Raw genomic sequence first — 288,358 nt, 5'->3', positions numbered from 1 at the left:
AGAGGACAAATTCTAAGTGGGCTAATGTGAAATAAAAGGCAGTCCCATTCTTCAGGAGGTATAGAGGTCAAGCAAAAACACTACATTGAAACTTGTGCCAAGCCACGCTTCTCTCCAAGGCCACTGTAATATTGTTTCAAATAGGATGTCATCTAGATACATGCCTTCCTCTCCCCATAATGACTCTGGATTTGAAGATGAAACAAGTGGAGAACCCTGTTTTAGACACGTCTAAGTGCTTGTTGACTGACTTCTCTGTGTCTCCAGCAATTTTCCAGAGCACAAGCTGTGGAGAAAGGGCTGCTTTCCCAAAGACTATATACAGACAAAAAGCTATCTATTCATAGCAAGAGTCCAGCCTCTTCTCATCACAGGAGCTCTAGGAAAAACCACAATAAAAGATTTCAAATATAAACTCTGAATATTTAATTCTACAGTAAATGATACTATCACCAGCTTTCTCCATATCTACAATCACCAGCTCTTTCATTAGGAAATTCTATTTTTTCAAATCAGTTGTAGGCCTGAACTCTGGGTTGGGGTGCTGTCCCTCAGCTCTTCAGCTCAACACTATAGCCCTCTTCCATTTGAGCCACAGTGCAACTTCCGGCATTTTCTGTTTATGTGGTGCTGAGGAATAAAATCCAGGGCCTCATGCATGCAAGGCAAGCATTCTACCACTGAGCCACCTTCCCAGTCCCATTAGGGAGTTTTTTAATCTCCCTAATGTTTCATTTGAATATATGAAGAAGCACCCAAATAGAAGATAAACTTTGCATGGTCATTTAATAGACATGTTATAATGATATGTCAAATGTGAGTTGTTTTCATTAAATATATTGGAAATAAGTTGAACTTCTACTTTAAAATTTTTCTCCCCAGGCCCTGAGTTCAAGTTGCAGTACCAGAACACACACAAAAAAGACCTGTTTTTGTTTTCTTTCTCTTGCTTCATCAGAAAAAATCTCAATATGAAAAACTGATGATGAGCCTTATTGATAAATAAAATTTCGTTTTAAATAGATGAATCCTGAAAAGCTTCAAAAGAAAAGAACCATTTCTAGTTATTTCCTTTTAACAAGTGAACTGTCAAAACCAATTGGGGAACCATCACCTTAGGGGAGAAACAAGCTAGGTAGAAATCATAAGCTTGTAATCACACATGAAACTAGAGATTGCTACAACTAGGATTGAGCTCCATAAAACATAGTGCAAAGTGTGTCCTTATGAAAAAAAATGCCAGTTTCCCAATTCACTCACTCCCTCTGAGGTTTAAATGTACTCAGGACACATTTCTGAGAAGCATAATAATTCTAAAGGAAAAGAGAAGCTCTGCATTCGGCAAAAAAACACGTTGCAATCAAGTGAGGTGACTCTCAAATCACTGCCAATGCACCTTAAATAAAGCAGGTCATTTTCATAAGGAACCAGAGTTAATCCTTATTTCCTCCACTTTCATTATACTGCTTGACCCACAGTTGGCATTTGATGAGTATTTCCTGAATTACACCGACTACTGATCTAAGAACTTCTGTACAACTTTCTAAAACTCTCTGTTATCTACCCTATATATCACTCTGAACACATATTGACCATAAATATGCATCTTTAAAGGGCTGAAATAACCCTAAAAGGAGATCTGTGCAGTCCTCATTTGCCAGGCCAGATGGGAGGTAGAGGAGTGACAGCACCAGTCAGGACAGCAGAGTCTAGGAACAAGGCTTACCTCTGCAGCCAGGCAGGCTCCCACAGCATTCACATCAGGACACATTCCCATCCCAGCTACATTCAACAACCCACCACACCCCACTTTCTGACAGGACCCATAACTTCTGCATAGTCTGTCAAGATTAGGTCCTTTTGTGAAATAAAATACAGAGAATAGGCAAAGCAGCAGTTTCTGCTTTTAAACACAGACTTGAAGGAGACTTTGAGAGCTCACTGCCCCAAAGCCCTGAGTCCTGTGACTGCACTTGCCTAGGCCTCCCAGGCCCCTGGGTAGGACTATCAGACCCTGTCATTAATCAGAGAACCCTGTTAGGTAATTTCAAAAGCAATATAAAACACCAAGGCCATGTTACAAACATACAGTCTCTTCCCCATGTACACATATACTTCCACTCATGAAATTGTGATTTGCAAAATGTAATCTGCTTTGGGCTGTACCAAACCAGAATATTAAAGATACACTGGGTGGGTATATGTGCAGTCAAGGGAGAAGGCTGTGTACAGAGGGAGGAAATATATGGATTCACATCAGAAGCACAGGGCTGGGGCTGGGAAGGTGGCTCAGTGGTAGAGTGCTTGCCTTGCATGCATGAGGCCCTGGGTTCGATTCCTCAGCACCACAAAAGCAAAAAGAAAAAAGCCGGAAATGGCGCTGTGGCTCAAGTGGTAGAGCGCTAGCCTTGAGCTGAAGAGCTGAGGGACAGCGCCCAGGCCCAGAGTTCAGGCCCCACGACCGGACCCAAAAAAAAAAAAAAAAACAGAAGCACAGGGCTCTATCTGTGCAATGGATGGACTTCTAAGAATCACTTCTAGGGGTCACTCAATGATGTCAGCAGGGGCAGACTTAACCTGCAGTTTTCTTAGGAGGTCTCCTGTCTGTGAGAGGTTCTGGGACAGAAGCACACAGCCTGATTCCACATCAGTGACAGTGACCTCACAGTTTCAAAACAGAAGTCATGTTATGCTAAACCCAAACTTTCCCAATTCGGTAGTTTCTACGAAATTCTCAGATTCTATGGTGAAATGGTTTAAATGGCCACAGAACAATATATTATTCAGTTTCTTTAATCCAGAGGATTATTTCCATTCTATAGAATCTGGAACTCCACTTCCCTTATTGTTGCTTCACAATTCCTTTGAAATTCCGGTCTACACAATGAACTATGTGGATCCCAAGAAAACTATTGTTATTTACTAATGTTTTAGTGTGGACAAAGATTATTACCAGTAAGCGCTTTGGATGTGTTTTGCAAATATTTTCTCCTTGCAGGGCATTTTAAAAAATAATAAAAAACGTGAGTACAAATGGCAGACATGTGGTATGGGTCTTAGTTTCTCTTTGGATTGCTGTGAACCAGAACACCAGGTAGAGATCTCATGAACAGAGAACTTGGGATCTGGTTTGTGAAACACCCCCTCCTTACCAGGGCCAGGCAGTGAGCTATGCAAGAATCTTCCTCAGGTGAGAAGTGCCCTCAGACATCCGGGGTGGAAGCATAGCACATCTTGGGGCACAGGAGACACCCACTAGCCAGGATATGTGGCAGGTGCAGGTTCTGTAAAGTGTTGCTCCCTCTCCCTCACTGATGCCTGAGCAGACACTTCTGACCTTCACAGAGGCTGCAAAGAGCCAAAACTGCACAGGAGAACACAAAGGGAGATATCAAGCATTTCAGGAAGGCACATTTTCAGGGGAAGAGCCAGAGTTAAGAAGGGTTCAACAAGCTAGAGAGAGGCCTGGGGAAGAAATGAGGAAAGTAGAAAACTCAAGGGGTGGAGCTGCCAGACCTTCAGATTCCAACAGCGCTGCCTTACATCACTGTCTATGCACATGTGACTCCCACCCCAGTACAGCTGTGTGCTCCACACAGAGACTAGCATGGTTTAACAAATCAACAGTCAAGGAATAAGAATCACAGTTGTCCAGGCCACATTGATCTGACAAATTCAGCACGATAATTCCAACTAAAGGAAAGTGATATTGAAAGAAGTTATGCTTTTACATTACTTTTTAAAGGGGGGAGGGAGTTTAAGTTGCTAATAACCAGTGACTTTAATAGCTAAAAATCAGAGAAATTATTTATAGAGATATAACTTTGTATAAAGTTGAGCCATGTCAATATACTCTAGGAAGATGTTTTAATTTTGTTTGTTTTTTGTTTCTTTGGGAGCTTGAACTCAGCCTCATGCTCATGTTTTATCCACTCAAGTCTGGTGCTCTACTATTTAAGCCATACCTACACTTTGGGAATTTTTTGCTAGTTAAATGGAGATAAGAGTCACAAGGCAATGGATGAGCAAATGCTGCAAGATTCTCACTGGACATTATGATGAAAATGAACTATAGAACTGTGAGTGGTGATGGGAGGGAAAAACTAGGACAGAGAGAGAAAAGGGATACATTGACCAAAAAGGAATACTTTTTACCTGACTTGTGTAACTGTAAACATACTACGTATCACCTCGATAATACAGTAAACATTTAAAAAGTCAAATCATTAATCTTAGTTTTAAAAAGAATTTAAGAAAGAAACTCTCGGGGCTGGGAAGGTGGTTCAGTGGTAGAAGCATGCCTGAGGCCTTGGGTTCGATTCCTCAGCAACACATAAGCAAAAAAAAGCCAGAAGTGGCCCTGTGGCTCAAGTGGTAGAGCACTAGCCTTGAGCTGAAGAGCTGAGGGACAGCGCCCAGGCCCAGAGTTCAGGCCCCATGACCGGACTGCCCCCCCCCCCAAAAAGAAAGAAAGTCTCAGATGGTGGTGCTTCCCTTTACCTGTCTGTTCTCTGTGTCTGAGCAGGCTGTGCCCACCTGGCAGCCCTGCACCTCTCTGGTCTGCTTACTGGGTGGAGTGCCAACTCCAGACACCTATGATGCTAATGCAGGACCAAGCCACCTGGGCCAGGGCCAGTGATTTCTTTTTGTAACAAAGTTCCTGAAAGATTTATCCACATCGAAACACCAGTGAAGACACTGGCTTGACCTTCCTATCCAGCAATCCCATCCTGTTCTCTCCTCTCTCAACATGCTCCTGCTAACCTTACCACAACGAGAGCTTTCTTGGGGACTACAAGACACCTGAGCTCCCAGAGTCAAACGTACTTTCATCTTCCGGACTTAGGAGGGCAAATCAACTATAAACCACCTCGTGCTAGCTTCATTTTCAGAAGCAGGCCAGCCACGGTTTTCATAAAAGTTTATAGTAATGCAATAGCGTTTTCTCAGTTTCTGATACAGGTTTTAAACGATTTTCTGCACTCACGAGTGTATCCCGCCACTCCTGGGTTCCAGGTCTGCATAGAAAGATTCAAGAGCGTCCTGAACAGGGCGGTAGGGCCGAGTCCGCGTCTGAGTGTCCTCCACTGGCCATCACTCCAGTCCTCCGCTTGGTGCTAACGCCTCCTTGCTGCTCTCTTCTCTTGTGTGTTTCAAGAAGCCAGAGCACACCAAAAATAAGCTTCACCCTGTAAACCCCACCGCAACCCTCCAGCACAAGGCTCTGTGCCCTGGAGCCTGCTGAGCCTCCAACCCAGATGCTCCTAGGGACACTATCGCCACTTGGTGCCGCGAGCGCCCCTGCTGGTGTCCGCGAGGAAGTGCAGACCAGACATAAACCCCGCACATTTGCCAGGTTGAGCCTGGCCAGGAGCCCTTAGAGACTCAACTGTGCTCACACACTGGGTCCAGTCCATACCTCCTCTTCAACGGTTCAATATGCTTCGGACTAAGGAAGTGAGTTATGAGCTGAGTGATATTTGCTACAGTGGAAAATAGTGAGCACTCCCTTTAAACTTGCATATTCATTCAAAATGAGAGGTTAGGACAGAATAAACTACTGTGGCTTTAAGGAAATAATTACATAGAACAAAAGCTTGTCTAGGGTTAGCACTTTACTATGTCTATTCCAGCTGGGAATGAGAGTTCTACACTAAATGACTAAAAAACTATGAATTGCTGGGCACCACTAGCTCATGTCTGTAATCCTAGCTACTCAAAAGCAGAGATCTTAGGATCAAAGATTGAAGCCAGCCTAGGCAGCAAAGCATGTAAGACTTTTATCTCCAATTTATCACACAGATACCGCTCTCCATCCCCGCCCCAAGGGCCAAGAGTGTAGCTGTGTAGAGCACTACCCTACCCTTGAGCACAAAAACACAAAGGACAGCACCCAAAACCTGACTTCAAGCCCTAGATTTGGCACAGAATAATGAATTAAAAATAAACCTAATTTGAATATGGCACAGGACATCAACTGGAATTTTTCCACAGCAGATATACAGCCTCATGAAACATCACTAGTATTTAGGAAAAGGCCAAACCACAGGGTCTCACCACTTTACATCCACTAGGATAGCTGTTATAAAGCAAGCAGAAGCAAGTGGAGCTGTGGCTCAAATGTTACACTGTTAGCCTTCAGCAAAAAGCTCAGGAAGAGGCTTCTGCCCTGGGTTCAATCCCAAGATCAGCACACACAAAAAACCACACAAAAGAGAAAGTTGAGGTTGGCAGTAACTGGAAGAACATGGAGCCCTAGTTCCTTGCTAGATTTTTATTTAGGTTGTTTTGTTTGGCAATAGTATGATTTGAACTCAGGACCGCATTAGGCAGAGTTAGGGTCCCATTATTTTTATGGCTCTTTAGTTATTTCTCAGATCTTTTTCAGTTATCATTGTGATAGTTTTCCTCAGAGCAGCTTTGGACTCCAGTCCTCTACTTCTGTCTCCTGCTTAGCTGGGATTACAAATGAGAGACCAAGTCATCCTAGGCCATTATTCCATTTCAGCAGGAAGCAGCTAGACATCGACAATAACCCTTTTTAAAGAAATTGGGTGGGTAAAATTGTGAGTGAGGAAAATGTAAAAGGACCGAGGATTTAGCTCATGACTTGACCAGGATGCTTCCAATTACTTGAGTTTTTCAAAGGCAGCATTTTTCTCTTCTTTCTCACTCTCCTATCGCCCCACCCACACACCTACTTGCCATGCCCTAGGAGAGGAAATTCGGGATGATTCTCATACCTTGAGTCAAGGTCATCACACTCCTCTCCTTATCTTGCTTTCCAAGGTATTGAAGGAACATTTAGGACGATGACTACACCTCTGGAGACTGCTGGTTAACACAGTTGGAAATAAGCACGCCCAAGAACACCATTAGGCCGGACCTTCATGCCTCAGCACTTAAATCCATCAGGAAGTCCATGTTCCTGGGTGTGTCCATAAAAATCTCTTTTTTCCCCTACCCACAAGGACTGCTCTTCTTTCTCAGACAATAGCTCAAGTAGGTCTCATTTTGCCTGCAAATTAATATACCTTTATTTCCTTTACGCTAAGACATTAATCTCACTGACATTGAATTGACATTGAATCCAGGGAACTGAATTTTCAGTAACACGGGAGAGTTGGGAGATGCAGACTACAAAGCAAAGTGAAAAACACAAATTCCAGAGTAAAGTCTAAATTTTCAAAACTGTTAACGATATGGACTGTAAGCAGTGATCTCCAAAGAAACAGGTAATATCTGAGTTCAAGGGGAAAGGCACAGGAAATGGATGGAAGTATGCCTCTGACAGGTTGAGCAGATAAATTTGGAGGTAGGAATCTAGAGGGCCCAAGAATGAAGGACTTGCTGAGCTAGCGGCAGTGTGGGGCTTTGTGACTCATCACTCCCCTCCCCTTTGTGACTTAGTAGAAAACCAGGCCTTTGTGATGTAGGCCTTCATTTACTATATATTGCCAAAGAAACTCCCAGAGCTCAGTTGCTCAAGAGCAATAGTGCGATTCAGATGATGGAGAATCCTCTCTTGTCACTGAAAAGCGTTGCTATTCCATGGCTGAGCCCTGAACTCGCCACCTTTGCAATGGATATGATCCTTGCCATTGTGGGTGGCGTGGGGCTCTACCTCCTGCTACTGCTACTTCCCTGCTTCAAGGAAAATCCATCCTCACCAACACCTGAGAGAAAGAAACTGACTGAGGTAAGATCCCTAAGGGCAGACCACCCAAAAATAGGTAGGTAGGTAGGTAGGTAGATAGGTCATTAGGAAGATAGATGGATAGATAGATAGATAGATAGACAGACAGATAGATAGATAGATAGATAAGTATAGATACACACACACATTGGAATTTTACTTATCAGTTAGAGTGATACTGTAGCATCTGTAAAGGAATAGAAGACTTGGGAAAATTAAGTGAATTAAGTCAGTCCAAGAGAGACAAAGGATCCATGTTCTCCTTGATATGTGGGAGGTACATTTAGCTTATATACTCAACAAATAACGGTGGATGTTATTCATGTGTACACAAATGTATTGAGATATGGTAGAGTCAAAGGAGATCTTAAAGTGGAATTCATTAGAAAGCCAAATATCCAAGTTCAGTAAAATGGAAAAATCAGAAATGTGTTCTTGACAGGGTGGGGAGGGGTCAAAGGTAAAGGAGGGTAGTCAACAGAGAATAGGGGGATATGTAGACAAGAATCCAATATATAATCTATCACAGTAAGAAAGAAAGGGCTGAGTGGGGGGGAGGGAAGGGACACACTGCAAAAAGAATTAACAGTTATACCACTTGGTAAAATAGCAACTCTTGCGTACAACTAATTGATAATTTTTTAAATGCTTCTTTTGTTTACTGATGTTTGCACTTCTCCAAAACAAGTAACAAGGCTTCTTGAGGGAAAATTTTAGGCACTATCAGCACAGGGCACAATGTCAGTAGCATAAGGTAGTATTCTGAGCTCTCAGAACAGCTGTGTGGAGTGCAGCAAGTACTAGGGTTAATTCAAACCCTGAAACTCAGCATCCAAGGACTGAGGTCCTGAGAGCTGAGGACTTGAACCTCAATCCTATGTCACAGCAGGGGCCTGAAAACCTCACTCTCCCCAGTGTTAGGCTGATTAGAGGGCGGTTCAAAGCCCATGTCAACCTCCCATCAGAGGCTAAGGTCACCTTTGGACTCAGGAAGGAAAAGCCAACCTGGAAGCTGAGAGGCACCTGGAAACCAGGGTCTTGGTCCTGAGAACAGAAAAAGCACTGAGGTGATCTTGGTTGTCTATCTCATATAAGAAAAACAGAAATGGGCTGTGAAGGTGGCTCAGTGATAGAGTACTTGCCTTGCATGCGTGAGACCCTGGGTTCGATTCCTCACACCACATAAGCAAAAAGCAAAAAGCCGGAATTGGTGCTGTGGCTCAAGTGGTAGAGTGGTAGCCTTGAGCTGAAGAGCTGAGGGACAATGCCCAGGCCCAGAGTTCAGGCCCCACAACCAGACCCCCCCCCCAAAAAAAAGAAAAACAAAAATAATTAGCAGGCACACTAACTGTGAAGAAAGGAAATGCAGGGACACAAGTGAAGACATCATTTTATCCAGAAACACCAAATATCTCAACTTGTCTAGGGAAAGGAAAAGAGTAAAGAGGTCTAAGTCATGTTTTTCTCATCTCTCAGTATCCTGTGGAGAAAAGAGGCCAGATCAAGTGCAGGAAGAAACGTGCTGCTCTGAAAGGTAGGCTCTGCACTTTCTCCCAAGGGGATTTGATCTAGGTCTCTGTCAACAAGAGCCAGGCCACCAAGTATTTCAGTGTGTAAAACCTTAGCAGGAGAGTCCTGGGAAAGAAACCAGAACTGGAGACGCTTCTCAGGTTCTCTGCGTGGAATGAAGATGTGATATGCATCATAAGAAATGGGAGGGGCTAGGAGGTTGTGAGGTAACACTGAGGATGTGGAGTTGTGTCACACAGGGGGAGGGGCTGAGAGGCTGTGAGGTCACACTGATGATGTGGAGGTGTGTCACACAGGTCAGGGCTGAGAGGCTGTGAGGTCAGCTGATGATGTAGAGGTGTGTCACACAGGGGGAGGGGCTAAGAGGCTGAGAGGTAACACTGACTTCATGAGGAGCTGTGAACTTCAAGCCCTCATGTGGCCCAATTAAATTCCCTAAAAACTGTATTAGCAATGAGACGTCCTTTCTCCGGGTCCCCCAAGAGGTTGTGCAGGTTGTGGAGGTTTGCAGAGCAAGTGGTCCCTTGTAAATAAAGAAGCACTACCCCTCTATATGCCCTCTTAGCCCTGGTAGCCATCTTGCCGCCATGAATACAGATCTGGAGTCCAATGTGATCTTCCATGTTTTTTGATAGAGGGATGTTTCCTTCAGCCTCCTGTAGGTTCCAGGGGCCCTCCCTTATCTGCCCTAACCACCGTCTCTGTTTCTAGCTTGCAGAGAGATTCGGGAAGAGCTTGAGGAGATACACGACCTAGCTTCCCTTCTGAGTAGGTAAGGTTTTCCACATGTCTCTGTGCCTGCATTTCTACCCCAGGGAATGGAATTGTCTTGGGGTTGAGGGAGACTTCAGGTTGGCCTGGGATGTGGCTGAAGCCACAGGATGTAGAAAAGCAAAGGCTGTATAAATGTCAGGGTGTGGTTCTGTGGGTGCCATGGACAGCAGGTAAATACCCTTGCCCATATTGGGCCTGTCTGTTGCTGAATGAAGTTTGTCTCCTGTCTCCTACAGCGCCCTAGGGAAACTCGATGACACTGGAAGCTTTCAGCGTTTCTTAAAAGGAGATGCCTTAGGTGAAGTTTTCAACTCAGAATCTGCTACAGCCCACCCGTCATCGAGGGACTCTGAGGAGGACACTTTCTCCAGCACTGTGTCCCTGAAGGCTTCCCGACCTCCTTCACCCCAGGGCTTACAGCCTCTGGCCTGTACCTTGTCACCAGTCCACACAGGTTCCTCAGTTTCTGTTGAGTCACACTCATCCCAGAGTGTGTCTCAGCCTCCGGAGCCGTCGATTGCTCTAGAAGGGTCTTTTCCCTGTTCTCATTTTCCTCCACCTGTGGCCTGCACTCCACCCAGGCACGACTCAAACTCGGGTCTTCCCCTATGTGACATCAGGGAAGTCCCTCCAGAAACCACCCCACAGAGCTCTCCAACCAGCAGCTCTCGGGTGCCTTCTCCTATTCCAGCCCTCAACTCTGATCATCTGGATTTGCCAGACAGAGTGAATAATAAGAGAGAAAAGCTGAAATCAGCTTTTCAGGAGAAAGAACACCCTCTGGATTCTCAGGGGAACATGATGAAGTCACTGGGCAGTGCACAAGACACTGCCGTCCCTCAGCCCTTCTGGAACACCGAGGGAAAACCACAGCAGCTTCCTGATTCTCAGGAGCTGTTCTTCCCCATGGTCTTGCAGAAATGCTGCCAACTGTTCTGGGGCCTTCCCTTCCTGCACAGCGAGTCCCTGGTGGCTCCTGTCCAAATGTCTGGTCATCCACTAGACTTACCCTTTGTTTTATTCAATAGTTTCTTGCACTTAGTGCCGGGACAAGTCCAAGCTAAAGTACCTCCACCGTACTTTCTACCACAGCCTTTACAGCACCATTTGGTCAAATCACAACCCTTCACTCCAACCTTATCGTGGCCTCAGCCTTCCCCAGTGGCTGAGATCCAGAACTATGCCCATGACACGTTCTGTACACCAATACAATCCTGTCCTTCACCTCCAGTGAGGTCCTGTACTATCCCACCTGTTGTTCAACAATTAGACCATCATCTCAAGAAGAAACACCTAGAATGTCATAGAATTTTACCCTCTGTGGTCAAACAGTCTTACAAAACTTTTAGTCAAGATCAGGACACCTGGAACCAGACAGGCTTTAGCAATGAATCCAGTGATTTTATTAGCCTTGACATGAGGAAAAAGCTGGAACATCACCTCCAAGAGAGGAGCCTACAGCACCTATGTAAAACAAAGATCCAGCTGTCACCTAAGAATTGCAAAGGAACAGATCAGACAGACCACAAACATGCATTTTTACAAAACTCTACATCTGTAGATAATTGTTACCAGAACATTCAGAAAACAACCCCAGAGTGTCCAGTACCCCAAGGATGGAAGAACTCTAGAACGGATCTGCAATTCTCTATGATGAGAATAGTGAGAGCTCTAGACAGGGATGCAGAAAGCTCCTCAGGGGATTTTCTAGAGGCCAAAACACAGAAAAAATTAGAAAGCGGCATGAAGAAACCGACTAGTGATTCAGGATATTTTCCCACAACTCATTCAAATAAGAACTATCTAGGAGAAACCCCAATAGCCCATCTCATCACTAAATGGGAGCAGATCAGTAGCGACAAGGTCCCTATGTATGTTAGTCATTCCCGGGGCAAGACAGATCATGCCTTGCCCGCCCGTGATAACTCCAACTCTAGCAAGAACACTGGTGGAGAACCACCCTTAAAGACCAGGGAAACCTGCAAGAGCTCCTCCCAGGAGGTTTCCCACATTGATGCTGCCACTCGACAGCTGCTAGATGTGCATATCAAGAAGCTTTGGGCAAAGCACCAGTGGGGCTTATGCCTAAAAATTCTCAAACCGATAAACATCCTTACTCTGAAAAAGGCTCCCCCTTTACCAACTTCACAGGGAGCGTCACCCTACATGGCCTGTAGTAACTTCAAGGCCTATCACACCGTGAAGGAGGGTGCATACCAGAGAGAAGCCCTTCCCAAAGAACAAAAGAGCAAAGAAAGAGAAAAAACTGAAGGCCATGCCTTACAACCTTCTCAACCACCTTCACAACCTGAAACCCCGAGGGGAACACAGTATAATCATCACTGTGGTCCCTTGGAAGTCTCTCCTAGTGGAGAGGAAGGTAGACTGCTTTCTGAGACTCCATCTTGTATCTTACTAGGAAGAAAGTGGCACCATAACATTGTGCCAGGATCAGAAGGAAGCAGTTTAGAAACAACAAATAGCCCAGAAATGGGCATGTCTGCAACACAAGAGAAAGAAAACGTCTGCCACAGTGTGTCCATCCAAGAATTACTGAGGACCACTGAAACACCATTACCCTCCAGAATCTCAATTTCCAACTACCCACTTGATTCATGCCTTAAAGAACTCGCAGGGTCAACCAGCACAAGCGAAAGCACCCCTTTTGATGATATCCTGCAGGATTTCAATGCTGACGCATTCCTGCAAGGTGGTGCCCCCAATATGCTGATTGCTGATGACATGTTTGCTTCTCAGAGTTCTCTAACTAGCTCAGAGAACCTTTCTGGAAGCAGCATATCCACTTTCTATGAGCGACGCTCTCCCTTGCCAAAGGGAGAGCAAATCACCAAGCAGCAAGAACCTAAGACATCTAAACTCCAGCAGCCATGGTACAGCAAAATGTTTCATGGGCATAATGAGACACAGAGCTGTGAGAGGCCCAAAGCTACAACACAGAAGGCAAAGCCTGCAGGACTGAGGCCCTCACAAGGCTGCAAGCTGAACTCTCCTGCCCAGGTCAGGAAAACAAGAACTGTGAGGAGGAACTCCATACCTGTGTCAGAGAAAGCACAGCATCCCCCGGAGAGTCAGTTCGGAAACCGAATAAAGAAGTTTTTTATGTCCATTTTTAATTCAAAAGAGAATAGTCAGGCAGACTCACTGCCAAATTTAAAAATCCAGTCAGCCAATAGCAAGAACCAAGACGTAACAAGCAGAATCCAACAGAGTGGAGGGCCTGAAGCCCAGACACTCAAGAACAACATTGGGTGAATCCTAGAAGAAATTCACCGTAGGCCTTCTGCCTCCAACAAAACTTTCCACAAAGAATTTCAAGCCCTCACAGATAGACATTCCCACTCCCACATGGATCCTCCTTACAAAATAGGAGGCCAAGAATTCCAACAGGATCTCTTTTTCCCAAACCAGCCCCCCTGGCCATAGCCATCCTCTCCATGACAGAAATCTCTCAAACCATAACAACGCTGGGACGGACTTGCTTCCAAGAAAGCCTGCGTCTCTACTCAGCCATGCCTACCAGCATAGGCCAAGGGGGACAAATGTCCCAGGACAGCACATCCATTGCCCAGGGCACTGTCCCCAGGGTGGGTTAGGCAGTCATGCATATTATGCTTATCATGTACTTCCTTGCGAGGCTCATTTTTGTGAGGACTAACTGCAGTCCGTGTCAAGCAAATCTGTTTTTTGTGAATGAGTACAATCTGTCTCCCCATCAAATACATATTGCTTAATACAGTCTTTGTGTGTCATGAGATGTATTGGCTTCTCTTTGTGCCTTCGGCTGGGGTAGGGATGGGCAGTCTGTGTTCTTCCTCAAAGAAGCTTCTAGAAGGGATGGGCAAATGACATAATGTCACTGAAGCCTCAGCCTCGATCCCCCGTTTCCCCTATCCTGTTATTTAATCAGTACAAAAACTTCACAAAGCCTTTTGCATTTGTCAGGATGAGGAAGCCTAGGAAGACAGCTTACTGGGATGTTCCTCAAACTAATGAACTTGGTTCAGTTGGAACATCATCTGTTGTACTTGCGGGCTATTCAGCTAGGACAGAATGTTGACTAGCAAAGCCTATGTTTGTCTTATATCTGCCATTAACACTTCTCTGGGAATCTTCACAGAAGCTGTCTCCGCCACTGGATGATAGGGGTCGTAGGGAAGGCCATGCTGTCAATCATGTCTAGTGATCTTTGGCGCTGTTGAGTCACTGGTTTGGGTTGAAGCATAGAAGCAGATCAGCCTGTTCTCCAGAATGTTGGCAGTTGACTAGCTAATGGTTTACTGAGACTTTTGGAACTAGATACTAAAGCCTTTTGTTGTTCCTTTTGCTGGAATGTAGAATCCTAATCATGGAGAATAGTGTAGTTGGTTTGAGAGAAAGTATGGGATGTTGGCCTTGTCCTGACCTGAGCCACTTTGGGGGACAAGATTTTGATCTCAGACTCAGGAGTGAGTTGGTTTGCAGGCAGGAGCCCCACGTGCCCAGCAATGTACCTGCATATTCTTTAAAACTCTATAAGCTGAAAGCTGAACTAGGAATGTGTTACAGGAAACAAGTTTGAGTTGTTTCTTCTATGGACTCAGGCAGTGTACACCAGAAATTCACAGAGAGCCTACGCCCAGTGCAGGTAGGTACATTTCTGCAACACGTGGTTTTTACATAAATCCACATACCATTTTGAATTAAGCAGTGACAGTAAAATGATCTCTGCTGATCCACCTTATAAAAAAGTGTATGTTGACCGGGGTCCGGTATAAATACAACTTTATAATCCAGGTATAAATGAACATCTGGTATTGAAAAAATCATACCTTCCTTTCTGAAGGTTGGTGACAACACTGAGAATGTGTGGGGTTTTTTTTAACATGGACCATCTGATGCTGGGGAAGGAATGTAGAGGATCTGAGCAGAGGATGTTCCCCTTCCATCACATGACTCCACATCGACATCTGCCCAAGCTTGTTCTGTTGTGTTGTATCTCCTTCCAAAAGCTACTACCATTTCAGACAAGCTTTGATATTCAATCAGTTATATCAATATTGAAGAGCCCATGGGCACATTCTACTGGAATCTTGTTACCTTTGTCCTAATAACAGCCATAATATATCTGCAGGAACCTTTGTTTAAATAGAAACAACACTGGCTTAAAAATAGATCACTGTATGTTGAAAATGAACTTTACAACTTGTAGGTGGGTATGGACGGGAAGAACAATTGTCCAAAGGAAATGTACCCTTTATCTGATATTTGTAACTGTAAACCCTCTGTGCATCACCTTTATAATTAAATAAAATTACATGACATGAAAAAAAACATCACTTGCCCCTTTGAGGCCTAAAACGATTTGGAAGGCAAAATGAGAACACAAGGCACACATGTTTAAGGAAATTTGTGTTTTTCTTTGTTGTGATTTTTTGCTTCATATCAGACACACATTGGGTGCTGAAGAAAACATAGGAACACTTTCATGATTTGTGATTCTAAAAATATATATAAGAAATGTTACTGTCAAGATATGCATCAAACATAAGTGATTTAAGAGTAAATAATTTAATGTTTCAAGGTTTTCATAAACATTAAATTGCCCATGTCATTTCAACAAATGTTATTAGTGCATTTACACACACACACACACACAGACACACACACACACACACACACACACACACACACCTCTCCACTGTAATCCCCATTTTGTATCATTGGCCTTGGTGGTTTGGTTGTTTTCTCCTAGTTTCCACAAATGAGAGAAAACAATGTGATATATATCTTTGTGGGAATGGCCTATTTCACCCAATATGAAGATCTCTAGGGCTATACAATTTTTAGCAAACTACATCATTTCATTCTTAATGACCAAGTAGTGGATATTTTCCTTATCTGTTTTCAAAATAAGATGGCAAATACATGAACAATTGTTCAACATTTTTAGGCATAAAGGAAATACAAATCAAACCCACAATAAGAATGGTTATCATCAAGAAAACCACTCAGAGCTGGGCACTAGTGGCTCAGGCATGTAACCCTAGCTACTCATAAGGATGAGATCTTAGGATCATGGTTTGAAGCCAGCATGGGCAGAAAAGTCCATGAGAGATTTAAAAAGCTGGAAGTGGTACTCTGGCTCAAGTGCCAGAAGACTATCCTTCAGCAGTGAATCTCAGGGACAATGCCCAAACCCTGATTTCAAGCCAGAGAATCAACACACACACACACACACACACACACACACACACACACACACACACACACACATGCACACACGCACACACGCACACACACATGCATGCATGCATGCACCCACACACGCACGCACGCACACACACACACACACGTACACACGCACGCACACAAGAAATATAACAAATGCTAGTGAGGATGCAGAGGGAACAGAATTCTTATGTACTGTTGGTGGGAAGGTAAACTGATTTATTGAAATTAGTTTGGAGTTTTCTTAAAAACCAAAACAAGACCTCATATATAATCCATCCATACCACTCTAGGAACAGACATCCCACCTCAAAGAAAATCAGTCAGCTTACTATGGAGATATCTGTATAACCATGTTGTGAGATGCACAAAGAGAAATAGCCAAAACATCAAACCTCTCCCAAGTTTTACAAAACAATTCCTTGATTAAGAAACAGTGGATTTTATATCATGTGCTATTTGGCCATGTGCACATTGAAAATAGAGGTCCTATTTAGTATCTTTGAAGCAAAGCTAAATATTATTGTTTATGTCACCCCTTTCATTGTTCTCCATCATCCCTTCTCAACACCATTTCTTATCTAAATTCTCTAAGTTGTGCACTGAATTTTATGACTGCCTTATACCCTCCTTGCCTCTCTTCATTTGTTTACTTCTTTCATTTTATCCCACTACCCCTAACTTTAGAGTATTTTTGCCTGGTGTTTATTTTGTTTGTCCATGAATTTGTCCTTCTGAGGAATTGTACCCTTAGGGCTCTCCCCTGGATCTAGTAAATACTGGTTTTTAATTGTATACTTTTTTAATTACTTATTTTCCTAAAGCCTAAACCATAAATTTATGGTAAGGAAGTGGGAAATAAATATGATCCCTTTTCATAAGATAATCCCTAAAATACTCAGTTATTAACTGCATGGAAAACATTAGACAAATTCCTCATCTACTAACAGATAGTAAATCCATGAGTTGAGCAAAAATATCAATTACTCAGTATTAGGAATGCTGAGAACTACAGTGTAGAAACTAATGGTTCAATCATATCTGTTTATATTAAATCACATCATTCTGAAATTTCACTCTTGGTAAATTGAAATCAAAGTTGAAACCACAGCAGTGTGTCGAGTGCCTCCAATGTGTACAGGGTGTATGGGATATGAGTGACTTTACAACCCATGGTTTCAGAATGTGAGATGTAGAGAGAGTAGTCTTTCTGTGTGGAAATTAATACTTAGTCAAGCACGTGTGAGGAAGAGCAGAGAGACATAAGTCATCTCTGTTACTTCCTAGTCAATTACATACCTCTGGCAAGATCATGTCCCTTGTCACCACACCTGCACTCAGTGTTCATGACTGATGTCACCTACAGCTGGGAGGCAGTAGTATCTGAAATCCTTCACAGTCCCTTAAGTAGCAAGACTGTGGAAACAAAAAGACAACCAACAAAAGCAAAATGTAGAATGAGTTAGAATGAAACCCTCACAAAATGAACTGTGAATAGATTTTTCTGATTGTTTGGGGGATGTAGATCTCAATGAATTATAACTTGTAGGGAAGGACATTAAGAAAGAAAATAAAGATGAATATCACAGACTGTTCTTTTGTCATCAATTTTGCAGATTTCATCAGCTATACTTTATATGAGAAATATGAATGAACTTTTAATTAATAACAATTTAATGTTAATGTTGAAAATTGAAAGCTTGTTCATGTTTCAAGGTGTGAAAAGTTAAAATTATATTGAATTGGGGTTCTCTTGCAAACAGTGTATCTGACACCAAATCTCAGACATCAAACTGGACCTCTAGAAGAACCTCTGAGACATATTTTAAAAGTAAATTCTAGGAGCATTTGATTCTGTGTAAAATAACACCAAGCTATTGCTATCTCTAAAATAACCAGATTTTTCATTTAGACAACTGGAAAAACTGACCAAAATATAGTGACACGTCAGGGGTCACAAGGTGCAACCCTTAGGATGGGGCCTCTCTCCTCCTGCTCTGGAGGAATGCCTGGGTCTCAGCACAGGACTCAGATCCCTGCACTCAGGGCCCTTCAAAGACTCTTCTGTTACATGTATTGCTAGTGACTTTCTAAGAAATAATAATTCAACAATGCTATATGAACATACACATAAATTAAATGAAGGAATGGAACCACAAAAAATAGGCAAAATCTGGAAGGTACAAAATGTGGGTTATTTAATTGGTCAATCATATTTCCTACGTGTTGAAATGATACTGGGGAGGCTAGAAAATGGTTAAGTTCATGTATCACCAGCCTAAACTCTGCCCAATAACTCTCTAATCCAGTTCAGGTACCAAGTATGAGTCAGTGATCACCTACTATGTATCAACTTCTTAGAACAAGTTGTGATATTTGAAATAGGTCTGATTTTTAAATAAAAACTCTGGAAGCCAAATGATGACAACATAAATGAGAAGCTAAGAGAATGAGATGTTACACAGTAAAAATCTACAAATCAGCCAGGCGCTAGTGAATCACCCGGAATCCTAGCTACTCGGGAGGCTGAGATCTGAGGATCTCGGTTTTAAGCCAGCCTGGGCAGGAAAGTATGTAAGACTCTTACCTCCAATAAACCACAAGAAAACCAGAAGTAGTGCTGTAGCTCAAGCGGTACAGCACTTGCATTGAGCTGAAGAGCTGAGGGACAGTGTCCAAGCCCAAAGTTCTAGCCCTACATCTGACAAAAAAAATCTACAAATCCCATAATGTAGAGAAAGGGCATTTTAACCAGCATTTTCCTCACTAGATCAGGCTTAGAATTTTCAAAACCCAAAGCAACTGCCTGTATGAGTCACAATAGTCAGTATACTCATTCATATTTTATACAATATAGGTGACATCAGAATCTTCTACATTGCCATAATTAATATGTTCACTTGTGATGGTTAAGAAATACACTGAATTCAAGTCCTAATTAACCTCTCTAATTCAAAATACTCGAAAATGGGAGAAAAATACTCATTTCTGTAGTTGAACCACCATGATTTACAACAATGAACTTACATGCAGCAGCATTAAATTTAAGTTGTACTTCCTAAACAAGTTCATCTTTCACTGAAAAATAGTTTTACCCCTTCAAGAGTACAAGAAAATTTGAGTTTAACTATATTAGCATTAAATCACTTGATGTGGATTTTTTGATAATAGCAAAAGTAACATATTCAGTAGTACTAGCATGAATAGATTAATACATCTCCAAAGAGTCATCCCATAAATCCCTTCACAACATTACTTTGAAATGTAGTCCTTACTTTCTTATTATTACATTAATTTTTTAAATTATCTTTAAGTAGTTGTAGAAAGGAGTTGCCATTTCACGGAGGGTTTTCTAAATACAATGTATCTTGGTCAATGTCACCCTTTCAAAATTCTCAACCACTCTGTCCACACCTCTTCCCTCACTCTTCCTAATTTTCTAGGTAATACATCTGCATTTTCCTACCCCTCTCTTCTTCGTTCCTCTACCCCTTTTCCCTTGGCTCTAGCCCATCCCTTTTGAGTACAGGCTTCCTTTGGAGTCCTTCTATTCAATGATAGATTTCTAACCTCCCACAGAGGTCCTGGGACTTTGTCCCTGGCACTAGTCATAGCACCTTCACAGCATAGAGGTGTCATGATGTGTCTTGGCTTTCTCCCTGTAGCTCTGATATGGGCTCATATATATTTTAAATTCATCAGTTTTAGTTTTATATAAGTGCCTCATTTGTCTAGTCAACTTTCTCTAACTTGTTTATCAACTCAAAAGGGATGACATACTTGGAAATAATGTATAAATTCCAATGATCCTTTCCAACCTGAGTTTCCTTTAGGAGCACTTATTGTCATTCAGTAAAAGGAAAAGTTAGCCAAACCACAGACAAATGCATACTAAGCAAGAAAAAAAGCTATAAATTATATCATAACAATTGTCTTGAATTTTATTAAATATAGTGTAATTAAATTTATAGCTCTCAGAATGAAAAATAGCTAAGAGCATAAAACACTTTCTGAGGTAGTTCAGGGCAAATTTACAAGAGGACAACAGGAAACTTACCACAGGGCTGAGGCTGCTGGACAGGTAGCTAGAAGCTGCTACTTACGGACACCTGAAGCAAGCACCACCATAGCTGAAGACAAAAAAATCATCATGCACAGATTAATAGACACATTAATAGACATTGGTGGTTGCATATTTTCCCTCAATTCTTTGCTCTGAAATTCTTAATGCTCCCTGTGTACTGACAAGGTTTTTAGGGCAATGTTTAACAGAAGCAATGATTCCTATTGAAGTCTTCTTCCTGATTAAAAAGTAAATAGTTTTAATATTTTTTACTATTTACTATTTACTGTATTTTTACTATATTTTACTATTTACTATATTTTTATTATTTTAATATTTTTAATGCTCTCCTTTCTTTTCCTCCTTCTTTCCCGCCTTTTTATTTAAAAGAAAAATGACCAAACTTGTAGGAAACGTCAATCTGATGAAGATATGCTAGTAAGTCTGTAATAACAGGCTCTCAAGGAAAATTAAAACCCTGATTTATACCATTTGTTATTTGTATGAGGTCACACCTTCACCCAAAATTGAATCTGATCCTTAATGACCTCAAGGTTGGAAAGTGATGCTCCATTTCACTTTCTGTATGACTTTTCCTCCAAGCTTTTGGAAGATAGGTGAACATCTGTAGAGCTGAAAGCATAGGCAGTTGTCATGAAATAAGGAAGCAGTGGTGAAGTTTGCAAATTTACCTTACATTTTTTCTACTATTATATTATTTAATTTTAAATAAGGACTGGATTGAAAAATAAATGAAAAGTAATGATTGGTTCATCCTCACTAATGAAAACTGCAATTAATACACAACTTTTAAGTAAAAAATATGAAAACTATTTACTTTATAATCAGGAAGAAGACTTCAATAGGAATCATTGCTTCTGTTAAACATTGCCCTAAAAATCTTGTCAGTACACAGGGAACATTAAGAATTTTAGAGCAGAGAATTGAGGGAAAATATGCAACCACCAACCTTTCTAGTTGATGTCATTATAAACCTAGAAAATCCAGAATATTTGGTCAACTTTTGGCTCAATATTTCTAGCTGGATCTAAAATTCAAAGTAATAAAGAATAATATGTATACACAAAAATATTTGTGTTTGTGCAAACAGACTGTTAGTTGATAAATAATGCTGAGATGTATTACATCTTAATTAAAAGTGAAATACATTACATCTGTAAATAAACAGGAAAATATCCAACTCACCAAAAGCTGATGAATGCTAGGACGTAGGTAGAACATGGTCAGTCAGGTTATAGTATATAGGCTGTGAAACATGAATGTGAGACTCCTTTGAACACTTAACACGCGCTTTAGAAATAACTGACAGGATTGTAAGGCAGGTACTTCGATGCAGGGTATGGGTATTTGCAGTAATGGGAAAGTTGCACAGAGAGGATGAAAGACGGTGAATATACTTGAAATACTTCATATATATGTTTGAAAATGGAATATGATCTCAATCAAACTTTTGAGAAGGGGAAGAGGGGAAACAGGAAGGTGACTGGGTGAATTTGTACAAAGTATATTGTATTCATATATGGACATATAAATATGAAAGTACCTTGTAATAATCAACAACTAATTGATGCTAATAAACATGCAAATTAAAAGCTGGATATATTTAAAAATATTATCAATGCAGCAAATAGATATGAGAATATAATATGACAACAAAAACATAAAAAGTATATGAGACAGCAATTTGTTGGCGCATGCCTGCTATCCTACCAATTCAGGAGGCTGAGACCTGAGGATCAGAGTTTGAAGCCAGCCCAAGCAGAAAAGCCTCTGTGAAACTCCAATTAAGTCAGTCCCCCTCCAAGCTGGATTTCAGCGTCATCGGCCTGGGTCTCTGGTGTTTCGCAGAGGTTCTCACCTGGCACCTCCCAGGACTTGCGGGCACACTCACATGAGCCCTCAGGAGCCTCAGGCCAGGCACATCCCAAGAAGGGCCCAAGACCACCTGGCCTTCACGTCTGAACCGACGACAGCCATCTGACAGCGTATCACACAGTTCTGCTCAAGGACCACAGGTGCACTTTCCAGCCTTCCTCCGGGCCTATTCCTGTCCCAACCGCCAGACTAAATGGTCCCCGGAAGTCCTAACTTGACGTGCAAACTGAGCGTCCTCACGTACAAATGTTAACCAATCATGGTGTGGCATAGGGACATCATTCACTACCCAATAGGGATGACCCACCGCATCTTTCATTTACATAAGTTGGTCAGGGGAAATCTAGTTAGGAGCTTTCTCTGTATGAGCCAGCTTCTCGACTACTTATTAAAACAATCTTTTTTCCCCAGAAGAAATTCTCTTATCCTGTTTTGCAAGATGCTTATGTTTTTTCTTAAAGGCCTCTCTTTTTATCTTAACCTCTTTTCTAGTCAATTCTTTAGATGTGATCATTTTTCCACTTTTACCTTGAATTGTTCTCCACTCCTAAAAATTCTGTGTTTGCTCAACTTTATCAAGCCATTATCAAGTTGCCCCAAAATTTGTAGATGTTAACAAAAAAAAAAACCGTAATGATTTTTAAAAAATTGTAAGTTTCAGTACTTCGTTTTGGTGGTGTCTTCAATAGCCAGTTGCTAGTGCATTTATCTAACCAGAAGTTTCAGTGTTTTCTCACAAGTTCCATAGATATTTAGTAATTGCCTATACACATGAAAGCCTTACATCTCAGTCATACAGTTCAAGGACCACGCAGTCATTGAAACTTCCATGGATTCCGAGGTTCACAGCTCCAAGACTTACATGGCATCAACAGTTATTTCTCCAGCACCGATAATCATTAGCATAATATTTGCTAACAAATCATTTCAAAGTCCTTTAAGGAATCAATTGTTTATTTTCCATGTGGGTAAGTGAGGTTCTGGAAGGAAGAGAGAACTGTGGAATTAGTCTCAGTTGGAAGGGGTGGATGAAAATGTTGAAAGGGTAACATTGATCAAGATGAACTATATTCATAAATTGCTTCAGTGAATGTCAACTGCTTTGTACAATACTTAAATATTATTTAAATATTCAAAAAGTAAAGAAGAGTTTAGTTTCTAGATTCTGTAATAAGCTTACTGACACCTGGAAGGAAGCATTATGTTGCATGGTAGGATTTTATCCCTAGGGTAAACAATATACTCCTTGGCCATGGTTGCCTTATTGCATGGACAGATTACTTAAGACAAGTATGGGAAACTACACAGGAAATAGGAAAATTATAAAGAAAACATAAGGCTGGGCACTGGTGGTTCACAACTCTAATAGTAGCTAATCAGAAAACTGAGATCTGAAGATCACAGTTTGAAGCCAGCCCATGTAGAAAGGCCATTAGACTCTAATCTCCCACAAACTTAGTCAGAAAAAGCTAGAGTGCTCAGAAAAAAATCTCAAGTGGTAGTGTGCTAGGCTTGAGTGAAAGGAGCTCAGGGATAGCGCCTAGGCCCAGAGTTCAAGCCTCAGGATAGGCAAGTAAAAGGACAAGTAAAAATCCAAAAAGTTCATCCAATGCTGCAGGTTTAAAATCAAGTCTGATTTGGGGAAGGGAATGACAAAATGCTGAAAGAAGAACAAAAAGATGACCCATTGCAAGAATGATACACAAAAGACATTATTACCCACACATGCTATAGGGTTATTATTAAATAAGTCTCTCTCTGGCATATGGTCTTGTAACAAATGGTATTAATTATCTTCATTAACCATCTTCTGAAAAATTTATTAATTTTGAGTTTAGATCCTCATTTATAAAGAAAATGAATGTTTAATGAAATTGTGATTCCATCTCACCCTAGCCAGAATCAGGAAACAACAAATGCTGGTGAGAATATAGGGGAATTGTGGAAGAGCACACTTACACACTGGTGCTAACATATAAATTTCTTCAAATACTATGGGAAAACAGTATGGAGGTTCCCCAAAATGCAAACTAGAAATACCATATTATCTTGCTATATCATGTCGTTATATAACAGAATCAAAGTTTGCCTATTATGACATACTTAAATACTGTTTTCTACTATAGCACTATTGACACTAAGTCATAAAAATCACCCTGAGAGTTATGATCAGCCATCAATAGAAGAATGAATAAAGAGAATGGGATAAAAATGGATAGATGTGGGGCTGGGAAAGTGTCTCAGTGGTAGAGTGCTTGTCTCACATACATGAGTCCCTGGGTTCAATTCCTCAGCACCACATGAACAGAAAAAACCAGAAGTTGTGAAGTGGCTCAAATGGTAGAGCACTAGCTTTGATCTGAAATACTGAGGGACAGCACCCAGGCCAAAAGTTCAGTTCCCACGAGTGAAAAAAAAGATGGATGTGTATTTATGTAATATTATGCAGCCATGAAGAAGAATGAAAATATTTATAGAAAAGTGGATAGAACTGGAGATTATGAAATTATGTGAAACAAAGTAGACCCAGAAACATAAATATTACATTTTCTCTCAGGTGCAGACCCTAGACTGTTTAAAATGTATTTTTATAGTAAGGATACTGTACAGAGAGGTACAGTTGCATGAATAAGGTATGAGTAGTACATTTCTTATTGAGCATTGTTACCCCCTTCTTTGTTTATATCCTACCATCCCTTCCCTCCTTAACTTTCCAACTCCTCCCTTCCCCCTCCAAGTTGTAAAGTTAGTTTTCAACATAGTGTCTTGTACATCTCATTGTCACACTGGGTCAATCTGTATCCTTGTTTCAGCATTTTGTTATTTCCCTCTGAAAATTGGAAAAATGTATATACAAGATGGAGGGCATTGGCATCAAATACATTGAAAACAGGGTTAAATCATTGGGGAAGAACAAACATCTGGGTTGGTTCAATAGCTTAGCTATGGTAAATAATGCTGCAATAAACACAGGATTTTTATAGGGTTTCTAGCAAGAGGAGGGGGTTCCATCCTAATAGTTCCATGATTGGCTTAAGTTTCCCAGGCTTCTACATAATTGGTCAGTATTTCACCGGCAAGTTTCATCGGTTATGGGCATAATCATTTTCAGTAAGGGTAAGGGCTTTCCAACTTAGAGAATACAGGATTGGTTAAATCATACATAGCAAGAAGATCATTGGTTGGAATACATAAGGCTAACCATAGGAATGCAGGCCACAATATATTTTTTAACTGTTTATGATCCGACAGCTGCTTTTTCCAGGAACTTGACCAACCTGTCCATTTTTCAGTAACTGGGGTCGTGTTTCCCTTTTTCTAAGCGGCAGTTGCTAGGGGTATAATTGTACTTTCGATTGTGGGTTTTCTGAGAACTTTTCCAAAGAGTCTTTTTCTTCTCAGAAATATTTATCTTATCAGATAAATATAAATCATAATCACAATGAGATACCAGTTCATAAGTATTAGGATAACCATTGAATGGAAAGAAAGACAAAGAGGAGAAAAGTGGGGGAGAGAGGAAAAGAGGAGATAAGAGAAAAGAGAGAGAGAGGGAATGAGAATGGGAAGGAAGGGAGGGAAGAAGGAAAAATTTCTGAAGAGGTGATTAGAACTGGAAACCTGTACAATGCTGGTGTTAATGAAAATGGTACATCTACTGTTGAAATTGCAGAAAAAATCAAGCATACAATTATATCTAACAGTTCCCGTCCCAAATGAACCAAAAGTAGAAATATGAATAGAGATTTGTACATTTAATATGCTAAGAATTTTATTAATAGTATAAAATGTGCAAACAATTCAAACACTCAAATAAACAAGGAATGGTTCTATGTAAAATAAAAATATTACTCAGCCTTGAAAGAAAGAATATTCTGGCAGATGCTACAACATGGATGGATCTAGTTATTATTATGCTAAATGAATTATAGAGAGAGACAAAAGACAAATACTGTGTTGGTCTACTCATGTAGTACTTAGATTATTCTATATGGCTCTAGCAGAATACAGCAGATTGTGTATGTGATTCTGTATATGTGTATGAGAAGTAAATTGCTTTGCAGATATGGAGACTGAGAAATTCAATATCAAGATGCCAGCATGTGGAAAGGGCCTTCCTTTGGGCTTATACCATGAGAGAGTGTATCATATTGCAGAAGGGCTGAGGATGAATATGTCAGACAAAGTGGAGCTGATCACGTCAGAGGGCTGAACAGGGCTGACTGTGGGTCTTGTCACAGTTCAAAAGGTAGAGAAGATCTCAAGCCAGTTAGTAGACCTGAGACTTTAAAGCCTGAGTTGGGTATCAGGAACAGGAGCTTTCAGGACTGTGGCCTTCAGAGAGTTACAATGCAGAGTACACCTGCATAGCTTCAATCTCAGGTGAGCATCCCAAACCCTCAGAGGCATGGTGGGAAGATGGGATAGAATAGGGATCCTTTCAGGAACAAGATCACAAGTAGACACAACCTGCAGGAACAAGAGCTTCTGCCCTAATACTCTCACTGGGGATATCAGAGAAGGACGGCAGGTTGATGGAGGAATGAAACCCAGGGTGGCTTTAAGATTCTCAGATCTCCCGTTGTGCAGTTCACTCAGGCTCAGGGTCCGGCCTAGTTGGATAGGGCAGGTGGAGCCCTGCAAACTATATTGTGATGCTCATTCCTTCTTGTCTATTACAACCAAGTAACATCACCCAATTCCCAAGAAAATGTGCAGAGGGTGAAACAGATGTCATATCCTTGGACAGGCACTACCCAGATTTCCACATGAACGGACCCAAATCTGAGCCCGAAGCTCCACAAGCTTCAAGCTCCTGACCAGGTGCTTGTACTGGGGGGTCAGACTTACATTTGTTTGAGTACATGACCATGTACTCATGAATGGCACAGCAGGTTGTGACATTGGAGGCTGTTGTGGGAAACTGTGCAAATGTGGGCTGCTGTCTTCTCAGTTTGTCTAGGAGGGCTATTCCAGAATGTTTCACTCAAGAAGGAGAGATGCCAAGGCACAACTCATCTACTGCCTGATGTGTATTGGTCAAGAAAATGTCAGGTGGTCTCTGAACTTTTGGGAATATCATTGTCCATAGTGAGATCAGACATCTCATTTAGTGTGGTTTTTGCCTGAATGACACAGCTTGAGCCAAACATTACCCTTGCACACTTTGCTTCAACATTTAGAGTTCTGGGCAGGACATCCTTCATGTTGATAGCTTGAACACATTTCTTCAGTTCTCTCTTTAAGTCAAGCCACATCCTTAAACCTTTACAATTCTTTGGATAAAGATTTGAAAAAATAGTTTGAATATTTCAATCATCAAGGTGATCTTAATTTTCCAGACTAGACAAAGAAGGCTGCTAAAAGCATGTCTCACATGAGATCCCAGCTTCCTTTCTTTTCTAGACTTTACAAAATGGATCCTTCTCTGTGGCTGGTCATCCTTTGCTAGGGAAAGGCCTCAGCTGTTCCATTGCTTGCTCCTCCTTTGCATGGATAATGGATGGAGTGGGAGACAAAGGAGAGGAAAAGCTACAGCACAGTGGGGGTAACATCAAAGTGTTCAGAGAGATGTCAGAGACAAGATTCTTGCTGATGGAACTTCATAGCCAAAAAGTAGCTTCTAGAAGCCAGATCTTAGAAAGGCAGTAACCTAATGCTAATCATAGAGCACAATATGGGGAGACATCCTGCTCTTTTCTGACTATAAAGAATAGCTTCCAAAAGTGCACCACATCCTGGCCAGAGTCTCTCTTCAGCTTTTTCAGCAGGTCCATTTAGTGAACAGGGCTGGGTTTAAATAGAAAAAGCAATGATCACTTGTACTCTTTCCTAAGATGAAGAGGGACAGAGGACAGCACTATGGAGGAGAACATGAAAATGAATGAATTGCACAATGCAGAATACACCCAAGGGAAACTTGGCTTTACCTTGTCGATGAATGCCTTGGGAGTCATGGTAAGTGTCGTGTGCATTGCTTGCTCTCTTCAGTTCTACACAAAATGGTCTTACTTTTCAATATTTCCTTTTCTCTTCTTGGAGGACAACCAAAGAATTAAAACAGGTAAAGTATGTCTTTCAGCACGATTGGAACAATGAGGGACAGATGTATCTGGAACTTCTATTTGGTGAGCTGCTGGTATCTGTGGACTGGAGAGAGAAAGGCTTAGTGACAAGGTAATTTCTTTGTGGCTTTGTATGTCCCTCCACCACAGTATAACCCCTGTTTCCACTGTATTTGATGTTTGTATAATTTGGGGAGGGGAAGGAACAAACCAATGGTTTAAGTAGGGATACAGGTGGACCCATTGTACCAATGATATGTACAAGATGTTATGTCGAAAAATAAACTTTACAACTTTGGCGCTGATGGGGGGGCCGAAGGGTTGGAGGGGAGATGGGAAGGTATGGTAAAGGGAAATAAATGAGGAGGCAATAATGCTTGATAAGAAATGTACTCATTACCTTGTTCATGTAATTGTAACCCCTCTGTATGGTATTTTCACAATAAAAAAATGTTAGCCACTATTAATCTATAGGAATTCCCTATTTGAAGAATAGCAGTATGCGTCTTCTGCTAGCCCTTCAATGTTTATTTTCAAATATCTTTAGCAAAAGGTAACACAAAGTAGAGCATTGTTACCTTTTCCTCTTTTGCAGTGAATCACAATGATGTGCTGAGCATTATTGGACAACCAGGCAACGACCTCTTTGGAAAATAAAAACATCTCTGTGGTTTGAAAAAAAATAAATATGAGCAGATTTTCTGTTTCAAATCAAGTATTACCATTGTATGGCTATAACACAGGGATCTCTACACACAACACTTATTTCTCTTGAGACGCCCTTGTGACTCTTGTCTCATCTGTGTCCAGTTTATGTCTACATCACTTCAGCAGTTAAATACCTGTTCTTTACCCAGAGACAAACCCTCCTGGGTTAATTCCTGCTTTTCCAAAAGGAAGATAGAAGTTCAACATACTACAGCAAGAGGAACTAATTCAAAGTGAATAAGAAAACTGTGTTCAATGAATCAGTAGGTTCTATCTGTAGAATATTCGAGGAAAAAATTCAGAGTCCAGAAGAGGGCAGAGCAGTTGTGTGCATGTGCATGTTTATGCAATAGAGTGTGGGTCATTTAAAAATCATGAGCAATGCCTGGATAGTACTTCTGTTAGCCTGCCCTCCCGGATTCTGTGTTGGTATCCTCCATCTCAGTTCCTCAGGCCCTGCCCCAAAACCGGTTGATCGGGGCAGGCCTAAGCACAATTGGTTTGTCTGCCCTGGTTGTTCCTTTCACTTCACTTCCCAGAGTCACATGTTATCCTTATCCTGCAGCTGTAGCCATAAATTGTTGCCCCACCATAATAGCATGCCTTGCCTTCATGTACCTCACTACTCCACAACTCACACAAACCAGACCACAGACTATTCCCTGTCCACAGGCTCTGGTTCTATGACGCGACCTTACACAAAGACAGGATGCCATCCCTACCTGAGAGGGTCAGCTTGCCAGCTTGCTGACATTACACTTTCCTGTACATGGCTTAGTAGCCATGTGGGCATCCATGCTTAGGCGTTCATTGGTGCCATCACTCGGAACTAGGTTCCCCTAGTGGTCCTTGCTCTTCCCCTCAGGAAATTTGAGCAGACCCAGAGTGGCCATCACAGGCCCACCCACAGGACCACTGAGGTGATTACCTCCTGACTAAGTGCCTTTTCTACATCCACCAGTCACCAATATGACATTTTTTTCTGGGTGAGTGACCATTTAGTGTCAGGGTTGGGAGTTCACAAGCGTGAAAACCTGGTACCAAGTTCTGAGCTCTTCCTATGAGTCTTAGACCTCTAGCTGTTTTGTACAGGCTGGGGGATCCAACAATCCGGACTCTCTTGTTCCTTCCCTTTGTGTTCAGGATGAGCAATTGTGGGTGATGACTCCTCTTGCTGCCTGCTCCTCTGATAGTTGACCAGACTCCCACTGGGCATGCCCATGGATCTCTTGCATCAACTCTGCACACTCACTATGGGAGGAGCCTAATCCCAAATTCCTCAGGATTCCAATCTGGGCTGCCTTTACACAAACTAGTGGCCCCTTAAGCTTTTGCCTGATGTTAAACCTCATGAGCTTAGACACATAATCGAATTAAGCCCCAATATTCACTGGGCAATGGGACAGTAGACACTTTATGGGACCTGTATAATTGATGTAAGCACTCAGAAATATGGAAGGAAATCGTCTATGTGCAAAGCTTTTCCTCTCTCTTTGCCACTGTGCTTGGGCCCTTGAGAGCTGGGACATGGGGAGGGTCACAGGGACACCAAATTTGGGTTCCCTCTCAACGTTAGCCAACCTGGCTAAATGTTTCCTTAGCCAAAACTATGTCTCTCCATGCCCCCCCTCTTATTTTCTGGGCCTTTTTCCACTTTTGTTCCAGTGACTTCATTTTCCCCCTTTGCATTCAGTAAACTGTCTGTTCTCTTTAAGCATACTCTTACTGTGTCTGCCTTCTTGTGTAGCTGGCCCAAGTTGGGGTGGTTGCAAGCCTCAAAAGGTAAATCAACAGTGTCTTTAAATGTCGTCACTACAACAAGATAACCACCCTGCTTGAACTCCATCACTGACAGGTCCTGGCCAGCAAACACATAGGAGCCAGGTTCTCCTTTTTACTTCTCTCTCCTTTTCTCACCCAAAATCCATAAGGGGAGCAGTTATATGTCATACCTCAAATAAACCAGTCCTTTGTCTTTCCTGAATCTACTCACTTTAGAAGCTGGATGCCCATTACATCCCTTCAGGCAAAACTCCTCTAGGAGTTTACGTTAGGCACTAGGAGGAACTCCTCTCTCACTGCAGTTCTCTACAGGCCCTGGAGATCCACACCCGCCTAGGAAGAGACAAAGGCCCCACGGTGGGTTTTCACATGATCCCACTCTTCCACCAAGCTTACTCCTTCTTCACTCCTGTAGGTATTTAAAGGTCAATTTATATGCTAATATGTCCAATTCCCAATTTTTTTTTAAAAAAAGTTAGTGTATAGGTTTTGCTTGTTTTTTATACATTAACTATACGGTACTATCATGCAATTGGCAAAAGTATTTTGCCACTGCAATTCCAGAAAACATATGGCCAATTCTCATTTTTCTAAAAAAATTCAAGCATGCGTTATTTTGTATGCAAATGTGTTTGTGTGTAAACATGTTCAAAGAAATCTTATAAAAACTGTCATTATGTTGTAAAATTATTTGCTTTTTACTCACATGGCTTACATTTTCAACAGGTACTCTTTAAAATTTTACTTAAACTCTAAAATATCAATATGGTCTATTTTGGGGGACTAGGAGGTCGGGCCATGGGGATTGTCCCTCAGCTCTGTAGCTCAAGGCTACCACTCTACCACTTGAGCCACTATGATACTTTCAGTTTTCTGAATGGTTTATTGGAGATAACAATTTCATAAACTTTCCAGTCTGGGCTGGCTTTGAACCAAGATCCTAAGATCTCAGCTAGGATTACAGGCATGAGCCACTAGCACCCATCCAATATGACTTTTTAAAGCTGTCCAAGTGTCCTAATCAATCAATTAGAAAGGTAAAACTAAAGTCTATGAGTTGTTCAAGGTCAAGATTTAGAACATAACTACTACATTCAAAAAGTTCTTTCAATTATTTGAGAAAACAAACTGAATTCAGAAACACATTTTCAAAAATGTGTAAATTGCATGAATTGATTATAAATGCATCGGCCTTCATTTTCAATGCAGCTGATCATAGACTATTCATAAGGAAGATATTGCAATATTCATTCCTTTCATGAAGGCAGAAGATGTTTGAAGCATTTTTTTTAATTGATAATGGTTCTTGAACTCTGGGCCTGGGTGCTCTCCCTCAGCAATTCAACTCAAGGCTAGCATGCTAGCATTGAGCTACCTTACCACTTCTGTTTTTTAGGTGTTTTATTGGAAATAAGAAGTTCATGGATTTTCCTGCCTGGTCTGGCTTTAAATCACGATCCTCAGATCTCAGCCATCTGAGTAGCTAGGATTACAGGCATGAGCCACCAGCGCCAGGCTTGAAGCATTCTTCACAACACAACTGGTCTGGTCAGGAGGATCAACTGTCAGGATGTGTCTCACTCATGGAATTGGCTGTTTCTCTTTCAGTATGTCTGGTTCTTTTTGGGCCAGGGATTCATTGGCCTGTAAATAATTTTGTGTCCTGGCAAATATCCAAGAGGAAGTACTGCACTGGAAGAGTTGACAGGCGCAATTCTGGGTCAGGAGCAGTGGGTGACAGGTTTTGATAAGGCTGTGCTGAAAACACAGATTACAAGAATGGGTGAGAATGGGTGGGAACAGTCCTCAGGGGATTGTAGAAACCTTGGCAAAAGTGAGTTTTCTGCATGGATTTGTCAAGTCTGTCTACAGCACAACTGTAATCTCTCAGTAGATGGGGTCAAAGGCACAGGGTCGCCCACGTAGAGGGGGCAAGTGGCATGGCCCGCATGGGAAGGGCATAGGGTAGCACAGCAAGCATACAGGGTGCCCAGGACGCACAGGGAGAGGTGATGGGCGCTGCAATACCAGTGTGCAGCAGCAAGCAGAGAGGGGCGGCAGAGGAAACAGGGAGGGCAGCCGCTGGCAGATGGAAAAACAAGGCAGGCGGCGCCATGCAGATAGCGGGGAAGGCAGGAGATGGCAGCCACCAGTGGTGCAGCCAGCTGTGGAAACGGTTGCTTGGCCGTTTGCTGACACTGGTGGCATGTGGCGGCCCGTGGCGGGTGGCGGGTGGTGACAGTTGAGTCCCGTGGCTGTGAGTCAGCCAGGGGAGGGAGAGGCAGGGTGAGCAGCAGGGGAGGTGGCTGGGCAGGAGGCAGAAGATGGAGGAGGACGGCAGTGGGCAGTCGCAGGGGCGGTGGAAATCAGCAGCCTGCATATCCGCAGCGCGACAGGATGCTGGGCACAGGCTCCGCAAGTGGGTGGCGAGCTGCGAGATGAGCGGCAACTGGTCACACGTATGGCACACAGCGGCAAGGCGCACGCGCTGGATAGAGAGCTGTGCGCACGGGGCTAAACGGCACGATGGTCCCTGGCAAGCTCCGCAGCAGGCGGGCTGTGACGCGCTGCTCCACACAGCACGGCTGGCCACAAGCTACTGCAGGTGGCGGCCAGCTGTGGTAGGCGACAGCAAGGCGTCAGAGGCTGCAGGCCGTGACAGGTGTCAGGTGGTGGCACACAGCAGCAATTGGAGTGGCCAGTTCAGCGGAGGTCAGTGACTGTGGGCATGAATCAGAGCAAGGACACCCACTGCAGGTGGGCCCTGCAATGGCTTGAGCTGCCAAATCAGATCCAGGTTCTGGTGCCAAGACGCTCGTGTGGTCGCTGCAGGCTCAGAACTGTGAGCCATCGGATCCTCTGGATCTGGGCACACCCTAGGCCCTGGCACTGGCCAATCCTCGACTTCTGGTCCTGCAGCTCTGGGAGACCTACCCGGCCAATCCTCAGCTACCCACCCAGAGCTTCCCTGAGACCTCGGCCAGCTCTTGGCTCCAGGTTGCCCTGAGAAGCAGGTGGTTCCTCAACTACTCATCCTCGTGTGCCTGGAGACCTTTCTTGGCCCTCAGCTGTCTCAGCCCAGCTATTTTAAGATCTGTCCCCAGTCCTTTGCCCAGGTTTTCCCTGAGACCCTTATTGACTATTATGTTGTCTTCCAGGGCTTCCTGGAGATTTCAGCAGGCACTTGTACCCTTGGTCTGGGCTTCCTTGAGAACAACTCAGCACTCAGTCCCTAGTCACAAGCTGCCTTGAGACCCTGATGTACTACTCTTAGCCACTTGCCTCATGCCTCAACGAGATTCAAGCAGCCTACAGCTTGAGTGACCTAAGACTTCCCTGGCCCCAGGCCATCCTGAGACCTACCAGATGCTCAGTCCCTCACCTCGTGTTGCTGATGAGAGCATGCTGGGACCTTGTCCCCATGCCCCAGGCTTCGCCAAGACATGGGAAGGCCCTTGGGACTTGGTCCTGGGCTGCTCTGAGACCCTGACTGATCTTTAGTTTTCCCCAAGCAGCTCTGAGACCCTGCTGGCTGGTTCCTGGCCTGTCATGGCAGCTGCCCCCCTTTCCTGCTAGACTGGCCCATAGCCTCTTGACCTGTAATTTAGATGGAGAGAAATACACTCCACCTGCCAGATGCCCCTCCATGACCTAACGTCGGTGCTCACTGCACTCACAAACTATGACTCCTTATCTACTTACCCATGCTCATGTCATCACCCAAATTCTAGTAGCCCAAGGAAGAAAAACACAGGCAATGAAATCACTAAACATGAATGGTGGCATTGCCTTCCCTACAGAGCTTTAGCATCCAGTGGCTGAGACAGCTTCTGTGACAACCCTCAAAGAAGTATTAATGGCAGATGAAGGATAAAAATATTTACACTAGGTCAACATTCCTGTGCACATTGTGTAGCCAGTAAGTTATACAAAATTGTGCCAAATAACAGGTTCTAACAGGTTAAAAAACATCTGAGTAAACTCTCCTGCCATGTTTCCTCACCGTGACAAATCATAAAGGCTTTCTGAAGTTCATATTGTAGTGACTGAATGGAGGCTCCTAAGGTGAGATGAGATATGTAGGCTGGGGTGAGTCTTCAGTGGCGTTAGCTCACGTGCCCCTTCCTTCTCAAGAAAGAAGCTGCATTTCAGAAGACCAAATCCTGACCTCTGAGTGGTGTCACAAAGAAAACACAAATGTCTCATGAGGAAAATGTATGTATTAAGAAGCAAGACACAATTGAGGAGGGAGACTTCATCAGTTCTCTGAGAATGTTGTTATACACAAAGAGATTTGCTGTGCATGGACAGGAGTTTCTCCTGAGAAAATGCACCTTGCAAGGAACTGTGCAAGAAGCATGGTATGTATGATTGACCACTAAAAGAATAAGAGGACAGTGTTATGGGCAGTGTGTATGCTGGCCTGAGACATGTTTCCCTATGCTGGCAGGCATGGCAGAGGAGATACACAGGCTTTTTGAAGGCAAATCTGTCCTAGGGTAGTTATCGTTTGAGACTCTTGTGTCATTAACAGGATGGCTATGGCCAGTGGGGCTGACTGGCAAAAGAGACTCTGCTGTTCTTTACTTGGCTTCCTTCTAGGTAAAAGTTTCCATATGATAGTGAGAAAACTGGTGCCGTATGATAGTGGGAATATTGAGAGAGGGGATTCATCCAACAGTGCTCAGGCATGCCTGCTCTTCAAGAACTCCATTGTCCTTGAAAATTCTGCTTGTGGTTAAATTAAGTCTTGCTTCTGGGTACTGGCTGACTGGATCTTTAAATTTTCCAGTGACTTTACCTGATTTTTGTCTTTTGTAGGAAAAATTGACAAAAAATAATTTATCTGTTTCCTGAATGACTTTCTGGAGGATGCTGTCCTTTCTCCAGTACAGATAAGGAAGAGATATTCCTTGTGGTACTTATCTTCCAGAACTGGGCAGGAGGATTCAGCTCCTGGCCTTGTGAGGGCCTCATTCCTGTAAGCTTTTCCTTCTGGATTCTAGCTTTGGGTCTCTGATAATCTCTCTTTTTCATCAGGCCCATTAACCATCTTGCTCTACCATGAGTCCTGGAAGCTGGATGTCTTGGCATCCTGTTGCTTCTTCATGCATCCTCTTCTTGGCTCTGCAGAGCTTAACTCATAGGAAGTTGGTGGAAGGCAGCATGTATGCTGCAAGCAGCACCGTGGGGGCATACAGTCTTCACGGAATGTATTAGCATCACATCCTGTTTAATATGATAAAAAGCTGGACTCTCACTTGTACTGCTTGACTCTTCCTGTTCTTTCAGGCAGGATCCTTGGAAATAGAAATTATGGATGGGAATGGTGTTTGAGTGGTCTTCAGAAGGTTTAAACTCCCAAGATACAAATTATTGGAATTCCTGTGGACTGGCAAGAAAGTGGGCAGGATCTCTTCACCCTCTGCCATTTCCCTGAGATCTTTTGTCCTTTCAGATGTGGACTCAACAAAGATCATTCCTACTGACACACTGTGGCAGAGGCTTTTTTTATGTCTCAGACATGCCCATTACTGGATTTGTAGATGGTTCTAGACTACTTTCCTCTGAACATAGGACAATTTCATCATGTTGCTAGTTTCTTCCTACAAGGCTATTCAATCTGGACTCAGAAAACATCCACCTTCCCCTCTCCAGTTGGACAGAACTCTGAGGGAACACAGTTATGAATATAGTGTTCATTCCTCTCAGGGATTCATGTGATGAAGGTCGTTGAGAATGCTGTGTGGCATGACCTTCAGTTTTTCTGTCCCTTTATTTTTTGGTATTTTGTGAAGAGTTTCTCCCTGGAACGGGACCCATATGACTGTGGGATTGGTCTTTAATTCACTACATGTCAGGTTCAGAGATGCTCCCTGTGAAATTGGGGAACTTTTTACAGAGTAAGGTGATTTGAGAATCTTTAAGCACAAGCCCTATTAGGGCTTCAGCCAAAGGGTTTTAATATGAGCTTCCTGTAGCTGTCAAGGGGCAGCATCAAAGTGGGAAACTTCCGTGGAGGAGCTCTTGTAGATTTCTCAAGTCTCTAAGTGTGGATCTCTGACAGTTTCCATGCTAGATTGAAGTGTTTTGCGGGAGGAGAGGGGGCCGGCCCCAAGGCCTGGTCTGTCATGTCCCAGAAATGGCTAACGTGCATAGGGACTTTGTCCCCACTGATCTGCTCCCATATTGTTATGAGACCTGATTTTATGTTTTTGTCTAAGCAGTTTTTGTTTTAATGATTCAGAGAAATATATTCTGAACCCTGACTTGATGGTCCATTCAAATCACTTTCTAACTCTCTCTGATTTGGCATCTAGAAAATTCACCAAGGAGATTTCTGTGTCCTTATGCAGATCTCTCACTATCCTGCTCTTACAATTTACCTCGTCTTTTTGGAGTTCTCTCATTCCTGAAATACTTCTGAGTACTCTGAAGTTGCATTCTGTATATTCTGGCAACTATCATCTGCAAATATGGAGTTCTATAAACTTCTGTACTTGTCCTCTGCCTAGTCTGTTAATGGGAGTTTCCTATCAGGAGACAGCTGGATCTTGAATTTTGTTCTCTAGATACTGCAGGAGCCTCACTTGGAGATGATTTTCTAATTTGTTCTTTAACTCAAAGCTGATAAAATCACTGAGAATGTTAATAAAGCCTCTCTTTTGCCTGGGGCCCTTATCATGAGCGAAAGCTTTGTGAAAATGTTGGACCACAGAGGGTAAAATCCTATGACTTTCCTGGTGCTTTGCAAGGCATTTTCTACCTGTTCAACAGCAGGTAGACTAGGACATGTGTCCTTTCTCTGGGCTGTAAGGCCAGAAAATGTGCAGGTCCTCATTGGAGCTGAATGAAATGCTAGGAATGGTACACAAGGGCAAGGGCCTCAGACTCAGCCAAAAAGGAGGAGGGGCTGGGGCAAAGTTGGCATGAAGTATTGAGATTGGACCGAATGAGGCATCATGGCTGGGGTGAAAGAACTGTGCAGAAACTTTAATTTGAACTTGTATGGCATGTATTTAGAGAATCTGTTGAACAAAATAGAGGATAAGTCTAGTGGATGACCAGACATCTTGACAGGAGCCACCAGGGACACACTGTTCAGAAAGGGAAGGACCTCAAGACTTTGGGGAAGATAGAGGCCAGAGTCTGAGAAAATTCAGGGGAAGGGGATGGAGAAGTCTTCAGGGACAAAATGCTAGAGAAGATGTCCTCCTCAGAGTGCCTAGGTGACTCTTTGGCTGTAGCAGATTCTGAGTTGAGAACTTCATCTAGGGCATCTCCTTTTAAAAGCTGCTGGTGTCATTGAGCTTCTCTAGTGGGATGCAGGAGACATACAAACTTCATTCAACGCTTGGCAAGGTTGATTACCTGCTATCAATGACTCCCACTGAAGCACACCCTGGTTATTTACGCAGCAAAGCACATCCTTTTATCCTTTGTTATTGGGCCCTCTAGATTCCCCCCTCCAAGTTCACCTGCTCAACCTGTCAGAGGCAGGTGGAAAAGATAGGAGCACACCCATTTTCTGTACCTTCCTCCTTGAGCACAAACATTAGCTGTTCTTTGGAGATCACTATTTGAAGTCCATTATTTTGCACAGTTTTTGAAAATGTAGAGTTTGGAAATTGTGCTGTTTCACATAGCTTTGTCGTCTTAAGATGATCTCTATCTGCAACTCCCAACTTTCCCATGTTACTGGGAATTCAGTTTCCTGAATTCCTATCAATTCACAGATAGTGATGACATTAGTATCTTTAGGTAAAGGAAATAGAGTCTTATTAATTTTCAGGATGGGTAGGAGAAGGACAGCTTTTATGGAAAGGCCCAGGAGCTTGGACTTCCTGATGGGTTTAAGGGTTGAGGCCTCAAGTTTGGCCTAATGGTGGTCTTGCGCCTGCTTATTTCTAAATGTGCTGACCATTAATCTCTGGAGATGTATTTCTTTTCCTGAATGTTCCTTCAGTACCTTGGAAAGCAAGATAATTAGAGGAGTGTGGTAACTTTGCCTGAAGCTATACAAACCATCCTGAATATCAGCTCTTGGGGAATTGCAAGGGGTTGGACAGGGGGGAACAACAGTGTGAGAAAGACAAGAAAATGCTGGCCTGTAAAAACATGTGACTGAAAGCATCCTGGTTCATTCATGATCTAACACTTCATTCGTGAATACATTTAGATGTCCTGTTACATGTTCCTCTTACATTTGCTTACTCTCAAATTTACACACCAATTGCTTTGAAAAGGGGTATTACAGATGTCTTGCTGCTTCCTTTGGAAGCGAGTGATTCCTGGATGACTTAGTGTCTCACATCTGCAATCGCAGCTAAGCAGAAGACACAGGTAGAAGACTGAAATTCAAGCTGGCTTTCTTGAAAAAAATTACAGAAAAATAACTTAAAAGCAAGAAAAAATAGAGCCCTAGGTCTGCCTAGTTCTAATGACTGCCAAAAAAAATTTAAACAAAAGAAAGAGCATGGAATTAGAGTTTGATTTTTTTCTTCACATTTCCACCAACATCGATTTTCTGCTTTATTTTTTTGGGGTATGCTTTTTCTGGGTCCTGAACCCAGAGCCTAGGCATTGTCTCTGAGGTTTTCCTCAGGGCTAGCATTCTGCCACTTAAGCCTTATAACAGTTATCCTAGTGAACATAAAGGAGTAATACCCGATGGATGGTTTTATAATGACTGCTGATGTTTCATGAAGTTGTACAAATACACTATAAAAATTCCAGTTGATGTTCTCTTCCATTTTCAAATTAGGTTTATTTTTTTAATGGATTTTGTTATTTTTGTGTCTTTCCTAAGGCTTGAACTCTGTTTCTGAGCTTCTTTTTCTCACAGCTAGTGCTTGAGCCACAGCTTCACTATGGATTGTGTGTATGTGTGTGTGTGAGAGACAGAGAGAGAGAGAAAGAGAGAGAGAGAGAGACAGAAAGAGAGAGGTACTAATTGGCATAAGCTCTCATGTGCTTTCCTGTACAGCTGGCTTCAATCTGTGACCCTCAGATCTTAGCCTACTGAGTTGCTTAGATTACAGGCATGAGCCACCAGTTCCTAGAAGTTCATAGGTTTCTGTTCATTTAGTGACTATTATTCTCGTTTCCAAGCAGAAATAGGCAACATAAAACCCTAACACTATTTTGTTCTATGTCAGTATTTTCTTAAAGCCACAGTAGCTAATTCTGTCCTAACCTTTCATTTTCAACTAATTTCCTATTTACTAAAGTCAATGCTTGATATCATTGTGCTGTGCAAGACTAATGCACAGGCATCACTCATCTCATAACTGACCTCCTTAGAGTGAAGTATACTGAACTGTGGAGGAATTTATAGTGAGCGCCATTCTATGATCACAGCTATTTATAAGTTCTCCTTGCCAGTTTCCTAGCCTGGCAAGTGGTGAGGGATTCTGTGGTCTGATATGCACATCTTCGTGGACACCACCAGGCCAATACTGGCACTGCGGCAGCCACCACCAAGAGCAGCAGGCTCGCTTGACTCAGCATGTACAATGTAGTGTGCTGGCAAGTGGGGTGTGGTTATGGCTCATCCTCTTTGGTGCATAACCTCTCCTAAACCACAGAAGAAAAGAAAGGAGCCAGGAGGCGTTATTACCACGCAGAGAACTGAAGGACTGAAACCCAGCGGGAGAAGACCCAAAGTATGGACATGGACCTATAGCAGGAGCCTACCTAAGGATGCTTGTACTTCTTTCTACACAGCCCTGGAACCCCAGAGTGACCTGGAACACTGGTGAGTGCAATATATCATTTAAAACATACACAGGAGACCTGGAAAAGGCCATTGCTTTCCTAATACTTTTGATGAACAGAATCTCTGGCCTGCTTCTGATAATGAAGCTAACAGAGGTGGTTTATAGGAAATTTGCCTTGTCACCCTACCAGATAGAAAACATGTTTTGATTGTGGAAGTCCAAACCTAGGCTGCTGTTTTACAGTCACTGAGAAAACAGGTGTTTGGTTGTTGATGAATCTTACCAGAACAATGTTAAAAAAAAAAAAAAAGCAATTACTGGCCCTGGCTCAGGTGGCTTGGTCCTGCATTAGCAACATAGAAGTATAGAGTTGGCACACCACCCAGCAGGCAGACCAGAGAGGTGCAGGGCTGCACAGGCAGGCACAGCATCCTCAGGCACAGAGAACAGACAGGTTCAGGGAAGCACCTACTCCTGTGACCTTCTGAGGCTTGCTTACGGGAGAAACAGCCCACCTGGATCCCAGCTCTTCTCACAGTGTCTAGGCTGTGTTTTCTGATTCGTTTGTATTGCTGATTCTGGAATTTTCTGTGTAGCAACATATATTCCTCACTTCTACACTCCCAATATGAAATTCTCTTCAAGTGGAGTGGCAGCTATTAAACCCTTCAATTAAGAAAAAGTAAAAAAGTATCATTCAATCAGAATCTCCATCAGAGGATCTTTCTTTCCTGGAGGAATCCTTGTGACCTTTACTCTGCTAAAAAAAATTTTAAAGTAATTACAGGAAGGAGGGCAACCTGGTGTAAGAAAACACCTGAGTATGAAAACAATGACTGCAGTAACATTCTTTGAAGATCCTCTGATATAATGAATGACCCACACTTGTTGAGAGACAATGGAGTGGCTTACTTCAGATAGAGTCTCTGAGTAGGAATACTCATTTCACAGCTGCATGCCAGCTGCATGGTCTGTAGTAACTGGAACCCACAGGAAATGTCTGCCTTTTGTAGTTAAATTCTTTTAAGTCTCTTAATATTGTTTAAGTCCCTTTAAATTGTTCTATGTACCTTCCAGGAGAAAACATTTAGAAAACACATCCAAAGTACTTACTGCTAATAATCTTTGCCCATCTTAAAGTTAAGTCATAGTAATACCAATTTTGAGATTCACATACTCAAAGGAATTGTAAAGAAACACTAAATGGAATGTCCTACAGATTCAGTAGAAAGGAAATAATCCTCTGAATTAAAAAAAATGGAATTCTGGATATTTTGTGACCATTTAAACAACTTCACTTTGGACTCTGAGAATTTAGTAAGAGTCTCTAGAATAGGAAAACTTTTGGGTTTAGGATAACATGACTTCTGGTTTTGAAATGGTGAGGTCACTGCCCTGATGTTGAACAGGGTTGTGTGGTACTGTCCAAGAATATCTAGCAGACAGGAGACTTCTTAAGAAAACTGCAGGTTTAGTCTGGGGGCATGATTCAATGATCCTAGGCACCTCCCTAGAATCCACCCACTGCACCGGTAGAGGCCAGTGCTTCTGATGTGGATCCATATATTCCCTCCTGCAGTTCATAGGCCTCTGCCTTGACTGCACATATACCCACCCACTGTATCTTCAATATTCTGGCTTGGTAGAGCCCATAGCAGATTACACTTTGCTCAGGAGTGGAAGTATCTGTGTATGGAGAAGAGAATGTACACTTGTAAAATGCCCTAGATGTGTTATACTGTTTTCGAAGTTACCTACATGGTCCTCTGATTAATGACAGGGTCTGACAGTACTGCCCAAGGGAGATGGGAGACCCAGACAAGTACAACCATAGGACTCAGTGCTTTGTGGCAGAGGTCTCTCAAAGTTTCCTTCAAGTCTGTGTCTAAAGAAGGGTTCCTGGTAAGTATCTGAGAAACTGCTGCTCTAACTGGTTCTCTGTATTTTATTTCACAGAATGGTCCAATCTTGACAGACTATGCAGAAGTTACCGGTCCTTTCAGAAAGTTGGGTGTGGTGGGTTGTTGAATGTAGCTGGGACAGGAATGTCTCCTGATATGAATGCTGCGGGAGCCTGCCTGGCAGCAGAGGAAAGCCTTGTTCCTAGACGCTGATGCTATTGCCTAGCCTAATAGACACCTGAACAGATGACTGAAAAGCCAACAATAGAATAGGACAGGTAGAGTTGGTAGAAGTTAAAATTTTATGCCTCCTCTCAGTGGAAAAGTTTGAAATCACAAGCCTTGCCTTATTTTTGATCCAAACCCCTAACCAAGTAACGTAATTTGCTTCTATTATTTCAGGTCATTGGACCTGAACTGTGGGACTGGGCACTCTCCCTCAGCTGTTCAGCTCAAGGCTAGCGCTCTACCACTTGAACCACAGCTCTACTTCCGGATTTTCTTGCTTATGTGATACTGAAGAATCAAACCCAGGGCCTCATGCATGCAAGGCAAGCACTCTAGTGAATTCACAGGATTTTGAATAAAGGATATCCCCGATTTAGAGACAGATTTTCCACCACAGTTTTATTAGTGCATGTTAATTGTACACTGAGAGAGGTTTACTGTTACTGCTTTGTGTGCATTTAGATAGATAGGCTTGGAGCATATTTGTCCCCTCTATTCCTCTTTTTTCCCGTTTCTCCACATTATCTTTTGTATCTTGTTTATTTTAATTTATATTATCCTTAGTTTGTTATACCAAGGTATTCCAACTTAACACGCCATTTGGGGAGTGCATCTTCACACCAACCTCACAACTTTCTTCATTATCTTCCATCTCTCCCAACCCTGTTTTTCATGTTCTTGTAAATTTTGAAGGGATTTCATCTTATCCTCTCATACTGTGTAAAGTGTATTTCAGCCACATTCCCAAATTGCCTTTTGCTTTCCTTATTTATCACAGTCTTTCTGGAAGTTCAAAACAGGATACTCCACAGGAGGCCTTTCAGTGAAAAGTGCATGTTGAGATAAATGTTCTCTCCCACCTGGATTTTAGTAGTTGGAAGCTTTTCTGTAGTTTAAATTTTTCTTAAAAATCTGTGAAATATTTTACCAATGCTATTATCTATAAATGGACACACTATGAGTGTGATCTACTCAATGAGACTTCACCTTTCTTTAATTACAAAAGTATTTTATTGCTTTAAGTTTATACCAAGGACATTTACCTGACTGGCAAGTAAAGGAGAAAACTTTTCACAAATACAACTGAATGACCATCTAGATGAAAAGTCTTATAAAACACTCCTACTAGTTAAATTTGCTGAACTGCATATGTGAATGATGTTTTTTGCTTGTATCAGGATTTAAATTCAATGCATTACACTTGTTAGGATGGGGCCCTATCTCTTGAGCCATGTCTCAGCCCAGCTTTTTTGGGGGGGTCCGGTCGTGGGGCCTGAACTCTGGGCCTGAGCGCTATCCCTCAGCTCTTCAGCTCAATGCTAGCGCTCTACCACTTTGAGCCACAGCACCACTTCCGGCTTTTTTCTTTTTGCTTATGTGGTGCTGAGGAATCGAACCCAGGGCCTCAGGCATGTAAGGCAAGCGCTCTACCACTTCCCAGCCCTCAGCCCAGCTTTTTGCAGGTTCTCTTTTATTTATTTATTTATTTTTGTCAGTCGTGGGGCTTGGACTCTGGGCCTGGGCGCTGTCCCTCAGCTCTTCAGCTCAAGGCGAGCGCTCTACCACTTGAGCTACAGCGCCACTTCCGGTTTTCTGGTGGTTTATTGGAGATAGGAGTCTCACGGTCTTTCCTGCCCCGGCTGGCTTTGAACCGCGATCCTCAGATCTCAGCCTCCTGAGTAGCTAGGATTACAGGTGTGAGCTTTGCAGGTTCTCTTTGAAGATAGGCAGGCTTGCAGACTTTTCTGATGGTGCTGGCTTCAAACAACAATCACCCATATCTTAGTCTCCTAGCTAGTCAGCTAGGATTACATGCATGAGTCACAAACACACACACTACAGAAGATTCTCTTTAAATACAATTTGAGTCTTAGCTAACAGTATGTGTATGTGCCCATGGGTTCTTCTTTTCCTCATGCAAAATTTTAAGTGGTTTATTTGTTTGGAGGATGGAATCTTGCTATGTCACACAGGCTGGCCTTTAACTTGTTATCCTCTTGCTTCAGTAGGTGTGAAGACTACAGTCATGCACCACCACATCCTGCTAAGTGTGTTCTTCCCTTTCAGGCATGTACATGGAGATGAAGCTTTGAATGTTGCTGAGGAGGATTTTGTTCACCAAGCATGCACCATCCTCTGTACAATTACTTTTAAAATTTGCCTTCCGTGCAAATCCAGGGAGTTGGAATAGGACAACCATGGTTTTACTACTGCAGCACAAGGATGTATTCTCCCCAGTTTCCAATTCCCAAATCTCCTTCAGAAGGCATCTCAGAACCACTGTAACGCACTGCTTACAGAACTCCAGGGTTTTTCTGACCAGCTTCTCAAAATTCTTCCAGTCTCTGCCTATTATCCAGTTCCAAAGCTGCTTTTATAATTTTGGGTATGGATATAGCCATGAATGGAACCACCCTCTTGGTGTCAATTTACTTTAATGCTTCATTTGTTGATGCTATATTGAAGTACTTGACACTTAACATGTCACAGAGAAGAGTGGTCCATGTACCTCTCAAGTTTGGAAGTTAAATGTCCCAGATGAAGTGGCTTTGTCTGTTTGCCCTCTGCTGAGGGGCCCCTGTCTAAGTCTCATCATAGCAGGTGGCATCATGGTAGGAGTGCTATCCATAGGAGAAATGATCATGTGCTGAGAAAGAAAGCCAGAGACCAGTGAGGGATCATCTTTCTCTTTCAAAACCACTCATCTCACAGGAACCGACTTCAAGGACACCAGATTGTCCTAGAAAACCTGACCACCTTCTCCCTACCATCCGTTAATACCACCTTGCTGTGGAGCAAGCCTTCAGTACAAGAATCCTTCAAGGAAACCACAGCAAGTGCCTACCAGGAACTAATAACTGAAAAGCGCAAAGTACTGTTTGGCTATGATATAATATTTTTAAAGGAGTTGGTCTATGCCTTGCACAGGGAAACCTTCAGAAAATGGTCGTTGGAACCATCTTTAAAGATATCCTTATTGGGGCTGGGAAGGTGGCTCAGTGGTAGAGTGCTTGCCTTGAATGCCTGAGACCCTGGGTTCAATTCCTCAGCACCACATAAGCAAAAAGAAAAAAGCCGGAAGTGGCACTGTGGCTCAAGTGGTAGAGTGCTAGCCTTGAGCTGAAGAGCTGAGGGACAGCACCCAGACCCAGAGTTCAGACCCCACGACCAGGCCCCCCCCAAAAAAATCCTTTTTACATGCAGTAAATCATTAGCATATTCAGTGTTTAGTTCCTAAATTGAAGCTGCTAAGCATCAATATTCCTGTGAATCATCTGGAGGGTGTTTGAAACAGATAGCTGGGCCCTAGAGGACCATAGTAATTTCCAATTAATTAGGTCCAAGGGTTTCCCAGTGGTTCTGCTGCTGCTGCAACAGCAGTAACTGTTCTGGGGAACCCTAGTTTGAGAACCACTAGCTGTAGTGAGTAGAAGTCCATGTGTGTTTGCTCTCTTCAGTACTGAGTGTTCTCTGAGTGGCTCACAACAGAGATGCCCTGGCAGCACAGATACAATGGAAGCTTGTCTTTGAGTTTCACTCTCTCACCTGTTTATCTGCAAATTCATCTTTATGCAAGTCAGGATCCCAACAGGCAAAGGGCCGATTTGCATTCCAGAATTTTCTATGCTATACTTCAGCAGCTCAATTAGAGTGGTCACTCTGTGCTAGAGGCTATAGAAATGCCTTTAGATATGACAGAACAACTCTTTTCTGGGGGAAGAAAGTACTGGGGTTTGACGTCAGAACCACCTGCTTGCTAGGCAGGCATTCTACTACCTGAGCCACACCCTCTTACCATTGTGCTTGGTTTATGCCAAGGCTAATATACTTGGCTTTTGCCTGGGTTTGCCTTGAGCTGTGATCCTCCTGATCATAACCTCCTGAGTAAGAAGGACTACAGTCCTGTGTCGTAGAATAACTCTGACTACTTGGTTCTTGACTTCGAAAAACCAAGAGAGAACATTAGAAGGAAAGAGACTTGCACTTCTGAAATGTAGGAGTTGTAAAGAAGCCTCAGAGGATGGGAGGTAGATGGCACTGTCCCAGTGGGACATGGCAATATGCAGGTGAAGTTGTTACACATCCAGTGGGTAGACAGTCACTGGGAGGCCCATGTTACTGTAGGAAGTCCACCTCAGAATCTTGCCTCAGACTCTGGGGAGATCCTCTGTGTTGACTGATGCATGTTGGAAAGCAATGCCTCTCCTTCCACACAACAGTCGTTGTTTGCTCTTTAGTCCTTCCCATCTACTGAAATCCCTTTCATCACAATTTTTCTACCTCTTGCACATCCTGAACCATCTGTCAGTTACATATCTCATCCTATGAAGAAAAGCTTGCTCACATTTTTGCTGTTCCTGGGATTGAACTCAGGGCTGCCAGCACTCTTGCACTTAAACTACACTCTCAGTCCTCTTCTAGATTGTTTTAAAGATGCATTCCTACCCTAGTCCACAACTGTAATGATTTGACCTTAACCTTCCCAAGGAGCTGAGATCCCAGACATGTGCATTGATACTCAGTTGACAGACTTCTGACAAGCTAGAGCAGATCCCTGGATCACATGAGAAGAGAGAGCTTAATAACTTTGTAACCAAATTTAATGTAATATTTCATAGCGATATCATGATATATGTATCGTTTTATATCTCATTTTATTCTAAATATTCATACCTATTTAAGTCCATGAAATCTTTTCTCATATATTGTCTTATTGAATCCCCTTCTCAATTTGTGGATTCTTCCTTGTCATGGGAAAGCTCTGTAGACAAATGTGGAATGTGCCTATTAAGCCACTATGTGTCTAAGACTGTGCTGTGTTGGGTGTGCTACTGCTCATGCTCCTGTGGAATCAGATGGGATTGACTGTATTCTTTCCCTGGGAGGATGGCTCCATTCTGTATACAAAAAATGATACATGTATAGTATATAATTTCCACCTATGCAGCTTAGATATGTACACACTACAGTTTTCAGGATGTGTACCTCTTCAGGATATTTTGAGATTGCTTTTGCTATTAATATAGTAAAGGTAATGCACTGAAAGTTTTTAGAAAGAGATATAAGGAGATTCAGAGAGAAGCAGAGAAACAGATATGGCTATGGCTGGCATAGTGAGGTAAATATTGCTTTGAGTCTATGCATCAGGAGGGGTGTACTCTTGAATGTACACGTGTATCTATATACATGAATGATGCTGTTATGAGTGTGTGTATGTTCTCCTGTACAGATGCATGCCATAAGAATACTGATCCTACACAGAACAGTGGTAAGAACAATTGTGTTTAAAATCAGTAGTGTTGTTTCCAGATAGTAATCTGTATTTTTTTTCCATAGGAATTTATGGTTTCGGTGTCTTGGAGTTCTCTGGAAATCCCTTGTTCTCCTGTTGCTATGACAGTTTTCCTAAAAATGATCTTACATAATCCACGTTGTTGTTTGGAGTCTAGATGAGCCCTACAAGATCCAGCTGATCCACATGACTTTCTGGTTCAGTTTGCTGAGGATTCCGGTTTCAGTAGAAGAACCCATAGGTAAGCTGAGCCCAGGGCCACTTTGTGCCCTGCTGTCTTCTGCCTATGACCCCTGGCTTCACATCAAACTATGGTCATACCCTTCTGCATCTTGAACTTGCCACTGTGGCTTTTTCCTTCTTTTCTTGTTCCCACTGTGAGTTTTTTCTCTCATGGTTCCATGGTCCTTTCTCAAAGGCCTCATTCTGGACCATTCCTTGAGCCATTTCTCACTTCCTTCTGCACTTAGAGCCTTGGTCATGCTTCTGTGTCAGAGTGGAATCCCCTTTGTCTAGCTCTCACTCCTGGCCCTGAGGGGTCCAGGACCTCAGCAGGATGAGCTACCTCCATTGAGACCCATCCCCACTGGATAAAAGACACCAGGTGGTCTTCCCATGGCTCTGGTCTTTCTAAAGGGGAGCATGACATGTATTTGACTTCTTTTGTTATCTACAACAGAAGAATCTGCCTTCTCTGGGAAATGCCTTGTTCTGCAGCCAATTTCTTGTTCCAAAAAGAAAGAACAATAAACTAGATTTTGCTTGAGTCCTCCTCCAGTGCTGCCATAATTTTCTGCAGCTTTCTCCATTGTGGAGTCGTCTTTTGAGACAGTCCCGTTAGCAAGAAGCTTGCTGTGTGAGTTGTATGCAGTTTCTCGCTGAGACTCTAAATGGCTGCTTTGACAGGCTTCCTCTGTTCCTGTATAGAGCACCCCTTGTCAGAGATCCAGTCTCCCCACAACACTCAGCAGGAGCTATAGGAGGAATCTCTGAGCACTGCCTTTTGTACTGAGTACGTAGTGGAGGCTCCTTGAGGCTCAGGAATGGCCATGTTAGCCTGTACCCTCACTCAGCCTTTGGCAGTAAGCTGAAGACTCCACTCCGAGTTGTCTGGTGGCCACACACATTGACATTATGAATGTGCCCCATCCAGCTGGAGGAGAGTTTGATAATGGCAAACATACATCTCTGCTGAAAGAGATCAGAAACAAGTGATAAAGAGGTGGCAGAGGTCCTGAGGGAATCTTCCTGCCTGAGGAGTAGGAGTAACATGTGAAAACTCAGCACAGGCCATGTGATAGCAGAAGTCATGTGACCCATGGGAGGCATGAAAAACCTTTCTTCCCTGGTGAACATTTTGATGCACTTTTTTTTTTTCCAAGCAATTGAGTACACATTTACCAAGCAAGCACAGACAGGGTGCAGGATTGGAAGCTTCTTTCCTACCTCCCAGCACCTCTACCCAAAGGTAACTAATGTTGGTTCAAACAATCCATGAAAACAAGTTTTTCTGTAAGGGGAAAGAATGGGATAGAATGGAGCAAAACTGAATCAAATGGATGAGAGTGCATCTTATCTCGGGTGTAGTGGATCTTTGTGTCACTTACAATGTGGGTGCTACAGACAGGGTCAGAGGTAAAATACCAATTTCTGCTTAGATTTTTACATCAGTCATTTCAGTGATTATAATGACATAGGTGAGCCTGGGGGAACTTACAAGAAAAGGTTTGTTTAAAAACACTCAAATGTTTGGAGGCAAGAAGTGAGCCAGTCAGCATATCTGGTGAAGACCCATTGGTTGTGTCACATCTTGTCTCCAGGCATCACTGAGAGCACCTGAGAGAGGGACAGGTCACACGATGATACAGGAAGCCAGAAATTCAAGAATCAGCCTGTAACTGTTACAGTTCTTAGAACTGTAAAACAGTCCTCTTCTTAGAAGTACTGTTAGCATGTCCAAAGCTCCTGTGGTCATTGTGTAGTCCTGTGATGACTTTAGCCACCTCCATTTAGGCCCACCTGTTAAAGGTTGAACCCTTGGGGGACAGTCTACATTCAAACCACAGCATATTTCATCTTGAAAAGTATGAACTAGCAGCCTTATATCACATGCCACAACATACATCTCAGATTGTCATTTGGAGAAATGTGTCCCTTGCCTTCCCTACATGGAAATGGGTCTTGGATGGATATATTCCATGGGTGCTGTAACTTTTACCTTCCTTCACCTTTCTCTAATTTCCTACATCCCTCCATGTCACCCTTCCTCTTTTCTTCCTTCCTTCCTTCCTTCCTTTCTTCCTTCCTTCCTTCCTTCCTTCTATCTTTCCTTCTTTCCTTCCTTTCTTCCTTCTTTCAGAACCTTCAGCTTGATAAGCAAACACTTCACCACTTGAGCCCCCTTTTGTGTTGCATATTTTCAATGACGCATCTGACTTTCTTCCCAGAATTTCCCAGGATGTGCTTCCCAGAATTGCTGGGGTGGTAAGCAAGTACCACTACATCCAACTTGTTTCCTACCTCTCTTCTTAGCCATTCTACTTAGAGTAGCATCTCCTGTCCTCACACGGAAGTGATTATATTGGCCTGCCCTTGCCTACATCAGGAGGAACTGACATCTTCCCATACTGTGTTGTGTAGCTGTGTAGAATCTAATATTTCCCTGTGGATGAGTAGAGACACCAGCATTGGCTTCTGAATTGCATACTGTTTTACCTAATAAGAAAACCTGGAAGCCAAAGATTCTCAGGAGCTTCAAGTGATGTTATCAGATCATAAACCGCCAGTTAAAAACAAGCTAGTCAGCAGACTCTACCAACAACAATGACTGAACGCAAGGAAGCTCAGAAAAATCAAAATTGAGATTATAAGACACAACCTGAATATCAAACATGTTGTAAGCATAGTCATAAACTCCTTTAGCACAGCTTTGTCTTGCCTTCTAGCATTTGACCAGCAACTTTTCTAGATCATACTGTATAATCCACTTAATTTGACATCCTGCCTTTCATGTGCTTGAAGATTTGATAAATAAAACTTAAAAGGAAGAAAAAGAGAAAGGAATCCTCAGTGAGTGATCTAGACCCCACCCTGGCTGGATCTGGCCTCCTCAGGTCCTATGGCTGTTCTGAAGACCTCATTCACATTTTCCTGTCATCCTTCTGTCTTTTTCTGGTCCAAGATGCCCCATATCACTTCTGCAGTCTCCACAGCAAACAGATTAGGCTTTTGTCTTCAAATGAGGAGATGACAGTACCTGGCACTAAATTGCAAATGTCACACTGGCAAGTATACTATTGAGAAGTGCCTAAAAATGGACTATGCTCCATGAATTGTTCAGTGTTAAGTTTCAGTTATGAACAGACCCATATAAAAAGGTTTCCTAAAGTCAAAGCTAGATTGGGACAGAAGAGGCCTGTCCCCAAAAAGTAGCATCTGAGTCCATTGTGAGGAAGGAGTCTACCTTGGTTCACCATTATTCAATTAACTTTAGTTCAAATCCTGGTTTTGCAAATTAGTTTCCAGATATTGCAAGCAAATCCTTCCTATCTTTGAGACTTAGTTTCTTAATCTATAAAGCAGGGGCTGTAATATCTATTACACAGAGTAATTGTGAAAATTAAATGAGATAAAGAATTTAATAGGGTAGTACTTACACTCAATAGGTGCTCAAATATTAGGACACTTCTTTTTCTTTCTTCAGTAAGTAGATGCCAGTTTAGGGATTTTTTAAACATAGTCAATATAATAACTTTAACAGAGACTCCACAAATAGATTGATGTTATAATATAAAAAATGTGCCAGGCACTGGTGACACACACGTGTAATCCTAGCTACTCCTGTGGCTGAGATCTAAGGATTGTGATTCAAAGCCACCTTGGGCAGATGAGACTCTTAGCTCCAATATGCCACCATGGCAGGGACGTGTTGAACCAAAAGCAGAGATGTGGCTCAAGTGGTAGTGTGGTAGCCCTATGCACAAAAGCCCAGGGACAGCACCCAGACCCTGAAGGATTCTAAAGCCTAGCGGTCTCCCTATGGCAGTGTACATCAAAAGCAATTTGAACACTCTTTGGCTGAGTTGTTCTCAACTAAATGTGTCTTTTCTGAAATAGCCAGCATCCTGCTTCAGCCACCAGGATGCCCATTGGAGGACCACTGACCTTCCATTTGGATGTGTAGCCAAAACAGACTTTTAAAAGATTGGCCACTTTCACTGAAGAATTTATGCTTTTCTCTTTACTCTCTGAGATACCACCCTGTTCATTACTTTTATCATCTGTGTGACCAAAATAACTAAGGACAGTTTGGAAGGAAAGATGTATTTTCACTCACAGCTTCAGAAGACTCAGCGCATGATCACTTGGCTCTGCTGCTCCTGGGCTCATGGTGGGGTGGAACCTCATGGTAGGGGAAGCAGTGTGGAAGGGAGCTGCTCACCTCACGCCACAGGCTAGCACTCAGGACCCTGCTCTCCAAGGATCCTCCTCAGCGGCCTCTGCCCTCCAGCCAGGCCTTAGCACTCAATGGTCCTGAACCTCCTGCTGCCACTACAAGCTGGAGACCAAGAATTCATCACATGAACTGTTGGGGAACATTCATGTTCAAACCATAACACCATCTTTGACAAACAAATCCCACTTCTCTATATTTGCCATCCTTGAGCAATAAGTCATTTTTACCTTGGTCCCAAAATCATACAATCTCCTAGGAATAAAAGATAAGAATAATTCAGTTGTTGAGGTCTACAACTATTATCCTATTTAATGAGCAAAACAAAACATAATTATATTAAGTGAAGTAAGCCAGGCCCAAAGAATCATAGGTCCCATGGTTTCCCTTATTTGCAATAACTGGTATACGTCTGAGTCAAGCAGAAAAGGTCAGAAAAGGTGATGTTAGGGAAATGAACCCTAGGATATGTATTCAAATGTTTTTTTTTTCTTTCATGTGATTGTTTCTAACACATAAGATTATTTCTTTGTTGCTTTGTATGTCCCTCCCCCAGAGTATAACCCCTGCTTTCACTGTATTTGATGTTGGTATAATTTGTGGAGGCAAAGGGGAAAAACAAATCATTTAAATAGGGATACAGGTGGACCCATTACAACAATGAGATGTACAAGTCGTTATGTAGAAAACGAAGTTCACAACCCTGGTGCGGGGGGGAGGGGAAGGATTTGGTGTGGGGGAGGGGGAGAGGATGGGAAGGGATGGGAAGGGGAAACAAAGGAGGAGGCCACAATGCTTCATAAGAAATGTACTCATTATCTCACCGATGTAATTGTAACCCCTCTGTACAGTATTTTGACAATAAAAAAGAATAATTCAGTTGTTGAGGTCTACAATTATTATCCGAATAATGAGGAAAACAAAACATAGAAGTCTGGTTTTCACCATCAAGGTGGACCCACAGCACCAAGAAGGTCAGAGTAGTGCAAAACCCAAATGCTCATCCCCTTATGCAAGTCAGTGGTAAGTGATTGTGCCCGAATATGACAAATGCCAAGGGTACTCAAGCCACTACAAACCACTACAAACAGACATTGCCCCACAGACCGCTATTTCAGAATACACCATCTCAAACCTTTGTTACTCAGTAGTACTAAAAGCTGACATTCTGTGGACACTCAGCAAAGGCATGCACCATGGTCGTCACTTTCCTTCATCTAGACGCCCTTCATCCTCAACTCCAGCCCTATTGGGTACGTTTCCTCATTAAATCTGTTCTCCATGTAAGATACCCAAGGCATATGGAGGTGCCTTCAGCTTACTTCACCAATTATTGTGCAACATTCTAGAGAACAGAATTTCTCTAATTCTCTGTGTGGTGGAACCAGTTTTCCCTCAGTTTGTTATGGACAAATTATAAAAGTAAAAAATGCTCAAAAAAGAAAAGACATAAAATTTGTTCTTGAGATTCATTAGATTATTTTGTCGTATTAAGATGTTTAGCCTCAGTTTCCCAATGTCTATACATGTCACAAATGTTTGAAGATCTTGCGGGTTTGTGGACCATATTTTGAGTAGTACTGTACCTTAAAAAGTTAATATTATAAGCTGGGTATATTCAAAGGCAGATGGCTAATGCCAAAGCCTAAGACATCACTCTTTTGATGTACTCTTACATAGAAAATTGTCTAACCAGTTCCTTGCAGATTTCTAAGTATCAGCCAACAGTAGTATTACCATCATTCTCTTCTATGTAGTTCTCATGTAATGCATCCATTATTAAGGTCAGCAGTGCCGATCCTAACAGACAATTTGTACTATATGAAATTAATACCATGTGTTTTTATTGCATGAAACATAAGTTTCCTTTGGATGATAAATCCATTGATCAGAGCATATATTCCTCTTTTGAACTATCTGATCAAGGCTGATAATAATAATAATGCTAATAATTGGCATTTACACATTTACACATCACATTTGATATGTATAAGGAATGAAAGTTGTATTTTCACAGGGACAATTTCTCCAGGGTGTTTATATGATACATCAGAGGAATGTTTGTTGAATAAAGACTGAAACCTCTGCAATTTTCTTCTCATCAGGGACTTGTGGATAATTTGCAAGCAATTGGTATCCCCTTTGCCACAGGACTAAACCTCAGATGTAATTTCTGCAGTTGTCAATCACTTTTCTTGTCCCAAAGACCATTCTGCAAGAATCATGTTCTGAGGGTTTTCTCACGTGTTTAAATTCAGGAATTGAAAGTGATGCTGGAGGAATAGAGGGTTTCTGTTAGGAGTGGGAGAGAGGATGAAAGGCAGGGAATGAAGTCTGTCTATAATAAGCACTTCTTTCAGTATAAACTAGAATTGGAAGTGCATGTCAGGTGGAGATTAGTTCTAAGACTCTTCATTTTTAAAATTACCCTTTTTTGCTATCCCATTTGGTTAACTTACAGAAGAACAGGTAAGATGTCAGTAAAGATTTATAATTCTCCTTCCCCATGATTGATGGAAAAGTAACGAAAAGAGATATCTCCAAGGCAAGTCTAGCAGTTAGCATATTCTTTTAAGAAAATCAAAGTATATTACATAGTTACCTAATGTATCCTCATTGTAGACTTGTAACTGGCATTATTTTTTTTTCCAGAGCTGAGGACCGAACCCAGGGTCTTGCACACACCGGGCAGGCGCCCTTCTGATGGGCTAAACCCCTAGCCCCGTAACTGGCATTATTGTATCTACTTGAAATATGGGGAAACTAAGGTGGAAATTCCCTTGTGACTTCAGGCAGTTTCTCAATACCTTTTATTTTAGAGGTGAGTCTATATAAACATGCCCTTGTTTTTTACTTAAATTCTTTCTAATGCTCACTGATATGCATTTCTTATAGTCAATAATGAAAGCTCAGATACTCTAAGTCATCCACAGTCCCTCACTTGAAAGCTCCCTCGGTAATTACATTGACATTCCTGCCATCCAACTTTTTATACAATTTTACTCACATAAGGCCTAGATTGTATACCTAACTTGGGTCTGGTTTCCCTTAATTTCTATTACACTATAAGCAAGATATCCTTGTCAATGCCTGCTCATTTTGACCCTGGTTTATAAGAAGAATAGAGTAATAAGTTTTTGAGGCTTGGAAATGGATCCTCACAAGCCAGCGCCTTAAAGGAGATCCTTGGCATGCCTTACAGCAGCGCAGGCTCTCCTTGGGCTCCGTTAGCCAGCTGCGCTGCAGTGTGGGAAGGAGGTAACCGGCCCTCTGGGACAAGCTGGGGCTTTCCCTGGCTGTTGGACAGCCTGCCTGGGCATCCTGTTCATAGAGCCAGGACTGAAGTCGCGTCATGGGGCAAGACTGCCACAAGGACAGCCTGGCAGTCAGCAGGTTGCCAGACCAGCCAGCAGCCACCTTGTGTTGTTGTTTTTTAGCGTGTTGTCTGGTTATACCTAGACTTCCAAGATTCATGACAGCCCTGACACGGGGGTAAATGTTGGCCAGAGGAAAGTCTCATGGAAGGCCAGTCCTCATGCCAGAGAACTTGGATCTCCATTTCACATCCAGGCACGCTGAAAGGCTTAAGTTGATGGAGGGAACAGAAAGGATTTACCATAACAGCACGGGGCGGAGAGCAACAGAAGCGAGAGCTTCCAGAACACTTAAGCCCCGCAGGCATGGGTAACTCACTAATCTAGACTTACAAAACAACACTCAGAGTATAGACAGGAATACTTAAAATGCCCAAGACCAATGTCACTCATGCCTAGTGTGAACCCACCCTCATTCACACTCTTTTTTTTGGAGGGGGGGGGTCCGTTCGTGGGGCCTGAACTCTGGGCTTGGGCGCTGTCCCCCTCATCTCTTGAGCTCAAGGCTAGCACTCTACCACATGAGCCATAGCACCACTTCCGCCTTTTTTCTTTTTACTTATGTGGTGCTGAAGAATCGAACCCAAGGTCTCGAGCACGCAAGGCAAGCGCTCTACCACTGAGCCACCTTCCCAGCCCTTTCACTGTCTTACCACTTAGGGGGGGCACCCGGGAACGAGGTAGTGCTCTGGGCAGCGCTCAGGACCAGCCAAGCCCTTGCCCTCGAAGTTCACGTTCTTCAGTACATCAGGTGTATTGTTTACAATGGCTACTTCTTGTTGTAGTTTAAAACAGGTTAGAGATATGCCAACAAGATGCATTATTTCGCCCTCTCCTGAGTCGTATTCTTCAGAAGGGAACGAAAGAGTATTATTGGGCAAACTGACTAAACAGGAATTCAGATGACAGATTTGCTTATTTCAATGTTTCACATATACATTAGGTAACATCATCTTCCTAACACTAGGAAATATACACTGAACAATGGTGACAGATATGCAGATTACCCTATTGGAAGAAAAAAGTTTAAAAAACAAGGACAAAAAGCGTGGCATATCAACAAAGATTGATGTAGATATGAAACGTGTATTTTTGCACTCTTTTAACACTGTACTGTTTTTATTTCATAACATTTGGTAAATTTGAAATTATTTCCAAATGAAAATAAATCCATTTTACTTTGTAAAATGAGCAAAAACATAATGTGCTCGAATCATTTCATAAACTTCCCTAAGTCATATCTGATTTATGAATGTTTGATTGACCTGCTAATTCAAGAGTGCAAGATATACCAGACATGGTACACTGAGGTAAACCTTCCAGCACATCTCCCTCCCCTGACATGACCCAGATACACTTACTTCTCCTCTGTATCTACAGGAGATATATTGAAGTATAATTGTACCATTCGCTGTCCAATTTTAAATCACTTCCTCTAATAAGTACCCTGAGATCCCAGCTAGGTGATAGAAATGGAACATGCCAGAAAATTATCCCATTAAATACAACCCTCTCTGTCCTCTGTGTGTGTGTGTGTGTGTGTGTGTGTGTGTGTGTGTGTGTGTGTGTGTGTGTGTGTGTGTGTGTGTGTGTGTGTGTGTGTGTGTGTGTGTGTGTACTGGTATTAAGTCCTGAAATGAGGGCCTTGGTGCTGTTCCTTAGCTCTTTTGCTCAAGGCTGGTGCTCAACCACTTACGTCACAGCTCCACTTCCATCCCTCTCTTAATGCTTCACTAGAGTCTGGTTCCTGCCTACAGGCTTGCTGGCCTCCTTTCCTATCTGCTTTTGTGACTTCCTTTCTGCCTGCTTTGCTGATTTCTTCCCTTCCTTCCTGACTTCCTTTTATTGACGTCAGATAGTTTTTCCCTTCTCCTCGCTGTCTACATCCCCCCTTCTAGTTTCCCAATAAATCTCTGGCATGTCAAATCTTGTCTTGGTATCTGTCTTCAGAGGATCTAGACTAACAGCCTCCTATTTTTCAAGTCAGCCGTAGAGAACTAAGGTATTACACTTAGTCACCTTTCCTACCTTTCATCAGTAGTACATTAAAAGGCTTCTTCAATGCAGACAAGACTTTGAAGAAGATTGGAGTGGAAGAGGTAGTTGGATAATTTTAACAGGTGATGGAATCAAGTCTCCACCACAGTGCTAGCTCTACTGCATAGTATAGAAGTAGGCCTTGTCCTGGACTTGCACGGATCCCACACAAACATGCTTTACTTCTGAATACAGACAGCAACGCAATAGAATGGCAACATCCTTGATAGCTTTAACTCCGTTTGCTTCCCAAACCAGTTGTAAATGTCGACCTAGAGGACCTGAATTCCATGTTAGCTATTCTTCCTCTCCAGGCTTACGTTGCCCATGGCCCACTTGGATTTCCACAAGTCACGAGCTCACTTCTGTTTTCTCTTGAACTGTAACTCATTAATTCCTGCTGTTGTCCTTACTAAGGTCCCAGGCCATGAGTCCTCTGCTGCACCACACACATCCATCTCAAAGTCAGCTCCTTTGAAAGCTCCTTTCAGTCTGCTTACTTTCTTAGAAAATGGTTTCCCCACCTCCTGGTTGTTGCCAGCAGCTGTTTCTTCTCTGTTTCTTCTTCTTCTGTTTCTTCTCTGTCCCTGCAAGAATCCTACTGCTGCTAACTGGGTCTTTCCTTCTTTATCCCATTAGTCACCTAAAGATATCCCTGCTGCTCAGCCTCTAAAGTCTTCCACACTGAAGCCATGGTGATTTTTCTAACAAAATGGGAGTAAGGTGTTTTGTGATGTCCTTGCATACTTTTCAAGCTCTTTTTTTCTGTATGTTGTGATAAAGCCTACAGACATTCAACTACCACCCTCACCCCCTGCCATGATGGATCTCATTCATTTTAAATAAGATTAGAGAAAAATAAGGCACCATTCAGTTCTGTAACACTGATATGGGAGAGGCCATTTTTTTATTTTGAGATCATATTTTAGAAATACAGAGATAATACACTTCATATAAAGGTACAGGATTTGCCTGGCACCAGTAGCTCATGCCTCTAATCCTAACTACTCAGGAGGCTAAGATCTGAAGATCATGGTTTGAACAAAGTCAGTTCAGGCAGGGAAGTCCTGAGACTTTTTATTTCCAATTAACCAGAGAAAAAGCTGGAAGTAGCACTGTGGCTCAAGTGGTAGAGCACTAGCCTTGAGCAAAAGAAATCTCAGTGATTGCTCTCAGGCCCTGGTTCAAGCCCCAGGACTGGCAAAAAAAAGTTTAGATTTTAAATAAGTACTGTGGCAAGTTTTGACAAATACATAATATACCCTAACACATTACAGAACTCTTTCATCATAACCCCCAAATTATACTTTAATTAGGAAATGACTTAAAAATAAATTACAGGAGAGAATGATTTAAAAATATAAAATCATCCAGCACCATTGTTTTAACCCTTTACAATTAGTTCAGTGAATTTACCTTATTTTTTGTTGTTATTCCTGGGGACATACATTTTCATTTGTTGAAACATCCTTCCTCCTGATAAAAGTGATATTTAGAAACAGAGTAGATTTTAACAGAATTCCATTACCTTACCCCTAAGACATGCCAAAGCCTACCATCTATTAATCTCATAGTGATTGTCATTTCATGTTTTGTTTATTCATCTAATGTGTATGCACAAAACTCATTTGCAGATCTTCCTTGGCATGTAGTCTCTGGCCAGGTCCAGAGAGTTCCAGAGATATTTGTTGAATAAATATACAATGGTAATGGCCTAGGTTAGTGACTTGTAAGTCATATGTGAAGTTCAGACATTATGCCAAAACAAGATGTCCATTATGTTATGTGTGTGTGTGTGTGTGTGTGTGTGTGTGTTTCCACAAATGACATGATTAGATCTGTGCTTTAGAAAGGCAACTCAAAGCAGTGTAAAGACTATAAACAAGTGAAAAAAATAGTTACAAGGATTGAGTTGGACATACATGGTGTATGTGGGTGTGTGTCTGTGTGTGTATGTCTCTGTGCATGCGTGTATGTACTGGTCGGTCCTGGGGCTTAGACTTGGGGCCTGAGTGTTGTCCCTCAGATTTTACACTCAGGGCTCCTTTTCTACTGCTTGAGCCACAATTCCACTTGTGAGGGGTGGTTGATTGAAGAGTCTCACAGACTTTTTTGCCTTGGCTGGCTTTGAATCATGATCCTCAGATATCAGCCTCCTCAGTAGCTAGGATTATAGGAATGAGCCACCAATGCCCAGCTTTATGAGGTGGTTTTTGTTGTTTTTGTCAGTCATGGGGCCTGAACTCTGGGCCTGGGCGCTGTTCTCAGCTCCTTAGCTCAAGGCTAGCCCCCTAACACTGAGCCACTGTTCTAGCCCAAATATGGGGTATTTTTTAAAGGAGTAGAGTTCGAACAGAGTGAAAAATTCAAAATAAACTATTTGAATTTAAATATTTTATTGACTTCAATGAATATACACTTGAACAATTCACAAGTGAAGAATGGAGAAACTTGCTATTCTCATTATGTATTATGTTATTCTGAAATACATTTCTGTACTTATTTGCTGTATGTTTTCCACTACAGGATACATCTATTTGTTCTATTAGTATTATTTTTCCAAACGAATTGAATGACCTTTTCTTTTTCTTCACAGTATGCACAGTTTCTCATCCCTCAGTATCCTACCATCATAGTAGATTAAAATACAAATGAGAAAATTCAGTGTTGCTGGTGCAGAGCATGATTTTTTTAAAAAAACATGCATGAATGCACCAACATATCATGTTCAATAATGGAATGACTCATTTGAGGAAATATAAACTTTTCCTGAAAAAAATCTAAAGAATTATGGAGCCTGCTCCATAAATCAGCATCAAATATATCAAAAATAATGTGAGTATGCTAATACAGGATTCATAAAAATACCATCTCTACTACAACGAGCTAATAGAAAACCCGTGTCATCGCTTCCCATCCTCCTTCACACGGCCCCTTCTCTGCTGACCAGTGGACTAGGAGATGATTCTCGCTTTTGGCCCTGCCCTCATGCTAACAAGACCTGAGAGAGCGGCGCCCAGTGGCCATGTCCCCAAGTATGTGAAGGAGGGCAGGAGCCAACCTGGGCATTGGCCCCCAGGTCTCTGGATGGCAACTACCTCAAACCGATCATTTGCGTCAGTCTATAGATGAAAGAGAAGGAGCCCTCGTTGTCTGGGCCTGCATGCTCTTGGTGCTGCTGGATGCCAGGCTGCAGCAACACCACCTGCTCTGCCGTGGGGCTGTCTTGGGGGCAAGACACCCCAGCTTCTCCTGGGGCAGGCTCCGTGTTGTATTTGAGTTGCGCCTTCTCAGCCCCATGCTCCTGCTCCTCCTCTGCAACTTCCCCTTGCAAGGGCCCCGCCAGGTCTGCTGGAGCCTCTGCAGCAGGGGTAAGGTCAGCGGCCGGCCTCGAGTCCCGGCCTTCTGTGCCCTGCCCTGTCAGGCACAGTAGAAGTTCCTGCAGCTCCTTCTTCTTCTCCGTCTTCTCCTGCATCAGCCGGTGGACGCACTCTTCCTTCTCGCGATGCAGCTCATCCAGGACGCCCATCTGCTCTTCACAGGACGCCATCTCCTCCTCCATGGCACTGATGCATTCTGACAGCAGGCTGCAGCGACGGGGGAGGTCGTCCGCTGGACTCTGTTGGTCCACCTGGCCGGGTCGGTCGTAGGTGAAGCAGATCTTCAGCCGCTTTGTGGGACTCTGGCTGTCCTGCTCTCCCTCCCCAGGTGGGCTGTGGTGCCAGGTCTTGGGGAAGAGAGCCTGGCGCTCCAGCTCTGTCTGGCACTGGGCTGCCAGGTGGGCTAGACCCTCGCAGCGGGCCTGCTGCTCCTGCAGCTCACGGCTGAGCTGCGCCTTCTTAGATTCAGCGATGGGTAGTGCTGCACAGTAAAAATCCCACATGGTATGTGGGTTGTCCACGTCCTCTGGGACGGTCACAGCGGGGGGAGCTGCCTCCTCCCCCTTGTCCCCTCTGCTCACTCCTTCACCTTCTCTAGGGAGAGTCAGGAGCCTCAGCTGGGCCCGCAGCTGTGCATTCTCCTGCCTCGTGGCTTCCAGGCATGTCAGTGTGTCCTGGAACTTTGGAGGCACCATCCGGTCCTCCAATGTGCTCTGCACCTGCTTCTGCTGCAGCTGCTCCAGCAGCTGGGTCTGCCTCCTCAAGTGCTGCTGCAGGGCCTCCTTCTCCGTGCTCAGCTGCTGATGGGTGGCCAGGTGCTGCTCACAGGTGGCTCTGAGCTCCTGCAGCTGGGCCAGGGACTGGTCCTGCAGCTCTTGGGCCTCTTGCTGCTTGGACTCAGCCATCTCCTTCCATTCTTTGAACGTCTCCTCCTGCTGCTCCAGCTTCTCCTGAAGATGTTCCTTCTCCTGCTGCTCAGCGTGCAGGAGGCCGGCGAGCGAGTCCTTCTCGACGCTCAGCCTCTGCCAGGCGTCCTGCAGCTGGGCCAGCTGCTCTTTCAACTCATGGTTGCACACCAGTATGAGTCTCTTGGTCTCCTGCTCCTTCTCCATCGTCTCCAGGATCGAGCGCTGGTCCACAGCATGTTGTTCCCATTCCTCCTCCTTCTTCTCCAGTAGCCATAGCCGCTGCTGCTGCTCCAGGCTCTGGAGATGGAGGCTCTGGTTCTCCTCCACCTGGAGGTGAAGGTGTTCCTCCAGGGTCTCGAGCTCCTTCTGCAACTGCAGGGCCTGAGCCTGCAGCCGCTGCTCAGCCTGAGATGGCCCCGCAGGGCTCTGCAGCTCTGCCAGCTGCACTCTCAGCTCCACCAGCTCGGTCTCCATCTCCAACACCTGCCTGGCCCCTTGCTCTCTCTCCTCTCTCAGCCTGCCTACCTCCTCTATGAGCCGCCAGGCCTTCTCCTTCACTGTACACCTCTCCACCATCAGTTCCTCCTCCAGGGAGTCTCTCTCCAGCTTGAAGGTGGTGGCCAGCTCTCTCAGGCTCTGGAGTTGTCTTTCCAACTCTGCGTGCTCCACCAGCACCTGCTGACACATGTGCATTTGTATATCCATGTTGGCCTTCTGCGTCAGGAGCGCATCCAGCATGTTCCGCAGCTCGATGTTCTCATCCTCCAGGTCTTCACATCTTTTGCTCTTCTGCTGGAGCTGCAGTGTCACGCGGTTCAGGGCTTTTATGAGCTCGAGGTTGTGGAGCTCGGTGTCAGTCTCTGTGGTGGAGATCGCAGACAGCTTCATCTCCAGCTCCCTCATGCGCTGCGCTACAGCCTGCAGGCGGCTGGTGAGGTGGTCCCGCTCCAGGGCTCTTCCGTCGGCCACCTGCCACATGTGGGCCAGGGAAGATTGTAAACTGGATTTTTCTGAAGCCACCATCTGCACTGATAGCTTGTACTGCTCCAGCTCTGCTCCCCGTGCCTCGTGCATACACGTGTTCTCCTCCTGCCGCTCCTGCAGCTCCTTATTTTCTTGCTTAAGGTGTTCGATCTCTCTGCAGAGCTTCTCATTTTGTATTCTGCTGGCATCGAGGGCAAGCACCAGGTGTTGGTAGCACCTTTCGAGGTCCTCGGTGGTGGAGGGACCCGGGTCACTCTTGACCCCGGCAGCTCTGACTGTGCCCAGAAGCAGGGGAGGCTCAAGGCCTGCGTGGTCTTTGGCCACACCCTCAGCTGAATGACTGTCACTGGCGGTGTTTGTCTTGGGGTTACCTCCTTTTTTAGTCTTCTTCTTTCTCTTGGGTTCTGCAGATCCGGCAGGACCATTCCTCCGCTGGTATTTTTCCAGGAGTCTCTTTCCTGCGGCTAACTTTTTCAGTCTTGTTTGTTCAGACATCCTAGCACTGGGACGGGGAAGATGTGGGGGCCACATTCCCAGGCTCTTGGATGTCACGTCCGTTCTCCAGTCACCACCAACTATATCTAACTCGATGCACCAACTATGTCACTTCGATTCACCTAACTCGCTCCCTCACCACTCCGTACCTCTACCTCCCTCCAAGGCTGGTAGTGGTGTGAGTCAGTTGAGGGAATACCAGTGCTACTAGGCAGCATGGAAGGTGGGCGTGGCCTCTATTCTTGGATCCCATTGGTCAGAAAAACAGGGGAAAAATGGGGGGGGGGTGTGGCCAGAATCTTGTGACCCAGGCAGAATGGCATAGTCAAAATGACAGCTGCTCCTGTGGCCCCATCCCCACACATCCTGTCCAGTTTGGTTGGGGGCAGAGTGGGACCTCCCCTGGGAACTAGTGCATGGTTTTACAAGTCACCCTTCCTGGTTCCCAGCACACAACTGTGGTCACCAGGGTTTCCACCAGACTCCCACTGCCCTTCAGGTCTGCCAGTGTCAGACATCTTCAGGTCTCCATGCCATGCAGTTAGCGTTTTTTGGATCATATTTGCTGACTCTGGCATTCTGATCAGGGAGGCGCAGGGGTTTGCAGTGGCTTTGGTACACCCTGCTCCTGCAGGCTCTCTGGGACTGGGCAGCACAGGGACCTCCTAGGCCCAGGGCTCCTCTCCATGAGTACTGGCTATGCATAGCAAATACTTCCTAGCCTAAAGGGAGCTTGAGGCTGTGGAAATCATCTTCTTCCTACATTTCAATGAAATCTTACTGAGCACATGTTCCCCACACTTTGGCTGTGATCACAGAGGGTTCAGAAACACAATTACGTGAGGACTACTCCTCCAGAGTAAAGTCAGTCAGTTAGCCACGCAGCCCTCTGACTAGTCCCACCCAAATGCTGTCCTGTCTGTCAAGAATGCAGCTTCTGGGGTTACCCTCAACCACTCCGGAGCCCTGGGCCATTGACCGCAGCACTGGCGAGGTGGGGTGGGGGATTGAAGTGATTGATGAGTCTATTTTGTGTGGCTGGCTTTTCCTTCCCATGAAAAGCTGTACTTGCTGTGGTGGTCCACACCTGTGATCCCAGCAGGAGAATCAATCATGGGTTCAAAACAAGCCGGAGCTACATAGCCAGTTCAAGACTGGCCTGGGCTACAGGCCCTCAGGCTGGGGCTGTGATGGCAAGGCCCAGTCATCTTTGCTGCATTGTCATTTGCTGGCTAGCTTCGCCCCCCCACTCCAGGGACCCCTCCCCCAGCACAGCACATGTGACTCATTACACACACACACACACACACACACACACACCATGGTACAAAATATACTTCTAATAAGTGATTAATAATGAAGTAGAAAGAATAGAAGATTCTGTGGTTTGGGATTGAGAGGAGATTCAGAGTTGCATTGCTGAGAAAAGTTCTATCAGAGAAACATAGATCAGGCAAATTAATTTAGGACATGAAAGTGTCCAATAGGTAAATAAGCGATGAAGTAAGAGTACAGATGTTGCTTCTGTGCAAATGTTTCTGCATTTGCCCATCTCTATACACTTCTCACCTTTCTTGGGGCTCTAGGACCCTTACCATTTGGGCAGCAATGTAAAGAAATGCACATTTCTTTTTCTCCACACAACTGTTTACATCTTTTGGCAAAAATCTTATTCTAGGTACAATTAGTTCTAGGTGAAAACCTAATGGCATTAATTGAAATGACCTCCAAAATAGGGAAAAAATAGGAAAAAAAGACCTCGGAGTCAAAGCTGACACTCTGAAAACATTACAGGATGGAATAGGAGAAACCCTAGGTCTCCTTGGCGCAGGCCAAAATTTTCTTAATAGAGACCCAGACACACAACAAATCAAAGAAAAGTTGGACACATGGGATTGCATAAACCTGTAGGGCTTCTTCATGACAAAGGACATAGCTAGCAAGATCAATAGAAAGCCCACAGATTGGGAGAAGATCTTCACTAGCCATACAACGGACAAGGGTCTCATATCTAAAATATACTTGGAACTCAAAAAATTAAATCCCCCAACAACAAATCCTCAAAGAAACAACTGCCCAATAAATAATTGGGCTAAAGACTTAGAGAAACTTCTCTGAAGAAGAAAGAAGGATGGCCAATAGATAACATGAAGAAATGCTCAACCACCCTAGCCATAAAAGAAATGCAAATCAAAACAACATTGAGATACCACCTCACCCCAGTTAGAATGGCAAAAATCAAGAACTCTAAAAACAACAGATGCTGGAGGGGATGTGGACAGAAGGGAACCTTACCTCATTGTTGGTGGGAGTGTAAACTTGTTCAACCACTTTGGAAAGCAGTATGGAGGTTCCTCAAAAGACTTCACATAGAGCTCCCCTATGACCCAGCAATCCCACTTTTGGGCATTTACCCAAATGTTTACAAACAAGACCACACTAAAGCTACCAGCACAACTATGTTTATTGCAACATTATTTACTACAGCTAAGATATGGAACCAACCCAGATGCCCCTCAGTAGATGAATGGATCAAGAAAATGTGGTATATAGGCACAATGGAATTCTATGCCTCCGTCAGAAAGAATGACATTGCCCAATTTGTTAGGAAATGGAAAGACTTGGAAAAAATTATATTAAGTGAAGTAAGCCAAGCCCAAAGAAACATATATCCCATGGTTTCCCTTATTTGCAATATCTAGTTTATGTATGAGTCAAGCGGAAAAGGTCAGATAATGTGATGTTAGGAAAATGAATCCTTAGATATGTATTTAAATTTTTTTCTTTCATGCATTTGTTTCTAACGCATTTATAAGATTTTTTTGTTGCTTTGTATGTCCCTCCCCCATAGTATAACCCCTGCTTTCACTATATTTGATGTCTGTATAATTTGTGGAGGAGAAGGGGAAAAACAAGTCGTTTAAGGATACAGGTGGACCCGTTGCAACAATGAGAAGTACAAGTTGTCATGTCGAAAATGAACTTTACAACTTTGGTGGGGGGGGAGGATTCGGTGGGGGGGGTCGGGGGAGACAGGGAAGGGGTGTGAAGGGTAAACGAAGAGGCTGCAATGCTTGATAAGGAATGTACTCATTATTTTGCCCGCCTGGATCCCAGCTCTTCTAACAGTGTCTAGGCTGTGTTTTCTGATTTGTTTGTACTGCTGATTCTGGAATTTTCTGTGTAGCAATGCACATTTCTCAATTCTACACTGGCAGCTTTAAATTCTCTTTAAGTGGAGTGGCAAGAATTTGACCCTACAATTAAGAAAAAGTCCAAAATATTTCATTCAATCAGAATCTCCATCAGAGGATCTTTCCTGAAGGATTCCTTGTGTCCTTCGCTCTGCTAAAACTTTTTTAAAAAGGATTTATAAGAAGGAGGGCAACCTGGTGTAAGAAAACTCCTGGTTATGAAAACAATGACTGCAATAACATTCTTTGAAGATACTCTGACATAACGATCCACACTTGTTGAGAGATAATGGAGTGGCATACTTACAAATAGAGTCTCTGTGTTAGGAATTCTCATTCCACAGTTGCATGCCAGGTGTGTATTTCTCTGTATTGTATTTCACAGAATGGTCCTTTCAGAAAGTGGGGTGTGGTGGGTTGTTGAATGTAGATGGGATGGGAATGTCTCCTGATGTCAATTGTCTGGGAGCCTGCCTGGCAGGAGATGGAAGCCTTGTTCTTAGTCTCTGCAGTCCTGATTCCTGCTGTCATCCTGTATCTCCCAATTGAGGACTGCATAGCTGTACTCTTGGGATGAATTTAGCCCTTTAAATCTGAATATTTAAGCTCAATGTGCCAAGGATAATCTCCCACATACATCATCAATTTTAGAAAGTTGGACAAGGGCTCCCAGAGCAGTGATCGGTTTAATTCAGGAAATACTCATCAAAAGACAGCTATGTGCCAACCAGTGTAATGAAAGCTGGGGAAATAAATATTAAATCTGGTTCCTTATGAAAACGTCCTGCCTTATTTAAGGTGGGCTGGCAGTGATTTTGATATAACCTCACTTGTTTGCAATCTGTTTCTTTTGGTGTATGCAGGGGCTAGTGGCCAGTGGCTAGGTGAGAATGAGAAATAAACTGGTTAAAATTGGCCTTTCCAACAAGTTGAAAACCTCTACTCTGCAGACACATGAGCAGGAGACTCAGCGAGGACACCCCTCTCTCTAGTTTCCATTCACCAGAGGTTCAGTAGAGTCAAAAATGTTTGTACTATGTTTGCACCATGAAGCAACAGACTTGATGCTATTGCTTAGCCTAATAGTCACCTGAACAGATAACTGAAAAACCAACAATTGAAAAGGACAGGTAGAGTTGGTAGAAGTTAAAATTTTATGCCACCTCTCAGTGTAAAGTTTTAAAATCACAGTTGTTTTCCCTTTGTGGTGCTGAATATTTAATCCCAAGCCTTGCCCTATTTTTTATCAAAACCCCTAACCGTAATGTCATTTTTTTGTTGCTCCTGGGGCCTGGACTCTGGGCCTGAGCACTGTCCCTCAGCTCTTCAGTTCAAGGCTAGTGCTGTACAACTTGAGCCACGGCACCACTTCCTGCTTTTTCTGCTTATTTGGTGCAGAAGAATCAAACCCAAGGCCTCATGCATGCAAGGCAAGCACTCTAGTGAATTCACAGGTTTTGTACCACATTTTTATTAGGGCATGTTAATTGTACATTGAGAAGGGTTTGCTGTTATTTCTTTGTGTGCATATGATAAATAGGTTTTAAGCATATTTGTCCTGCCATTCCTGTTTTTTATTCCCTGTAGCTCTACTTTATTCTTTGAATCTTGATTATTTTAATTTATATTATCATTAATTAGATATACCAAGGTATTGAATTCAACATGCCACTTGGAGAGTGCATATTGACTAACATCACCCATTTCATCAATATCTTTCATCTCTCTAAATCCAACATTTCCATCTTCTTGCAAGTTTTAGCAGAAATTTCATCATAACCTTCTCATACATGTGTGCAGTGTATTTCAGTCCCACTCCCTACTTGCCTTTTGCTTTCCTTATTTATCACAACACAGGATACAACACAGGAAGCCTTTTAATGAAAAGTTGATGTTGACCTAGATGTTCTCCACGAGTTGGATTTTAGTAGTTGGAAGCTTTTATATACTTAAATTTTTCTTAAAAATATAATCAAGAACTCTAATAACAACAGATGCTGGAGGGGATGTGGACAGAAGGGAATGTTACTGCATTGTTGGTGAAAGTGTGAATTTGTTCAACCACTTTGGAAAGTAGTATGGAGGTTCCTCAAAAGACTCTACATAGAGCTCCCCTATGACCCAGCATTCCCACTCTTGGGCATTTACCCAAATGATCACAAACAAGACCATACTAACGCTACCAGCACAACTATGTTTATTGCACCATTATTGACCATAGCTAAGATATGGAACCAACCCAGATGCCCCTCAGTAGATGAATGGATCAAAAAAAATGTGGTATATAGCCACAATGGAATTCTATGCCTCCATCAGAAAGAATGACATTGCACCATTTGTTTGGAAATGGAAAGACTTGGAAAAAATTATATTAAGTGAAGTCAAGCCCAAAGAAACATAGGTCCCATGGTTTCCCTTATTTGCAATAACTAGTGTATGTCTGAGACAAGCAGAAACAGATAAGTTGATGTTAGGTGAAATGAACCCCAAGATAAAGATTCAAATGGTTTTTCTTTCTTGCTATTGTTCCTAACATATTTATAAGATTATTTCTTTGCTGCTTTGTATGTCCCTCCCCCACGGTATAGCCCCTGTTTTCACTGTATTTGATGTTGTTATAATTTGAGGAGGGGAAGGGAAAATACAAATTGTTTAAATAGGGATACAGATGGACCCATTGCAACAATGAGATGTACAAGACATTATGTCAAAAAACAAATTTTACAACTTTTGTGCGGGGATGGGGGTGTGAGGGGTGGCCAGGGTTGTGGTAGATGGGAAGGGATGTAAGGAGAAACAAAGAAGGAGGCAACAATGCTTGATAAGAAATGAACTCATTACCTTGCCCATGTAATTGTAACCCCTCTGTTTGGTATTTTCACAATAAAAAAAAGAATCTATCTGAAGGTCCTCTGCCAATTAATGAGAATTAACTTTGAAACCACTAGAATCTTCAACAACAGAGACGTGGGTGACATCTTAGGACACATCCACATAGGAATTTTTTCCCAATTTGCCAAATTAACATTCTCCTCCTATGCAAGTCTCATGGCTATGATACATCAACTGTGCAGCAATCAGCAGTTGAAAAATTTAATGTTTGCTGTCTACCATCACCTCAGTATCAGAAACAGCTTATAAAACAATGGGCCTGATGGGTGCGGTGGCTCATGTCTCTAATCCTAGCTATTCACAAGGATGAGATCTGAGGATCGTAGTTCAAAGCCAGCATGGGCAGGATAGTCTATAAGACTCTTATCTCCAATGAACTACCAGAAAACCAGAAGTGGAACACTGGTTCAAGTGGTAGAGCACTAGCCTTGAGCTGAAAAGCTTAGGGACTGTGCCCAGGCCCAAAATTCAGGACTCATGACTGACAAAAACAAAACACAAAAACAAAAGCAAAAAATATTAAGGTCCGAATAAGGTCACACTCACCATCTTCTACTGAAACTCAGATGAGATATTATTTTTTTCTGTATAAGAAACCCCTATTAGTTACCTGGCTGTCTACAGCCTTTTAAGTCTGTAGCCAAAAGCTTTAAATTCAGAAACAAGTGTTTATCAAGTTTTTAAACAAGCGTTTGTTTATCACTTTTTACTATTTAACAAATTAATTCTATCATTAATTGTCAAACAGTGACAATTCTCCAAGATTTGAAATAAACATGAGGGGAAAAGGCTAACAAAAATACTGTCTCAAGATATGAAAAGGAAAAAAAGGATTTGAAAGAAAATGTGGATTACATTCACAACTTTTTCCACTGTCCTGGAACTTGAACACAGGGCCTGGGTGCTGTCCCTGAGTGTTAGCCCAATGAGCTCCCTTCACATAGTTTAGTACACTCATTCCCCTCTCCACAGCTTTTGTATACCCCCTTCCTAGGCAACACAAGGTCCATTTAGTAAAGGCAGTGAATAATCAGCCTCCAAACTTGGGATGGAACATCTCTGGGGCAGCTACCACCACATAAGGCAACAAGAGCCCCTTAGAGTGACCTTCAGGTCTGGGCAGCTGCAGGACCCCTTATCTACTATTTGCACAGTAGCCATAAATCCTAGTCTGCCATGATGAAGCCCCTGGCCCACATGTCTACACCAGGGTCTCTGCCTCCTAGCCCCTTCTAGCCCTTCCTAAACCTTCTAGGTTATATAGGTCACCTCAGACAATAGCTGGTGCTTCTTCTCACTTCTTCCTTGTGAGAAGGGGTCTTTCCAGTCCCTTTCCTGGCAATAAACCTTTCTTTGTTCTCTGCCTGGATGTCTGCATGGTTTTCTGGCAAAGTCCAAATAATCTAACATTGTGTATAAGGCTAGCTAGCACTTTACTACTTAGACCATGGTGTGACTTCTGGCTTTTTCTAAGTAGTTTATTGGAGATAAGAAACTCAGACTTTTCTACCAGGCTGGCTTCAAACCAGGATTCTCAGATCTCCACCTCCTGGGTAGGTAAGATTACAAGCATGAGCCACCAATGCCCACCTTTCTAAATATGCCTTTATTCTATGTTTAAATAAACATTCAACAAAAGTAAGGTATTTCTAACAGTTGCTCTCCAATACTAACAAACAGATAATTAGTTTCTTCCTTTTACCTTCCAGTAATTTCCAAATACTTTAAAACTTTTTATAATTTCTAGAACATCACTTCAAAAGTGTAAACTAACAAACAAAAAGAAATTCTGATAGGTGATAGGAAAGTACAATGGCAGTATAGGCCAGCACATGATATCTTTTATTTTTGCCAGTCCTCACTTGAACTCAGGGCCTAAGCACTGTCCCTGAGCTTCTTTTGCTCAAAGCTAGCACTTTAGCACTTGAACCACAGCGCCACTTCCAGCTTTTTCTGTTTATATGGTACTGAGGAATAGAACCCAGAGCTTCATGCATGCTAGGCAAGCACTCTACCACTAAGCCACATTCTCAGCTCTCTAATTTTTTAAAGAAAAAAATAAGAACTCATGGCTTCAGCTGAAGTTCTGCCAAATCAAGCTAGGAATGGGTGGAAGGGCTCGCCCAGCACCTCTTGCCTGGTTGGAGGATATCAGAAGCCAGCTATATATTCATCTCCTCAGAGTCCATGGTTTGGGAAGAAAGTCTCAGGCATGGAAAGAAAGTCCCAGAGATAGATAAATCTTAGCTGTCAATCAGAAGACACCCTTCTGATTCTTACTGATGTGTTGTGAATGGTGAGCTCACTTTGTCAGAGAGATTTTAGCCTCAGCTCCAGCTTTTTCAATATCTGCTTTGTTCTTGGAGTACAGCCATCTTTGTTGATAAATGTGTACAGCTATTGCAGTAAGGCAAACCAAGATAAATACCACGACTACTGTCCCACCTGGTGAGAGAAAAGAACAGGAGATAATATCAGAGATCAACTAGGAACTTGGACCAAACCAGAGGGTCTACGTGCCATCAGAGAACATTATTCATTTCTAAATCTTGACAAACTGCAGCAGCTTTGTGATTTCTACATATATACAGTTAGACTGAATTGCATTTCAGCTAATGCCCTCACAGTTAAATGCAAAAATATGACATAAAGTTTTAGTCATGTTCCACTTCACATCAATAACCAGTAATTCCAATTAGAAGTGTGTATTTCTGTCAGAGTAATTTAAGGTTGTTAGAATGGCAAAAATCAAGAACTCTAATAACAACAGATGCTGGAGGGGATTTGGACAGAAGGGAACCTTACTGCATTGTTGATGGGAATGTAAACTTGTTCAACCACTTTGGAAAGTAGTATGAAGGTTCCTCAAAAGACTCTACATAGAGCTCCCCTATGATCCAGCATTCCCACTCTTGGGCACTTACCCAAATGATCATAAATAAGACCATACTAAAGCTACCAGCACAACTATGTTTATTGCACCATTATTGACCATAGCTAAGATATGGAACCAACCCAGATGCCCCTCAGTAGATGAATGGATCAAGAAAATGTGGTATATAGATACAATGGAATTCTATGCTTCCGTCAAAAAGAATGACATTGCACCATTTGTTTGGAAATGGAAAGACTTGGAAAAAATTATATTAAGTGAAGTAAGCCAGGCCCAAAGAAACATAGGTCCCATGGTTTCCCTTATTTGCAATAACTAGTGTATGTCTGAGACAAGCAGAAACAGTCAGATAAGTTGATGTTAGGTGAAATGAACCCCAAGATAAGGATTCAAATGGTTTTTCTTTCTATTGTTTCTAACATATTTATAAGATGATTTCTTTGGAAACACAGGTCCCATGGTTTCCCTTATTTGCAATATCTAGTATATGTATGAGTCAAGCAGAAAAAGTCAGATAATGTGATGTTAGGAAAATGAACCCTTAGATAGGTATTTTAGTGTTTTTTTTCTTTCATGCATGTGTTTCTAACGCATTTATAAGATTATTTCTTTGTTGCTTTGTATGTCCCTCCCCCACAGTATAACCCCTGCTTTCAATATATTTGATGTCAGTATAACTTGTGGAGGAGATGGGGAAAAACAAGTCGTTTAAGGATTCAGGTGGACCTGTTGCAACAATGAGAAGTACAAATTGTCATGTCAAAAACGAGCTTTACAATGTCAGTGGCGGGGGAAGGATCGGGTGGGGGGGAGGGGGAGGCTGGGAAGGGAGGTGAAGGGTAAACAAAGGAGGAGGCTGCAATGCTTGGTAAGAAATGTATGCATTATCCTGCCCATGTAATTGTAACCCCTCTGTACAGTATGTTCACAAATAAAATTAAATTTTAAAAATATGATTTCTTTGTTGCTTTGTATGTCCCTCCCCCACGGTATAACCCCTGTTTTCACTGTATTTGATGTTGGTATAATTTGTGGAGGGGAAGGGCAAAAACAAATTGTTTAAATAAGGATACACGTGGACCCATTGCAACAATGAGATGTACAAGACGTTATTTCAAAATACGAACTTTACAACTTTGGCTGGGGTGGGAGGGTGGGGGGTTAGGAAGGGAGGAGTGGGGGAAGGGAGGTGGGAGGGAAGATGGGAAGGGAGGGGAAGGGGAAACAAAGGAGGAGGCAACAATGCTTGATAAGAAATGTATTCATTATCTTCCCCGTGTAATTGTAACCCCTGTGTACGGTATTTTCACAATTAAAAAAAAGGTTGTTGTATAAACACTTGAATAAAATATTACTTTGATGCTGCTATTCTATTGAATTACAACTATTTGATATAGATGGCATTCACCCCTATGAGGCCCGATATCTTCCTCCTAGGGTTCATGCCTTATTTCACCCTTTTGTTTATAGGACAGAGGTTAGTAGTTGTACTTAATGATATGCATAATATGCCACTGTGTGACAAAGTTGGTGGCAAGTGTCTTGCTAGTCAAAGCCAGCAGCCAGTCTACAGATTCTAGGTACTATCATCGAGGTACTAACTCAACATCAGCTAACAAAACACCAGGAGATCTCTACCAATGACCAGCACCTAAAGAGAAGTGGACAACACATCCCTGAAGTAAACAACACATCCATGCATCCTTGGCTGACTCTTGCCTTGCAGCCTATAAGAGCTCAAACACAGTATAGTCACCTATAGAAACTGTAAGAGAATGTGACTGGTGTTAGTCTAAGTGGGTAGTAATTTGCCATGAAGCAATAAGTAGCTAATATGCCAAACTATAAAGAACATTTCCTGCTGGAAACATTTATCTTTTGTTGTTATAGTTTTTTTTCTTTTTATGGTATGGGTTTGAGCTCAGGCTATGTACTTATTAGCAAGCACTGTAGCACTGGAGTCATGCTTCCAACCCTTGTAACTAGGATTATAAGCAGGAGCCACCACCACTGGCTTGCTTCAGCTACTTTTATATAGAGTTCTAAGGGCTTTGCATTAGAATTATTATATTTAAGTTCAAAGACTGGTAAATATGCTAACAATAATCAAGCTATTTGATGACAATTGCTTTCAACGTTACAGGAGCGCAGCAGTACATCTCCACATTCATATATGTGACTGGATGCTTTTAACTCTGGCTCACTTTGTTGTTTTGTTTATTGGCTTTATGTGTTTTAATGAAGTCCTAAAATATTGAATCTTCACTCACCATGTACAAAGTCTGAGATTATTTGAACGGGGGCCTGACCCATTCCATAACCTCACTGTGACTGTGTTTCTGACAGATTTTCACTTCTTTCAGTCTGTCTGAATGACTTCTCTACCCATCCACTGTGCTCCCTAAGAGCTTGGGTTTGCCAGGTTTTACTTTTTCTAGTGTAGCTACTCCTTTAGCTATCTTTCCTTTTGCAAGAAAAAAATGTCATATAAAATACAGCATCGAGGGAAATTTGTCAGTTGAGATAATTCTTTTTATACATTGAATATTTTACATGTAGATAGATTTTGTGAGTTAAAGAAAGGGCTGAAAATTCTACATGAGCACCACCCTGGAAGTCAATATACTCTATCCAGCCATGCCCTGATCAAAGGCAGATCCAAGAGAACTGGAGAGACTGGTACACTCAGCTGGTTATGTCCTGAGATGTTCTGAATTCTACTTGTCTATTCTATCTATGAGGAACCAAGTAAGGGTCCTCAGGGGACTCACTAATGTGACTCCTTTCCTTTGAAATCTGGCTAATACTATTCACCAAGAACTCAAAATTCAAAGACCAGATCTTTTGTGCCATGGTCGGTTTGACTACTAACTCTGATGTCTTCAATAAGAAATTAGCAACTATGCAATTTTATTTTCCAGAAAAAGCAGTGCTTTATTGTGGGTAGGAATTCGTTATTATTATTATCTTTACATAATTGTACAAAGGAGTTTATTTAACAAAGAAGTTTATGAATATAGTGCATCTTGATGAGTGCCACCCCTTTCAGCATTCTTATCTATGAAATTTCATAACTATGACTTGCATTTTATTTTGAGAATACTGACCTCATTTATGTTAAATTAGTTTTGTATTATAATGAACACTTCTGCTAAAAAAAATGATTTGAGATCACCACCTAAAATTTGATGATGATGATGATGATGATGATGATGATGATGATGATGATGATGATGATGATGATGTCACTTTTAGAGCTTGAACCCAAGACTTGATGCTGCCCCTGCTCAAAGCTAGCATCCTAACACTTTTAGCCACAGGTCCGTTTCCAGTTTTCTGATGGTTAATTAGAGATAAAAGTCTCACAGACTTTCCTGCCAGGCTAGCTTGAACTGTGATCCTCAGATCTCAGCTTCCTGAGTAGCTAGGAGTATGAGCTTAAGCCACCAGTGCTTGGATCAAGCAGAGAGACTACTGGAGAACCAAACCTCTAGCTGGCACCACATGTAGATGTAGGTGTGCAGAATGGGAACTAATGGCAGAGAGAGATTATACAGGGGAAGATGAGAAAGAGTGTGACCACAGTGAATGTGGAAGTGAACGCAGGGTGACTCAGGTGCACCACTTAAAAGATAAGTATCTTTTAGCTAAATCATAAGTTATATTTATGAGGTCTTTGTTATTCTTGGAATTGCAAAACAGAGGTCTCATTAAATATGTCCTGCATACTTAACTCATTGCAAAATTAGAAGTAGTTGAGAGAAAAGGTGAAAATATTTAATGATTTGCGCTGACACTGTAAAATGTCTGAATTCTCTCCATTCTCTCTGACATCCACATGGATTCACATAAAAGTATATTTATAGTGTGTGGATGAGGTATATAGCCCTGCATCTGAATGCTGGGGTTTCAGGAGGTGCCACCCAACTCTGAATTATCATCTCATTGGAGAAAGCAAATGGCTCACAGTCACCACTGTCTGCAATAATTAAAGCAAGAGACTGTAAAATGTTAGCTCTCTTGGGGAAAATGGTCCCTTCCCTTTGTTTTCTCTCTTTATGAAACAGCACATAGAACCCTTCCCCTTTGTTCTCTCTTGGCACCTGACTGCACGTGGCCCTCCTTAGAAGTTCTTGCCCAGCACCTGTAACCCAGGTAAGTGGTGCACCTGAGTCACCCTGCGTTCACTTCCACATTCACTGTGGTCACACTCTTTCTCATCTTCCCCTGTATAATCTCTCTCTGCCATTAGTTCCCATTCTGCATGCCTACATCTACATCTGGTGTCAGCTAGAGGTTTGGTTCTCCAGTAGTCTCTCTGCCTGATCCAAGGGATGTTCTCCTTTCAGCAACCCTTATATAAACACCTTTGAATGAGAAGGGAGAATGTCATGTCATATTTGCTTTCTGAGTCAACCTGGGTAAATTCTGACTCAGGCACCATATTGTATACACAATCAGGATAGTATTTGATGTTCATACACTTGTACTTCTTCAATTTGAAAAATCCCTTCACCCAAAACATTTTAATATGGTGTTAAAGTAAAATATGCTGAGAGAAGCATGTAGACTAAATGTGTGTGTGTGTGTGTGTGTGTGTGTGTGTGTGTGTGTGTGTGTGTGTGTGTGTGTGTGTGTGTGTGCCCTTGTCCTGGGGCTTGAACTCAGAGCCTGGGTTCTGTCCCTGAGCTTTTGTGCTCAAGGTTAGTTCTCTACCACTTGAGCCGCAGCTCTACTTTCAGCTTTTGTAGTTCTTAACTGGAAATAAGAGTCTCAAGGACATTCCTGGCTGGCTGGCTTTGAAACATAACCTTCAATTTTATTCCTCCTAAATAGCCAGGATTACAGGTGTGAGCCACTGACATCAGTTGACTACATGTATTTTAAAACATAAAAATCTGAATCCTGTTTCAGGCTGTGGAAAACTACTTGCCAACTCAGTATTATACACAAAGCACCACAAAAACACTTTTTTTGGGGGGGGGGGTTGTTAGCATGGTTCCATTTGTCTCCAAAAGCAAAAATACATCCAGCCAAGAACTAAAAGATTTGTTTTCTCTCCAAGCAGGAGAGCTACAGATTTTTAAGCATATGTAAGATCTCTTAAGGAACCACGGGGGACATTTTTTTTTTGGGGTCCGGTCGTGGGGCCTGAACTCTGGGCCTGGGCGTTGTCCCTCAGCTCTTCAGCTCAAGGCTAGCGCTCTACCAGTATGAGCCACAGCGCCACTTCCGGCTTTTTTTCTTTTTGCTTATGTGGTGCTGAGGAATCGAACCCAGGGCCTTGAGCATGCAAGGCAAGCGCTCTACCACTGAGCCACCTTCCCAGCCCCGGGGGACATTTTTAAATGAAAAACTTGTCAATATTCTTTAGTTTGGCTACTGTTCTTTTGAAAGTGTGTTGGGGTAACACATCACTTCCATTTACTCAATTGTGCTTAAGGAGTTGGACTCCTTAAATTAAGTTAAACATCAAGGAATTTGCAATGGTTGACTATGACCTTACTAATCTGCAATGACTCTTTATAGATATCTTTCATTTTATGCTAACACCATCTTTTACCTCTGATGGCACAAGAATCCCTCTATTTGCATTAACTAAGGGTTCTCCCTCATTGCTTGAGCCAGGACCTACAGTAGGAAAAGGGAGAAAGAGGAGTGTACTGAAGAAATTTCCAAGGATTGGAAGAACACAGAATGCAGTGTGAATTGAGTGTGAAAAGAGAACAAAGGAAGAGAGAGAGGAAGGAAAAGAGGAAGGAAGAGAGGAAGGCAGGAAGGAGGGAGGGAGGGAGGGAAGATAGAAGGAATTAAGAAATAAAAAGAAAATAAAGAGAATAAAGGAAAGAGAAAGAATGGAAAGGAAAAGAAAAGAGGGAGCAAGAAAGAAAGGAACAAAGGAAAGAAGGAACAAAGGAAAGACGGAAGGAAGGAAAGAAGAAAGAAAGAAAGAAAGAAAGAAAGAAAGAAAGAAAGAAAGAAAGAAAGAAAGAAAGAAAAAAGAAAGAAAGAAAGAAGGAAGGAAGGAAGGAAGGAAGGAAGGAAGGAAGGAAGGAAGAGACCAGATAATGAGCAGGCAAGGGCCACGCACCTGCACCCTCTGTGAAGCTTGGCGTAAGTTCCCACGCTGATCCCTCCATGCAGCTGGTGGCAGCTATGACTGAGCCAAGGATGGTGACTTGGGCAGCTCCTCCTGGGCGCAGAGCTGCCTTCAGTGGAGTAGCACCACCAAAGCTCACAGCTGAGAGGCAGCCAGTGAAGCCACGCGTTGCTGCCAGCTGTGTGTCTGTGTCAACCCCTGGGAGCTCTGCTGGCAAAAGGTGGGGGGACAGCAATCAGGACCATGGAGGTGCTGTGGAGCTGAATAGACCTGATATCAAGTCCAAGCACCCTGAGTTCCTTGTCTCCTCATCCTTAAGGAAAGGCCCAGAGCCAGGGAGGCCTCAGTGACGGATTGGAAAGTAGCTTTGGCCAAGGTACCAAACCCCTCCCAGATGCATCCAGGAGATGAAAACAAGGGAGTTCCTAAGACACTTTGATTTTCAAGTGATCATCATCTCAATGCGTTGTTTCAGAGGTTTAAAGCCAGTGATCTTGGCAAAGCAAAATGCCTCTTTGAGGGCTGTAGCCCTCTTGGAAATTTCCTTTGTTCAATTCTATAGGTTTTAACCAGATGCTGGTGGCTCACTCATGTAATCCTAGTTATCCGGGAGGCTGAGATCTGAAGATCAGAGATGGAAGCCAGCCTGGGCAGGAAAGCCTGTAACACTCTTATCTCCAAGTAACTACCAAAAAGCCATTTATACATCTGTGACTCAAGTAGGAGAGTGCTAGCCTTGAGAAAATAAAAAAAACCCTCAGGGACAGCACCCTATCTAAATTAACTTTATTTAATTAACATACAATCTATTTTATTGAATTGACTTTAACTTTATTGAAATTAATTAACAAATATTTTCATTAATTTAAAAATTAGATCAATTAATTGGACTATAATAATTTTAATTAAATTAATTGGTTTTAAATGAATGTTCTTGCAGATACCAGGGCTTCAAATCAAAACTTTGCGCTCATGCTGAGCTTTCTTGCTCAACTGGTGCTCTACCAGTTGAACCACACCTCCAGCTTTTGCTGATAAGGTCTCCCAGACCTTTAAGCTAGATTGGCCTTGAACCAGGGTTGTCGAGGTCTCACCCTCCTTAATACCTACAGTTACAGGCATGAACCACTAGGTGCCCCACTCAATTCTGTTGGTTTTGCCAATCTGGCTGGCTGTTCATAACTCAGGAGTACGACCCAAACATTGGATCATCCTTTCCTCTTTACCTGGTGGCCTCTGTTTCCTTTTCCACATTCTCTGAATTGTCCTGTCCCCACCCTAGGATCCTATCTTTACCCCCAAACAACAAAGTTAGTTAATTATTACAGGACTCAAGAGAAGAGACACTAGAGACCTAACACAAGAGACAAAGCATCCCTTTATTATTGATTTCAGTGATGATGATATTTGCCTTTCCTTGTGCTCAATGGGTATAAAATCTAAACAGAGAGTTGGAGTTAAACCTCAAGTGTTTAAATATCAGGTAGGAAAGCATCTTCTGCCCAGCAGAGAAAACAGTGACAGCATGCCAGGTATCCTAATACCTGGGCTTTACTGACATTCTCCTTCCTCATTCACTGTGAAAAACAATCCTTTTGGTATTTTTTTTCTAACAATCAGCAAATAGCTACCAAGAATTCACCAAATGTGCTAACTTTATAAGTGCTCTCATTTTAATGATTGTAGCATAAAGAAATGAGTACTTTTATTCTTATTTTATAGGAGCCTATGGTTCAGAATTTAGTTACAAGCCTACAGGTCACTGAGGCTGCTTAGGTAGAAGAACTGGAATCTAGGTCCCTTCTTTCTCAACAAGGTATTCTCCTTTTGTTCTGTTACATCTTTCAGATATGTTCATAATTGTTGACATTGAGAAAACAGTAGGTAATTGGCATCATTGGGTTTTTTTTAAACTTACCTGTCCTAGGGCTTAAACTCAGAGCCTAGGAAGTGTCCTTGAGCTTTTTTGCTCAAGGCTAGTGCTCTACCACTTGAGTCACAGCTCTACTTCTGTTTTTTTGGTAGTTAATTGGAGATAAGAATCTCATAGACATTTCCTGCTTGGAACTGTGACCTTAGAGCCTCCTGAGTAGCTAGAATTGGAGGTGAGAGCCTCCAATACCCCACAGGATCATGCACTATTCTTCCCACTATAATAAGTGTCTGTACCTTTCCACAGTCCATATGTGTATTTTGGTTAGTTAATAACCATTTTTTAAGTTCCAGTCGATACTCTCAAGTTATATCCATTCTGTCTTCATGTTATAGCTAAATTCTCAGCAGTCTTGATTTCTTTGAAGATTTTAGTAACACTGCTGTTTTGACTCCATTTTCTGACAACATAACATGAATGACAAAGTCATTTAATTTAGTTCTATATTATGTGCAATAAGCTTTGAAAAAATTTAAAATGAGTGAGGACTCAGAGGACTTAGATTTCATGAGTGACATGCTTTTTCTGCCATTCATAAGCAGCTGGAACTGGCTTTTGAACAGAGGCGGTGAAACTCAGAGGGCACTGCATTTGACTTCACTTCACACCAACTTTACCCAATGCAATTGTTATAGAGGTCACCCTCCTTGGATTGCCCCCTGCCCTCCCATAACAGGTAGTTGGTGCCTGGTGGGCAGCCTGTTCTAATGCTGCTGCAACACCAGCATCTACTTTAGTGTGTGTTATACTGGACACATGCAACAGATACATAGAATACACAATCCTATTGTTATACAATGCACCTTGCTGTGAAGAATTTAGTGCTGAAGTCATTGTGAAAGTGTGACACTCTCAAAGTATGGTCTAATGAGAATTTTATTCTCCTGAGCCGGAACTGGGCACTGTCCATTTAGCTTTTTCACTGAAGGCTGGTATTCTGCCATTTCAGCCACAGCTCCACTTTTGGGTGGTTAGTGGAGATAAGAGTCTCACCAGTTTCCCTACCTGTGTCCCTAGTGCCCAGCTGATGAGAATCTTATGTAACATTTATTTCATCAACTCAAACTAAAAATAAACTTCCATAGCTGATTCATGCTTCTAATTTTTACTGTGTATTGTTTACAGAATATCAAGGTTTCTAGATATCAAGATATACAAGATATCAAGGTTTCTAGAGACATCTCCCTCATTGCCAGTAAATTAAAAAGTGTGACAGATGACAGGTTCAAAATGGAGTGGCTGTGTCAACCCTGACCAAAAGGGAGCACAAGCAAATAAAGCCAGCAGATTATGAAGGGTTCTCAGGCATGATCACCTGGTAGTAACTATCACAAAAACACTGCACCAGAGTCACACTCTTGCCCACCACAACCTTTCTAAGCAAGAAGTTCTGGAAGGACATTTGTCTGTTCAACCTCAGATCCACATTGCACCTGTTATCCACTGGAGCTGGGCATCAGTGGCTCATATCTATAAACCCCAGTATTCCAGAGGCTGATAGTTGAGGATTGCACTTTGAAGCCAACCCAGACAGAAAAGTCTTTAATTTTTTATTTTCTTCATTTTTTTTTTTTTTTGGTCTGGAACTCGAACTGGGTACCTGATATATTCGCTCATTGGCTCATTGTACGAACTGAGCCACATCTGCACTCCCTCCCCTCCAATCTCTTTATCTCCATTTGAACACTAAAAAAGCCAGAATTGACACTGTGGCTCAAGTGAAGAGTGCTAGCCTTGAGCAAAAAGGCAGAAAGCTCAGGGACAGTGCCCAAGCCTGAGTTCCAGCTCCAGGATCAGCTCACCTGCATGTGTGTGTGTAGGGGAGGGGTGCGTGCACACGCACACACACACGCACACACATCTTCCATTTGGCTCAAGCACTTTGAATATGACCATAGTTTACTATGGTATATATACTCTCTGCTACCATTTCAATGCCTAGCAAATGAATATCCTTATTCTTTGTAGAATTTATTTGGGTAGTAGAATACTTTATATTGTCATTAGGTTAAGCAACATATTCTGATGCTTATACTCTTTGGAAGCATTTCTTGAATTTAATTCCAGGTCTTTCTTTATTCTATTCATTTTGACTCCATTGTTTCAGTCTGTCATCCTTGGAGGACAAATATTTTGCAGCCTTAATCCTTCTGGCTAGAAGAGAATAGTCTCTTCTGAGGGGAAAACAAGTGTGGTTAAAACTACTGAGTTTACACTCATTGACTTTAATCCCTACAAAAGGGTATTTGCTATGTAAAGTACCACTAAAAGCAACTACAAGTGAGCCATGATGCTTATGCTATTATAAAGATAAATATCATTCCAGGTTGATTACCTGAGATGTTAGAGAACTTTTTGCATTATACATTCCTGGTAGACTTTAAGTATACTGATGTAAAATGAGCTTAGGCCCCTACAAAGATTATTGTAAATTTAGAATATACTTTAAGAATAACTTTATATTTTTGAGCTCAGAAAATATATATTTTCAAGAAGGATGGCCAATAGACACATGAAGAAATGTTCAACATCCCTAGCCATAAAAGAAATGCAAATCAAAACAACATTGAGATATCACCTCACTCCAGTTAGAACAGCAAAAATCAAGAACTCTAACAACAACAGATGCTGGAGGGGATGTGGACAGAAAGGAACCTTACTTCATTGTTGGTGGGAATGTAAACTTGTTCAACCACTTTGGAAAGCAGTATGGAGTTTCCTCAAAAGACTTCACATAGATCTCCCCTATGATCCAGCAATCCCACTTTTGGACATTTACCCAAATGTTTACAAACAAGACCACACTAAAGCTACCAGCACAACTATGTTTATTGCAGCATTATTTACCATAGCTAAGATATGGAACCAACCCAGATGCCCCTCAGTAGATGAATGGATCAAGAAAATGTGGTATATATACACAATGGAATTCTATGCCTCCATCAGAAAGAATGACATTCCCCCATTTGTTAGGAAATGGAAAGGTTTGGAAAAAATTATATTAAGTGAAGTAAGCCAGACCCAAAGAAGCATAGGTCCCATGGTTTCCCTTATTTGCAATATCTAGTATAGGTATGAGTCAAGCGGAAAAGGTCAGATAATGTGATGTTAGGAAAATGAACCCTTAAATATGTATTTTAATGTTTTCGTTTCTTTCATGCATGTGTTTCTAACGCATTTATAAGATTATTTCTTTGTTGCTTTGTATGTCCCTCCCCCACAGTGTAACCCCCGCTTTCACTATATTTGATGTCAGTATAACATGTGGAGGAGATGGGGACAAACAAGTCGTTTAAGGATTCAGGTGGACCTGTTGCAACAATGAGAAGTACAAAATGTCATGTCAAAACCAACTTTACAATGTCGGTGTGGGGGGGGAGGGGGGTATAATTGGGTGGGGGGAGGGGGGGAGGCTGGGAAGGGAGGTGAAGGGTAAACAAAGGAGGAGGCTGCAATGCTTGGTAAGAAATGTATGCATTATCCTGCCCATGTAATTGTAGCCCCTCTGTACAGTATGTTCTCAAATAAAATAAAATAAAATTAAAAAAAAAGAAAATATATATTTTCAAAGAAAGGTTTTTAAAAGTCTTTGCTTAACATATTTTAGAGAATTCGAGAAGAAATAAAATGAGAAAATACTGCAAGAACAAGAAAGTTCTCGTAAAGATGAATGACTGAAAAAAATGCCACAACATAATTAAAAGCCCTAGCTATTGAACAAAAAGTACAAAATAAAATAAAGTGCTTTCTTTGTCAGTGTCTGAAATAAGGTCCACGAAGGTATGGGAATAGACTACATGTAAGGCAGATATTAGACTAATTCATAAATTAAGACTAATTTTGTGGAATTTTATTTTTAAAGATAAGTGAGCCTCACCTCTGCAATTAGTTCTATTACCGGAGAAAGAAACATTAGTAGTTCATTACATTTGTCTCTATTGAAGATCTACTAAATATTATACATATATAATATTTGGATTTATGTATGAGTGGATTTATATCTGCCCATCGTTTAGCCGTAATGATGAGCATTATATACACATATGTACTTATGTGCACAGATGTAAAGTACACATGTAAATTTACCATTTCTTGTCTTCATATTTTTTCTTTTAGATCATGATTTTGCCTCTTTTCTTTTTGGCAGTACTAGGGATTGAACTCAGGGCACTGTGCTTGCAAGGTTGGCACTGTCGTATTCAAGCCATACCTCCAGTATCTATTAAAAGAAGTTACATTGGAGGTAGGGTTTTGCTTCATGCCCAGGCTGGGCTGGACTGCTAGCCTCCTACTGTGTTTCCCTTGTCACGGAGATCGTAGGCACTGCCATGTTCCCAGCTACTGTGCTTCCCTTGCACTTAGGAGAATAGGTGCCACTAGCCTCAGCCATTGAATGAGATGGCGTCTCTCAAATTTTTATGCCTGGGCTTCTCTCAAACCATGATCCCCAAATCTGTGCCCCTGAAGTAGAAGGGATTACAGGCATTATCCAGCATGCCCAGTTGTGTCTCAGTTTTAGTTGAAGTGATTACCTAGTATTTCCCTCAGATAGGATGCATGGTTAATATTCAATCCTCAAATAATCTTTAACCTTGTCAGAGGGATTATTGCCTTTACTTCTAATTCTCTTTCTGGCTTACCAATTATTCAAGTTAGAATTCCTAGATATGATTCCCAAATACCTCTTACTTGTTCTCCTAGTTTTTCCTTCTTGGTCTTACTCTGTGGTTTGAGATATTTATCTACTCTATTCCAAGCTACTGCTTAAAAATTATTAGTGATGATTCTTTTCTTTATCACTACTCAGGGAACTTCTTATAAATTATATTTAACTTCACTTAGATCTCTTTGATTCCAAATTTCATCTTAGTTAATTTTGTCTTTGTCAATAATGTTTTAGGGATAGGGGCATGGCTCAAGTGGCAGAACACTTTCCTAGCATGAGGAAAGTCCTCAATACCTCCCCTTGAAATAAAAGTGCTTTTCAGTGTTGAAAATTGTATTTGTTGTTTGCTTTCCCTCTTCCTCATCCACATCCTCATGTTTGGCTAGGTTCTTTTTGGTAGAGAGTTATTTATTTGCTTATGTTTTGACCTGCTCACTATACCTCCATGGGAGAGGATTTTAAGTGTCACATGGGTCCTGATCATGTGGAATGTATACCTACTATGCCACAGTCATCAACAAAAGACCTTCAGGCAAGCTGTTCATCCTCACTCCATGAGGGACAGTAAGAATGGATGCAGTCATGCGGAGTGCTGTCCAACTTCTCTTGGTATTACTGTTCTCTGGAAGCCACACTTTGCTTAGGATCCACAGGCTTCATGCTCCCCCTCAGTACATGTCTCTTTACCATATTGCTGTGATTCCTCCAGCCCAAGGTCACAGCTCTCTCATTTCTATCCTTCTTCTGCAGGCCAGGCCCAAGCAACCCTTATCCAGGAGCACAAGTGAGTTGAACCTAGACTGGAGACAACAACCTGAACTGCCATTGTTCCAAACTAAGCATACACAGGAATCAGCATCACAGTGAATGGAACTCTGCTTACAAAGATAAAGAGAATAAATGGAAAATTTCACCAAGATTGAAAAACATAAGAAGGGTTTTAGGAGAATATTTAGTAGATAATTAGTAAGTGGCACTGCAATGGGCCATTGTCTTCTATCTTGAGAGCCCTGAAACACCAATGAGAAGTCAGAGGAGAGGTACAGTGAGACCCCAGGCAAGAAGGGGATTCAAAGACTGAGTGGATCTTGAAGCAATGCAAAGATCATAAAGTATGGACTGAGGGTGAGCATAGCACCCACTGCAATTGTGAATAGCACTGACTTTCAATACAAACAAATTTCACCTTCTTTTCCCTTTGAAAAACTTCTCTTGAGAAAGGTTCTGGGAAGATGGTGGAGGAGAAGCTGGAGGTTAAACAAGCTCTCTCATAGAAAGCAGTTTTAGAGTTCCAGTGAACAGTCCTAAGCCAGAGAATCACACCAAGTGTGCCATCACAGGACAGAGAGTTAGGCCAGAGAGGGAAAATCCAGGCAAGGAGACAGATCTGAGCACTTGCCAGCAGCCGCCGCTGCGGTGGCAGCGGTGGCGGCGGCGGCCGTAGCTGCCATACCTGCAAAAGAGAGAGTCCTGGAGGAAGGAGCCAGACACGGCGGGCCAGTGGATTCTAGTCAACAATAGCAAGAACCGACAAGAAGCAGACATCTTCATCCTGCAGTTCGCAGACCAGAGACCACCCAGGAACCAAGACTTGGCCTGAGTAGAAGCCTGATATCCTCACTCCTTCTCAGGGAGCAGAGGAGGGAAGGCCACCCCTCCCTCCCCCCCCCCCAGTTCCGGAGATCTCCATCTTGGATACAGACAAAACTCGGTCGAGCTGCTAGCTCCAACTCAGGCCTTGGAAGAAAACTAGAGTCATTTAGCAGGTCACAGGAACCTAACCTAACCTGCCAGAATCAGCTCCACCCAGGGAAAAGTCACCCAGCTCACGCGCCAGCCCCAGGAGTGGCTTTCTTCACTGGGTAATCAAGAGTCAGAGGCTGCTCCTCCCTTTACCAGCCTTGACAATCAATTGAAATTCAGTAAACATAAACCGTGAGAGTGGCTCCAGGCTGGGCTCTGTGAGTTTCTCACAAGCTAGCCCCGGGAAAAGCTACTGTTTGCTGAAAGCCCTCAACTCTACCCAGAACCTAGCCTCATCACAGCATCTCCAAACTTGAGGGAAAAAACCATTTCCCTCCTTTGTGATACTCAAAGCAGATCTCCCTCCCATTGAACTAATCTGGGAGGAGGATCACAATCCTGGGTAAAGCAGAGCATTTTTCTGCCTATTCAAACAAACTGCCTTAAGAAACCAACAAAGCCACAGGAAAATCAAACACCACAAGCAGACCAGAGACTCCAACAAGAGGCTGGTTACAGACACAAGGGAGATACAGGATTTTTCCCACCCCTCCCAAAATAATCAAAGAATTTTATTTCTTTTTTTTTCTTTTTGTACCTTTTATGAAAATTTTTTTTTCTAAAACTTTTGTTTTTAATTTTTCATTTTTACCTTTTTTGAAAAACATTATTTTCTAGTAACTTTTTTTCCCTCTTATAATTTTTATTTTAGGGGTATACGTGTGTGTGCGTATTTCTTTCTTTCTGTTTCTTTAAAAAAAAATTTTGTTATTGAACTTCTAATCTTTTTTCTTTCTTTCTTATTCTTTTCACCTTTTCTTCTCTTTTGTTCTTCTTTATGTGACTTAATTGTTGTTCTGCACATCCTCAGATATACCCGTAGTCGATTATTAGACCTGTGTACAGTTAATCCACAAATTTATTACTCAATTCAAAACCTCTTAGACTTAAATTCCTTAATAGCAGTACTACCTCTTTATACCTATATAATATTTTAAGTATTTTTATTTTTCAGTTTTTCACATCTCCTTTATATCCTTCCCCTTCTCTCATTATATCCACGTTCTTCTCTGAACATTTTGTTTTCGTTTCTGCATAATATTTTTAATTTTTACTTTTCTATTTTTTCTGGTCTCTTTTTTTTCCTTTCTCTTTCTTCTTTTTTCTCTCTCTCTACTTTCATCCTATCCAACGTATTTCCTTCTTTGAGACTAGGACTTAGTTGACTCTCCCTGCGCCTACCCACATCTCTCTATTCCTATTTTTTACCCACATCTCTCCCTAAACCTAATAATTTCTGGTTTGCCAAATTCTTCTTTTCGGATCGGATCCCATTAATATATAGTTGTTTGATGTTGAATAGATGTATCTGTTGAATTAGATTGTATCTGCAGACTATTGACGGTGCAAATACAGACTTTGGTTGATGCTTCCCTTAAGGTACTATTCTAGCACAAAACTGGTGTTATTTTCATCCCAAATGGGCAGAGTAAGCTGGAAAAACACAAGAAAAATGGCAAGTCCGGGTATCTCAACTCCCCCTCATGATAATCAGGGGACAGAACAGATAATGAATAATCCAGAGGAGAGTTCCCAAATAGCTCTACAAACACTGCTGGCAAGCATGATAAATGAAAAGATTGAAAACATACAAAGGACTCTGCATCAGCGTGATAGGGAGAGACAGGAGGCAAATAAAAGGTCAGTGGAGGCAAACAAAAGGTCAATACAGGAAAAGATTGAAAACCTACAAAGGACTCTGTATGAGCATGATAGGGATATAAAGGAGGCAAGCCAAAGGTTTATACAGGAATATCATGAGTGTGAGGAAGCTACTCAAAAACTGACACAGGATTTGCATGAGCAGCTTGAGAATACTCAAAGAGAAAGGCAGGAATGGCATGAGCAGGCTGAGAACACTCAAACAGAACTACAGGAATGGCATGAATGTGAGGAAGCTAAGCAAAGAGTAATACAGAAATTGAGAGAGCAGGATGAGAATACACAAAGATCACTAAAGGCATTCATGGAATCCATTAACAAAGAACTGAAGGAAGTCAGGGAGACCACAAAGGGAATGCTGAATGGAACCCAACGGAAGGAATAGGAATCCAAGGAAACCATAACCAATCAACTAAGTGATTTGAGAATAAACACTGAACACCAAATTAGGGAAGTAAAGAAGTTTATACAACATATAAAACAAAGCTTCAACAAAGAATCTGAAGCCATCAAAGCTGACCAATTAGAAGGAAAAGAAATGAAAAACAAAGTAGAAAGTCTTGACAGCAGGTTAGAACATGCAGAAGATCGAATCTCGATGATTGAAGACAGCCTAGATATTTCACCCAGCAGCATCAGAATACACGTTTTTCTCAGCAGCACATGGAACATTTTCTAAAATCGACCACATTTTAGGCCACAAAGCAAACTTGTCCAAATTCAGAAACATTGAAGTTATACCTTGCATTCTCTCAGACCACAAGGGAATAAAATTAGAACTCAACACCAAAAGCCACCAAAGTCCGGTAACACAAGGAGGCTGAACAACACATTGCTGAATCAGGAGTGGGTCATGGAAGTGATTAGAAAGGAAATTCAAATGTTCATGCTACTCAACAAAAATGAGCACAAAAATTACCAGCTCCTCTGGGACACAGCAAAGGCAGTACTCAGAGGATGTTTATAGCTCTGAGTTCCTACATCAACAAATTGGAGAGATCTGAACCCAACAATTTAATCAGACATCTGAACCTCCTTGAAAAAGAGCAGCAAGATAAACCCCAATCCAGTAGACAGACATAAATAATTAAAATTAAATAAGAATTAAATGAATTAGAATCCAAAAAAACTAGAGAAAGAATCAACTAACCAAAGAGTTGGTTCTTCAAAAAAATTAACAAAATTGACAGACCTTAGCAAATCTTATCAAAAAAGAAGAGCACACACCCAAATAAATAAATTCAGAGATGAGAATGGAAACATCACCACAGAAACAACCAAGATTCAGAACATTATAAGGGAATACTTCTCAAACCTTTATGCTAATAAGTTTGACAACTTGGCAGAAATGGACCTTTTCCTAGCAAATATTGACATGCCAAAACTAAACCAAGATGAGTTAAACCAGCTTAACAGGCCCATATCAAGCATTGAAATAGAAATAGCATCTTCCCATCTAAGAAAAGTCTGGACCCAATGGTTTTACAGCAGAATGCTACTAGGCCTTCAAAGCAGAGCTCACACCAATACTCCTCCAACTCTTCAATGAAATTGAAAGAGAAAGTTCACTAACGAACACATTCTACAAAGCCAACATAACCCTCATCCCAAAACCAGGCAGGGACTCATCAAAGAAAGAGAACTATAGACCCATTTCTTTGATGAACATTGATGCAAAACTTCTCAATAAAATTTTGGCCAATCGACTTCAACAATTCATCCAAAAAATCATACACCACGATCAAACAGGATTCATTTCAGGGATGCAAAGCTGGTTCAACATATGGAAATCAATTAATATAATTCATCACATCAACAGGAGCAAGGATAAGAACCACATGGTTATCTCAATAGATGCAGAAAAAGCATTCGACAAGATCCAACACCCCTTTATGATGAAGGTTTTGGAAAAATTAGGAATCCATGGAATTCCTCAATACAATAAAGGCTGTATGACAAACCTACAGCCAGCATTATACTTAATGGTGAAAAACTAAAGCCATTTCCTCTTAACTCAGGAAAAGACAAGGATGTCCACTCTCTCCACTTCTCTTCAATCTAGTATTAGAATGCCTAGCTACAGCAATTAGACAAGATACAAACATAAAGGGGATCCAAACAGGGAAAGAAGAAATAAAACTCTCCCTCTTTGCAGATGACATGATTTTGTATTTAAAGAATCCCATAGACTCCACTCCCAAATTACTCAAGCTGATTCAAAATTTTGGCAAAATAGCAGGGTATAAAATTAACCCTCACAAATCAATGGCTTTTCTGTATGCCAACAATGTGAAAAGTGTGGCTGAAATTAGGAAAGCAACTCCATTTGTAATAGCCCTACAAAATATAAAATACCTAGGAATTAACATAACCAAAGAAGTGAAGGCCTTTTATGATGACAACTTTAAAAACTTGAAAAAGGATATCAAAACAGAACTTAGAAAATGGCAGAAACTCCCATGTGGCTGGATTGGAAAGATCAACATCATGAAAATGGCAATACTTCCCAAGGCTATCTACAAATTCAATGCCATACCTATCAAAATTCCAACCTCACTCTTCAAGGAAATAGAAGAGGCAATCCAAAAATTCATATGGAACAATAAAAGACCCCGAATAGCAAAAATGCTCCTCGACGGAAAGAACACTGCTGGAGGAATATAAATACCAATTTTCAAACTCTACTATAAAGCCATAGTAATCAAAACAGCTTGGTACTGGCACAAGAACAGACCTCAGGACCAATGGAATAGAATTGAAAACCCAGAAATGAACCCATCTAATCTTCAATAAGGGAGCTAATAAAAATAGAATGGAAGAAAGACAGCCTCTTCAGAAAATGGTGCTGGCAAAATTGGTTAACTACTTGCAGAAAACTAAAGCTAGATCCTTATATTATCACCCTGCACCAGAATCAACTCCAAATGGATCAAAGACCTCGGAGTCAAAGCTGACACTCTGAAAACATTACAGGATGGAATAGGAGAAACCCTAGGTCTCCTTGGCGCAGGCCAAAATTTTCTTAATAGAGACCCAGACACACAACAAATCAAAGAAAAGTTGGACAAATGGGATTGCATGAAGTTGCAGAGCTTCTGCATGGCAAAGGACATAGCTAGCAAGATCAATAGAAAGCCCACAGATTGGGAGAAGATCTTCACTAGCCATACAATGGACAAGGGTTTCATATCTAAAATATACTTGGAACTCAAAAACTTAAATGCCCCAACAACAAATCCTCAAAGAAACAACTGCCCAATAAATAAGTGGGCTAAAGACTTAAAGAAACTTCTCTAAAGAAGAAAGAAGGATGGCCAATAGATACATGAAGAAATGCTCAACCTCCCTAGCCATAAAAGAAATGCAAATCAAAACAACATTGAGATACCACCTCACCCCAGTTAGAATGGCAAAAATCAAGAACTCTAAAAACAACAGATGCTGGAGGGGATGTTGACAGAAGGGAACCTTACTTCATTGTTGGTGGGAGGGTAAACCTGTTCAACCACTTTGGAAAGTAGTATGGAGTTTCCTCAAAAGACTCCACATAGAGCTCCCCTATGACCTAGCAATCCCATTTTTGGGCATTTACACAAATGTTTGCAAACAAGACCACAGTAAAGCAACCAGCACAACTATGTTTATTGCAGCATTATTTACTATAGCTAAGATATGGAACCAACTCAGATGCCCCTCAGTAGATGAATGGACCAAGAAAATGTGGTATATATACACAATGGAATTCTATGCCTCCATCAAAAGAATGACACTGCCCCATTTGTTAGGAAATGGAAAGACTTAGAAAAAGTTATATTAAGTGAAGTAAGCCAGGCCCAAAGAAACATAGGACCCATGGTTTCCTTATTTGCAATATCTAGTATATGTCTGAGTCAAGCAGAAAAGATCAGATAAGGTGATGTTAGGGAAATGAACCCTAAGATATGTATTCAAATGTTTTTTTTTCTTTCATGCGATTGTTTGTAACACATTTATAAGATTATTTCTTTGTTGCTTTGTATGTCCCTACCTCACACTGTATTTGATGTCGGTAAAATTTGTGGAGGGGAAGGGGAAAAGCAAGTCGTTTAAATAAGGATACAAGTGGACCCATTGCAACAATGAGAAGTACTAGTTGTTATGTCGAAAATGAACTTTACAACTTTGGTGGGGGGCGGGCGGGAGGTTAGGGTGGGGGGTGGGGGGAGGATTTGAAGGGATGGGATGGGGAAACAAAGGAGGAGGCCACAATGCTTGATAAGAAATGTACTCATTATCTTGCCCATGTAATTGTAATCCCTCTGTACAGTATTTTCACAATAAAAATTTAAAAAAGAAAAACTTCTCTTGAAATCCCCAATGAACCAGGATGGGACATTTACTCTGAAGTATGAACGGTTTTATTCAAGAGCAAGATGGGATGTGAAAGAGAATTAGAAAGGTTTAGCATTCAGGGGCTCTGACATGGAGCTGGGGAATCTCAAGAGGATTGAATAAGCAAGTCTCTGTCACAACATTGAGTACAGTTAATGAGTCAAATGCAACAAACATGAACAGTAAGTAATAAAGCTGTTGTCATGGAAGAGACTGACAAAGATTGTTCACATAAGATTTTAGGAAGTTTTCATATGGTTTAGTAATGATCGTTCTTCTAATAAATACTTATATAAGCTAATTAGTTTGATTTAGCCATTCCACAATGTGTATGAACTTTAAAACATTATAATTTAACCGAATTAGTATATTTTTTTGTCTATAGCAAACTTAAGTAAGGAGGCTACGGTCTGAGGACCATGGTTCAAAGTCAGACTGAGCAGAATAGCCAAGAGTAGAACAGTGACTCAAGTGGTGTAGCACTAGCTTTGAGCAAAAGAAATTCAGAGATAGTGCCCAGGCCATGAGTTGAAGCCCCAGTTCCATCACACACACATACACTGAAAAACTTGGTCATAATTTAGGACAAAACTCTTTTAAAAGGTAATAGCTCCCTCTTTACACTATTTGTTGGTCTATTTTAGTACATATTAGTGGAATGAATAGCAACCCATCTCTAAATGTGAACATGTGTCAAAGCTTGTTTAAACACATAACCATCATTTTTATAATGATTTTTCCAACTCATTCTTTCACCAGAATTTTACATACATATATATTATTTATTTTGAAATTCAAAATGTAATGTTTTAAATCACATTTATGTTGTGTGATGTTCAAATTTGGGTAAATATAAACAGCTGATCAAAAAATTTGAATGAAAAAATGGAATTGTTTTCTATAACTACAAAGAAATAACACAATCAGAACAGAAACAATCTGTGTGTGTGTGTGTGTGTGTGTGTGTGTGCGCGTGTGTGTGTGTGTGTGTGTGTGTGTGTGTGTGTGCTGGTACTAGGATTTGAACTCAAGGCTGGTCCTGGGTTAATTAGAGATAAGAGTTTCATGGACTTGTCCCAGTTGGCTTGAACACTGATCCTCAGATCTCAGCCTCCCGAACATCTAGGACTACAGAGGTGAGCCACCATCATCCAGCTTCAGAAGCAATCCTAAACATATCAAAAACATGAAAATTTGTGCTAGCTTTTGATTTAAGATTTGTGTTTGTAGGTGAAGATGAAATAAATGCTTATTGTTTTAATTAACTGAATTTTTCTGGCCTATAAAGTTCTTCACTAAATTTCAAGTTTAATTCTTACAGCTCCTATGGCATGCTTTTGAATATAACATTCATGAATAACAACATTAACATCTTCAACTCTATAGTTTGTCCTCTACAATTAACTGGTATGAAATTTAAAGTTTATATGATAACACATATTATTCTACGTTATTACTTATATCCCCATCATATAATGTATCTGTTTCTATTATCTACTGTATCTTCTTTCAAAGACATTAAATTTAACACCAAATTATCTCTAAACACAGTCCTTTGTCAACTTTATTTATGAAGGGAAACTTCCTACCTTGGTGGTATGAAGGTTTATGAACATCACTTATTCTCCTGTAGACACTGGAAGTGATAGAGTGGAGAACTCTGTGTGTGTGTGTGTGTGTGTGTGTGTGTGTGTGTGTGTGTGTGTGTGTGTGTGTGTGTGTTTTCTTACTATGTTTGTCCCTATGCCTGGAAAAAAGTTTGTGATTTACCGCAAAGAAACAACTGCCCAATAAATAAGTGGGCGAAAGACAAAGAGAAATTTCTCTGAAGAAGAAAGAAGGATGGCCAATAGACACATGAAGAAATGTTCAACATCCCTAGCCATAAAAGAAATGCAAATCAAAACAACATTGAGATATCACCTCACTCCAGTTAGAACGGCAAAAATCAAGAACTCTAACAACAACAGATGCTGGAGGAGATGTGGACAGAAAGGAACCTTACTTCATTGTTGTTGGGAATGTAAACTTGCTCAACCACTTTGGAAAGCAGTATGGAGGTTCCTCAAAAGACTTCACATAGAACTCCCCTATGACCCAGCAATCCCACTTTTGGGCATTTACCCAAATGGTTACAAACAAGACCACACTAAAGCTACCAGCACAACTATGTTTGTTGCAGCATTATTTACCATAGCTAAGATATAGAACCAACCCAGATGCCCCTCAGTAGATGAATGGATCAAGAAAATGTGGTATATATCCACAATGGAATTCTATGCCTCCATCAGAAAGAATGACATTGCCCCATTTGTTAGGAAATGGAAAAACTTGGAAAAAATTATATTAAGTGAAGTAAGCCAGGCCCAAAGAAACATAGGTCCCATGGTTTCCCTTATTTGCAATATCTAGTATATGTATGTGTCAAGCAGAAAAGGTCAGATAATGTGATGTCAGGAAAATGAACCCTTAGATATGTATTTTAATGTTTTTTTCTTTCGTGCATGTGTTTCTAATGCATCTATAAGATTATCTCTTTTTTGTTTTGTATGTCCCTCCCCCATAGTATAACCCCTGCTTTCACTATATTTGATGTCAGTATAACTTGTGGAGGAGATGGGGAAAAACCAGTTGTTTAAGGATACAGGTGGACCTGTTGCAACCATGAGAAGTACAAGTTGTCATGTCCAAAATGAGCTTTACAATGTCGGTGCGGGAGGGGGGGGAAGGGGGGAAGGAGAATGATGGGGATTGGGGGGGAGGGGGGAGGCTGGGAAGGGAGGTGAAGGGTAAACAAAGGAGGAGGCTGCAGTGCTTGGTAAGAAATGTACGCATTATTCTGCCCATGCAATTGTAACCCCTCTGTACAGTATGTTCACAAATAAAATAAAATTAAATTTAAAAAAAAAGTTTGTGATTTAAAAAACAAACACATATTCACAAATACTAATTGTAAGAATATATGGAATTCAGGGTGGTAATATTTGTTTGTTTATTTTTGCAGTTACTAGGCCTTGAACTCAGGGAGTTCACACTCTTGCTCAGCATTTTCACTCATGGTTGGCACTATACTACTTGAACCATATCTCCACTTCTGGCTTTTTGCTGGTTTTTCAGATATAAGAATCTTGTAGATTTGTCTACTCAGAGTGTTTCTGAACATGTATTCTTTTTTTAACTTTTTTTTACTGAGCCTGTATTCTTATATCCCAGCCTTCTTAGTAGCTAGGATTACAGAGTCACATCATATGTCAAAGTGGTGATATTTTTAAATATTGTATGAAATGACAAAATTAAGACAACCAACCGACCAACATTCAGTATCAGCCCTTTCAGTGACTATAATCGAGATGGTATTTCAAAAGAACAGAGCCTAATTTTCCTGAGGCTGTATATGAGCATGTCTCATGTAGAAACACTCTTCCATTTACCTGAAATTGTCCCCAACACAAGGCATCTGACAGCACTGAATTCTGTCCCTGATGACAGGATGGCTTGTTTCCTTGCATATTGGTCAACCTTTTAAATGGTCCACAGGAAGCAGACATCGAAATGTGAGCAATTTTGATGGGAAGAGTATTGAAATCCAAGAAAAGTGAGTAAAGATAAACCATATGTTAATGCTATCAGAAAGAATTAAAAAACAGCTTCCAGAAAGAGATGATATTCTCCATAAATAATATCTTCAGTTATTCAAATTCTGTTTCCCCCCATTATCTATCTGTTTCCTCTATTTTTCTTCAAAGTTTATTTATGACTAGTATAATACACAAAGAAATACAACAAGTTACTTAAAATCAAATGGTATTTTTGAATAGTTAATGCATTTCTAAAAATATACTCTCAGTTAAAGGAAGGTCTTGATTTTTTTTTCTCTCATGTAGGCAATGCTATAGCCTTTGTTTTTTGTTTAATCCAGTGGGAATGGACTCCCCATAGAAATAGTGCCATTAGTTACCACAGTAAACTAGACACTTCCCTGCATGTAAAGTAAAGCCAGTGAGGAGAGGTTGGTATTTTAGGACAGAACTGGATATTGAACTTGGGGATGTGCTCACTAGGCATTGGCTCTATCTTTTGAGTCACCTACCCAATCCTGAGGTTGGTATTTTAAATGGTCAAATATTAGTAATAATTTTGACAATCTGATTGCTACCAAAACACCTTGATTACAAGTTATGTCTCATCAAATGAAAAACAGTGCTGACTATGTATCTCTATTATTAAGGTGTAGTATCTTAAATATGTTACTTTTAGTTAAAGCTGTAATCACTGAACTGCTGTCTCACCTCTACAAAGATCACAGATGCTGCTCTGTGAATCTTCAACTGGTGAAGCTGCCCATCAGCCAGATTTTTAAAATCAAAGTCCAACACATCAGGCTCTTTGTGTCTATCCAGCTTGTACCTTACCTGCAAACTTCCTGAAAAAGAAGTAAATGGCCTTTTAAATAAAAACACAACTTTATAAAAACTGTCAAAACCAGTGATTTTTTTGACCAACTGACAAATAAAAGGTAGGTATACTGAAGCATATTAAACCAAGCGAATACAGTTTGAGTTCCTTGAACATTTATTTGGGCATACTGTGAGGCTTGACTCCCTACCCTATTACCCCAGACACATACAGATGCCAGGAACAAACCCAGGTTTGCACAGATGTCCTAAATGCAGGCAGGCCAATCTGACATGATCCTGGCTGTGACCACTCTATTGTGGGCCTAGGCTGCAAGTCTCTGAGGCCCAGCATCAAGGCCAGGAAGGTTTAAGAGGTTGGAAGACAGAACTGGACCCTGTTAAGGTCAAACCATCTAGGCAAGACAGATGTAGATCTGTTGAACATTTAAAAAGCTTGAGATCTTGGATAAGGGTTCTCTGCCCTCACTTATAGTCAACCCCCTCACCCTTCATACTAAACAGATTCCATAAAAACCTTGACTCCTCCTGCCCCCAACACAGTCTCCAAGCCTGAGGGAAGGCTCTGCTCAATAAACAGTGTTCCTCAATAAATAGTCCTAGCCTGTAGAAGATGGAGTCTGGCCTGTTTCCTTCCTTTCTCCTCCATGTTCCTAACAAACTGACATTTACTTTTGCTGCAATGATCATTTAGGAGCTCTTCTAGGGAAAAGTTCTGAATCCATTTCAAAAATTAGAACCAGCCAGGTGCTGGTGACTCATGCCGGTTATCCTAGTTACTCTAGAGGCTGAGATCTGAGGATCAAGGTTTGAAGCCAGCCCAGGCAGACAAGCCTTGAGACTCTAATACTCCAATGAGCCACCAAAAACCTAGAAGCAGAGCTGTGGCTCACATAGCCTTGAGGGAAGAAGCTAAGGGACAGTGACCAGGCATTAGTTCAAACCCCACTATTGGTGGAAGTGGTGGAGGGGGGAGCTAGGACCAAATCAGTTACAACAGGAACAAGCAGTCTCTTCTAAGTTCTCTGATTTTCTTTAACTGAATGCAAGAGATATCAACTGACCCATGCCTCTAACCCAAGTTTCCATAATTTCTTTTAAACTGATTTATTTTAATGCATTATATATGTACTGATAGCATTTATAAAATGAATCATATGATTCATTCACTAGGATTTTTCCCCCAATTTTTTGTCAGAACTCCATAATGGGGAAAAAGGAACATGTGGTTTGTCACCTTCACATCTCTCAGTCCACACAGAGCACATCCCTTCAAGCTGCCTGAAGCAGGCCCAGTTTACCCCAGAACCCTGAAACCAGGTCATGTATGCAAGCTTGGAAAGCCCTCTGTCCCTGAGATTTTTAGTCAATCTACCACTTGAAACACAGCTCCCTTTCCAGCTTTGTCCTGGCTAATTCTATGGACTTTGATACACTCCTGGACTAGCTTCCAACCTTAATACTCAGATCTCAGCCTTCTGAGTGGCTACGATTACAAGGGTTAGCCACTGTCACTCAGCTGAATCATTGATTTTTTGTTTTTGTTAGTCATGGGGCTTGAACTCAGGGTCTGGGAAATGTCCCTAAGTTTTTCTCTCAAGGCTAGTGCTCTACCACTTTGAACCATACCTCTGCTTCCAGTTTTCTGGTAGTTAATTGGAGGTAATAATCTCATGGATTATTTCCTGCCTAGGCTGGCATCAAACTACAATCCTCAGATTTTAGTCTTCTGGATGGGGAGATGGGAAGGAGAAACAAAGGAGGAGGCAACAATGCTTGATAAGAAATGTACTCATTACCTTGCCCATTTAATTGTAACCCCTGTGCACAATATTTTCACAATAAAAAATTTAAATTTTTTTTGAAAAAAAATAAAAATAAAAAAGATCTCAGCCTCCTGAGTAGCTAGGGTTACAGGCATGAACCACTGGTGCCCAACTAATCACTGACCTTTTTAGCATTAATGGAAAATAGCCCAACCCCAGTAAAATGCACACTGTGGGCCCATTGCTGACTGTCCTGGCTGGTTTCCTGGCCACAGCACCATGGTCATAGTTTTCTGATTCAGCCTGTGGATGTAACACTGAGGACACTCACCATCAGGAGTGAGGACAACTGTAAGATGTTCCTCCAAGAAAGAGCTCACGTAGAGCAGTAAACTGGGTGCCCCTGTGGTTCGGAAGCTCAGTGTGGCTATTTCTCTGGTCAGCTTGAGATCTTCATGAGATGACTCTGCTAAGGATCTGGAGCTGTTATTGAAGGTGTTATTGTCATGTTCTTGAAAATTGTAGATCACCGACGAACCGGCTCCAAAGTATGCAGAAACCTCTGGACAACCCACATTTTTGTTAAGTTAGCATGGTCTAAATGTAAAACATTTGTGTGATGCATATTTGGAAAAATTCTAGTCTTTAATATTCTAAAAGAGAAAATAGTAATGGCATTTTGGCTATTTTATGCTGCTTTACATTTTAAGACAAAAATGGAAATACTGGTTATTTGATATATCAAATAAATATTAGATATAGATAACTAGGTCCCTATAGTCCTAGAACTCAGAATTTCTAACAATGAGCATGTTATTGTTAATGTCACAAAAATATTTCAGCTTTGATTCACATACAATTAATTTTCTAATTTAAATATGCAATTTGAGACCACTGCTCTCCTCCAGGCATTGCCCTGGAGAAAGCAGATAAGACCTATCAGTGCTGATAGAAGTAGCCACGGGCTTCTCAAAAATAGATTCATATGTCCTTCCAAATCTTTACATGAATTTAGGACAGAAATAATTGGATTTCAACTCATCATGTAGAATTTCCTTTTCTTCATAGCATCAAATAAATGCCAGAATCATGTCTATGTAAGATGCAACCTAAAAGATGGTTTGGTTGGGCCCTGTGAATTAAGTTAAAGCTAAATATTCACCCTCCCCCATCCCTCTTTGCATTTGTGGCATTAGATCTGAGCTATTTTCTGGGCAAGCAGCTAGTGACAAAAGGCAAACTGTCTCTCAAACAAGCAATGCCTTATTATTATCTTAAAAGAAAACAGTCATGGGCTGGGAAGGTGGCTCAGTGGTAGAGTGCTTGCCTTGCATGCATGAGGCCCTGGGTTCAATTCCTCAGCACCACAAAAGCAGAAAAAGTCAGAAGTGTTGCTGTGGCTCAAGTGATAGAGTGCTAGCCTTGAGCTGAAGAGCTGAGGGACAGTGCCTAGGCCCAGAGTTCATGCCCTACGACTGACAAAAACAAAACAAAAAACAAAAACAAACAAACAACAACAAAAAACAGCCCAAAGCATTCCTGTTCTATTCCAGGAGTAAAGCAATAAGAACTTTTCCACAACTCCTCTACAAAGACTGAGCTAATGGTCAAGCAGGCCACAGCTGTTGAAGTGCACTGTTTTAACTATGTGTAACTTTCACTCTTGTCTCTGATTCTCCCTTTTAACCTGAATCCGAGATATGTATCATGGAAGACAGCTGAAGACGTACTGAAGTACAGTCTTCCCATTCCACCATGCAAGAAACTCCTAAGCCCATGTCTCTTTATTTGGCACATAGGGAGAGTAGCCAGACCTGACTTGGGACTCCTGGACTTTGAGCCTGGGGTCTGAAATCCAGTTTCATCTACACTTCCTTTAGGAGCTCTCAGCTATACTCACCTTGAGAGCAGAAGGGTCCTTCGAAGGCAGAGGAGGCACAATCACACTGGATCCCTGCGTGTTTTTCTAGGCATCTTCCCCCATTATGGCACAGATGGCCATAGCTGCTGCAGTGGCCTGCGCACCCCGGCTCCACACCTGGCGTCACTGTGGCTCTTTCTTCCAGGTCCAGGGCCACCCCGTTCAGCCGCAGGCCCCGGATACAGCCCAGGAAACCCCTCTGCCTGCTGGCTGTCCCACCTACAAGGGAGCACTGCCAGTGGCTCATGTTCCCCAAGTGCTCTCAGGATTTCACTGCCCTGTCCACCTGAGACCTTGTAGATATCAGAACCTATGATACTTTCAAAAACTACTCTGAAAAATGCACATTTGTCAATATAGGTTGTGACAAAATGTTGACAACTGTCAAATGGGCCAGACATGGTGGAACACACCAGTAATCCTCGTACTCAGGAGGAAAAGGCAGGGGAACACAAGTTAGGGGCCAGATAAGGCTACATAGTGAGATGCTATCACAATACATACATACATACATACATACATACATACATACATACATACATACATACATACATACATACATACATACATACACACATACACACATACATACACACATACACACACATACATACATACATACACACATATATACATACATACAGAATGTAACAGCATTAAATTAAATATTAACAAAAAATGTGTTCTTAAAGTTGAACTTAGTAAATGTACTCAAAACATTTCTAGCTATATTTTAAATGTTTTATACTTTTTCTTTGTAAAGAACAAATTAAAAATCACTGATACCTTTGTGTTTTTGTTTCTACCCATGTGAGCCTAAGACAACAGTTCTCAACCATGGGGACACTGCTGTATTTAGGAAAATGTGTTGAAAACCACAGATTTGGGCTCATCCAGGGATTCAAAGATTTGGAGTACAGACTCCAAAATCAGAATTTTCAACTAGTCTCTCAGACTTTAGAAACCTTACCCAATAGGAATGCTTTTAATACTAAGGCAGATTTCCATACCAACTTTGCTCCTAGAAACCCTACTCATTTATTCTCAGGATTATAAATCAGAAAATAAAACTATTTCAATTGAACAGAGGTTTGATGATCTAAACTGAAATTTATATCAGAGTAAGAGCTAGCTGCACTTGAAGCTGGGTGTTCTGAAGCCATGGGCCACTCACCTATGCACACATGAATTCATTCGAGTTCTTTTGCATTATGGCATCTTTAGGCTAAACAGACCATGAGCTAATTTGTGATTTATATTTTATTTCTGACTTGGACATCCTTTAAATATGTCAGAATGACCTAGTGAGAGCTAATTTCATTGACCTGCCTAGTTGCCAAATTAGAACCACATTAGAATCAAATAACTTGAAAAGTAAGGCAGCAAAACAAAACATTTTTTTTCATCTGGAGACAAAAACCAGTACTAAAACAACAAATAATTTAAAAGGAAGACATCTATTACCAAGAATGGTGATATGTGTGTGTGTGTGTGAGAGAGAGAGAGACAGAGAGAGAGAGAGAGAGAGAGAGAGAGAGAGAGAGAGAGAGAGAGAGAGAGAGAGAGAGAGAGAGAGAGAGAGAGAGAGAGACAGTTGAGTGTTGGTCCTCAGGACCCTGGGCTCTGTCCCTGAATTTCTTTTTGCTCAAGGTTAGCACTCTACCACTTGAGCTATAGCTCTACTTCTGACTTTCTTAAGTAGTTTAGTGAAGGTAAGAGTCTCCTGGGATTTCTTGTCAGACTGACTTTGAACTGCAATCTTCAGCTCTAAACCTTCTAAGTAGCTACAATTACCGGCATGAGCCACTGGTGCCCAGCAGAATGGTGATTTTTAAAGAGTAGTTGGGAGAGAAAAGAAGCCAGACCCAGCTGTGAACACAGCAAATGTGAGCAGAGATGGCCAGAAGCTGGACAGTGGACATCCTGACAGAGCCAGGCACAGTAGGCTGCTTCTGCATGTGACCGGCTCTCCTCTTTCGGAGGGAGCACTGGAGGACTCTGCCCGCAATTTAAGGCAGATCTACCAACTTCAGTGAGGAGCATAACTGGAGAAATGCATACAAGAGGCTGTTAACATAAAACAGTTCCTGGTGAGTAGTAGCTGAAATTAATGTGAGTTGTCTTGGGCACTAAGGGCAAATTTGGAAAAGACTCAACACAGGTATGGGTTTCTGTCCTCGCTGGCTTTCTTTTGACAAGGGAAGTGATCTTTCTAAGGCTGCATAACATTGTTTTTCACCAATAAATTGGGTACTGCAACATCTGTGGAAAGAAGTAATAAATATTAAATATGGTGCCTCTTGTCAATGGTGTGGAGCAAGATAGATTAGGGAAAATGAAGCATGGTAAAGGGAAGGGATAGTAGGAGAAAAACAAAGATAGGAGCAACAATCCTCAACAAGAAATGTGTTCATTACCTTACTCATGTAACTGTAACCCCTCTGTACAGCATCTTTACAATAAAATAAGATTTTTAAAAAGGCAGCAAGGAATTCAGAAACCAACAGTGCATTTAGAAGCACTCTCTTCTTTGCTTCTAGATACACTGTTTCTGAATCTCAAGGATGAACATCTATTTTGAAGAATGCATTCTTTCTTGGAAGGGATGCCCAAACATACTGGTCAAAAGTTAAAGAGATAGTCACTCATAGGGATCCAGAACTCAAATAATAAAAGTGTAACACCAAATGCTTAGGAGTAAACATAAACACTTGCCTAGCATAACTTTAAGTCAGACCCTGACTTTATCATATATGTATGACATATATTAATATATAACATATATCATATATTAATGTCATATATATGATATATATTCCTATGTCAAAATGCACAGTGTGTCTCCTTTTGCACACCCACACTCTATCTGCTAGTGTCTCTGCCTTTCTGCTTTCCTACTGCTGACTAACTCAATAAAGCACCACCACGTTTTCTTGCCATTGTGGCCTATCCAAAAATTCTTATTCTGTGATCGAAGTCAAAGGCCCTGAGTGGAGCGACTCTACTTCTAGAAGGAAACTTCACAAACCTTCGTCTGGAACCTGTGACAAAGCCACAGTGGCCATCATCATTGCTTGCCATTGCTTCTGAGCTGCATTTTTTTTCTCAAGATCCCTTTCTGCTCTCAGTACAGCTCAGTGATAAACCAACAGTGATAAACACTTACCCACAAAGAGCTGGCTGCTGAGCTGCAAGCGGACAGGTCCGTCTGCTGGGGCAGGCTGCACCTTCTGAGGGAGCTGGTCCACTCGGAGTGTGGCTTCTTTCACATTTCTCTCGGCCCTCACATGGTGCCATCGGTTGTCATTAAGGGGAGTGGGTGACTGCACGGTGACTTCACAAGGTCCATTCCCCACATCAAAGGAAAAGACTACTTCCTCAGGAGCTGGAAATGGACAGCTGCTCAGTTAACTTTAGAGGGGAGAACATTTCACGCTGAGTGAACTGGAATGCGGCATCAGAGCCTGCTCATTAGGAAGAAGAGCATTATAGGAGAATGCTGCCGGGAGTTGGCTAGGAAGGCCAAATACATTTCTACTCTGGAGGTGAAAAACTAAAACTAAACTTAGCGACATCCATCTTCAGTATTTACTGTTTGCCTTGTGAAGCTCTGAGAGATATTTGGACACACACGAAAACTAGTATGTTATCTGGCTTCATATGGACACGTGATTCTATTTAACAGTTCAATTGTATATTTCAAATTTTATATCATTTTTGGTCAGTCATGGGTGGGACTTGAACTATAGGCCTGGGTGCAGTTCCTGAGCTCTTCAGCTCGAGGCTAGTGCTCTACCACTTGAGCCACAGTGCCACTTCTCACCTTTTCTGTTTATGTGGTGGTGAGAATCGAACCCAGGGCCTCATGCATGTGAGGAAAGCACTTTACCACTGAGCCACCTTCCCAGCCCCAGTCCTATATCATTCAGAAACATGAAATTTTGACAGTCAGGAATTAAATTTCACATCACATATGCAACTTGTATATTCAAGCAAATAATTTTCTAATTTAGTAAACAATTAGTAGTTTTATTAGTCTGTCTTATCTCCCTCTCTGCATATAGAATTGAGGTAGCACTTAACTGGCATAGACTGTCCTGTGTTTCATGAATTTGTCTCACTATTTGTTGTGGTCAGATAAGTGTTCCTCCAAGGACTATGTTATAAAGGCCTGGTCCCCAGAATGGATCTACTGGGTAGTAGTGGAACCTCTGGGGGATATAGTAGAGGGTAAGATTTTTAAGTCACTGGGGGGATGCTCATGAAGGAGACTTTTGTTTCTCTGTTTCCTGACTGGTGAACACACACAGCCACCACCATGGGCCACTCCCCAGGGGTCAAAATATAGGGGGTTTCCTATATCTTGCAGTGGAAACTCCAGAGCCATAAACCAAAATAAACTTCTTAGAAGTCAATTGCCTCAGGTATTTTGTTTTCATGATGTAAAGTTAACTAACATATTACTGAAGGTGACAAAAATCACACAATTCTTGTATTAATAAAAGTAAGACTGATACGGAAGTACACAGTAAAATTATAAATAAGACTACTAAAGAGTTTGTTGCTTATGACTGAATACCTCACAACTCTCCCCAGCATGGACAACTCACCATGCAGCTCCAGCCTGATGAAGTCTGTGATCCCCAGGTTCTCGACAAACACCCCTGAGGAAGCTGTTGTCTTAAAAAAGAAGGACAGATCAGCACTGAGCTCCCCACGGAAGGTAGGAAAATGAAGATATGAAATCTCAGTATTGAAGGAGGCTGAATTCCAAAATGAATCTGTTTACAACCAAACAAAAAAAAGAGACAAATGAGAAAAATAAAACAAAGAGCAACTAGACTTCATATTTCTAGTATTTGTTTTCACTCTTAATGAATTACTTGTCTATGCAAGCCTTCTTTATGAGGTTCTTCTGAACATGTAGCCATGACATGAATGTCCAAATGATGACTCCTTTGATGATTAAGATTTTAGACATGTGTGCAGCTAAGTAGAGGATTAGTCACTATGGAAATGATAGTATTTTCAAAAAGTAGTTTAATTTTTAAGTTATAGAGTAAAAATGACTTCAGAAGTAAAGTTATGAATCTTGACATATGCAATGGTTTGTGTAAACATTACAAAATTGGGAGAAAGAGAAGCTCCATCACCCCAGACTCTCCTTCTTGCTATCTCCCTAACTCATCCTCTAGTCCCAGCAATTCTCCCATTGCTATAGTTGCCTTTCTCGAAGCATAAGTGGTGTCATGCACCTTTTGAGGTTTGCACACATGGATGCATCTATAATATCCACTTCTCACTACTAACCTTGTCATCTGACACACACTACACTGTCCACACTAGAAATCTTACGACCTTGTTCCTGGCTCCAATAACTCTACACAGAACTATCATAACCATTTCCATATAGGTTTTTACATGAACATAAATTTTCATTTGCTAAACAACAGATACCCTAGAGCACAATTTCTGGATCCTATAGTAGCTATGTTTAACTACACAAAACTGTCAATCGGTTTTCTAGAGTGACTGGAGGATTTTTCACTTCTATCCATGATATACAAGAGACTCACTTGTTTTATACTTCCTTCACCACTTACTCTTCCTCTTGTGTGCTTTATTTCCTTCTCTTTTTCCTCCCTTCCTTCTTTCCACCCTCTATCCCTCCCTCCCTCTCTTCCTCCCTCTCTCCCTCCTTTCTTTCCTTCCTTCCTTCCTTCCTTCCTTTCTTCCTTCCTCCCTCCCTCCCTCCCTCTCTCCCTCCCTCTCTCCCTCCCTCTCTCCCTCCTTTCTTTCCTCTCTCCCTCCCTCTCTCCCTCCTTTCTTTCCTTCCTTCCTTCCTTCCTTCCTTCCTTCCTTCTTTCCTTCCTTCTTGCTTTGTAGTAGTATCACATAGCAGTTTTAGTTTGCCTCATGTCACAATTAATGTCATAGAATATCTGTTTATGTACTTCTGGGGCATTCTTATTTCTCTTTGATTGTTTGCTCAGTTGGAAAGAACTGCCATTTTTCCAATGAGATTTCTATCCATGCATACAGTGTGTCATTTATGTCATTTATGTTTTCTTGATTCTTTCCTTCAGCGTTTTACAGATATTACACCAGTTATGTTACAACTCAGTAGTTTGAATGTATGTATGCATGTATACACATGTGTGTACATGTGTGTGTGTGTGTGTTTGGACTTCTGTATAGGCAAATATATATACACCTGTGAACAAAGGTTTCTCATTTTCCAATCCATATTCATTTGTTTCATTGGAAATAAAATGTGTGTGTGTGTGAGTGTATTGTGTGCATGTGTGTGTGTGTGTGTGTGTGTGTGTGCAAGTCCTGGGGTATGAACTCAGGGCCTGGGCACTGTCCCTGAGCTTTTTTGCTCAAGGCTAGTGCTGTACCACTTGAACCATAGCTCAATTTCTGATCTTTGCAATTAATTGGAGATAAGATTCTCATGGACTTTTCTGCCCAGGGTGGCTTCAACAGCAATCCTCAAAACTCAGCCACAGAAGTAGCTAGGATTATAGGCATAAGCCACTAGTGCCAGCAAAACTACATTTTTTAATAGATTCTTTTCATTGGATTAAAATTTTCCATTCTATTCCTAGTTTGCTAAGAATTTTATTACAAATTTTACACTGAATTGGTTATCATAATCATTTAAATTATGATATTTAAATCAATTTTATGTAGATAAGGCATTTCAAAACCTTTGCTGATTTTCTATGTTAGAGAGAAAAAAGTATTGAATTTTATCTTTCTACATACTAGTCTGTTACTCCTTTCTTTTCTGCCAATATTATACACATATTTATCTATTTTGACATTGTTATAACCATACAAACAAGATTATTTTCTCGTCTTGGTGTATGGATATATTGTCATTATGTAGTGTTCTCTGTCTATATATATATATATATATATATATATATATATGCATATATATACATATTTTAGCTCCCTTTGCTCTGAAATAAAGATTTTAATACAGACTTATAATTCTTCCAATTGTATTTGAGTTATTCTATTTTTGCCATTTTCGATAAATTGTGCTTTGTTTATTTAATGTGAGTCGCTTATAAATAACACCATGGTGATTTACCAAAAATCCCTGTTTGATCCATGCCAATTTTATTTTTCTGTGCCACCATATGCCTACATCTAGATTAAATATTTCTGGTATTCTCTTTTAGTTTATGGTTATTTATCTGTTGACTTTCCATCATCACAACATATTTAATCACCTTTACAGTCTATGCTTAGAATCTGTCTTTTTGTTGTTGTTGTTGGTTGTGGGACCTGTATTCTGGACCTGGGTGCTGTCCCTGAGCTCTTGAGGTCAAGGCTAGCACTCTACCACTTGAGCCACAGCACCACTTCCAGCTCGTTCTGCTTATTTGGTGCCGAGAAATCAAACCCAAGGCCTCATGTAAGGCAAGCACTCTACCACTGAACCACCTTTCCAGCCCTAGAATCTGTCTTTTAAGTATTTCTGGTGGTATGTAAAAATCCCAACAACATATACTCCCCTTTATCTCTTTCCATAGATATGGCTATGTATATTTTAGCTAAAAGCCTGTGAGATTTGTGCTTTGGTCCTGGAGCAATACCCCCCTGCCTCCTGACCAGGTCTCACTGGGGCTGTCAGTGGGAGAGAGATAGGAGCATGTGTTCTGTTCATTTATTCAGAAGCGGAGCTGTGGTCCTCATTGTTACATCAGAAGGAGAGTGTGCATGTCCATGTGCTAATCAGTCAAGGTAAGATCAGCTGTTCTGCTGTATTTTGACTAACCACATACTATGGTCAAAAGTGCCAGCATTTCCTACTGACGTGACATCTGGTTTAACACCCCCAGAAGGAGTGTGGTTTCATAGTCCCCACTAGGAACAGCCTGACTCAGAGGTCAGCATGGCCACCAAGGTTTTGGTGAACATTACACTTTGATTGCTCTTCTCTGAAGTCCATGCCAGTGTAGGGTTAGGGTCAGTGGACTGACATAATAGAACTTCTATTGCCAAGTATGCTGAGTGGAGTGGGCAACAGCATTGGCCCACAGTCTAGTTCTAGTTCAGCACAACAATTCAGACAAGATGGTAATGAAGCTGTGAGACACAGCCAGATTCTAGGTCTATTTTTGTTTTGCTTTCTGTTTCTTTGGTAGCACTCATGTTTTCACTCTTGTTAACAAGTGTTCCACCACTTGAGCCAAATCTCCAGAGCCAGGTCTGTTTTTGGAGTTGAAGCCACAGCATTTGCTGATGAATTAAATATGAATTGTGAGATGGCAAGTGTGATTAAGGAGGAAGGAAGGACAGAGTTGCCATGTACTGAATTGGAGAAGGTTGCTTTTGTTTATTTCTTTCATGTTTTTATCATTTGAGTTTGAAATGCCTAACAAAATATAAGAAGTTTCTTATCCATTGGGCAATGAGCTTCCTCATTGATCTGGAAGTATAAATGTGGGGTCATTGGCCTTCAGGTGGTATTTGAAGCCGTAGCACTGATAAGGAGAGTGCCCAGGTGCCCATACCATCCTGCTAGCAAGATGATGATGGGAAGAAGTGGAATGGGATTTGTGAGATAACAGCTGAAGAGGACAGAAGCAAATCTTGGGAGGAGTCCAGGGTTCCTAACTAATCAACAAGGAGAAAAATTGAGAACTAACCTTTGGATTTAGCAGCATCACGAAATCACATTCGTGGCCAGAAGAGAGAAGCTAGAGTTTTTTTTACAGGTACCAGAAGAAGGAATGTTTTTATTTTATTTTACATAAGGGAGTAGAATCATTAAAATTTCCTGTGTAAACACTCAGAATGTCTAGGAGGCATTTATGAATAGAAATACCTAGTGGGTTATACTCTCAATGTCCTCTGATTGGGGCATCTTAACACACAGCAACATGCTTTGTAATTAGTACATATTAGATCTGTACAAATTGAATATTCCTTATTCAAATCTGAAATCTGAAGAGATGAAAATTTGTAAACTTTCTGCATCTTGAAAGGATGCCATAAGTAGAAAATTCCACACCTGGCCTCATATGGAAGGTTGTGGTCAAAAGGCAAACACATTAAATCCATTGTATTAGACTATCTTCAGGCATATGTATACAGAATATGTGAACTATAAATGATTTGTAATACATATAAGGTCTTTTATATTTAGTATAAATTATATAAATCTATAGGAATATATAAATATATTTATAGAAATGAGTATATAAAACATATTTATGTAAATGAACTTAATGCTTGATTCCCATATCTATGATTTTTCATAATGAATGTACAAATATTCTGAACTATGAAAACTTTCTGAAGTTCAAAACATTCCTTCTTCAAATCACTAAAGATAAGAGTTACTTACCTATGCAAGCCAAATGATATTTCAGATCAAGCCTCTAGTTATATACCTGTTGATATAGGTAACTACTATAGAAATTAGCCTTCACCCAGAGGTAATGTGAATTAGCTAACTTTTTTTCTCAGTTGTAATTAAACACATTTCTTCTTTTCTAAGTTAACATATACCTAATGAAATATGAATTCCTCAGATGGCAATTCTATGAACCTGTGCAAGTAAATTTCTCATGAAACACTGACACACATTCATTGGCATCAAGGGTGTTCTTCTTGCCATACTTACTGTCCCCTTGGCAGAGCAGAGGCCCCAAGGAATAAGCGGCTTCATAGTGTGGTCTGTCTGTGTCTGTCATCACAATCTGAGTGACCGGTAGGTGTTCCTTATGGGAAAGAACTACTGTGTCACTGGTCCTAGGAAACAAATATAGCTACCTTGACGTTATTCTGAATCAAACATGATAAAGAGCCTTTTATCAATATTTAAGAGGAGGTCGCACACATAGTCACTGACTATATGAGCTCATCTGAGGACCCAAAGTCACTGCTTGTGCACCTGGCCACTAAGAGGGAAGTGAACAGCTACAGAAACATGCTCACAAGTGCAGGTGCGAGATTACATTTCCAATGCACTTAAGTAGTTTACTACTTGTAACTTTCATGAAACATTGACACATTCAAGTCTTACTTGCACATATGCAAGCCTCCATGCATTGTACATGAAGGAGAAATTCACCTCAAAACAAAATTAAAAACAAAACAGAAAGAAACACGGCTGACAAGATTTAGGGTTTTCAATTCTCAAAATTTTATCATAGGCATCCCCTTATTCTTGTTTTCACTTCCTGCATTTTTGTGCTTCATGGTAATCCTAGTCTAAATATATTATTAGACAAGGGCCAGAATCATATAACGTTGATTATAGAATAATTTGTTTTATTTTGTACTTAGTTATTATTCATCTTTTCCTGTGTGCATTGGAAAAATACTACCAGTAGAGATTGTTATTCTCTGCTGAAGGTCTTGAAATTGATGTCTAAGGGATAGGGAGAATGGAAATGATTCTGTACAAAGGTTTTGGGAATTTCTGTTGTGGTTACTAGGCATTCACTTATATGTTGAGATCATAAATTTTAAAACAAATAACAAAGCACAGATTCAAAAAGGGGAAGACATGGTATAATGAACTTAAAATTAACAGGTGGGTAGTGCATTGGGCTTAATTTTTCAATGACTATTACCACCTGTGGGGAAAAGTGGGGATCCTGGGATCCTGGGGCTTTAATTAAGGACTAGATGCTATTCTGAGCTTTTTTCCCCTCAAGAATAGAACTCTACTTGAGCCAAAACTCCACTTGCAGTTTCCGAGTGGTTTATTGGAGATAAGAATCTCACGGACTTTCCTGCCCGGGCTGGCTTCAAACTGCAACCATCATACTTCACCCTCCTGAGTATCTGGGATTACAGGCATGAGCCACCAGTGCCCAGCAAAATTATTAAGTCTAAATTTCTAACAACTGCAAAGTCACCACTTAATCTAGTATATAAAGGCTGAAGCATATGAAAATGGAGCTTTCATTGCCAAGCCTGGTGGTGTGAGCCTGTCACCCTCACTAGTTGGGAGACAAAGATAAGAGGATCACAGTCTAAGGCTGGCCTGGCCCAAAAAACCAAGTCCACATCTGAAAAAACAGTTAAAACTAAAAGGACTTAGAATGCAATTTTAAGTAGAATACCTGCCTAGCAAGTAGGAGATCCTAAGCTCAAAAAACAGTACCACCAATAAATAATAGAAAGGAAGAAAAATGTAGCTTTCACAAGGAAAAAAAAAAGAATTAACAATTTAATATGGCTCAACCTGAAACTTTAAAATGACAAATCAAAATAAGTAGTCAAAGCCAGAGGCCGGTGGCTCACACCTATAATCCTAACTACTCAGGAAGCTGAGATCTGAAGATCGTGATTCAAAGCCAGCCCAGGCAGGAAAGTCCATGAGACTCTTATCTCCAATAAACCACTGGAAAACTGGAAGTGGCGCTGTGGCTCAATGGTAGAGCACTCACCTTGAGCTGAAGAGCACAGGGACAGCGCCCAGGCCCAAAGGTCAAGTCCCACGACCGACAAAAAAAAAAAGTAGTCATTCAATTCTCTTTAAGTGTCATAAAAATTAAAATTCCTAAGATCTTTATCCTGTTCAAAAATTTCAATAAAGTAACTGGTAGAATATGTGGTAAACTATGAAAAGGATGAGATGAATGTGGGTTTCTTAAATGGATTAGTTTAACATATAAGGTTGAATAAAATGATGTAGCTTTGGTAAATCCCTAAGATTGCTGCTATCAGAATAGCAAAAGCAGATTATCATAAATACATAAATATCAGACTTTGTTTGGAATAAGTGGGCAGCAACCTGCCCATTAGATGATAGAAAAGGTCAGTCTGGATTTGCATACATTTATTACATAGCAAATTAATTTCTAGTGTTAAGTAGCAAACTATTTGTAAATATTACTTATCTTAATTCTTGTGATTGTGATTTCGACTGAAAAAAAAAGATTTTAGAGGAAGAATAAAAGTGTATTCATTGTCATTAGGGATCCTTGAATTCTAAGGAATTATTTAAGAGCTATACCTTGTTAGGTAAGAAAAATGACACTCTCATTCTGCCTTCAGCATTAATTATGGATTCAGAACCCTGAGATTAAATAAGCAAATCATAATGAATGCACTATGTGCTAAAACATGTATGGCAATAGCCTTCAGGGTTGTACTGTTTGTACCACCTTTGCTAAATGTAAGAGGTTTGCTAAATGTAACCCTATTTTAGGGAGACTATTAATTGCCGTGGTAACCAGACTCATTCAAATATTCAGCAACCAACTTTCCAAATCTCCTTTTAAGAGTCCTCAGTGCTCTAAAATCAATTTCTATAATTCATTGTTTTTCAGTGAACTTCTTTTGGTAAATGATGACTTTCCCCACTTTGGACTGTCATGAAAGCTACAAAGGAAAACATGCTGTATCAAGTTTACAATTTATAAGTTTTCTTGTGACAGAGTGGCTGAAAACATGAACTATGTGTTTTGACAGACAAAGTTCTTGGTTGAATTTCATTGTTCTGTTTGCTCATCCCTGGTTAAAGCCATAAAGCATTTATTACTATGGCAAAACACATTTTGATATCCAATGTCTCCTCTCCCTGCCTCACTGCCACCTTTAGAACTGTCTTTGCCACTTAGTCCCCATTGTTTTTCCATGTGAATTTTGACACCAATTTAATAAGAAAAACACAAACAGCTGGGTACCAGTGGCTCACACCTGTAATCCTGGCTAATTAGGCAGCTGAGATCTGAGGATCTCAGTTTAAAGACAGCCCAGGCAGGAAAGTCCATGAGACTTTTTTCCAATTAATCACCAAAAAGCCTGAAGAGGACCTGAAGTTCAAGTGGTAGAGTTCTAGCCTTCTATGAAAAAGCTCAGGGGATTGTGCTCAGGTCCTGAGGAGAAGCCTTAGCATTGGAACAAAAATAAAACAAAACAACAACAAAAACCTACAATCAAATGGTTGGCATTTGTGTGGAATTACATGAAGTCAAAGAAAGAATCTGAGGTGTCTTAGCTGTCTTTGCAAGAAAGGAGATTTATGCGTAGGTCTTCTTAAATTCCCATAAACACATTTCACAATTTTTATTAAAGTCTGGCATGGCAATGGGTTTTAGAATATTTCTCATAGTAGCATGTTCTTCATAGAAAGCCACCAATTATTCAAAGTTTATTTTCAATCATTTAACAATTATTACATTCCCTGAAATTCTCTTCATTGAAAATTATATTACTGCATTGCAGTCACAAAAACATCCAGATGATAGCAACTCTTGTAAAGATTTTTGAGTTCTGCTTTGTTGAACAGTGGATGACAAGTTTGCAAAAGTGTATTTTAAGGAAAGTAGGTGCATCACCTTTCTGTGTCTCCACAAACCAGAAATAAACATGCAGGCAAGTGTCTACAAAGAAACAAGAAAGTTAGTAAACCAGGTGAGGATACCAGGAAAAACGTGAAAGACAGTGAGTGACTGGAGAAAAGAAAGTTAAATATTGAATCTTAGATAACAAAGAGACAACAAGATACTCTACACCTGCCAGATTCCCAAGAACACTGTTCAACTCAGTGAGTACAAGTGAACAATACAGCTGCCTACAATCAACTCCCAGCAGAGCAAGCTGACCAAAAGCCTGTACACTGAGACTAGCCCAGAATCGTGGGGGGAAAAAATCACTCATGGCAAGTTAGAGTAAAGAGGGAAATGGGCAGATATCCCTGTGGCTGGCAAATGTGCCTGACTGCCTGACCCCAAAAGCCACTGCCTAGCACAACGAGTACAAGTAACACAACCGCTCCTAAGAAGATTTTAGTAAAGCCACCTGACCAAAGGCTTGCACACCTGGGACTGTTTGGAATTGGGAAAAAACCATTCCTTCAAGGCTGTGGACTCAAGTGTAATATGGAGCAAGAGGGAGCTTCGTACACTTCCCTGTGAATCACACACATCCCTGTGATGGCCAGAACCCAAAGAACACCACCCAGCCTACTAGGTACAAGCAAACACAATTCTCCATGAAGGACTCTTGGCAAAGTGAGTGACCAAAGGCTCACACACCTGGAATAGGCCTAGGACTGAGTGGGTGAGGAGCATTACTTGTTGTGTCTCTAACGCAGTACAGGAGAGAAGAAACCCCAAACACATCCCTGTGACTGGTGCACATCCCTGTCACCACTGGACCCCCAAAGAACACTGTACAACACAGTGGAAAGGGGCCTGCTCCACCCTATCTCAGCAGCTATCCAGGGTCCAGGATGTAATCAGCCACAGAAGATGGCACTCAGGCCGCCCTCAGGCAGTCTAGGTCCCAGAGTAGTGATATGAATAAACACCACTGAACTTCAGACGCAAACCAGAAGCCCAGAGATGGGAGACATCTACCGGACTGACAAAGCTCAGAAGGTATGGAAGATATATCAAATAGGTAGGTTTCATTAGGTAGCCAACAAAGAGAACACCACATAGTATGCAGGCAGGAAAAGAAGTTTATTTACCAAACTGCTTCCCCCACAGTGTATGGCCCAAAGGAGTGATAGTGCCCCCCCCATCCCTTATCTAAGCCAGGGACAGGAAGAGGTGTGGCTAGGTGGGGGAAAGGTGTGGCCACACTGGATCTGGAAGTGACCTCAGGGCCTGGGACCAGCCTAGGGTCAGATGGAAGGCCAGAGGCAGGCCAGTATGTGACCTAGCAGGAGGGGGAGGCGACTGCTTCTGGGTGTGCCAGTTACCTACGTAACACAGATGCTGGGTAGAAACACTTATTACTCAGAAGAGACAAATAAGATAATTTCATATTATCAAATACTAAAAATGTTACTAATCAAAAAGAAATAATGATTGCTAATATATGTTTCAAATGTCAGCTCAACCAAATCTTAAATAGTAGAAGTAGTTGATACATCACTCTCACTGAAAGATAGGTCACCCAGACCTTCCCAACAAAAATCAAAAAAGAAATTTCAGAATTAAGTGACATAGGCCAAATGCACTTGACAGATATGGACAGAGCATTTTTACCAGTAGCTACACAACACACACTCTTCTCACCAGTCCATGGAATTTTCTCAAAATTAGATCACATGACACAAAACAAGTTGTACAAAATGCAAGAAAATTAAAATAACTCTATTTTATCAGAACACAATGGAATAAAACTGGAACTTAACAGCAAATAAAACCATAAAATATATTCAAAGACCGAACAATACTTTGTTGAATTATGAGTGGTTCATTAAAGAAAAAAGATGAAATCCAAAAGTTATATAGTATCTAGTGAAAATGAGAACAAAACCTACTAGAACCATTGTCACACAGCAAAGGTAGTGCTAAGAGGAAAATTTAGAATTATGAATGCCTACATAAAAATTTAATTGTAAAAAAAAAAGCAGTATCTCAAATAAATAGCCTAGTGATACACTTCAAACCCCTAGAAAAAAGGAGAACTAGCCAAATCCAAAACTAGCAGACAGAAAAGGAATAATAAAGATTAGGGCAGAAAGAGAAAATAAATAAAAGGGATTCACCTAAGAATTAATAAGTGAAATTGTCCCTATTGCAAATGACACAATTCTATACGTAAGGACATTAAAGATTCCATCAAAAATGTCTGGGATCTAACAAATTTCTATGGCAATGCAGCAGCATATAAAAATCAGTAATGAGGGGAGGGTGGAGAGGGGGCTGGGAATTTGGCTTAGTGCTGCAGTGCTTGCCTAACATGCATGAAGCCCAAAGTTCAATTCCTCGGTACCACATAAACAGAAAAACCCAGAAATGGTACTGTGGCTCAACTGTCAGAGTGCTAGCCTTGAGCAGTTCTCAGGCCCTTAGCCCAAGACCCAGGACTGTCAAAAATTAATTAATTAGTTAGTTAGTTAGTTAGTTAGTTAGTTAATTTAAAAATCGGTAGTATTTTTAATACACCAACAGACTGGGAAAGAAAAGCCTAAACATTAAATTCCAAAAATAAAGATAAAAAATAAATTCCAAAGGAAGTAAAAGACCTCTACAACAAAAACTTAAATCTTGAGGATACCATAAGATAGAAAGATATCCCATGCTCCCAGATTGCAGAATTAATATAACAAAAAATGACTAAATCTACTGAATAAGCAATGTAGAGATTCAATGCAGTGCCCACAAAATATTTCAGTGTAATTCTTCACAGAAACAGATAAATCAATCTTGAAATTCATATGGAAACATGAAAGATTGTAATGTTGGAGCTATTAAAATACCTAACTGCAAAGTGTTAAGAAAATTACAGTTTGTACAGGAAAATCATGTGGAAATCACCATTCATTCTGATCGGCATCACAGTTGCAGTGATACTGGGGGTCAATGCAGTTGCCCTCTAATCCACAAGTGCAGTTTTGAGCATTGGGGAGAGAATACGTATGTGTCTCATTGGTTCCAACCCACCAAGTCACTGGGGATCCACCTGAAAGACAAAAGTGAGAAATGTGGGCCTGGGAATGTGGCTTAGTAGTAGAGTGCTTGCCTTGAACAAAAGAAGCTCAGGGACAGTGCCCAAGCCCTGAGTTCAACCCTAGGACTGGACCCCCAAAAAGGTGAGAAATGTGACAGCTATTATATATATATATATAGAGAGAGAGAGTATAATAATATATTATTGTTATTATAGCAGTTATAATTACATAAATCAGACAATGAGTACATTTCTTTTTGGACAATGTCATCCCTTCCCTAGTTCTTGCCCAGATTTTCCTCCCATTCCTATCCACAAGTGGTATAGTTCATTTTCAATATAGTGTCTAGTGAGTATCACTACTGTATTTGTTCTTTCTTGTGACACTTACTTTATCCCTGTCACCACCTGTCTCCCCAGTATCAGTCCTTACTCCATTCTACTTAAACACTATAGAAACTAATATTTAATTCTGTAACAGGATAACTTTTTAAGGTATTTTTGAGTGTTTAAAAATATTTAAGACTGTCAGACACTGGTGGCTCACACATGTAAATCCCACCTACTCTAGAGGCTGAGATATGAAGACAATGGTTTGAAGCCAGTGGAGCAGCAAAGTCCATAAGGTTCTTACCTACAATAAATTACTCAAAAGGAAAAAGAAAGCCGAAGGTAGGGTTGTGACTCAAGTGATAGATCACAAGCCTTGAGCAAAAGAAGCTCAGAGACAGTGCCTAGGCTTTGAGTTCAAGCCCTAGGACTGGCACAGAAAAACAAAAAAAGTTTAAGACATCAATTACCATGTTTGTTTGTTTTTTAATTACTGAGTGAGCAAGAGGTCATTAACTCATTGAGACATGACATTATTTAGAAATTTTACTTGAGGCTTTCAATTACATTATTTTGAAATAATGCAATTGTCATTGGATTAATAACAAGATTAATTTATACATTAAAGTTAAAATCTTGTTGGGTGCTGGTGGCTCATACCTGTCTGTAATCCTAGCTATACAGGAGTCTGAAATCTGAGGATCACAATTTGAAGCCAGCCTGGGCAGGAAGTCAGTGAGACTCTTACCTCCAATAAACTACTCAGAAAAAGCCAGAAGTAGAGCTGTGGCTCAAGTGGAAGAGTGCTAGCCTTCAATACAAAGAGGCTCAGGGACAGTGCACAGAGCCTGACTTCAAGCCCCGTGATTGGCAAAAAATAATTAATTAATTAATTAAAATCTTGAGTTCCTAAATTACCATTAAAAATGTTATTAAAATGCAAATGGCAAATGTGGGTTCCTTTCACCTTATTAGTGAAAACACATTTTCTACTGAGTCTAAAAAGTTGCTTAGACATATAGTTGTGCTTTTTCTCCTTCTAAATGGCTTGGCTCCTTCTGTATAAACTAAAGAGAAGACACTGATGAGCCTTCTTTGTGCTCTGCGCCTTAGGTGAATCTTAGTCCTTAGCACCCCTTCTCCTCAGAGCAATCATAATTAGGCCACAGACCTGCAAACTACTTCAACTCTACAGGATCCAGATCCACCCTAAATAAAAGCAGGCAACGGTACAGGCACTACTCCCCACTCTGTGGTGAGGCTGGGGTGGCTAGGAAAGGAAGAGGTGGCAGCACAAATGCACACTTTTATGTCTACACTAGTCCTTATCTCGGTAGATTGAGAACTATCCAGTGCTTTTAAAGGTAAGAAATGGGTATTTGGTCCCAGCTAGGAAGTTCGATATAGAAGGTAACCGGGATTCAGGCCCATATGACAAGAAACAAAGAGAGGACATAAATAATCTTTCTCGTTCCTGCTCAAATAATCTTTCAGGTTCCAAGTTCCCAGGGCAAGGGTAGAAGGCAAACTCTCCCACTTTTGCCCAGGATGGGAAAGCCTACCAGACAAAAACTTACATCCAGTTGGAAAGGCTTTGGATAGTGTGACCACTGCTTAACAAATCAAACCAAAAATACATCATCCCCCAAAAGGGAGGGGACTAGGGGCAAACTATCTAGCAGGAAAAAAGAAGCTTTGGGCTTTCCCTCACTGGCTAACAGGGATATTCCCTCCCTGTTCCAGCAGTCTACTAATTCTTCCTACTTTCTTCAATGTCTCTCTGTTCACCTTTAAATAAACTTAACATTGTTTACCTTAAACACATTCCTCCCTTTTATTCTTTAAAGGGCAGAGATTTTTTTGAAGGACCTGATCTTTCCCTACACAGTTTCAAAGATACGAAGTGTCGTTAGCTCTATTAAAGAGTCTTTGTATCTCCTTGCAAGATAACTTACAGGATTTGTACAGCAAATAATCTAGAAAGACAGAAATTAGAAGCTGAAGAATGTGAGAACTCATAATGGCTAGAATACACAGCTTTGGTGGATTTTCTTCAGCCACAATATGATCAATCCTCAATGAGTTTAGCGGTTACAGATGACTTCCTCCTTAGTCAGTTGTAATTATACCCCCCCCAATTATGAGCAGTTAAGGAAACCTGAAGAGGCTAAAAGTTTGAAAATGTTACCTTAATACCAGCAAGATTTTAGGTCCAAGGGTTCTTCCCAGATTTCTTCACTTACAAAACCAAAACATAAAGGTTGTTAAACCTTGGTCCTGGTCTTGCTGGGTGAAATCTCCTCTTGTAATCTTGGTCTACTAACTATCTGGGATGTTTACACAATAAAACCTTTTTTTAAAAAAACCTAATGTTAAGTGTCATTTCCATCTACTCTTTCTTTAAAACTTTCAGAGTTATGTGCCCCCCAGGCAGAGGCCATCTTACACTGTTTTCCTATTAGCACATTCTAATGAAAGCTCAAACTAAAAGCTCTAGGTGGGATTACTTCTGCAAATGTAAATGCCCATGTTCTGGTCATTCATTTGTATCTACTGGTAACACAAAGTAAATGAGTGCAACATTTTTTAAATATCAGGTTACACTAGTTGCTTATCTGGTTTCTAATTAAAAGCTTGCAACCTGTATGTAATCTTAGCTACTTAGGAGATTGAGATCTAAGGATTGTAGTTCAATGCCAGTCTGGGCAGACAAGTGACATATATCTCTAATTAACCAGCAAAATAGCTGGAAATGAAAATATGTGTAAAATGGTAGAATGCTAGCTTTGAGCAAGAGCATGAGGCCCTGAGTTCAAGCCAAAACACCACACACAAACATACATACACCAAATAAACAAACAAACAAATGTTTCAGAAAAATTTTGGTGTGTAACATATTTATCTAAATTAAATATGTGCTGAAAAGTCTCCAGGTGGCAGTACATAACAATGCTTGATAAGAAATGTAACCATTACCTTGCTCATGTAACTGTAACCCCTCTGTACAGTATTTTCACAATAAAAAAATCAATAAAAGTAAATAAATAAATTTATATAACTTGTGCATGTATAGATAATGAATTCTTCTTATTTTGTTCCTTTAAAAAGTGTTTAACACTCTGGGAAGTTGTATGGAGGTTCCTCAAAAGACTAAACAGAGCTTCCCTATGACCCAGAAATCCTATTCCTGAGCATTTACCCAAATGATCACAAACAAAGCCACACTAAAGTTATCAGCACAACTACGTGCATTGAAGAATTATTTACCGTAGCTAAGATATAGAATCAACCCAGATGTCCCGCAGTATATTAAGTCTGCCTATCCAAGAGCATGGGAGGTCTTATGAGTACATTTCTTATCAAGCATTGTTGCCTCCTCCTTTGTTTCCCAGGAACTTTGCATCCCTTTCCATCTCTCTCCTCCCCATTCCCACCCCTTCCCCACCCCCACCCCCCACCAAAGTTGTAAAGTTCATTTTTCGACATAACGTCTTGTATATCTCATTGTTGCAATGGGTCCACCTGTATCCCTATTTAAACAATTTGCTTTTGCCCTTCCTCTCCACAAATTAAACCAACATCAAATACAGTGAGAGCAGGGGTTATACTGGGGTGGAGGGACATACAAAGCAACAAAGAAATCATCTTGTAAATATGTTAGAAACAATCACATGAAAGAAAAAACATTTGAATACTTATCTTGGGGTTCATTTCACCTAACACCAACTTATATGACCTTTTCTGCTTGTTTCAGACATATACTAGTTATTGCAAATAAGGGAAACCATGGGACTATGTTTCTTTTTTTAATGAATACATAAAAAAAATCAATCCAATAATCACTTGTAAACCAATAGAAATTATAAGGCCCCTTCTGGGAAATTCTTCACTGATGTGAGCAGAGGGCCCTGTTCTGTAGAAGACTAATGCATGAGTTTCATTCCAGGACTTGGAAATTTATTTTTTTCCCTGACTGCGTGGATAATTCTAGAACTGCTCTATCTGCCTTGTCTTCTGTAGTTAGATAGCCACATCACACTGCTTCCCCAGCATGTATTTATTCTCCTGGAGCCAACTACATTCTTTTCATGTATTTGGTGGCAATCAGCTAAAAATACGTACCAACCCTTCTTGCACTACAATCCACCAAAGAGCTGTAAGCAAGCAGCACTTATTCTCACACGGTACAGACACTGTGCAATCAAGCCCTAGTGAGGCCAGTGTTAACTGTGAAGTCTCAGAAAAATTAAATAATCCCCCCAAAGCCACAGCTGCCAAATGACTGGTGTGCAACTTGACTTCAGAGGACAGTGCCCAACACTTCTCTCCACAGCCTGCCCGAGCACAGAAGGAAGGTTTACCAGAAGGACCAGTGGGATATACTGACTGGCAAAATGATTAATTTCAAAGAAAGAAAATATAAAACACTTAGTAATATTTTGCAACAGGAACTAAAAAAAAATCAACTGTCACAGAGTTATCTTGTATTGAGTCCTGAAATAATTGTATGGTACCAAATATGTTCCTTAATTAGCATGTACTAAGATACTAATTGCATTCAGTCTATGAAAAAGACTCATTGAATACCCACTTTCACATTACTAAGCCACAGGTTCAGCAATCTTTTCACTCAAGGCAGCCTGATAAGGAGATCATTATTGCTCAGATGAGACTTAGAACAGACTTTGAGTAAAAAATAGCAACATACTGGCCTTGCTCTTCACCCTATGGAAAAACATCTCTGTAACTGCCAGTTGTGACCTGGGATCTATGGAGACAGGAGTCTCAGGAACCTGTGCCGACACAGATTCTTCAGAGTACAAATGGCAGAGTCTACAAAGGCTCATTACTTACCATGGTGCTCTGAGAGCCCGGGCTTCTTGCAGTGGAAAGTCAGCTCCTGGTGGCAGTGATCTGCATGGTTGACTATGGCCTGCAGCTGGTCCATGCTGGCCCTGTACTTGAACCTCACTGGCTGTGGGTGATCTCCCTGCAAGCCTTTGACTCTGACTAGGTGGGAACCATTGTGCTGTGCTGAGGTCCACACAGTATCTGGTGGGCAGAAATGGAGTTAGAACTAAGAAAGACATCAAAACTAGGTTGAAATTGCTAAGATAAATATACAAAAGACAAACATCTCTCACTTGAATTAGTTTAAAAAAATCTCAGCTGAGCACTGGTTGGCTCACACCTATAATCCTAGCTACTCAGGAGGCTGAGATCTGAGGATTGCAGTTCTAAGTCTGCCCAGCCAAGAAAGTCCATGAGATTCTTATCCCAAACTAACCTCCAGAAAAATGGAAATGGCACTCTGGCTCCAAGTGGTAGAGCACTAGCCTTAAATGAGAAAGCTCAGGGACAGCACCCAGGCACTGAGTTCAAGTCCCACGACTGACCAAAACAAAACAAGCAAAAAAAGAGATATCCTTGAGAGTAGAATAAACATAAGTATAGTTTTTAAATGTTAGTATTAGTGATTCTTGACTGAAATTTACATGGCCATGTTTTTGTAGGAATTACTTTTAGTGAAATGTGTTTGATAACATAACATTAGAAGAGGGCATTTTTTTAATGTGTTATGATTATATTTTAATATGCATAATCCTCACCTGGTTAACATTTGTCTTTGATAATCAAATAAATAGCAGATACATAGAAGGAATAAGAATCCAATATAAGCTTTCTCCAGCCACCCAAGATGCCCAAAGGAAAGAAGGCCAAGGGGATAAGGTGGCACTGGCCCGGCCCCTGCAGTCATGAAGAAGCAGGAGGCCAAGAAGGTGGTAAATCCTCTGTTTGAAAAAAGGCCCAAGAACTTTGGCATTGGACAGGGCATCCAACCCAAAAGGGACCTCACTACATCCAGCTGCAGAGCCAAAGGGCAAGCCTCTGCCAGCAGCTGAAAGTGCCCCATGCAATTAACCAGTTTACCCAGGCCTTGGACCGCCAGACAGCTACACAGTTACTTAAGCCCGCCCACAAGTACAGGCCAGAGACAAAACAAGAGAAGAAGCAGAGACTGTTGGCCCGAGCTGAGAAGAAAGCTGCTGGCAAAGGAAATGTCACCACTAAGCAACTGCTAGTCCTTCAAGCAGGGGTTATTACCTTGGTGGAGAACAAGAAGGCCCAGCTTGTGGTGATTGCACATGATGTGGACCTATCGAGCTGGTTGTATTCCTGCCTGCCCTGTGCCACAAGATGGGTGTTCCCTACTGCATCATTAAGGGGAAGGCCAGGCTGGAGCATCTCGTCTACAGGAAAACAGGCACCACCGTTGCCTTCACTCAGGTTAACTCAGAAGACAAAGGATCTCTGGTGACGCTGGTGGAGGATATCAGGACCAATTACAATGACAGATATGATGAGATCCGTCGTCACTGTGGAGGCAATGTCCTGGGTCCAAAATCTGTAGCTGCAATTGCCAGGCTGGAAAAGGCAAAGGCTAAGGAGCTGACCACTAAGCTGGGCTAAGCGTGCAATGTTGATTTCTCTGTACATGAAAATAATAAAACTGTCCTTCCTCCAGAAAAAAAAAGAATCCAATATAATTACAAAAATTACATGCTGTATATTTTATTTATGTAATAGATAATTATGGAAATATATCATCTATTTCTATATATGTCATCCATTTAGAAACATATCATAGAAATATAAGATGTATATTTCTATAATTATATATAATTATGTTGTTTACATAATATTTTATTATAAATATATTTATTACATTAATATATTGATTATAATATATTAGTTTTATTTTACTGATTATAAAATAACCATATGTAATGTAAAACTTTATGTATATATGTATATATAAATTTTTATATATGTATATTATGTATTTGTGGTAGAAGGGACTCAAGATCAAACTCAAGATCAAACCAAGGCTTCATGCTAATTAAGCATTTCAGTAGTGAGTTAACATATATAGCCACCCTTTCAGAGGGAGCCCAAAGGAGGGCTTGAACTCAGGGTGTGAGCATGGTCCCTTAGCTTTTTTGCTCAAGAATGGTGCTCTACCATGGTGCCACAGCTTGCAGCTTTCTGCTGGTTAAATGGAGGTAAAACTCTCATAAAGTTTCCTGCCTGGGCTGGCTTTTAATCTTGATCCTCAGATCAAGATTAGCCTCCTAATTCACTAAGATTATGTTTGTGAGCCACTGGTACCAGTGCTAAAATAAATATTGAATAGTATGGTGATAGTAACACATTAATAGTTGGACAGTGAAACAATGTGGACATTCATACATCTCATTAAGTATTTCCGGCAATAACCACCACTACTGAAAACTTGGAAATATATGCTGACAGATTTTGATGTACTCCTGTTACATTGATCACCTATGGGGAGGTCTTTGGGTAAGATTTTTTTTAATTAAAACATACTTCAAAAGAAAAGAAAACCATACTGACTTTTGTGATCCCTCACCCCACCCAGTACATTTCATACCATAATGGTATAAAAGGCTCATATTTGCCTGGTTCCTCTTCTGCACCATGTATCAAGGGTCACATCTAACAGCCCCACTGGTGCTTAGAGTCCTAATGTATCCCATGAAGCTACAGATCCGGGGAAAAACCCAAGAGGTGGTGGAAAAAATACCAACTGAATCCTATGAAGGGCAGTATCACCAAACTCATGAAAACTAATAAGAACAGGTGCAAACTGAGTCATCAAGGTTGGTGCCCATTTTATTGTCAGGGTGCTAGAAAACAGATGCTGAAGGGAGCTATCAGAATTTCTGTTTTTTAATATGTTTTTATTGTAAAAACACTGCACAGAGGGTTTACAGTTACATGAGCAAGGTAATGAGGACATCTTCTATCAAGCATTGTTACCTCCTCCTTTGTTGTTCTGCAGAAAATTTAAGTGCATAGGTTATTTTCTTTTAATCACATTTTTCCTGGGCAATTTATATAACAACAGTTTCACAGAACAACAAATAAATGAACCTGGCATTAGTGTTTATAATTATTTATTCTATGTACCCTCTGGATTTCTTCTATCAAATAGAACCAAGATAACAGGGATAGATAGAAAACTTGCTAGCTTATGAGTGTACCAGTTCTAATATCACTTTGTCATTTATTTACAGAGTTGGTGATATTAAAAAACAATGATGTGGGAACATCATTAATTGTGAAAACAAGCTCACACAGACTGGCGGTCAGTGTGACAGGTGTAATGTGTTTCATGGTTAAAATATTATCAGACTTGTAGTCATGTGGAGAGATGGAAAATGCTCAAGATAATTTTCAAACTAATCTTCAAAAAAGACAATTTGAAGGATTTATCCTTAAATTATTATTATTTAACAGACCTTCAGAAAGAGACATTATGTTTCTCTAATATTTTTCAACACATTATTTTCATGTATCTTAAAAATAGCATCTTTAAGATAGCTTTGAAATCACATAAAATGACTGTTGTGTCATATTATGTCTACTATGTCTATTACTTCATAATATGCCATATGATGATACATTAGACTATTCTGTCCTATTATGTCATTCTATAAATGTAGGGGAGAGGTATAGACACAAGAATAGCTGGCGACTTTGGGTGTATGTATAGCTGAGAATGTAAAATAAAGACATATTTCTTCTTTTACCCAACCATTTATTTTTGTGTAAATGCCTCTTATACTGTCCAGAGCTATTTTCTCATGTGGGAAGGCAGATATAATTTGACATAATAAACAGAAACCAGGGGATATTGTAATGTATGATGTTAGTGTTTTTATATCCCAATTAATCAAACCAAACCAAACTGCATGTTTATTTGCCTGACCTATTTTTTTCAGTCATGGGGCTTGAATTCAGGGCCTGGGCATTGTCCCTGAGCTCTTTTTGCTCAAGGCCAGTGCTCTACCACTTTGAACCACAAGGCCATTTCCTGTTTTTGAGTGGTTAATTGAAGATAAGAGTCTCACAGGGCTTTTTTGCCTGGGCTGGCTTTGAACCATGATCCTCAGATCTCAGCCTCCTAAGTAGGTGGGATTATGTGAGCCACTTGCACCAACTTTCTTTGCCTAAACTTTAAAGGGGTATGCTACAGGCCACGATGACTGTTATGCTTGTGTGCAGATGGAAGAAGTCCCAAGAAGTCTGGGCAACAGATTTTGATTTGGTGTAATTTAAGATATTTAAAAATCTTTAAAAATCATCCACTATTACAATTAATATTCTCAGACCTCATTGTGAGCCAAACTGTAAGGCAATTATTTATTTTCCTTTTGTGATGGAAAGTATGTTTCCTCATCTTTGTTATAGTATGTCATAATGTGTAATGCATATGTGTGTGCATGTTTATATATATATACATATATATATATGTTTATCTGCAGCCATATGACATAATAATTTATATGTTTTGCTTTGTCCTGGGCTCCAGTCTGGAATACTGAAGCTTGTTTTGTTCAATTACTACAACAACTTCCAAAAGAGGCAAAGCACATTAGTTCAAAACCTGTGCCAGAGTACTGCTACACTTTTTTAACCTACTCTTACATTTGTGACTTTTAAGGGACATGGTTTGAATTCAGCCTGCTTGACTATAGCCATCTTAAAATGATAACCACTATGACTGTCTCAGAGTAAGCCTAGTCAGTTTTCACTGCATAGCATTTAGTATAGTATGCAGATGGATACATTGCAGTAGTATGTGGAGCTCTGTCACCTGGCATTGAAACTAGAAACAGAAATATGCCTGATTCTGATCTCAGCTCAAGATAGCCTAGATACTATGCAGCCAATAGGAAGTCATTTGCTGCTACACACAGCAAGCCTTACAGGAATTTAACTATTATAGGATAGTTTATTAGCATACCTGTCATGTTGCAGTACACCAGAGCTGGTCCCAGTGGTCCACTTCCATCTGAATCGATGTAGTAGAGTCCTGAAGAGTCTTTGCCCTGGTACTTATGGGCTTCACAAGACTGTTCATATATAGCTGTAGAGAACACCAATTGTCACAGAGGGGCCACTCTGGGATGGATGGCTCTGTTATTAATTATGCAATGCCCACCTCCACCCACCCAATGCTATATTGTTCCATCCTGAATCACAGCTTCCCCACATCAAATCAGGCAGCTGGAGTTTTGAAGCATAGTGAGATTTTAAGAGATATCAGTGTGAATACTATAAATTTGGATCCTAGCTACTTTAGAAACTGAAAATTGTTTTCTAAACTAGAAAAACTGAGTTATTCTTAGTTCTAAATTGTAACGGCTGAATGATCTTTGATTATCTAAACCATGTAATAATTCTTAATTTTAAAAATGTATTAGGAACAAGATTATGAATGAAAATTTCCTCCATCTTAAAAAAGAACATCTCACCTACATAACAGAAGCGTATAGAACACCTAACAAGTAGGATCCCAGGAGAAACACTTCTAGATACATTATAGTAAAAATGATAGATCTGAATAATAAGGAAACAATCTTGAATGCAGTAAAAATGAAGAAGCTATACTACAATGGGAAACAAATTAGAATCACTACAGATCTCTCCACACAGACATTGAATGCAAGAAAGGCCTGGGAAAGTACCATCTAAGCCCTGAGAACCAATAACTGCCAGCCCAGACTGATATACCCGGCAAAGCTAGCATTCACATCCGATGGAGAATTGAAAATTTTGAATAGTAAAGAAAAACTAAATGAATTAATAAACAATAAGCCAGCATTACAAAGAATTCTAAGAGGGGGAACACAACCTGAAGGAAGCAACCAGGAACAGGGACCTGCACCAGGCAGGTATTAATAGAAGTGTAACTTAGTAAGCACAGGAAGAAAGGAAAGAAGAAAAACTTAGGAAAACAGGGAATGATAGGGACCATAATGCATCTCTATATAATATCCTTAAATATTAACAGTCTTAATTCAGCAATCAAAAGAAAAAGAAGGGGGGAGGGGGGTATAATTGGTTGGGGGGAGGGGGAAGGCTAGGAAGGGAGGTGAAGGGTAAACAAAGGAGGAGGCTGCAATGCTTGGTAAGAAATGTATGCATTATCCTGCCCATGTAATTGTAGCCCCTCTGTACAGTATGTTCTCAAATAAAATAAAATAATATTAAAAAAAAAAAAGAAAAAGAATTGCAGATTGGATCAGAAAACATGACCCATCCATCTGTAGCCTTCAGGAGACCCACCTCTCAGCCAAACATACAAACTCAGAGTGAAGGGTTGGAAAAGGATCTAACAATCAAATGCCCCCAGTAAGAAAGCAGGAGTAGCTATCCTGATATCTGACAAAATAAACTTTTTATTAAAATCAATTCAAAAAGACAAGGAAGGACACTACATATTAACACAGGAACAATAAAAGAGGAGGACATTGCCATTATCAACTTATACTCCCCAAACAATGGAGCACCCAAATATGTCAAGAAAATACTCTCAAACTTACAGAATAAAATAGATGCCAATACGATAATACTAAGAGACTTTAACACCCCACTCTCACCAAAGGACAAGTCTACCAACCAGAGGATTGGCAAGGAAAAAAATCATAGAAGACACTAGGAAATGGAAAGACCTTCCATGCTCTTGGATAGTCAGAGTTAATATAGTAAAAATTGCAATAGTGCCAAAATTAATATACAAATTGAATGCAATTCCTATTAAAATCCCAATGATGTACATTTCTGAATACAGAAAACAGTCCAAAAATTCATGTGGAACAACAAAAGACCTAGAATAGCCAAAACAATTCTAGGCAAAAAAAGACAACATGGGAGGGATCTCGATGCCAGACTTCAACCTCTACTATAGAGCCATAATAACAAAGACAGCATGGTACTGGAACAAAAACAGACCTGAAGACCAATGGAATAGAATAGAAGATCCAGAAATAAAACCACACACCTACAGGCAGCTGATATTTGACAAAGGAGCCAAAGACAAATGACCGCTCACCAAGCTTGGTCACCTGCACAGTCCTGTGGAAAGCCATGGAGAAGGCCTCGGTCACCCAGCACTCATGGCAGTCCATGAAGGACCGCTACCTGAAGCACCTGTGGGGCTGCAACATTGAGATACCACCTCACCCCAGTTAGAATGGCTATAATCAAGAACTCTAATAACAACAGATGCTGGAGGGGATGTGGACAGAAAGGAACCTTACTTCATTGTTGGTAGGAATGTAAACTTGTTCAACCACTTTGGAAAGTAGTATGGAGGTTCCTCAAAAGACTCCACATAGAGCTCCCCTATGACCCAGCAATCCCACTTTTGGGCATTTACCCAAATGTTTACAAACAAGACCACACTAAAGCTACCAGCACAACTATGTTCATTGCAGCATTATTTACTATACCTAAGATATGGAACCAACCCAGATGCCCCTCAGTAGATGAATGGATCAAGAAAATGTGGTATATATACACAATGGAATTCTATGCCTCCATCAGAAAGAATGGCATTGCCTCATTTGTTAGGAAATGGAAAGACTTGGAAAAAATTATATTAAGTCAAGTAAGCCAGGCCCAAAGAAACATAGGTCCCATGGTTTCCCTTATTTGCAATATCTAGTATATGTCTGAGTCAATCAGAAAAGGTCAGATAAGGTGATGTTAGAGAAATGAACCCTAAGAGATGTATTCAAATGTTTTTTTTTCTTTCATGCGATTGTTTCTAACATATTTATAAGATGATTTCTTTGTTGCTTTGTATGACCCTCCCCCACGGTATAACTCCTGCTTTCACTGTATTTGATGTTGGTATAATTTGTGGATGGGAAGGGAAAAATAAATCATTAAATAGATATACAGGTGGACTCATTGCAACAATGAGATGTACAAGTCATTATGTCAAGAAACGAACTTTACAGTTTTGGCTGGGGGTGGGCAATTGGAAGGAATGATAAGGGGAAACAAAGGAGGAGGCAACAATGCTTGATAAGAAATGTACTCATTACCTTTCCCATGAAATTGTAACCCCTTTGTATGGTATTTTCACAATAAAGAAATTATCTTGAAAAAAAGATTCATTAATGGTTAATATTCAGAAGGTATCTTCCTTGACTAAAGCACTTTACTAGGTGTAATGGTAGGAGTACTAAGTACAAGAGACCACCACAACCTTATTTCTTGGAGTTCAGCCAAATCATTGCCCTAAGGTTTCTGAGAAGTCTAGAGTCTTCCAAAGTAGGAGTTACATGGCAAATTCTGACTGGGAATAGAGGAGAGCTGCTCATGGTGTATTTAGTGGACGAGTCACTCCCTCTTGTCTGCCAAGGGCTTCTCGTGGAACTCACACCACTGGAGACGCTGGGAAGTTTTCACAACACCCATTTAGCATCTCTGGGATTCTGTTCCAGAAAATATATATTTATGACAATCCATGCTCTGCTTTGTCTTCAGTTTATGTGTACTAGAATAATTTACATGGAAGACTTCTTGAAAGGGCAATAAGCTTCCCCAGGAGAAGAAACTAAAGAAAAAAGACATGAAAAGGCAAGTTCTTCCTCTAAAGATGAGGGGAGAGAAGAGGTGCTGGGGGCCGGGGGAGAGAAGGCACTCAGAAGCATCAGCAATTATGTACCAGAAAAATAAAACCAAAACACTAAGGATGATCATTAGAAAACCAGGATTTCCATGTCACATTGCTCGTATTTGCTAATGTCTCATCCTGAACAAAGTCTTGTTAGTTTGAACATTGACCGGAAAGCAGCATGATCCCTGACAGGCCTGGCCCTGGAGCCAGGGCCTTTGTGATCACAGCTGTGACACCCAGGGCAGCATCCTCAGCCTCCTGCCTCTCCTTCCTCAAGCTCAGAGTAGCTGGTAACTCTTCTCTCCATGAGTTTTAAGGAATTATGGAATTAAAACATGCAAAGGACTAGAATCTTGCAGACATGCTGAAAATTCTCAGTTTATGCTAATTCTTCTCATCACTAGCAACACCTAGGTTAAACAGGACCAGAAAGTTTATCTGGTTTTTTGCTATCTAGAACTGCTACCATGATAGCACCCCAATTTTGCTTCCTCTGAGATGATCAAGAATCTGGCTGCTCACACATCATTTTACTTTGGAAAACAAAAATTCAGAACTAAATGTGTCCCCAGTTGGGGGAACAGAAAAACAAAAGAGAATGAATCATCTTTGTCCTTTAGTAATTTTTTTGGCCATAGTTTATTTCCCCTTCACCTGTTCTTTTTCTTTCTTTGGCATTCTATACTTGATATTATAATTATTGTGAGCTGCTTTAACATCATTTGGAAATAAAATTAGTTTAAAAGTATGCCAGGCAAAGATGAGTCTCTAGCTGGGCACTGGTGGCTCATGACCCTAATTCTAGCTACTCAGGAGGCAGAGATATTCGAATCATAGTTCCAAGCCAGCTCTGGCAGACAAATCCTTAAGGCTTTTATTTCCAGCAAAATCCAGAAGTAGAAGTGTGACTCAAGTGGCAGAATCCCAGCTGACTGAGTAAGAAATGGAGGCCCAGATTGCAATCCTTAGTTCCAGCACAAAAATAGATGGTGGGAGAAAAGAGTGAAAGGGGGGAGGGAAGAAAGAAGGAGGGAGAGAAAAGAAAGAAATAAGTAAAGGAAGGAAGGAAGGAAGGAAGGAAGGAAGGGAGGAAGGGAGGAAGGAAGGAAGGAAGGATGGATGGAAGGAAGGAAGGTTAGTCTTTAAAACTCCATATTCTCTTGTTTCTTGCCACTTAGTTAAAAAGACAGACATGTGTACAAAATAATGACAGGGAACTGGAGCTCCACAGGATCAGGACAGCAAGGAGAGCCAGCAACGTGTGCAGCTTACAGGAATGGCAGGTGGCTCCTGTGTAGCCAGTACCGGTGCAGTCACAGGAGAAGGCAGCCCACGTCTGGGAACATTTACCCCCATGTTCACAATAGCTGGGGAAACACCTAAAGGAAGACAGAGAAACATTGGTGTTTCCCAAATGCAGTCACTATAAAATGTGCTTGTCGTGCTGTTTTGTTACAGGCGAGATGAAGGACAACAGTGAATAGAAACACCCCAATAGGACAGGGGAAGTTGGCTCTGCCCTTTGGTCTATGAATGGAACACAAACAAGGTTAAAAAGCCTGGTCAAGTGCAACATTTTTGACAATACTTGTACTTATATTAGCTCTATTCATTTTTCACAGGTTGACAGCATATATATGACTAAGAGTATCAATAACTTGCAATGACCTCAGATAGACACACAATTGTTTCCCTCCTACCATATGTTCTTGTCATATGATAGTGCGAACCTCTCGCTCACAAGTCCAGCCCCAGCACCTCCACAAGAACATGGGCTGTGACCAGCTTTGACCAATAGGGCATTGTAACAACAACAAGAACAACAACACAGTTTTTAGTAAAAGGACAAGGTTCTTTTCTAAAACACAAATATGCTTTTGGTACATATGATTAATGAAATTACTTTGCCTAGAAGCACTGTAATCTGTTATATATGTTTCCTCATTCCTCAGAACTTCCCAGACTATTGGCTTTCATTCTTATCATGTCTATCAGTATTTTAATTCACACAAATTCACTAAGATAAATGCAGCCTTGTCCACAAGTCTGAAGCAATTTAAATGATTTGGATTGATCCTATTCCCTTTTGTTCCAATTCATCTTCAAATGGCTTTCACAATAACTGTTAGTTTAAAAAAACAACTGAAATTCATCACATCATATATAATTAAACATTGAACACCAAATTTACATTGATACAGGACAAAAAGGCTGCTCTATTGCTCACAAATACAATTGTATGAGCGCCCACGTGATCCATAGCAAGCACACAGTTAACAGAAAATTCATGTAATTCTAAAATTTTATTCAAAACAAGAGATTCACAGGAGCAAGCAAATGCTAGTGGAGGATGACCGCCATGGGGCAAAGCTATTTAGGAAGCTCCATTCTGTTCTGTGTTGCTGCTCAAGGACTAGTCACAGATACATCAAAACAAAAGAAAACAACAAATATCAGGGGAATGCAGGTATCATTGGGGAAAGGACTAGCCAGTTGTAACTTCTTCCCTCTAATATTGTACAGAGCAATATTGTACAAAGCAACTGTACCATTGTAATTGTTGTAGCATGTAATCAAAGCACTACCTATACTTTTGTTCTTTGAAAATTATATATGTGTGTATGTATGTATATATGCATGTGTGCATATATGTATATATGTATATACATGTGTACATGTAGATGTATATATGTGTATACATATATATGTATATAAACATGGAAAATCTCAGCTACCAATAATAACTAGAAATGGTGAACATTTTACTTAGTATGTATTAGATTTTGAAACCAGAAAATGCTTATTTTAAATTAGTTACTGGTTTTAGAAAGATTGTCAGTTTTAAAATGGCCAAGGTTGAAAGGATATTAAAAATCTTTATATGAGACTCAGCTTTGTCATAAGGTTCATGATGAATCATGGCCACTTAGCTAAAGAGTAAACACTAAGCACACAGCACTCATGCCTCCTTAGTCATTCTATTAGCATAGCTGTGAATGGAGCACAAAAAAATAAAACAAAACAAAATAGCACAGAGAAACAGAGAAAGCCTCAGCTCCAGTAATTTAATCATTTTTAGTTCTAGCCCAGCTTAGTTGTTCTCTGTAATTACTCTATTTCTTCTACACTGAAGACTCAGTGGACATCCATTTTTCTAACCTGTTCTGTGTAATACAACTGTTAGATGCCTTAACTTGTCAGTATTGATTTGCATCAGTAAATACACAGCATGGCCAGCATTTTACAAAAACTAAGTTGCTTAAAGGCATAGTAAAGAAAAATTCATGACTTTGTCTTCCAAGAAAATATTATAATTTTGCAAGGCACAATATTAACCTAAAAGAAAACCAAGACATTATGTTTCTATTATCAATGTTTAGATCTTGAAGTTCCCCCAGGCTTCCAAGGCCTGATCCTGAGTCTATAACTCTACCAGGAGGTGGTAGAAGTTTTAAGACCTGGGCCTAGTCAGGGATTTTCAGGGAGTGTGACCTTCAGAGTGGTATGGGATCCAGTCTCTTGCTCTTCATAATTCTGAGCATGAGATATTCAAAGCATACTATGTTTTGCTGTCTCACCAAAGGCCTCAAAGCAACTGTACCAACAGACTACAGTTTGAAACCTACAAAACTGTGAGCCAGAATAAATCTTTTGTCCTTATAAATGGATTCTCTCAGTAATAATAATGCAGAGCTAACTAAGTATATATATACTTTCTCCTTTGTCATGAATATCAGCAACAGAGGAAAGAAAGGATGCACTTGTCCAGCTGTTCGTGTGTTTATGAACTAATTAAGTAAATTAAAAACTGAAATCAGACATGACAGAGTGACCTGAATGGTTCTTACCTGTCTATAATGCCACAGGAATCAATCTGGAGGTCACTGAAACTCCCCAGCACCCCTTCCTGTACAGAGATGGGATCCACCACTTTTTCACCAATAGAGATGAGTCTCAGGCAGCCCTGGAACCCTTCCAGACAGCTCCCACATCCAGAGCCAGAGATGTTTTCTGGACAGCCTAAATATTAAGACAAGAAACAAGCATGACCAAAACAAAAGCCCACTGCAAACTATTCACAATATTGAAAGACAATGTTCTTAAAGCAATGATAAGCAAAGACATGACTTGGAAATTAAAATCAAAGCAGGACCAGTCCAGATAACATCCTGTAGCCCATATGGAACCAGCATGCACTTAATTATTCTCCCTTTCTCTGCTGAGTTATTGTACAAACAAGGACAAACTCTCAGATTTGCATGTAAAGGGGGAAGTTATAGAAAGGAGATGATGGAATACTTGGAAAATTAAATGACCATTTGTAAAATGATACTTTGTGTGTTTCAAAAACTTATAATGTAGCAAATAGCTTCATTATTTTTTTATGGTTTTGTGTTTCTAGTCATTAAAGAGGACTTATGTCAATATTTATAGTGTTCCTTTATATTTTATAAGACTTTTACTTCTAAAACTGAAAATTCTTATGAGTGAAATATTTTGTCCATTGCACATTAAATTTTCTGTTTTTTTTTCTTTTTGTTTGTTTGTTTATGTCAGTCATAGGGCTTGAACTCAAGGCCTGGGCCCTATCCCTGTGCTTTTCCTCTCAAGGCTAGCACTCTGAGCCACTTTGATCCACAGCACCACTTCTGGTTTTCTGGTGGCTATTTGAAGATAAGAGACTCATGGATTTTCCTGCTCAGGCTGGCATCAAACCACAATTCTCAGATCTCAGCCTCCAGAGTAGGTAGGACTATAGCCTTGAGCCACTGGTGTGCAACTTTGATGTCTCATCTTTATTTTTTGGTCTTCAAATCACTGGTACACTTTCCAAAAAAAGGAAACTAGACTCTAACCTCCTCTAATTTTTGCATAATGTATACTCACTTTATAGCTAAGAATTTTCATAGCATACACACTTTTCTTGCAGTGGCTTAAGCAGGCTTCAATGTTTGCACCCTAAGAAATCAAATTCAAAACAATTCAAGAGGGGCTGGCAATGTGGCTCAGTAGCAGAGTGCTTGCCTAGGATGCATGAAGCCCTGGGTTTGATTCCTCAGTATCACATAAACATAAAAAGCACTGTGGCACTGTGGCTCAAGTGGTAGAGTGATAGTCTTGAGCTCAGCGACAGTGCCTAGGTCCTGAGTCCAAGCTCCAGGACAGGTAAAAAAAAAACATACAAAAAAAAAAAAACAAGACTTGCATCAGGATGAAAAGTCAATAGTGGGTATAATGAATCTCACCAATTAAAACTGAAGGCTTTGGTATTTCAAACCCAATGTTCCATCATAAAGAACTCTATAACATTCCTTATCATTTTCTAATTTCTGTAATAGTGAACAAATTTTATTTGTGAAGAATTTCTGGAATGTGGAATGTTTTTTGAAAAAAATGCCAGGATGTCTTCTTATAGATGACTTCTGCTTCCTGCACTTAGGGCAAACTTTACAACAGGGAATGGGGACATTAAGTCAGTATTGTTTTTGTTGAGCCACTAGTTGTCCAATCACACACCTCAAGCTACTGTAAAAATGCAATATCTATTTCTGTTGAGAGCTAAATTAAACAACATCCAGTGGTCAAAATGAGAACATGCTTCATATGCAACTTCGAAGAAGAAAAAGAAGATCAAATGCCTAAATGCTTTGCATCTCCAGTTAGGAAAGCGATCCAGAACAGAGAGATTCGACATGCAAGCAGGCTTTTATTTGTCCATGCAGAGGGCTGCCTGAAAAATCCAACTATAAAGTAGGGATTCACTTTCCTAGGTCCTCATTTGAGACGTAAAGTGGAAGAGTAAATGTTTATTGCTAAATTAATGCAATGTATCCATTAGTGTGGAGGGAATTCAAGACTCAGTGTCTCTAAAAAAAGACAGAGCAATTGTTATTCTATGTTAGAATCTCCAAATTCTGTGGTTCAAGCCGACTACTGAAGAGTAAGTACACAGGTACCTTAACTTTCCACCCTTAGAAGGGGGCACCAAGTATCCCACAATACACTAGAGTGAAAGTGTCAGTGAAACTGCTTCTGGAACAACTCTTAAAATTAAATTAAAATAAATAAGAAGTCAAGCTGAGATAAAAGATACCTAAATCACAGAGTTCATACATTTCTATTTGACATAAAACATTGTTAAAGTGCTGGTGGACCTCTCTCACAAGAAGAAAACCACACTCTGGGACTATCAGGCCCAAATGCAATAAATAATGTATAAATGGTTCCTGTGACCAGATAGCATTGGCTTATGCCTGCTGTCCTGTCATCATTACTGATTATCATCCCTCTCAGTCTCAAAAATGTCTTGGTTTTGGACAATAAATTTACAGTCACACTAAAAGAAACCCTCAGTAATGTCTGCATATAACAATAACCTGAACAATTGTACAAGCCTCAGGACTAGTTAAATAGGAATCCCTGAAGGTGGAGTCCAGGCATCAGTATTTTTGGACCTTTCAGATGGTCACAATGTGGAGCTATAGAATTGAGAACAAGGGCTATGGAGGAGGTATGAAACCAATTTCATTAGTAAGCCCAAACATATAGACAGTCATTTTAGGCAGTGATTGTCTATGCCCACTCACCATTGCCCATCAATTATAAATGAAGAGAAAAATAATTCTTCAACATCAGTGTTCATTTTCAGTTAAAAGACTATTTGCCATAAAATTTGGGGACTGAAAAGATAAAGAGGGCTGATTAGCAATATTTCTTGTGCCTTTCACTTACCTCCAAAGTAATAAGAATCACTGGGGCCCATCCATCCAGGAAGGGTGTGAGCAGCAGAGGCTGCATTGCTGTCCACCTTCATGTTCACATGATTCCCTTTAGAGGATAAGGACACTGAATGCCACTGACCATCATTTAATCCATCACCTGGTAATAACCAAAATCAATTATTCAGAACTCCTATGACCTAAGCGTGTCCCCTAATGGCTGGTGATGCAAATAAGTGGCAAACAGTGAAATGCACATAAGTAGCAAACCTGCCTGCAAAGTCCACATAACACACTTAAGGTCCACCAGGTCAACTGGCTAAGGACATAATGTGGGGGAACAGAGAGAGACTTAGGGAGCATTTGGGCCTGGAGGTAGGTGTTCTAAGGAGGCAATTAAGTAAGTTGGCATATAGTACCTTTTATCCAAGAAGTTGTTCTCCATGTGAGTCAGGAGAGGATTTAAGATAGATGTGTAGACTTAGGGAGTCACTATCTTACATCCACAGCTCTGGACTGGCCTGTGTGGTCCTTATATGTGTTCAAATAAAAATTTTAAGACAGGTGCTAGTGGCTGTGCTCCTAGCGACTCAGCAAACTGAGATCTGAGGATCAAAGCCATCCCAGGCAGGGAAATGAGGCTGAAGGCCTATGAAACTCTTATCTCCAATTAGCCACCAAAAGCTGGAAGTGGAGATGTGGCTCAAAGTGTTAGAGTACTATCTTTGAGCACAAAAACTCAACGACAGTGCACAGGCCCTCAGCTCAAACCCTATGACTGGCACAAACACAAAAGAAAGTTATGTTCTGTTCAGAATATTATAGCCTATAAGACCATTGCTAAAGTTCTTTCTTTCTTTCTCTTTCTTTATTTCTTTCTGTCTTTCTTCCTTCCTTCCTTTCTTTCTTTTTTCCCATTTTTCACTAAGTCAGAGAAGTAGTAAGGGATGGGGTAGAAGAGAAAACAGAAATAATGAGAAAAGAGGAGTAGATAATCCAAATGCTCTTCATCAAAAGACAATGTTGTTTTCTTCCAATCCTAGAGCCCATACAGAATGAATTCTTCACAACTCACTCTGAACATCCTGTGATAAAATATTTCTCATTACATGACAGCAAATATCTCAGTCTATTTTTTTAGTTAATATTTTGAGCTGTGAGAAATAGATGCTTTTTCCCAGAATTCAAAGCATAATGATGTTTCCTTAGGTTCATGTATTATCATTTAAAAGAATATTTTTCTCAGTTGTGGGGCTTGAACTCAGAGCCTAGCTACTGTCCCTGAGTCTCTCTGTGCTCAAGGCTAGTACTCTACCATCTTAGCCTCAGCATCACTTCCAATTTTGAGTGGTTAATTGGAGATAAGAGTTTCACAGGGACTTTTCTGTCTTGGCTGGCTTCAAACTTCCATTCTCAGATCTCAGCCTCTTCAGTAGCTAGGAGTACAGACAGGAGCCACTGGCACCGGCCCTAAAAGAAAATGATTTAGAAAAAATATGCTCAGGTATAGCATCAAAAACTAAGCATTTGCAAAAATACCAGTTTAGGAATTCATAAAATATAAAAATCCATAAAATGTAAAACTAAAGTATCGCATTAAAATAAACATTTTTTAAAAGAGCCTGTTGTGTGGTCAATATACATCTCCAAACTTTGTGGAAACATGCAGAAACTAGCATAAATATTAAATATTTGCAAATGTAGTGGGATTTTTATATCTTTTTACACATTTTCTGCCATTTCCACATTTGCTACTGTACTTTCAACTATTGTACCTTATAATTTTTAATACTATTAGTAGTTTCTGCTAAAGCATTTTCATGTTGAATCTAAGAAACAAATCTATTTAAAGTGATGGACTAGAGAGTAGAGAATGGTCAAATGAATTGAGCATTATATCTCCTGCAAACTCATGCCTTACAGGAAACGAAATTCCAATCAAGTATCATAAAGAAGATAAGTCAGTATCCCATACACTAGCCAAGGCTTTTTTTTTTTAATTAAGTTTGTTGACAAAGGAAGATTCATTTGAGTCTCTGGTTCTGTTTCAGTGGATTCAAGTCTATTCTTCTTCTTCTGTTCTATTCATTCAGGACCTAGGCTATAGGCACTGCCTACATCTCTTCTTCATGCCTCAGAATCTCACTATGGCTTTTGGAGATTCTACTTAGATATTTCACTCCTGCTTATATTCCACTGGCCAAAATGTGTCATTTGGCCAAGTCTGACACCATTGCCCAAGGTTTGGGGGAGGGGATCCTCCCATGAGGTGCCAATGCTTCATATTTCACTAAAAAGAAAAGTGAGTAATTTATTTTTAGAAAACACCTTTGTTGCCAGGTGCCGGTGGCTCATGCCTGTAATCCTAGCTACTCAGGAGGATGAGATCTGAGGATCACGGTTCAAAGCCAGCCCAGGCAGGAAAGTCCGTGAGACTCTTATCTCCAATAAACCACTGAAAAAACAGAAGTGGTGCTGTGGATCAAGTGGTAGAGCTCTCGCCTTGAGCTTAAGAGCACATGGACAGCGCCCAAGCCCAGAGTTCAAGCCCCACGACCAACAAAAAAGAAAAAAGAAAAAGAAAACACCTTTGTTCAACAGAGAAAAAAGTCTTATTCACCTAAGGACAACAAAAGTGAATGCTTGAATTTTTATGACATATCTAAACATGCTAGTGAGCTGCCTAATTCTATTCTTACCATCTTAAATAGTATCTCAATATGGTTAACTAATGTATCTTACAAGCCATAAAGCTATTGATAGTGGTATTTTGCCATGTTAAATGGCTTTAAACAGATAACTCTAATTGCTGACAGGAATAAATATTTGACCACCAGCTGAGCTCATTTGCTGAACTCCGCAGGGAAAACTCAGCATAGGCACACACCTGTGGCTTACACTTGTAATTCTAGCTACTCAGGAGGCTAAGATCTAAGGATCACCATTCAAAGCCAGCCTGGGAGATTCTTACTTCCAATTAACCACCAAAAAGCCAGAAGTAGGGCTATTGCTCAACACAGATGTATTGGGAAAGGAGTCCCAAGCCTTGAGTTCAAGCCCCAGGACAGGTATAAAAAAAATTGTCCCTATATTACATATTATAATTAGTTATATATGATTATAATTATATAATTAATATGTAATTATAGTATAGTTATATAATTAACGTATGATTAATATGTGCTTAATTATATGCAATTGTATTTCATATATGTATTTATATTATATATCAATAACCATAGTAAAAAATATCCTGAGCAAAGGTAACCTACAAATCATTATAGTTCAACTTAAATATGTTCACAGCATATATATCAGCCTAAATTTTTGTAAACTCACACAAAACACATTTTATAAAAACAGTTGATTATCTTCTATAATTTATTGAATAATTGTATCCCAAGACAGCACTTGCCACACAGTAGGCTGTTGAGAGGTAGTTTCCCCAGTGGTCATACAGTTGACTGAGAGCTATTACTTGCTGCTGTGCTTAGCATTAAGAAAGTATTGTGGACCATGCAACACTGGCACAGGGTAAGATTGAAATTCAAAGTGAGATTCCCACTGAATGTGTATAAATTTTGGACCACTGTAAAGTTGAAAAGAATCCTAAGTCAAACCATCCTAAGTACCAGACTAACTGTAGTATGAAAACTAGTGAAGATATGCAGTTGAAAGACAGTTAAAAGAGTTTATGGGGGGAAAGAGAAAAGGAAAAAAGACTATGCTCAAGAGCTCAAGAGTCCCTACAGTCAGGCCTGTATCTTCTAGTATTTCACATTGATTAAACATGAGCCCACACACATTAAGAGTCTCATTTTGAACTCTTACACTCATGCTTACATATAGCTAAGCTTCTGCACTTGAGTCACCTATAGTTACCTACATAGAAGGTAAAAGGAATTGAGTCACTTTGGGTGGGACTGTAAATATCTTACTGATGATGAATATCTTATTGATTCAATGTTTTGGTTATCATAATGGTTACTAATCTTAGGTCAGTGGATGAGGATGATATGGCCATGCACAGTTCATGAGTTGTCTCACCTGCGATGATGGTTTTCACTGGATGTCCACGTGAGGAGAGGCTCAGCTTGAGTTTCCCATCACCAAGAAAGAGGACAAGATTCTCTGACCTATGAGATAGCTGACTTGTCAGCAACAGCCCTGCTCTGTTCCATGTCCGAAATTGGAAAGCTATGGCCACGATGTCCTCTCCGTTGGTGTGGGGCAGAGCCAGGTAACTTCTGGAGCTCAGAAAAGTCATAGGGACAGTTTGAGGTTGTGAACAGGAGAATGACACATTTCCCTAAGAACACAGTGAAAGAGGATGTTAGGAAGGGGGATGACTAATATTTCACTGTGAAAACTATTCTCCAAGGCTGAAAACTGATCACTTTCTACCACAAGATTATTTCACAAGATGAAAGACATTTCTCCTGATAAGTCCTTTAAACCAAAGCATTGTTAGATAATTACTCAAACCTGTTTCTGAATCTTAGATGTTTCCATATCCTTTGTTTTTCTGCATTAGAAAAGGAATTTCCAGTCAATCATTTCACAGACCCAGTGCTGGTTTGGAAGGAACCCAGGGTTCTTTGAGGTTCTAACCATCCTTACACACAAGAAACAAATCAGAATCACCTATCAGGAGCTGCTCCTTATCTGCACTGATGCTATGACTTTGTCATTCAAAAAATAGGTCTGTCTTCTTAGGTTGGAGTGAGATTTGCTGTATCTCAAGACCAAACTGGTGGCATGGCTGCAAGGGGATCATTCAGGCTAGGATCTGATCTGCTTTGCCAGAAAGCCTTTATTCTCATACTATTGTGGTTTGGATTGTCTTTCTTGTTCCAGAAGCAAATTTATTTTCATGCAAACATAATTTCATGCATTGTTTCATGCATATTTTAAAAGAAAACAATTAATGGATTTCCAATAAAATCTTCTATAAGAATGTCTCTCCAGAATTGGGTAAATTTTTACGTTTTTCAGATGAGAGTGAATGCCTCAGATTTCCCCTTCTCCAAAATACTAATAGTAATACTAATGATGATGATTTTCCCAGTAGTCAGGTCAGTATGAAGTACTGATGAGCTATACCCCTTTACTCCATAGATGTGGCAAAGTCATTAGGCAATGACCACACATGGTTGAATGGGACTTCATGAGCGGGTACGTCACACATTGCTGGTGAAATTACACTTGTATAGCATTTTGGAAAACAACCTTTTTTGTGCCTATACTGGGACTTGAACTCCAGCCTAGACGCTAACACTTGAGCCACAGCTCCACTTCTTGCTTTTTGGTGGTTAGTTGAAGATAAGTCTCACAGACTCTCCTGCACAGGTTAGCTTCAAACTGTGATCCTCAGATTTCAGCTTCCTGAATAGCTAGGATTATAGATGTGAGCCAGCATAAAACTATATGCAATTTTTTGAAAAGTAATAATGCTTCTAGAATTATGTGCCCTGTCAAATTATATCCCAAGTCTCTAAAAATATATGTGATACACATTTCTTACAGTTATTTTTTTAAAAAAGGAGAGATAAAGCAAGCACCTGAGAAGGAGGAAGATGTCAGAGAAGTAACTGGGGGTTAAACAAGCTCTCCCATAGAAAGCAGTTTTAGTGGTCCAGTGAAAAGTCCTAGGCTAGAAAGTCACACCAAGTATGCCATCATAGTACAGAGAGTTTGGCCAGAGAGGAAAAATCCAGGCAGCTTGGTTAAGGAGACAGATTTGAGCACTTGCCGGTGTCTGCAGCAGGTGGCTGCTGTTGCGGCCGCCATATCAGCAGAAAAGAGCCCAGGACAAAGGCACCAGAGGAAGTATGTGAGCAGATTCTACTCATGGACAGCAAGGACTTACAAGGAGTGGGAATATTCATTATGATGACAGTTTCAGACCATGTATGGCCCAGAAATGAAGGGAGTAACCCAAGACATCCTCGCTCCTTTTCACAAAGCAGAGATGGGAAGGTAGCCCCTCCCACCACAGGAGAAGAGCTCCATCTTTGATACAAAGATCTGGCCAGAGCAGCTAGCACGCAGCAACTCAGGCTTTGGAAGAAAATACAAGCCATTCAACAGGTCACAGGAACCTGACCTGCCAGGCTCAGCTCCACCCAGGGAAAAGTGGCCCTTCCCAGGCAGAGGTGGCTCACCCCATGCAGGAGTGACTTTCTTCATTGGATAAACAGAGCCAGATGCTGCTACTCCCCATGCAGCCCTGGCGGCAGACCCAGCCCAGGAGGGGTAAAAGGAAAACAACTGAAACTCAACAAACATAAATCCTAAGAATGGCTCCAGGATAGGCTCTGTGAATATTTCAGGAGCTAGCCCCTCAGGGAAAAGCTACTGATTCCTGACAATCCGCAACCCTACCTAAAACCTAGCCCATCACAGCAACTACAAGCTAAAGGAAACAGTCATCTCCCTCTTTTGTGATACTCAAAGTAGATCTCCCTCCCATTGAACTAGCCGGGAAGGTGGGTCATAAAGTTCTGGGTAAGGCAGAGCTCCTTTCTGCTGGCTCAAACAAACTGACTTAAGAAAGCAATCAAGCCACAGGAAAACCAAAAGACACAAGCAAATCAGAGACTCCATCAAGAGACTGGTTATGGACTCAGGGGAGAAACAAGATCCATCCCACAAAAAAAAATCGAAGAACTCTTTTCTACCTAATTTTTAAACATTTTTTTATTTCTTTAAATGTATTCTTTCAATTCCAAATGGATCAAAGACCTCAAAGTCAAAGCAGACAACCTGAAAATATTACAGGAAGGAACAGGAGAAACTCTAGGGCTCCTTAGCACAAGCCAAAAATGTCTTAATAGAGACTCAGAAACACAACACATCGAAAAAGGTTGGAAAAAAGGCACTGCATGAAACTGCAGAGTTTCTGCATGGTAAAGGACATAGCCAGCAAAATCAACAGAAAGCCAATTGATTGGGAGAATAGCTTCACTAGCCATACAAAGGACAAGGACAAAGGACAACAAATCATCAAAGATATAACTACCCAGCAACAAGTGGGCTAAACACTTAAAGAGAACTTCTCTAAGGGGAAATAAAAATGGCCAATAGACAATTGAAGAAATGCTCAACTTCTCTAGCCATTACAGAATGCAAATCAAGACAACATTAAGATTCCAGGTCACCAGAGTTAGAATGGCTATAATCAAGAAATCTAGTAACAACAGATGCTGGAGGGGATGTGGCCAGAAGGGAACCCTACTGCATTGTTGGTGGGAGTGTAAACTTGTTCAGCCACTTTGGAAAGCAGTATGGAGGTTCCTCTAAAGACTCCTTATAGATCCTCCCATGTGACCTAGCAATCCCACTTTTGGGTATTTATCGAAATGATCACAAACAAGGTCATACTAAAGCTACCAGAACAACTATGTTTATCGCAGCATTATTCAACATAGCTAAGATATGGAACCAACCCAGATGCCCCTCAGTAGATGAATGGATCAAGAAAACGTGATCTATACAATGGAATTCTATGCCTCCATTAGAAAGAATGACATTGTCAAATTTGTTAGGAAATGGACAGACATGGCACAAATTATATTAAGTGAACTATGTCAGACCCAAAGAAACATAGGTCTCATGGTTTTCCTTGCTTGCAATGACTACTACATGTCTAGGACAAGCAGAGAAGGGCAAAGGCTATGTACATATGATCATATAAGATGATATTACAGACATCAAGACAGAGACACAAGTGACTTTTACTTTCTTGCTATTGTGTTTAATGTACTTATAATGCACTATGTGATTCTTTTGTTTCTTTTACATGTTCTTTCCCCACAATATAACCCGTGTTTTCACTGTATTTGATTCCAGTATTCTGCATCTTGTGTATACATTTTTGTCATTGGGGAGGTAAAGGGATACAGCAGAATGCTTAAATGGGGATGCAAGTTGACCCATTGTAAGGATGAGATGTACAGGACATTATGTTGAAAATGAACTTCACAATGTCAGGGGGCAGGGTAAGAGGAGTTCAGGAGATGGGGAAGGAATGGATGGTAGGGGGAAAGCAAAGGAGGAGGTAACAATGCTCAATAGGAAATGTACTCATTACCCTACTCATGTTACTGTAACCCCTCAGTACACTATTTTTACAATAAATATATATATATATAATTGTACTAATTTTCATCATTTTTATTTTAGGTATAAGTGTTTTTTACTGTTTTTACTCTTTAACCTTTTGGTATTTTGGAGGATATTTTTGCATGACTTTATTGCTGTTCTGCTCATCCCCAGATATATAGCCACCTTCTATTATTAGATGTTATCCTTCTTTCTATGAATACCTAATTCAGAAATTGATTACTCAGTTCAAAAACGCTCAGCCTTAACTCCTTTAATAGTAGTATTATTTCTTTATACTTATATAATTTTAAGTGGTCCAATTTTTATTTTTATTTTTCCTTTTTCATTTATCTCTCCTTTCCTTCTATTCTTCTCCTCTCTCAGTATTAGGTCTTTATACTCATATAATTTTTAAGTGTTTCATTTTTTAATCTTTAATTTTTTTGTTTTTCCTTTTTTATCTCTCTCCTCCTTTTCTTCTAACTGTTTCCTCTCTATGCATTTAGGTCTTGGTTAAATTCCCTACCTCCTTTTCCCTACTCACATTCCTCTAATCTTATTTTCTCCCTACAATTCTCCCTGAACCTATTAATTTCTGGTCTGCTGACTCCTTCTTTGATGTTCTTAGTCCATTATTCCATAGTTGTTTGTTGCCGAACAACATTGTATCTGTTGAACTAGATTTTATCTGTACTCATTTTCACTGTATGAATCTGTGCAACTAAAGGGTTCTGGTTGATGCTTGCCTTAAAATAATCTTCTAGAATGAAATTGGTTTGTTTCCATACCAAACGGGAAGAACAAGCCAGAGGAACACAGGAAAAATGGCAAGACCAAATATTTCAACTCCTACTCATGATGATCAGCTGACAGAGCAATTAATGAATAATCCAGAGGAGAGTTCACAAAATGCTCTACCAACACTACTTGTAAACATGCTGAATGAAAAGGTTTAAAGCCTGCAAGGACTCTGTGGGAAACCTGTGAGTGAGATAGGCAAAAGCATGAGCATGATGAGGCTAACCAAATATTAATAAAGGTATCTCGTGACCATGATGAGTCTAACCAAATATTAATACAGGAAATGTATGAGTATGATGGGGCTAATCAGACATTAATACAGGAATTTCATGAGCATGACGAGGCTAATCAAAAATTAATACAGGGATATTGTAAGCATGAGGAAGCTAATCAAACATTAATACAGGAATGGAATGAACAGGATAAGAAAAGAGGAAGATTAATACAGGAATTGTGTACGCAGGATCAGAATAGACAAAGATTAATCAAGGCATTCATGGACTCCACAAACAGCGAGCTGAAGGAATCCAGGGAGGCCATAAAAGGGAATGCTGAGTGGAGCCCATCAGAAGGAAAGAGATTCCAATGAAGCCATAACCAATCATCTAAGGGATTTGAGAATGAACCAATTTAAGGAAGTAAAGAAGTCCATACAAGATCTAAAACAAAGCTCCAGCAAAGAATTTGAAGCCATCAAAGCCGACCAATTAGAAGGAAAGGAAACAAAAACAAAGTAGATCTTGACAGTAGATGACACCATGCAAAAGATCGAATCTCTGGGATTGAAGACAGCCTAGATATTGTAGAGAAACAGCCCCCAAACAGAGAACACAAGAATTGTAGGAAGAACCCCGCTTGCACAGCCCCCAAGAAGTTGGATCACATGGCAGGAACTACCAAACACCTCTCAGTCCAAAATCTCAATATTAACAGACTTAACGCTCCAATAAAGCAATGTAAAGTATCTAGTTGGAGGAAAACACAAGATCCTTTTATCTGCTGCCTTCAAGAAACACATATTGCCCACAAAAACAAGCACATTCTGAAATTAAAAGGCTGCAATAAAATCTTCCAAGAAAATGGCCCGCATAAACAAGCAGGAGTTGCAATCCTAACATCAGATAAAATAGACTTCAAATTAAAATAAGTGAGAAGAGATAAAGAAGCTCATTAAATACTAATTAAGGGATCTCTCCTTCAGAAGGATATTACAATTCTAAATCTCTATTCACCAAGAAATGGAGTAAGCAAATTTATCCAAGAAGCACTACTTTCCCTCAAAAATGACATAGATCCAAAGACATTAATGATTGAGGATTTTAACACACCACTGTCCCACCTAGATAAATAAACTGGCAAAAATTCAACAGAGAAAACTGACATCAACCAGACTTAACAGACATCTACTGAATATTTCACACAGCAGCATCAGAATACACGTTCTTCTCAGCAGCACATGGAACATTCTTCAAAATAGACCACATTTTATGTCACAAAGCAAACTTGTCTAAATTCAGAAACACTGAAGGTATACCTTGCATTCTATCAAACCACAAGGGAATAAAATTAGAACTCAACACCAAAAGCCACCAAAGAAAGTCCGGGAACACATGGAGGCTAAACAACACACTGTTGAATCATGAGTGGGTCATGGAAGAGATTAGAAAAGAAATTCAAATGTTCATAATATTCAACAAAATGAACACACAAATTGCCAGCTCCTCCAGGACACAGCAAAGGCAGTACTCAGGGGCAAGTTTATAGCTCTGAGTTCCTACATCAACAAATTGGAGAGATCTGAAACCAACAATTTAATAAGACATCTGAACCTCCTTGAAAAAGAGCAGCAAAATAAACCCCAATCCAGTAGACATAAAGAAATAAAATTAAATCAGAATTAAATGAATTAGAAAACAAAAAAATAGAAAGAATTAACAAAACAAAGAGTTGGTTCTTCAAAAAAATTAACAAAATTGACAGACCCTTAGCAAATCTAATCAGAAAAAGAAGAGAACACACCAAAATAAATAAACTCAGAGGTGAGAATGGAAACATCACCACAGAAACAACAAAGATTCAGAACATTATAAGGCAATACTTCTCAAAAGTTTATGCTAATAAGTTGGAGAACTTGGCAGAAATGGACCTTTTCCTATCAAACATTGACATGGCAAAACTAAACCAAGATGAGTTTAACCATATTAACAGGCCATATCAAGCACTGAAATAGAAACAGCAATAAGAGACCTCCCATCTAAGAAAATCGCAGGACCAGATGGTTTTCCAGAACTCTACACGGCCTTCAAAGTAAAGCTTGCACCACTAATCCTCCAACTATTCAATGAAATCAAAAGAGAAAGTTCACTACCAAACTCATTCTAGGAAGCCATCAAAACTCACATTCCAAAACCAATCAGAGACTCATCAAAGAAAGAGAACTGTAGACCCATTTCTTTGATGAACATTGATGCAGCAGTTCTCAACAAAATTTTGGCCAATTGACTTCAACAATTCATCAAAAAAAATCATACAGCACGATCAAACAAGATTCATTTCAGCGATGCAACGCTGGTTCAATATACGCAAATCAATTAATATAATTCATCACTTCAACAGGAGCAAGGATAAGAACCACATGGTAATATCACAAGATGCAGAAAAAGCATCTGACAAGATCCAACATCCCTTTATGACGAAGGTTGTGGAAAAATTAGGAAGCCATGGAACATTCCTCAATACAATAAAGCCTGTATATGACAAACCTACAGCCAGCATTATACTTAATGGTGAAAAACTAAAGCCATTTCCTCTTAACTCAGGAATGAGACAAGGATGTCAACTCTCTCCATTTCTCTTCAATCTAGTATTAGAATGCCTAGCTACAGCAATAAGACAAGATGCAAACATAAAGGGGATCCAAATAGGGTAAGAAGAAGTAAAACTCTCTCTTTGCAGATGACATGATCTTGTATGTAAAGAATCCCACAGACTTCCACTCCCAAATTACTCAAGATGATTCAAAACTTTGGCAAAGTATCAGGGTATAAAATTAATCCTCAAAAATCAATGGCTTTTCTGTATGCCAACAATGAGAAAAGTGTGGCTGAAATTAGGAAAGCAACTCCATTCATATTAGCCCCACAAAAGATAAAATACCTGAGTAGGGGAAAAACAAAGGTTGGGTAACAATGCTCGATAGAAAATGTATCATTATAGAGTTCCGGGAAGATGGCAGAGGAGAAGCTGGAGGCTAAACAAGCTCTCGCACAGAAAGCAGTTTTAGAGTTCCAGTGAACAGTCCTAAGCCAGAGAATCACACCAAGAGTGCCATCACAGTACAGAAAGTTAGGCCAGAGAAGGAAAATCTAGGCAAGGAGACAGATCTGAGCACTTGCCAGCAGTCGCCGCTGCAGCAGCAGCGGTGGTGGCAGCAGTGGCCATAGCCGCCATAACTGCAACACAGAGAGTCCGGGATGAAGGAGCCAGACGCGGCAGGCGAGCAGATTCTACTCAAACCAGCAAGAATCGACAAGGAGCAGACATCTTCATCCTAAAGTTCTCAGACCAGAGAAAACTCAGGAACCAAGACTCAACATGAGTAGAAGCCAGACATCCTCACTCCTTCTCAGGGAGCAGAGGAGGGAAGGCCACCCCTCCCCCCCACAATACCGGAGATCTCCATCTTTGAAGGCCCGGATTAGCTGCTAGCTCCACCTCAGGCCTTGGAAGAAAACTAGAGTCATTAACAGTTCACAAGAACCTAAGCTGACCTTCCAGACTAAACTCCACCCAGGGAAAAGTCACCCAGCTGAGGTTGCCAGCCCCAGGAGTGGCTTTCTTCACTGGGTAAACAGAAACAGAGGTTGCTCCTCCCTTTAGCAGCCTTGACAATCAATTGAAATTCAGTAAACATAAACCCTGAGAAGGGCTTCAGGTTGGGCCCTGTGAGTCTCTCACAATCTAGCCCCCCAGGGAAAAGCTACTGTTTGCTGAAAGCCTCAACTCTACCCAGAACCTAGCCTCATCACAGCATCTCCAAACTTGAGGAAAAAGCCATCTCCCTCTTTTGTAATACTCGAAGCAGATCTCCCTCCCATTGAACTAGCCTGGGAGGAGGATCACAAAATCCTGGGAAAAACACAGCATTTTTCTGCCTGCTCAAACAAACTGACTTAAGAAACCAACCAAGCCACAGGAAAATCAAACACCACAAGCAGACCAGAGACTCCAACAAGAGGCAGGTTACGGACACAAGGGAGATACAGGATCTTCCCACCGCTCCCCAAAAAATCAAAGAACTTTTCTTTTCTTTTTTTTTTTTTCTGTTTGTACCTTTAATAAAAAAATTTTCTAAAACTTTTTTTAATTTTTAATTTTTACCTTTTTAAAAAAAATTGTTTTCTAGTAACTTTTTTTTTCTTCCTCTTATAATTTTTATTAAAGGGGTATATGTGTGTGTGTTTCTTTCTTTTTATTTCTTTTTAAAAAATGTTTATTGTTTTTGTTTTGTTTGTTTAGCTCTACTGAAATTCTGATCTTTTTTTTCTTACTTTCTCATTCGTTTCACCTTTTCTTCTTTCTTTCTTTTTTGTGTGACTTAATTGCTGTTCTGCACATCCTCAGATATACCGGTAGTCGATTATTAGACCTTATCCCCCATTGTGTACACACTTAATCCAGAAATTTATTACTCAATTCCAAACTTCTTAGACTTAAATTCCTTAACAGCAGTACTACCTCTTTATACTTATATAATATTTTAAGCATTTTTATTTTTAGTTTTCCACGTCTCCTTTATATCCCTCCCCTTTACTCATTATATCCACATTCTTCTCTGAATATTTTATTTTCATTTCTGCATAATTTTTAAGCATTGCATTTGTAATTTTTAATTTTTGCTTTTCTGCTTTTTCTTGTCTCTTTTTTTCTCTTTCTCTTTCTTCTTTTTTCCCTCTCTCTACTTTCATCTTATCCAACCTACTTCCTGCTTTGAGATTAGGACTTAGTTAACTCTCCCTGAGCCTTCCCACATCTCTCTATTCCTATTTTTACCCACATTTCTCCCTGAACTTTATAATTTCTGGATTGCCAAATTCTTCTTTGTGGTTCGTAGCCCATTAATATATAGTTGTTTGATGTTGAATAGATATATCTGTTGAACTAGATTGTTTCTGCAGACTTTTGACTGTACAACTACAGATTTTGGTTGATGCTTACCTTAAGATAGTGTTCTAGCACAAAACTGGTGTTACTTTCATCCCAAATGGGGAGAGTAAGCCAGAAAAACACAAGAAAAAAGGCAAGTCCGGGTATCTCAACTCCCCCTCATGATAATCAGGGGACAGAACAGATAATGAATAATCCAGAGGAGAGTTCCCAAATAGCTCTACAAACATTGCTGGCAAACATGGTAAATGAAAAGAATGAAAACAAGGTTCCGGGAAGATGGTGGAGGAGAAGCTGGAATCTGAACAAGCTCTCACATAGAAAGCAGTTTTAGAGTTCCAGTGAACAGTCCTAAGCCAGAGAATCACACAAAGTGTGCCATCACAGGACAGAGAGTTAGGCAAGAGAGGGAAAGCCAAGGCAAGGAGACACATCTGAGCGCTTGCCAGCAGCCACCGCGGAGGTGGCAGCAGTCACAGCGGCGACCCCAGGGCACCATAACTGAGCCACAGAGAGTCCAGGACGAAGGAGCCAGACACAGCAGGCGAGCGGATTCTACTCAACACCAGCAAGAACCGACAAGGAGCAGACATCTTCATCTGGCAGTTTGCAGACCAGAGATGACCCAGGAACCAAGACTCGGCGTGAGTACAAGCCCGACGTCCTCACTCCTTCTCAGGGAGCAGAGGAGGGAAGGCCACCCCTCCCCCCCAGTACCGGAGATCTCCATCTTGGATACCGACAAAGCTCGGAGGAGCTGCTAGCTCCAACTCAGGCCTTGAAATAAAATGAATCATTTAGCAGGTCACAAGAACTTAACAGCGAAGTGACCTGCCAGACTCAGCTCCATCCAGGGAAAAGTCACCCAGCCATAGGAGTGGCTTTCTGCACTGGGTAATCAGACCCAGAGGCTGCCCCTCCCTCTAGCAGCCTCCACAATCAATTGAAAAACAGAAACCCTGAGAATGACTCCAGGCTAGGCTCTGTGAGGTTTTCACAAAATAGCCCCAGGGAAAAGCTACTGTTTGTTGAAAGGCCTCAACTCTACCCAGAACCTAGCCTCATCACTGCATCCCCCTCTTTTGTGATTCTCAAAGCAGATCACCCTCCCATTAAACTAATCTTGGGTAAACCAGAGAATTTTTCTGCCTGTTCCAACAAACTGACTTAAACCAATCAAGCCACAGGACCTCAAGCTGACCAGAGACTTCAACAAGAAGCTGGTTACAGACACAAGGGAGATACAGGATTTTTCCCACCCCTCCCAAAAGAAAATCAAAAAAAAAATCAAAGATTCTTTTTTTTCTTCTTCTTCTTTTTATTTTTTTTCTTTTTTCTTTTTTTTGGTACCTTATATATTTTTAAGAAATTTTCTTTTCTAAAACTTTTATTAATCTTTAATTTTTGCCTTTTTTGAAAAAAAAATTGTTTTCCAGTAACTTTTTTTCCTCTTATAATTTTTATTTTAAGGATACGTGAATGTGCATTTTTCTTTCTTTTCTTGTCTTCTTTCTCTTTTTTTATCTTTTTTAATTATCTTTTTGTTTTTTGTTTAGCTCTACTGAACTTCTAATCTTTTTATTCTCCCTTTTCCTTTTCACCTTTTCCTCTCTTTTGTTCTTCTTTATGTGAATTAACTCTTGTCCTGCACATCCTCAGATAAACCCGTAGTTAACTAGTAGACCCTATCCCCCATTGTGTACACACTTAATCCACAAATTTATTACTCAATTCAAAACCTCTGAGACTTAAATTCCATAATAGCAGTACTACCTTTTTATACCTATATAATATTTTAAGCATTTTTTTAAGTTTTTCACATCTCCTCTATGTCCCTCCGCTTCTCTCAATATATTCACGTTCCTCTATAAATAGATTGTTTTTGAATCTCCATAATATCATTAATTTTTACTTTTCTATTTTTTCTGGTCTCTTTTCCTTTCCCTTTCCCTTTCCCTTTCCTCTCTCTCTCTCTCTCTCTCTCTCTCTCTCTCTCTCTCTCTCTCTCTCTCTCTCTCTCAATCTCTCTCTCTCTCTCTCTCTCTCTCTCTCTCTCTCTCTCTCTCTCTCTCTCTCTCTCTCTCTCTCTCTCTCTCTCTCTCTCTCTCTCTCTCTCTCTCCTTGCATCCTACCCAACCTATTTCCTGCATTGAGATTAGGACATAGTTAACTCTCCCTGTGCCTCCCCACACCAATGTATTCCTATTTTTTACACACATCTCTCCCTAGCCCTAATAATTTCTGGTTTTCCAAATTCTTCTCTGCAGTTTGAAGCCCATTAACGTATAGTTGTTTGATGTTGAATAGATGTATCTGTTGAACTAGATTGTATCTGTAGACTATTGACTGTACAAATTCAGACTTTGGTTGATGGTTGCCTTAAGATAGTGTTCTAGCACAAAACTGGTGCTATTTTCATCCCAAATGGGCAGAGTAAGCTGGAAAAACACAAGAAAAATGGCAAATCAGGGTATCTCAATTCCCAATCTTGATAATCAGGGGACAGAACAGATAATGAATAATCCAGAGGAGAGTTCCCAAATAGCTCTACAAACACTGCTGGCAAACATGATAAATGAAAAGTTTGAAAACATACAAAAGACTCTGTATTAGCGTGATAGGGAGAGAGAGGAGGCAATCCAAAAGTTTATACAGGAATATCAAAAGCGTGAGGAAGCTACTCAAGAGCTGATACAGGATTTGCATGAGCAGCTTGAGAATACTCAAAGAAAAAGGCAAGAATGGCGTGAACAGGCTGAGAACACTCAAAGAGAACTACAGGAATCCCACAAACGGGAGGAAGCTAATCAAAGAGTAATACAGGAATTGAGAGAGCAGGAAGAGAATACACAAAGATCACTAAAGGCATTCATGGAATCCATTAACAAAGAGCTGAAGGAAGTCAGGGAGACCACAAAGGGAATGCTGAATGGAACCCAACAGAAGGAATGGGAGTCCAAAGAAACCATAACCAATCAACTAAGTGATTTAAGAATAAACACTGAACACCAAATTAAGGAAGTAAAGAAATTCATACAAGACCTAAAACAGAGCTTCAACAAAGAATTTGAAGCCATCAAAGCTGAACAATTAGAAGGAAAAGAGATAAAAAACAAAGTAGAGAGTCTTGACAGCAGATTAGACCATGCAGAAGATCGAATCTCAGGGATTGAAGACAGCCTAGATATTATAGAGAAAGAACATACAACCATCCAAGACAAGTCCAAGAAATATGATAGATCTATCCAACACTTGGAAGACACTATCAGAAGGCCTAATCTAAGGATAATGGGTGTAGAGGAGCACCTAGAAACAGAAGTTAATGGTCTAGGAAATTTGTTTAACAGAATCCTAGCAGAGAACTTCCCAAACACACACAAAGATAGGCCTATTCAGATACAAGAAGCTTTTAGAACTCCAAAAAGACCAGACCAGAATAGGACATCCCACCGTCACATTATAATCCACACAGGATCAACTCAGACCAACAAAAAGATCCTTAAAACTGTCAAGGAGAAAAGATTAATCACCTATAAAGGGAAACCAATTAGAATCACTTCAGATTTCTCAGTAGAGACGATCAAAGCAAGAAGAGCCTGGAATGATTTATGCCATGCCGAAAGACAAACAACTATCAAACAGGAATAGTGTTCCCAAGTATATTCTCCTTCATAACTGAAGGCCAAATAAAAAAACCCCCATAGCAAATGAAAATTGAAACTATATCTCCACCAAACCAGCCCTACAAAACATTCTTAAAGATGTCCTACACATAGAAAACCAACAAGACCACAATAAAGGCCAAGAAACCACACCCAAACTGAGAATCCAAGAATCATAGGAAGAACCCAGTAAGTGCAGTCCCCAAGAAGGTGGATAACATGGCAGGAACTCCCAAACACCTTTGAGTGCTATCTCTCAACATAAATGGATTTAACTCTCCATTAAGCGACACAGATTGTCTAGTTGGATTAAAAAACAAGATCCTTTTATCTGCTGCCTTCAGGAGTCACACATTGCAAATAAAAACAAACACATTTTCAATGTTAAAGGCTGGATCAAAATCTACCACGCAAATGGCCCCCATAAACAGGCGGGAGTTGCAATCCTAATATCAGATAAAATAGACTTCAAATTAAAATTTGTAAGAAGAGATAAAGAAGGTCGCTACATACTAATTAAGGGATCTCTCCTTCAGGAGGATATTACAATTCTAAATATCTATTCGCCAAACAACAGAGCACCCAAATTTATTCAACAACCACTACTTTCCCTCAAATCCCACTTAGATCCAAAGACATTAATTGCTGGAGATTTTAACACACCATTTTCCCAACTAGATACATCAACTCGGCAAAAACTCAACAGAGAAGCTGCAGATCTAAACAACTGCATAGATCAATTAGATTTAACAGACATCTATTGAATATTTCATGCAGCAGCATCAGAATACACGTTCTTCTCAGCAGCATATGGAACATTTTCTAAAACACACCACATTTTAGGCCACAAAACAAACTTGTCCAAATTCAGAAACACTGAAGTTATACCTTGCATTCTATCAGCCCACAAGGGAATAAAATTACAAGTCAACACCAAAAACCACCAAAAAAGGCCAGGAACACATGGAGGCTAAACAACACACTGTTGAATCATGAGTGGGTCATGGAAGAGATTAGAAAAGAAATTCAAATGTTCATGATATTCAAAAAATGAACACACAAATTGCCAGCTCCTCTGGGACACAGCAAAGGCAGTACTCAGGGGCAAGTTTGTAGCTCTGAGTTCCTAAATCAACAAATTGGAGAGGTCTGAAACCAACAATTATTAATGAGACATCTGAACCTCCTTGAAAAAGAGCAGCAAAATAAACCCCAATCCAGTAGACAGAAAGAAATAAATAAAATTAAATCAGAATTAAATGAATTAGAATCCAAAAACACTATAGAAAGAATCAACAAAACAAAGAGATGGTTCTTCAAAAAAAATTACAAACTTGACAGAACCTTAGCAAATCTTATCAGAAAAAGAAGAGAACACAACAAAATAAATAAACAGATATGAGAATGGAAACATCACCATAGAAACAACCAAGATTCAGAATATTATAAAGGAATACTTCTCGAAACTTTATGCTAATAAGTTGGAGAACTTGGCAGAAATGGCCCTTTTCCTAGCAAATATTGACATGCCAAAACTAAACCAAGATGAGTTAAACCTTCTTAACAGGCCCATATTGAGCATTGAAATAGAAACAGCAATAAGAGATCTCCCATCTAAGAAAAGTCCAGGACCAGATGGTTTTACAACAGAATTCTAAAGGCCTTCAAAGCAGAGCTCACACCAATACTCCTCCAACTCTTCAATGAAATTGAAAGAGAAAGTTCACTAACGAACACATTCTATGAAGCCATCATAACCCTCATCCCAAAACCAGGCAGGGACTCATCAAATAAAGAGAACTAGAGACCCATTTCTTTCAAGAACATTGATGCAAAACTTCTCAACAAAATTTTGGCAAATCGACTTCAACTTCCATCCAAAAAATCATACACCACAATCAAACAGGATTCATTTCAGAGATGTAAAGCTGGGTCAATATACGCAAATCAATTAATATAATTCATCACTTCAACAGGAGCAAGGATAAGAACTACATGGTTATCTCAATAGATGCAGAAAAAGCATTTGACAAGATTCAACACCCCTTTATGATAAAGGTCTTGGAAAAATTAGGAATCCATGGAACATTCCTCAATACAATAAAAGCTGTATATGACAAACCTACAGCCAGCATTATATTTAATGGTGAAAAACTAAAGCCATTTCCTCAACTCAGGAACAAGACAAGGATGTCCACTCTCTCCACTTCTCTTCAATCTAGTATTAGAATGCCTAGCTACAGCAATAAGATGCAAACCTAAAGCGGATCCAAATAGGGAAAGAAGAAATAAAACTCTCCCTCTTTGCAGATGACATGATCTTGTATTTTAAAAACCCCATACACTCCACTCCCAAATTACTCAAGCTGATTCAAAACTTTGGCAAAGTAGGGTATAAAATTAACCCTCAAAAATCAATGGCTATTCTGTATGCCAACAATGAGAAAAGTGTGGCTGAAATTAGGAAAGCCACTCGATTTGTAATACTCCAATAAAAGTAAAATACATAGGAATTAACTTAACCAAAGAAGTGAATGACCTCTATGATGAAAACTTTAAAAATTTGATAAAGAAAATCAAAACACAACTTAGAAGTGGCAAAAACTCCCATGCTCCTGGCTTGGAAAGATCACCATCGAGAAAATGGCAATAGTTCCCAATGTTATCTACAAATTCAATGCGATACCTATCAATATTCCAACCTCATTCTTCAAGGAAATAGAAGAGGCAATCCAAAAATTCATATGGAACAATAAAAGACCCTGAATAACAAAAAGGATCCTCAACAGAAAGAACAGTGCTGGAGGAATATCAATACCAAATTTCAAACTCTACTAAAAAGCCATAGTAATCAAAACAGCTTGGTAGTGGCACAAAAACAGACCTCAAGACCAATGGAATAGAATTGAAATCCCAGAAAGGAACCTACAGAACTATAACTACCTAATCTTCGATAAGGGAGCTAAAAGAATAAAATAGCAAAAATACAGCCTCTTCAGTAAATGGGGCTGGCAAAATTGGTTAACTACTTGTAGAAAACTAAAGCTGGATCCCTATATATCACCCTATACCAGAATCAACTCAAATGGATGAAGAAGCTCAGAGTCAAAGCAAACAACCTGAACACATTACAGGATGAAATAGGAGAAACCCTAGGTTTTCTTGGCACTGGTCAAAATTTTCTTAATAGAGACCCAGAAACATAACAAATCAAAGAAAGGTTGGACAAATGGGATTGCATGAAATTGCAGAGCTTCTGCATGGCAAAGGACATAGCTAGTAAGATCAATAGAAAGCCCAAGAATTGGGAGAAGATCTTCACTAGCATTACAACAGACAAGGGTCTCATATCTAAAATATACCTGGAACTCAAAAAATTAAATCCCCAACAACAAATCCTCAAAGAAACAACTGCCCAATAAATAAGTGGGCTAAAGACTTAAAAAGAAACTTCTCTGAAGAGCCAAGAAGGATGGCTAATAGGCACGTGAAGAAATGCTCAACCTCCCTAGCCATAAAAGAAATGCAAATCAAAACAATACTGAGATACTAGCTCAACCCAGTTAGAATGGATATAGTCAAGAACTCTAATAACAACAGATGCTGGAGGGGATGTGGACAGAAGGGAACCTTACTTCATTGTTGGTGGGAGGGTAAACCTGTTCAACCACTTTGGAAAGTAGTATGGAGGTTCCTCAAAAGACTCCACATAGAGCTCCCCTATGACCCAGCAATCCCACTTTTGGGCATTTACCCAAATGTTTGCAAACAAGACCACACTAAAGCTACCAGCACGATTATGATTATTGCAGCATTATTTACCATAGCTAAGATATGGAACCAACCCAGATGCCCCTCAGTAGATGAAGGGATCAAGAAAATGTGGTATATATACACAATGGAATTCTATGCCTCCATCAGAAAGAATGACATTGCCACATTTCTTAGGAAATGGAAAGGCTTGGAAAAAATTATATTAAGTGAAGAAGCCAGGCCCAAAGAAACTTAGGTCCCATGGTTTCCCTTATTTGCAATAACTAGTATATGTCTGAGTCAAGCAGAAAAGGTCAGATAAGTTGATGTTAGGGAAATGAACCCTAAGATATGTATTCAAATTTTCTTTTTACTTTCAGGCAATTGTGTCTAACACATTTATAAGATTATTTCTTTGTTGTTTGTATGTCCCTCCCCCATGGTATAACCTCTGCTTTCGTTGTATTTGAGATTGTTATAATTTGTGCAGGGGAAGGGAAACAACAAATCGTTTAAACAGGGATACAGGTGGATCCACTACAACAATGAGATGTACAAGTCATTATGTGGAAAAACGAACTTTACAACTTTGATGAGGGGGAGGAGTATTTGGTAGGGGTGCGGGGGAAGGATGGGAAGGGTTGGGAAGGGGAAACAAAGGAGGAGGCTACAATGCTTGGTAAGAAATGTACTCATTATCTTGCCCATGTAATGGTAACCCCTCTGTACAGTATTTTCACAATAAATAAATATAAATAGAGACCCAGAAACACAACAAATCAAAGAAAGGCTGGACAACTTGGATTATATGAAATTGCAGAGCTTCTGGATAGCAAAGGACATAGCTAGCAAGATCAATAGAAAGCCCACAGATTGGGAAAAGATCTTTACTAGCCATACAATGGACAAAGTCTCATATCTAAAATATACCTGGAACTCAAAAAATTAAATCCCCCAACAACAAATCTTCAAAGAAACAACTGTCCAATAAATAAGTGGGCTAAAGACTTAAAAGAGAAACTTCTCTGAACAGGAAAGAAGGATGGTCAATAGACACATGAAGAAATGCTCAACTTCCCTAGCCAGAAAAGAAATGCAAATCAAAACAACATTGAGATACCACCTCACCCCAGTTAGAATGGCTAGAATGAAGAACTCTAATAACAACAGATGTGGAGGGGATGTGGTCAGAAGGGAACCTTACTGCATTGTTGGTGGAAGTGTAAACTTGTTCAACCACTTTGGAAAGTAGTATGGAGGTTCCTCAAAAGACTCCACATAGAGCTCCCCTATGACCCAGCAATCCCACTTTTGGGCATTTACCCAAATGTTTGCAAACAAGACCACACTAAAGCTACCAGCACAACTATGTTTATTGCAGCATTATTTACTATAGCTAAGATATGGAACCAACCCAGATGCCCCTCAGTAGATGAATGGATCAAGAAAATGTGGTATATATACACAATGGAATTCTATGCCTCCATCAGAAAGAATGACATTGCCACATTTGTTAGGAAAGGGAAAGGCTTAGAAAAAATTATATTAAATGAAGTAAACCAGGCCCAAAGAAACATAAGTCCCATGGTTTCCCTTATTTGCAATATCTAGTATATGTCTGAGTCAAGCAGAAAAGGTCAGATAAGGAGATGTTAGGGAAATTAACTCTAAGATATGTATTCAAAAGTTTTTTTCTTTCAAGCGATTGTTTCTAACACATTTATAAGATTATTTCTTTGTTTTTTTGTATGTCCGTCCCCCATAGTATAACCCCTGTTTTCACTGTATTTGATGTCGGTATAATTTGTGGAGGGGAAGGGGAAAAACAAATCATTTAAATAGGGATAAAGGTGGACCCATTGCAACAATGAGATGTACAAGTCGTTATGTCAAAAAAGAACTTTACAACTTTCATGTGGGGGGGGGGGGAGAATCGGGCGGGCAGGGAGGATTGAGTGGGGGGGGGGCAGAAGGAGGATTGGTAGGGATGGGAAGGGGAAACAAAGGAGCAGGCTACAATGCTTGATAAGAAATGTACCCATTATCTTGCCCATGTAATTGCAACCCTTCTGTATAGTGTTTTCACAATAAAAAAAGAAAGTCCTGTAACTCATGGAGGCTGAACAACACACTATGGAACCACCAGTGAGTTATAGAAGAGATTAGAAAGGAAATTCAAATGATCATGATATTCAACAAATGCCAGCTCCTTTGTGACACAGCCAAGGCAGTACTCAGAGGCAAGCTTATAGCTCTGAGTTCCTATATCAACAAATTGGAGAGATCTGAAACCAACAATTTAATGAGATTGCTGAGGTTCCCTGAAAAAGAGCAGCAAGCTAAACCCCAGTCGAGCAGATAGAAACAATTAAAATTAAATCAGAATTAAATGAATTAGAATCCAAACAAATCACTGTAAGAAACAACAAAACAAAGAGTTGTTGGTTATTTGAAAAAATAAACAAAATTGACAGACCTTTAGTAAATCTTGTCAGGAAGAAAAGAGAACACACCCAAACAAAAAAAACTCAAGATGAGAATGGAAATTTCAGCACAGGAAAAAAATCAGAACATTATAAGGGAATACTTCTCAAATATTTATCTTAATAAATGTGAGAATCTGGATGAAGCAGACGATTTTCTAGCAAATATCGACATGCCAAAACTAAACCAAGATGAGTTAAATCATCTTAACAGGCCCATATCAAGCATTGAAATAGAAACAGCAATAAGAGAATTCCCACTCAAGAAAGCCCAAGACTAGATGGATTTACAGCTGAATTCTACAAGGCATTCAAAGCAGAACTCACACCAATATTCCTCCATCTTCAGTGAAAGAGAAAGTTCACTACCAAACACATTCTATGAAGCTATCAAAACCATCATCCCAAAACTGGGTAGGGACTCATGAAAGAAAGAGAACTATAGACCCATTTCTTTGATGAGCATTGATGCAAAACTCCTCAACAAAATTTTGGCCAATCAACTTCTACAACTCATCAAAGTATCATACACCACGATCAAATAAGATTCATTTCAGAGATGCAAAGCTGGTTCTCTATATGCAAAACAATATAATTCATCACATCAACAAGAGCATGGATAAGAACCACATGGTTAGCTCAATAGATGAAGAAAAAGCATTTGACATGATCCAACACCCCTTTATGATGAAGACGCTGGAAAAAATAGGAATACATGAACATTCCTCAATATAATGAAGGCTGTGCATGACAAACTTACAGCCAGCATTATACTTAATGGTGGAAAACTAAAGCCATTTACCCAAAACTCAGGAAGGAGACAAGGATGTCCACTCTCTCCATTTCTCTTCAATTTACTATTAGAATGCCTACCTACAGCAATAAGCCAAGATGCAAACATAAAGGGGATCCAAAAAGGAAAAGATGAAGTAAAACGCTCCCTCTTTGCAGATGACATGATCTTGTGTTTAAAGAATCCCACAGACTCCACTCCCAAATTACTCAAGCTGATTCAAAACTTTGGCAAAGTAGCAGGGTATAAAATTAAACTTCAGAAAGCAATGGCTTTTCTGTATGCCAACAATAACAAAAGCGTGGCTGAAATTAGGAAAGCAACTCCATTCGTAATAGCCCCACAAAAAATAAAATACCTAGGAATTAGCTTAACCAAAGAAGTGAAGGACCTCTTTGATGAAAACTTTAAAAACCTGAAAAAGGAAATCAAAATAGAACTTAGAAAGTGGAAAAAACTCTCATGCTCTTGGATTGGAAGGATCAACATTGTGAAAATGGCAATACTTCCCAAGGCTATCTACAAATTCAATGCAATACCTATCAATATTCCAACCTCATTCTTCAAGGAAATAGAAGAGGCAATCCAAAAATTCATTGGTTACAATAAAAGACTCTGAACAGCAAAAATGATACTTAACAGAAAGAACAGTGCTGGAGGAATATCAATACCAAATTTCAAACTCTACTACAAAGCCATAGAAATCAAAACAACATGGAACTGGCACAGAACAGACCTCAGGACCAATGGAATACAATTGAAATCCCAGAAAAGAACCCACAGACCTATAGCTATCTCATCTTCGATAAGGGAGCTAAAAAAAATAGAATGAAAAAAGACAGCCTCTTCAGTAAATGGTGCTGGCAAAATTGGTTAATCACTTGTAGAAAACTAAAGCTAGATCCTTATATATCACCCTATACCAGAATCAACTCCAAATGGATCAAAGACCTCAGAGTCAAAGCAGACAACCTGAAAACATAACAGGATGGAATAGGAGAAACCCTAGGTTTTCTTGGCACTGGCCAAAATTTTCTTAATAGAAACCCAGAAACACAAAAAATCAAAGAAAGGTTGGAAAAATGGGATTACATGAAATTGCAGAGCTTCTGCATGACAAAGGACATAGCTAGCAAGATCAATAGAAAGCCCAAGAATTGGGAGAAGATCTTCACTAGCCACACAACGGACAAGGGTCTCATATCTAAAATATACCTGGAACTCAAAAAATTAAATCCCCAACACAAATCTTCAAAGAAACAACTCCCTGATAAATAAGTGGCCTAAAGACTTAAAGAGAAACTTCTCTGAAGAGGAAATAAGAATGGCCAATAGACACATGAAGAAATGCTCAACCTCCCTAGCCATAAAAGAAATGCAAATTAAAACAACATTGAGATTCCACCTCACCCCAGTTAGAATGGCTATAATCAAGAAATCTCATAACGATGCTGGAGGGGATGAGGCCAAAAGGGAACCCTACTGCACTGTTGGTGAGAGTGTAAACTTGTTCAACCACTTTGAAAGCAGTATGGAGGTTCCTCAAAAATCTCCACATAGAGCTCCCCTATGACCCAGCAATCCCACTTCTGGGCATTTACCCAAACAATCACAAACAAAGCTATACTAAAGCTACTAGCACAGCTATGTTTATCGCAGCATTATTTACCATAGCTAAGACATGGAACCCACCCAGACGCCCCTCAGTAGATGAATGGATCAAGAAAATGGTACACACACACATAATATACATACACATAAATATATACATATATATATGAATTCTATGCCTCCATCAGAAAGAATGACATCACCCCATTTGTTAGGAAATGGAAAGACTTTGAAAAAATATTAAATGCAGTAAGCCCGACCCAAAGAATCATAGGTCCCATAGTTTCCCTTATTTGCAATAGCAAATATAAGTCTAGGACAAGTAGAAAAGGTCAAAAGCTATGTACATATGACCATATAAGATGACATTGAGTGAAATGAACCCTAACCTCTCTATTGTTTTTAATGTACCTATAATGTACCATGTGATTCTTTTGTTTCTTTTGTATGTTCTTTCCCCATGGTATAACCCATGTTTTCATTGTATTTGATTCCAGTATTCTGCATCTTGTATATACAATTTTGTCATTTGGGGAAGAGAAGGGAAATAAAAATACTGGAGGGCTGGGAAGGTAGCTCAGCGGTAGAGTGCATACCTTGCAAGCATGAAGCCCTGGGTTCGATTCCTCAGCACCACATAAACAGAAAACGCCGGAAGTGGTGCTGTGGCTCCAGTGGTAGAGCACTAGCCTTGAGCTGAAGAGCTGAGGGACAGCACCCAGACCCAGAGTTCAGGCCCCATGACCGGCAAAAAAAAAAAAAAAAATACTGGATATTAAGGATCCAGGCTTACCCATTGTAACAATGAGATGTACAAGACACTATGTTGAAAACAAACTTTACAACTTGGAGAGGGGAGGGAGGAGGTGGGCAGGGAATGGATGGTAAGGGAAAAACAAAGGAGGAAATAAAAATGTTTGATAGGAAATGTACTCATTACCTTACTCATATAACTGTAACCCCTCTGTACAATATTTTTACAAAAAAAATTTATAAAAGCAAATACCTACATCAGGAACATGACAAATAAATAATGGTGCACTTTCATAATGAAATATTTTATTGTCATTAAAAATAGAACTCTAGCTGGCATTCCAAATATTCATAGGTGCAAAAAGGCATATGTGAAGATCTTATTTTCTTGTCAGGTGCTGGTTGTTCATAACCCTAATCATAGCTACCTAATCAAGAGGCTGAGATCTGAAGGTTAAGGTTTGAAGCTAGTGTGGGTACAAAAGTTGTGAATGCTCAATCTACATATCAAGCAATCAAAAATAAGCTAAACTATTTGCCAGTGGCTTACACCCATAATCCCAACTACTCAGGAGGCTGAGATCTGAGGATCATGGCTCAAAGCCAGCTTGAGCAGGAAAGTCTGTGAGACTCTTATCTCCAATTAACCACAAGAAAACTGGAAGTGGGGCTGTGGATCAAGTGGTGCAGTGCTTATCTTGTGCCAAAGAGTTTATGGACAGTGCCCAGGCCAGGAGTTCAAGCTCCAGGACCGACAAAAAATAAAAACCTAAGCTATATGGATCAAGTAGAAGAGTACCAGCTGAAGCTAAGACACTGAGTTTAAGCCACCATACTCATACCAAAACATGTGTGTGTGTGTGTGTGTGTGTGTGTGTTAGATAGATAGATAGATAGATAGATAGATAGATAGATAGATAGATAGATAGATAGATAGATAGATAGATAGATAGATAGATAGATAGATAGATAGATAGATAGATAGATAGATAGATAGATTAGATAGATAGATAGATATCCCATGTAGGCTGGGTGCCAAAGGCTCACACCAGGAATTCTAGCTATTCAGGTGGCTGAGATCTGAGGATTTCAGTTAGAAGGCAAGCGAGGCAGGAAAGTCTGTAAGACTCATCTCTAACAACCAAGAAAAGTTGGAATTGGAGGTATGGCTCCAGAGGTAGATACTAGCCTTGAGTTCAGCTCAGGCCTTGAGTCCAAACCCCAGGTCCAGTACACACACATACACACACACACACACACACAAACACAACACACAGATACACACACACCACAAATCCCATTGTAAATAATGCCCAATTTGGGTGACTATTCATAAAGATATAAGTATTCATCCACAGATCTATGTAGGATTAACTATTATGGATGGGTCAGGGAAGGGATAACATTAGCTCAAGAGCATTAGATGACCTGAGAGTAAATCCAATGGTAGAGAGAGAAAAGGACAGGAGAAAAGAAAACTCATGCAGAAGAGAGAGATGAATGTAACAGCAAGATGGCTGTCACATTAGTAATATAGGAAGTTCTGCCCTTTTCTGCTATGGACACAGATTCAATGATTTAAAAAAAACAGAGTTCTTTTGTGAGAGACAGAATCAGATGAGACATTTCTGACCCTAGAGAAACAGGAAAGTACCTACATGAAAGCTGAAAACAAAATCCAAGAAACCTCATAGTTTACTTCAAGAAAACCAAGCTCTCCAATTATTCCTGGGAAGGGAAGAAAAGGACTGCACTATACATCCAACATCTAATGTTCTTTTCCAAGCACTTCTCACAGCACTCATTTGTCTTTCCTGAATCTAAGCACCAACAGGAAAGGGCTGAGGTTGGAATTCACTGAGAACAACATTTGAACTACCTAAGCACTCATAATTGTCTCTCTGCATAGCACAGCACAGAGTGTTCTGAAGAAACCCCAAAGCCCAGCTTCACAGAAGAGAAAGCAATGGGCTGGGTCCAACATTCCAGCTTTTGTAGCGACTGGTTTCTACATGAGGTACTGCTGTTTGTCTCACAACCTTTCATCACAGATGCAATCTCCCATGCTAGAGATACCTCCCAGCCAGGGAGAACAAAGATGACATTCTGGACTAACAAGCAAGCACCTGTAAAAGCCTTAAATTTGTGAACAACTGGAGGATGGCAATTTGAACTATCATGCAAGAGTTCATTGTGGCTTGTCCCCACCACTCAGTGTAGACCAAGTGGGTGAACACTTGGTCTGCACAAAGCAGTCTTTCTCTGATGGAAGGGAAGATCCAGATCATCTATCCAATATTCCATCCATCATTCTGGAAAGCTGACCAAGGAACTGGCTTTTTATCTTACCTGTCTTGGAGTGTTAATGTGACCCAGAATATTCTAGATGGATGAGGGCATCTTAAAACAAAGGCAAACGTAAGGTCTACCATTCAGTTATCTGCAAGGGCTCTTCCTCCTGGCTCAGCACAAGACTTGTTCATCAGAATTGTCCCTATGAAATGAAAGAGGGGGACTGGGAAGGTGGCTCGGTGGTAAAGTGCTTGCCTTGCATGCATGAGGCCCTGGGTTCGATTCCTCAGCACCACATAAGCAAAAAGAAAAAAGCCGGAAGTGGTCCTATGGCTCAGGTGGTAGAGCGCTAGCCTTGAGCTGAAGAGCTGAGGGACAGCGCCCAGGCCCAGAGTTCAGACCCCACAACCAGACGCCCCCCACACACACACACAAAAAAAAAAAGAAATGAAAGAGGATACAGAAACAAATAGCAACATTCAGAATTCTCAGATGGCTTCTGAGGAACTGCCATCAGTTTCATGTGTATCTAAGCATAGATGGGAGCTGTTGTAAGCTATGGGCCTAGATGCCTCTGAGCATCAAAGAAGAGTTCAAGGGTGATAGACAGAAATTGGGAAGAGCAAGAGAGGGAGGGAGAAGGAAGGAAGAAATGAAGGGAGGGATGGAGGGAGGAAGGAAGGAAGGAAGGAGGGAGGGAGGGAGGGAAGGAAGGAAGGAAGGAAAAGGTACCTGAATTAGGAAATTAGGGAAAATACATAGAGCTTTCTACTTAGGGTCATACTGTATGCAAAGCCTGCCAATGAAAACTAGAGAAGGTTGCTTATTTTTGAAATGAAGATGTGACCACCAAGAATTAAAGAAAATGAAGAAGTAACAAGCATGACCCTCCCTGTCAAGAATTAAGATAAAACTTCAAGAACTAAAATTCAGTGATCCAGAATATAAGAATCTCCTATCTGGGCACTCAAACTTACTTTCACATAAGGATGCACAATGAACTCTGGAGAAAATGCATGAGCAAATGCAAAGTTTAATAAAGATTTATATGTTAGGTTTTAACATTTAAGAAAACAACATCTGACAAATATTTAATAGAGAAACAGGTATTTCAGAACAGCAGATCACATCAGGCAAAAGAGAGAATCACTGAACTTGAAGCTAAATCATCTGAAATTAGCTAATCAGAGGCATAAAAAGGAAAAACGGAAAAAAGCTTCTGGGTGACTTACAAGATGTTACCATGCAGACCAATACAGACATTATATATGTTCAAGAAGACAGAGTAAAACAACAGAAAAATTAAATAAATATTAACAAAATTCCTGAAACAGACATCTAGATTTAGGAATCCCAAAGAATTCAAAATATGATGGCTCCAACTAATAGACCACACCAAGAAGCCTCCTAATGAAACAGTGAGAATTCCAGCACAAAGGGAATACTTTGAAAGCAGACAGTGAAAAATGATTTATCACAAACTTGGGAACTTCCACACACAATCAATGCATTTCTCAATAGAAACATTGGAAGCTATAGCCAAAGTGCTGAAAATTGTCCATATCTGATCATTTTTGAAGGAAATTTGTCTTTCAAAACTGAAGAAGATGGGCTGGGAAAATGGCTCAGTGGTAGAGTGCTTGTCTTGCATGCCTGAGCCCCTGGGTTCAATTCCTCAGCACCACATAAGCAAAATGAAAAAAGCCGGAAGTGGCACTGTGGCTCAAGTGGTAGAGCGCTAACCTTGAGCTGAAGAGCTGAGGGACAGCACCCAGGCCCAGAGTTCAGGCCCAATGACCGGACCCAAAAAAAAAAAATCTGAAGAAGATTTAACAATTTTTCCCAAACAAACCTGAAGAAGTTATCATCTGTTCATCAGCTTTATGAGAAATGTTAAAAGAGTTCATCAAGTTGAAACAAAGCAACGCTAAATAGCACAGCAAAGTCTAGGAAAGTAAAACTTGTTAAAAGTAAGCATATAAATAAAGGAAAATGCAACTCTGCAACTGTACTGTAAAAATCACTTTCAATTCTGGGGTAAAAGATAGACAAAGTTTTAAAAACAATTATACAAAATACTATCATGGATCCACAGTATAAAACATTACAAACTATGACATTCAGGATCTAAAGTGCATAGGGTGGAGCGCTAGTGTAACTTTCATACATGATTGAAGTTGCTACAGCCTTCTAGCCCTCTCCCCACGTTAACTGTAGGAATGTGGCACACACATACGATGGACTGGGATTCAGCTTTGAAGGAGAGAATACCACCATAAGGGACAACCTGGAAGAGACTGGAAGACACCATGCTCAGGGAAATAAGCCATTTATAGGACAAAAAGGGCAGGATTCCACTTCTATGAACTGCAATCAAATTCAGAAAAAGCAGAGAGAAAAATGGTAGTAACAGAAGCTGGAAGAAGTGGAAATGGGGAGTTGGTGTAGAACTAACAAAATGTTCCAGTTATGTAAATTAAGTTCCAGAGATCTCTGGACAACCTTGAGTCTATGGCAATGTTATTGCACATATAAAAACTTGTTAAGAAAGTGGATCTCGTTATGTTCTTACAATTAAAAATACTGAATATAAGGTTTTATTTAGATGGCTGGGCATGGTAGTACATATCTATACTCCCAGCTATTCATGATGTAGACTTTAGGCATATCGTGTTTGAAGAATATCCTGGGCAAAACCTTAGTAAGAACATCATTGTGACAAGCAAGCTAGGTGTGGGTTCACATCTGTAATCCCAGATATGTAGGAGGGTGAGTAGGATGACTAACTATAGTCCAAGACTGGCTTCCCCATGCAAAAACAAGAGACCATATTCAAAAGGATAACTAAAACAAAAAATGAGCAGGAGACCTGGTTCAAGTGGTAGCGCACCAGCCTAGCAAGTGTGAGGCCATGAATTCAAGGCCAAGTGCTATGGACATACTTTGACATTTTTGTAAAATTAAGCAACCATTTTCCCACAGGTATAAAAATAAAGCATAAAGGAAAACTATGCATGATTTGTACCTTTAGGAAAAACATGAAAACCTGAATTACTGAATTAAATTACAGGTTTTCTATTACATTCTTTTTTTTCAGGCTTTTGAAAGCTGAATTATTTATTTGCTTTAAAGTCTCAAACCTTTTAATCTTCACAATGATAGTCATCGTTATCTTAATCTACATTGCTTATGAACCCTATGACTTTTTTAATTGTGAAAATACCGTACAGAGGGGTTACAATTACATGAGCAAGGTAATGAGTACATTTCTTATCAAGCATTGCTGCCTCCTCCTTTGTTTCCCCTTACCATCCCTTCCCATCTCCCCCACTCCCCGTATTCCCCCTCAACTGGCACCAAAGTTAGGCATACTTACCATGAAGAGAATCTGTGATTTGTATTTCTTGGACAGATCAGTGATATCTACTCCATTATAGAAGAGATTTTCCAAACACCCATCAAAGTTTTTGTGTGGGAATGTGGACGATTTTCCATGTCCAGGAATCCCTCCAAAGCTGATCTTAGAAAGAAAAACAATGGCATAAAATCATATTGTTTAATTATTTTCTGATTATCAGGCTGAAATGTTTTATAAGTATAGTGATAATTGGCCTTCATTTTTGTTTTGTATTGTTTTACACTGCTATGTTCATTGCAAATCAAGTTTTAAGATGCAACGTATTCTTTTCACCATATGTACAACAGTCATATGACTTGTTATTTTTGGATAGTGTTTCATCTTTATTTCATCTTTATTTTTATGGTAAATCTATGGCTTTTGGCTTAACAAACTTTCTAGCAGCCAGGTTGGGGGTTTTGGCTTCTACCATAATGCTGTGAGCTCATCATAATCAATCCACTGATGCTGTTGTTCAAGAGCAAGCTCTGCCCTTGCTTGGTCTCCTATGCCGATGCCAGTGAGCACTGCATGCAGTTCCCTGGTTTGCTTGATATGCCTGATGCAACGCTGAGCAGAGCCATCAGAACAAGTACTGCAATTCAGGATAGGGTGGAGATTGAGGCTTCAGAATCACTAAAATAAAGTGTATAGGTTTATGGATATTATCTCTCTTCATACTTAACAAATCATGTAAAATGCATGTTGATTAAGTCTGAGCTCTCCAAGTGTTGTAAGGTGACTTATCCCAGAAGCCACATTTAAGTAGATGGACTATTGGAGTCCTTATTACATAGCAGGCCACAGAAAGCCAGTTGTTACAAAGGCCTAGAGCCCCCAAATACACATAGCACAGCTAGGAAACAGGCCAGAAATGAAAGAAAGAACAAAATACCAACAAACCAATTCAGCTCCAATGAAGAGCTGAATTGGGACGCCGTGATGACCGGAAACAAGCCAGGAAACAAGACACAGGACAGCATCAAGGAGACACACATGGCATTGCATCCCAAGCCTATGCTGTTCCATGCCTAAATAGAGTCTGGGCAGGGGGGGCAGGGCCACAGGACACTCCAAGTCCCAGGCACTTGAGTGACAGGTTCAGCGACCTATCAGCCAAGTGCCCACCCCTGTCTCCAGGGATCCCGGAATGCCTATCACCTGTGTGTGTGTGTGTGTGTGTGTGTGTGTGTGTGTGTGTGTGTGTGTGTGTGTGTGTGTGTGTGTGTGTGTGTGTGTGTGTGTGTGTGTGTGTGTGTGTGTGTGTGTGTGTGTGTGTGTGTGTGTGTGTGTGTGTGTGCTGGGGGTGGGGCAGGATTATTACTTCTCCCCCTACCATGAGGACAAGATGCCAGGCCTTAAATAGACATACTCAAGTACCAGCAGAACTTTCCCATCGAGGGAAAATAGGCCTTAATCTTCCACATAGGGTATGCTTAGAGGTTACTCAGAGGCTAGTGATCCAAGCCATTTAGGGAGCTAATCAAAGCCCTCCTAAGGCTATGACATCTGCATTTCCCTGAAGCAGAACCCTCCTAGCTCACCCCACTGGCCAGGCATCTGCACTTCAAAGGATGACTTGTCTCACTTCTAGGCCTAAGCACCAAGGATGTCTGCAAGAAATTATTTAGGCTCAGCCACCTTACTTCATAAGGTCACTTACTCTGCTTAGGATGATCTGAAGCAAGAATGAATATCTATGGCTGACAATCACATTCCAAACTAAAAATGAATTATCCAACCAGACATGGGTTGCTCATGAGGCTGAGATCAGAGGATTGCACTTCAATGCCAGCCTGGGCAGGAAAGGCTATGAGACTAAATTCCCAATTAACCACCAAAAAGCTGGAAATGGAGCTGTAGCTCAGGTGGTAGAGTACCAGCCTTGAGCAAAAAAAAGCTAAGGGAACTAAGTATGCAGGTCCTGAGTTCAAACACCAGTACCAATACAGAGAGAGAAAGAGAGACAGAGACAGAGAGACAGAGACAGAGAAATAAAACCTAGAATTGTCCAAAATAGCACATCTTAAAATGCTGTTTGTTGTGTTGATTGCTTTTCATACATTAGCTTCTTAAGTAAGCACTTTTGGAGACAAGTAGATAAGGTCTTAATACATACTGACTGGCTAAACTATCTTCCTAAACATAAAGACTAACATCTGTGCATGGTAAGACAACTCAATAGTGTGTCTGCAGAGTCATGAACCACATCATGATCATACAGGGTCTTAAGACAGGACAGACAGCTTAGACAAGGTGGTCCCTATAAGGTGTCTCACCTAGTGATGCTGTGGCATCATGAAGTTGCCCACATATGTATTATCTCCCATGGGGGGATGGTCACACAAGAAGTAGCCCACCAGAGTCTGAATTTCCAGGGAAGGGTGGATATTGCTCTATAAAATCCTATTATCCCTAGAAGACTATATTAGAATTCTGTGATATAATCTGATACACTTGAAAAGGACTTTTGCCACCTTATAACCAAGATCCAGATAGCTGGATCCTGGCTGTGCCTGGAAAAGTTGAGTGTGCTTGTCCACAGTGAGGCTTCCATGTGTGCTGTGCAGCTCCAGGAGAATGGAATGCCAGTGCTGGTCATCCATCAGGCTGCCCAGGCTGAGGGCTGCTGGCACATCAAGGGAGGACATGTTAGCCTCACCTAAAAAGAGGAAAAGTGAGTGTACTGTGAGTTCAGCTGGGTCAGAACTGTGGTTTCTAGTAAAGAAGTCTAACATGTTTCACCATTACAACTTCCTTACCATCTCCTATTAGTTAGCTAATTGTTTTATTTTCATCTTTTACTTTTTTGTCTTGGAAGAATTGGGGTTTGAACTCAGAGCTGCAAGGGCTCCTCCTGATAGCCTGAGCTATCCCCCAAGTCCTTTTGGCTTTAGTTAATTTCTGGAGAGGGTCTTGCATTTTTATCCACGGTAGACCTCAGACCATGATCCTCCTACCTATGCCTCTTGTGAGGCTGGGATGACAGACATAAATCAACACACTCAGCTTTTTGTTTAGGTGCGGTTTCGTTTTTCTCAAAGCTGGCCTCAAACTATGGTCCCCTATCTCCTTTTGGTACATAGCTGAGATTGCAGGTGTGTACCACATGCCTAGATTAACCTTAATCTTGAACACAACCTACTTTTAGCCTGAACAATTTCTCTTTGCTTGTTTATTTGTTTTGGAGGCAGAGTCTTACTACATACTAGGCTGGCCTAAAATATCTGATTCTCCACTCTCAGCCTCTTGAGTGCTAGAATTACAGGTGTGTGCCAATAGATTTGTTTCTTTGGAGGCAGAGTCTTACCATATACTAGGCTGGCCTAAAATATTTGATTCTCCTCTCTCAGCCTCTTGGGTGCTAGAATTACAGGTGTGTGCCACTAGATCTGTATCAATATCCATTGTATTGTCATTTAAGTTGAAAATATTTTCTTATTATGACTTTATTAATATTAGTATCTCAAACTTTTACAATGATCCATTTGTGCCTTTATGATATTATTAGCAGCTATGATCATTGAGCAGCTAATGGGGTTCCTAGACAATTAAACTATAAAGCTGTATATAGAGATTACAGTTCAGATACCCATATGTTGATTTTACTATTCCTCAACTGTAGGGCAACCTTGTTCCCTTGACCTGCAGATTCTGTTTATACAAATTACTCCATGCAATTATTTGTAAAGCCTCCTTTCATTATTCATGGATTTAGTTTCAGGGAAAAGTCACTATTCAATGAAAATTTAAGTATAAAATACTTTCATCTAAATAATTGTGTTTTCAAAAACACTTCCTTGATGTTTTTACCTGAATTAAGGAACAGGACCAGTTTTCCTTGAGCTAGTTCCAAGGTAAAATTCTTGCCATTCCGTCCTTGCCTATGAACTAAAATCCCATCACTCTTCCTGGAGTTAAAATTCAGAGAAATGACTTCCTTTGTTGGATTTGTGGATTTCTGAATAAAGGTGTACAGCAAAGAACTTTTTCCATCAAAATGAACCACTTCTGAGCCTACAATGAAAGACATCAAAATGTGATTTTAATAGGATACTTGTACTGGTGCACTGAAGTGTGCAAGTGGACACTGGAATGGACACACGAAGGGTATTTCTGGCTGCCGCCCACTTCCAGGTGACACTGGTCAGTCCACTTCAACTGCAGGGTGCCTTCTCTGCAACTTCCCTAAGGCATGTAATCAAGTGTCTGCATGGCTTCTGTGTCCACATGTGCCCCTTGTTCAGGGTTTTCCCATCTTGGGAAACACAGGCCCAACAAAGAGCTGTCATTAGCGTCCCTGCACACAATGTCCCTGTGGCCCAGCAGTTCAGCATCACTGCTTATCTGTAAGGTTACAGTAGTTTACACCTGCTGGCAAAAGGGGTCACTAAAAAGAATCACTAAAAGAAACCAATCCCTACAGTAACACATAAGCAAAAGATTTTGTATCACTATGAAAAATCCCTCATATTTTTCCTATCTCATGGGTTAAAAAGACACAGCTGTCCTTAAAAGAATGTGGGGAAGGGGGGACCAAGATGGCAAAGGGGCAGTAGGGAAACGCCACAGCTCTCTCCAACCAAAAAGAGAGTTCGAGTTCCAATGCTTAATCTCCCCAAGAGACCGACAACAACAAAAAGACGAACACTCAGAGAAAAACCAGAGGTGGAAAATAACAAAAAAAGAAAGAGAGGAAAAGAAGAATTTCAGAACAGAGAAAAGCGAAGACCCCCTCCCCCAACCTTTACTGGCCCTGCGGCAGTGCGACAAGCCACCGGCCAGCCGGCCCGGCGGGGGCTGCGGGAGCCCCAGAGACACAGGGGGCCGCTTGCAGATCACCAGGTACCGGTTTACAGAACAGTGGATCGCCAGGAACAGAGAAACCTACCAGCCAGGAGTCTCCACGAGGATCCCACCCCCACCCCTCACTCTCCACCGGAGCAGAGAGGCTCCATCCCGCCAAAGCCGCCTGGCACCAGCAGCACGACAAAGGGACCTGTCGGCAGACCACCCGCCCGATCGCGATCTCAACGACCCGGCAGGGGCCACCCGGGTCCCAGAGGCACAGGGGGCTGCCTGCAGATCACCCACGCAGAAGTCGCCTGAGGCACTGGCGTCAGACCCACCGGATCTCTACAATCCGCGAAGAAGCCGCCTGAGCGTGGACACTTTTGACCCGACAGCTTCGACAGAGACAGAGACAGAAAAGAATCACACAGAGCCACCACCGCCCAACCCAGCCCGCAACCCCCCAACTAAACTCGGATTGCAACAACAACCTACACCACACAGAAACAACCAGCTCCAGGGTGAGTACCCCACAGGGGACAGTGTATCCCTCAAGGGAGACCAGAGCTGGAGGGAATCCCCAGACCCTGACCTAGACTCCCTACCCCAACACCCGGACCACAGGACCCACTAAAACTGGGAACTGTTCGAGAGCTTCATCAGCCCGTGGAGCACACTCTGCTGGCCAGGCCAGAGCAAGAGTGCCCCTGGAAGGGAGCTTAAATGCCCAAGCCAGGAACAGCGCCCCTGGGTCAAGACTACCAACAGTAGAAGAAATTTGAACTGTGTCCCCCAGGCTGCATAACCTAGGTGGTATACACATCAGCACAGTCCTAACGAGCGCGCTCCAGGGTGGGGCCGGAACCAGGCCCGGGGATCCGCCACCTGAACAACACAACCAACTCCTCCCAACTGAAGTAAAAAGCTGAGCATACGCCTCAACAGAGGGGAGAAAATCAGGAAACACTCCCCGGGAAGCACGCCTGTGACAACAAAAGACCTGGAGGCTCAGGACAAGAGAAGCCCAAACTCCACCCATATACCCTAGGCTGGGAATTGGGCAACACAGGCTGCCAGCACCTGACAGTAAGCAGGAGCTCAGGCTGTTAAGTGATAGTCTTGGATGTATGAGGCCCTGGATCTGATTCCTCAGCATCACAAAAGCAAAAAGGGTCAGAAGTGGTGCTGTGGCTCAAATGGTAGGGTGCCAGCCTTGAGCTGAAGAGCTGAGGGACAGCACCCAAACCTAGAGTTCAAGCCCACAACCAGCCCAAAACAAACAAACAAAAACACATCAGGAGCCCATAGCAGACTCCAGTATTTGGGAGAGTGCATCCAGAGCATCTGATCTTCCCAAGAGCACCCGTAGGAGCCAACACAAGCAGTCTAGGCTGCTCAACCCTTCCAAAGGTGGGAACTGCCAGCAATCTACAGCAGAGAGCTGAGAATGCTAAGTAAGTCAGAATAGCAGCTGGAAATAGGCTCCCAACAGAACCCAGATCAGGCACAGACTCTCTCTACCAATACAAAATCAGCAACCAAGCAAAGACAGACACACCAAAACAAAATTGAAGAGCAGTCTCCTGAACCCCCATGCGAAAATCACAGAGAAAAATCACAAGGTTTACACCACCCAGGACAGCAAGCTCACCTCAAAAGCCAGCAGCCACACAGGGGAGAGCCCCAGTGGGAGCAAAGCAGGAATGGAAGACAAAAGCTACATCCAAGGGTTGCTGGAGGCAATGACTCAAGAAATAAAGCGAGAAATTGATCAGAAATTGAAAGAGCACAAGGATGAACTATCAAAAGAGATACAGGATATCAAACAAAAGTTGGATGCAAAAATAGAAGCTGCACAAACCTCAGTAAGAAGTGAGATAAACACCAAATTAGAGGTAATGCATACCTCATTGAGAGGTGAGATCAGAACATTCAATCCATAAAGGGATCCATTTCCTCCATGCAAACCACAATAGAAGCCACTGTCAACAGAGTGAATGAAATGGAAGGTAGAGTGTCAGATACAGAAGACAGAATACACCAACTGGACCAAAAAGTGACAGATATGGAAAAATCACTCAAATTAAACCAAAGGGAAATTCAAGAGCAAGCAGATAATGCCAAGAAATTTAACCTTCGCATAATCGGAGTGGATGAAGGTGAGGAATTCCAGAGCAAGGGAATGCAAAACCTATTTAACAAGATAATCAATGAAAATTTTCCCCACCTCAAAAACGACCATCTTAACTACATCACAAAAGCTTATCGAACACCCAACAAGCAAGATCCCAGAAGAAACACTTCTAGACACATTATAGTAAAAATGATAGATCTGAATAATAAGGAAACAATCCTGCATGCAGCAAAAGAAGGAGCTATACTACAACGGGAAAAAAAATTAGAATCACTGCAGATCTCTCCACACAAACAATGAATGCAAGAAAAGCCTGGGAAAGCAACATACGAGCCCTGAGAGCCAATAACTGCCAACCCAGACTAATATACCCGGCAAAGCTAGCATTCGCATTCGATGGAGAACTGAAAACTTTTAATAGCAAAGAAAAACTAAATGAATACATAAACATTAAGCCAGCATTACAAAGAATTCTAAGAGGGGGGACACAACCTGAAGAAAGCAACCAGGAACTGGGACCTGCCCCAAACAGGCATTACTCAAAGTCTAGCTGAGCAAGCACAGGAGGAAAGGAAAGAAGAAAAACTTAGGAAAATGGAATGGCAGGGACAACAATGCATCTCTCTATACTTTCTCTTAATATAAATGGGCTGAATTCGCCAATTAAAAGAAAACGAACTGAGGACTGGATCAGAAAACAAGACCCATCCATCTGTTGCCTTCAGGAGACCCACCTCTCAGCCAAACATACAAACAAACTCAGAGTGAAGGGGTGGAAAAGGATCTACCAATCAAATGTCCCCAGTAAGAAAGCAGGTGTAGCTATCCTGATATCTGACAAAATAAAGTTTTCATTAAAATCAGTACAGAAAGACAAGGACGGACACTACATATTAATAAAGGGAACAATCCAAGAGGAGGATATAACCATCATCAACTTATATGCCCCAAATATTGGTGCACCCAGATATGTCAAACAAATGCTCTCAAACTTACAGAATAAAATAGATCCCAATACGATAATACTAGGAGACTTTAACACACGACTCTCACCAAAGGACAGGTCTACCAACCAGAGGATTGGCAAAGAAGCTACCGAATTAGGAGAGGCCATACTTCAAGAAGAACTAACTGACATCTACCAAGTATTTCACCCTAAAACAACACGGTACACATTCTTCTCAGCAGCTCACGGAACTTTCTCCAAAATAGACCATATCATAGTTCATGCAAGGAACTTAAGCAAATACAAAGGGATCGACATAATCCCCTGTATCCTATCTGACCACAGTGGAATCAAGCTAGCTCTCAATAACAAAGCATACCGCAGAAATTTCTCTAATACATGGAAATTGAACAGCACACTCCTTAACAATGCCTGGATAACAGAAGAGATCAGAGAAGAAATAAAGCATTTCCTACAACTCAATGAAAATGAAAACACCTCACAAAGAAACTTATGGGACACAGCAAAAGCAGTCCTGAGGGGCAAATTTATTGCCCTCAGTGCCCACATCAAGAGAATGGAGACAGACCAAGTAAATAATCTCATGTTGCAATTAAAACAGCTAGAAAAACAAGAAAAAAATGGGACCTAAAGCTTCTAGACGAAGCCAGATAACCAAATTAAGAGCAGAGATTAACCAATTAAAAAATCAGAAAACCATAACCAAAATAAACCAAACAAGAAGCTGGTTCTTTGAAAAAATAAACAAAATTGATGGCCCGTTGGCTAGATTAATTAAAAAAAGAAGAGAGGAAACCCATATTAATAGGATTAGGGATGCCACGGGAAACATCACAACACGTACCCAAGATATCCAAACAATTCTAACAGACTACTTTCAAAAGCTAAACTCTCTAAAGGAAGAAAATTGGGCAGAAATTGATGCATTTTTAGAGAAATACAAGTTGCCCAAACTGAGCAAAGAAGAAGTTAACCAATTAAATAAGCCAATATCCTATAATGAGATACAGGAAGCTATCAAAAGTCTTCCAACAAAAAAAAAAAGCCCAGGACCAGATGGATTCACAGCAGAATTCTATAAGACCTTTAAACAAGAACTAATACCCATACTCCTCAAGCTCTTCAGAGAAACAGAGAAGGAGGGAGCTATCCCAAACTCATTCTGCGAAGCCAATATCACACTCATCCCCAAACCAGGCAAAGACCCAACCAAAAAGGAGAATTACAGGCCAATTTCCTTGATGAACACAGATGCAAAGATCCTTAACAAGATTCTAGCCAGCAGAATCCAGAAACACATTAAAAAAAAATACACTATGACCAAGTAGGCTTCATCCCAGAGACACAAGGATGGTTTAACATACGTAAGTCAATAAATGTAATCCAACATATCAACAGAGCCAAGGTCAAGAATCACATGATTATCGCCACAGATGCAGAAAAGGCCTTTGATAAAATTCAACATTCATTCATGCTAAAAGCTCTGGAGAAAATAGGAATAGAAGGAACATTTCTAAAAACAATAAAAGCCATTTATGACAGACCAATAGCCAATATTATACTTAATGGGGAAAAGCTACAACCAATTTTCCTAAAATCAGGAACAAGGCAAGGATGCCCACTGTCTCCACTCCTCTTCAATATAGTCCTAGAACCCTTAGCCAGGGCAATAAGGCAAGAAAAAGACATTAAAGGGATCCGCATAGGGAAAGAAGAAGTTAAACTATCCCTTTTGCAGACGACATGATACTATACCTCCACGATCCCAAAAACTCCATCCCCAAACTCTTAGAAATCATAAATCACTTCGGCAAAATAGCAGGATACAAAATAAACCCACAAAAATCAGTTGCCTTCCTATACACTGATAATGTACAGGAAGAGAGGGAAATAAAGGGAGCAACCCCATTCACAATAACCTCCCAAAAAAATAAAATATTTAGGAATTAACCTAACCAAAGATGTAAAAGAACTATTTAATGAGAACTATAAAAAGTTAAAGAAAGAAATTGCAGAAGACACTAGGAAATGGAAAGACCTCCCATGCTCCTGGATAGGCCGACTTAATATAGTAAAGATGGTAATACTTCCAAAACTAATATACAAATTCAACGCAATTCCTATTAAAATCCCAATGACATACATCACTGAAATACAGAAAACAGTCCAAAAATTCATATGGAACAACAAAGGACCTAGAATAGCCAAAACAATTCTAGGGGATAAAGACAATATGGGAGGGCTATCCATGCCGAACTTCAAACTCTACTACAGAGCTATAATAACAAAGACAGCATGGTACTGGCACAAAAACAGACCCGAAGACCAATGGAATAGAATAGAAGATCCAGAAATAAATCCACAGGCCTACAGCCAGCTGATATTCGACAAAGGAGCCAAAGACATACAATGGAAGAAACACAGCCTCTTCAACCGCTGGTGCTTGGAAAACTGGGCAGCCACATGCAGAAAACTAAAAGTGGACCCCAGCCTATCACCATGCACCAACATCAACTCAAAATGGATTAAAGACCTTAACATTAAACCTGAATCTCTGAAACTACTGCAGGACAGAGTAGGAGAGACACTTGAACTAATAGGCACAGGAAGGAACTTCCTAAACAGAGTCCCAGGGTCACAACAAGTTGGAGAGAGACTCGACAAATGGGACTACCTTAAAATAAAAACCTTCTGCACAGATAAAGCTATCGCAACCAAGCTAGAAAGACAATCAACTAATTGGGAAAAAATATTTACCAGCAATATATCAGACAAGGGGTTAACATCCTGTATATACAGGGAACTCAAGAAACTAATCCCTCCCAAACCTAACAAACCAATTACTAAATGGGCAAGGGAACTAAAGAGGGACTTCTCAAATGAAGAAATAAAAATGGCAAAGAAACACATGAGGAAATGTTCATCATCCCTGGTGGTAAAGGAAATGCAAATAAAGACAACCCTGAGATACCACCTTACCCCAGTCAGAATGTCCCACATCCACAAATCAGCCAACGACAAATGCTGGAGGGGATGTGGAGAACGAGGAACGCTATTACACTGCTGGTGGGAATGTACACTTATACAACCACTTTGAAAAGCAGTCTGGAGGGTCCTTAGAAAGCTAAAGATTGACCTCCCTTACGACCCAATCATACCACTTCTAGGCATCTATCCTGAACAACAGGAACCAATATACAAGGACACATGCACCTCCATGTTTATTGCAGCACTGTTCGCAATAGCTAGGATATGGAAACAACCTAGATGCCCCACTACAGATGAATGGATCCAAAAATTGTGGTATCTATACACAATGGAATATCATGCAGCCATTAGAAATGACAAAATAATGGCATTTGCAGGGAAATGGATGGAGCTAGAAGGAATCATGTTGAGCGAGGTAAGCCAAGAGCAAAGAGACAAATGGTACATGGTCTCCCTGGTAAGTGGATGCTAATCCAAAATGTTAGGTGATACGACAAAACTAACAGGACTTAAGAAACAAAGAACTCCCACTCATCTGGTTGAACTACTACTAAATATCCCCATGCTGCTGATCACATATATGGTATATAACATGTGAGCACCATTATATATTACAGACTGTGATAGACAATTTGCTCCAGGAAAGTTAGAATGAACTTGTGACTTTAAATGAGCATCATTATTCCACAATACTGTGAATTTCCGGAAATTATGTAATCACTTAATCACAATCAAAAAAAAAAGAACCTTGGGGAAGGGAGGGAGGGAGGGGATGGTAGGGGGAAAACAATGGAGGGGGTAACAATGTTCAAGAGGAAGTGTACTCATTACCTCACTCATGTAACTGTAACCCTCTGTATAGTATCTTTACAATAAAAAAAAAGAATGTGTAATACATGAAGAAAAAAGCAAAAGACCTCAAAACAAAATTGAGATTCCACCTCACCCCAGTTAGAATAGCTAGAATCAAGAACTCTAATAACAACAGATGCTGGAGGGGATATGGCCAAAAGGGAACCCTATTGCATTGTTGGTGGGAGTGTAAACTTGTTCAACCACTTTGGAGGTTTCTCAGAAGATTCCACATAGAGCTCCCCTATGACCCAGCAATCCCACTTTTGGGCATTTACACAAATGATCACAAACAAGACCATACAAAGGCTAACAGTACAACTATGTTTATCACAGAATTATTTATCATAGCTAAGATATGAATGAACCCAGATGTCCCTCAGTAGATGAAGGGATCAAGAAAATAGTGTATATATATATATATATATATGTATATGTATATGTATATATGTATATATATAGGTATATGTATATATGTATATATAGGTATACATATACCTATATATACACACACACACACACACACACACACACACACACACACACACACACACACACACAATGGAATTCTATGCCTCCATCAGAAAGAATGATATCACCCCGTTTGTTAGGAAATGGAAAAACTTGGGAAAAATTATATTAAGTGAAGTAAGCCAGACCCAAAGAAACATAGTTCTCATGGTTTCCCTTATTTTCAATAACAAGTACATGTGTAGGACAAGCAGAAAAGGTCAAAAGCTATGTACATATGACCATATAAGATGATGTTAAGCAAAATGTACCCCAAGATAGGGACACAAATTTTTTTTCTTTCTTGCTATTGTTTCTAATGTATTTATAATGTACCATGTGATTTTCTTTATTTCTTTGTATGTTCCCCCCCCCCCTCACAGTATAACCCCTGTTTTCACTGTATTTGATGTCAGTGCCCTGCATCTTCTATATTCACTTCTTTGATTCAGGGAGGAGAAGGGAAAAAACAAAATTCTTAAATAGGGATACAGGTTGAGCCATTGTAACAATGAGATGTATAATATACTATGTTGAAAACAAACAAACTTTACAACTTTGGCAGGTGTGGGGGGTAGCTGTGGAGGTGGGAGGGAAGGGATGCTAGGGGAAAAACAAAGGAGGAGGCAACAATGCTTGATAGGAAATGTACTCATTACCTTGCTCATGTAACTGTAACCCCTCTGTACAGTACTTTTACAATAAAAAATGTACAAAAAAGCAAAAGAGCAACAAAATATGAAGCTGACATCTAGTATATATTGCTCATTTGTGTTTATTATTTTTGTGGTATGGAGGTAGAAACAAGAGTCTTGGGCACACTAGGCAAACAATCTATCACTAAGCTCCACCCAGAGGCTTAATGTTCTTAATTTCCTTTACACATACATTTCATTCAGACTAACTACAAATTTACAATAAACTTTTAAGGTTTACAATCAAAATAAATATTATATGTAGCTACCTGTTTGTTTATGGCAATGCTGGTGTATGAACTCACAGCATTGCATTTGCTAGACAAGCACTCTACCATGTGAGGCATGTACCCTACCCTTTCACACCTCATTTTCTAGGTAGGCTGCTGTGTTGTTACTCAGGGTCAGCCTCAGACTCCAATCCTCCTATATATGTCTCCAGCTAAGATTACTATAAGGAAGTACTACCCAAACTGGCTTTGCCTTAATAAACACAATCCAACAGAACAATTTCTTTTGTTTCATTTGTTTTTCGGTTTCTTTGTCTTACTGAAGTAAGGAGACTGAGCCTAAATAATTTCTTGCAGACATCCTAGTGCCTAGGCAGGAGATGAAGGGGCTGTCCACCCAGCTCCAAGGCCTAGAGGTGACACAAACCATCCTCTGAAATGCAGGCGCCTAGCTCAAGGTGAGCCAGGAGGGCTCTGCTTCAGAGAAATGCACATGTTATCTTGCTTTCATGGTGGAGGAGGGTGATGCCCCCAACCCGCTCAGGTGATGGGCATTCCTGGAACCCTGGAACCCTGGAGACTACCAGCACTTGGCTGATAGGTTGCTGAACCTGTCAGTCCAGTGCCTGGGGCTGGGAGTATCTTGTGACCCTGCCCCCTGTGATCCTGTGTCCTGTCTCCTGGCTTGTCTCTGATCATCATGGCCTCCCAATTTGGCTCTTTATCAGAGTTGAATTGGCTTGTTGGTATTGTTTTTGTTCTTTCTTTCCTCTTGGCCTGTTTCCTAGCTATGTTATGTGCATTTTGGGGGCTGCAGGCCTTTGTAACAACAGACTGCTTGCAGACTGCTAACTGTGTAATAAAGACTCTAATATTCCATCTTCCAAACTGTGGCTTCCCTGATAATTTATTTTACAATATTACTACATAGTCCAGGCTGGTCTTGAACATGGCATCTTCTTGCTTCAGTCTCTTGAGTGCTGGGGTTACAGACATGAACCAAGAAGCCTAGCTTATTAACTGAGATGGAGCCTCACCAACACTTTTCCCTGGGCTGCCTTCAAACTGCACTCTTTCTAAACTCCACCTCTGGAGCAGTCGGTTCTGACATGTACCTATCATAGCTACTTTTTTTTTTAATTCAGAAGGTTGGTTTCATCTATACAGTGTGGTATACAAATCCGACAGGGGAATTTGGTGTGAGAGTGACTCCTTCTGAAGAAAAAAAATCCATTTTGTCACAATATCTGGGAGGGCTATAATCAGGTGTTGTTTTGAGAGGATACCTTTTGTTTGAGACTAGAAATCTGGAAACCAGAAAAAATAAGAAGTCAGAGATTTTGAGGGCACACTGCTACAGTGTCTGGTTGGGACACAGATAAGAAAGGGAGTCATAAAGAAAGAGGATGTCAGGCACAGGGAACCTGGGTTGGTGATAGAGGCCCTGCCCTTTGTGGCTAGAGTAAGTCTCACTACCTGAGAATTACTGCACACCCACACTGAGGCCTGCATTCCAATGCACAGTGTCTCTTTCCTCTGGAGAAGCCTTCCTGCTGCTAGAACCAACACTTGAGCCCAAGTCAGGCGGATTGATTGACTTCCCCAGCCTCCTAATTCCCACAGGGAGGTTTATTATTATATACACTTCCAAGCACAATACTCAGTCCTTGGTTCTCTCACTTCAGTCTAGATATCAGTTTGGTTTGCTCCCCTACTCTCTGATGCAATTACAGGGCACCCTTACGTTTAGACTTTTATCACCCCTGGGTGCACAAACTGAGAGGCCTATGGGACAGCTAGAAACTGGACCAGCCCCAAGCTGCAAAGCAGATCAGGGCAAGCAACAACTCCCGATACATAAAGAAGGGAAATTTCTGAAGTGAATTCTCAAAGCACACTACATACATGTGCAAAAATGTCTCCATTTTTGTATTTTGTATGACTAATAAATGCCAATTTATAAAAGGCATAAAAATATGAAAAGTAAGAAAATAAAGTGAATGTAGCCCTAAAGCTGACAACAGACCCTTGACCAGTCAAGCCCTCAGCCTGTACACAGTACAATACCAGACTGAAACAGCGGGAACTGCAGGAGGCTTCAGTGACAACTCACGACTGCCCCCACCTGGCAGACTCCAGTATTAGAGGACCTAGAAAACGGATTCTTTGTCATTTTTAAACCTTTTACTTTTCTTATAAATACATTTTCTTTTTATCTTTATTAAGTTTAAGTAGTTATACAAAGAAGTTGCCACTTAACAAAGCAGTTTATGAGTACAATATACCTTGATCAATGTCACCTCTTTCAGCATTCTAACCCATCCCTCCTCTACCCATCCCTTTCCTTACTCTTCTTAATTCTGTAGAATTTACACTGGATTCTTCACTATGTTCTCCCCCTCATCTCCTCTTCATTCCCCTACCTCTTTCCTTTTCCCCTTGATCTCATCCTTTTGAGTACCCGCTTTCTGGTATTTTATTCTGCTGAACTTTGATTTTGCCTTCCTAAGGCAAATTACACTATTTAAGATCTCCTTTGAATGCATGGAATCAACCAAGATACCCCTCAATGAACAAATGGAGCAAGAAGATGTGGTAAATATACACAATAGAATTTTACTCATCCATTAAAAGAACCGTATTGTATCATTTGTAATGAAATGAAAGACGTGGAAAATTATGTTAAGTAAAATAAGTCAAGTCCCTAGAGACAAAGGATGCATGTTTTCCCTTATATATGGAAGCTAGATTTAGCTTATGAACTTGTAAGTAAATACGTTGAGTGATAGGCAAGTGTGTATAAATGTGTTGGCTTTTTCTTTTATTTTTAGGTTTTACTGTATTTTAGTATTATTTCCAAAAGTCATTCACATTTTCATTTATTTCTTTATGTTTATTTTCTTTATGTTTTGTATTTATTTGTAATCTTCTCCATACTTCTTTGTCATTCTTTTCTTTTAGTTAATCATGCTTCTTCTTTTCTCCCTTTCCCCCATCCTTATTTCATCTATTTATAATTATCACTTTTTTCTTAATTTTTCATGCCAGATCTGGGACTTGAACTTAGGTCCTGGCACTGTCCCTGAGCCTTTTTTATTCCTTTTGTCTTTTTGTTCAAGGATACCATTTTACTGCTTGAACCATAGCTCCACTTTCATCTCATAGACTTTCCTGTCAGGCTGGCTTTGGACTGCAGTCCTCAGGTAACAGTTTCATGAGTAGCTACGATTACAGGCATGACCCACAGTTGTCTGGCTTTCATTTTTAACTTCATAATTGATTCTACCTTTATTGCCATTTTCTTTTCTCTGATTACTGGTGGGACAAAAAAAATCAAGTTTGATGAATTTTAATTGCATCTCTATACCTGGATTTTTTTTAAACCTGGATTGTTTTGATGTTGCTGTTAAAGTGATTTGTTTTCTCCACTTCAAGTAGTACTTAGGATTGAGCTGTTAAAACAAAACTTCTCATCAAGAAGACCCTCAACTAAACCAAAAATATGATAAAGCAATATGCCTCCTGAAAAAATTCATACAACTTTTATAACTCAATTCCATGATTTTTAAGTGGTTGAATTTCCAGATGAAGGATTCAAAAGCATTCAAAAGGATTCAAAATGACCAAAAACCTCTAAAATGACCCAAATAAACAGATGAATGGTACAAAGAAGCCAATTGAAGAATTGGGTAAGAAATTTAGCAACTTAGATTTGAAATTCAGCAATGAAACAGATTCTGAAAAAAATTGCAATCTTGGAAATGAAAAGTTAAATAACTCAAAAGTTTAAAAATGAATAGGAAACACCACCAAACATTGGATTTAGTGAAAGAAAGAATATAAGTAGCTGGGTATGCTATTGCATGCCTGTAATCTCATTATTCAGGTAAGACATGAGGATTTGAGTTTGAGGACAGATTAAAACACAGTAAGAATTTGCATTATACTCATAAACTGGTATGTTGATTTGAAACCCTCTGTACAACTACTTTAATAAAAATAAAAATTAAAGAAAACTATACAAAATATCAAAGATTGAAGGCAAGATGGAGGGATTAGTGCATTCGGTAGGAGTAATGAAAAATAATCATGAGCATCCTTTGAAGCTATCTGGGACATGTCTTAAGACACATACTATAAATCTGTAATGTAGAAGATGAGGAGGGGATACATAGAAAGCTGTAGAAAAATATTCACTAAGATGATAGCAGAAAAACGCATAGATTTGGGGAAAGAGATGAACACCCATTATCATGAAGCATTTAGACCCCCCAAACAGTCATGACAATAAAAGATTCTCTTCACATTAGAACAAAGAAACATGGTAAAAGCTACAAGAAAAAAAGTTCCCAGCTAACTAAAATGGGAAACCTGCCAGAATAAAAGTAGATCTCTCATATTAGAAATAATTACCAACCAACACGCATATACCCAGCAAATGTATCCTTCAAAACTGAGAGACAAATAAATGCTGTCCAGTCGAGCAAAGGTAAAGCAATTCATGAAAACCAACCTCCCATCACAGGCAGTACCTAATACTTAATACACAGTACTTAATACTACATGCAAAGCGGAAGAAAGACATGCACAACTAGAAAGCTTGGGAAAGAACAGACTTCACTGGAAGAATGAATACACAATGAGAAGTAGGAAAGAACACTAACAGACAACCAGCAAGGTGTTAACATGGAAGCAGAATTGTGTAGATACTTACCAATACTAATCATAAATCCTGTCTTAAACAATGAAAATATGCAGACTGGAAGCAGTGCACTGTGGTTCATATGTGTAATCCTACCTCCTCAAGAGGCTGAGATGTGAAGATCAAAGCTAACCCAAGCAGCATAGTCCATGACACTCTTATCGGCAAGCTACTACCAAAAAGCCTGAAATGAAGCTGTGGCTCAAGTGGTAGAGCACTAGCTTTGAGCAAAAAAGCTCAAGGACAATGCCCAGGCCCTGAGTTCATGCCCCAGGATCAGCAAAAAATAAAACATAAAAAGATTCAGGCTGGATCAAAAACCATAATCCAACTGTCTGGTGTCTATAAGTAATTTGCTTCATTGGCAAAGGCACATACCTACACAAAAAGTGAAAGGATGGGAAATGGTACATTCCAAGCAAACAGAATCTGAGGGAAAGTAAGAGTAGCTATACCTCTATTCTGGAGTTGAATTCAATTTCAAATTATTCTGAAAAAGTAAAAGAAGGAAACTATATACTAATGAAGAAAAAAATAAATGAACAAGTTATAACAATTGTAAATACGTATGCTCTGAATGTTGCAGCATCCAAGTTTGTAAAATATACAGTATTGAATCCAGATGAAATAACAGTATATGGATTCAATATTGACTCTCATCTACAGACTGATCATCCAGTCCATCAAAACAAAACAGAGACTTCAGAAGTAACCAGTACTATGTATTTAACATACATTCCAGCCAATGACTGCACAATCCACATTCTTATAGAATAAGTCTTAATAAAATTTGAAATAATTTCTTTTATCTTATCATATAACAATGGAATAAAATTATAAATCAATATCAAGAGAAATAGTATCAAGAAACTGCAAACCATGGAGTCTGAGCAATATACTTTTGAACAATCTGGGTCATTTGAGAAATCAGAGAGGAAATTTTAAAACTCTTAGAATTAAATGAAAATGAAAACACAACTTACTATATAATATTTGAGAGATGACAAAGGCATATCTAAGAGGAAGATTATAGTTATGAGGTCTACATTAAAAAATTCATAGAGCTGTGTTATGAATTACCAATGATGCATCTCAAGGTTGTAGGAAAATAAGAACAAGCCAAACAAAATTAGTAGTTGGAAACAAATAGTAATGACCATTATAGAAATTAATGAAAATGAGACTGAAAGAATAGAGCAAAGAACTAAAGAGGAATTGGTTCTTCAAAAACATAAACAATATTAACAACCCCATAGTAAGGCTAATCAAAATAAAGATGGGAAGGACTCAAATTAGTAAAATCATAAATTAAAATGATATAACCAGTACCACTAAAACCCAGAGGATCAGTAGTAATATTTTTGAAGAATTATATTCAAATAAGTTAGAAACACCAAGAGAAATAAATTTCTAGATACATATGCCCAACCAAAATTGAACAAGAGAATATAAATGACCTCAACTGCCATATGAGGCATGAGAGTCCACCCTGGGAATCAAGCCTGTTCCTGTGTCTACCCTGGCTCTGAAGACTCTGCATCCATCACCAGGGCACTTGGCCTGGAAGACAGGCACGGGCATCAGCCTCATGCATTTACCTCATCTTACAGAGTAAAGGTTACAAAAGTAGGTGGTGTACTGAATAGAGTCTGACTTTTTCTAATCTAGTCTGATTACTTTCTACTTTTCCACAAAGCAGATGGATTCTACAAAAGACTAAAGGTCAGAATTAGCCTCCCTGTTTTTGTTTGTGGGAGAAATCATTAATTCTTTCATCTATTTTACTGTGCTCCTGATGGTACATTGACTAAACTCGAGTATTCTGAAAGTGGGAGCAGAACTGGAAAGAAGGAGTTCCTTCATGAAGCCTCTTCTCAGCACCTTCCTTCACCATTTCAAAATATGTCCTTTTTTGTGTGCCAGCCCTGGGAATTGAGGTCAGGACCTAGATACTGTCTCTGACCTTTCCAGCTCAAGGCTAGAGCTCTACCACTAGAGCCATAGCTCCACTTCTGGCTTTTTGGTGATTAATAAGAGTCAAACAAACTTCCCTGCCTGCGTGGCTTTGAACCTCGATCCTCAGATTTTAGCCTCTTTGAGTAGCTAGAATTACAGGCATGAGCCACTGGCACCCAGGCAAGCTTTCTTCATTTTTATAGAAAAATATTAACATATTATTAAAAGGTTATGAATATTGACACTTATGGATTCTATTAAATCTAAAGATTTTACTATAATAGTCAACATTTAAAAAAACAAAAAGGAAGAAGAGGAAGAAGAAGAGGAGGAGGAGGAGGAGGAGGAAGAGGAGAGGAGGAGGAGGAGAAGAAGAAGAAGAAGAAGAAGAAGAAGAAGAAGAAGAAGAAGAAGAAGAAGAAGAAGAAGAAGAAGAAGAAGAAGAAGAAGAAGAAGAAGAAGAAGAAGAAGAAGAGGAGGAGGAGGAGGAGGAGGAGGAGGAGGAGGAGGAGGAGGAGGAGGAGGAGGAGGAGGAGGAGGAGGAGAAGGAGGAGGAGGAGGAGGAGGGGGAGGGGGAGGAGGAGGAGGAGGGGGAGGGGGAGGAGGAGGGGGAGGGGGAGGAGGAGGAGGAGGAGGAGGAGGAGGAGGAGGAGGGGGAGAAGGGGGAGAAGGGGGAGGAGGAGGGGAAGGAGGAGGAGGAAGAAGAAGAAGCAGCAGCAGCTGCTGCAGCAACAAAAACAACAGAGATTCTGGTGGCTTGTTACCTATCATGGTTCAGAGCCAGCCCAGGTAGAAAATGTCCACAAGGTTTTATTTCCAATAAATGCCAAACTGGAGGAAACTCAGGTCGTAAGACACTATTTATTTGTGAGAAAATAAACACAAGGTTTGAGTTCCCTTGATGGTAACTAAAACAAATAAAAAGAAAAACATGACAAGCAATTACAATTCATATTATTCTTTATCTCTTAGTTGAAACAGGGCAGAGATGCCATCTGATGACTGGCTATCTAGTGAGCTACAAGAGGCTCATTTCTGTATATGGGCTTCCTGATTCTAAAAATTCATTCCTTGCTTATTAATAAATACATTAATGAAGAAAAAAGTACAATATAATTATGATAGCTGATGGAAATAGAACTCGGTGGTGTAGGATTACTAGAGAATGATATTGAACACAAACCTTGCAAGTCAAAGAAGGCAGAAAAGAAGAGACAGAAGAGGACTACAAGAGGAAAAACAACCTAAGGAAATGGAGACTGAGTTGGGAAAGGGTTTGGCATTTTAGAACGCCAGCTTCACTGAGAGAATGACCTGGAGTTCATAAGACAAGAGGTGTTGTTGAATGACAAACCAATGAGATAAGACTTTAGAGCAAAATACATGGCAAGTCCTTGGAACACCAACAAATACTGGGGGTGGGGGGGGCTTCCTAAAGGAAGATTCTGAGAGAATAGTCCCCTAGCCTCTGCCTTAGTCTTGAAATGGTACACAAGCCTTGAAAAATAAAAATGCATAAGGCAAGGAAGGAAACCATAACCATATACTGTGCTAAAAATATATATTCACTGACATTGTAAATGGAAAGTAATGCAATGTAACTAAAAATAGAATCAGTATTTGAAAGCCACTGTTTGCCAATATAAACAATTTGGATGTTATCCTTCATATAAATAAGGAATATAAAATACAAACTAAGAAGAAAGACAATAACTGTTTATCAACCATATTGTCAAAAATAAGAAATTAAAGTGCTGTGCTAGAACAATTATTCTTACTACTGATAAAAACAAATGGTGTATAAAACCACTAAAACTCAACTATGTCTGTGGTTGTTTTGTATTCATGATTATTATTTGTCTGCATTTTTATTCTAGGATCTCCTCAAGAACAAAATTAATGAAGTCAGCATCACCAGGATTTCCCATAAAGAGTGGCTCTACTTTAATAGATGGACAGGCTGAAAGGCCACAACAGTTACAGCCTGATTTTCACTTACATGCATGCTGAACGCCAGGCAGTGGTAAGCCTACTTACGATATGCACATCCATACACTTCAACGCGCATCCCAATCCTCCCCTTGGGGTTCCAGGCCAAAGGGAGGAAGCGCAGGAACCTGGTTTCAAAGGGCGACTGGAGACTACAGAGCACCACACTGTCTGCATTGGTGTTTCCTGGGAATCCCTGGAAGGAAGGAAGAAAGGATCAATGAATCTGCTGGAAATTGCCTCCGCATCACAGCAATGCCTTGTTCTGTCACATAACTGACACAGGCTGGCTTCCTTCAGTAAACCACTACTGTTCATTCAAATGTGTTGACCTCTTCTTAGTCCTGGGACTGGTTAGTATTGTCTAAGCTTTCCTTCATCCCAATGTAGTTAAAACTTCTTCAGCACCTCCTTCAACATTCTTCTCTTAAAGGCTTGCTTTGAGACAGTTGTTCATTCCCTAAACCCTTTCCCTCATCTCTAAGCATGTCAGGAACCTAGAAACCCAAGAACTCATAATTCTGTTCCTAGAATGATCCTCAGCCTAGGGCCACTGAGGATAAAGAACACAGGGCCCTGACTGCAGCTGTCACTGATTAGCCTTCATGCCTTTGCCATTTAAAGATCAAATGTAAGCATTGCATGTTGATAAAACAACACTTTTCTAAAGTACTGTGTTAAATTATAGCTTTTACTATTTAGTGTTACCTCCTGGTAGAAATACTAAACCAAGAGAGAAGATAGATTTACTTTATTGTGAGGAAATTGACAGTCTAGGTTTCTCAAAACTATTTCCTTCCAATGAAGAGCAACATACTTTATAAGGCATTTGGAAACTTAATTTTTGTAGGAAAGGGCCATTTTCACACTGAATACAAATCATATCCCTAATACACTTGTTTGTCTCCTCCTTTCAAGCAGGGTCATCTTTACTTCAGAAGAATACAGTGGCTGGCCTGTTTTGTTTAAGTTTAGTTTTTGTTTTTGAGACACAGTCCTGCTATATAGACCAGCCTGGCCTCTGTAGCTCAGCTTGGCCTTCACTCATGTCTTCACTCTGTCTCTGCACCTCCAGTGCTGAGATCACACGCTTGCATCATCATGCATCATGCCCACTATGTGTGGTGTGTTCTGTTCCCCTCATCACAGGCTTTTTGGAAGTATGTTCACCTAAGATTCTGAGGAAATCTAGTCAGCTCATTATATCCAAATAACTTAAAAGATTACATGGAAGCTCTAAGGTGAAGAACACTGAAAAGGAAAAGAAAACAGATGCCAAAGACAAGGCTCATGTGCTAGTGCAGAACAACAGAAAGAATTCAGGCTTGAGTTGGCCATGAAATGCTATGATAAGGCTGGCTCTTGGCTCATGTCTGGAAACTGACACTTAGGGAGAGTTGTCATTCCCCTCAGAACTGATGAGAGTGACTTCATACTGCCTAAGCTGTTTGAACAATGTGGTTTATGCCAAATACTTATTCTATGAGAATCCTATAGGAATCTTGAGTTTAGGTATATTCTACAGATAAGATGCCCCCAAATCTTGTCCCTTCTTAATAATCCTGGAGCCAGACACCAGCTGAGCAAGTATGATGTCCTAAATTTAAAAAACAAACTAAAACAGTGGGGCACACCAATGGTTCCTGCCTATAATCCTAGCTACTTAGGAGGCTGAGATCTAAGAATCACAGCTTGAAAGCAGCCTGGGCAGGAAAGCATGTGAGACTCTGGAAGTGGAGCTATGGCTCAGTGGTATAGTGTTATCCTTGATCCAGAAAAGCTCAAAGACAGTGCCCAGACGCCAAATTCAAAATCCAGGAGTTGTGCGCGCACACACACACGTACAATATACCCTAGACTCACAGGCCCAGGCTTGACTCCTGATGGTCATCATTTATGGGGTTGTCACACTTATTGCTAGAGGAATTAACTGAGTATATTTGTGGGCATAGACAGGAGGTTAGGAGGGAGTAGGAGTCACCAGGGTTCCAGTCTGTTTTCCTTATTTCTTACATGAAGTGCCTTTTCTGGTTGCTGACTGGGCTTTGTACTTTTCAGTTGTAAAGATTATGCATTTAGTTCTGTGAATCATTTGCTGGATCACTGAAACCATGGTGGTCTCATAAACATACATACGCAGGAGTCAATCTCCAGTGGTAGAAATCAAAGATGAATCCACTAGGACAAGCAATCCCTTTATGAAAAGCCACTCAATCTCACTCTTCGTAACACAAGTTGGCTTTTCTTTCTTAGAGTAACCATACCCAGAGGACAGAAGAGGACTCTGGGCATGCTCACATCCCCCAAAATAAAATGCAGCTCCATGTGCTGATTTTCTCAAGATAGAGCTCCAGAGGCTAGTACATTTTTTTGAAAATGACACTATGAATTGTCCTTAAATTAAGAGATAGTGAACATAAACATATTAGTACTTTCACTAACTGTGACATTTCAGTAGACAAACTTAGGTTAAGTAAAGTAAAAGTAATTCTACCCTATGCTGTGATTTTAAGGTTTTTAAAAACTAGTTATTTCTAAGTGGTAATCACAGTTCTGCATTCAAAGAAAATATTAATTTAAACCAGATTTATCCCAGTACATTTAAATTATCTCAAGATCAAATTACTATTTTTCAACTACTTGTGTATCTAAAGTTGTTCTGCTAGATTGTAGAGGCAAAATAGAGAGTTCTTATTCTTGGCATTTTGAGTTTGAGTTGGCATTTTGTTGTCTATAGGTTTATTCAGATAAACAAAGAATTAGAGAAGATGAACTATGAGAGAGGAGCCTGGAGGAGAATGTCAAGAAAAACCCAGGCAAAGAAAGATAAGTATGAAAAGATCTTACTCAGTACAATGAATGTAAAAACGTTAGTCTCCTAACAGCTGGGAGTAAAATAATGGTTACCAAAGCCTGCAGAGTCTGGGGAAAGTAGGCAGGGAGGGGAGGTGGATGAAAGCTGCTATTTAATAGGTACAAAGCACAATCAATTATAATTAGCCAGGAGAAGTAAGTTCTGGTGTTCTAGAGAGCAACTGGCTGGCTGCAGTAATGTATATTTCAAGATAGCTCCAAGAAAGGATTTTGAATGTTTTACTAAAATATCACACTCTGTCCCATAATATGTACAATTATTATATGTTGATAAAACAACATTAAACTTATTTTTAAAAGAACTTTAAAAGTCATCATACCATTTCAAAAAATGGGAGGAAGGAAAGGAAGGAGAGAGAAAAGAAGGGATAGGAGAAGGGAGAGAGGAAGGAAAGGAGGGAAGAAAGAAGATATGAATGGGGGGAAGGAAAAAGACAGGGAGAAAAGGAAAGAGGGAGGCAGGAAGGCTATAAAGTGATCAGAACCAACTTTATAATTACTGAGGAAACCACAAGTACATTGGAACATAAAGTACACTAAAACTGTCTCTCCATCTCAAAATGTTTCTAGTATTCTAGTGTCTCAGGGTCTGGAATGTTTTAAATCTTTTCAAGACCCTTACTGAAATGCTGCTGCCCTCTTGTAGCATTTTATAGACGGTTTTGATCATGTTTACAGAGGGACAATTATGGCAGGGGCTGTGGGCCCTGCAGTGAGGGTGAGCCAGGCTGGTGTGGTTGCTATCCTAGGTGATCTTATGTGCTGTGCCTTGTATTCCCTCCTGAGACCAACTGACAGAGTCACACAAGTTGTTGTGTCCAGATAAGGATCCCCAAAGACTATCAAGGAGCCGATTCTAATACAAGCACACGAGAGTCGTTTATTGAAGGCTCAAGCCTGAACTCACAACCATCACTGATGGAACAGGTCAGCAGGTCAGAGTTGAGAGCCCTGACTTCCAGTTTGGCAGGGTTTTTATTGTGGTTACAGCAAGGGTAGGGGGGTTTCCAACTTAGTGGTTACATGATTGGTTAATATTTAGTAAGTAAATCTTGTAACAATCTTATTGGCTAAAGTGCGCAGGCTAAACAGCTAAGCAGCAAAATACGTTTTAACTATGCTATCTTAAGAAACATCTGGAGCTTTACTTTCCTACTAGTTACTGACTGACTGTTGCTAAGGAGTTACTGGTCAGAGCAGTTTCTGTCATGCGGTTTTTCCAGGGACCTGAGCTCATATGTCAGTAAAGGTCTTTACAATGCTTACTTTCAGTAAAGGCCTTCATAAGGCATACTTCCGGTAAAGGTCTTCAAAATGGAGTCTAAGTACAGAATGGCTGTATTTCAGCTAAGGCCTGTCAAAGTTAAATGAAACTGGCAGACACCTTCTGTGGCCTATGTTTTGTTTTGCCGGGGCTCTTCTGCAGCTAGAAGATAAACCACAGAAAAAGAGTGTGCTAAGTAACTAGTTCTACCCTAAATATTTCTAACATAGTGCTGTGGTCTTACCCTTTGGCACTTTATTGTACAACTATCTCTTTTCAGGGTGCTTTTTGAAGAAGATTCTTTGTTTTACAACTTTTTTATGTTTTTATTGTAAAATTAGTGTACAGATAGGTTATAGTTACATGAGTAAGGTAATGAGTACATTTCCTATCGAGCATTGTTACCTCCTCCTTTGTTTTTCCCCTACCAGCCCTTCCCTCCCTACCTTCCCAACTCCTCCCTCCCCACCCCAAGTTGTAAAGTTAGTTTTCGACACAGTGTCTTGTACATATCATTGTTACAATGGGTAAACCTGTATCCTTATTTCAGCATTTTGTTATTTTCCTTCCCCTCCCCAAATTAGAAAAATGTATGTACAAGGTGCAGGGCACTGACATCAAATGCAGTGAAAACAAGGGTTATACCATGGGGGAAGCATATACAAATGAAGAAAAAAATCGCATACTACATATTAAATATGTTAAAAACAACAGCAAGAAAGAAAAAAAGTTGTGTCTCTATCTTGGGGTTCATTTCACTTAACATCATCTTTTTTTTCCTTCTTTTTATTTTTATACGTTTTTTATTGTAAAAATACTGTACAGAGGAATTACAGGAACAAGGTAATGTGTACATTTCCTATCAAGCATTGTTGCCTCCTCCTTTGTTTTTCCCCTAGCATCCCTTCCCTCCCACCTCCACAAATATTCTCCCCCTTCCCTGCTGTTGTAAAGTTTGTTTTCAACAAAGTGTCTTCTACATCTCATTGTTACAAAGGGTCAACCTGTGTCCCTGTTTAAGCATTTTGGTTTTTTTTTCCTTTCCCCTCCCCAAATTAGAGAAGTGTATATATACAAGATGCAGGGCACCAGAATCAAATAAAATGAAAACATAGGTTATATCGTGAGGGAGGAACAAAGAAACAAAAAAAAATCACATAGTACATTATAAATACGTTAGAAACAATAGCAAGGAAGAAAAAATATTTGAGTCCCTATTTGGGGGCTCATTTTGTTAATATCATCTTATATGGTCATATGTACAAAGCTTTTGACCTTTTCTGCTTGTCCTAGACTTATACTACTTATTGGATATAAGGGAAACCATGGGACCTATGTTTCTTTGGGCCTGGCTTACTTCACTTAATATAATTTTTTCCAAGTCTTTCCATTTCCTAACAAATGGGGCAATGTCATTCTTTCTGATGGAGGCATAGAATTCCACTGTATATATACCACATTTTTTGATCCATTCATCTACTGAGGAGCATCTGGGTTGGTTCTATAGCTTAGCTATGGTAAATAATAACATCGTCACGCTGGTAGCTTTAGTATGGCCTTGTTTGTGGCCCACAAGTGGGATTACTGGGTCATAGGAGAGCTCCATGTGGAGTCTTTTGAGGAACCTCCCTATTGCTTTCAAAGTGGTTGAACAAGTTTACACTCCTACCAACAATGCAAGAGGATTCCCTTCTGGCCACATCCCCTCCAGCATCTGTTGTTACTACATTTCTTGATTATAGCCATGCTAACTGGGGTGAGGTGGTATCTCAGTGTTGTTTGAATTGCATTTCCTTAATGGCTAGAGAAGTTGAGTGTTTCTTCAAGTGTCTATTGGCCATTCTTATTTCCTCTTCACAGAAGTTTCTCTTTAAGTCTTTAGCCCACTTGATGGGGTAGGTACTTGTTTTTTGAAGGTTTGTTGTTGGGAGATTTAGTTTTTTGAGTTCTAAATATATTTTAGATATGAGACCTTTGTCCATTATAGGGCTAGTGAAGATCTCCCAATCCATCGGCTTTCTATTGACCTTGTTATTACATTTTGAGACCACTAGCTCTTTCTTTTTATTTTCTTCAATTATAGCCACTTTTAAGGATTAATATTTTAAGAAAAGCATTTTTGACAATGACTTTTATCTTAAACATTCACTTCAAATCCTGTAGAGGTATTGGAAGATATAGTTCTCCTGTTCCTTTGCCTCAAAGAACCTCTCTCGTTTATTCTTTGGAGCACAATGTGTATTGAAAATAGCCTAGGTGTGGTAGATGTCCGCAGGCAAGGATGGAATTTTCCATCATTTTCCAATCAGCAGAGCAGCAGTCCATGTCCTCCCCTGCTGCCCTTCCCTGGCCTGCCTTCCCGCACTTCCTTGTATACACCGCTTACAGGCCTTGAAGGGTCTGTCTACACCTTCCAAACTCTAAGATGAATGCATCGGAGAGCCTCAGTCACCACTCAAGCTGCCCACAGGCTCCTATAACCATGGCAACAGGGTGAAGAGGTAAAAGAAGTGTGGGCAGTGAGGGCAAGTTGAGCTGCTGCCTAACACCCTTCCCTGGGCTGTGCCCTGTCCTCATCTCCTGGCCACTGACTAAGGAGGTAACGATGGATATTCAGAAACAATGAGGTCCTCAGAGACTTCTATCCTGTTTGAAATATGCATCAATTGAGTAGGACAGCAATAGGTTGTTTGGAGGAAAAAATATATCAGCTTAAAGATCTAATTCAGAGTTACAGATTGTTATGAATTATAGGTGTGTCTAAATACCTTAACATACTTGAACTTCTAATTTTTCTGTGTAAACGATAAGTGACAGTGATTGCCTCAACTCCCGTCTCCCACCCCAAACCCAGAAAAGGTGAGACAGTGTTTCATGTACAGGGGTACCCAGGATAAGGCCTCATGGAACAAAGAAAGGAAGGAAGAAGAGAGTGAAAGAAGCAACAAGGGGCAGAAAATGGGAGCATCATTTTTCTGGCAACAGTAATAAATGCACTTGAGTTTGAAAAGTTCCAAGGGCTGAAGCTCCAGAGCCCAGCCTTCCACATGCAGGGGATACTATGGAGGAATGAGATTCCCATTCAATAACAAGATCGGCTCCCTATCCCTAACATGTGCAGAGATAAGGCTGGCTGGTGTATTCAGAACTGTACTCAGAAATTACTGCTCTTGCTCTGGGCAAGGAAAGATAATGGTAACAAGATAATGATGATACTGGCAGAAAATGGATATTTTAACTCCCAATAGGTATAGATTGAGAAAGCTACATGATTTGCTACAATCTTTCTCAAATGTTTCTTTGGTTTCTAGATATCAAATAAAGAATGGAGAGCAGTTTCCTGGATAATTTTCTGACTCCTCATAGCCCACCTTACTCTCATTCCCATGCCATCCAGCCATTATGACCCGCAAAAGCTATTGTACTAAACAAGGGCTAAGATGAGAACCTTGGGCTACAGAGATCTAAGTCAAAAAAGCCATCCTTCTGCTGGTGGGAATGTACACTTATACAACCAATTTGGAAAGCAGTCTGGAGGGTCCACAGAAAGCTAAAGATTGACCTCCCTTACAACCCAGTTATACCACTTCTAGGCATCTACCCTGAACAACAGGAACCAATATACAAGGACATGTGCACCTCCATATTTATTGCAGCACTGTTCACAATAGCTAGGATATGGAAACAACCCAGATGCCCCACCACAGATGAAGGGATCCAAAAATTGTGGTATCTATACACAATGGAATATTATGCAGCCATTAGAAATGACAAAATAATGGCATTTGCAGGGAAATCGATGGAGCTAGAATGAATCATGTTGAGCGAGGTAAGCTAAGAGCAAAGAGACAAACGGTACATGGTCTCCCTGATAAATGGATGCTAAATCCAAAATGTTAGGTGATACAAAACTAACAGGACTTAAGAAACAAAGAACTCCCACGCATCTGGTCGAACCACTACTAAATATCCCCATGCTGCTGATCGCATGTATGGTGTATATGTGTACACCGTTATATGTTATAGACTGTGATAGACAATTTGCTCCAGGAAAGTTAGAATGAACTTGTGACTTTAAATGAGCATCATTTTTCCACAATACTGTGAAATTTGGGAAATTATATAATCATTTAATCACAATTTTAAAAAAAAAAGAACCTCGGGGAAGGTAGGGAGGGAAAGGATGGTAGGGGGAAAACAATGGAGAGGGTAACAATGCTCAATAAGAAGTGTACTCATTACCTTACTCATGTAACTGTAACCCTCTGTATAGTATCTTTACAATAAAAAATTTTTTAAAAAGCCATCCTTCTATGGTATCTTTTGAAATACTGGGAAGTGTTAAGAACAAGAGTAAAGAGATGCAGTTATCCAGAAATGCACAGGTAAACATACCACTAAGCCTCCGTGCAAGGACATTTCCCAAGTTCCACTTCAATTACAATTTTCAAAGTACCTTTAATTTATGTAATTCTTAAGTTTTATAAAACAAAGACAATTATGTATACTTCCCCCTATCATCTCTTTTATTATATGAAGAGAATTAGTTTGACTTTTCCTCAAAATATACTTGCATGTGATTTAGTCTCATTTTACAAAATTATCTGAGTTATGGTGTGAAGTGTCATGATTTAACTTGTGTCCCTTAATGGCAGCGGTATGTGGTGTTAGGTGGTCTTGTCTTTGTATGAGCATCAGGTATGTGTCCCCAGACCTATGAAGGAGGCCCCATTTAAAGGGATATGATGGATGGAAACATAGCAAGGTCTAGTATAGAATGTAGGTGAGCCAAGTGCATGAAATAAATGGGCTAGATGAAATGCAAACATAAAAAGAGCATTCAAGCTGTTTCCATGACCACAAAATTTGAACCATAATCTGTAAGAGAGACAGATATAGTCCACAAAAAGAGGTAAACAATCAATAAAACCCCACTGACGCCAATAAAGCCTGTTCCTGCAGCAGCAAGAGCCATTAATGCTGCAATGCAGTCTCCTCCTCCTAACTGCCTTCTGTGTCTCATAAGTGTCCTGATAAGGCTCTATATTTCCTATTGTCCTGTCTTGGTAAGTTCTTTTATTAACCCCTGCCTACAAAAAAATATCCACGATAAACAAGAGGGTTTTTTAAGTTTGCAGTTATTTTTTTCTTTCATTTTTTCTCTTTGGTTTATGTCCTGTTGTCACTGTTTTTTTATTTTGGTACCCTCTGTCTTGCATATAAGCTTATCTGATTTGGGGAAGGGAAGGAGTAGGACAAAGGGTGGGGTGGGATGAACCTATGCAACAGTGATACTGACTAGACACTATGTTGGAAATGAACTTTACACTAGGGGGAGAAGAGTTGGAAAGAGGAGAAAATGGAGGAGGGATAACACTGTTCCAAAAGAAATGTTCTCATTACCTTACTTATGTAACTAACCCCACTGTGCATCACATTTACAATAAAAAAAAATCCATGATGCTGGATGGTCTAGGTCAATCACTCAGCATGGCTACATTATGCATTAATCTGAAACCAGAGATTTAGGCTCCAGACTCAAATTCAGATCTACCCCTATATGCCAAATAAAGAGACATGTTGAACTGTAGAGAAAGGAGATTTGTGAAGTGGCAAATACAGGAAGGCAGTACTTTGGGGTTCAAACATTTGTCTTAAGTGAAATAGAGAGAAGGGGGAAGGGATAGTGAGAAAGATATGTATAGTGAAAACAGTCCCAAATCACAGGTGTGTGCAGAGGTAGCTCAAAGGCAGTCTATAATCCACTGTCTCAGGATGAGTTGAGTAGAACCTTGCTAATAAGAGTGGTTCAAGTTTCAGATTGCTGAAAAGTGACTGCAAGGGAGAATGGCTCAGGGCAAAGGGCATAAAACAAAATGGAAGAGGCTGGAATGCCTGTCTTTATCTGCCCCCCAGTTAACTGGTGGGCCCAAAAAAGGAATCAATGTATCTCAGAAAAATAGCAGTTCTTAAGCAGCTCGTAAAAAGAGACATGATGAAAACAAGTGTCTGCAGCTGCTGCCGGTGTACATGTACATTGTTTTACAGCAAACAAATATAGAAGGAGTATGCCTCAAATGCATGATAAAAGTATACCATAGTGAACAGATATGCCAATAAATATAGTTGCTTATTAACATTCTCAAGTATACAGACTGCACATAACTGTAATGCCAGATTCTATACAACTTGCAGAACAGGAGGTCTGTTTACATTAGCATCATCACAAATCTATTAGCAATACCTTCAGCTGCTATAGCTACATCAATAGAAAATAGGATTGTTCATCTCTCTTGTAATCTTACAGACCAATCACTGAGAGAAACCTCATATGGGATACTTTGAATAGTGAGTGAAAAGTCATCAATGCTCCTTAAATGTTCAGAGGAGTAATTGAATCACAATGCTCTTTAGAGCCACAAAATTTTGTTTGTTGCATATATTGATCATCTGCTATCTCATATACCATTTTTCAGTTTTTTTGTGTGAATTTAAAATAATACTTAAGTCACAAACAAAATTCTACTTTCCTTAAAATGTCAATCTGAGCTGGGCACTGGTGGCACACCTGTAAACCTAGCTAATCAGGAGGTTGAGATCTGAGTACTGCGGTTCAAAGCTAGCCCGGCAGGAAAGTCTGTGAGACTCTTTATCTCCAATTAACCACCAGAAAACTGGAAGTGGTGCTGTGGCTCATATGGAAGAGGGCTAGCCTTGAGCTGAAGAGCTCAGGGATAGCACCCAGGCCCAAAGTTCAACCCCACAACCAGGGGAAAAAAAAGAAGTCAATCTGGTGATTTCATACTAGGACAAATATGAAAACAACCTATATCAGCAAGCCAGGACCACTGCCCAAGAATTAAACTGTAATATGTTTTATATACAGGGAACCATTTTGTTAAGAAGAAAAGGAAGAAGAAAAACAAGCAAGAGGAGGTGAAGGAGGAAAAGAAGGAGGTAAAGAAGGAAGAAGAAGAGGAAAAGGAGGAGGAGGAGGAAGAGGAGGAGGAGGAGGAGAAAAAGAAGAGGGAGAAGGAAGAGGAGGAGAAAAAGAAGAGGGAGAAGGAGGAGGAGGAGGAAGAGGAGGAAGAAAGAGGAAAAAGAGGGGGAAGAGGAAGAAGTAGTGATGGTGGTGGCTGAGAAGAGGAAGAGGAGGAGGAGAGGAAGAAGAGGAAGCAAGCAAGCAAGGCAGGCTGCTTACAACTGAAAATGCAGGAAATATTTCACTCACAGCACTGGCTCTGAAGAAGCACTTCAGGCAACTAAAAGCACTCCAGGCAAGTACTGAGGAATGGAACTTTGCTCCGAGGTGCCACAGCCTAGGGCCAGCTGCAGGTCACAGGACTAATGCAGCACAACACCAGAGATACATCCTGGTTTGCACTAAACACACCTGGTCCCCTTGCAATTAAATCAGGCAACAGTCCATAGATGAGACCGAAGAAGTAGAACTTCAGTCATATATGGAATGTAAACAGTTCATAGAGAAAGGGCAGCATTTCAGGCATTGTGAATATCTACAGGGCCTAAAGGGTAGAAGGATGTGGTATGTTCATGGGACACCAAAAACATTAGGTCAAATTAGTTTATAGTTTAGGAAAATGGGCATGGAAAGGAGAGCGTTGAGTCCACAGAGGTGGGTTAGGGTGACATTGTAGGGTCTCTGAACAGCAAAACAAGAAAAGAAAACTGCACAGGCAGTGCAGGATCAAGGGAGTCTTTCAGACAGAAGGAACAGAGGCAGATTTGTTCTGCTAAAGAGATACAACAGGGACAGGATCTCAGGAGAGGTTGGCAGGAAATTAAGCAATGGGATTTGTTTCAGAGGCACAATAGGAATCCATTGTCACATACTGTGGGAAGCAGAGATCATTAACCAGCAAGAATGAGTTACCAGAGACCATTCTATGTGGATTTCACCAACACTCTGAAGGGACTGCAGGTAGAGTTTTGTTATCTCCTGGGGTACATTCAGGTTTTATCTTTGTGATCCCTTCTTTTCTAAACAGCTACAATAAAATCAAAGGGTAGGTAATTTCCCAGTAACAAGAGATCATCTCTAATGAGCTGTGCATCAAACCAGCTCTCCATCTCCTGTGTAGATAGGGCTCATCTGAGAGACCTACAAAGTATGGTCTTGCGCCCCTGGGTCTTGGCTCAGTCTGAAGGCAGAGTGGTGAGTGTGGCTACTTCCTCACAGTGAGCCTTCCTTCCCCTTTCCAGGAATTTCCCCTGGGAAGAGATATGAGCATGGACCCAGAGACTGGGTTTAGCTGTGTGGCTCTGCCTGCAGCTTGTTAGGGGTGCTGGTCTGTAAGGATATGACCCAGCAGAAATGGGTCATTTGGTGACAGAGAGGAAAGGAAAAGGAAAGGGTAGGAGTCAATAGGAAGATGGAAGGATAAGAACATTCTCTTTCATAGTTTTGCTCTTAGCTTTCTATCAAGATCACACCCTGGTTCACAGGTGTCTCCGAAGGGCTGAGGCTCCTGTAGAAATGGAATGCTTTTCCACTGCAACAGTATTCCTCCCTTCCCAGAATATGCTGGCCTGGGCATTGGTCACCAGTCAGTGAAGCATAGCCAATATCCTTATGTCTCATGGATATGATGGAAGGGGTGACCAAGAGACACTGTACACACAGACATGTTAAATTGTAATAATCATTTTTAAAAAGGAAAAAAGAAATATTCAGCACCTGGACAAGTAACTTTATAGGGAGACTACATAAAACAAAGACCTGGGCTGGGAAGGTAGCTCAGTGGTAGAGTATTTGCTTCGAATGCATGAGGCCCTGGGATCAATTCCTCAGCATCACATAAGCAGAAAGAGCCAGAAGTGCAGCTTGGCTCAAGGGGTAGGGCACCAGCCTTGAGCTGAAGAGCTGTGGGACAGAGCCCAGGTCCAGAGTTCAGGCCCTACGGCCAACCAAAAAAAAAAAGACCTATAAGTAGCCAAGATTTCAACAACAAAAGCATAAAATAATTGTCAGTCTAATTTGATACCATTTAGATAAAAGGAAATGAAAACTACTGAAAGCAAAAAAAAAAATCAAACACAAAGGAAAGTACTAACACAAAACAGAAATATGACAAAGATAACATTGAAAAATGCCACCATAAGTGCCTCAACTATCAGTCATCACTTTAGATAGATAGATCATAGATAGATAGATAGATAGATAGATAGATAGATAGATAGATAGATAGATAGATAGATAGATAGATTAAATTCATCCACCAACAGATACAAGTTAGCAAAACGGTTTTTAAAAAACAGATCTTTGTGCTGCCTATGGTGGAATCACCTTCAATTCAAATACATGTTGTGCAAAAAACAGCTAAAAAGTTATTATCTGTACCAGACAAAAACGAGTTGAGGTAAAACTTATTTCAAGAAACAAAAAAGACTTATATGAGATGGTCCATTTATCAAATCATATTTGGTCATTAAGGGGAAAATATATGCACAAGATAGCAAAACTTCCAATTTAAGAGGCAAATATTGACATCGTTAAAGAGAATAATACAGCCCAAAGAGTAGCAGGAGACTTCAGGAGACTTCACTATCACACCTTAAATAATGAACAGAACAATAATACAAAAGGCCAAAAGGAATTATAAGACTTCAACAACATTGTAAATCAGTTAGACCCAAGAGAGATAAACATTTCTCCTAACAAAATCACCACCCATACATTTTCCTCAAGACCACAGACCATGTCCAGAATAGAGAACAGGTTAGATCTAAGACACTTCTTTAAAACTGTGAAAGATTCAAATCATACAAAGTATCTTTTTTCACAATAGAACAAGAAATCAATAAAAGAAGGAAAATTGGAATATTTGCAAACAAGTTAAATAATATATTCTTTTTGGTGTGGGTTTTTTTTGCATATGTGTGTGTGTGTGTGTGTGTGTGTGTGTGTGTGTGTGCGCGTGTGTGTGTGTGTGTGTGTGTGTGTGTGTGTGCGCGCGCGCGCCAGTCTTAGGGCTTCAACACAGGCCCTAAATGCTCTCTGAGCTTTCGTGCTCAAGGCTAGCACTTTAGCCACACTTCTGGCCTCTTTTTGTTTGGCTTTCCTTCTCAGGCTGGCTTTGAACCAAAATCAGATCTCACCCTCCAAAGTAGCTAGGATTGCCACCATGAGCCATCCATGCCGGGCACCAAACAACATAGCTTTAAGCACCCAATAGGTCAAAGCAGAAAAGCAAAAAGAAAATACAGCAAGAAAAATGTCATGAATACAAAACATGCCAAAACTTTATGCCTGAAGGGCCTAGAAAAACAAAAGCTAAACAAAGAGCTAGCCAAAGGAAGGAAATATTAGAGAAGAGATAAACAAAATAGAGAGTAAAAAATAGAGATTGTCAATGAAGCCGAGTTATTTCTTTAAAAATTAATAAAATAGACACAGTCTTAGTTATATTGGCTCAAATGACTGTAGTCAGAAATGAAAGAGTAAATATTACTACTGATTTTACAGAAAAGCCAAGGACTGTGAGCACTATGAATATAAAATCATACTGGGCAATCTAAGTAAATAGGCAAATTCCTAGAAACATAAAATCTCCTAAGACCAAACTGTGAAGAAACAGAAAATCTTAATATACCCATAAGTAGTAAGGACATTGACACAGTAGTGAATACTATCCCACTAAGTAAAATCCCTGTACCTCAGCAATTCTATATTCAGTGGATAGGGCAGGATCGTTTTGATAGCTCTCAAGCTTACTGGCAATACTTGTGAGGTGTTTCCTATATTTTAATTTCACATCAGTGGGGCATTAACTAATAAAGTTTCTCCTAGAAAGTAGCAGGACAGCTCCCTGAGAATCTCTGCAGCTCACCTAGCTCTTCTTTTCTCTTCTAAACAAGAATGGAATTGAATGTGTAAATATACTATTTCTGAATTCCCAGCTGCTATTTACCATGCCTCATTTTCCCTAATGTCTCCTGCCTCAAATCCTAAAACTGAAATATCTGAAAGGAAGATAAGCCACTCAATGCTGGATGATTGAAAACATTTAAAAATATTAAATAGAAGACAGGAGCTCAGATCTGAACAAGCTTCCATAAATAAGCACCATAAAAAGTGACTTCCTTTATTTAAATTATATTATTTTTAACAAATATCAAAAGGGCCAGAATGAGAAATTAAAACCAATAAGTAAGCTGAGAAAAAGCAGTTAAGTTCCTCTTCCACCACACTTTCCTCCCACTGCTTGCTTGCCTGACTGCCTGCCTTCCTTTCTTCCTTCCTTCCTTCTTTCCTTCCTTCCTTCCCTCCTTCCTTCTTTCTTTCTTTCCTTCCTTGCTTCCCTCTTTCCTTCCTTCTTTCTTCTCTCTTCTCCTTGTTTTTTTTTCCTTTCCTTCCCCTCCCCTTCCCACTCCCTGCCTCCCCCTCACTCTTTTTTTCTTTCTTTGCCAGTATTGGGCTTGAACTCAGGCCTTGAGCTTTTTTTTTTTAGATTTTCCACACAAGGCTGTCATTCTACCACATAAGCCACACTTCTACATCAGGCATTTTGCTGGTTAATTGGAGACAAATCTCTTGGATTTGTATCCTGTCTGACTTTGAACCCCAGACCTCAGTCCCAGCCTCCTGAGTAGCTAAGATTACAGGCTTGAGCCACAAGTGTCTGACTATATCTCCTTGTAGATGCTAAGTTACAGGGACCTTAGCATGGCTATCTAAATTGTCATTCTCCTTTGAAATGGCAAAAATCTTCAAACTCTTGTTGTCCCTGTTTTAAGTAAACACAGAAATATTTATTACAGAATAATAAACAGCACCTGTCTCCAACTAAATGATTGCATAAGAGTCTATTAGAAAACATACCCATGTTTATTCTCCCAGCTCAGAAAGTAGAAAAGCTATAGATGGTAAGAACTACCATTTTGAGTCTTTAGCTTCTATTTCCAGTATTTATTTCTCCCTATGTCTCTCTGTATTCTCTATTTCTCCCTACTTTATATACATATCCCTTTTTATATTAAATAACTCTTTGCTAAGGCTTTCAGTTTATTTCTACTCTTCTTGTTTTAACCAATTGCCTTGGCTATTTCTTCTTTGCCTTTGTTAATTGATATGAAAATGTAAATAGTAGGGCACTGGTGGCTCACACCTATAATCCTAGCTACTGGGGAGGCTGAGATCTGAGGATCATGGTTCAAAGCCAGCCTGGGCAAGAAAGTCCATGAGACTCTTATTTCCAATTAAGCACCAAAGATAAAGTCCCAAATAGAGCTGTGGCTCAAGTGATAGAGTACTGCTTCTGATGCAAAAATGCTCAGAGACAGTGCCCAGGCCTTGAGTTCAAGCCCTAGAACAGTACAGAAAAAAATGTAAAGGGCTCATGGTATAAAAAATTGTAAAACAATGAGATCCTACCTTGTATAGCTTATGTATGATAATTTTAAAAATAGTTTATAAAAATAAAAATAAAAGCTATAAAGAACAAGCTTTAAAAAAAAACGGTGTTTGGGCTGGGAAGGTAACTCAGTGGTAGAGCGCTTGCCTTGTATGCCTGAGGCCCTGGGTTCAATTCCTCAGTACCACATAAAGCAAAAAGCCGGAAGTGGCGCTCTGGCTCAAGTGGTAGAGTGCTAGCCTTGAGCTGAAGAGCTGAGGGACAGCGCCCAGGCCCAGAGTTCAGGCCCCACAACCGGACCCAAAAAAAATGGGGTTTTTTTCCCTCAAAGCAAGAGACCAAGTAATTAATGAAAGTAACTAGTGGTCTAGTATCTAATGCCAGAATAAAAAAATATATAGGGAAACAGTACTTACAATAAAGCAATACAAGTCCTTTTGAAGTCAACTGCATGCTAATGACCTTCAAGAAGACTATCTCTGACAGGCAGGCAGATCTATTTCACATAAGCATTGATATTAATTTCCTGTTGAATGAGTATTCACTACTGTTCAACATGTGATACCAGAATAACTAGACAAGAGAACGAAATAAAGCTGAATTCCCACATTACAATTTAAATAAATAAATGGACCAGATCCAGGGAAAGCAATCTTGGGACCTTGATGCTGTAAAGAAACCAATCAAGGGGCTGTTGAATTCATAACTAAACATTTATTGGAACATGTCCCTACCTCCTCATTTAGGTAATGCTTGTGGCAACTTTCAAACTAACAGTAGAGCAGAGTAATCACAAAAGAAACAATGTGCTTCATAAAACCAAGAACGTCTATAATCTGCCCCTACACAGGAAGAGCTTGCTGGTTCCTAGTTTAAATGACTTCTTTTCTCCTGTTTTTAAACAACTTCAAAGTATGCTTGAAAAATATCCTGGCTTTAATCATTCCAAACATTTTAGGCTTGCCAAACTGAGAAACCCTCATCATCTCTGTATGTTAAAATTGTCACTATGCTGGGGGCATGGCTCAAGTAGTAAAGCACCTGCTTTGTTAGTGCAAGGCCCTGAATTTAAACCTAGTATACCTGGTAAGAAAAGATTGTCAGCTGGACACTGGTCTCTTCTACCTGTAATCCTAGCTACTCAGGAGTCTGAGATCTGGGGGTTAAGGTAGCAGACAAATCCAAGAGACTCAAATTCAATTAACCAGCAAAAGTCAGAACTCAAATGGTAGAGCACTAGCCTCAAGTGAAACAGCCAAGTGAGAACTCAAGGGTCTAAGTTCAAGGTCCATTACTGGCACACACAAAAATTAAAAAAAAGAAAGGAGGACAAGATGTTTTGAATCCTACTAGAAGATTTTAAGAAGCATAATGTCATACATTTCCATGCAAGAACTATCAGCCTCAGAACTCTCTGGAGATGCCTTCTTAGAAATCAAAATTATAAGTAGGAAAATCTATAAGGACAGTTGATAATTGAGAAGGTTTGAGAAATATTTTAAGTATTATAAATGACATCTGACAGGGTGATTCTAGACTGATTAATAAAAAATACAGGATGGAAATAAACTTTGCTGGTATAGAAATGACAAGTTAGGTCATTTCCTGGTCTAATCAATGTAAGCTAAGTCCATGACATATCAGAATAGCAGTATAGTAAGATTCGGCAAGTGTGCAATTCCAAATTCATATCGGTATCATTTTATGTATCTTTCTCAATTGAAAACTGGGTGCTTATTTCTCATTTTATTGAAATCACTTCTGTTACAAAGAGCAGTCTCTCAATTTGAAGATTAATGGGAAACTTTTGAAGCACAAATGCTATAATTTAGAAAGTCCTTTCAGTCCCCCCAAAGTATTTTGAATATGATTTTAATATGTAAAGAATATGTGTGAATAGAAGTTGTATATCAACATTTTGACATAAATGTACATTCTACATTTGCTTTAATGCCCCATAATTACATCAATAAAAATGAGAATTATAAAAAAAAGGAGGACAAAAGATTGCCATTGTGTTTTCAAAGTACTCCATTACTGTTACAATCCTTTTGTATTTTTATCACTTATTTCATGGTACTTATGTCTATACAAATTCACAAGTATGGTTGGGAACAAAAATAGAACATTGCTCCAATTGCAAGTGGGATGAGTACTCTAGTCATATGCCTGAAGAAATATCAAGAGTCAGGAACCCCGTAGTGTCCAGAGCACCACTCTTCCGCTGTACACTACCTCCTCAAGACTCCAGTTAGTCTGGCACCAAGCCACTGAAGACCAAAAAATCTCACTTACCAAATATACTGCATTTATATCAAGCTATGGAATCTGTAGTGATAGACTGTATTTATTTACAAGCCTTGCTCTTTGAACAAGAGTGACACCTAGGTCTGTCTCAGGATACAGGTGGACCCATTGCAACAATGAGATGTACAAGTCGTTATGTCAAAAAATGAACTTTACAACGTTGGCTGGGTGGTGGCGGTGAGCGGGGTGTGGGGGGATGGGAAAGGTTGGGAAGGGGAAACAAAGGAGGAGGCAACAATGCTTGATAAGAAATGTACTCATTACCTTGCCCATGTAATTGTAACCCCTCTGTGCGGTATTTTCACAATAAAAACAAAAGAGGAAGAAAAATCCAGCAAGAAAATAAAAAGAGTGACATCTGCTGAAGCCTGTTCACTAGCACTGCCTTCAGTGAGTGCTGCTAAGCACCTGTTGGGTAAGGTTTTGGCTCATGGCTCATGTTCCTTGCTTAAAATCTTAACCATTGAAAATGAGTAAGAGATACATAGAGAAACTCAAAGAGAAATAGTGTAAGAACTGGAAATTAAAAGTCTTTGTTGTTAAAGGAAGAACCTAAGTGATTTTAGGGATGAGCAAAGACTGGTGGGCTGTGGAAGGATATGGTAGAGATGGGAGAATCACCAGTCCTGGCAGGATGAGGTTGCTGCAGAATCCATGACCTCTGGAAAGCCATCTAGTATTGTGTGGTTACAGCTCAGAGGGCCCATTTACCTCTCAGCATCCACATTCCAGCTTTTCTGATTTTTTTAACCACACAGTTCAGCATTTCTCTCTATTGTCACTAAGAATTGAATTTAATTATAAATTGTTCAATAGGATTTCAACTATATCCTACTTTGTGAGAAAGAAATGAAATACTAAAGTTCTTCTTATGCTCAGACTTGGTATCATAGCACCATCAGGATAGAAGTCTACTTGAGAATAACAACTCTTTCTTCATTCAATCCAGCAAATATTTTTAAAGTCAATCATGGGACTTGAACTCAGGGCCTGGGTGCTGTCCATGAGCTCTTTTGCTCAAAGCTAGTGCAATACCACTTTGAGCCACAGCTCCATTACCAGTGTTTGAATGGTTAATTGGAGATAAGAACCTCACAGAGGGGGCTGGGAAGGTGGCTCAGTTGTAGAGTGCTTGCCTTGCATGCACGAGGCCCTGGGTTCGATTCCTCAGCACCACATAAACAAAAAAGCTGGAAGTGGTGCTGTGGCTCAAGTGGTAGAGCGCTAGCCTTGAGCTGAAGAGCTGAGGGACAGCGCCCAGACCCAGAGTTCAGGCCCCACGACCGGACCAAAAGAAAAAAAAAAAGAACCTCACAGAGACTTTTCTGTCCAGGCTGGCTTCAAACTGTGATTCTCAGATCTCAGCCTCCTGAATAATGAGGATTGTAGGCATGAGTGACCAGTGCCCGGGCTCCAGAAAATCTTTACTAAGAGACTATATTGGTTCTGGATCTCTAAGAAAATCAGCCCATGGCTTAATAGATCTCAGGGGCTAATGGTCAAACACATGTAGAAAATCTAGCTACTGTCCACAGTGGTTAAGTGCAATCAACAAGATTGTTAGGTCACAAAGCCACTGCCACGGTGATAAATGAGCTCTAATGGGATGCAGTAGAGGGTGAGAAGAGAGAACCAAGTTCCAAATGAGGCCAAAGTACATGGAAGTGAGTGCAAAGGTTTGTGGAAGTGCTGTTCCTGTTCTGAAAGAGACCAAACAGTCTTAGAGCTGTACTTGAAACTGGTAAATGGGGACTTGAGACAGGTGTCTGAGAGTCCTGCCTGGTGCTAGTGACTCTGAAGATGCTTCTTTGCAATGAAACTGCATGGTGTGGGGCTTGGCTCTGCTTTAGTCATCAACTTATTAGCAGTAAAAAATAAAAGCAGGAGCCTCTTACAATAATTCACCAAGACCTGAAATACACAATGTATATTCAAATGACTAAAATATAGACCTCTGTCAAGTGCATTTCTTCTTATCGTTCCTTCCAAGAATATTTAACCTCAATGTCATCTCTCTTACACACAAATAGCTTTCTTTCCTTACCTCTGATTCAAGTGGTTCTTGTTATAAGATGTGACAAACTTAATCCCTTCTGACGTTGACTTATGTGGATCATACAATCTTCTTACCTCCATATCTATATAAACAAGCACACATTTTTAAAATTCAAATCTACCCTTTATATTTTTTATAATTCTGCAAAATGTTTCAAGCACACACCAAATGATGGTTGCACAGGTAGCTACAATCTAGCTTTCACAAAGTGATCAATCCCTTCTGGCATAAAGAAAGCCCTGTAGATGTAACTCAACCACTGGCCCTCACACTTGCACTATTTCACTCTCATTTTATCCTAGGGAAACATTTGGAGTCACCTTTGAGGTTTCTTATAATACCACAAGATTTTCTCATCTTTCACAACACAATATGAATTAACCCCATTAATTACTCTACATTTCCAACTTGTTTTTCTAACTTAGAAATTAACCAGAAGAATAATGTTTGAAGGGACTTGGTATTGCTATTTTGTTGCCAAAACTTACTTGATGCAGGGCTATCACAAGTCCCAGTTTTTAAAGCTACAAATCTGTTTGGGGGAGGGTAAGGGAGAACAAAGGTGTGACAAAGGGTGGGCAAATGCAGCAGTGGCACTCACTAGACACGATGTTGAAAATGAATTATACAACTTGTAAGGGAATGGGATTGGGAGGGAAAAACTGAGATAAAATAAGGGAAGAGGACACTGTTCAAAGAGAAATATACTCATACACAATGGAATTCTATGCCTCCATCAGAAAGAATGACATTTCCCCATTTGTTAGGAAATGGAAAGGTTTGGAAAAAATTATATTAAGTGAAGTAAGCCAGGCCCAAAGAAGCATAGGTCCCATGGTTTCCCTTATTTGCAATATCTAGTATAGGTATGAGTCAAGCGGAAAAGGTCAGATAATGTGATGTTAGGAAAATGAACCCTAAAATATGTATTTTAATGTTTTCGTTTCTTTCATGCATGTGTTTCTAACGCATTTATAAGATTATTTCTTTGTTGCTTTGTATGTCCCTCCCCCACAGTGTAACCCCCGCTTTCACTATATTTGATGTCAGTATAACATGTGGAGGAGATGGGGACAAACAAGTCGTTTAAGGATTCAGGTGGACCTGTTGCAACAATGAGAAGTACAAAATGTCATGTCAAAACCAGCTTTACAATGTCGGTGTGGGGGGGGAGGGGGGTAAAATTGGGTGGGGGGAGGGGGGAGGCGGGGAAGGGAAGTGAAGGGTAAACAAAGGAGGAGGCTGCAATGCTTGGTAAGAAATGTATGCATTATCCTGCCCATGTAATTGTAGCCCCCCTGTACAGTATGTTCTCAAATAAAATAAAATACAATTAAAAAAAAAAAGAGAAATATACTCATCTGATTTATAATAATAATCCTCCATAAATCACCTTTACAATAATCCCTCCATAAATCACTTTTACAATAATAATAAAGTATATTTTTAAATAAAATGCATTGTCTAATAGTTCCTTAATTTCCAAAATTGTTTTGAGCAAAATTTCTCTATATAAACAGATGTCTCTTTCTGTTTTTACTGTTCTATTGTTGGTAGTAGATTTTTTTTTAATTTTTAATTTTTATTTTTTGTGAACATATTGTACAGAGGGGTTACAATTACATGGGCAAGATAATGAGTACATTTCTTATCACGCATTGTAGCCTTCTCCTTTGTTTACCCTTCACATCCCTTCCAAGCCTCCCCCCACCCCCCCCCACCCAATCCCGCCCCCCCCACACCAAAGTTGTAAAGTTTGTTTTTGACATGACAACTTGTGGTAGTAGATTTGTGCTTTCATTTTTTTATTTATTTGCCGGCTTGAACTCAGGGCCTGGGTGCTGTCCCTGAGCTTTCTACCACTTGAACCACAGCTCTACTTCTAGATTTTTGGTAGTTAATTGAAGATACGAATCTCATAGCGTTTCCTGCCTGGGCTGGCTTCAAACTGTGATTCTCAGATCAGCCTCCTGAGTGGCTAAAGTTACAGGAGTAATTATGGGTGACTGTGTTCTCTGTGTTCTCAGGCTACCGAAGTCTTCATCTCTAAGCTATCACCTCAAATATATTATCTCTTAATTAATGTTTACCTAATCCTGATATGGGCTTGGTTTTCTTTGAATTAGCTAAACATTAACACCTATTTCTGATCATATGTGGCATCTGCTTCTTTGGGGACAGCTCTAAAAATTCTTTCAGATAAGTTCTCTTCCATTTTCTTCTTTCATCTACTGCTAGAGAATGCATTCTTGATTCAACTAACCATTTCTTGGCACACTAATAAAACATTCAGACATTAGCATAAGCTAGTGATGAGGCTGAAATGGTAGCAATTGATTATTCCATATATTGCCATTCTGTCACCTTTTAACCTTCTGGTTAAGCTACCTTGCCAAGACAGGGAAAAAGAAACAGCCAACAACTAAGCTAAACAAAGGCAAATTGTACCATTTGTACCATTTTGTGGTATATACATAATGTAAAGCATACCGTTGTAAACGTTTTATTTTACTTGTTGTGCCAGTCCTGGGAGTTGAACTCAGGGACTGGGTTCTGTCCCTGATCTTTTGTGCTCAAGACTAGTACTCTACCACTTGAGCCCAGCTCCACTTTTGGTTTTTGTTTTTTTCTTTTTTTTGCAATTGGAGAAAAACAGCCTCACAGACTTTCCTGCCTGGGCTGACTTAGATTTCAGCCTCCTGAGTAGCTAGGATTACAAACATGAGCCACAGGCACCTGGCATTAACCATTTTAAGTCTATAATTAAACACCATTAAAATACTCACAATCCTGTGAAGTCATCACTACCACCCATTTCCAAAACTTCTATCATCTGTACATCCATTTTGCTCTAACTCCCCAGTGTCCTGTCTCCACCCTCTAGCAACCACTTAAACGACTAGGCACTGGTGGCTCATGCCTATAATCCTAACTACTCAGAAGGCTGAGATCAATAAGGCTGTGGTTCAAAGTAAAGCCAGGAAGAAAAATTCATGAGACACTTATCTGCAGTTAATCAGCACAATACCCAAAGTGGCTAAAGTGATAGAGTTTGCCTTGAGCAAAACAGCCAAATGAGAGCATAAGGCCTTGTGTTCAAACCCCAGCAGTCAGCATGCACATGTGTACACATACACACACACACACACACACACACACACACACACACACACACACACACAATTAAATTTCTTCTTTTGCTGACAAATCTGACTCAGACCTCACCTCCCACCACAAGCTCCACCAGCCTGTTACAAATATTATGCAAATAGCTCCAACATCGTTTCTTACAGCCTCTCCTTCAGAGCACATGACTTACAGACATTAAATACTGAATCTGTAAAGTAGTACATATATTTGAATATTCAGAAAGCTAAGCCAATGAACATTTAAATCTTTTTAAAGAAATTTAAACACATACAGGTAGAAAATATGTCACTGATAATTTAAAGTGGCTACAATGCCTAGGAATCCCAAAGTGAGCTATACACAGTACAGGAATGAAAAGGGCTCCAGGAATGAAAAGGTCAGTTTTGGTGTTAGGGCAGGACTTGTGTTCCTGAGCTCTTGTAAAGCTCACTGATTTATCAGAGAACACAGAAGGATGAGTTTGCTTGTTTAAGCAATGCCAAAGCAATCCAAACTGCTATTTATCAGACCCCAAATACAGTAGGCTGTCTGTGACTAATTAATCACTTAGACATAATACTATGGAAAGGACTAATGAGAAGACACTCAGTATTCAGTACATTAGCAAATTGTTCTACTTTGACTTATCTCATAAATAGGCATGAGCAGAGTGTTTTAAAATTCCACTTGTATTTTACATGCTTCTGGGTTCTGTTTCAACAGTTAGTCTGAGAAGCTGCAGGACACAGTCACTGAAATACTTGGCAATCTGACAGACCATGTTTCTCAACAGAGGAACATACCCAGATGCTTTCTTCTTGTCGATATTGCTTCCAGTTCCTCCCGCTGTCACTGGACATCAGGAGGTAGCTGGTCACCCAGTTGGAGCTCCCATATCCTCCCTGAGTGGCCACAGCTGTAACTTTCATTCTCTCTCCAAGATCAATCTGCAGCCACTGGTGTTGATCTGATACAAGGGGAGTCCAGCCACCAGCTCCTTTTTGTGGAAATAGAAATGAGAAAATAGTATATTTAAAATATAGCTCTTCCTTCATTTCACTCTTTAAAAGGATGAGTTACCAACAGCTTTATGGTGACAAAACTCATTGAGAGTTTTCACCATGCCTATTCAAGCTACTATGGACTGACTCAGAAACACAACCTATATATATAAAGTGCTGCAAAAGGAGTCAGACAATGAAATCTTACTTGAATGAATTATCCCTTCAGCAAAGAAAACATGCTATCCCTTTCTATCTAAGTAATTTTGAAAAGCTCAACTTGTTTCATTAGATTATTAAGAATATAAACATAAATTTAGAAAGATCATAGCTTCAAATAATAGAATATATAACATCTCATAATTATAAATATATAACATGAAAGGGAAAATAGATGAAGACTACATTAATTTCTCTGATATGAAGGTTGTAACCCTCCTCTTGACTTTTTGGTGTCCCTTCAGTGTCCCTCTAAGTAAAAATACTAAATTCAGCAGACAGAAAACTGAACATCTATGTCTGAAGTATTGTAAGGTATTATCTCAGTCATAAGAAAACAGAGAAGCCACATTTGGAGAAGTTGAAGATATGGGAGTTTTTATTGAAGAGCACCAGGATGACCGTGAGAATACAGTAACATGATGGAGACACAGTGTCTCCTCACTTCACAAGGATATATTGTTGATGCCCTTCATTCTTCTAGCTTAATAGGAAGTAAGTTATGTCTAGTCATCCCTCATTATCCACAGGAAATTGCATTATACTTAATGGCAAAAAGCTAAAGCCATGTCCTCTAAACTCAGAAACAACACAAGGATGTCCACTCTCTCCATTTCTCTTCAATTTAGTATTAGAATGCCTAGCTACAGCAGTAAGACAAGATGCAAACATAAAGGAGATTCCAATATGGAAAAATGAAGTAAAACTCTCCCTCTTTGCAGATGACACGATCTTGTATTTAAAGAACCCCATGGACTCCACTCCCAAATTACTAAAGCTTTTTGAAACTTTGGCAAAGTAGCAGGGTAGAAAATTAACCCTCAAAAATCAATGGCTTTTCTGTATGCCAACAATGAGAAGAGTGCAGCTGAAATCAAGAAAGCAGCTCCATTTGTAATAGCCCCACAAAAAATAAAATATATAGGAGTTAACTAAAGAAGTAAAAGCTCTCTATAACTTTAAAAACCTGAAAAAGGAAATTAAAGTAGAACTTAGGAACTGGAAAAACCTCCCATGCTACTGGATTGGGAGGATTAACATCATGAAAACGGCTAATACTTACAAAGGTTAAATTCAGTATGATACCTATCAATATCCTAACCTCATTCTTCTAGGAAATAGAAAAGGAACCCCAAAAATTCATATGGAACAATAAAAGAACCCGAATAGCAAAAACATTCCTTAGCAGAAAGAACAGTGCTGCAGGAATATCAATACCAAATTTCAAACTCTACTACAAAGCCATAGTAATCAAAACAGCTTGGTACTGGCACAAGAACAGACCTCAGGACCAATGGAATAGAATTGAAAACCCAGAAAAAAGTGAGTGGGTAAAATCAAGCTCGGATGGACTTGAGCTGAAACTTCCAGGATAGAGTTGGAACTTCGGCACTTGTAAATCCTTGACATAAAGGTTGGATGGTCTGATATTGGGTCACTGTGTGCTGCTGTGTCCCTGTACTAGGTATTACTCATTTTATAGTTTACATGATGGAGTTGCACAAAAGAAAAGATCTGTTATGTTTGGTAAGCTCATGGGCTTAGTGTTTGTGGTATAATTTTATATATTTTCACGTGATTATTTGTAGGCACAAATGATCAGTTCCTGCCTCATGAGGTGACAGTGGATATTCACTCCTGATGTATGCAAAGAAGATGTAAAATTATTCTATCTGGCAATTATCCTCAGCTTAGGTTAATGCTATTGCTTCATAAAATGTTATAGATCAGACTAGGCCTTAAAGCTGCTGTTCTACACATTATAGAGTAACCCAGAGCAGGCCCAGTTGTTTCTCGTCATTGTGACATCTGGAAGGGGCTTTGGTACCTCAGAGGAAGAGAGTGAGTTGTGTTTTTCTTAGTTTTCTCACTTAGCTTTTCAAAATATACATAAAAATGCACTCTTCCTGGTGGCTCTGTCCATTGTGAAGTGACCAATGAGCAAGCCATGAAAATTGTATCACTTGCTATTGCCTCTTTCTAGAATTACATGAGGCAGTAACACCATTGTAGGATCCTTGATTGTCTTCCAGCATAAGATGGAGCATGAAGGGAAATCACGCAGTACTTACTAGATTTCTTCCTGAATGCTCATCCCAGCCCTAGAGCTATCATGTGGAAAGGCTGTCTGTGTATGGGGCCCCTGGGCCTGGGGATAAAGTGTGCCTGAAAATCATCTCTAGACCCAGACTCCATTCTTCCTGAAATAAGTCCTGTACCTTGAACCAGAATTTCACTGCAAACAACTCTGCTATTTGACACCACCTGGCCTCAACAGCTCAGTGACAGCTCTGTAACTGGGCAGTATCTTTTTTTTTTTTTTTTTGTCGGTCATGAGGCTTGAACTCTGGGCCTGGGCGCTGTCCCTCAGCTCTTCAGCTCAAGGCGAGCGCTCTACCACTTGAGCCACAGCGCCACTTCCGGCTTTTTTCATTTTGCTTATGTGGTGCTGAGGAATCGAACCCAGGGCCTCAGGCATGCAAGCCAAGCGCTCTACCACTGAGCCATCTTCCCAGCCCTGGGCAGTATCTTAACTGGCCATAAGCTCTTGCCTTTAGGCAAGGCCTCTTGAAACCCTGTGCCCACCAGTTTAACCCTTTCCTAGCCTACACCACTAGTAAGTTCAATTAATTTGAAGTATAAGGTGTGATCTGAGAATTAGTATTAGTAATTAAGAACAATTAAGTACATTGTTAGTGCCCTAGGCTCTTAAGTATTTGGTGAATTAACATCAACCAAATCAACATGTATTTCATATTTGTTGCTTTTCAATAAAATTTGATATTATATATGACATTGCTCACAACACAGGGGTTCTTCACCACAATCTCCACCTGAAACGACCTGTGGCTGTCTTAGCAGTGTGCTTTGCAGATGAGGAAAACACACCATCATTTTAGGATCCTGTGAGTCTTCTATTAAAGAGTAATTCCATTTTAGTGGTACCCATTCCTGGAATTAGACTGTTCTTATCAATGGCCTACCTGGATAATACTTTTAATGGGGGAAGACACACTGCAAGTTCCTATCTTATTTCAATGTAACCACTTACTCACCTCTAGCAGAATCCTGACACACAGGCAGATGCTTCCCAAGGGAGATGAAAGGCTGACAGAAATTCACAGGTGTGGGCTGGGCCCACCTTCCTCTGACCAGTGATTAATAAAAATGACCACTGTTCCTGCTGCCCCAGGGTAGACACCACCCTAAAATATGTTATCATTTCACAGAAAGGAAACTCACTAAGGTGAAAACAAAATAAATTCATGTCTTCCTGAAGTTTTAATAAGGACAAGAGCAGAGATAAACAAGGGACAAATTCTAAGTGGGCTAATGTGAAATAAAAGACAGTCCCATTCTTCAGGAGGTATAGAGGCTAAGCGAGAAATACTACATTGAAACTTATGCCAAACTAAGCTTCTCTCCAAGGTCACTGTAATATTGTTTCAATTGGGATTTCATCTAGCTACATGCCTTCCTCTCCCCATAATGACTCATTAGGGTTTCAGAACATGATATGGCAAGTGGGGAGAGGGTGAGGGAAGCAGAGTCTTCCTTCAAAGATCAAAGGTGTCTTCAGGGAAGAGACAATTAGCTCAGTGCCTGCTCCCAGGACACCTGCTCAGACCTCTGGGCTTAACCGTGAGGCTTCTTTACCACTCTGCTTGTTTCATGGAGAGTTAAAGCCTTTTCTTTAGCTCCTTTTTCTTGGAAAGAATTTCAGTTATTCACATGCAACATTTCTGGAAATGAGGATGAAAAAAGTGGAGAACCCTGTCCTAGACTGGACCAAATGTTTGCTGACTGACTTCTCTGTGCCTCCAGCAATTTTCCAAGCACAGGCTGTGGAGAAAGACCTGCTTTCCCAAAGACTATATATAACCGAAAAGCTATCTGTTCGACCCATCCTACAGTAGCTAAAGCAAGTACAGCCGGTTCTCATCACAGGAACTCTAGGAAAATCACAATAAAGGATTTCAAATATAAACTCTCAGAATATTTAATTCTACATTAAATGATACTAACCTGTTACCATCTCTACAATCACCAGCTGTTTCATTAGGGAGTTTCTTTGGTTGTTGTTTTTGGTCATGGGGCCTGAACTCTTGGCTGGGGCACTGTCCATCAGCTCTTCAGCCCTCTACCACTTGAGTCATAGTGCAACCTGAGGCTTTTTCTACTTATGTGGTGCTGAGGAATTGAACCCAGACCCAGGACCTCATACATGCAAGGCAAGCACTCTACCACTGAGCCACCTTCCCAGCCACATTAGAGAGTTCTTAATCTCCCTAATATTTAATTTAAACATATGAAGTAGCCCCAAAATAGGATATAAACTTTGCATGGTCATTAAATAGACATGTTATAATGATATGTCAAGTGTGAGTTGTTTTCATTAAATATATTGGAAATAAGTTAAACTTCTACTTTGAACTTTTCTTCCTGGTGTTTATAGCCTCTACAGTAACCAGTGCTAAAAGCAAGGGACCCAGACTCTTAAGTTTCTGTCTCTACAAGTCAGAAACACAATATACAAGCATTGAGTCTCTTTAAAACAAGTTCAGTGTTTACTCACATGTTATTTAATAATTTGGAAGCTATCAGGAAGTTCAGATGTTAGAAAAGAAATTATTATTTTGAAAATATAATTTTAGTTGGCATTTGTTTTCATCAAAATGCATTGTACTCAAAACCTGACAAGTGAGGAATTTAAATCTCTTTGTACATCTACTTAGTAGAGGGAAGGAAAGAAAACAAGAAAGTACTTGTAAGTTCTCAATGCTTTCAATTGTTTAATCTACTAAGTGTTATTTGCTCAATAGAAAAAGCAATGTACTTAGTAATGTTAGATTGGCTTGAATACATTAATACATCTTCAAAGAGTGAGCCTGTTCCTCCCTTCACATGGTTAGGATGGACAGGATTCCTTATTTTCAATGCTACATTTATGGCTTCCTCCCACTGAGGTACTAGGACTCGGACATATCCCTATCACAAGCCATGGCTCCTACAAATCACAGAGGCATATCATGTGCTACCTTGGTTACTTTACCCAGTAGCTCTGAAATTGCCTCATGTCTTTTCTTTATTTATTTTAGTTTTGGTGATATTTTTCTTATGATCAGCTTACTTGACCAGACACATGGTATTTTAAAACTAAAAAAGATGAAATAATTGGAAATAATCTATGACCTCAAATATTTCTTTTCTGGCTGAGTTTTCCTCATCAGCACTTACTGTCATTTAGTACAGGGGAAAGATACCAAAACAAAATAAACACAAACTTATTAGCAAGAAGAAAGCTAACAAATGATAACATGAGGGTGCTTTCCTTAAATTTCATTATAACTAGTTTTGCAGCTATATGGAAAATAGCTAAGAATATAAAATCTTTGGAAGAGATCAGAGTGGATTGACAATAGCAGACTCACCACCTCGCCTATGTAGACTAGCAAATCCAGGGCCGTGGCTGCTGGACAGAGCTGAGCTGCTGCTGAAGGATGCCCGGGGCAAGGCAGAGGTCAGTGGAGCATCGCACTTGTCTGAACAACAACAACAAAAACATCATCATCCCTCACAGGCTACAGACACACTGAGAAAAGTTTTCCTACCTCTACTTCCTCATCTCCCTTCATTTTGAGTTAACAAAGAGAAAAATGCTTGAATTTTAGCAAATGCCAATTTTCACTGAGATATGCTAGTAACTGCTAACTACAGGCTCTCATTGATTGTTAAAACCTGATTTGTAGCATTTGCTGTTTCCCATGGTGTAAGTATTTCAATTTGACCAGAATTGAACCTATACACGGGGTGTTACTAATCAACAGGCTGGAAAGAAATGCACAGTTTCACACATCATACATGTAAATAGAAGATATGTAAATAGACATTGTGCATAAAGAATAGGTATCATGAAATCAATAACTAGTGGACAGTTGTGAGAATTTACTTCCATTTTGCTTAACTGAAATATTATATAACTTTACTTTGAAAAATGAATGGCTTGTAAAAGTAATGAATGGCTTATACTAGTAACTAAAACTTAATACCAACCACTGGTTATTGAATAGAGAAAGAAGTATTTCTTTCAAGATCAGGAACCAAAACTTATGTTAAACATTGTACCAAAAAATCTTACCAATATTTAGAAGAAAATAAGTAAGAGCAGGAAATAAACTGTCAACATTTCTAGATACTATGATTGTGTAAACAGAATATCTAAAAGGAATTGTTCAGCTATTACCTTAATATACATTATCTGTTGACATGATCTTGTATTTAAAGAATCCCACAGACTCCACTCCCAAATTACTCAAGCAGACTCAAAACTTTGACAAAGTAGCAGGGTATAAAATTAACCCTCAAAAATCAATGGTTGGGCTGGGAATGTGGCTCAGTGGTAGAGTGCCTGCCTTGCATGCTTGAGGCCCTGGAATCGATTCCTCAGCACCACATAAGCAAAAAGAAAAAAGCCGGAAGTGGCGCTGTGGCTCAAGTGGTAGAGCACTAGACTTGAGCTGAAGAGCTGAGAGACAGCGTCCAGGCCCAGAGTTCAGGCCCCACGACCGGACCCCAAAAAAAAATCAATGGCTTTTCTGTATGCCAACAATGAGAAAAGCCTGCCTGAAATTAGGAAAGCAACTCCATTCATAATAGCCCCACAAAAAATAAAACACCTAGGAATTAACCAAAGAAGTGAAGGACCTCTTTGATGAAAATTTTAAAAACCAGAAAAAGGAAATCAAAACAGAACTTAGACAGTGGAAATACCTCCCACGCTCTTGGATTGGAAGGATCAACACTGTAAAAATGGCAATACATCCCAAGGCTATCTACAAATTCAATGCAATACCTATCAATATTCCAACCTCATTTTTCAAGGACATAGAAGAGGCAATCCAAAAATTCATAAGGAACAATAAAAGACCCCGAATAGCAAAAACGATCCTCAACAGAAGGAGGAATATCAATACCAAATTTCAAACTCTACTACAAAGCCATAGTAATCAAAACAGCTTGGTACTGGCACAAGAACAGACCTCAGGACCAATGGAATAGACTTGAAAACACAGAAATGAACCTACAGACCTATAACCATCAAATCTTCAATAAGGGAGCTAAAAAAAGAGAATGGAAGAAAGACAGCCTCTTCAGTAATTGGTGCTGGCAAAATTGGTTAACTACTTGTAGAAAACTAAAGTTAGATCCTGATATATCACCCTGCACCAGAATCAACTCCAAATGGATCAAAGACCTCGGAGTCAAAGCAGACAACCTGAAAACATTACAGGATGGAATAGGAGAAATCCTCGGTCTCCTTCGCACAGGTCAAAATTTCCTTAATAGAGACCCAGAAACACAACAAATCAAAGAAAGTTGGACAAATGGGATTGCATGAAATTGCAGAGCTTCTGCATGGCAAAGGACATAGCTAAAGATCAATAGAAAGCCCACGGTTTGGGAGAAGATATTCACTAGCCGTACAACAGACAAGAGTCTCATATCTACAATATACTTGGAACTCAAAAAATTAAATCCCCAACAACAAATCCTCAAAGAAACAACTGCCCAATAAGTAAGTGGGTTAAAGAATTAAAGAGAAACTTTTCTGAAGAGGAAAGAAGGATGGCCAATAGACACATGAAGAAATGCTCAACCTCCCTAGCCATAAAAGAAATTCAAATCAAAACAATATTGTGATACCACCTCACCCCAGTTAGAATGGCTAGAATCAAGAACTCTAATAACAACAGATGCTGGAGGGGATTTGGACAGAAAGGAACCCTGCCGCATTGTTGGTGGGAGTGTAAAATTATTCAACCACTTTGGAAAATAGATTGGAGGGTCCTCAAAAGATTCCACATAGAGCTTCCTATGACCCAGCAATCCCACTTTTGGGCATTTACCCAAATGATCACAAAACAAGATAATACTAAAGTTACCAGCACAACTATGTTTACTGCAGAATTATTTGCCATAGCTAAGATATGGAGCCAACCAGATGCCCCTCAGTAGATGAATGGATCAAGAAAATGTGGTATACCTACACAATGGAATTCCATGCCTCCATCAGAAAGAATGACATTGCCCCATTTGTTAGGAAATGGAAAGACTTGGAAAAAATTATATTAAGTGAAGTAAGCCAGGCCCAAAGAAACAAAAGTCCCATGGTTTCTCTTATTTGCAATAACTAGTATATGTCTGAGACAAGCAAAAGCGGTCAGATAAGTTAATATTAGGCAAAATGAACCCCAAGATAAAGACTAATTAGTTTTTCTTTCTTGTTATTGGTCCTAACATATTTATAAGATGATTTCTTTGTTGCTTTGTATGTCCCTCCCCCATGGTATAACCCCTGTTTTCACTGTATTTCATGTTGGTATAATTTGTGGAGGGGAAGGGGAAAAAATTGTTTATATAGGGATACAGGTGGACTCATTGCAACAATGAGATGTACAAGACATTATATCGAAAAAATGAACTTCACAACTTTGGTGCTGGGTTGCGGGGAAGTGGGGGGGGAACAGGGACAGGTGGAGGGGGGGGGAAATAGGAAGTCATTGTAAGGGAAACAAAGGAGGAAGCAACAATACTTGTTTTTTTTTCTTTCATGTGATTATTTCTAACACATTTATAAGATTATTCCTTTGTTGCTTTGTATGTCCCTCCCCCATAGTATAACCCCTGCTTTCACTGTATTTGATGTTGGTATAATTTGTGGAGGGGGAGGGAAAAAACAAATCGTTTAACTAGGGATACAGGTGGACCATTGCAATAATGAGATGTACAAGTCATGTCGAAAAACGAACTTTACAACTTTGGGGGAGGGGGGATGGCAAGGTGGGGGGAGGAGGGGGAGTAGGGAAGGGATGGGAAGGAGAAACAAAGAGGAGGCAACAATGATTGATAAGAAATCCACTCGTTATCTTGCCCATGTAATTGTAACTCCTCTGTACGGTATTCTCACAATAAAAATAAATAAATATTTTTTTAAAAAAGAAATGTACTCATTACCTTGCTCATGTAATTGTAACCCCTCTGTATGGTGTTTTCACAATTAAAAAAAATTACAAAATGCTATAAGACATTTATACTGTTATAAAATTATATTAAATTTTTTTAGTTTCATAGCTGGGTGCCAGTGGATCATGCCTGTAATTCTAGCCTCTCAGGAGGCTGAGATCTGAGGATCAAAGTTCAAAGCCAGCCCACACAGAAAAAGTCCATGAGACTCTTATCTCTAATTAATCAACCTCCAAAGAAACTGAAGGGCCTCTGTGGCTCAAAATGGTAGAGTGCTAACCTTGAGCAAAAAAGGTCAGCTACAGCATCCAGGCCCTGAGTTCAAACCCATGACTAACAAAAAAAATTTTTTTAACCTTCATAAATGCAGACTTGAATAAAGCAGGTCATTTTCCTAAAGAAACAGATTTCATCTTTATTTCCTCAGTTTTCATTACACTGCTTGACACACAGTTGGTATTTGATGAGTATTTCCTGAATTACACCAACCACTGATAAAAGAACCCCTGTACAACTTTCTAAAAATCTGTTATGTACACTATATATCACCCTTAACACATATTGACCATAAATATGCAGCTTTAAAGGACTGAAATAACCCTAAAATAAGAGCTGTGCAGTCCTCATTTGCCAGGCCAGATAGGAGGTAGAGGAGCAACAGCACTAGTCAGTACAGAAGAGAGTAGGAACAAGGCTTACCTCTGCAGCCAGGCAGGCTCCCACAGCATTCACATCAGGACACATTCCCATCCCAGCTACATTCAACAACCCACCACACCCCACTTTCTGACAGGACCCATAACTTCTGCATAGTCTGTCAAGAGTGGACCATTTTGTGAAATAAAATACAGAGAATAGGCAAAGCAGCAGTTTCTGCTTTTTAACACAGACTTAAAGGAGACTTTGAGAGCTCACTGCCCCAAAGCACTGAGTCCTGTGACTGCACTTGCCTAGGCCTCCCAGGTCCCCTGGGTAGGACTATCAGACCCTGTCATTAATCAGAGAACCCTGTCAGGTAATTTCAAAAACAATATAAAACACCTAGGGTATGTTACAAACGTACAGTCTCTTCCCTATATACACATATATTTCCAGTCCTGAAATTGTGATTTACAAAATGTACTCTGCTTTGGGCTCTACCAAGCCAGAATACTGAGGACACAGTAGGTGGGTATATGTATAGTCAAGGAAGAAAGCTGTGTACAGAGGGAGGAAATGTATGGATTCACATCAGAAGCACAGGGCTCTATCTGTGCAATGGATGGACTTCTAGGGAGGTAACTGGGGTCATTCAATGATGTCACAGGGGCAGATTTAACCTGCAGTTTTCTTAGGACGTCTCCTGTCTGCTAGAGGTTCTGGGACAGTACCACACAGCCCGATTCCACATCAATGACAGTGACCTCACAGTTTCAAAACAGAAGTCATGTTATGCTAAACCCAAACATTTCCCAATTCCATAAGTTTCTATGAAATTCTCAGATTCCATGGTTAAATTGTTTAAATGGCCACAAAACAATATATTATTCAATTTCTTTAATCCAGAGGATTATTTCCTTTCTATAGAATCTGGAATGCCACTTCCCTTACTGTTGCTTTGCATTGAATTTCTGGTCAAAACAATAAACTATGTGGATCTCAAGATAACTATTGCTATTTACTAATATTTTAGTTGGACAAAGATTATTATCAGTAACTGCTTTGGAGTGTTTTGCAAATATTTTCTCCTTGCAGGGCATTTTAAAAAATAATAAAAGAACATGACTACAAAAGGCAGACATGTGGTATGGGTCTTAGTCTCTGTGGAGTGCTGTGTACCAGAACACCAGACATAGTTTTCATGAACAGAGAACCCGGGAGCTGGTTTGTGAAACACCCCCTTCTTACCAGGGCCAGACAGTGAACTATGCAAGAATCTTTTATGTTGGTATAATTTGGAGAGGGGAAGGGGAAAAAACAAATTGTTTAAGCAAGGATACAGGTTGACCCATTGCAAAAATGAGATGTACAAGATGCTATGTCGAAAAACGAACTTTACAATTTAGGCAGGGGGGAGCGGGGGTAGTGTAGTTGTGGAGATGGGAGAGAAGGGATGGTAGGGGGGAAACAAAGGAGGAGACAACAATGCTTGCTTGATAAGAAATGTATTCATTACCTTGCTCATGTAACTGTAATCCCTCCTCTGTACAGTGTTCTCACAATAAAAAAAAATTTTAAAAAAAGAATCTTCCTCAGGTGAGAAGAATGCTCAGACATCTGGGGTGGAAGCATAGCACATCTTGAGGGACAGGAGACACCCACTAACCAGGATATGCGGCAGTTGCAGGTTCTGCAAAATGTTGCTCCTTCTCCCTCACAGATGCCTGAGCAGCCACTTCTGACCTTCACAGAGGCTGCAAACAGCCAAAACTGCACAGGAGAAAACACAGGGAGATATCAAGCATTTCAGGAAGGCACAATCCCAGGGGAAGAGCCAGATTTAAGAGAGAAGTCTGGGGAAGAAATGAGGACAGGAGAATCTCAAGGCGTGGAGCTGCCAGGAGACCTTCAGATTCCAACAGCGCTGCCTTACATCACTGTCTATGCACATGTGACTCCCACCCCAGTACAGCTGTGTGCTCCACACAGAGACTAGCATGGTTTAACAAATCAACAGTCGTGGATACGAGACAATGATGGCCAGTGGAGGTATGTCCTCAAAGAGAATAAGAAACACAGGTGTCCAGGCCACATTGATCTGACAAAGACAGCAGGATAATTCCAACTAATGGAAAATAAGTGACATTGAAAGAAGTTACGCTACATATTTTTTTAAGGGAGAGAGTTAAAGTTGCTAATAACCAGTGGACCTTAATAGCTAAAAATCAGAGAAAATTTTATAGAGATATAACATTGTATAAAGCTGATACATGTCAATATACTGTAGAAAGATGTTTCTATTTTGTTTTTTTTGTTTTGGGGGGCTTGAACTCAGAGCCTCATGCTCATGCTATTTCCACTCAAGTCTGGTGCTCTACTACTTAAGCCATACCTACACGTTGAGAATTTTTTTGCTGGTTAATTGGAGATAAGAGTCACAAGGACTTTCCATCTCAGACCCCAGAGTAGCTAGGATTACAGGTGTAAGTCACTAGTGCCCAGCAGAAAGTGCTTTTGATTTCATACCAGTCTTCTGGCTCATATTTCTATTTTATAACAGTAGTACCTTACTAACGGTAATATCCAGACAATAGCAATACCAATAGCAATGCATTTCCCAAAGGTATTGTTTACCTTTCAGTCCAAAGTCAAGGACCATGGTCATTTTTCTATTTTAAACTTTAGGTCATTGTATCAGCCATTATTTCAGACAAATTACATTGATCCAGATGTTATTTATACATATTAATTTACTCTTTCTCAAATTCTACATGGTAGGGTACTACATTGTTTTCTTTTTTGAGTACAGGCATTTGAGCTCAGGGCTTCATACTTGCTAGGCAAGTGGATCTATGGCTTACACCACATTTCCAAATCTCACCACATCTACATGGGTAAAGACGAGGAAAGAGACACACAGAGTGAATGTAAATTACTAGAGAAGAGGGATATAAGTTACTGGAGACCTCACAAACTGGCATGTAGCTCTAGAACCAGAATCCCTAACACAGAGACTCTGCTTGTAAGTACACCACTCCATTAACTTTCAAAAAGTAGGGGTCATTGATTATGTTGGGGCATCATCAAAGAACATTACTATAGTCATTGTTTTCATAACCAGGTGTTTTTATAAACCAGGCTTCCCTCCTTCCAGTAGAGGAAAAGACACAAGGATTTTCTTGAAATTCTTCTGGAAACATCCCTGGATGTAGATATTGTTTGAATGAAACTCTCAGGAATGTTTTTTTTGGGGGGGTCTGGTCGTGGTGACCTGAACTCTGGGCCTAGGCGCTGTCCCTCAGCTCTTCAACTCAAGGCTAGCACTCTACCACTTGAGCCACAGCGCCACTTCCGGCTTTTTTCTTTTTGCTTATGGGGTGCTGAGGAATCAAACCCAGGGCCTCATGCATGCAAGGCACTGAGCCACGTTCCCAACCCCCTCTGGAATGTTTTTTAATTGTAAGGTTACATGCCTGTTAATTTACTTGCTCTGTTTAGCTACAATTTCATGGTGCCTGTGCAGAACTGAGCAATGAACGTTATCACACAGAAAACTCCAGAATCAGCAGCACAGCAAATCAGAACACACAGCACAGACACTTTTAGAAATTCTGGGATTCAGGTAGGCTTTTCCTCTTTTAAGAAAGCCTCCAAAAAACAGAAATGGAGAGCCAAAGGATGAACAAATGCTGCAAGATTCTAACTGGACACTATGTTGAAAATGAACTATAGTACTGTGGGTGGGGATGGGAGGGAAAAACTAGGAGAGAGCGAGAGAAGGGATGACATTGTCCAAAAAGAAATGTACATTTTACCTGACTTGTGTAACTGTAAACACTCTACATATCACCTTGATAACACAATAAACATTTTTAAAGTCAAATCATTGATCTTAATTTAAAAAACAAAGAAAGATAAAAAGAAAGTCTCAGATGGTGGTGCTTCCCTTTACCTGTCTGTTCTCTGTGCCTGAGGAGGCTGTGTCCACCTGGCAGCCCTGCACCTCTCTGGTCTGCTTACTTAGTGGAGTGCCAACTCCAGACACCTATGATGCTAATGCAGGACCAAGCCACCTGGGCCAGGGCCAGTGATTTCTTTTTGTAACTAAGTTCCTGGAAGATTTATCCACATCGAAACACCAGAGACCACACTGGCTTGACCTTCCTGTCCAGCAATCCCATCCTGTTCTCTCCTCTCTCAACATGCTCCTGTTAACCTTACCACAACGAGAGCTTTCTTGGGGACTGCAAGACACCTGGGCTCCCAGAGTCAAAAGTACTTTCATCTTCCGGACTTAGGAGGGCAAATCAACTATAAACCACCTCGTGCTAGCTTCATTTTCAGAAGCAGGCCAGCCACGGTTTTCATAAAAGTTTATAGTAATGCAATGGCGTTTTCTCAGTTTCTGATACAGGTTTTAAACGATTTTCTGCACTCACGAGTGTATCCCGCCACTCCTGGGTTCCAGGTCTGCATAGAAAGAATCACGAGCGTCCTGAACAGGGCGGTAGGGCCATGTGCGCCTCTCAGTGCTCCTCCACTGGCCATCACTCCAGTCCTCCGCTTGGTGCTAATGCCTCCTTGCTGCTCTCTTCTCTTGTGTGTTTCAGGGAGGCAGAGAGCCAAAAATGAGCTCCAACCTGCAAACCACACCCCATCCAGCCAGCACACTGCTCTGTGCCCTGGAGCCTGCTGAGCCTCCAACCCGAATGCTCCTGGGGACACTATCGCAGCTTGGTGCTGCGAGCGCCCCTGCTGGTGCACTCAAGGCAGTGCAGACCACACATACCCACTCCGTACCCCCCAATTCCCCACCCCTCACCCCCTGCTGCACATTTGCCAGGCTGACATGGCCAGGAACCTTTAGAGACTCAACTGTGCTCACACACTGGATCCAGTCTATGCCTCTTCCTCAATAGTTCAGTATGCTTCGGGATAAGGAAGTGAGTTATGAGCTGAGTGATAGTTGCACACAGTGCAAAATATTGAGCACTCACTTTAGTAAACTTGCATATTCATTCAAATGAGAGGTTAGGACAGAAAAAACTACTGTGGCTTTAAGGAAATAGTTACATAGAACAAAAGCTTGTCCGGTGTTAGTACTTTACTATGTCTATTCCAGCTGGGAAATGAGACATATCACTAAATGACTAAAAAACTATGAATTGCTGGGCACCAGTGGCTATGTCTGTAATCCTAGACACTCAAGAGCTGAGATCTGAGGATCACAGATTGAAGCCAGCCTAGGCAGCAAAGCATGTAAGACTTTTATCTCCAATTTATCACACACATAGTTCCACAACCACCCACCACCACCACCGCCCCACCACACACACACAAACACACACACACACACACACACACACACACACACACACACAGCCAGGAGTGGAGCTGTGTAGAGCACTCACCTTGAGCACAAAAGCACCAGGACAGCACCCAGAACCTGAGTTCAGGCCCCAGGACTGGCACAAAATAATAAGATAAATTAAAAATAAATCTAATTTGAAAATGGCACAGGATAGCAACTGGAATTTTTCCACAGCAGATGTACATCCTCATGAAACATCACTAGTCACTAGGAAAAGGCAAAGGTCCCACCCCTTTACATCCACTAGGATAGCTGTTATAAAACCAGCAGAAGCAATTGGAGCTGTGGCTCAAGTGACAGACTGTTAGCCTTGAGCAAAAAGCTCAAGAACAGGGCTTATGCCCTGAGTTCAAGCTCAAGATCAGCACTCATGAAACACCAAACAAAACAGAAAGTTGATGTTCATAGAAACTTGAAGAACATAGAACACTAGTTCCTTGCTAGTTTTTTATTTAGGTTGTTTTGTTTGTCGTATGATTGGACCTCAGGACCTCACACTAGGCAGAGCTAAGGCTCCAACTTTTTCTTGTCTTTTAGTAATTTTTCAGATATTTTTCAGTTATCTTTCTGGTATTTATCCTCAAAGCAGCTTTGGACTTCAGTCCTTTACTTCTGTCTCCTGCTTAGTTGGGATTACAGATGAAAGACATCAGGTCATCCTAGGACATTACTCCATTTCAACAAGAAGCAGTTAGAAATGAACAATAAGTCTAAAACAGGAATAAAATACTCATTTCTGTAGTTATACCACCGTGATTTACAACAATGAACTTACATGCAGCAGCATTAAATTTAAGTTGTACTTCCTAAACAACTTCACATTTCACTGAAAAATAGTTTTACCCCTTAAAGAGTACAAGAAAATTTGAGTTTAACTATATTAGCATTTAATCAATTGATGTGGCTTTTTTATATTAGGAAAAGTAACATATTCAGAAGTACTAGAATGAATAGATGAATACATCTCCAAAGAGTCAGCCCATATCTCCCTCTACAACATTAGCATGAAAGGGAATCCTTACTTTCTTATTTTTTAATTATCGTTGAGTAGATGTAGAAAGGAGCTGTCATTTAACAGGGGTTTATAAATACAATTTATCTTGGTCAGTGTCATCCCTTTCAAAATTCTCAACCACTCTATCCCCACCTCTTCCCTCACTCTTCCTAATTTTGTAGATTACACATCTGCATTTTCCTCCCTCTCTCTTCTTCATTCTTCTACCGCTTTTCCCTTGGCTGTGGCCCACTCCTTTTGAGTACAGGCTTCCTATGGAGTCCTTCTATTCAATGGTAGATTTCTAGCCTCCCACAGAGGTCCTGGGACTTTGTCCCTGGCACTAGACATAGCACCTTCACATCACAGAGGTGTCATGATGTGTCTTGGCTTTCTCCCTGTAGCTCTGATATGGGCTCATATCTATTTCAAATTCATCCGTTTTAGTTTTTCATAAGTGCCTCATTTGTCTATTCAGCTTTCTCTAACCTGTTCATAAACTAAAAAGGGATGAATTGGAAATAATGTATAAATTCCAATGATCCTTTTCTGACCTGAGTTTCCTTTAGGAGCACTTATTGTCATTCAGTATAAGGAAAAGTTAACAAAACCACAGACAAATGTATAATAACAAGCAATCTATAAATTATAACAATTCTTTAGATACATTGTAATTTATAGCTCTAAGAATGACAAATAGCAAAGAGCATAAAACTCTTTCTGAAGTAGTTCGGGGCAAATTCACAAGAGGATAATATGAAACTCGCCACAAGGCTATGGCTGATGGGCAGCTATAAAACTGCTACTTAAAGACACCTGAAGCAAGGGAGAGGCCAGTGAAACACCATCATAGCTAATGACAAAAATCATCATGCACAGATTAATAGACACGCTGATAGATGCTCTCCTTTCTTTTCCTCCTTCCTTCTCTCCTTTTTAGTTAAAATGACTGAACTTGTAGAAAACATCAATCTTGACCAAGGTGTGCTAATAAAGCTGTAATAACAGGCTCTCAAGGAGAATAAAAACCCTGACTTATACCATTTGTTATTTATTTGCATTCACACCTTCACTAAAAATTGAATCTGATCTTTACTGACTTCAAGGTTGGAAAGGGATGCTCAGTTTCACATATTGTATGACTTTTCCTCCAAGCAGTTGGAAGAAGGGTGAACATCTATAGAGCTTAAAGCACAGACAGTTGTCATGAAATAAGGAAGCAGTGGTGTAGTTTGCGAATTTACATAATTTATACTATGATTTGATTTTATTTTAAATGATTGGATTGAAAAATTAATGAAAGGTAATGACTGGCTCATCCTAACAAATGAAAATTGGAATCAATTCCCGACTAATAAGTAAAACATATTAAAATTAATTACTTTAAAATCAGGAAGAAGACTTCAGTCGGAATCATGCTTCTGTTAAACAGCACCCTAAAAACCTTGTAAGTACACAGGGAGCATTAAAAAATTCAGAGCACATAACTGAGGGAAAATATGCAGCCACCAACATTTCTAGATGATGTGATTATAAAGCTAGAAAATATTTGGTCTACAATTGGCTTAATATTTCTAGCTAGATCTAAAAGTTCAACTAATGTAGAACAATATATACACACAAAAATATTTGTGTTGTGCAAAACCAGAATGTTAGATGATAAACAATATTGAAATGTATTACATTTTAAATAAAAATGCAATATATTAACATCTGTAAATAAGCATGGTAAAATCACACTCACCAAAAGCTATTGAAGCATAGGACATACGTAGGACATGGTCAGTCAGTTTATAGTAAATATGTTGTGAAACATGAATGTAAGACTCCCTTTGAACAATTAACATGAACTTTAGAAATAAATGACAGGAATGTAAAGCAAGTCCTTTGGTGCAGTGGATGGGTACTCACAGAAATGGGGAAGTCAAACAAAAAGGATGAAAGATGGTGAATATGCTTGAAATACTTCATGTATATGTTTGAAAATGGGATAATGAGCTTGTACAAACTTTTGAGAAGGAGCACAGGGGAAACAGGAAGGTGACTGATTGGGTGACTTTGTTCAAGGTACATTGTATGTATATATGAACCTATAAAAATGAAAGTACCTTGTAATGATCAACAACTAATTGATGCTAATAAACATGCAAATAAAAGTTGAGTATATTTAAAAATATTATCCATACAGAAAACAGATGTGAGAATGTAAAATGACAACAAAAACATAAAAAGTATCTGAGAAAGCAATTTGTTGGTGCATGCGTGTTATCCTAACTATTCAGGAGGGTGAGATCTGAAGATCATGTTCAAAGCCAGCCTAAGCAGAAAAGCCTCTCTGAGATTCCAATTAAATCAGTCCCCCTCCAAGTCCTGGATTGCAGCGTCATCGGCCTGGGCCTCTGCTTGTCTCCCAGAGGTTCTCACCTGGCACCTCCCAGGATTCGAAGGCAAACTCGCGTGAGCCCTCAGGAGCCTCAGGCCAGGCACATCCCAAGAAGGGCCCAAGACCACCTGGTTCACACCGGAACCAATGGTGACAGCCATCTGTGGATGTATCACACCGTTCTCCTCAAGGACCACAAGCTCCACTTCCCAGCCCTCCTCCAGGCCTATTCTTCTCCCAACTGCCAGAATAAACGGTCCCCGGAAGTCCTAACGACGTGCAAACTGAGCGCCCTCACGTGCTTATGTTAACCAATCACAGTGTAGCATAGGGACATCATTCACTTGATTATCTAAAATATGCCCAATAGAAATGGCCCAACGCATCTCTCATTTACATAAGTTGGTCAGGGGAAACCTGGGTAGGAGCTTTCTCTATATGGGACAGCTTTTCTATTACTTCTTAACACGATCATTTTTTTCCCCAGAAGAAATTCTATCACCTTCTTTTGCAAGCTGATTATAGGTTGTTGTTTTTTTTTTTAATAATAAGGCCTTTCTTTTTATCTTAAGTTCTTTTCTAGTCAACTCTTTAGACGTGATCATTTTTCCACTTTTACCTTTATTATACTGTATTTTGGTCAAGTTTATCAAGCCATCATCAGGTTGCCCAAAAATTTTTAGATGTTAACCAAAAGAAAACTTAATTAGAAAAAAAAAAAGTATAAGTTTGAGTACTCCATTTGGTGTCATCAGATAACCAATTGCTAGTGCATTCATCTAACCAGGAATTTCAGTGATAGCTCACAACTTTCAGAGAAATTTAGTAATTTCCTAAACACATGAGAACCTTGTATCTGAGTCATAGAGAACACACAGCCATGGAAACTGCTATGGGTTCCAAACGAGGTTCACACAATATTGTGATATGTAATAATGTAATCTCAATCATCTTATGTACTTCTATTATGCTACTGTAGTCTTTCCATTTTTAGGTCACCCTACTAGTCTGCCATACCTATCTTCTGGTGTTTTCTGGATGGTTTTTGATCCCACAGGAAACCACCCAGGCTAGTAACCACAGTCCCATTTCAAATGGCCTCTGCCAGTCTTTCAGGTTTTTTCTTCTCCATTTCTCCATGTCCTGTGGATTCTCATCCTCTATCTAGTTAGTGACAGTGTATTACATGCAAAGGCTTGTCTTGATTAGGCTCCCTTTCCTGAGTGTCTCCATGTCTCACTGACTTTCAAACTTTGTGGGGATGTGTTTGGTCTTCTCTCCTGGCAGCTCAGCACTTTTTATTGGTATCTTGTTAATTTTTTCTACCAAAGTAGGAACAGGATTAGTATCTCATTCATCAGGATTGCTAAGTTATAAAATGGTAAGTATTTTATAAGGAGCAATTTTTAACAACAGTAAAAGTCTAACACATAGAGTATTTGATCCTTGATACTCTGGTTCAAGTTTATAAATCTCTTGTTCTCCACAGCATCCTGAGTCCCCACATGAAACTAGTGCCCTAGTGACTGATCCGTTCAGATTTATTCACCTGACACCAGGAAGCAGGCTTGATCACCCCTTTGTCTTGTGTACCTCAAAATGTGGTTTGTGAATTAAAAACCTTCCCAATAAATATGCAGAATCTCAGGCATCCCTCAACATCATAGAACTACTGGATCAGAATTCCAACTTTCACAATATCCCATGATGTTTTCTGCACACAATAAAATTTCAGAAAAATACTTGTTAGTCATAGAACAAGGAGGGCAGGAGATGGTCTGAGAGAGAGAGAGAGAGAGAGAGAGAGAGAGAGAGAGAGAGAGAGAAGGACATCGTAGATGTGTAGATGTAGAACTCGTCCATTCGCAGTAGATTCTTGGGGTCCCTGCATCTGTTGTCTGAGTGGTTGGGGTTCACAGCAGAATAGGAGAGGTTGGGGACACTGTGCCCAAACCAGGAGAATAAAGCACCGAAGCACACAGGGAAAGCTTCTTCTCAGAGACTTCAGAAACCCCCGCGGGAGCTCATTTCCCCATCTCCGGGTTCTGGGTGCATTTCTCCTCATTTCCTTCTCACTGGATTTTCAGCTGGAACCTGGCGTCTCCCTCCAGCCTCCCAGGCCACGCCCCTCCCTGCATGCCCGCTGCCCCTCTCCAGCCCAGTGCACACGGGGCTGGCATGGACCCGGATCTCAGGCTCAGCACAGCGGGCACAGCCCCCGCCAGCCCCGACCAGGGCACAGCACGTGCCTGAGGGAAACGGACACCGTTCGTGCCAGCCGCTGCTCTGGGCTTGTGGTGTCCACCACGGGGAAGCCACAGGCAGGCCGCCGTGGGCACTGGGGTCCAGACAGCCCTAAGGCCTGCTGCTCTAGGATGCCAGGGTCAGGGTACACCGCGCCTGCCAGCAGGAAGATCAAGAGTATACCAGGAAGAAGGCAAGAAAAGCTCTTGGGGAAGCCCAAAGCTCGGCCCACCCCTGGTAAGTGGAGCTTCAGAGAGAGGTGTGTGGGCTCAGGCAGCACAGTTGGCCCTTGCAGGCCCAGGACTTTGGACAGGAGTTCTACAGGATGGGCAGGATGGCTGGTGCAGGTGATTGAGGTAGGCGGCAGCTAAGCCACAAAAGGCATCATCTGCACCACCAGACCCTGGCCCGCCTCCCTGTGTGCCTGCGTGAGCAGGTGTGTGATTTCACACAAGCAATTTGAGGGTCCTGGGCTGTAGAGTTATAAAACTCTGGAGAGATAACTAAGGACCGTGGAGTCAGAGCTGTTCTAGAACAATCCTTTGGTGAGTCCTTGAAGGGACTGTGATAGAGAAAATTACCTCTCAGCACTATGCCAGGGCAATTTGCCTGACCACTCTAGAGGACTAGAGTGTTCACCTTGATGAGATCTCCTGAGACCCCTCACTGCAGATCAGTGGTTCTGTACCTGAGAGTGTGATTCCTGACATCAAGGGTGTGCTGCAGGCATCGCAGGCCTCCTTACAGCCATCCGGAGATCTCCATGAGAGCTCTCTTGCTTCAGCCAGCTTCTAATGAAAGCATGGGTCCTAACAGAATGTTGAATTTCTGCTAAGAGGATGTGACCAGCTTGTTCTAAACATTCCTTTTTATTTCAAAGTATTTTCAAAACAATTACTACCCTTCTGTGATTTTGTTCTTTACCTGGTGCATCAAAAGTCCAATTATGAAAACTATTTGCAACTAGAGAAAACATTGTGTTTTATCGACAGTGACAACAGTTAGACCATGTACTTCTACTTGTTTCTCTCTATTTGGAATTTAAATTTCTACAATATGTTTGTAGAAACAGACAGCAATCAGCCACACAGTACTCCTTAACAGGCCTTTCAAACTAGAATGTGGTATTCAAGGTAAAGGCTTCTATGAAGCTTTCTAGCCCATCGGGGCTGGGCCTCAACTCCACACACTTTGATTGTCCATTAGACCCCCACTGTGCCCTTGAAAGTGTAATAACCATTGGGGCCCAACAATCAGTGTGGCCCCTTGGCCTGGTCTGCGAAAGGGGGCAGGGCATAGCCTCACTGCTCCACAGGCTGAGCCACCTGACAGAGCAGGGCATTGAGAGGCTAAGATAACCTCTTAGCGGGGTGTGCCATGCGGCGAAAGGGGCGTGGCACGCCGCCAAAAGGAGGTGGGGCGTGTTGCTGGAGGGAGTGGGGCATTGAGCTCCACATGCTGACCTGCCTATTGGGATTGGACAGGAGGCAGCTTGGGGGAGGAGCGTCAATGGTGGTTTGAAACCATTAGTAGGGAGGAGCGCAGCCTATCTGGGTATATATAGGCTGGGTGCTCTGAGGCCTGAAGGTTAGGGGGAAAGCAGTCCTGAGGGAGGAGTCATGAGGGGAGTCTGGAGGAGAATGGGAATCCTGAGGGAAAAGGAGTCCAGAGGAGACGGGGAGTCCTGAAGAGAGGAGAGTAAGGGAAAGACGGGGAGTCCTGAGGGAGGAAAGGAGAGCTACGAGAAGAGGAGTAGGAGTGGAGGGAGAGATTGTTGCAGGGGAAAGCCTGCTGGAGTAGGGCAGGCCTGGGGAGGGCAAGGCAAGCCTTGAGAGGTCATTTGGGGCCTCCTCCAGGGGCCATTTGGGACCTTTCTCTAGAGAGGCCTGTGGAGAGGCGCCTCCCAGAGCAGAGCAGGGCAGACCCATGGAGAGTGGAGAGTCCTGCCGAGAAGGAGGAAGGGAAGAAAAGGAAAAGCCTTCCCCTTGGAAGGTTTGGAGTTTTGGAGTTTTCGAGGTCTGGGGTTGGAGGTTTGCAGACCAACCAATTGATGGTTTGCAGACCAACTAAGAAAGGTCAGGCCTGCCTATTGGAGGCTTGGAGGTTTGGTGGTCGAGGCTGCTCTTGGTTCTGGGTATCTAGCCCAGGACAAGGTAGTCAGAAGCCCCTTTCTGGTGGAAATAGTGTAAATAAACTTCTTTTGTCCACCTGTCACTGTACCTGGATGGGCTGTCTGGCTCTCCAGAGGTCATTAGTAAAGGAGGAACTACCACCCCAGTTCTGTGTAAGGAGCTCTGCCTGCAGGTTCAGGACTGTCTCCATAACATGGAATCAGACATTCTCTATTGTTTGTGATCTTCAATGTATTCCCTTTATTACTATGCGTCATTCATTGCCATTTTGTTAGTGCATTCATAAAATTTATTCCAGATTTCTTTCTTCTTCATTGGTCTAGTAACCCTCAAGTGATAGTTGAAAAGCTGCAAAGTAAAATCTTTTCAGAGTATCTTTTCTTTGGGAAAGTACTTTACTTTCCTGCACAATACATCCTGAAAAGTGTAGATTAAAAAACGTTATTGAGCTAAATACAACTTCTAGGACATGAGCCTCAGGCTGCATATCCTGAAGCCATCCACATGACCTGAAAGGAGGAGTTGTCCTTCCCTACTCAGTATCAGACGCAGAAGGAGAGTGCCATCAATGTCATTGAAACAAAACCACATCGCATGAGGTGCAACACTTGAGAGAGCTTGAAAACCTGAATGCCTCCATTTGAGTTCTGGACCCTATAAGCCTTTGGAATTTAGTTTGCTTATTTGTTTATTTATTTAGTTTTGTGATACTGTAATTTGAACTCTGGTCATTTCACTTGCTGGAAAGTGCTCCAGCACTGAAGCATCCCTCACCCTGGTTATTTGTGTCATCAGGTCTGTTTTTGCCTGGGCTGTGGCTGAACTGCATCCCATCCATCTACTTTATGCTTTCTGTCATAGCTTGAATGACAGGCATAACAAAGACACAAAAGATGCACAAGATGCCACTGGACTTCCCACTTGAGAGGTGCTTAGTGGTTTCTCTGCTAATATTCTTTTTTTTTTTTTTTGGCAGTCGTGGGACTTGATCTCTGGGCCTGGGCGCTGTCCCTGCACTCTGCCTGGGCTGGCTTTGAACCATGATCCTCAGATCTCAGCCTCCTGAGTAGCTAGCCACCGGTGCCTGGCTCTGCTAATGTTCTAAGGTTAGCCAGGACCAGACATGTATTTATGCCTAGTTAGTAACACAAGACAGCATTAGTTTCTGAATGCTGGCACACAAAAATGTATAATCACCTTTATTAAGAAACTATCATCTCCTTATAATCCCCTTTCTTTTTAAGCAACAGGCACTTTTTACTTCTGAACCTCAAAATGGTCAAATGAAATGGCACATGAATGTCTAACCTTTATTGGCAACATTGTGTGATTTTGACTGAAATTTCTACACTACTGAGCCTGATGTGGTGGTACAGACTACAATCCCAGCTACTTGGGAGGTAAAACTAGATAATCACAGTCTGAAGCTAGCTTAGCATTTGCTATGCATTTGGCTTCTGTTGGCTAACAAATTTGAGACTGTGTTGACAAAAGATAGTAGAAAATGACAGGAGTAATAGTGGGTGTAACCAATGGAACCTTATTAAGTACTTTACAAATGCTTCAGCATTTAATTTCTTTTCATTATTATGTGTTCTCAGATATTTACAGTATTTAATTATAGGTATGAAGCAAACACTGTTGAGCTCATGTTACTTATTTGAGGTCAAAACTAGTAGTGTCTAGATATGGCGACATGCAGATGCTCATACTTTAAAACCACATAGAACATGGAGGTACATGGATGAGCACACACATGTTCTAAGCATATATCATCTCCTTACGTGCACATGTCTAAATATCAGTGCTTTCCTTGTCAAAAACCAGATCTGTGTTATTTTGCATCATCTTGTCATTGTTTCCTTTCTATTTTTTTCTCATCTTACAATAAATTTGTAAATAAAATACCTTGTTACTTTGTGTGCTCTGAAAGCAACTCGCAGTTGCCAGTTTGGAGTGAGTGGCTTCCAAGGTGTCACACATTCTCAAGATTTTAGAAGAGTCTGGAGCAACTTTCATTACATTTATTCCTGAATGAGCATCAATTACTATTCATTCTATGTGGACATTTTCATTTCATTATTGATACATTAATAATCCATGCTTTCCATTTTTTCCCTGCAAAAGTGTGGTCTGAGCCTATGAATATCTTCAGTCACTATGCTGTTAGGGAATTCCACGTTATCAGAACTCTCAAACATCTTTTCATGCTTCTTTGTACTATTACCATTGCAACTCATGTGGAAATTATGTCTTTGCAAACTTTTCTGTTAGTTTCCAAATGTTCCTTACTTTTACTAAGTTTTAAACTGCATACTTAATTAAGCAATGGTGAGAGAAATGTTAAGACAATTACTTGAGAGAGACAGTGATTTTCTTCAATATTAATAATCATTTTTCTCCTAGCTTCTCTTCACATCTTTCACTTTATTTAAAAAGTAATTCAAGGCTGATATCAGTGGCTTACATCTGTAATCCTAAGTATTCAGGAGGCTGACATCATAGGAACAGAGATGAAAGCCAATTGGAGCAGGAAAGTCTATGTGACTCTTATCTCCAGTTAAGTAGCAAAAAGCCAGATATGGAGCTGTGGATCAAGTAGTAGAGCACTAGCTGTAGGGGAAAATGTTCAGGGACTGTGCCCAGACACAGAGGTCAAGTGCCAGGACCAGCATATACATGAAAAATAGAGAAAAATAAATGCTTATATAACAAGTGAACTGAGAAGTTAGTTGAAATCTTTGCATTTAGCAAAATAAAAATACAGTTTTCTTGCAAATCAAAACAACATTGAGATACCACCTCACCCCAGTTAGAATGGCTAAAATCAAGAACTCTAATAACAACAGATGCTAGAGGGAATGTGGACAGAAGGGAACCTTACTGCATTGTTGGTGGGAATGTAAACTTGTTCAACCACTTTAGAAAGCAGAATGGATGTTCCTCAAAAGACTTCACATAGAGCTCCCCTATGACCCAGCAATCCCACTTTTGGGCATTTACCCAAATGTTTACAAACAAGACAACATTAAAGCTACTAGCACAATTATGTTTATTGCAGCACTATTTACTATAGCTAAGATATGGCACCAACCCAGATGCCCCTCAGTAGATGAATGGATCAAGAAAATGTGGTATATGTACACAATGGAATTCTATGCCTCCATCAGATAGAATGACATTGCCCCATTTGTTAAGAAATGGAAAGACTTGGAAAAAATTATATTAAGTGAAGTAAGCCAGGCCCAAAGAAACATAGGTCCCATGGTTTCCCTTATTTGCAATATCTAGTATATGTCTGAGTCAAGCAGAAAAGGTCAAATAAGGTGATGTTAGGGAAATGAACCCTAAGATATGTATTCAAATATTTTTTTCTTTCATGCAATTGTTTCTAACACATTTATAAGATTATTTCTTTGTTGCTTTGTATGTCTCTCCCCCACAGTATAACCCCTGCTTTCACTGTATTTGATGTCAGTATAATTTGTGGAGGGAAAGGGGAAAAACAAATTGTTTAAATAGGGATACAGGTGACCCATTGCAACAATGAGATGTACAAATCGTTATGTCGAAAACGAACTTTACAACTTTGGTGGGGGGGGGTTAACGGGGAGGATTGAGGAGGCAGGGGGAGGATGGGAAGGGATGGGAAGGGGAAACAAAAGAGGAGGCTACAATGTTTGATAAGAAATGTACTCATTATCTTGCCCATGTAATTGTAACCCCTCTGTATAGTATTTTCACAATAAAAAAATATGTAGTTTTCTTTGTAAGTTACCAGGTTAACTTCTAAAGATAGTTATTTGAATTTTTCAGCAAAACCATGGTGGATATAAAAATAGGCTGTTGTAGTTAAAATGAAAATAATTCAGAAGCCAAGAAGTATTTAACAGAGTTATTGCTGAGTAAGTCAGTTCCATACAGTTGAGTTATTTTGTGAATCTAGTAATAAACAAGTTTTGAACATTATGGAAATTTCAGTATTTTTTCAGGCATCACTTTAAACATGTTACTTAAAGGTGAACAGTATAGTTAAATCAAATTATAGAAAACCTATGGGAAGAAAGGAGATATATAAAGGAGAAAAATTAGGCATTAAAAATAGGATAAAAAATAAACCTCTGTGATGGACTAAATGGCAGAATGGAGGTAACAGAAGAAAAAATAAGTAAATCTTGGGATGGAACTATAGTACTTATGCAATATGAACAACATAAAAATTTGGAAAGAACTGAACAGCACATTAGAGACTTATGGGACAATATCAATTTTTATATTTATGTAATAAAGACCAGAAGAAATGGAGTCAAATATACATACAAAAGTAATGAAAGAAAACTCCATAAATATGAAAATAGCATATACCACTATACTATACCTGTATATCTATGCATTGAACAAATGCCAAACAAAATGGATCAAAAGAAATCTTTCCTATTCAAAGCTAAGAACAACAATAAGATGCTAAACAATCACTACAACAAAAAAATCTGGAAAAGCAACTAGAGAATAAGACAATGACTTAAAATAGACTTTTGGGCAAAAATTATGGAGGTCAGAATAAATTGAGTATATTTAAAATCTTAATGATTACCTAGAATTCTATGTTCAGCCCAAATACGATTTTTGGTTCAATGTAAAATGAAGACATTCTATGATAAAAAAAAGTATCAGGTTTTGTTGGACTTATTAACTTGTAATCTAAATTCACAATCTTCAATGTTAATTGTTTTCTTTTTTAACCTCCAATTCACTTTTAAAGTCTACAGTTTTTTAGTTGTAATCTATTCTTTCTGTTTCTCACTGTGTGTTCTCTCACACTCCCGTGGTGTGTGTGTGTGTGTGTGTGTGTGTGTGTGTGTGTGTGTGTGTGTGTGTGTGTGTGTGTGTGTGTGTGTGTGTACAGGGTCTTGAAGTCTTTTTTGTGCGACTCTAATCACGGCTGGTACTCTACATCTTTAGACCTGCCCCCACTTCTAACATTTCTCTGGTTCATTAGCATTTCAAGTTCTAAGGACTGTCTGCCTGGAAATTTCTTTATGCCAGAAATCAAAGATCACATCCTCCTGAATATCTAGGATTACAGGATTACCCAATGGTCAGTTCTTAACTCAGCCTGTGGTAAAATAGTGTAGGAAAGCCAAGCTTCAAAGAATCTCTGCTACAAATACAATGCAATGTGTTTTTGTACACACACACGTGTGTGAATATTTGAGTATCTACATACATAAATTTATTTAAAAGATTAAGGGCAAAAAGAAATGTGCAGAAGCATAATAAGGTCAGTCTAACCACAAAGCAGAAACCAGACAGACATTCTAGGCCAAAAGTAAAGCTGATTCTGCAGGCTTCCTGAGATGTGGATCTGAATTAAAAAACTGGTCCTTCTGCATAATGATGCAGGAACTAAATATACTGAGTATAGACAGGCTAACAATCTAAAGCAAGACTTCTTCCCCAGAGTTTCCATTTATTCAGGATTGCTTTCAACATGTTTTGTACCTGCTATGGTGGTCTTGATTATGCATGTGTCAACACCAGTCTCTACTTTCACGGAACTCATTTTACAGTGCAGAGATCTCATGGACTAGCTGGCAAGCAGGGGGAAAAACAGTAGTGGGGGAGAGGGGGCGGCAGGGACTTCCTGAGAAACAGCTCAGACATCAAACCAGGTTCTTTGTTATCATGGAAAACTGAGATTGAGAAAAGATTGCAAGACTTGAATTTCAATTAAGTCTCCCAGGGATGCACACTAGTTCAAAACTGCTACGCAGTTAGGAATTAATGGTGGGGGCTTTGACAGAAATAACACAACAGAAAGCAAATAATCTTGCAGTTATAAATTCCAATCTGAGAATGCTACCACCAGCTGGGAGTGGAGGAATAGTTCCAGTGGTAGATTGCCAGCCTTGAGCAACAAAAGCTCAATAAGAATACAAGGCCTTAGGCTCATGCCCTACTAAAGGAAAGAAGGCAGGAAGGCAGGAAGGCAGGAAGGCAGGAAGGCAGGAAGGAAGGAAGGAAGGAAGGAAGGAAGGAAGGAAGGAAGGAAGGAAGGAAGGAAGGCAGGAAGGAAGGAAGGAAGGAAGGAAGGAAGGCAGGAAGGAAGGAAGGAAGGAAGGAAGGAAGGAAGGAAGGAAGGAAGGAAGGAAACTGCAAAACATTTGAGAAATTACACATCCAAGAGAAACAAAAAAAGTTGAGTGAACTCATTTCCCATACAATTAATTTTATGGAACTCTTCTGACAAAGGTTTAAAATGAATATGAAACTTTAAAATTTTTAATGCAAGTTTAATTTCTTTAGAAAATTTACAATGATAATATAAATTGAAAAGTGGTGAAAAAATGAGAAAAGAACATTTCCCATAATGTAGCAATGAACCAAGTAGGAAGTTGAAAGTTAGTTACAGTTATTGAACTAAAAATTTAAAAAAAAAAAAACGAATACTTTCAGTGTAAAGAAAAAACAGTGAATTTGCCACAGAGACAAACAAGGATAAAAATATACCAAAAAATGGCTAAGAGACACACAGTTTTATGCTCTGTAATCTCTGAAATGTGGTCCAAATAATTCAGAAAAGTCACTAGTGTTTGTTATGTTAATTACATATTGAAATAGTGTTGAATATTTGTGCTGAAACAGATATATGAAAAGTCACATTACTCATTTCTTTTTGCTTTTACGTGAGGCTACATAAATGATATGGCTGTTTTGTATTACCTTCATAGTTGACCATGTTGTTCTATATAGTACTTACTCTTCTGTAAGGGTTCCCATAAATTATATGAGAGAGAAAACTGGAGAAGAAATATTTGAAAAATATTAATGGAAGTTTTGTTCAATTGCAAAGGTAGAGATCAGCACATTACAATGGTGTTACCAGATAATATTTAGTACCAGTAAAGTCATGCTTAAGAAATTTACAATGAGGGGCTGGGAAGGTGGCTCAGTGGTAGAGCGCTTGCCTTGCATGCATGAGGCCCTGGGTTTGATTCTTCAGCATCACATAAGCAAAAAAAGAAAAAAAGCCAGAAGTGGCACTGTGGCTCAAGTGGTAGAGCATTAGCCTTGAGCTGAAGAGCTGAGGGACAGAGCTCAGGCCCAGAGTTCAGGGGTATAAAGAGAAATGTCAAAGCTAGAGGTGTGTACTGACAGCTGGCCTATGACAGTGGACTTGAATTTATTTTTCTAGAGGACACAGAAAATGCAATGGAGAAATATTTAAATTGGTGTTAAAAAGTTAACAAAGTTAACAATCCAAATGTTCAGTAACAAACCAAAACCATCATTCAAAGATAAAGAAAAGAGACTATACAAACACAGTTTCCAATAACATCTCTAGTTAATTTCATCTAGTTAATTAACATAAATGAATCCCCATTCATTTATCCTCTCCAGAGGAGTTATGGAATGCTGTACATAAACAAGAACCCAGGACCAAGAAAGGCTTTATCTATGGAAAATAACATAGGCAATTTTACAGTATGACTGAGTTTAATTAATGTTTCTTGATTACCCATACTTTTTCACTTCACTATAAAGTAAATCTGGGAAAAGGAAATAGAAAACAGTGAAAAAGATGGTTGATACATGGAGTGTGAAAATGCTAGAATACAGAAATGTTAAGTCAGTTGATGATGTTTGAAACTGATTAACCCCAGGAGAACATAAAGTTCAGAGGAAAAAGCAATGTGACTAGCCAGCAGGAAACATGAAATAAAATGTATTTCATGTCAAAATGGATCAGTCACCATGGTTTCCATCAGTAGATGAAAGCTCTGATTATCTGTTTCTTTCCTATTTGCTGTCTAGCCACCATGAGGGACCAGAGAGATGGTGTTAGAAGTAACAGTTTGTACTCTTCACACTATTCGTGGGACCATTCTTCCCATAAAAGGGATGCTTCATTTTTCAGAGAGTCCCCTGGAGGTCGAAAGGACTCTCCACACAGCAGATCTGGCTCCAGTGTCAGCAGCAGGAGCTATTCTCCAGAACGGAACAAACATTATCCATTCTACCAGTCACAGAACAGAAGAAGAGAGAGATCTGCTCAGTCTTTGAAAACATCACAAGACACTTCAACTTGGAGCTCTTCAGCACTTCCTTCCTCAAAGAGGGTACCTGACACACCATTAGTCATTGAGCAGCCTGAAGAAAATGTGTCTAACACAACAGATTGGATAGAATTATTTGAAGATGCTCAACTAGACAGTCGCTCTAAAGCAATAGCATCCAAAATGAAGGAGATTGAACGGGTTTACCGGCAAGACTGTGAAACTTTTGGGGTGGTGGTGAAAATGTTGATTGCAAAAGATCCTTCATTAGAACAGACTATACAGTTTGCTCTGAGGCAGAATTTGCAAGATATAGGTAAGCGGTGTATTGAAGAGCTGAAGCATTTCATTGCAGAGTATGACAATTCTGCTCAAATTTTTCGAGATCCTTTTTAAAAGAGTTACTGTTCAGGAAAAATAAATTAATTAATTAACAGGAAATGTTTCTAGATTTAATAACCCCCACCTATGGACTGTGTAAATCTTTAATACATGGAACTTTTGTGATGAAGAGAAATACTTTATATGACCACATTTCCAATTCAGTTAAACACCTACAGTAGTTTTGTAAAGATAATTTAATTAGAACTTTTTTCTTAATGTAAAGCCAACTAATCTTTCTTCTTAATCATATACATCCCTTCATTCCAAAAATGAGGGTTAATTTATTAATTTTTGCAAAAGTATTTTCTTGGTAAAGCAGATTTTGTACTTCCTACTCTTCTGTGTAGTGGTTTCTTTGGCCATGTGAGCATAATTTCTACTTAGAGATCATTTGACAAACATGAGTAGTCTTTTCACTCGTCTCAGAAAATGCCATGTGCAAAGCATTAGTGTTTGAGTTGTGATTTTATACTGACTCTTGTTTTTGTGAGGCTTTGTAACATTGAGCAAGTCAATGGTACTGTCTCATTCAGCAACAAAACAAGTTTAAAACCTCTATAATACACCTTACAATCATTTCCCAAAATAAATAAACTCTTTGTGCCTTCTCTATTAAAATATGCTTGAATCTTTTGAGTACTCTGACAAAATCTTAAACATTATCATGTAATAAGAAAAGAGTAATTTAAGATGAAGATGACTATTTTATAATCATGTGATTTCTCAAACACCTTTATGAGGAAAATTTCAGCATACACCAGAGGACTGGAGCTTTCTTTACATTTTCAAAATAAGCTCATACTTGAAAATGGGTGATTGATTAAAGCACTTATAGATTAGGCATGCATTAATCTCTGTAATCTGAGTGTTTTGGTCTGCTTATTTTAGATGTTCCTAAAACATCAAAAGAAACAAGGACAATTAGCAAGAAGCTAGCAAGTAATCCTGCATACCAGTCCTTCATGAGTGAGCCAGTCAATGTTCTAATGGTCCCAGTTAGTTTCTGAATCTTGATTGCCTTTTTTTAAGATCTCCAAAAGCCTTACAATATCTTCTTTCCCTCTGCTGATCATCAAGGCTTTATGATTATTCAATGAAAGTTTTGTCATATCAGTTGGGAAATGAAAAAGCAATGGTTAACCTACAAACAATAAAACATTTTTATAAGCTTTCCAGAACACATCTGAATGTATCTACCCTAAAATTAGATTTTAAAAGGCATTTAAAAAATGAAAACCTAAACAGGTTGAATTAACACTGATAAGCCTAACAGAATGCTGAGAGGTGGCAAGCATTACACAGCTTTAAATGCTTGTACCTACACTGAAATATATCTGTTAGGAAAATGATTTTTATTTAAACATTGATCAAGACAGAATCAGAATCCCAGGAGCAAATCATGTTACCCCCTAAAGAGAAGGATGGAAGAGAAACAGAGATTAATCAAAGCAGGGCAATGTGTTATAGCAGCCAATGGGCTTTGGAGCTAAGAAAGAAAACCAGAACCACCTCCCAGCCACACAACCTCTGAGTTTCCTTATCTCTGTCTACAAAACTCTGAAATGCTGAATATATAATACTCAATGAGTGTTAAAACATGGACTAACTAGCTCACTCCTCATAAGTGCATCCTCTACCCAAACACCATCATGACTTTAGCCAAGGGAGATTGGGTATAATGGCTTGTTACTATTTGAAGGACCATGAATGATTGAAACCTGTGTGGCATCACAGCCAGTGAGTGTAAGCAAAGACTGGGGTGCAGGCTCATGTTTCAGTGGTTGGGGGGGAATTCACACAAGTGGAATGTTGAGCCAGATTTGAAACTGGTAGAAAGTAGAGGTGATTCCATAATTGGTTTCCAGTAATTATCTAAAAAGCAGGAAGAGTAGAATAAGAGTTGATGTGGAAATGGTAAATAATAATAATAATAATAATAATAATAATAATAATAATAATAATAGGCACTTGGAAGTGGAGTTGTAGCTCAAAGTTGTAGAGTGCTAGCCTTGAGCAAAAGAGCTTAGGGAGAGCACCCAGGCCATGAGTTCAAGCCCCACAACTGACAAAAAACAAAGTTAGTTTTAAAAAAATAAATTATACATGCTTTTTTATTCAGGAGAGAAGGGTGTTTGGTCATTTTAGTGTCGGGGGCATTTTTTTATGTTTGTCTGTGTTTAGACAGGATTATTGAGTAGTATTATTATTGTCCTGATTCATCTCAGTTGTCTGATTCATCTCAGAGAAGTCTGATGTGATGCTGCAGAAAGTTCTTCATGGTCAGCAGGCCAAGACCTACACTACCTTCTCAGTCCAGCTGATAGAGGTGGCCATCCCAGCTGGCACATGCTCCTTTCCTTTACTCATAGCAATCTATTACATATTTAGTCATTATCTAGATATTTAACAGAAGAGTAGGTATTCATCATATACAACATTATGTTTTCAAATATGTATATATTATGGGAAAGCCAAATCAGACCACACAATATATAGATTACCTAGTGTTCACTTTTCTGATGATACAACTCACTCAATCACTTACAAAATATACTACATTGCTGCCAATAGTCACCATGGTGAAACACAAATACTTTGAAGTAATAATTCTTTGCAAATATTTTCTAACCATTGGCCAATATTTCTATAACTCCACCACTCCAAGCTCTTATCTCACATCATGTCTACAGCATACAGAGAAAGAAGCCAAGCCTACCCAGCCATTAAAAAGGAAGAATGGAATTTGAATCCAAGTGCATCTTTGGGGATCCTGACCAGCGCCTATAACTTCTGTATAATTCAATCTCTTGATGACAGTTGGCACCACCTTAAAATCTGTACTTGAAGCATGGATACATCTGACTCATGAAAAGCATTTGATAAAGATATATGGAATAGAGTTGCTATTATTATAGGCTTATTTTTCATTTTTCAGGATGCCTGCCTTATGAGTTAAGCATGCAATAAAGAACTGGAAACTCAGTATGTTCACACAAAAAAATTAAATTAAATTAAAAAAAAAAGAACTGGAAACTTGCTTCTGGGCCAGACTTTATAATGAGCTGACTCGAAATGAGCTACAGAATTCCTTAAAAACCTTGCAAAGTCCTGTTATCTAAGGAAGACTAAGCATGCTCAGTGAAACCAATTTGATTCTGTTTTGAAAAAGGACCTTCTCTAAATAGTCTTGTGTAGGAACACAAATCAAAAACAAAGATTCTTTCATTATTTTTTCTTTTTTTGGGGGGGTCAGATCATGGGGCCTGAACTCTGGGCCTGGGCACTGTCCCTCAGCTCTTCAGCTCAAGGCTAGCGCTCTACCACTTGAGCCAGAGCACCACTTCTGGCTTTTTCAGTTTATGTAGTGCTGAAGAATCGAACCCAGGGCCTCAGGCATGCAAGGCAAGCACTTTACCACTGAGCCACCTTCCCAGCTCATCATTATTTATTCTTAAGAAATACAAATTTAACCAGAGGATTGACACAGAAGCTACCGAATTAAGTGAGGCCATACTTCAAGAAGAACTAACTGACATCTACCAAGTATTTCACCCTAAAACAACACAGTACACATTCTTCTCAGCAGCTCATGGAAGTTTCTCCAAAATAGACCATATAGTTCATGCAAGGAACTTAAAGCAAGTACAAGGGGATTGACATAATCCCCTGTATCCTATCCGACCACACTGGAATCAAGCTAGTTCTCAATTACAAAGCATACTGCAGAAATTACTTAAATACATGGAAATTGAACAGCATACTTCTAAGCAACCTGGGTAGCAGAAGAAATTAAAAAGTTCCTACAATTCAATGAAAATGAAGACCATCACAAAGAAATTTGTGGGACACAAAAGCAGTCTTGAGGCACAAATATATCGTCCTCCGTGCCCACATCAAGAAAATAGAGACCAACCAAGTAAATAATCTCATTACAATTAAAACAGCTAGAAAAAAACATGAAAAAATGGAACCTAAAATTACTAGACAGAGCCAGAAAACCAAATTAAGAGCAGAAATTAATGAGCTAGAGAATACAAAAATTATAAATAAAATTAATTTTAAAAAGCTGGTTCTTTGAGAAAATAAATAAAATTGATAGACCTTTGGCAAGATTAATTAAGAAAAGAAGAGAGGAAACCCAAATTAACAAGATCAGGGATACCACAAGAAAAATCACAACAAATACACAAGATATCCAAACAATGATAAAGAACTATTTTCAAAAGTTATACTTTCTAAAGAAAAAAAACCTAGCAGAAATTGATGTATTTTTAAAGAATAGCCAAAACAATTCTAGGGAATAAAGACAACATGGGAGGGCTATCCATGCCGAACTTCAAACTCTACTATAGAGCCATAACAACAAAGACAACATGGTACTGGCACAAAAACAGACCCGAAGACCAATGGAATAGAATAGAAGATCCAGAAATAAATCCACAGGCCTACAGTCAGCTGATATTTGACAAAGGAGCCAAAGACATACAATGGAAGAAACACAGCCTCTTCAACCGCTGGTGCTGGGAAAACTGGGCAGCCACATGCAGAAAACTAAAAGTGGACCCCAGCCTATCACCATGCACCAATATCAATTCAAAATGTATTAAATACCTTAACATCAAACCTGAATCACTGAAACTACTGCAGGACCGAGTAGGAGACACTTGAACTTATAAGCACAGGCAGGAACTTCCTGAACAGAGTGAATTAACATCAACCAAATCAACATATATTTCATATTCATTGCTATTCAATAAAATTTGATAATATATATGACATTGCTCACAACACAGGGGTTCTTCACCACAATCCCCACCTGAAACCACACTGACTGCTCTTGGCAGTGTGCTTTGCCAGTATGCTTTTAGGATCCTGTGAGGCTACTATGAAAGGGTAATTCCATTTTAGTGGTACCCATTCCAGGAATTGGACTGTTCTTATCAATGGCCTACCTGGATAATACTTTTAATGGGGGAAGACATACTGCAAGTTCCTATCTTATTTCGATGTAACCACTTGCTCACCTCTAGCAGAATCCTGACACACAGGCAGATGCTTCCCAAGGGAGATGAAAGGCTGACAGAAATTCACAGGTGTGGGCTGGGCCCACCTTCGTCTGACCAGTGATTAATAAAAATGACCACTGTTCCTGCTGCCCCACAAAAAGCAGACTCAGTGAAAATAAGTTTGTGTCTTCCTGAAATTTTAATAAGGACAAGAGCAGAGATATACAGAGGGTACAAATCCTAAGTGGGCTAATGTGAATTGAAAGACAGTCCCATTCTTCAGGAGGTATAGAGGTCAAGCAAGAAATACTACATTGAAACGTGTGCCAAGCCAAGCTTCTCTCCAAGGCCACTGTAATATTGTTTCAAATGGGATATCATCTAGCTACATTCCTTCCTCTCCCCATAATGACTCATTAGAGTTCCAGAACATGATATGGCAAGTGGGGAGAGGGTGAGAAAAGCAGGGTCTTCCTTCAAAGATCGAAGGTGTCTACAGGGAAGAGACAATTAGCTCCCAGGACACCTGCTCAGATCTCTGGGCGTAACCCTGAGGCTTCTTTACCACTCTGCTTATGTCATAGAGGGTTAAAGCCTTTGTTTTAGTTCCCTTTTTCTTAGGAAACAATGTCAGTTATTTGCATGCAACATTTCTGGATGTGAGGATGAAAACACTGGAGAACCCTGTTCTAGACTGGTCCAAGTGTTTGCTGACTTGACTTCTCTGTGCCTTCCAGCAATTTTCCAGAGCACAAGCTGTGGATAAAAGGCTACTTTCTCAAACACTATATACAGCTGAAAAGATACCTGTTCAACCCATGCTACAGTAACTAAAGCAAGTCCAGCCTGTTCTCATCACAGAAACTCTAGGAAAAATCACAATATAGGATTTAAAATATAAACTCTTAGAGTATTTAATTCTACATTAAATGATACTAACCTGTTACCATCTCTACAATCACCAGCTGTTTCATTAGGGAGTTTATTTTATTTTTTGTTTTTTTCTTTTTTATTGATTGTAAGGCCTGAAATCTGGGCCAGGGCACTGTTCCTCAGCTCTTCAGCTCAAGGTTATAGCCCTCTACCACTTGGACCACAGTGCAACTTCAGACTTTTTCTGCTTATGTGGTGCTGAGGAATCGAACCCAGACCCAGGCAAGCACTCTACCACTGAACCACCTTCCCAGCCCCATTAGAGAGTTCTTAATCTCCCTAATATTTAATTTAAACATATGAAGAAGCCCCAACATAGAAGATAAACTTTGCATGGTGATTAAATAGACATGTTATAATGATATGTCAAATGTGAGTTGTTTTCATTAAATATATTGGAAATAAGTTAAACTTCTACTTTGAATTTTTCTTCCTAGTGTTTAGAGCCTCTACAGTACCCAATGCTCAAAGCAAGGGACCCAGGCTCTTAAGTTTCTGACTCTAAAACTTCAGTGTTTACACACTTATTGTAATAAGTTGGAAGCCATTAGGAAGTTGAGATATTAGAAAAGAAATTATTATTTTAATAATATAACTTTAGTTGGCATTTAGTTTCATCAAAATGCATTATACTCAAAACCTGACAACTAAGGAATTGAAATCTCTTAGTAGGAGGAAAGAAAGAAAACAAAAAAGAAGGAAAGAAAGAAAGTAACAGAACTCGTGAGTTCTCAATGCTTTCAATTGTTTAATCTACTAAAGTGTTACTTGTTCAATAGGAAAAGCAATGTACTTAGTAATACTAGATTGGCATTAATACATCTTCAAAGAGTGAGCCTGTACCTCCCTTCACATGGTTAGGATGGACAGGATTCCTTATTTTCAATGCTACATTTCTGGCTTCCTCCCACTGAGGTACTAGGACTTGGACATCTCCCTATCACAAGCCATGGCTCCTACAAATCACAGAGGCATATCATGTGCTACCTTGGTTACTTTACCCAGTAGCTCTGAAATTGCCTCGTGTCTTTTCTTTATTTATTTTAGTTTTGTGATCTTTTTCTTATAATCAGCTTACTTGACCAGACACATGGTATTTTAAAACTAAAAAAGATGAAATAATTGGAAATAATCTATGACCTCAAATATTTCTTTTCTGGCTGAGTTTTCCTCATCAGCACTTATTGTCATTCAGTACAGGGGAAAGATACCAAAACAAAATAAACACAAACTTATTAGCAAGAAGAAACCTAACAAATGATAACATGAAGGTCCTTTCCTTAAATTTCAGTATAAGTAGTTTTACAGCTATATGGAAAATAGCTAAGAATATAAAATCTTTGGAAGACACCAGAGTGGACTGAAAATAGCAGACTCACCATCTCTCTTATGTAAACTAGCAAATCCAGGGCCGCGGCTGCTGGACAGAGCTGAGCTGCTGCTGAAGGATGCCCGGGGGCAAGGCAGAGGCCAGTGGAGCATCGCACTTGTCTGAACAACAACATCAAAAACATCATCATCCCTCACAGGCTACAGACACACTTAGAAAAGTGTTCCTACTCTCTACTTTCTCATCTCCCTTCTTTTTGAGTTAACAGGTAGAAAAATGCTTGAATTTGTAGCAAACATCAGTTTTCACTGAGATATGCTAGTAACTGCTAACTACAGGTTCGGATTGATTATTAAGACCTAATTTGTAGCATTTGCTGTTTCCCATGGTGTAAGTATTTCAATTTGACCAGAATTGAACCTATCCAGGGGGGTTACTGATCAACACACTAGAAAGAAATGCACAGTTTCACACATCATACAACATTTTCTCCATGCAAATAGAAGATATGTAAATAGACATTGTGCTTAAAGCATAGGTGTCATGAAATCAATACCTAGTGAACAGTTGTGAGAATTTACTTCCATTTTGCTTAATTGAAATATTACATAATTTTATTTTGACAAATGACTGGTTTGTAAAAGTAATGATTGGCTTATACTAGTAACTAAAAATGCCAGCGACTGATTATTGAATAGAGAAAAAAGTATTTCTTTCAAGGTCAGGAACAAAAACTTATGTTAAACATTGAACCCAAAAATCTTACCAGTATATAGAAGAAAATAAGTAAGAACAGGAAATAAACTGTCAACATTTCTAGATATTTTGATTGTATAAATAGAAATATAAAAAATGTTAGCTATTACATTAATATATAAAAACTCAGTATACTTCTAAACATTATCTGTTGACATGTTCTTGTATTTAAAGAATCCCACAGACTCCACTCCCAAATTACTCAAGCTGATTCAAAACATTGGCAAAGTATCAGGGTATAAAATTAATGCTCAAAAATCAATGAGAAAAGCATGGCTGAACTTAGGAAAACAACTCCATTTGTAATAGCCCCAGAAAAATATAAAGTAACTAGGAATTAACTTAAGGACCTCTATGATGAAAACTTTAAAAACCTGAAAAAGGAAATCAAAACAGAACTTAGAAAGTGGAAAAACCTCCCACGCTTCTGGATTGGAAGGATCAACATTGTGAAAATGGCATTACTTCCCAAGGCTATCTACTAATTCAGCGTGAAACCTATCAAAATTCCAACCACATTCTTCAAGGAAATAGAAGAGGCAATCCAAAATTTCATATGGAACAATAAAAGACCCCAAATAGCAAAAAAGTACTTAACAGAAAGAACAGTACTGAAAGAATATCAATACCAAATTTCAAACTCTACTACAAAGCCATTGTAATCAAAACAGCTTGGTACTGGCACAAGATGGAATAGAATTGAAAACTCAGAAATGAACCCACAGACCTATAGCCATCTAATCTTCGAAAAGGGAGCTAAAAAATAGAATGGAAGAAAGACAGCCTCTTCAGTAACTGGTGCTGGCAAAATTGGTTAATCATCTATAGAAAACTAAAGCTAGAATCATGTATATCACCCTGCACCAGAATCGACTCCAAATGGATCAAAGACCTCTGAAAACATTACAGGGTGGAATAGGAGAAACCCTAGATCTCCTTGGCACAGGCCAAAATTTTCTTAATAGAGACCCAGAAACACAACAAATCAAAGAAAGGTTGGACAAATGGGATTGCATAAACCTGTAGGGCTTCTTCATGGCAAAGGTCATAGCTAGCAAGATCAATAGAAAGCCCACAGATTGGGAGAAGATTTTCACTAGCCATACAATGGACAAGGGTCTCATATCTAAAATATACCTGGAACTCAAAAAATTAATTCCCCAACAACAAATCCTCAAAGAAACAACTGTCCAATAAATAAGTGGGCTAAAGCTCTAAAGAGAAACTTCTCTGAAGAAGAAAGAAGGATGGCCAATAGACACATAAAGAAATGCTCAACCTCTCTAGCCATAAAAGAAATGCAAATCAAAACAACCTTGAGATACCACCTCACCCCAGTTAGAATGGCTATAATCAAGAACTCTAATAACAACAGATGCTAGAGGGGATGTGGACAAATGGGAACATTACTGCATTGTTGGTGGGAGTGTAAACTTGTTCAACCACTTTGGAAAGTAGTATGGAGGTTCCTCAAAAGACACCACATAGAGCTCCCCTACTACCCAGCTTCATAAAAGTTTATAGTAATGCAATGGCGTTTTCTCAGTTTCTGATACAGTTTTAAACGACTTTCTGCACTCACGAGTGTATCCCGCCACTCCTGGGTTCCAGGTCTGCATAGAAAGAATCACGAGCGTCCTGAACAGGGCGGTAGGGCCGAGTCCGCGTCTGAGTGTCCTCCACTGGCCATCACTCCAGTCCTCCTCTTGGTGCTAATGCCTCCTTGCTGCTCTCTTCTCTTGTGTGTTTCAAGAAGCCAGAGCACACCAAAAATAAGCTTCAACCTGTAAACCCCACCGCAACCCTCCAGCACAAGGCTCTGTGCCCTGGAGCCTGCTGAGCCTCCAACCCAGATGCTCCTAGGGACACTATCGCCACTTGGTGCCGCGAGCGCCCCTGCTGGTGTCCTCGAGGAAGTGCAGACCAGACATAAACCCCGCACATTTGCCAGGTTGAGCCTGGCCAGAAGCCCTTAGAGACTCAACTGTGCTCACACACTGGGTCCAGTCCATACCTCCTCTTCAACGGTTCAATATGCTTCGGACTAAGGAAGTGAGTTGTGAGATGAGTGATATTTGCTACAGTGGAAAATATTGAGCACTCACTTTAGTAAACTTGCATATTCATTCAAAATGAGAGTTTAGGACAGAAAAAACTACTGTGGCTTTAAGGAAATAATTACATAGAACAAAAGCTTATCTGGTGTTAGCACTTAACTATGTCTATTCCAGCTTGGGAATGAGACATATCACTAAATGACTAAAAACCTTTGAACTGCTGGGCACCAGTGGCTCATGTCTATAATCCTGGCTATTCAAGATAAGAGATCTGAGGATCACAGATCGAAGCCAGCCGAGTCAGCAAAGCATGTAAGAATTTTATCTCCAATTTATCACACACATAGCTACAGAGAGAGAGAGAGAGAGAGAGAGAGAGAGAGAAAGAGAGAGAGAGAGGAGTGGAGCTGTGTAGAGCACTAACCTTGAGCACAAAAGCACAAGGACAGCACCCAGAACCTGAGTTCAAGCCCCAGAACTGGCACAAAATAATAAGATAAATTAAAAATAAACCTAATCAGAAAATGGCACAGGGCATCAACTGGAATTTTTCCACAGCAGATGTACAGCCTCATAAAACATCACTAGTCATTGGGAAAAGGCAAAACCACAGGGTCTCACCCCTTTACATCCACTAGGATAGCTGTTATAAAACAAGCAGAAGCAAGTGGAGCTGTGGCTCCATTTGCAGATGGCTAGCCTTCAACAGAAAGCACAGGAACAGGGCTTACACCCTGGGTTCAAGCCCAAGAATAGCACACATGACAAACAAGACAAAACAGAAAGCTGATATTGGTAGAAATGTGAAGAACATGGAACCATAGTTCCTTGCTAGCTTTAATCGGTTGTTTTGTTTGGCAGTGGTATGATTGGAACTCAGGACCTCACACTAGGCAGAGCTAAGGCCCTGCCTTTTTCTAGCTTTTTAGTTATTTTTCAAATATTTTTCTGTTATCTCTCTGGTATTTTTCCTCAAAGTCAGCTTTGAACTTCAGACCTCCACTGCTGTCTCCTCCTTAGATGGAATTACAGATGAGAGACACCAAGTCATCCTAGGACATTACTCCATTTCAGCAGGAAGCAGCTAGACATGGACAATAAGTCTTTTCAAAAGAAATTGGTGGGTAAAGTTGAAAGTGGGGAAAATGTAACAGGAACTGACATCTGAATATGTTCACATGTGAAGATTTAGCTCATGACTTAACCAGGATGCATCTAGTTACTTGAATTTTTTGAAGGCAGCATTTTTCTTATTTCTCAGTCTCCTATCCCCCCACCCACTTACCATTTCCTAGGAGAGGAAACTCAGGATGATTCTCATAACTTTGGTCAAGGTCACCACACTCCTCTCCTTATCTTGCTTTCCAAAGTATTGAAGGAACATTTAGGACGATGACTACATCTCTGGAGACTACACAATAAACAAGCCCATGAATACCATTAGGCTGACCATCATGCCTCAGCACTTAAATCCATCAGGAAGTCCATGCTCCTGGGCCTGTCCATAAAAGCCTCCTTCTCCCCCTACCCACAAGGACTGCTCTTCTTTCTCAGACAATAGCTCAAGTAGGTCTCATTTTGCCTGCAAATTAATAAACCTTTATTTCCTTTACTCTAAGACATTAATCTCACTAATATTGAATTGACATTGAATTCAGGGAACTGAATTTCCAGTAATATGGAAGAGTTGGGAGTTGCAGACAGGGGTCATCTTGAGACTACAAAGCAAAGTGAACAACACAAATTCCAGAGTAAAGTCTAAATTTTCAAAAACTGTTAACGATATGGACTGTAAGCAGTGATCTCCAAAGAAACAGTTTATGTCTCAGTTCAAGGGGAAAGGCATGGGAAAAGGATGGAAGTATGCCTTTGACAGGTTGAGCAGGTGAATTTGGAGGTAGGAATCTAGAGGGCCCAAGACTGAAGGACTTGCTGAGCTAGTGGCAGCAGGAGGGCTTTGTGACACATCACTCCCCTCCCCCTTGTGACTTAGTAGAAAACCAGGTCTTTGTGATGTAGGCCTTCATTTACTATATATTGCCAAAGAAACTCCCAGAGCTCAGTTGCTCAAGAGCAATAGTGCGATTCAGATGATGGAGAATCTTCTCTTGTCACTGAAAAGCGTTGCTATTCCATGGCTGAGCCCTGAACTCGCCACCTTTGCAATGGATATGATCCTTGCCATTGTGGGTGGCGTGGGGCTCTACCTCCTGCTACTGCTACTTCCCTGCTTCAAGGAAAATCCATCCTCACCAACACCTGAGAGAAAGAAACTGACTGAGGTAAGATCCCTAAGGGCAGACCACCCAAAAATACATGTATATATATATATATATATATATATATATATATATATATATATATATATATATGTCTGTGTGTATGTATATATATATATATAATTGAGTTTTACTTATCCATTAGAAAAAATGATATTGTAGCATCTGTAAAGAAATGAAAGACTTGGGAAAATTAAGTGAATTAAGTCAGTCCCAGAGAGACAAAGGATACATGCTTTCCTCTATATGTGGAAGCCAGATTTAGCTTATATACTTACAAATACGGTGGGTATTATGTATGTGTACACAAATGTATTGACTGAGATATGGTAGAGTCAAAGCAGATCTCAAAGTGGAATTCATTAGAAAGCCAAAAATCCAAGTTCAGTAAAATAACAAAACAGGAAATGAGTAATTGACAGGGTGGGGAGGCTTCAAAGGGAAAGAGGGTAGTCAAGGGAGAAAAGGAGGAAATGTAGACAAGATTTCAATATTATAATCTATCACAGTAAGAAGGGAAATGGGTAAGTGGGAGAGGAAAGGGAGACGCTGGAAAGAATTAACAGTGATCAAGATACATGATATTCACAAACTGCTTTGTGAAATGGCAACTCTTGTGTACAACTACTTAATGATAATTTTTTAAATGGTTGTTTTGTTTACTGATATTTTCACATCAAAACAAGGTAGCAAGGCTTCTAGAAGGGAAATTCCAGAAAAGAGAGCCATCTTTTCCTAGGCACTATCAGCACAGGGCACAATGTCAGTAGCATAAGGTAGTATTCTGAGCTCTCAGAACAGCTGTGTGGAGTGCAGCAAGTACCAGGGTTAATTCAAACCCTGAAGCTCAGCAACCAAGGACTGAGGTCCTGACAGCTGAGGACTTGAACACTCAATCCTATGTCACAGCAGGGGCCTGAAAACCTCACTCTCCCCAGTGTTAGGCTGATTAGAGGGCGGTTCAAAGCCCATGTCAACCTCCCATCAGAGGCTAAGGTCACCTTTGGACTCAGGAAGGAAAAGCCAACCTGGAAGCTGAGAGGCACCTGGAAATCAGGGTCTTGGTCCTGAGAACAGAAAAAGCACTGAGGTGATCTTTGTTGTCTGTCTCATATAAGAAAAACAGAAAGGAAATGCAGGGACACAGATGAAGACATCATTTTATCCAGAAACACCAAATATCTCTGTCTAGGGAAAAGAAAAAAGTAAAGAGGTCTAAGTCACGTTTTTCTCATCTCTCAGTATCCTGTGGAGAAAAGAGGCCAGATCAAGTGCAGGAAGAAACGTGCTGCTCTGAAAGGTAGGCTCCGCACTTTCTCCCAAGGGGATTTGATCTCGCTCTCTGTCAACAAGAGCCAGGCCGCCAAGTATTTCAGTGTGTAAAACCTTAGCAGGAGAGTCCTGGGAAAGAAACCAGAACTGGAGATGCTTCTCAGGTTCTCTGCGTGGAATGAAGATGTGATATGCATCATAAGAAATGGGAGGGGCTGAGAGGCTGTGAGGTCACACTGATGATGAGGAGGTGTGTCACACAGGGGTAGGGACCGAGGCTGTGAGGTCACACTGCCTTGATTTGGAGGTGTGTCACACAGGGCGGGGCTAGGAGGCTGTGAAGTAACACTGATGATGTGGATGTGTGTCACACAGGGCAGGGCTGAGAGACTATGAGGTAACACTGATGATCTGGATGTGTGTCACACAGGGGGAGGGGCTAAGAGGCTGTGAGGTCACACTGATGATGTGGAGGTGTGTCACACAGGGCAGGGCTGAGAGGCTGTGAGGTCACGCTGATGATGTGGAGGTGTGTCACACATGGGGAGGGGCTGAGAGGCTGAGAGGTAACACTGACTTGATGAGGAGCTATGAACTTCAAGCCTTCATGTGGCCCAATTCAATTCCCTAAAAACTGTATTAGCAATGAGACGTCCTTTCTCTGGGTCCCCCAAGAGGTTCTGGAGTTGTGGAAGTTTGCAGAGCAAGTGGTCCCTTGTAAATAAAGAAGCACTACCCCTCTATATGCCCTCTTAGCCCTGGTAGCCATCTTGCCGCCATGAATACAGATCTGGAGTCCAATGTGATCTTCCATGTTCTTTAATAGAGAGATGTTTCCTTCAGCCTCCTGTAGGTTCCAGGGGCCCTCCCTTATCTGCCCTAACCAACGTCTGTTTCTAGCTTGCAGAGAGATTCGGGAAGAGCTTGAGGAGATACACGACCTAGCTTCCCTTCTGAGTAGGTAAGGTTTTCCACATGTCTCTGTGCCTGCATTTCTACCCCAGGGAATGGAATTGTCTTGGGGTTGAGGGAGACTTCAGGTTGGCCTGGGATGTGGCTGAAGCCACAGGATGTAGAAAAGCAAGGGCTGTGTAAATGTCAGGGTATGGTATTGTGGGTGCCATGGACAGCAGGTAAAAAATACCCTTGCCTGTACAGAGTCTGTCTGTTGCTGAATGAAGTTTGTCTCCTGTTTCCTACAGTGCCCTAGGGAAACTCGATGACACTGGAAGCTTTCAGCGTTTCTTAAAAGGAGATGCCTTAGGTGAAGTTTTCAACTCAGAATCTGCTACAGCCCACCCGTCACCGAGGGACTCTGAGGAGGACACTTTCTCCAGCACTGTGTCCCTGAAGGCTTCCCCACCTCCTTCACCCCAGGGCTTGCAGCCTCTGGCCTGTACCTTGTCACCAGTCCACATGGGCTCCTCAGTTTCTGTTGAGTCACACTCATCCCAGAGTGTGTCTCAGCCTCCGGAGCCGTCGATTGCTCTAGGAGAACAGTCTTTTCCCTGTTCTCATTTTCCTCCACCTGTGGCCTGCACTCCACCCAGGCACGACTCAAACTCGGGTCTTCCCCCATGTGACATCAGGGAAGTCCCACCAGAAACCACCCCACAGAGCTCTCCAACCAACAGCTCTCGGGTGCCTTCTCCTATTCCAGCCCTCAACTCTGATCTCCTGGATTTGCCAGACAGAGTGAATAGTAAGAGAGAAAAGCTGAAATCAGCTTTTCAGGAGAAAGAACACCCTCTGGATTCTCAGGGGAACATGATGAAGTCACTGAGCAGTGCACAAGACACTGCCGTCCCTCAGCCCTTCTGGAACACCGAGGGAAAACCACAGCAGCTTCCTGATTCTCAGGAGCTGTTCTTCCCCATGGTCTTACAGAAATGCTGCCAACTGTTCTGGGGCCTTCCCTTCCTGCACAGCGAGTCCCTGGTGGCTCCTGTCCAAATGTCTGGTCATCCACTAGACTTACCTTCTGTTTTATTCAATAGTTTCTCACACTTAGTGCCGGTACAAGTCCAAGCTAACGTACCTCCACCATACTTTCTACAGCAGCCCTTACTGCATCATTTGGTCAAATCACAACCCTTCACTCCAACTCTACCCTGGCCTCAGCCTTCCGCAGTGGCTGAGATCCAGGCCTATGCCCATGACAAGTTCTCTACACCAATCCAATCTTGTCCTTCACCTCCAATGACGTCCTCTACTATCCCACCTGTTGTTCAAAAGTTAGAACATCATCTCGAGAAGAAACACCTAGAATGTCATAGAATTTTACCCTCTGTGGTCAAACAGTCTCATAAAATCTTTAGTCAAGATCAGGTCACCTGGAACCAGAGAGGCTCTAGCAACGATTCAGGTGAGTTTAGCAGCCTTGAGATGAGGGAAAAACTGGAACATCACCTCCAAGAGAGGCTCCTACAGCACCTCTGTAAAACAACCAGCAAGATCCAGCTGCCTCCTGAGAATTTCACAGGGGCAGATCAGACAGACCACAAACATACGTCTTTACACAACTCTACATCTATAAATAATTGCTACCAGAAAACAGCTATTCAGAAAACAGCCTCTGAATACCCAGTACCCCAGGAATGGGAGAACTCTAGAAAGGACCAGCAATACTCTGAGAGCAGAGTGAGAGCTCTAGACAGGGATGCAGAAAGCTGCTCAGGGGATTTTCTAGAGGCTAAAACACAAAGCAAAGTAGAAAGTGACTTGATGAGTCCAGGTAGTGATGCAGGATATTTTCCCCCAACTCATTCAAATAACTATCTAGGAGAAACCCTAATAACCCATCTCGCCACTAAATGGGAGCAGATCAATAGGGACAGGGTCCCTATGCCTGTTAGTCGTTCCCGGGGCATGATGGGTCATGCCTTGGCCCCCCTTGAAAACTCCAATTCTAGCAAGAACACTGGCAGAGAACCACCCTTGGAAACTAGGGAAACCTGCAATAGCTCCTCCCAGGAGGTTTCCCACATTGATGCTGCCACTCAACAGCTGCTAGATGTGCATATCAAGAAGCTTTGGGCAAAGCACCAGTGGGGCTTGTGCCTAAAGGTTCTCAAACCGATAAACATCCTTACTCTGAAAAATGTGCCCCCTGTGCCAACTTCACAGGGAGCTTCACCCTACATGGCCAACCACACAGTGAAGGAAGGTGCATGCCAGATAGAAGCCCTTCCCAAAGAACAAAAAAGAGAAAGAGAAAAAACTGAAGGCCACACCATACAACCTTTTCAACCACCTTCACGACCTGAAATCCTGAGGGGAACACAGTATAACTGTGGTCCCTTGGAGGTCTCTCCAACTAGAAAGGAAGGTAGACTGCTTTCTAAGACTCAATCTTGTATCCTAGTAGGAAGAAATTGGCACGATGACATTGTGCCAAGATCAGAGGGAAGCAGTATAGAATCAACTAAAAGCCAAGCAATGGGCAAGTCTTTGACACAAGAGAAAGAAAACCTCTGCCACAATGTGTCCATCCAAGAGGTCTTTGTTCCACCCAAATCTGAGCACACAGATCTCATGGAAATGAATGAGGATGAAGAGAGACAGCCCAGTAACACAGATTTCAATAACTGGAACCTCAGAAATTCAGAATTTCTGAAGACCAAACAAACACCATGCTCCTCGAGAATTTCAATTTCTAACCACCCAAGAGAAGAACAGGCAGGGTCAAGTACAAGCGAAAGCACTGCTTTTGAAGATATCCTGCAGGACTGCAATGTTAACACATTCCTGCAAGATGGTGGCCCTGAGGTACTGATTGCTGACGACATGCTGGCTTCGCAGAGTTCTCTGACTAGCTCACAGAACCTTTCTGGAAGCAGCACATCCACTTTCTATAAGCCACGCTCTCCCTTATCAAGGAGAGGGCACGTCACGAAGCAAGAACCTAAGACATCTAAACTCCAGCAGCCATGGTACAGCAAAATGTTTCAGGGTCCTGACGAAACACAGAGCTGTGAGAGGCCCAAAGCTACAACACAGAAGGCAAAGCCAGCAGGAATGAGGCCCTCACAAGGCTGCAGGCTGAACTCTCCTGCCCAGGTCAGGAAAACAAGAACTGTGAGGAGGAACTCCATACCTGTGTCAGAGAAAGCACAGCATCCCCCGGAGAGTCAGTTCGGAAACCGAATAAAGAAGTTTTTTATGTCCATTTTTAATAAAGAGAATAGTCAGGCAGACTCATTGCCAAATTCAAAAATCCAGTCAGCCAATAGCAAGAACCAAGACTTAATGACAAGCAGAATCCAAGACGTTGGAGGGCCTGAAGCCCAGACACTCAAGAACATTGGGAAAACCCTAGAAATTCACCGTAGGCCTTCTGCCTCCAACAAAACTTTCCACAAAGAATTTCAAGCCCTCACAGATAGACATTCCCACACCCACACGGCTCCTCCTTACCAAGGAGGGGGCCAAGTGAAAACCAGCAGGATCTCTTTTCCCCAAACCGGCCCCACTGGCCAAAGCCGTCCTCTCCATGACAGAAGAGTCACAAACCATAACAACGCTGGGACAGACTTGCTTCCCAGAAAGCCTGCGTCTCTACTCAGCCATGCCTACCAGCACAGGCCAAGGGGGACAAATGTCTCAGGCCAGCACATCCATTGCCCACGGCATTGTCTTCTTGGTGGGTTAGTCAGTCATGCATCTTACATTTCATATCCTCAGGACAAACTCCAGTCCGTGCATAACAAATCTGGTTTTTGTGAATGAGTACAATCTCTGTCAACTGACGTCTCCCTCCTCAAATTGCTTAATAAAGTCTTTGCATGTCATGAGATGTAGTGGCTTCTTTTTGTGCCTTCGACTGGGATAGGGATGGGCAGTCTGTGGTCTTCCTCAAAGAAGCTTCTAGAAGTGATGGGCACATGACATAATGCCATTGAAGACTCACTCTCAATCCCTCATTTCACCTATCGTGTCCATTTAATCACTACAAAAACTTCACAAAGCCTTTTGGGTTTGTAAGAATAAGGAAGCCTGGGAAGACAGCTTATTAGGATGTTCAACCTAATGAACTTGGTTCGGTTGGAACATCATCTGTTGTACTTGCAGGCTATTCAGCTAGGACAGAATGTTGACTAGCAAAGCCTATGTTTGTCTTATATCTGCCTTTGACACTTCTCTGGGAATCTTCACAGAAGCTGTCTCAGCCACTGGATGCTAGGGGTCTGCAGGGAAGGCCATGCTGCCATTCATGACTAGTGATCCTTGGCACTGTTGGGTCACTGGTTTGAGTTGCATTGAATTCCAGAAAGCATAGAAGCAGATCAGCCTGTTCTCTAGAATGTTGGCAGTTGACTAATGACTTATTGAGACTTTTGGAGTTAGATGCTAAAGCCTTTTGTTGTTCCTTTTGCTGGAATGTAGAATAATCATCAGGGATGGAGAATAATATAGTTGGTTTGGGAGAAAGTGTGGGATGTGGGCCCTGTCCTGACCTGAGCCACTTTGGGGAGCAAGATTTTGTCTCAAATTCAGCTTAATTCACCATGATTAAAAGCTTTATCTAGATAGTCTCTATGTTATTGGTGGTGATGGATGTGGGGCTTGTATTCAGGGTCTGGGCACTGTCCCTAAGCTTTATTTGCTCAAGGCTAGCATTCCACAAGAGTGTCACTTTCAATTATTTGAGGCTCATAAACTTTTCTGCCAGGGCTGCCTTTGAACAGTGATCCTTAGATCTCAACCTCGGGATTGAGCAGGAGCCCCAGGTACCCAGCAATGTACCTGCATAGTATTTAAAGCTCTATCAACCAGAAGCTGAACTGGGAATGTTATAAGAAACAAGTTTGAGTTGTTTCTTCTTTGGACTCAGGCAGTCTATACCAGAAACCGCACAGAGAGGCTAGGCCCAGCACAGGTAGGTACATTTCTGCAACACAAGTTTTTCACATAAATCCACATATTTTGAATTAATCAGTGACAGTACAAATTCTGATGACCCCTGCAGACCTACCCAAAAAGAGGATATGTTTAGTAGGGTCTGGATATAGGCATAAACTTATAAACTCAGAATAAATTATAGCTGGTATTGAAAAAGCCAGACCTCCTCTTTCTGAAGGTTGGTGACAACACTGAGATTGTGTGATTGTATGTTTTTTTTTTTAACATGGACCTTCTGATGCTGGGAAGGAATGTGAGAGGATCTGAACAGAGGACAATCTCCTTCCATCACATGACTCCACATCAACATCTCTCTAAGCTTGTTCTGTTGTGCTGTATCTCCTTCCAAGAGCTACTATCATTTCAGACAAGCTTTCATATTCGATAAGTTATATCAATATTGAAGAGCCCATGGGCACATTCTACAGGAATCTTGTTACCTTTGTCCTAGTAACATCCATAATACATCTGAAGGACCCTTTGGTTAAATAGAAACAATACTGTCTTAAAATAGATCACTGTATGTTGAAAATAAACTATATAACTTGTGGGTGAGTATGGGCAAGGAAAACAACTGTTTAAAAGAAATGTACTATTTATCTGACATTTGTAACTAATAACCCTCTTATATACCTTTATAATTAAATAAAATTGAATGACACAAAAAAAAACAGAATATCACTTGCCCCCTTTTAGTCCTAAAATCTTTTTGGAAGGCAAAATAATTCAGAACACGAGGCACACACCTATCATGATTAATTATGATTCTAAGAAAAAAATATAAGGAAATTTTACTGACATAAGATTTGCATCATCTCGCCTGTTATCCTAGTTACTTAGGAGGCTGAGATCTGAGGATCTCAGTTCAAAGTCAGCCTGGGCAGGAAAGTCCGTGAGACTTATCTCCAATAAACCACTAGAAAACCAGAAGTAGTGCTGTGGCTCAAGCAGTAAAGCACTCACTTTGAGCTGAAGAGTGCAGGGACAGTGCCCAAGCTCAGAGTTCAAGCCTCACGACCAACAAAAAAAAAAAGAAAAGAAAAAAGATTTGCATCAAATATGATGTAAGCTACTAAATATCTAAATTAACATTTTAAGGTTTTCATTGACATTAAATTGCCCATGGCATTTCAACAAATGCTTTTAATGCATTTGGTCAGGTACAAACACATACAAACACCCCACTCTACAGTAATCCCCCTTTTATATCATTGGCCTTGGTGGTTTGATTTTGTTTCTCCTAGTTTACATAAATGAGTGAAAACAATGTAATACTTGTATTGTGTGAATGGCTGATTTCACCCAACATGAACATCTCCAGGTCTATGCATTTTTAAGCAAATTAGATCATTTCATTCTTAATGACCAAGTAGTAGATATTTTCATTATCTGTTTTTCAAACAAAGTAAAATGGCAAATACATGAAAAACTGTTCAACATTCCTAGGCATAAAGAAGATACAAATCAAAACTGCACCAAGAATGATTATCAAGAAAACAAATACGAGCTGGGCACAGGTGTCTCAGGCCTGTAACCCTAGAAACTCAGAAGGCTGAGATCTGAGGGTCATGGTTTGAAGCCATCTGGGTTAGAAAAGTCCATGAAAGATTTAAAAAGCCAGAAGTGGTGCTGTGGTTCAAGTGCCAGATGACTATTCTTTAGCAGTGAATCTCAGGGACAGTGCCCAAGCCCTGATTTCAAGCCCCAGGATCAGTGCACACATACACACACACACACACACACACACACACACACACACACACACACACACACACACTAACAAATGCTAGTGAGGATGCAGAGGGAATAGAACTGCTATTTACTGCTGGTGGGAATGTAAAGTAGTCTATTGAAATTAGTTTGGAAAGTCAGATGCTGGTGGTTCACATCTGTAATCTAGCTACTCAGAACACTTAGATCTGAGGATCCTGGTTAAAAGCCAGCCCAGGCAGGAAAGTCCATGAAACACTTATCTCCAAATTAACCACCAGAAAACCAGAAGTGGTGCTACCTCAAGTGGTAGAGTCCTAGCCTTGAGCTGAATACCTAAGGGACAGCACCCAGGCACAGAGTTCAAGTCCCACAACCGACAAAAAAAAATTAGTTTGGAGTTTTCTCAAAAATCAAAATCAGACATCCCATATAATCCTTTTATACCACTCTGGGAACATACCTCCCTCTTCAAAATAAATCAAAGTCAGCTTACAATGGAGACATCTGTATAACCACGTTTTGAGGTGCATGATGAGCAATAGCCAAATAATCAAACCTCTCCCAAATTTTACTAAGCAATTCCTTGATTTAGAAACACTGAATTTTATGTTGTGTGCTATTTGGCCATGTGCACATTGAAAATAGAAGTTCTATTTAGTATCTTCAAAGCAAAGCTAAATATTCCTTTTTTATATCATCCATTTCATTATTCTCCATCATCTCCTCTGAACCCCATTTCTTATGTCAATTTTCTTAATTTTCTAAGATGTGCATTGAATTTTATGACTGACTTAACTCCTCTTTGCCTCTCTTCATTTGTTTACTTCCTTCATTTTATCCCACCACCCCTACCTTTAGAGTACTTTTCCTTGTTGGTCCATGAATTTGCCCTTCTGAGGAATTGTACCCTTATACTGGTTTTTAATTGTATAATTTTTAAATTTACTTATCTTTCTAAAATCTAAACAATAAATTTATAGTAGGAACTGTAAGGAAGTGGGAAATAAATATGATCCCTTTTCATAAGATAATCCCTAAAATACTCAGTTATTAATTGCATGGAAAACATTAGACACATTCCTGATCCACCAACAGATAGTAAATCCATGATTTGAGCAACAACATCAATTACTCAGTATTAAGAAGATGGGAACTACAGTGTAGAAACTAATGATTCAATCATATCTGTATTAAATCACATCATTCTGAAATTTCACTCTTGGTAACTTGAAATCATAGTTGAAATCACAGTAGTGTGTCTAGTGCCTCCAATGGGTACAGGGTGTATGGGACACTCATGACTTTACAACCCATGGTTTCAGCATGTGAGATACAGAGAGAGTGGTCTTTCTGTGTGGAAATTAATACTTAGACAAGCACTTGTGAGGAAGAGCAGAGAGACACAAGTCATCTCTGTTACTTCCTAGTCAATTACATACCTCTGGCAAGATCATGTCCCTTGTCACCACACCTGCACTCAGTGTTCATGACTGATGTCACCTACAGCTGGGAGGCAGTAGTACCTGGAACTCCTCACAGTTCCTTATGTAGCAAGACTGTGGAAACAAAAAGACAACCAACAAAAGCAAAATGTAGAATGAATTAGAATGAAACCCTCACAAAATGAACTGTGGATAGATATTTCTGATTGTTTAGGGGATGGAGATCTCAATAAATTTAAAGTATGGTTTTGTAAGGACATTAAGAAGAAAAAAATGAAGAAGAGTATCACATCACAGCCTGTTCTTATTTCATCAATTTAGTGGATTTTATCAGTTATACTTTATATGAGAAATATGAATGAACATTTAATTTTTAGCAACTTAATGTTAATTTAATGTTGAAAATTGAAAACTTGTGTGAAAAGGTAAAATTATATTGAATTAGGGTTCTCTTGCAAACAGTGTATCTGGAACCAATTCTCAGACATCAAACTGGACCTCTAGAAGAACCTCAGAGATAGATTTCAAAAATAAACTCAAGGAGTATTTGATTCTATGTAAAACACCAAGGCATTGCTATCTCTAAAATAACCAGATTTTTCATTAGGAAAATGGAAAAACTGACTAAAATACAGTGACAAGTCGGGTCACAATGTGCAGCCCCTAGGATGGGGCCTCTCTTCTCCTGCTCCAGAGGGATGCCTGGGTCTGAGCACACGTCTCTAATCAGTGCACTCAGAGCCCTTCAAAGACTTTTCTGTTACATGTATTGCTAGTGATTTTCTAAGAAAAAATAATTTAACAATGCTACATGAAATCAAATGAAGGAATGGAATGACAAAATATAGGCAAAAAATAGAAAGTACAAAATATGGATTATTTAATTGGTCAATCATATATTCTATGTGTTGAAATGATACTAGGGAGGTTAGAAGATAGTTAAGTTCATGTATGCACCAGCCTTAACTATGCCCAATAACTCTCTAATCCACTTCAGGTACCAAGTATGAGTCAGTGATCAGCTACTGTGTATACACTTCTTAGAACAAGTTGTGATATTTGCAATAGTCCTGATTTTTAATAAAATTTCTGGAAGCCCAGAGATTTCTACATAAATGAGAAGCTAAGGGAATGAGATGTCGCCCTTTAAACATCTACAAATCCCATTAGGTAGGGGAAGGGCATTTTGACCATCAAGCATCCCATTAGCATTTGCCTCCTAGATTAAGCTTAGAATTTTCAAAACCCAAAACAATAGCCTGTATGAGTCAAAATCATTATGCTCATTCATATTTTATACAATATATTTTACCTCAGAATCATCTACATGGCAATAATTAACATGTTCACTTGTGATGGTTAAGGGATGCACTCAACTTAAGTCCTAATTAACCTCTCAACTTCAAAATACTCTAAAACAGGAATCAAATACTCATTTCTGTAGTTATACCATCATGATTTACAACAATGAACTTAGATGCAGCAGCATTAAGTTTAAGTTGTACTTCCTAAACAACTTCATCTTTCATAGAAATATAGTTTTACCCCTTAAAGAGTAGAAGATAATTTGAGTTTAACTATATTAGCATTTAATCACTTGATGTGGGTTTTTTGATAATAGCAAAAGTAACATATTCAGTAGTACTAGCATGAATAGATTAATACATCTCCAAAGAGTCAGCCCATATCTCCCTTTACAACATTAGCATGAAAGGGAATCCTTACTTTCTTATTTTTTAATTAATTTTTTAAATTACCTTTAAGTAGTCGTAGAAAGGAGTTGCAATTTAACAGAAGGGTTTATAAATACAATGTATCTTGGTCAGTGTCACCCCTTTCAAAATTCTCAACCACTCTGTCCCTACCTCTTCCCTTACTCTTCTTAATTTTTTTAGATTATACTTCTGCATTTTCCTCCCCCTCTCTTCTTCATTCCTCTACCCATTTTCCCTTGGCTCCAGCCACCCCTTTTGAGTACAGACTTCCTGGAGAGTCCTTCTTTTCAATGGTAGATTTCTAACCTCCCACACAGGTCCTAGGATTTTGTCCATGGCACTAGCCAGGGCACCTGCACAGCACAGAGGTGTCATGTTGTGTCTTTGCTTTCTCCCTGTAGCTCTGCTATAGGCTCATATATATTTTAAATTTATCAGTTTTAGTTTTTCATAAGTACCTCATTTGTCTAATCTGTTTATAAACTAAAAAGGGATGACATACTTGGAAATAATGTATAAATTCCAATGATCCTTTTCTGACCTGAGTTTCCTTTAGGAGCACTTATTGTCATTCAGTATAAGGAAAAGTTAGCAACACCACAGAAAAATACATACTAAGCAAGAAGAAAGCTGTAAATTATAACGTAACAATTGTCTTCAATTATATTAAATACATTGTAATTAAATTTATAGCTCTAAGAATGAAAAATAACTAAGATTATAAAACTCTTTCTGAAGTAGTTCAGGGCAAATTTACAAAAGGACAATAGTAAACAAACCACAGGGCTGTGGCTGCTGGACAGCTAGAAAGCTGCTACTTAAGGACACCTGAAGCAAGGGAGAGGCCAGTGAAGCACCTCCATAGCTAAAGACAAAAAAAATCATGCAAAGATTAATAGACACACTGATAGATGATCTCCTTTCTTTTCCTCCTTCCTTCTCTCCTTTTTAGTTAACAGGAAAATAACTGAACTTGTAGGAAACATCAATCTTGACCAAGGTGTGCTAGTAAATCTGGAATAACAGGCTCTCAAAGAGAATTAAAAGTCTGATTTATACCATTTGTTATTTGTATGAGTTCACACCTTCATCCAAAATTGAATCTGATCTTTACTGACCTCAAAGCTGGAAAGCCTTGCTCAGTTTCACATATTGTATGACTTTTCCTCCAAGCTGTTGGAAGATAGATGAACATCTATAGAGCTGAAAGCATAGTCAGTTGCCATGAAATAAGGAACGAGTGGTGAAGTTTGCAAATTTACCTTACATCATTTCTACTATTATATTGTTTTATTTTAAATAATGAGTAGATCGAAAAATTAATGAAAGGTAATGATTGGCCCATCCTCACTAATGAAAATTGCAATCAATACCACTATCTCCACTAGATGGATCAACTCGACCAAAACTCAACAGAGAAACTGCACATCTAAACAACTGAATAGATCAACTAGATTTAACAGACATATACTGAATATTTCACCCAGCAACATCACAATACACATTTTTCTCAGCAGCACATGGAACATTTTCCAAAATAGACCACATTTTAGCAAAGCCAACTTGTCCAAATTCAGAAACATTGAAGTTATACCTTGCATTCTCTCAGACCACAAGCGAATAAAATTAGAATAACACCAAAAGCCACCAAAGAAAGTCCTGTAACACATAGAGGCTGAACAACACACTGCTGAATCACGAGTGGGTCATGCAAGAGATTAGAAAGGAAATTCAAATGTTCATGATATTCAACAAAATGAACACACAAATTAGAAGCTCCTCTGGGACACAGCAAAGGCAGTACTCAGAGGCAAGTTGATAGCTCTGAGTTCCTACATCAATAAGCATAAAAGGGATCCAAATAGGGAAAAAGGAAGTAAAACTCTCCCTCTTTGCGGATGACATGATCTTGTATTTAAAGAATCCCACGACTCCACTCCCAAATTATTCAAGCAGATTCAAAACTTTGGCAAAGTAGCAGGGTATAAAACTAACCCTCAAAAATCAATAGCTTTTCTGTATGCCAACAATGAGAAAAGTGTGGCTGAAATCAGGAAAGCAATTCCATTTGTAATAGCCCCATAAAAAATAAAATACCTAGGAATTAACTTAACCAAAGAAGTGAAGGACCTCTATGATGAAAAATTTAAAAACCTGAAAAAGGAAATCAAAATAGAACTTAGAAAGTGGAAAAACCTCCCACGCTTCTGGATTGGAAAGATCAACATCACGAAAATGGCAATACTTCCCAAGGCTATCTACAAATTCAATGCAATAGCTATCAATATTACAACCTCTTTCTTCAAAGAAATAGAAGAGGCAATCCAAAAATTCATATGGAACAATAAAAGACCCCGAATAGCAAAAACAACAGAAAGAACAGTGCTAGAGGAATATCAATACCAAATTTCAAACTCTACTACAAAGCCATAGTAATCAAAACAGCTTGGTACAAGAATAGACCTCAGGACCAATGGAATAAAATTGAAAACCCAGAAATGAACCCACAGACATATAGCTATTAATAGAATGGGGGCTGGGAAGGTGGTTCAGTGGTAGAGCACTTGCCTTGCATACATGAGGCCCTGGGTTCGATTCCTCAGCACCACATAAGCAAAAAGAAAAAAGCCAGAAGTGGTGCTGCGGCTCAAGTGGTAGAGCGTTAGCCTTGAGCTGAAGAGCTAAGGGACAGCGACCAGGCCCAGAGTTCAGGCCACACGACCGGACCCCTCCTCCAAAAAACAAAAAAAAAATAGAATGGAAGAAAGACAGCCTCTTCAGTAAGTGGTGCTGGCAAAATGGTATAATCACTTGTAGAAAACTAAACCTAGATCTTTATCTATCACCCTGCACCAGAATCAACTCCAAATGGATCAAAGAACTTGGAGTCAAAGAAGACACTCTGAAAACATTACAGGATGGAATAGGAGAAACCCTAGGTCTCCTTGGCACAGACCGCAGACCAAAATTTTCTTAATATAGACCCAGAAACACAACAAATCAAAGAAAGGTTGGACACATGGGATTGCATAAACCTGTAGGGCTTCTTCATGGCAAACGACATAGCTAGCAAGATCAATTTAAAGCCCACAGATTGGGAGAAGATCTTCACTAGCCATAAACAGACAAGGATCTCATATCTAAAATTAAATCCCCCAACAACAAATCCTCAAAGCAACAACTGCCCAATAAATAAGTGGGCTGAAAACTTAAAGAGAAACTTCTCTGAAGAGGAAAGAAGGATGTGTCTATTGACACATGAAAAAATGCTCAACCTCCCAAGCCATAAAGGAAATGCAAATCAGACACATACTAGACAAGCAGAAATGGTCAGATAAATTGATGTTAGGTGAAATGAACCCCAGGATAAGGACTCAAATGGCTTTTCTTTCTTGCAATTGTTACTAACATATTTGTAAGATGATTTTTTTTGTTGCTTTGTATGTCCCTCCTGCATGGTATAACCCTGTTTTCACTGTAGTTGATGTTGGTATAATTTGTGGAGGGGAAGAAAAAAACAAACTGTTTAAATAGGGATACAGGTGGACCCATTGCAACAATGAGATGTACAATACATTATGTCGAAAAATGAACTTTACAACTTTGTCAGGGGGGAAGGGGAGGGAAGAGGGGGAGAGAGATGGGAAGGGATGCAAAGTTCCCGGGAAACAAAGGAGGAGGCAACAATTCTTGATAAGAAATGTACTCATAAGACCTCCCATGCTCTTGGATAGGCAGACTTAATATACTGAAAATGGTTATACTGCCAAAATTAATATACAAATTCAATGCAATTCCTATTAAAATCCCAATGACATACATCACTGAAATACAGAAAACAGTCCAAAAATTCATATGGAACAACAAAAGACGTAGAATAGCAAAAACAATTCTAGGGAATAAAGACAACATGGAAGGGATATCCATGCCGAACTTCAAACTCTACTACAGAGCTATAATAACAAAGACAGCATGGTACTGGCACAAAAGCAGACCCGAAGACCAATGGAACAGAATAGAAGATCCAGAAATAAATCCACAGGCCTACAGCCAGCTGATATTTGACAAAGGAGCCGAAGACATACAATGGAAGAAACACAGCCTCTTCAACCACTGGTGCTGGGAAAACTGGGCGACCACATGCAGAAAACTAAAAGTGAACCCCAGCCTATCACCATGCACCAACATCAACTCAAAATGGATTAAAGACCTTAACATTAAACCCGAATCTCTGAAACTACTGCAGGACAGAGTAGGAGAAACACTTGAACTAATAGGCACAGGAAGGAACTTCCTGAACAGAGTCCCAGGGTCACAACAAATTGGAGAGAGACTGGACAAATGGGTCTACCTTAAAATAAAAAGCTTCTGCACAGCTAAAGCTATCACAACCAAGCTAGAAAGACAACCAGCAATATATCAGACAAGGGGTTAATATTCAGTATATACAGGGAATTCAAGAAACTAATCCCTCCCAAACCTAACAAACCAATTACTAAATGGGCAAGAGAACTAAAGAGAGACTTCTCAGATGAAGAAATAAAAAATGGCAAAGAAACACATGAGGAAATGTTCACCATCCCTGGTTGTGAAGGAAATGCAAATAAAGACAACCCTGAGATACCACCTTACCCCAGTCAGAATGTCCCACATCCACAAGTCAGCCAATGACAAATGCTGGAGGGAATGCGGAGAAAGAGGAACCCTATTACACTGCTGGTGGGAATGTACACTTATACAACCACTTTGGAAAGCAGTCTGGAGGGTCCTCAGAAAGCTAACTATTGACCCCCTTTATGACCCAGTCATACCACTTCTAGGCATCTACTCTGAACAACAGGAACCAGTATACAAGGACACATGCACCTCCATGTTTATTGCAGCACTGTTCACCATAGCCAGGATATGGAAACAACCCAGATGTCCCACCACAGATGAATGGATCCAAAAATTGTGGTATCTATACACAATGGAATATTATGCAGCCATTAGAAATGACAAAATAATGGCATTTGCAGGGAAATGGATGGAGCTAGAAGAAATCATGTTGAGCAAGGTAAGCCAAGAGCAAAGAGACAAACGGTACATGGTCTCCCTGATAAGTGGATGTTAAATCCCAAATGTTAGGTGATATGACAAAATTAACAGGACTTAAGAAACAAAGAACTTCCACTCATCTGGTCGAACCACTACTAAATAACCCCATGCTGCTGATCACATGTATGGTGTATATGTGTATGCTGTTATATGTTATAGACTGTGATAGACAATTTGCTCTAGGAAAGTTAGAACGAGTTTGTGACTTTAAATAAGCAACATTATCCCACAATACTGTGAAATTTGGGGAATTATGTAATCACTTAATCACAATATAAAAAAAAACACCAGAAAACTAGAAGTGGCGCTATGGCTCAAGTGGTAGAGCATGAGCCCTGAGCTGAATTGCTCAGGGACAGCTCCCAAGCCTAGAGCGCAAGCCCCACGACTAACCAAAAAAAGAGAGAGAGAGAGAGAGAGAGAGATCTTTCATGAGGTTGTTTCTAACATGTTTATAAGATTATGTATTTGTTGCTTTGTATGTCCCTCCCCCATGGTATAACGCCTGCTTTCACTATATATGATGTTGGTATATATGGAGGAGAAGGGAAAAAACAAATCATTAAAACAGGGATACAGGAGGACCCATTGCAACAATGAGATGTACAAGTCATTATGTCGAAAAACGAACTTTACAACTTTGGTGGGGGGGAGGATACAAAGGGATGGGAAGGGGAAACAAAGGAGGAGGCTACAAAGCTTGATAAGAAATGTACTCATTATCTTACCCATGTAATTGTAACCCCTCTGTACAGTATTTTCACAATAAAAAATAAAAAAAGAAATGCACTCATTACCTTGCCCATGTAATTGTAACCCCTCTGAATGGTATTTTCACAATGAAAAAAAAAAAGAAATGCAAATCAAAACAACATTGAGATACCACCTCACCCCAGTTAGAATGGCTATAATCAAGAACTCTAATAACAACAGATGCTAGAGGGGATATAGACAGAAGGGAACCCTACTGTATTGTTGGTGGGAGTGTAAACATGTTCAACCACTTTGGAAAGTAGTATGGAGGTTCCTCAAAAGACTCCACATAGAGCTCCCCTATGACCCAGCAATCCCACTTTTGGGCATTTACCCAAATGATCACAAACAAGACCATACTAAAGCTACCAGCACAACTGTGGTTATTGCAGCATTATTTACCATAGCTAAGATATAGAACCAACCCAGATGCCCCTCAGTAGATGAATGGATCATGAAAATGTGGTATATACACAATGGAATTCTATGCCTCCATCAGAAAGAATGACATTGCCCCATTTGTTAGGAAATGGAAAGACTTGTAAAAAAAATTATATTAAGTGAAGTAAGCCAGGCCCAAAGAAACATAGGTCCCATGGTTTCCCTTATTTGCAATAACTAGTATATGTCTGAGACAAGCAGAAACGGTCAGATAAGTTGATGTTAGGCGAAATAAACCCCAAGATAAGGACTCAAATGTTTTTTCTTTCTTGCGATTGTTTCCAACATATTTATAAGATGATTTCTTTGTTGCTTTATATGTCCCTCCCCCACTGTATAACCCCTGTTTTCACTGTAGTTGATATAGGGATACAGGTGGACCCATTGCAACAATGAGATGTATAAGATGTTATGTTGAATAACGAACTTTACAACTTTGGCATGGGGGGGGGGGGGCGGAGATGGGAAGGGATGGGAAGGGGAAACAAAGGAGGAGGCAACAGTGCTTGATAAGAAATATACTCATTACCTTGCTCATGTAATTGTAACCCCTCTGTACAGTATTTTCACAATTAAAAAAAAGAAAGCTCCTGGCACACAAGAGTCTTAAATATATTAATAGACTTATTTTTAAAAAGATCACTCAGATCTCACGTTGTGCAGTTCACTTAGGCTTAGGGTCTAACCTGGTTGGATAGGGCAGGTGGATTCCTGAAAACTGCATTGTGATGCTCATTCCTTCTTGTCTCTTACCACCAAGTAACATCTTCCAACTCAAGAAAATGTGCAGATGGTGAAACAGATGGCATATCCTGGACAATCACTACCCAGAGTTCCACATGCATTGACCCAAATCTGAGCATGGAGCGCCACAGGCCACCTGCTCCTGAACAGGTGCTTGTACTGGGGATTCATACTTGCATTTGCTTAAGTACATGACCATGTACTCATGAGTGGCACAGCAGGTTGTGACATTGGAGGCTGTTGTGTGAAACTGTGGCAATGTGGGGTGCTGTCTTCCCAGTTTGTCTAGGGATAGTTGTCCAGATCGTTTCACTCAAGAAGGAGAGATGCTAAGGCACAACTCATCTACTGCCTGATATGTATTGGTCAAGAAAATGTCAGGTGGTCTCTGAACTTTTAGGAATATCATTGTCCCTACTGAGATCAGACATCTCATTTAGTGAGGTTTCTGTCTGAATGACACAACTTGAACCAACCATTTTCCTTGCACACTTTGCTTCAACCCCTAGAGCTCTGGGCAGGATACCCTTCATGTTGATAGCTTGACCACATTCCTCGAGTTGTCTCTTTAAGTCAAGCCACAACCTTAAACCTTTACAAAGCTTTGGATAAATATTTGAAAGAATAGTTTTAATATTTCGATCATCAAAGTGATCCTAATTTTCCAGATGAGACGAAGAAGGCTGCTAAAAAGCATGAGTCACATGAGATCCCAGCTTCCTTTCCTTTCTAGGATTTACAAAATGGATCTTTCTCTGTGGCTGGTCATCCTTTGCTAGGGAATGGCCTCAGCTGTTCCATTTTTTCATCCCACTTTGCATGGGTAATGGATGGAGTAGAAGACAAAGAGAGGAAAAGCTATAGCACAGTGGGGGTAACATCAAAGTGTTCAGAGAGACATCAGAGACAAGATTCTTGCTGATGGAACTAAATAGCAAGAGAGTAGCTTCCAGTAGCTAGGTCTTAGAAAGGCAGTAACATAATGCTAGTCATAGAAGCACAATATGGGGAGACATCCTGCTCTTCTCTGACTATAAAGAATAGCTTTCAAAAGTGCTCTGCATCCTGGCCGGAGTCTCTCTCCAGCTTTTTCAGCAGGTCCATTTAGTAAACAAGACTGGGTTTAAATAGAAAAGGCAATTATTACTTATACTCTTTCCTAAGATGAAGAGGGACAGAGAAGAGCACTATGGGAGGCAGGCATGAAAATTATTGAATTTCACAATGCAGAGTACAGCCAAGGGAAACATGGCTTCACCTTGTCGATGAATGCCTTGGGAGTTATGGTGTCATGTGCATTGTTTGCTCTCTTCAATTCTACACAAAATGGTCTTACTTTTTAATATTTCCTTTATTCTTCTTGGAAGATCACCGAAGAATTCAAACAGGTGAGGTATGTCTTTCAGCCCAATGGGCATAATGAGGGACAGATATATCTGGAACTTCTATTTGGTGAGCTGCTGGTATCTGTGGACTGGAGAGAGAAAAGCTATGTGACTTCTGTGCAGGCTCAGGTGTTACACAGTCACAGTAGACCCTTTCAATGCCCACAGGAAATAGTTGTCACTTACCTTTGCAAACTCTGGAGTGACGTGGAATTCGTTCTCCTTTCTGAAGGATGTTCCACCATAGGATCTGATGTCAATGTCTTACTAGTTGTGTTATGCATGACAGATTTTGTTCTCTGATCTAGGTAGGTGCAGTTCTTGTTGGGCTTTTAACAATTGGTGTACTAGAAGGGTTGCAAGGTCCGAGAATGAGTCCACCAATGTGGGCTTAGAGTTTCAAGCTGAATGAGGTATTGCAGAAGCTGACCAGCCAGGGACACAGTACAGAATCAGGAGCTAACACTGTGAGCCCGAGCATGGATACACTTGAGGCTGACAAAGGCAAACACAGCAAGCAGGTACAAGCTATGAAGTCCCAGTAATATGATAACATCAACTTTTTGGAAGCAGGGGACTTTTACAATGTATTGCATCCCTCAGTTCCCAGTAAGAGGTTATTGCATTCCTTAGTTCATGGTAGGAGGTTAAATTCCTGACTCAGTTTCCTTGCTTGGTCTAGGGGCTTTTTTATCCTAAGAGCCTCTTATAGTTCCTCCTTCTTTTCATAACCTAGTCAAATACTTGATTCTTCTTCCTGACTCAGGGGGCTGAACTGGGCCTGAAGGACCATCAGTTTGACAATCCCAATCCTTCCTCCCCACCATACAGATAGACATAAAGAATTGTAACAATGAGATGTACAAGATACTATGTTGAAAAACAAACTTTACAATTTAAGTGGAAAGGGGGGAGGAGGGGAGGAGGAGAGGGGGAGAGTGGAGTTGTGGAGTTGGGAGAGAAGGGATGGTAGGGGAAAAACAAACAGGAGGTAACAATGCTTGATAGGAAATGCACTCATTACCATGTTCATGTAACTGTAACCCCTCTGTACAGTATTTTTACAATAAAAAAACATATTTTTAAAAAAGAATAGTTTCACATCAGTGCACCAACCCTGACCCTATGTATATCATAGCCAACTTAATTTCATACCAACTGTACTCACAAGCTCCATTTTTAACATACTCATACCATTTTCTGCATACTTAACCTTTCTGAGGTTTGTCTTCTTCCCCTTTTCACTCTGACACAAACATTTTAAGACAACCCTTATTGAAGGACAAAAGTTCCAGTAAAATGCTATCCAATTACCCCAGTGAGCAGAACCTAGTGAACTGTTCTGGTCCTCAACCCACCTGGAGCTGCAGGCGTGATGGAATAGAACTTGCTTTCCAATATGTCAAGGAAAATGGAGGCATGGACTCAGAGGAATCCCACCCATATGAATACAGAGTAATTGCTGCTCTTTAATTTTCTTGGCATTCCCTCTTGGATTGTAGACAATGGACCAACTTCAGAGAAAAGATGCCTTCTGAATTACAGCTTTAGAAGATAGGATCTATCTCTGTCAACTGTCTGATCTGTCACTATCATTCAATAGCCTTTCAGAGTTCTGTGATTTAGCAGTTAGTATATAGGTGATCTTATTTCTATGTAACATAAAGTATAGTCATGCTATTTTATATCTAATGGATTTGCCAATTGTGAATGATTTGTATGAACGCCATTGGTAGAATAACCCATTAAGGAAATATGAGAAGATTTTCAGTTTCAAATCAAGTATTAGCATTGTGTGGCCCATGACATAGGGATCTCTACACAGAACACTTATTTTTATTAAGACACTTTGTGACTCTTATCTCATCTGTGTCCAGTTTACAGCTACATCACTTTAGCAGTTAAATACATGTTCTTTTTTATTTTTTTCTTTTTTCTTTTTCTTTTTTTTTTTTTTTTTTGTCAGTCATAGGGCCTGAACTCTGGGCCCGGGCACTGTCCTTCATCTCTTCAGCTGTAGACTAGCACTCTACCGCTTGAGCCTCAGCCCCACTTCCAGCTTTTTCTGCTCATGTGGTGCTGAGGAATCGAACCCAGGGCCTCATGAATGCAAGGCAAGCACTCTACCACTAAGCCACCTTCCCAGCCCCCTAAATACATGTTCTTTACCCAGAGAAAAACCATCCTGCTTTTCCAAAAGGCAGATACACATTCAATATACTACTGCAATAGGAACTAAGTTCAAAGTGAATGAGAAAAGTGTGTTCAATGAATCAGTAGGGTCTATCTCTAGAATATTGGAGGAAAAAATTCAGAGTCCGGAAGAATGAAGAGTGGTTGTGTGCGTGTGCACACATGTTTATCCAGTAGTGTGTGGGTCATTTAAAAATCATGAGCAATGCCTGGATAGTACTTCTGCTATCATGCCCTCCTCCATTCTGGCTTGACATCCTCCATCTCAAGTCCTCAGCCCCTCCCGCAAAATCAGTTGCTCTGGCCAGGCCTAACCACAATTGGCTGTTCTTCCCTGGTTGTTGCTTTCACTTCATTTCCCAGAGTCATCTGTTATCTCTATCCTGCAGCTGTAGCCATAAATTGTAGCCCACCATAATGGAATTCCTCACCTTCATGTACCTCACTACTCCACAACTCACACAAACCAGACCATAGACAATTCCCTGCCCTCAATCCCCTCGTTCTGTAAGTCAACCTTACACACAGACAGTTATCCCCACCTGAGAGAGTCAGCTTGCCAGCTTGCTGACATCACACTTTGCTGTACATGACTTAGTATCCATGTGGTCTTCCAGACTGAGGCGTTCATTGGTGCCATCACTCAGATCTAAGTTCCCCTAGTGGTCCTTGCTCTTCCCCTCAGGAAATTTGAGCAGATCTAGGGTGGCAAACTCAGGAGCTCCCACAGGACCGCTGAGGTGATTGCCTCCTGACCGAGTGCTTTTTCTACATCCACCAGTCACCAATCTGACATTTTTTCTGGGTGAGTGACCATTCAGTGTCAGGGATTGGAGTTCACAAGGGTGAAAGTCTGGTACTGAGTTCTGAGCCCTTTCCTCGGCGGCTTAGGCCTCTAGAAGGTTGGTATAGGCCAAGGGATGGAATAATTGCATGGGGCCGACCCGTCTTGTTGCATTCCTTTGTGCTCAGGACCCAGCAATTGTGGGTGACAACCCCTCTGCTGCCTGCTCCCTCTGTTAGTTGACCAGAGTCCCACTGGGCATGCCCGTGGATCTCTAGCATCAACTCTGCACACTCACCATGGGAGGGGCCCAATCCCAAATACCTCGGATTCCCCTCTGGGCTGCCTTTTACACAACCTAGAGGCCCTTAAGCTTCTGCCTGATGTTAAGCCTCATGAGCTTATACACTTGCATAATCAAATTAGCTCCAATATTCATTCTACAATGAGTACTTGTGGTCTTTTCATGGGACACTGGACACCAGTACTTTATGGGACCTATATAATTTCTGCAAGCACTCAGGCAAATGGAAGGAAATCATCTCTGTACAAAGCTTTTCCTCTCTCTGCCTCTGTGATTGTGCCCTTGAGAGTTGGGACAGGGGCAGGGTCATAGGGACCCCAACTGTAGGTTCCCTCTCAATGCTAGCCATACTGGCTTAATGTTTTTTTTAGCTAAAACTATGTCTCTCCATGCCCCCCTCTTCTTTTCTGGTCCTTTTTCAACTTTTGTTCCAATAAGTACATTTTCTCCCTTTGCATTCAGTAAACTGTCTGTCCTCTAAAAAAATTCCTCCTGCCTCTTTAAGAAAATTCCTGCCTTCTTGTGTAGCTGGCCCAACGTGGGGTGGTTGCAAGACTCAAAAGGTAAAGCAGCTGTGTCTTTAAATGTAGTCACTGCAACAAGCTAACGGCCCTGCTTGAACTCCATCACTGACAGTCCCTGGCCAGCAAACACATAGGGGCCAGGTTCTCCTTTTTACTTCTCTCTCCTTTTCTCACCCAAAATCCCATAAGGGGAGCACTTTAGATATCATGCCTAAAATAAACCAGTCCTTTGTCTTTCCTGAGTCTAATCATTTCAGAATCTGGATGCTTAATATCTCCCTTCAGGCAAAACTCCTCTAGGAATTTACTATAGACTCTAGGAAGAACTCGTCTCTCCACGCCAATTCTCTACAGGCCCTGGAGATCCACACCCACCTAGGAAGAAACAAAGGCCCCACAGTGGGTTTTCACATGATCCCACTCTTCCACCAAGCTTACTCCTTCTTCATTCCTGTAGGTATTTAAAGGTCAATTTATATGCTAATATGTCTCACTCCCAAATTTTTTTAAAAAGTCTAGTATGTTGGTGTTGCTTGTTTTTCAAGCATTAAGCATGTGGTTCTATCATGCAATGGGCAAAAATGTATTTTGCCATTGGAATTCCAGGAAACTTATGGCCAATTTTCATTTTTCTAAAACAGTGAAGTGTGCTTTAAAATTTTGTGCACAAATGTGTTTGTGTTTGCAAACATGTTCAAAGTAATCTTATTATACTATATAAAAATTATCATTATGATGTAAAATTATTTGCTTTTTACTCAGATGGCTTACATTTTCTTTTTTTGTATGTTTTTTATTGTAAAAATGTTGTACAGAGGGGTTACAGTTACATGAGCAAGGTAATGAGTACATTTTCTATTGAGCATTGTTGCCTCCTCCTTTGTTTTCCCCCTACCATCCCTTCCTTACCACCTTACCAACTACTCCTTACCCTCCAACCTCCCCACCCCTGCTGAAGTTGTAAAGTTCGTTTTCAACATAGTGTTTTTTACATCTCATTGTTACAGTGGGTTAACCTGTATCCTTATTTAAGCATTTTGCTTTTTCCCTTCCATGGCTTACATTTTCAACAGGGGCTCTTTAAAAAAAATGTTTTATTAAAACTCTAAAAGATCAATATGGCTTCTTTTTTTTTTTTTTTTTTTGTCATCATGAGGATTGAACTCTGGGCCTGAACGATGTTCCTCAGTTCTTCAGCTCAAGGTTAGCACTCTACCACTTGAGACTCTGTACCACTTTCAGTTTTCTGAGTGGTTTATTGGAGATAAGAGTCTCACAGACTTTCCTGTCTGCGCTGGCTTTGAACCTCAATCCACAGATCTTAGCCTCTTGAGTAACTAGGATTACAGGCATGAGCCACCAACACCCAGCCAATATGACTTCTTAAAGCTGCCCAAGTGTCCTAACCAATCACATTAGAAAGGTAAAACTAAAGTCTAAGAGTTGTTCATAATCAAGGTTTAGAACTTAACTAGTACATCGACAATTTTCTTTCAAATACTATATGAGAAAAAAACTGAATTCAGAAACACATTTTCAAAACATAATGAGTAAATTGAATGAATTGATTATAAATGCATATGCCTCCTTATCTACTTATCCATGCTCATGTGTGACCCAGACTCTAGTGGTCCAAGGAAGAAGAACAGAGGCAACAAAACCACTAAACATGAATGGTGGCATTGCCTTCCCTACAGACCTTCAGCATCCAGTGGCTGAGCCAGCTTCTGTGAAAATTCTCAACTGTCAATGGCAGTTAGAGGACATACGACAGTTAGTCAACACTTCTGTACACATTGTGTAGCCAGTAAGGTGTACAGAAGATGTTCCAGTTGAACAGAGTTGAAAAACATGTCAGTAAACTGTCTTCCCATGTTTCCTCATCCTGAAAAATCCTAAAGGCTTTCTGAAGTTTGTTTTGTAGTGACTGAATGGAGGACTCTTCAGGTGCACAGTGAGAGATCTAGGCTGGGGTGAGTCTTCAGTGGCACTATGTCATGTGCCCATTCCTTCTAGAAGCTGCTTTGAGGAAGACCACAAACTGACCATCCCTACTCTGAGTGGCGGCACAAAGAAAAAAAATCTCTCATGAGAATAAAGTGTGTATTGAGCACCAAGACACAGTTGAGGAGGGAGACATCATCAGTTTGCTTAGGATCTTCTTATACACAAACAGACTTGCTGAGCATGGACTTGTTTCTCCTGAGGAAAATGCACCTCACAAGAAACTATGTAAGAAGCCATGGTATGCATGACTGACCACTAACGCACCAAGAGGACACTGCCATGGGCAGTGTACATGCTGGCCTGAGACATTTGTTTGCCTATGCTGGCAGGCATGGCTGAGTAGAGATGCAGGCTTTCTGGGAGGCAAGGCTGTCGTCCCAGGGAAGTTACAATATGAGATTCTCCTATCATTGACTATGGCTATGGATGGCTATGGCTAGTGGGGCTGGTTTGGGCAAAAGAGACTCTGCTGTTCTTTATTTGGATTCCTTCTAGGTAGAAAGATTCCATGTGGTAGTGAGAAAGGTGAGCTGTATGATAGTGGGAATATCAACAGATGGGAAGCTG

At 40.4% G+C, this 288,358-nt stretch overlaps 5 protein-coding genes, 1 long non-coding RNA gene and 1 pseudogene across 7 annotated transcripts; 5 read left to right on the top strand and 2 right to left on the bottom strand.

Annotated features, from left to right (window-relative positions):
* The first annotated feature begins 7,502 nt into the window (after nucleotides 1-7,502).
* LOC138836935 (spermatogenesis-associated protein 31A6-like) lies at nucleotides 7,503-13,773 on the top strand. Its single transcript, XM_070035638.1, has 4 exons — nucleotides 7,503-7,699; nucleotides 9,173-9,230; nucleotides 9,938-9,998; nucleotides 10,237-13,773. The coding sequence occupies exons 1-4, from the start codon at nucleotides 7,508-7,510 to the stop codon at nucleotides 13,271-13,273; spliced, it is 3,348 nt and encodes a 1,115-aa protein (XP_069891739.1). The 5' UTR covers nucleotides 7,503-7,507; the 3' UTR covers nucleotides 13,274-13,773.
* A 25,735-nt stretch (nucleotides 13,774-39,508) lies between these two features.
* On the top strand, nucleotides 39,509-42,894 carry LOC138836945 (uncharacterized). Its single transcript, XR_011375124.1, has 3 exons — nucleotides 39,509-40,499; nucleotides 42,242-42,363; nucleotides 42,765-42,894. It is a non-coding gene; the product is annotated as an uncharacterized lncRNA (long non-coding RNA).
* A 13,472-nt stretch (nucleotides 42,895-56,366) lies between these two features.
* LOC138836799 (golgin subfamily A member 2-like) lies at nucleotides 56,367-63,525 on the bottom strand. The gene is made up of 2 exons (XM_070035431.1): nucleotides 60,853-63,525; nucleotides 56,367-56,557 (listed from the first exon to the last, which is right to left on the bottom strand). Exons 1-2 carry the CDS (start codon nucleotides 63,512-63,514, stop codon nucleotides 56,367-56,369), a joined length of 2,853 nt encoding a protein of 950 aa, XP_069891532.1. The 5' UTR covers nucleotides 63,515-63,525.
* A 7,882-nt stretch (nucleotides 63,526-71,407) lies between these two features.
* On the bottom strand, nucleotides 71,408-256,551 carry LOC138836936 (contactin-associated protein-like 3). Its single transcript, XM_070035639.1, has 25 exons — nucleotides 256,474-256,551; nucleotides 223,360-223,470; nucleotides 217,511-217,704; nucleotides 192,752-192,899; nucleotides 174,703-174,906; nucleotides 173,367-173,551; nucleotides 170,869-171,012; nucleotides 142,120-142,381; nucleotides 138,086-138,232; nucleotides 135,202-135,373; nucleotides 132,626-132,732; nucleotides 127,685-127,807; nucleotides 122,707-122,904; nucleotides 117,390-117,534; nucleotides 110,780-110,907; nucleotides 105,741-105,911; nucleotides 104,297-104,515; nucleotides 101,110-101,349; nucleotides 99,541-99,771; nucleotides 97,318-97,451; nucleotides 96,460-96,547; nucleotides 78,585-78,800; nucleotides 78,069-78,124; nucleotides 75,100-75,103; nucleotides 71,408-72,045 (listed from the first exon to the last, which is right to left on the bottom strand). Exons 3-25 carry the CDS (start codon nucleotides 217,634-217,636, stop codon nucleotides 71,903-71,905), a joined length of 3,591 nt encoding a protein of 1,196 aa, XP_069891740.1. The 5' UTR covers nucleotides 217,637-217,704; nucleotides 223,360-223,470; nucleotides 256,474-256,551; the 3' UTR covers nucleotides 71,408-71,902.
* LOC138836942 (large ribosomal subunit protein eL8 pseudogene) lies at nucleotides 123,545-124,323 on the top strand (annotated as a pseudogene). Its single transcript, XR_011375122.1, has one exon. The product of XR_011375122.1 is annotated as a large ribosomal subunit protein eL8 pseudogene (transcript).
* LOC138836939 (periphilin-1-like) lies at nucleotides 238,633-249,288 on the top strand. Its single transcript, XM_070035644.1, has 2 exons — nucleotides 238,633-238,819; nucleotides 248,530-249,288. Exons 1-2 carry the CDS (start codon nucleotides 238,714-238,716, stop codon nucleotides 249,165-249,167), a joined length of 744 nt encoding a protein of 247 aa, XP_069891745.1. The 5' UTR covers nucleotides 238,633-238,713; the 3' UTR covers nucleotides 249,168-249,288.
* Nucleotides 256,552-261,335: 4,784 nt separating the features above from the next.
* On the top strand, nucleotides 261,336-267,538 carry LOC138836934 (spermatogenesis-associated protein 31A6-like). Its single transcript, XM_070035637.1, has 4 exons — nucleotides 261,336-261,519; nucleotides 262,759-262,816; nucleotides 263,689-263,749; nucleotides 263,991-267,538. Exons 1-4 carry the CDS (start codon nucleotides 261,403-261,405, stop codon nucleotides 267,514-267,516), a joined length of 3,762 nt encoding a protein of 1,253 aa, XP_069891738.1. The 5' UTR covers nucleotides 261,336-261,402; the 3' UTR covers nucleotides 267,517-267,538.
* The last annotated feature ends 20,820 nt before the right edge of the window (nucleotides 267,539-288,358 follow it).

Source organism: Dipodomys merriami, unplaced genomic scaffold (genome assembly GCF_024711535.1).
Source record: "Dipodomys merriami isolate MVZ:Mamm:240054 unplaced genomic scaffold, mDipMer1.0.p SCAF_26, whole genome shotgun sequence".
Classification (NCBI taxonomy): domain Eukaryota; kingdom Metazoa; phylum Chordata; class Mammalia; order Rodentia; family Heteromyidae; genus Dipodomys; species Dipodomys merriami.
This window is presented reverse-complemented; position numbering and strand designations above follow the sequence as displayed.

Bases quoted from the DNA above. Each gene is read 5' to 3' on its own strand.
- LOC138836936 (XM_070035639.1), bottom strand. From the start codon at position 217,636: ATGAAAGTTACAGCTGTGGCCACTCAGGGAGGATATGGGAGCTCCAAC. The intron at 142,382-170,868 runs GTAAGTATGCCT...CTGTGTTCTTAG, and splicing joins AATCACAGATTCTCTTCATG to GGAAATGTGTCATTCTCCTG. The intron at 101,350-104,296 runs GTAAGTGTTTAT...GCTCCCTTGTAG, and splicing joins CAGCAGCCAGCTCTTTGTGG to GTGGGACAGCCAGCAGGCAG.
- LOC138836935 (XM_070035638.1), top strand. From the start codon at position 7,508: ATGATGGAGAATCCTCTCTTGTCACTGAAAAGCGTTGCTATTCCATGG. The intron at 7,700-9,172 runs GTAAGATCCCTA...CTCATCTCTCAG, and splicing joins AGAGAAAGAAACTGACTGAG to TATCCTGTGGAGAAAAGAGG. The intron at 9,999-10,236 runs GTAAGGTTTTCC...TGTCTCCTACAG, and splicing joins CTAGCTTCCCTTCTGAGTAG to CGCCCTAGGGAAACTCGATG.
- LOC138836934 (XM_070035637.1), top strand. From the start codon at position 261,403: ATGGATATGATCCTTGCCATTGTGGGTGGCGTGGGGCTCTACCTCCTG. The intron at 261,520-262,758 runs GTAAGATCCCTA...CTCATCTCTCAG, and splicing joins AGAGAAAGAAACTGACTGAG to TATCCTGTGGAGAAAAGAGG. The intron at 263,750-263,990 runs GTAAGGTTTTCC...TGTTTCCTACAG, and splicing joins CTAGCTTCCCTTCTGAGTAG to TGCCCTAGGGAAACTCGATG.
- LOC138836799 (XM_070035431.1), bottom strand. From the start codon at position 63,514: ATGTCTGAACAAACAAGACTGAAAAAGTTAGCCGCAGGAAAGAGACTC. The intron at 56,558-60,852 runs GTTTGAGGTAGT...TCCCTTCTGAAG, and splicing joins TAGACTGACGCAAATGATCG to AATACGACTCAGGAGAGGGC.
- LOC138836939 (XM_070035644.1), top strand. From the start codon at position 238,714: ATGCCAGGGTCAGGGTACACCGCGCCTGCCAGCAGGAAGATCAAGAGT. The intron at 238,820-248,529 runs GTAAGTGGAGCT...TTTGCTGTCTAG, and splicing joins CAAAGCTCGGCCCACCCCTG to CCACCATGAGGGACCAGAGA.